Here is a 284568-nt window from a genome sequence, read left to right as displayed (position 1 = left end):
GTTTTCGGATGGCCAGAACCAATTTTAGAACCAGAACCGTAGGCCTGTACCAAACAAAGCTACCAAGAAACAACACTCTCGCTTCATTTCTTTCCTCTATTAAATGTTGGGCTACCACTTGAGTTCGCCGTGATTGGGGTCCCCCCCTTCTCTCAGTCCACCCCCTCCAGCTTGAAAACGCCCTCATCCACCCACTCGACCCAGCTCCTGTGTTGCGGACGCATTTTAATATTAGTTAGACAGCCTGACCCGCAGTTCACCTCCCGCGTTTGACTCGTTCCAATAGTTCACTGCCAAGCGGTTATTGATGAGCGAACAACGATGAATTCCTTCTGCACACAAATGGCCTCAGATCCAACACCAAGCTCAATAACTAGTTATAATGTAGAGAGTTGGGGGGGAGAAAACGAGCCCCGCGGGCGAACTTGCTTGATGTTTCATTTGTACGTTAGTGAATTTTTTTTTTTTGATAACACACAAATGATAGATAGGAAGATAGAGAGATGGATAGATGGACAGACAGACAGACAGGCGTATAGATGTCCTTTTTTTTAGTTTTGACAGAGGAATTGGTTGCAGTGTCCAAACCTACTTAGTCTTTTATTATGTTTATTTATTTATTTGTTTATTTATTTATTACAAAAATGAAATATGGTAAGATAAATGGAAAGATGGGCAGACGGAAAAACAGACAGATATGTATAGATTTTCTTACTATTTTCAGTGTTTGAAAGAGTAATTGGTTACAATATCAACCCTGCTTAGTTAAGCTTTTTTCTTTTTCCATAGATGGATGAATGGATGGATGGATGGATGGATGGATAGATAGATAGATAGATAGATAGATAGATAGATAGACAGACAGATAGATAGATAGATAGATAGATAGATAGATAGATAGATAGATGCCCATTTATTTTTATGAATTTGTTATTATTTTTCAGATTTCTGAGAGTAATTGGCGAATATAAGTTAGCCAATGTTTTTTTTCCCAAAAATGATATAGATGGATGGATGGATAGACAGACAGACGCACTGGCCTCCTTTTCATTTTCTTTTTTTCTGAAAGAGTAATAGGTTACGATTTTAAATTCCATAAACTCCTAGTCAGCCTGTTATTTTAATGCTAATTTCCATTTTATTCATTTCTTTTTTTATTGTTATTATTTTCCATTTGCTTCTCAGTTGAGTCTCGGAACTGACACATTATCTGATGTCATTCAAGGGCAGCCAAATAACTGATTAACTACAAATAAGTACCACTAGGGCTGAGCCACTGTAACGGTTCTTTCTAGCTTAAGATTAGAGATAATAGCTATTTTTTTAAATCTCCATTTTCCTTTCATGCGAATGTCGAAACTAGAATATAATTTAGTATCAGAGCATCACATCATAATATCAGCCAAATAACTAGTGAACTACAAATAAGTGCTTCAGTAAATCCTTTACCACGACTTGTTCTAGTTCTAGTTGTTCTAGAACTTTCTGTGGGCTAAATTCGATTTCACAGAAATATCCTTCCTGTGCATGATTAACTGATCGCTTGGTACTGTATGTTATCTGGACAGTACGTTATCCAACACTGGCAAGATGAATCTCTGAATGGCTCTGAATACCTTCTGTTTGAATAGGAGATAAGTGGAGTTTCCCAAAAGCAGTCTAGCATTTAGATAATAAGGCAGTTAGTTAAGAAGTTCCGGGGAACTCTATAATATGGTGTGTAGTTATTTATACATATTTTCAAAGCGGTATTTTCGAGTACCTATACCTATGTAGGTAGAGTTTTAACATGAATTCATATTATTAGTCACCTGTTAAAGGACGTATATTTAAACGTTAATTAAAAACAAATGACTAATAGGTTTTCTGCTTATAATTATTTAGACATTATATGTAATTGGAAAATATTGACCTATAGCCATTGATTTTGGATCAATGAGTTTGGTGGTTTAATACACTCAATCTCTGGCCTTTCCAGCATCTCTGTAATTGTCAAACTATATTCTGTATTTCTAAAAGATAAATTATTTTATTATTATTATTATTATTATTATTATTATTTCGCATGGGGAATTATAATGTAACACTTTGATAAGGTTTATTATCGTTTAAATGGAATGTTTTTATTAATGACATCATGGCTCTGTTTCCATCAGTTCAAAGCATGCAGGTCTAGCATTATAATACACAGCTTTTTAGCAATTATTAACAGACCGAGAGGTCTTTCAGCGGCCTTTCTCAGAGAACACTGCCCTCTGTGTTTGCTCCGTAGCGAAACAAGAAAGGACAGGTAGGTTTGGACGGGTCAGAAGATTAAAAACCAAGACTTACCGGTTCTGCCAAGCTCTCTGCCCTCTTCTCATAATTTATCCTTTTCTTTTCTGTTAGAGAGACTGAAAGGTGGAGAGGGAGAAAGTGGGGGAAGAGGGAAAAACCGAAATTGATTAAAAAGGAAAATTATATTTTTGATCTGCAACATGGCTAAATGCTAACAATCCACCAATAATAATTCAATCAAGGACAAACACAAAAAATAACAATTAATGACACTATAATCTGATTATCTGATCTAATACTCTCTCTCTCTCTCTCTCTCTCTCTCTCTCTCTCTCCCTTTTGTTTCTGAGGGTGACTTAAGTGAACTGTCCTAAGGCATGATCCTCTTAACTGGGACAATGTTATGCATTTAGCTCAGGTTATTTTCAGAATGATTTCCTTGATGGATTTGTTTATTTTTGGCAGTAATGGAAGATCTAAAACTGACCCCACCCTTTCGGGGGGCCACATGCAAAATCTCCCTTTTGATGAAGAAGAAACTTATAATAAATAAGTAAATAAATAAATATTGAACAATGTCAGGTTCAGTTTTGTACTATGCTGGACTTCAAAGACACTTTATTACGTACAAGCAACAATCATATTTCTCTATGAAAGATAAGATAAGAATATATATATAAAAAAAAGCGAGAAATAAAAAGTAGAGCCAGAGAAGTCTTCCTAAAAATCTCTTGTTTGGCAAGAAGTTTTCATAAAATCTAAAATTAATTGGAATTTTTAAAAATGTCACCGCCTAAAACAATCTGTGCCTTTGACGGCCTTAGCCACCCTTGGTGAACATTTCCTCAGGTAACAAAGGATATTTTGCAGGGCCATAAGCTACCACAATGGGCCAAATACCATCTCTAATACATCTCTAACTCTGTCATGAAACAAGTGTTTCTTATCATTGGGTTTTCTAAACATAAGCATGCTATGAGATTTACCAAAGACTTGTTGGGACCTGTGTGCTCCTGTCCTAACAGGAACTTATGAACAGAACGTGGGAGGCAAATCTAACATTGTAACTCCTTTCTAGTCATCCCTCTGAGTGCCTCGTCTAAATGCCCTGGGTGCTTTTCCATTCTCCTCGAAAGGTGTGGTGGAGCTATCACAAGAGTGGTAGTGCAGTGAGGATTATTTCTCCTTAAAACTTGAAAAGGAGGACAGTGAGCTGACCCCGAATGCAGGAGAACAAACAGAGGGATATAAAACAGCGCCCCCTATTGGCTGTTGGTGTTTTTGTTACTCTTTTCCGATTTCTTATACCATACAGTGCCCACATACACACTGGAAGAGCATATGTATGAGTTTGCACCTTAATGCCATTCAGTTATGTCTTCCCAGGTTTAATTAGACACAATATAGGTGCATTAGATCCTGAACTCTTCCTGGAACGTACAATTTGAGTCTGAAGGAAGTGCATTGAATTTGCATATTTTTATTCAAATGTGTGCATATTTTCCACACCATTGAAATATGTTTATGTAAATTATTGCCAAAAGTAAGTAAACTGAAAGGCAAAATTGTATTAGTATATTTTGTTCATGGGGAAATGGTGCACTTGAAAATTAAGCAATCTTCTCATTCACTTCCTATAACTGGAAAACACACTGAAGTCTTTTTTTCTCTAATTTAAGATTACAAGTTAGGATTGCCTAATGTAGTGCATTGACAAGAGTTTAAGCATTTGAATGAGTTTATATTTATAAACTTAATTAAGTATCAATATGAGGAACATTATCTTCACAATACACTTAAAACATCCATCAATATTTCACAATTTTGTCTCAATGGCTGCAATGTAAACTCCACCAGATTGCTCTGATGTGAAAAAGAAACTTACCAGCTCAGATTTCTTTACAATGGTGGTATAATGAACCAGGGTCATGACTTCTATTACAGCCATAATGCAAATATAGCCATTTTATTTACTATCCAAAATGACCAGTGAACATACATGTGCCTTCTGAGTTTTTATATATATAATGTTAATAATGGTAAAAAATAGTGGTAAATCTGAAAACATGTTTTCTTAGGGGACTATTGTGCCTTAGAACACCCTTCTTGTACCTTTCTGTCATGAAAATATGTAGTATATAAGGCTTAAACCTTATCCCAAAACTATTACCCCATAACCATTTCATGAAATAACGTTTTGCACTGGTAGCTTTAGAGGCATTAAACTCTTCAGACATCCGCCACCACAGTGAACGACTCTGACTCAGTAAGTTTTTCTACAACAAAACATTTCACATCAAACTTCTCAGAATGACTTTGTTTGTATTTTAATAATGAAAATATGATTTAAAACTAAAAATTGGTAGAATCGCCCCTTAAGGGATGTTATTCACAGAATAGAAGCAAAGGACTTGCTTTCTGCTTTCTTGGCTTAACATCTCTAATATTTATAATTGGCTTTATATGTTTCTTTCTTGGCTTAATATTCCGAGCTCAACAGCCCTCAACTGACATGAGCTGCGCGTATTAGATCATGAAAAGCACAAACGTGTACAGGATCTCCAAGGTTACAGCAGAGGCCCGTGTTTAGCTGAAACTGTAGAAGCTAAAGAAGCCTTATGAGACAGTGTAGGCAACACTTTCAAGATACAATCATAAACTATTATGCAGTCAACACAATCTGTAGAGCAGCAATAGCCAGACCAAACTTCCTGCTGACATGTGAAACAGCCCTCATGCCAGCTCCATTAGAGGTCACATTTGGATGAGTTTATAAACAAACACAGTGTTTTCAAGAGACAGGAAAACATCTGCTACTGTAATAATACTGTGATGCAGGCTCAGACCTGCAACCTGCCACATCACAGCCAAATACTCAATGAAGTGACCTTCGGCTAGCTTTGTTCTATCATTTTCACCTTCGTTCTGACCTTTATTTTTCCTCCAGGGCTGATGGCCATCAGCTGATGTTGAGACTTTCTCCAACACTCTGAAAAATAAAGGTTCCGAAAGGGCTTTTTGAAGCAATACAAGAGAGCAAGCAATGTTGGTTCCCTAAGAAAAGTTTTCAATCCATGGCTCTTTAAATGTGTTAGTGTGAACAATGTTTTTAACATTTAAAGAACCTCTAAGGTTCCATGGCAATTAGAGGTATTTCTTAGAACCATGTAAGAACTTTAATTTGTAAGAGTATAAGAGCTCACGTAGTCATGCACTTACAATATCATCACTGTCAGAACAAAACTTTCTATCTCTGTTGTTGATGTTTTTCACTTTTATCATATAATTTGAAAATGGCAGCTACCATTTACATTGTCTCAAAATTTCTTGGCAAATTGACCAATAGAAATTGTTCAAAATGACTTAGAATACAAAAAAAGTTAAGAAGGTCTTTTTCTTTCTCTTATAAAGTAAGTTCATGGGAGATAAAGTAACTTTACAAGAGACGTTAAAACACAACCAAAAATTGAGATACAAGGTTTTGTCCCAACAGCAGCATTAGTTACATAATCAGTGCATTGGTCAATTTGATGTAAGCAACATAAACCCTTTTTCTCTTTTGACAGCTGAATCTGCTCTGAATTGACGACAATGAACAAACCAACTTTAAGTGAACTCAAAGAGTGACTTTTCTGCTCTTTGACGTCATACCTTGAAGTCAGCACTCCTGCTTCAACCCTACCTCTGAGAAACTACAGAAATGTCTCCATCACACTGCCCTGAAGGAAAGCCCTTTGACTGGCCGTGGTATTTACAACTCAGTGGTATTTACAACCATAAGAATAGACAGAAAAGGCCTCAGTTCTGCACACTCTTCAGTCCCAGTAGTATTTCTTCGAATACTTACACTGAGAGGGAGTCAGTGTACATAAGAATTAAGGAGAACGGTCAAACTGCATTTTTGTGCTTGCACCTCATTATAGAGGCTGCAACACAGAAACTGCTTTGACATCGAAAATGACCATCAATCATGAATGGCCTAAGATCACAAAGCTGAGGTATAACTGTACACTCTTAAATACAACAAAAATGATTATTGGGAACTTTGGTTTCCTTGAACAAATTTTTAATCAATGGTTCTTTAGAGAACGCGATTTGTGAGTGTGAAGAACCTTTCAAAGGTTTAAAGAAGCTCCAAAAAGTATAAAGAAAAAGATTCTAGGAAGAAGCTTAAACTGGTAAATGACCTTTACATTACGGGAAACTTCTTTAACACTCACACATCTCATTTACTAAAATGTTTCCTGAGGGAGCCAAAAATGATTTTCTATTACATTGCTAAAAAAACCCCCCAAAAAAACAGTTTTGGCACCTTTTTTCAAGAGTGTTGCTAGGTAGGGGGTCTGTTTTGCAGTTAAGCTCAAACACTGTTCAGAAACATTGTCTCTTGAAAGTAAAGGTTCCTTAATGGTTCTTGTCTCAAGACAAATGCTTCTAGGAAAAACCTTCAGATTCAGAACATTTGTTTAAGCTTTAAAATGTGCATATCCCATTTTCATTAAAAACCATCCATTGAAAGCTTCTTCAGCGAGCCAATAAGGTTCTTTTGTGGTATCACCCAAAAACCTTTTGTTTATTATTTGGCACATTAATTTTTAAGAGTGTACTGGTAACACATTTGAAATAATTAAAAATGAATCAGCCTTAATAATAATAATAAAAAATAACTAATAATAATAATAATAATAATAATAATAATTATAATACTGGTTTCTGTCTATCTTCCATCAAAACTAGCCCATTTTCTTGCCATCATTATATTCCGAGTACAAATTTAACATCATTCTCTGAACAGTGTCTATCTTTACATTAACATTTCCTTTTTTATGGCTGTGACTCAGTTCTTAAAAGCTTCACAGTCTATGGATCATCATCATACAGCAGAGCAGAGACCACTCTGAACACATTCACTACTATGTAACACTGAACGGATTTCAAGGGATATTTCTTCTTAAAAAAGAACCTCTATGATACTCTATATATCTATAATTTAAAAACATTATTTTACATTCTTCAGTACAGGCAATGGTTTTATAGAGAACTATGACAACTTGAAGAACCAATTTTTTTAGCAAGGTGACATGGTTCTTCTCTATGATTGAAAATTTGTTGTATGTGGTTGTTTACAGAACCTTCTAAAATGGTCCTATATAGAACCAAAAAGGGTTCCTCTATTGTTACAAGTCAAGGATCTTTTTTGGTGCAATATAGAGTCCTTTCTGCTAAGAGTGTAGGTTTAATAACAGTATGCAAGAGGACATATTGATGACATATTGCTTTAATTGCACATTTTAATAATAAATGTTCCTAAATGGTGTTTGGATGTACAGTTCTAGGCAAAACCTTAGTTGGTATAAAATCTTGATATTATGTGACTTTTAAAATGTTCTTCATGCTCGCTCATATTTCTCTTTCACAAAAATGGTTATTCAAGAAACCATCTATTGCAAAATGCACCTTTTACTTTTTAGAGCCCTAAACCTTCTTCGGTAGCCTTCTTGGTGTCAAAGAGCACCCTTTCATTACAGCCTCAACATGGATTCAAAGAGTCCTGGTCCTTCGGTACGCCTGCACCGCACATCGAGAGTTTCTCTACCCTTGAGAAACCATTTCAGAGCAAACACTAAAATTTGCAGTGCAGGGATCCTGCTAGTTTGGGATTTTTGAACTACGGCCAAGCACAGCCACAGTGTGGATTGATTCCTTATGCGAGAAAGCAAGGTCAGGCTGTGTTAAAATGACAGGGACCCTTAAATGTGAAGGCCTCAAACCATTTTCTCTTTAATATTATTTCCAACATTTGGGAATATACAGGGATTTGAAGCAAACATGGAAAACTTTTTCTAAAAATGATTTATCAGTGGCTCATTTCATCATGTGAAAGCAAATATATGACAGCTGTACAACATTAACCATCATGAGGCTGAGCCACGAAGAAGCCTTATTAGTTCATTTTCAAATATTTCTTCTTGAAATGTAGCATATGTTTAATAAGCCACAGAATGCAGTAACATATAAAGTCAACCATGTACAAAGAAAGCGGCAGAGCAGAGTCTTTTTCAAGCTCCAGCAAGCCAGGCTTAGAGAAAAAGAGAGGCGTCTGACTGAAGAGAAGGCCGCAGGTCTCTTAGTCCAAATATAACATCGTAAAGAAAGCTATGGCTTAAACTTTTCATACCCTGATTATAATGGTCAAGCGGGGCCTCGTCTGTCAAATGAAAAACCGCAGAATATCTCGAGCAAAGCCAACAAATAACAATGGCTGGGTGTTTTTTTTTCTTCATAAGACCCAGCCTGCGGAATGTGACAGATGTATTTAAATACCAAATATAAGGCATGCATGGTTATGAAACACATAAGGAGATATGAAGAGCTGGGAGTGGCTTTTGACTTTTGTTGGCTTAAGCGTGTTCCTGTGCATTGTTGTCCACGCTGCCCTGTACATGACCCCACTGCACAGCATTGCAGCTCTGCCCTGTACATGACCCCCCATAATGTCTCATCTAAAGATCTATGTGCTGCGCTCTGGGCTTTCATCTGCAACCTAATACAAGCGCTCTAAGCTTCACCAGTTCCTCCACAACAAACAGAGACTTGGCCTAATCATTTCACAATAAGAAAATGCAAAATTCACCGCGTTAATTCTGAGAGATGGTGCAGCCCAAGCCTGGAAAAAGACAATTTCTTTTGAAGTATGGACCCAATATCCTTTTTGAGGATTTTAAGAAGTAATGCCCTCATAGTCGCTATTAAAAAATAGATAGATACAAATAATTACAGTCCAAGAAGCTCTAATTCCTAAACTTCCCAGCTCGGGCATCAGCACCAATTCTATCCAAGCGGAGAAAGAATTTGAAGAGGAGAACAGGAGAAGAACGCATTACGCGCTCCATGAGCCAATTTCTCAAAGAACAATTGAATCAGCCGCGCTGATTAATTCCCGAGAGTGTTGCAAAGGAAAGTGCATATTTAATTTAAAAGGGGAGAAACAAGCTTATTAACTTACTGCGACCGCCTGGGATCCATTTGCGAGAGTCGAACTTTACCGGACTGCAGAGCCCGGCGCGAGCGAGCCTGCCGCACTAACCGCTCTAAAGCCGTTCTCTCCGAGATAAGGCGAGCCAACAGCTGCGATTCCGGACAGTTAAGATTATATATGATGTAAATATATTGAGGGTTTGTCAGGTCTTCCAGGCCATAAAACCCACTCTAATGACCCCACGTGCTCTCCCTGAACCACTCGCAGGTCCAGCTTAAGGCAATCGGCATAAATAACCCTCAAAACTTCAAAATACGTGGCCAGAAAGCTAAAAAGAGGGGCTTACTTTTAAAAAAGCAACTTAGTAGCCACAGTTCTGCCGTGTGAGCCAGCGAGTGTTTCTGAAACTTCAGCGTAGGTGAGTAAGAGCGACTAGAAAAGCTGCTTAAAAATGTTAAAATGCTGTTTTGTTATGCGGGAGATTGAGGTTTTTTGAAGGTCGTTGAACTGAAAAAACGTAGTGGTTAGGTTGAGGAGGACAAAAAAAGGGAGAACAGTAATGAAGCTTAATTTCTTCAGTTAATTCAACGTAAATAAATAAATAAATAAATAAATAAACACACATTAATTTTTATTATTATTTATAATAATATATTTATGATGGTGTATCTACTGTTTTCTCGACCTTGAGTGACAGACAAGGCATGTGAGGACCTGTTATGTAATATGTCAGTTCATCTTAATGACAGATTTCCACTGAAGAAAAAAGGAATGAAGGAACAATGAAAAAAATGAAGTAACCCAACATAGCAATTTAGTGAAGGCATGAGTCTCGATTGAAGGAAGGCTGTTATGCTACAATAAGATACATTAAAATAGTTTTAAATGCAACCTTTCTGTGATGCATGACGCAATTACGCAATCGACTCGGCGTTTTGAGACTGTTTAAACGTTTAAATGCGAATCTGTGTGCGATGTGTACTTTTCGTCCAAGCGGCTCTTTGAAACGCGCGTGTAAACTTCCGCTGCTCTGCTGAAAAGGAAACAGTTGTCAGTGTTTGAGAGGTGTGAGGAAACGCAGTAAAACTTTATTGGGGTCATAAAGTTTTATGCGCCTCTGTCTCAGGGCTACTGTAAATAATTGGTGGCCGGGGAAAGCCCCATCGTGCCTCATTATTTGGTGGACGAATAGTTTGGTCCTCGAGCACTTTGTGTTTACTTGTAACGAAATATGGAGCCAAACATTTAAATAACAACCAACATCATGTAGTGTTATCTCATAGACTCATGAACAGAAAGAAAGCAGGTCATGGTTGAAAACTATAAGGGTAAGCAAAGGCCTGTGCAGGATAATGAGGAATCCAGCCAAAGCACGAAATACAATAGAAATAAATGTGCCTCAATGGTTGAGACGTTTTTGTAAATGAGATGTTCGTGTGAAGAACCTTTTTGAGATTTGAAGAACCTTCACATGACCTAAATTTTTTATATCAATTACATTTTCCCCTGCAGCCAAGAACCTTTAATGAGCCATTATTTTTAAGAATGTACAAAAATATAAAAAAGCTTCTTGAGAGATTTATTTTGGGAGGGATTAGCTATGAGCGGAAGAACATAAAAAAAATCTAATATTTGGTGGACATTCTTTTCTTCTGGTGGAGAAAGTTATGAAGCAATCAGAATTGCGATTTGAAGGCTATTCAGTCGTAAGTTTATTTAATCGTGAGGCCACCACATTATTTCACTTATATACAGAGCTTGTAAACTAGAATTAAGCATTTAGACGTATTTAGCCCCTAAAAAATGGAGAAACACATGATCACACTTTTTATCAATTGAAGACTAAAAAAATTAATAAAAAGTGGTGCAACATTGGACTATGTAACATTACACTGGTCAGCCTTTGACTGGCCGTGCCCCTGTTTACTTTACTGGTAGAAAATCAGACTGACCATTTAAAGTCTTCAACAGCAAAATAAAACCACAGGGTAAGTAAACACAAAGACTTAGCGTGATAGTGCAGCGTACAGTGAATAATATGACAATATATGCTCAGTTACTCGCGTTGCGTGCAGTTCATCATTACTGTGCTCGTATTGTTGACGCGTTCACGTTAGACAGTACAATATACAGACATATTCTGTCAGACATACAAAAGTAACATACAGAAGGCAAATTAATTCATATTGAAAGCTCAAAGATCACATATTTACACATTTTGAAACAAAACAATATTTCCTTTTTCTTTACCCATAAACAATAAACTGTCTCCAACCACTATAGTTACATTTCCACAACCAACCTATATTGTAAAATAAACAGGAGTGGGCGTGGCCCACATACGCCCCTCCTCTCTCGCAGTCTTATGAACTGAACAAGTGATGGGACAATACATATTACATAACCACAATTTTACAAACACGTTAACGGCCTGTATGGCCTGTACTTAAAAGGCATGAAATCATTTCCAAACATTGAAGGTACTGTGATAAACTTAGGTTGGATTTCCATCCTGTTTGCACGTTGCCATGCCATAATTCTCTCACCATGCCATCACATTAAAGAGCACCTTTGACTTTCAGTTTTGAGTCCTTCTTCCACTTCATGCGGCGGTTCTGGAACCAGATTTTGATTTGCCTCTCGTTTAGGCAGAGGTTATTGGCGATCTCGATTCGCCTGCGCCGTGTGAGGTATCGGTTGAAATGGAACTCTTTCTCCAACTCCAGAGTCTGGTAGCGGGTGTAACTGGTTCGTGACCTTTTACCGTCAGATTCTGGGGTGGCATCAGAAACATATTGGTTATCTCCTGCACAGCATTTGCGACGTTCTTCCACATGCATTTTTTGCATCAGTGCAAATGATGAAGTCCTCTAGCACACCATCCACAAGAAATACAGATCTAACCACGATGAAATAACAAAAAACATTAAAAATAAAAAGTATGAGGCTGATGAAGCACGACTATGGTGGAGCTTGCAAAATGGAATGGAACTTAAAAAATGCCCAGCAAAAATTTCCCCCAGTTTTCTAAATGTACACGTGATTTTGGCATTAAAGAAGCTGTTGCTGTGGTTCCATTTGGAAGTATTACTTTTAGAGCTGCTTAAGCCAGTCACACCACTGAAAACCACTAAGTGCTAAACGTGAAGGGAATGACATTTTTAAAACAGAGTCTTACAGCCGAAAATTGGATGGGACTCTGTCCTCTGTCCCGTTTTCAGTGCAGAAAGCGCATCTTCCCATTTTCCCATTTTCACCCAAACGCTAAATGATTTCTTGGAAAGAAATCAAACGCCCATATCTGAATCTGCATTTGTCGCTGTTTCTATTTTTGTTTCTCTTATCCAATTATATCGCAGTAAATTTGGCCGCAGATCACCTCTTCACAGTAACAGGACAGGTTTACGAGCAATGGATGCCTTTGTCATAAAATTTACGACCGCGAGTTTTATTATTTCCTGCTTTTGGCCTATAAAACTCAAGAGGAAAAAAGTATGGAGGGACAAAAACACGGAGAGGAAGGAGATGTGATGACGAGAATGAGAGATGCACAGTTTTTCTCTCCTTTAAAAAAAGCATTAAATGTAACTTTACCGTGGCTAATGTGCAGCTTGGTCATCCACGGATAGATCTGCGGTTGCGACTGGGTCTGGTGCTCAGTCGAATTAGTTTGCTGTTTGATCGTTGGAGTGCTCTCCAGCTTCACATCTCCAGCCTGGCTCTTGCCGCTGGGCTTCTCCGTAACTTCCATAATCTCCTCGGCTTTTTGGCTCAACAGTCCGTGACCGAGCAAGTTGTACCCGCGTGAGCTAACGGGGCTTGGGGAGCCCACCGCTGCGCAGGGCTGTCGATGTGGTGGTGGTGCGTTGATCCTGGCACGGTCGTGTGTGCTCATCGCCTCCCGTTTCGGGGAGTTGGAGGACACTTCAGGGGCTAGAGCTCCACTGAGATCGAGCCCTCCGTAAGCATAATTGGACTGGTGGAACTCTGAGAGAGACCCATAGTTGCCAAAAGTGTGCATGGTGAAAGAGGACGCGTCGTGCGTCGGCTTACAAAAAGAGTTCCCTACGTACGAGCTCATTCTACTTCCGAAACAAAACAGCCTAGACAGGACTCGAGCACCATAAACACGCAGTTACACCAGAAATCAACATAAAGCATACATAGGTTGTTTGTTGTTGTTGTTTATACTGTTTATTGGATTTGATGTCTCTTTTTTGGAAGTTGAGGGGGTTTGTCCTAAAAAAGAGCAGGATTTATAGGTGGGGGGATATCATTTGCGTTTTTTTTTCGAGATGCAACGTGTAATGCCCAAATATGGGAAGTTTAAATAGAATCACGTGCAAATGTTGGCCAGTCATAAATTGGCTTGATCCCCAGGAGGTTATTGATGGATTGGGGGAACGTGTCCGATAAATTCGTGGTATGGAGACCATCTAGGGGTCTGGGCAAAAAGGGGCGAGACAGTTAGACAAGAGCGTCATCTGGTGTCTGATACTGGGCAAAGCTGACACAGTATCTCACATATACATGTGCGCGCGCGCGATAGTCCTTTCCTATGTTGTTGTAATGACATAGGCCTATCACTTTCTTTCTATTGAAATTTCTATTGTCCATCTCAATTAGCTTGTGCGGATGTTCTTTTAAGGAAGACAAATGGAGATGCTCTGATGTTCTAAGATCTTGTTGCAAGGGTACCATAAAGTAACAGTTGTCACTGTGACTATTTGGCCGTAACTGTACATTGGTGGAATTTTTAACCAAAAATCACTTCACACAGGTGGCCTGGTTCATTTATTGACCAAACAGTCCCTCAAATTAGGCGCCACGTTACCCAGGCAAGTAAACCGTACTGTAATCCTCTTATGTTTTCCGCAGTCCCTAAAACCATTCGGAGAAGAATAACTTAGAGCTTTGATGCTTATTTTATAATATAATGTAAAACTTTATTCAATACATTGTATGTTATATAAAGAAGAGACAGCTCAACACTGACATTAGGAAAAGTCTCTTTTGAAAATAATTTAGAATTTTCCCCCAAATTGCATTAAATATTTCATTTGTTCATGTTGTTTCAACTGGAAAATGAAAAGTGTTGCGCACAATCAACCTATAATGTGTTTATAAAAAAAGAAATGAAGTAGACAAAGCAGACCGAGCACTTTTGTCTTTAATTCATTTTATTAAATAATACACATTTGTGTGACAAACAATAGACTTGTAATTGCGAACCAAGGTATTTTTTTTTTTGCTTTTTTCTTTTTCTTTTTTTACATTTTCATAGCTGATTTATTCGCTTTAAGACATTATAATGATGGCTATAAGAGTTTTTTATTTTGTTTTATTTTATTAAATTCACTGAACAGTACATATTTAGCCAGTACAGCGGCGCTTTGCACATCCATGCACTGACGGGATATAGGCGAATGAAATGAACACAAAAAGTTAGAAGAGTTTAGGTAGTACGGTTCATCCCGTCAATGCTGGTGCTTTTGTACAAATGAGCGAGAACAAAACAACACAACATGTGCATAGACTATATTTTTTCCTTCACATTTGAAATGCTGATGGTACATTTTTTGCAAACTGTATCAGTGAGAAAACAAAAGCATAGCCCACTGATCCAATTAGCGCACAGTTCATTTCATAGAGTAACTGTCTACAAGGCTATAGAAACACGATAATACTAGGGCTGGGTACCACACAAATAGCATGTATTGGTGACTTTCTTTTATTTGTTTATCCACACTGCCAAAAAACAAGGCAATACAAAGAGGTGTGAATTGCATAACGCTGGGTATACTCTCTCTCTCTCTCTCTCTCTCTCTCTCTCTCTCTCTCTCTCTCTCTCTCTACTCTAAGTGAGTATTTGTGTGGTATTGATAGGGAAAAGGGAAAGGGTATAGCAGAATATACAGTCCATGCAGTTACAATTGCATTTCTGAGAAGTTTAGGTAGTTACGTTGCAGTTTAACAGGCGTTTAGGATTAAAATACAAAACATAGAAACGTATTATTAGTCATTCTTTTCCACTTCTTCTGTCTTCTCCTGAACACTCTGTTTCTCTGCCTCCTGTGTTGGCCCCGAGTCGGTTCCGGTTACAGTCGAAGTTAGGTTGGTCTCTTTCTTCCATTTCATGCGGCGGTTCTGGAACCAGATTTTGATCTGGCGCTCTGTTAAGCAAAGAGCGTTGGCGATCTCAATCCGTCTGCGTCTGGTCAAATAGCGATTGAAGTGGAATTCCTTTTCCAGCTCCAGGGTCTGGTATCGGGAGTAAATCTGTCGACCTCTCCTTCTGTCTGAGCCGTACCCAACTCCTGTTTACAACATGGAAAAAAAACAAAGAACGATGAAGAGAAAATATGAAGTGAATAAACAAATATGACAAGTAACCAACGCATAAAAAATCCATACGGAACTATTTGCAAGTGGGAAATAGCAGCTGATTTGCATTGTCTTTTATATATTAAATAGATTATATTTAAATGAATAAAATATTGTGCGTGAGACGTACTTTTTCTTACTTTCTCCCCCGCAAACTTTTCACTAATATTCCACAACTTCACTTCTTTAAAATAGTCAGAAATTTGTTTCCCATTTCCAGCGCATTTTAAAACTAGGCGCAATTTTTTTTAATTCTTTTGGTGCTGGAGTTTAGAGAGAGCTTTTGGCCAAATGGGATTCCCCCTCTTTGAAAAAAAAGGGCCCTTTTATAGTCTGACGATTTAGCAGTGGTTTATGGGGCCATAAAATGTAGCCGCTCCGTTGCTAGGACATATCGTAAAAAGGGCGAGCCGTTTCCACCAGGGTAGATCCCCCCCAAAAGCCCCACTGCTGAGTAAACTCACCGCTGTGCGAGTTCATGCGCTGCATCCACGGGTAGATCTGGATGTTTCCCTTCTGCTCCTGCGTCCCGCCTCGAGCTTGTTCCAGGCTGTAGTCCTGAGCAACGTGGCTCTGCGCATTGAGTCCCATGCTCGTTTGCCTGCAGCTGGGGAGCACGTCCTTGTCCTGGAGGAACACGTTAGATCCGTACTCGTAGGGTCCCCGGCTTGACCCGAACACCACGTTGTCTTGGGGGGAGTAGAAAGGGGACGCGTAAATCCGGTTCTGGGTCACCGTGGAGCCGTAAGACGAGAAATGTCTGACCGGATCATAGGTGCTCGTGTTCAGTGGCATGTTGGGCAAAACCTCTTGGCCACCGGATAAATGGCACGAGAGCGACGGGTTCGCGAAATACGAATTCATGCCGGTTTTGTTTTGTCGTTTGTTTCCCCCCCTATCGCCCTCTCCTCAACTCTACCTTCTTTCTTATTTCCCACCTTTTCCCAGGCTCTCTCACGCTTTCCTCTCTGCGCGCCTAAGTGTGTGTGTGTGTCCCTCGCCCATGCATACACACACACACACACTCTCACATACACACACACTCTCACTCTCACAACACAACACACCGCGCTTCTCCTTCCTGCCTTCCAAACTCGCTTTCAAATGAAGTTCAAGCGGGATTTCAATAATATTAATTTCTAGTCTCCGGTTAAGACGCGCAAACCAAGTGTTATAGCCAAGGCTTGGCTCAAGGAAGGACAATATGACAACGTCACCTGACCACTCTCCACCAATTGAGAGCGCTGTGTACGAGGGGAATATGTAGCTTGTAGCTTCATATCCCACTGGTTTCAGTTGATAATGTTTAAGGAAAACAGTCTCTCTCTCTCTCTCTCTCTCTCTCTCTCTCTCTCTCTCTCTCTCTCTCTCGGTCTCTCTCGCTCTCTCTTTTGGATAAGGAGGGAAATATGACCTAAATGTACAACAATCAATGCGTCAAATGCGTCATAAGTCAGAGAGGGAGGCAAACAACATGCTCAGTGAGTGAGTTTGTGGGAATATTGGAGTTTTATGCACGAATTCACCTCATCGAACTGCCTGTCCAGATTATTGCGCACCATGTCTTGCTTGGCATGACATTTTAAAGATGATATGTTTATGTTTTTAGATTAAAACAGTGGACTGTGCATGGCATAGCTGTCCTGATGATAAGAGCTTAAAGCTACTTAACATTGAATATATTTGCCGGTTAAATCGCCAACGTTACGCCACAGCAGGCATCATGGGCATTTACAGTATAAAGTGGTTAATATATATTTCACTAAATTGGCTTATTTACACTTCAGTCAAAGAGCTCCACTGAGGAAGTTTGAACAGGGAGATCATTTCATTATTTTGTGTGAAATATCTGTTTTCTTTTCGTTTCCTCGGGCTTTTCTTGGTTGTAAAAGGGGAAACGTCTGTGCCTTTCCTTTCCCCATTTGTATTGTATTGATAATTTCGCCGCTAAAAGGGACAGGAGGAAGGAGGCGGGGGGGGAGGGGGCATCTTACTAAAGAATGCGTCAAACGCGCCTCGGTGCCATAAAAGTCACAAAACCAACTGAAGACTTCCAGCTCTGAAGTAATTACCGTCTGCACTTTTAGGGGGGCTGTGCAGTGGGTCGCTTATCTCCTGCTTATTCCTCAGCAATTACCTACACACAATGTAAAAGGGCGACAGCGCTTCAAACTGAGTCTCGAATCATTTCCGAGCAGAATGGCGAAGCGAGTCTTTACAGTTTTACGGATTAACTTGGCGTTAGTGTGGCTTCTGTGGTCAGTATTAGCCCTCAAACATTAAACCTCACTACCAGTGGAGAAATCAGAGCGGACAGCTCCATATTTTTACCTGATTTATGCAAATGTGGCTCCGCAGGTTGAATGGTCTGTAAAATCCCCCTCGATCACGAAAGTGGAAAGACGGGCGTTTTGAAATGAGCGCGTGGTGCAGAGCGAGTGACCCTAATGCAGTCCACATGACTGAAAGTGTGAGGCCAAAAACAGTGGTCCTGAAAGAGGTGCGCGCGACATTAGATTGACAGAAGAGCAGAGTTTAGCCCCTGCCTGACAGGGAAAAAGGCTCTAAACAGGAGTGAGGTATGTAAATCTGCTTATTAATTCAATTTATTTCAGACATAAATGACATTAACGAAAGAATGGTGCTTTATGCAGCCCTGGCTGTGAACAGAGGGGGATTAATGAGCTTGAAGACACTGAGCGAGGTTAAAAAAATAGTTGCCTGCTTGCATTTCGCCCACACTTATTTCATTCATAAAGCAATCGGATATAGATGTGCTAATGTTGACGTAAATATCACTTTATATAACATTATCTAAGTCAGAAGAGAGGAAAATAGCTTACAAATGTAACAATAATTTAGTTTAGAGGTTAGTTTTTTAAAGTAATACTTATGAATAATATTCACAATAAAAATATAACACAATTATTATTATTATTATTATTGTTATTATTATTATTATTATTATTATTATTGTTAACGTTGTTGGTGATGATTGGTTTGTTGATGATATTGATGTTGGTTGTTGATTTGTAAGCCAATTATTATAACAACAACAGCAATAATATAAAATAATAATAATAATAATAATAATAATAATAATAATAACAATAATAAATATTATTATTTTTATTGTATTTTATTTTACTTGTTTTTATATTACAATTGCAAATAATAATAATTCGTAAATAATAATACTAAGTGCAAAATTGTTAGATTCCAGTGCAGTAATTGTTATTATTGATATGTTATTGGTTATTATTTAGTAATGCGCTCTTACAACAATAAAATACAAGATTTGCGATATTTATGATTTATGATTATGATTAATTACTATAGCTTAGTGAGTCACCTCTTATTTACACAAAATATTCTGTGCGTACATATTGACTTCATTTATTTATTTACATTTTTTAGTGAATACTTCTTAATTTATTTATTTTTGCGAATTTGCTTTTTAAATATACCGAAAACAACAAGAGAAAAATATTATCCATAAATCAAAACCTTTCCTTGTTTGCAGAGTCAACGGCTAATCAACGTGATCTCAAAGTCAGAAAAGCTCTGAGTGTGAGCTGCGTGTGAGCCTCATCACACATGCAAATAAACACAGATTTGCTGCATCAAATGTAGAATAAATTAGAGAAATAAAGGAGCAGATAAGCGCGTGCTGAGCGCAGCACTGCTGGCCTACCGTCTCTCCTCTCCTACATTACTTTAGCGCCTATGCTAGGCCTGCGCCTCACCCTGCGCTCTGTCAGAAAATGAAAAAGATCAAAGCAGGTGACGTGTCTCTGCACGTTCTGAGTCTTTGATCTTCGACAGTATAACTCTCGATCGGCTTTGAAGTAAGAGCCTTTCATTAGGGGGTATTTAATATTGCCCCACTGTTTGCCTGCGCCGCTCTTCGCTTCTTTACTAGCGCGAGCTGCGAGTAAACCTCGGCGCGCTCACAGTCAGCTGTTGGTATGTGACTCGGGAGAAAAAGAGCTGTAAGTGTTTTATTGCGGCCCTTAAGACGAATCACATGGCTGCGTCTCAGGCGTTGGAAGCGGCAATAAACTGAGAGCCCGTTTGGCCTGTATTTCCTTTGACTTGACGAGAAGCGCTCGTTCAGAGCTGCTACAACAACAACAAAAAAAGACTTTATCTTTTACATTGTGTACTAGCAGCTGCGACATGAGCGCGAGGCTTAGCTGCAAGACGAAAGGGAAAAAGCTAGAAGCTGCCAAACTGCGCTCTGCTAATTGCGAGCTCAGCACATAGTCGAGGTCTGCGTGAGACTGTTTGTATTGGCCTGTTGACACGTAATGGATTTTTCACTACAGGAAATTCAAATGCCAAATCCCTCAACTCGATGCTCCAGGCCCCAACTTTTCCAAGCGCTTGCTGTCATCTGTGTCGATGGATCTGCGCGAAAACAAAATCCATAATTGTAACGTGACAGCTGTAACAATGCTCTCAGACGCAGCTTAGCGCTTATTAGCAAGGCAAGACCCCAAAAGGGGCATTATGGTTTTTAACTAGCACAAGATTATCTTGTGAAATGACGCGGCCCTGTTGTGGCCTCCATGCGGTAGATCGAACTCGCACTGCCCTGCACTTCTCGCTGGAGATATGGCTGGAATTGGAAGTTTGCTTGGAATTTCTTTTACATGTACAGCAACTGTAAATTATGGTTGAAGTTCTGCGCGCTTGCGGACGCCAGGCTGACTCACGGTTTACCTTAGAGCGGGCCAGTCTGTACAAATGTGTCACTTTCACGTTGTTTGGGACCTTATTAGGCTCACCTTTTAGATTCAGTACACGTAGCAATAAACAGTGGACTGGAACAGTATTGGTACAAATCGGCTACACATGATGCCAACTCATACAGTTCGGCTTATTAAGAGGCACAACTGCAGACAGTGAAAAACATCCGCTCAGGAAACACAAACATGCGCAAATACTGGGTACACAACATGAATTGCTTTCCCCATTTTGAATACACTGGTATATTAAACACCCTCAAAAAATGGTTTATGATTTTGTTGTGTCAAGTTGTTGCCCACAAAGACAATGTCACACCAACACAATTGCACAGTTGCTTTCAACATATATATATATATATATATATATATATATATCTGTGTGTGTGTGTGTGTGTGTGTGTGTGTGTGTGTGTGTGTTATTTGTTTTGGCAAGTGTGACGTTTTATTTCATTCATGAACAACCACTTGACACATTTTAATCATGTTGATTCCAAACAGCATTATTTCCAGTGTAGGAAGCCATTGAAAATGCAAAACAACACAATATTACAAATGTACAAGGAAATCTTCAAGCTTCACAAAGTACTAATTGCGCTTACAATAATTTTCAGGATTAATATTCAGAGGTAATCCACGTACAATCAAACACAAAACCTTACCTTCCTGACAATCCGGTTATATGAGCTGTGACTGCACAACAATTGGTGGCTAAAATTAATATTTCCCTTTTCTCTTTTCAGATATCAACACGTGGATTTCCCAGAAGCCATGATGGTGTTTATGTTCAATTCCATTCAACACAATCCAGCATCAGCACAGCACAGTTCATCTTAAAACGTGTGAATTTGTGAATAATAATAAGAAGGATACATCGTATTATAACGTAATTAATACATTAATAATTGTAACCACCTTGGATAAAACTACACATTTTTATCTGACTGCTGGAAGACATACATTTGTTTTATATGTAAATTCCTGCAAATAAACTATAAGAAAAAAATTGTTTCAATGTTCTAATTTTTTCTTTCTCTATGAATACGAATACATACATACATATATCCATATGTCTGCCACGCTGCCCATAAAGATGTGATTCCCACTTCAGCAGGAGAAGAGAAAAACACTCAACTTTATATTTATGACAGAGAAGTCAGTGGCCTTTCCTGAGCATCTGTTACTCCCTCCAATGGCCTTGTATGTAGAGTGGGCACAAGGTGGCAGTATTGGTTGATTTAATCCTCATGCACTGACGTTGTTTGTAGATTTAATACAGTGTGCGTGCGTGTGTGTGTGTTGTGGCGGTGTAAGAGCTGGGGGTTGTAGGGTGTTGCCAAATTAGCAAATAACAGACAAATATGACACATCTGGTAGCAGGCAAGTCTTAGAAGTCATTGAAAACATTTGAAGTTGGTCATTGAACACTTTGTAATCAATATCTGTGTTTCACTACGGTATTTTACTACTGCAAACGATGAATTATGGGATGCATGAAGATAATCAGATTTCGTCATAGCTTGCATGTTGACACACACGTCCAGTCAGAGTGAATGACTAAAGCTTCAGCTGTAGCTTATAACATGGATACGTAATATATGGGAATAAATAGCCTCCAGCTATTTTCGTCCTCTCTTTCTCTCATTCTCTGTCACACACACACACACACACACACACACACACGCACGCACGCACGCACACACACATACACATACACACACACACACATACAAACACATACACATACATACAGCTTTCTGCTTCCTTTAGTTATTAAACGTACTTGAACATCTTTAAGAACACCATAAACATCTAGCGTGCGCAAAAGGCGCACCATGGCTGGGCGCAACCTGGCCATTCCCAAATGGCTTAATTCTGGCGTTTGGAGCAGGGCCTTGTCGTCCTCAGCCTCAATGAAATGTATCATGCTACAGCTCCCCAACGTGAAACTGCACCATGAAAGACCATGAAACCTAACATACTGCAAGAACACTGTTAAAGTTCGCCTCATCGTCTTAACGCATTGCCGTGCGCCAGGCTCAAAAACAGCAACAACCTACCAGCAATTCATATGCCCTCTCCATTGGCTCAAACCACACCCGTTAAAATCTCACTTAACTTACGCCATCTTTGGCATCTCCCAAACTTACTGCACATCGATCCCAACGTGCGAATCAACAGCCCTATGGTGACCAAAACCACGCGATCTCAACGCTAAGAGTACAGTGGACTCTGCACGTCAAAATTCCAGTCTTATACTATCCTACGGGAAGCGGGCTCAGCGCCACAGCATGTACGGTATCAGATCTACATTGCTGCTGGGGTGAACCTTCTTTCAAGAAGCCAATAAAAATGGTTTACTTACCCGCGCTCTCGCCTGTTGTCTGCGTGACGCACGGTGGCTCGTCGCCTATGGTTCAAAGGATCTATACGTTTCCAGCTTCTACGAAGCGATCAGCTCCCGGAAATCAAAGCCCTTTCTGAAGGCGAAACGGTGGTATTTACAACTCTTCGCTCTCTTAACCCCCCCACGCGTGAGCCACCAGCGCGGTCGCTTCCCCCTCTTGGGGATAAGATAGGCAGAAAGAGGGACAAGAGGAGGCGGCGACTTCTGTAGGCTACAGTCATTGCTGCCGACGAGGCAGGCGAGACGGAGGATGCCAGCGAAGTGCTCCTCAAAATCCGCCTGCCGCATAAAGCGAGCCGAGCAAAAAAAAAAAATGAAAGAAAAAAAGTCTTGTGCTAAGATCATTTGTGCACCGGCGCAAGCTCTCTAGGCGATAGATTGGGAGATCCAAAGGGGAGACAACAGCATAAAGTTCATGTTCATAGAGTGGAGACCACGTGGTCCGGCGCAACCAATGGCGGCGTGGATTCAGTCGTAAACTTTTATTACTTAGCTGTAAATTCCCCTTCTAAACAACTAGGAATGCGTTGGGTTTTCTCTCTCGCTCTCCCTCTTCCTTTTTTTTCCTTCCTGTTTTATCAGTGTTTTGTGGTGAATTGGTGTAGTTTGTGATCTTAATTAGATTCACCAGGAAATGGTGAGCAGGACAATAATAATAATAATAATAATAATAATAATAACTCAACTTAAAGTGAGATCAGTTTTTAAGACCATGCATAATTAGTGCATAACGTTTCCTGATTACAGTCACACAGGCAAATTGATAACTGCTGTTTTTATTACAATAGTTGCCAGAGCCACAGTTGATTTGAGCCAATATGAGGAAATGAAGTCCTTTTTAGGAAGCCATTATTTTAAATGGCGACTAAAATAAACAGTAAATACTAATAAAGAAAACAGCCTGACCAGAGCCAATCTACCCCGCCTGACCCTGTTTTTGTTTTGGCCTTGCTTTTCATGCAGCATGAGCTTCATTAGGAGCACATGCCTGCTGCTATGAAAACAAATACCGGTCTATTCAAAGGATTGAATAGATGTTAATAAATATCGACACTGTGTGCAATTTTAAGGGGAGCATGTTGCAAATTTGTGCTAAATGAAAAGTAACAACCTACAACCAACAACTGCAACCAAAGCATATTTATTTATTTCATGAGCAGCAATGTATTTCATGTATTTACGAGATTTATTGGGTGATATTGTCTAAGCAGTTTTATCTGAACACACGCAAATTACATTAACGGATACTGTTATAAACTCTCAATGGACAATACTGCCAGATTTCTAAATCCATTGCTATAAGCTATAGTGAGGATACTTATTATTACAAGCTATAATGAGTATTATTATTATTATTATTATTATTATTATTATTATTATTATATTATTATTATATTTTTACTATATTTTTTAACTTTTATTATTATTAATTATAATTATTTGGTTTAATGATAACTGTTGTTGTCATTAAACCAACACCAAAAGTAAATGAAAGTAGCATCTACCAACTTTGACATAAAGTGCTGCCAAAATTTTGTTATCAAGACTAAATGAACCGCAGTCAAAACCGAAAAGTAAAGGCGCGCTCTCGCCCCAAATCCACAGGCCTTCAACGGTTATTAGATACATGCCAACTTTTCGGGCTTTTTCAGCCCTCCTCAGTATCCAAAACAACAGAGAAGCAGATGGAAGCACACCGTGTTTTATTCTAGATATGCAATCTTTTACTCGCCATCCAAGTAAACAAACACAGGGATAAAATAACAAAGATTTTGCATGCAAAGTAAAGCTAACGCTGTCTTGTGGTTAAAATATTGAGACGTTCAGAATTTTATCTCTGATTTATTTCTAAACACAGGATGAGCATCCAAACAAGATGGTAATAAGCAGGTTTTAGCTTCGTGTGCTTTTGCCAAAGGACATACCACACATCTGTCATGTTAGCTCTGTTTCCCCCTGTTTCCCACTTTGTTTGTGCAACCATAAAATACTACTGTCATATTAAACGCAGCAGCTCTTCAGCAGCACTTATTTCTCTTTTTCTTTCTACGTTTGCTTTTTTTTTACTTTTCTTTCTTCCTGTTTTCATTTGTTCATCCCAGTTTTAAAATTCTATGCATGCGATAAAGCTCATTAACTTTTGCTAAAACATTTAATACCATATTTTGTGTTCTTACTAGTTCTTATTACAGATTATTATAGTTCTTATTCAGATTGCTCAGAATTAAACGACCAAACCGTTGATTAGGAATTATAACAAAACATTAAAAGCTCTTAAATAATAGAATTCGCTCCCTAAACCTTTTCAAAATCAGTTTTATAGTTCACAGCTAAATAAACTCAGAAACATCCTATTCTTAAAAGTACCCAAGTTAGATCAATACTACACACGCATATATATATACATACGCTAAAACCAGCCGCTCCACGTCCATGTTGCTTTCCTTGTCTCTTGTCCTAGCGCGTCTAGCCACACTGCACAGAAATCAAAAGGGAAAAACGTCTGCCCGGATGCGACACTGTCGGGTTTACACCACCAATAAACTTTACTGCAGGTATAGTAAAGCCCTAATTTGGAAAGCAACAACAGTTCGATATACAATGACCAGACGGATGGACAATTCTCGCGAACAATTGTCACTACTGGGAACTTCCTGAAAAATTTCTATGCCTGCTGGAGAGTTTTCACTAAAATCGGTTTAAAAGGAGAAAATTCAACCAAGGAACAACGAATCGAGCTTCAAGAGAAACGAAATGAGCGTTAATTTCCCTTTTCAACGAAAGTTGTAGAAATTATGTTTTAAACTAAGAATTTATTTGTCATCTTAAAAAAAAAAATTGGACAAGTTGTTCGAGTTTAAACTGGCATTAAATAATGTTCATGCGGTTTTTATTAGTTAAAACATAACAAAATAAAACTAGTTTCTAAATGTTCAAATTAGACAATTTTGTTAAAGTTTTCTAATCAGGTTCCTCTAAGGTTTGTCTTTAGTAGCTGCTCCCATGTTGTAAGCTTGGTGCAATCAGGGCTGGTTTATTATCCACGAGTCTATAGCTATTACCTGTCATTACTGGTCGTAAAGGAAACGACACTCATGGGTTGTTAGGCCCCAATATATCCCGAGACAGTGTTCAAAGCAAGAGCTTTCATGAACGCTAAACTTTCAGCATCAAATGTCGATTAAGTTTTAGGCAAAATTCTTACAAATAATGTGTTCTAAAAGACCCAAAATTATAATTGTAATTTCTTTTTTCCAGTTTTCTTTTTAGTTTCCACTTTCTTTACAGTTTTATTTTCTATTTCCCCTTTCTTCCAGTTTTATTTTCAATTTCCCATTTCTTTCCAGTTTTCTTTTCAATTTCCCCTTTCTTCCAGTTTTCTTTTCAAATTCCCCTTTCTTCCAGTTTTCTTTCCAATTTCCACTTTTTTTTCAATGTTCTTTTTAATTTCTCATTGCTTTCCAAAGTTCTTTTTTATTTCCCATTTCTTTCCAATTTTTTTTAAATTTCCCATTTCTATCCACTTTTGTTGTTAGTTTCCACTTTTTTCCAATTTTCTTTTTCATTTTCTCTTTTCTTTTTTCTAAACGCTTATCTCCTTTTACGAGGAAATCGTCCCCAACAACAGCTTACGCCATATTTTCTTGTATATCGTTATAGTGTGGTTCACTATCACATTAACCCCTACCGCAAGTCATGTCCACACCTGCTACTAGTTTAAACAGCAATTACAGAGCATTACAATGTTCAGTGTTTAAATGAATGATGGTGGAGAAAAAAGTACATTTGGATTCATGTAATCTGATGTTTGGATAAAAGACTCGACTTTTAAAATTTGAATGAACTATTTAAAAATGTATTTAGGTATGTTGGTCAAATTGTGGCAAGGCTTCTTGAGAGCAAACGCTTAACTTTTGCCATCGCTTCTTTTGACTAGATTTATACTTAGCCGCATGTGTCGTATATGTAAAGAATATTATTTTCTTATAATAGGCCAGAGAAAACATGTTTTTTGCGATCATAAAAACAATAAGGTGGAATGAGATTTGCTGAATGTGTCTCTAAATTTCTGATTTGCCTACAAATTGCATTGAACGTGTCGCCCTCTACCTCATTCTGGTTATATTTGGCAGATAATGCAGATTAACATTTTTACTTCTGAATCCACCATTTCAAATGGGTCTTTTATCAGTATGCTGGATATAATGCGACTATAAAGCACTCACTTTTAAGCCAAAGGATTCCTGTTGAAGGGGCATCTTTCATAAAACTAATTCAATCTTATAAAGCTCTAAAGTGAGCTCCTAGAAAAATGCGCCTCAAATAATGTGAATTCTAACCGCTAATGCTCTGCTTTCCTGATTCTTTCATGACGTCACACATTTCCAGTTAGTCCAAGTACCTGCATCTGTGCTGAGTTTAGGAAGACTGTGCAACCCATATTAAACAGTGCTTAGAGGCAGCTTGCATGCACAGTGTTTACCCTTGAACCATTAAATGCTAAATGGAAGCCACTCGCTGGCTGCTGTGTCCTGCTACTGCCTGAAATAGCTAGAGTTTATAGCAATTCAGCCTAACGGATGTTAGCTGAACAACTTCTCAATAATCCTCCCTCAAATGTTCCTAGAAACTTCCACAAAGAGGACATAATCCAAGACTGAATGGCAGCTTTCAGCACTGACTTGTAATTGATTGTGTAGTGGTTTAAAAAGTGGCAACAGTACATGCTAATACAGGCTAGGCCTGTTTGGGTAATGAAAAGGCCATAGTAAGTAGGAAATCTACCTTTGAAACTATCTCTAATGGCCTAACCGTACAGGCGCGTGTCCTTGAGGTCTAATCAGTGAGGCAGCGTTATTAAAAAAGACTACGCTGGCAGCATCGCCAAATGAGTAGACTGCAAGACGAATGAGAAGCAGGAGAATGTGCCATCATGTTTATTCTTCTGTTGATATCAACAACAATGGCATATACACACACAGTTCTGTCTATATTCACATGAGGAACAGCAAAAAACGAGCATATTGATAACAGCAAGATATTACAAGACGTACATGAAGGTTATACTCAGTGCAATTTAAAATCTACGCTATAACACCAGCACGATAAAATAACAACATTTCCTTTTAGTAAAGTAGGGTAGTTATTGTAGCAAGTATGGTCATCTACACACAAATGTGCGTTCACCGTAGGCAGTTTAAGTTGTTGGGGGAAATCTGTGTTCTTATTCTTCTTATTATTGTTCTTATTTCTTATTAAACAAAGCAGCTCTGTGATATGGAGGATAAACCCTTTCTTATAGGCAAAGCTTTGTCTAGTTAGGTAGTGCCGTGGTACAATCTCTTGAAAATGTTAGCTTGGCTCTGAGCTCGCTAAGTCTTCTGAAGACTTCAAACGCTCGATAAACAACGTTAAGTGTTCAAAGGGTAAATCATATAACTTAAGTTTTAATACGCTAGAAAAGAAGATAGGAAATCTTTAGGTAGAAATCTATATTGCAAATTCCCCATGATTAGGTAGCTTCTTTCGAGATTTTCAAACGATTGCAATCTCTATGATCCCAATAAAATAATCAAAGAATTACAAAATGTAATCTTGCTCATTTTCATCACAAAGCTTAATAATAAACTACACGTACTAATCGATAGAATGCGAAATTCAGAATACATATTACTACACTTGTCAATGCCGTTTTCAATAAAATGGCACTAATGAGACATTTCCATATTCTGAAGATTACTAACATTGTTTTTACCGAAACACCGGCTAGTTTTGTATTCTTCGGTCATGTCGATATCAGAGGGATATCAAAATATTGTGACTAGTTCTATATACAAGATCAACACAGTCTGTGGAAACGTCCTAATGCCAGTAGTTCACAAGGACTTGGTGTGAACTGGTTGCTACTCGTGGCTATTTTAGTCACATTTTATTATTCACAACTTCCTGCCAAGTATGAAATGCAAGTGACTCCGATAACCAAATATCATGCCTTTAGATTCCCAAATTAAACGATGGCTCGACATTTCTGGTAACCTACTCTGATAACAGCAAATACGAAATTTTAGCTTTTTCCCCCTTAATGGTAAAATTTCTCGAGCGGCGGTAAAAGAGCTTTTTTTCTGGGTTGATTGAGAGTGCTTTTATGAGGAGACTGATGTCTGTGGGCTTTTTTTCTCACTTTTTGACCCAACTGTTTGGCGGGTCGTCTCTTTCATTGGCCATCCTTGAAACCTCTTCTATTTCTGCCATATAACCATAAAAAGACCATAAAATCACTCCTTGCTTTCCTCTTTCTCTTCCGTTTCCTTTTCTTCTGCTTCTTCCGCCTCCCCGTCCTCGTTGCCCTCTTCCTCGGCCTCTGCCTCGGCCTCTGCCTCTCCCCTCTGGCCTGGAAACTTGTCTTTGTTATTCTCCTTTTTCCACTTCATTCGCCGGTTTTGAAACCAGATCTTCACCTGCCGTTCGGTCAAGCTCAGCGCGTGGGACACTTCGATCCGCCGTTTGCGCGTGAGGTACGGATTGAAGAGGAACTCCTTCTCCAGCTCGAGAGTCTGGTAGCGGCTGTACGTCTGCCTTCCATTGCGTCTCCCAGGGGCTTTGGGGTGAAATAGGAAATGTATATATTAATTGCACCAATCAAGTGAACGTTTAGGTGTCCTGTTTTTTCAGTGTTCTCCATTTATTGTCATGGTCAAGACAACATACAGATACATAACAGATGGATACCTGCAATGTGTAGCCATGCGTCGTAAAATAGGCTGTAATTATAACGATTTGTGTATTCTCTCTCTCTCTCTCTCTCTATCAAACACCCTTCTTTACAAACACATATGCATAAACACACACACACACACACACACACACACACACATGATTCACCTGTATAATGTAGGCCTGTCACCACTGAGCCAGGGAATAGAGCCAAAACAATATTAAAGGTCAACAATTTGATATCATTATGTTTAACTAGAACCGCCCAATCAGTTACACACCAAATATGTCATTGTTGAAAACTTTTCCAGTAACATAAGTTCTGATTCGTGTAGTTTCATGAGAAAAAAATGATAAGCCAATTTAGGTAAAGGTGGAAAAGTGGGGTTAAATTTTCACTATTAAATGGTTTCACGTGCAGTGCTGTAACTTATACTTTAAAGCTGGAGGCAGTGTCTCTTTCTCTCCCCCCCCTCTCTCTCTTTCTCTCTCTGACACACACACACACACACACATTTTACAGCCACATTAAAAGAACACAAAGCTGCATTAAACTGAATTTCAGGATCACTTGTATCTAAATCAGCTCTTTAGGCATTGTAAATGCTAAGATGCTAAGAGAAGAAGCTAATACAGATAGCTTATAGTTTTAGTCCTTTAATTACGACACTAGTTGTTTTGAGGGAGAAAAACGTAGCAGACGCTCAGATATTGGTACAGCTACATTTAGTCAAAGATGAACGAAATCATTTGCTGATAATCATTCAAGAAACCAATCGAACAGCGCTATTTCGTCAACAACCCACAAGAAGTGTCGCCGACGAGCTCATACACATCAGCCAAGATCCAACCTGCTATTGTCAGTCTTTCCTTCTCGTATTTAATAACGGTAGACGAGCTAGCATAACCGCTACCTCTTTGATTCAGACTTCTAAAAGCCTGCCTGAGCTTATCCTACATTTAACCGACCTTGTTTCTTTTGACATTATATGATGTCTCCCTCTAAACACGAAGCAGCCAACCGCCAGAGCGTTTTACATTTAACAGACAGGGCTTATCTTGGTCAATAAATGCTTAAATGTTGATAACATTGACTGGCTTAGCTGCATTCTGAACACCAAGTTTGCTATTTGCAACAGCTAAACAACATGGCATAACATAACGGATAATAGCTTTAGCACACAAACAAGCGCGCTCACAGAGAGAGAGAGAGAGAGAGAGACATTCAAACATGGCTGGTTTTGAAGAGAATGAAAGTAAAATAATAATTATTATAATGATAATAGTAATAATGAGTGCTCTAACCGTGGGGTCGCATCCATGGGAACATGAGGCTGGGAGAGGTATTCTGATTTAAGTGGCCTTGTCCTTCTCCAGGGTTAGAGCTACTAGACGATTTACAGTCTGGGTACTGCGCTAAGCTCGCCTCTTGCTGGGTACCATAAAGCGATTGCCTCGGAAGAGCTTCGTATCCATAAAATTTCGTCGCGTCTCCGTGACACGCCAAGGCGCAGGGGTTCTGCTGGTAGCCGGGGTTGGAAATGCCCGTGGTACCGTGATGGAAAAAGTCCTGTACGTGATGGGACGGGTGCTGGAAGCCCGGCGCGGCTGCTCCATGCCCGTACACTAGCGTGTGGCTCCGGGCAACGCTCTGTGGGAACCTGCAGTCGTAATAAGTTGGCTCTAACGTCTCGCCACCTTTGTACTTGGAGAAAAGAGGGTTAACAAAATAGGAGCTCATGTTTATCTTGCATTAAAAAAAAGAGAGAGAGAAAGAGGAAGAAAGACAGAGAGAGAGAGAGAGAGAGGGAGAGGGTAAGTCTCTTGGAAGTATATTCCTCTTGTCTAAGTGGTGGCAACCTATTGTTGCTGTTCCAAATGGCATACAGCGTAGAGCAACCGGAACTAGATGGAGAAATGCTGCCCCTTCGGACAATTTGAGGCAGCTCCCACTTCGGCTCCCCTCTCCTCGACTCTCTCTCTCGCGCTATCGCCAGCCGTTTCGCTTTTGCAGCCCTCAAATCATGGCGTGCACGGTGGATGTGTGTTAAGGTTAAAGCTGGCTAGCTCCGCCGGCTCAGTCACAAGCGCTTACTTTTTTTTTGCTTCCTCCTCAACCACCCCCACTACAATGAGCCCCCCTCCTTCCCTCCCTCCACTCTTTCCCCCCACCACCCCACCCTTTGCCGCTTCATCTTTCCACAGCGTCTACAGACGTCTACCTTGAGGGGCGAGACACCGTTGACCGCGTTCTGGAAAAAATAAATACATACATTTAAAAATGTTTTGCATGTTGTCGGCACTAAAACATAGCCATGGGCAAATCAGGTTAATGTTTTCTACGCTATAACCTTGCGTCTCTTGCACAATGAGGGCAACAATGAGACATAGAGATGTTTAAAATCTACTAATGTAAAGATTTAGATTTGAAATGGTCCAGTATGGTCACAGCTCACACGGTGTAGGCTACTAGAAGCTTTTCCATGCACAAGTCAGTATATTAACATGCTTTAAAGCGCAAAATGGCTCGATGTTCCAGCGCAGACCGTCCTAGCAGCGATTTCACATAACTGTAGATCAGTTTTAGAATGTAGGGCTTGTGCTTTAGCATTTATATGACCCTGAAATGGATAGCGAAAGCCAAACCAGAGTAACGACAGCACCCCCCCCCCACCCAGTACATTACAAATACAATTGCAATACATATAACGATCTAGAAACAATTGACACGGCAATAAATAATAAAAGTGAGTCATTACTACTACAATTGCTACATTTGTAAAATTTAATCAAAGCTGTTTTTAATTACTCTGCATCAACAAATATATATTATTAGTATTAGTATTTGTATTAGTATTGGTGGTGATATTGGTAGTAATAGTGGTAGCACCAATAGCGGTAGTGGCCACAGTCATAATAATAGAAGACGCAATAGTAATTACAAGTAATTATTGTTACTTGGTTCTTTCGTTTTATTACTTTTATTACGTTGCTACACCCGCTCCACACCACACACACACAAAACCTGTGTGAACACGCTGACTTCTCCGTCCCCTCCTAAACCTTGCAAAGAAGTTGTAAATCTGCCTCCCCGAGTCAATAAAATTGCGCATTTAGATGCTTTAGTTATTTCAGTAGACACGTTTATCCGCTGTTGTTTAGCTCCACGCAGCTCTTGTAGGGGCTCCCCAAAATACGAGCATGCGGTTTTGTGGCGCTACTGACGATTTTTACACTTCGTCGTTAAAAATGAAAGGTACACACTGGAAATTTATAGACCTCACACAGTCTATAAAGATGCAGATTGTTGGTCACTGGTTGTCTTTATTTCAGTAGCACTGGAGCAGGCCCATCACTGCGAATATGGGTTTCTTTGGCATAAACACACATTCATTTTGCACTATGTATTTATATTTAGAGTCTTGGCAAAAGACTGTTCAGTCTGTAGGACTCATCCTAATTAATTGATATTAACTACTATTAGCAAATGTGCAAAGTATACATCAAAAAATAAAGTAGGGCAATTGTTAGGTTGCATATATATATATATATATATATATATATATATATATATATATATATATATATATATAATTTTATATATAATGTATTATTATTCAGATAATACAATTAATATTAATAACAATAATAATAATAATAGTAGTAGTAGTAATAGTAATAGTATTATAGTGGCATTGTTAATGCTGGTATGCCATAAGCTATGCATGGAATTATGGAATTTTCCTGTGGTTCAAAGTTTTCGTATTTTCCCCTTTGTTTTATCATCTGAATCCAAATATTTTCCTTTTTGTTTTCATTTTCTTGCATTCACAGTAAAAGCGAGGCTCAGATTTATAGCACGGGTGTTTGAATAAGCGCTCGCAAAGAAATGAATTCTTGGACGAACGACTAAATTTGCGTTAACATTTCCAAGTTGTCTCCAATAAATTTGGTCAGCCGTGACAGCATATCACATAGGCCCGAACGTAAAAACACTGCCCTCTAAAACATCAGCGACTGACGCTGCTTTTGAGCTCGAGAGAAAGGCTCGGGGAGGAGTGTGAAATAAAGGGACACGGTGCGCTCGAGAGCCCAACGAAACAAACGGGAATGATGAGAAACAGTGGCGTTTAAGGTAATGATAAAGTGGAAGGGAGTTTACTACATCAGAGTGTTGACGTTTTAGTTTTATTTTAGTCGAAAGCGTGATTAATGACAGAGGCTGCCATTCTTTTCAGCACTGTTTTCCCAGCGCACATCGCAGGCCTCAGCGGCCCAGTGAGCGCTAAGCGTGAGCCAACAGCACCATCTAGCGTTCAGTTCGCGTACAAATCCAGACAGCCAGGCCACTCTGCGTTCTGCAAAATCATGAAATGCACTGTTGACTAAAATATCTTAACTTAAGCCATTGAATGTTTACTTAAAACGTTTACACTCTATCTGCAACAAATCTAAGATTTTTTATGCGGTTTTGAATTTTTAGTGCAGATTGCTTCTTTAACTTTTAAAATAACAATAAATTGTCGGTATAGTAAAAAAAAGTTTAGTGAAACTGAAATACTGCCTGCGTTCGTTCCTGAAAGCCTGTTTGAGGTGCTGGAAGAAACCTGGAGCAAGCTGGCGGACTGGTGTTGTCTTAGCCTAACAGACTAAGTGGGCCGCTCTCTTTGAACGGGACCTCCACCAGCACACTAGGCCTAAGCCATAAAGTAATTTAGCCCAGACGTCTAGCCAGTTAGCCAGGTTTGCTTTGTTCGTCTGCATCTGCGACAAACAACGCAAATTCTAACAGGGCTGTAAAACTAGCATTTTTTTGTCCTGTGCGGAAACGCGGTGGATTGGGGCTTTGAAATCTCCGCATCCTGTTCGTATTGTTAACAGCCACAAAAAGGCAATTTCAGCTGTGCACAGGAAACTAAAGCCAGACATGTCTTATTATTTCACTTAGATTCAATTCACGACCTTTGCACATACGTCTATGCGCACAGATGTCATGCCGGTATTATGTCACCGATACATTTGAGACAACGTTTAAGTCATGCATTAAAAAGCGCCCAACTTCATCTATTTGATCACTTTGCTTTGTTAGACTTGTGTCACAAAAATCACACCTCAGTTACTTGTAGGCCGAAATAACCAGTGTTGATTATTTAGTGTCTATAAGCAATAATGGTGTTTTTGTGGTGGAGAGTTTCACTGTTTATGTTTATGTTGCTCATTTTTTTTGTTTCATGTTTTTGTTTTTGATAAATTTGAAAAACGTCTGGCCAAAGTCCGCGAAAGAGCAAACTGTCAGCTGAGTATAATATTGGGTGAGGATGATATGACTCTTATTACTACTACTACCAATAATGTTAATAATAATGTTTAATAATGGTCGTAATTTATCTTGTACAGATTATTATTACTACTATATTCACATTATTGCCATTATCACTACAAGTACTGCAAATAATAATAATAATAATAATAATAATAATAACTATTATTATTATTATTATTATAATCGTAGTTGATCGTGTGCAGTTTATTATTACTACTACGTTCACTACAGCAGAACCGTTAGTATTAATACTGCTACTACTAATAATAAAAATACTAATAACGCTACTCCTATTACTTCAACTACTACTACTACTAATAATAATAATGGCAGCAGTAGTGGTGGCAGCATTATTGTTATTATTATTGCTATTATTATTATTATTGTTATTGTTATTAATATTATTATTATTATTATTACTAGCAGTAGTTGTAGAATTATTATTATTATTATTATTATTATTATTATTATATTATTTTATTTTTATTTTTTTTTGTTTATTATTATTATTTTCATGAGTAGTAGTATACCACTAGTGGAAGCAGTAGCATTTTATTATTATTATTATTATTATTATTATTATTATTATTATTATAGCAGTAGTAGTATAGTAGTAGTAGTAGTAGCATTAATGTTCGTGTTGTTATTATTAATATGATTATGAGTAGCAGTAGTAGTAGTAGAATACTAGCTGCAGTAGCAGTCGTGTTGTAGTTGTTGTTGTTAAATTAAGGACTGTAATTGTTATTTCTTTTACTGTTATTGTTGTTGTTGTCGTTTGTCTTGCAGTTTAAATTCCAAGCGTGTCTGACGCCTCGAAAGCCACAGGAGTGCTGGTCTTCAGACCAACCTCAGATCCTTGGTCAGGGTTAGGAAAACATGCAACTGCTCAGAAAACAGATAACTCAACAAGGCCTTGGATAAATAATTATGCAGCGTGGTCAGTGTATATGTTCTGGTTGTGTGACGGACATGTAGCCGACCACATTCTGCTTTTTAGCGATGGATATTTTCGTATGTTTGAGGACAAATGTTGACATGCAGACATGCATATCGGCTAACACTTTACAGTGTAGGTTTGTCATCGTGCATGACTTTCCCTGGTGAGCCCAACCCCGATACTTTCCAGATGAGGACATTGCTACATGCAGGCCAAAATCACTCCTCTAGCTGGACAGCCTACAAGGCCGCCAGCCCCGCATTGCTCTGCGTCGCAGAAGTGTCCTTTTTTCATGGGAGTGTTTCAAAAGAGTGATCGGAATGAGAGACAGAGTCAGTCTTAATATTAAGGAGGTGGTCGTATATATTTTAGCATATCTACAATCCATAATGAAGACTATCTTTACAATTGAAAGAATGTAAAATGCACAAACAGATACATTTAAAAACAACAAGGATATCACATCGACGCAAACATGAACTTTTTAAACTAGGTAAGTGTCCTTCCTTACAAAATATTGGAGTTTTACACCTGTTACAAACAAACAAAACACACATCCGAGAAAACATTCACGTGAAAATCATAAATTACGAAGTTGAAAATAGAGTAGTTCAAGTATTTTCTTGCTTACACTTCGGGGCAGCTTCTCAACGGGCTAGAAAGTCCTCGCTTTCGCTCTGGAAGTAACGAAACGTAATCTAAATCCAAACAGGCCTAGATGTGCAATTAAACATGGTGTTAATATGAACATAGGTTGGTAAAATTACAGTTACCAGAAATTAGAATTAGAATTAGACCATATGAAGAGGACTGTCGGTGTATATAGTCTATTCTCAATGTTCCTGTTAAGACTTTCGAGGACAGCCTTCTCAAATGTTCAGTCTCTTATCAGCAAAACAAGTTTTGGTCGATTATTCCTTGCTGTCGCTCTTCTCCTTGTTCATTTTCTTCATCTTCATCCGTCGGTTCTGGAACCAAATTTTGACCTGTCGCTCCGTTAGGTTCAGCACTCTGGCCACCTCATACCGCCGGTCTCTGGTCAGATACATATTGAATAAAAACTCTTTTTCGAGTTCCAGGGTTTGGTATTTTGTATAAGGGCACCGCTTCTTTCTTGTGGAGCGCGCGTGAATCCAGTTGGCCACGGGATTGTCTGCAAAACAAAGTGTAAAAAAAAAAAAAAAAATTAGACAATCATTTTAATACACCCCGAGGCTGCTGTGGACTAAACTACGTCCTTCACAATGAGTGCTACTGGACATGTTTGTGTCTCTTGAAACAACAAACTGTCTTATTTTTAGCTTTCAGCTGTCTCAGTTTTGGAAAAGAACTACTGCATCCGTTAATTGATACATTACAGTAGCTGAAACGTAATGAAAATTCACAGATCATCTCAAAATCCTAGTCTTCCCAAAGCTCTGAAAGTGCTTACTCGCTGTGAGTACTGGCGTCGTAAAGTAGTGAATACATCTATTCGCTTTATAGGCCCATAAAAAAGCCCAAAGCGCCTTGTGGCTCAAGTCTGCAGTCAAAACGTCCCACTATGCTCTGAATGCACTGCTCACATTCCATTTGCTCTTTGTCGAAGTTGTGGTTCATTTCTGAAAATCAGATTTTGATTAAAAGGTATGAAAGACCTTTATTGGGATTACTTAGTTAAAAATGTGTTATTCCATTGAAACGAGTGAACTAAAAATTAGCATGGTTCTGTACAAACGTAGCCCAACTTTAGAAGCAGTTAATTGCACACCCATAATAGTTCTACACAGTATTTTTATTCTGAGGGCGGAAAGACATTGTAATTCACGCGTTACTACTACCGTCCGTTTCCACTACTGCTACCCAATCCATGTACCAAGTAGTGGTTAAAAAACATATAAAACGCACGTTGTTGTAACTACGCCTTGTTAATATTATTGGAAACTAAGCACATGTAGCTTAAAATCCACAGCCGTGCCAGACCTGTCTTTCAAGGAGACCACTTTTATAACCCGCTACCCGTTTTACAGCCCTGTCTTATGGCGTTTTTCCTCAATGGATAGCCCCCCAAAGCAGACTTGAGCCAGCCGAGAACGGCAGGGGCTAGATGAAAGGGTATAGAACTTGGTTTTACGACGGACGACAGCCAACAAGCAAGCGAGTGCAATAAACCCGAACTGCATCTCAAACCCAGTTGTAAACAAGAATGGCTTACACTTACTGGGGTCTAATTCAGCTTTCTCGTCTTTGTGCTTCCCGGAAGACAGGATCTCCGTCTCAGGCGAAGGTGCACTCTGCTGCTTTTCTCTGATGTCGACGGCGGAGCAGTAGAGATAATCCGAATAGGTTCGTCCGTTTGAAGCCAAGCAGTCTCCAGTCCGGGGGTCCTGGAAGGCGTCAGGCTTCAGCCCATAGTGCCTACCGTTAGCTGGGTAGCCTGGAAAGGACACGGTACCGGGGAGAGGCTCTAGCCACGAGCGCACGTACCTTGAGTCTGTTCCTAAGTGAGGCTGGTGAGTGTACGGGTGGTAGACCACTGACGACTGCGAGTGACCAGGGGCCCAAGAGGTAGTGAAAACGGGGGGTTTCGGGGCAAAGCTGCAGGACGGATAATCCACGCACTCCGGTACCAGCGGCGTCGGGCGTGAACCGGAGGAGATCGGAGCAGCGGTGGGAAAACGAGTCGCCAGCACATCCTCGCTCTCGTGGTTGATCAAGGAATCCACATAGTAGTTACTTATGGGACCCGTAGTCGACATGGCGATGCTGCCGTCTCTTTTACATGCATCCGATTATTATATGGAGTGTATGTGTACTTTTTTATCTGCCCATAGAACAATCAAGCCAGGTAATTATTTCTCAAAGCTTCTCCAGCTGCGATTGGTCGACTAGGAAACACGTGATTACATTTACCCCCTGAGAAAAAAACCGCACAGCAGATCAATGCGCGGGTTGTCTTGGGATAGCATTGCACTTCAGGATTGCAGTAGGTTGCTGAATTCTAATGTTGTTTGCTTAAAGCGACTCGGATGCAACGTGACAGAGCATATTCGACTGTCATTGTCCTGATTTTCTAACATGAGGGAACGTTCTCGTCTTGGTAGAAATGCGCGAAGTATATTCAAGGTCTCGCCGAGGCACTACTTTTTGGTGTAATCAATCTTGGTCGAACATATACGAGGGTACTCTCTGCTCTGGCTAACATTTTGCGCATCATTCCCAGAGTATGTTATTATGTAAGCTAACTTATTATTTAAGCTGTCCTTTGCGTCTGCTGCTGTTTATTGTTTGTGTTATTTTTTAAATACAGATAGACTTTGTTCAAACGCGTATGGAATGGACTTCTCCATGGCGCAGATGTAGGACTTTGGCTTGCTGTTGCGCACTGGAACCCTGAGCTTCCACCAGTTTCAAATAAACACATTTCGGGATATCCCTCATAAAACGGAGTTTTAAAAAATCGCAGAGGTGGGAATAGCAAGGCGCTTGCAAACTTGGCCACTACAGTGGCTGGATTCGGCAAGTGGTCGTGCATGCTTTTATGTCCTTCAATAAATTTTTATGAGGACCATTTGATTGTTCATAAACGTGTCGTTAATAAAACTGCAGTTGAGTTTCTAGCTTAACATAAAACCAACACAGCGCTTGTGAAACAGGTCTCATCAAAGCTAAACGTCGAAGACAGCATGGAGGACTGAGGAGAGATAGAGGGCTGTGTGTTGTCTAAACGCCCTGGGATTCGTCTTGGGAAAATAAAGTCCATGCATTTTGTGCTTACTCACTTGACCCGAAGGCCTACATTTAGCCTAATGTAAAAATGGAAGTGGACGTGATTATTTTGAGCACTGGAGAGATAAAAAAGAAAAATAATAATGGCTACTTCGAGAGTAGATTTGAATTAGTATGAGCAGTTATTTAGATATTTAGAAATAGTGTGGAGAGCAATTTAAATAATGCTTGCACTGAACATACTGTTTACTTATCTATATATAACGTCAGTGTCCAGTTCTGCACACTTCCAGTGCTTTATAGAGACCACAGTGTCGTTACTCGTCTCGATTTGAATGATTATTTTGTTTTTAGTCTAGTGTTTAATTTCTATTCTTATTTCCTTTCATTTTTTAATATCTTGGGCATTTATATATTTAAGATTTAAGATTAAGTTTTTTTTTAAATATATATTTTTGAGGTTTGTGGTCTTCAGTTAAATTGTGAGAAGCAAGCTGTAGTTATAGATAGTCTATATATGAAAAATACTTTCATAGTCTTTCTGAAAAATGCTTCAAAGCTAGAGCTCGTGCGGTCTGTTTTATATTTATCGTTTGGTTCTGATTTGTTTCAGCGTGTTTCGACACTTGGCAATGTGTTGATTTTGGTCTGCAGTCATTGTCAGTGTTGGGCCCAGCCTCGAGCTGGCCACATGAGGTCAGGCTTTTTTTTTCGTCCAGTTTTTTACTCAGAATTCAAGATATTATTAAAATACAGACTGACTAGGTAATGGTACGTTGAGCACAGATTGTACCCTTTCAAATGATTACATATTTTCAAATTATAACATGAGACAGTCTATTACAAGGATGATTTGCTTGAGGCGTTTTTTAACTTGCCACTACTTTCCGAATCAGCATGTGACTTCCAGATTTGTGGTCGCAGTAATAAAATCCACTGAGCAACAAACTGAACTAACGTTTGTTTAAGAAAATATTGTAAGAAATTTCTGAAGTTGAAATCTTTTACTCTGTACTAAATTTCATCAAATTTTAAATATAATAAGTTGATACTCGTTACTGTTCGGTCACTATTAAATTGCTACCATAATAGTTACTACTATTGTAACTATAATGGAGTTAAAATATGACTTATTTTTGGAGTTATTTAAATGAGTATAATGAAAGATACATTCAAAATGTTTGGGATAATGAATGCATGCAAGTGAATATCAACAAAACTTCAAATAGTCTCCTGAAGTCATGCGGCAATCCCTCTATGGACGCTACTAGGTCAGATGTATGTAGACTTGAACCACAGATTGATTAAAAATGCATATTCATTAATACACGTCATCGCTGGGCGGCAGACTGCACGAGCAGTGAATGTCAATGTGATTTTTTTTACCTATTATGTTATTTTTCTTTAATATTTGAGGTTTATTTTCTTGGTTATTGTATGTCCAGTGCGCTGGTGTGTGCACATGACATGTTACCTAGTTTAAAACACATTTGGTGTTTTCGCTTGATGTTCTACCTCACGTTGCATTATGGTCCTTAGAAAGTGGAAAACTATTAATTGTCTTTTCTGATTTTCTTGTTAATTTATACAGCTGTGCAACACTTTGGCTAAAAGGTTTCAGTTTCTTTGTTGCATTTTTTTCATTACTCAAATAAACATTACTAATAAGACCAGTGTCTCTATTGTGTATGTGTTGTCCTGCCATAGCAAAATATTCACTAATACTGAGCCTATTTTCACGAAAGCTTGGTTTTGTTGTGCTTAAATGAATCACAAACTAAATAGAATCTGTCACTTATTTAAATGTTAATGTGGTACAAATATAAGATATAGGTATGTTTAATTCAAGCCCAGTTTAATTGGTTTTATATGCTCTATTAAGAACTTATTTTGTCCTTGTTTGATCTGTCTGCTCGGTTGATGTATGTAATCGCTAAAACGAAACAGTTTAATGCATGCCAAATATGGAGGTTGACTCCTTTTTCAAAGAAACATTAAAACCATTTTATTTAACATTTTAAGACCAGAGTTTCAAATGAAGGCCATGTAGTGGGAGCAGTGTTGTGAGTACTGGTGGCCTCATTGCCACAAGAAAATGCACGGCTAGACAGTGACTTGTTTTCTTTTTTCTCTGACATACAGTAATATATGACATATTAAGTAATTCCTGTCACAATTGGGCCAGTTTTATTGTCAAAAAACGTCCTTATTATAAATTCACGTTTGAAAAGATGGTATTTTATTATATGACGTTTATTCAACTTTGTACAGCTAAAAGAATGTTTGCTTTGAATTTCCTTCAAATGTGCCGTTCTACATCAATGAAAAATATTGACATAAACAGTTGTTCATAATAACCACAGTCGTTCATTTTATTTACTTTTGGCGAGGGTTTGTTTGAAGTAATGCATTGTATTCATGTGTAACCGATATTGTCATTTGAATCAAGTAAATTCAAAGCAACACTTTTTCAGGAATATGTAGGAAATTAGACGTCAATAACATACTGCCATTAAACTATGAAGCTACGCTGCTGCTTTTGCTGTTAGTAAAATTCATCAAAAACCCATCTATATATCTGTCTATCTATCTATGTATATATCTATCTATGTATGTATATATATATATATATATATATATATATATATATATACCACACACACAGTATGTTCTTTTCATTCTTTTGAAAAGTAAAAGATTGGTCAGTGAAGTATTCAAATAATCTTTCGGTCATTTCACAAATAGGTCAACAACATAATGTTTTCAGGCAATGTTATTTGCAGTGATAAAACTAAAGGGTCAAAAATGACAAAAAATCTGTACTATTAACTATAGATACAAATAATGGTGCTGTGTTGATAACATTGTATACACGAAGTGATGATGGAGCAAATTCTTGCACAGAAATGATTCTATTAAGCACAGCTCAGGCGCATTCACCGACGTTAGCATGTTTAGCATGTTTATGTTAGCATGTTTAGCCTTCAGACATCATTCATTTGTGCCAATGATTAAAAAGGTCATTAAACATCACGGTACGTCCCTTTATGTGTCACACGCTTTACGATAATAACACGCCTTAATGTACCTATCATTATTATTACTATACAATTGCGTGTGATATCTGTAGAGAAATTTGTCGCTAATTAAGAGACATTTGCTTTATGAAACATCATAGACCATCATTTCTCAAGAGACGATCCAGCGTTTCCGAATGCGTGGTTTACCAACAAAAAAGAAAGAGTGTGTGTGTGTGTGTGTGCGTGTGTGTGTGTGTGTGTGTGTGTGTGTGTGTGTGTGTGTGTGTGTGTGTATGTGAGCATGTGTTTGTGTGTAAGGGGGGGGGGTTAGGCCATTGGAAACGTTTCAAATGTGTCTGTTCCCTAGTACAAGGACAGGCTTATACTGACCAGCGCACTTTAAAGGCCAATACCGGCCATCTGAGTGCGGACATCACTGAAATTAACTCCCTCAACTAAACAAAACTGCTATCCCAAATATGTTGCCTTGTTATGTACAAAGTACCAAAAACAAGTGGTTGAATTACGTTGAGGAAAATCACTGGAACTAACCGAGGCTAAAAAGCCTGGCCCAGAAGTGCCACGTTCAAATGTGTGTCCGCCAACCATTTACGCTGGACCTTCGACACGCAGGGAAGGTTTTACATCATGCTGGCATATTGGAGCTCACAAGACTAAACGCATCTCCCCTTGAATGTGAGGAAAAATGCTTAGTGTAAGATAAATCACGCAGTTTCCTCATTTGTCTGACCATTGTTTTGATCTGTGTGGGAAGAAGATATGTTAAAGCTTTTGAGGGTCCCTATCCCTTACCCCTACGTCTTAACTAGCACGCTTTTAACACACGAGCTACTGTATGACATCATGATTGCTGCGTCATTTAGACCATTTTGGAATATATACAACACTGAGACTAATGCTACTGCACTTTAAAATGTTTTCATGTCAATATCTATCATTATATGTTGGTAAGATGTTATACAGTACATAGTATAGAGTATAATAATAATAAACAAGGATCAATGAATAACCAGAGTATATTCCCATGCCTAGCACTGGCTACTAATTTAAAAGGTAGTAAGCAAATACGTATGTGTTTTATTTTCTTGCTTGAAAAGGGTCCAGTAAGCGATTAGAAAAAGGACAATGTTTCAGCAGAGCTACCAAATGGACACTGGGGTGGACCTCTGCAAAGTCTTACAGGCTTGTTAAATGTGTATTTAGGCAATAGAAAAGTCATTCATAATCATCGTGCTTGAAATCCTATTAGCAATGTTTAGTACGACACAAAATTTGCGAGCGACTTAATACAAAATATTCATACTTTATAGCATAAATCTATTAGTTACAAAGCTCATTTTTCGTCTACTCATTCCTATTAGGCTCCTGAACCTAAAGGCATCCATATTCGGTAGAAAACTCTTAACTGCGTGTGTTAATGTGTTAACAAGAGGCAAATTAGTGTTTGAGTTTAACACAATTAAACACGGTTGGTTGATAATGGAACGCCAAGACTTCCACTTCTGATATGAGCTAATTCAGCTGTGAAACTTTATTCGGCGTTAAGATATGCTAAGTCATACAGAGAAGAGCTTTTAAAAAGCACGTTTAGCCAAAGCTTCTAATTTATGTAGTTATTGATTTGTAACAGTAAGCTTTCAGTGAACATAGGTCAAGGTAAAACAACGTGAAAACATCTACACACATACGCACCTTTTATCATATATATATTATATATATATATATATATATATATATATATATATATATATATGTATGTATAATAAAAGGTGCGCATGTGTGTAGATGTTTTCACACTTATTTTCAACAACAAAACATGTAGTTGGATTTCTGCATATGACTGCATATATATATATATATATATATATATATATATATATACACACACACACACACACACACACACAATCAGACAATCAGAAAGCTAACAAAACGTAATTTTAGTGGAGATTTTCAAACTTTCGCACACGGCCATATGCGGAGGTAAAACACCATTAAAAAGAGGAGCCTTTAAGCACGTTTAGCTTTATGCTTTTGTTTTTAACAGTGAGCCTTCAATTAACACAGAGCAACATTACAAAGAGCAACCTTACAAAGAACTTTATTTGGGATTAGTCTGTAATTACGTCGCTGCGTTTTCGTTCGCAGTTTACAGTATGAACTACTTTGGGATAAAACAAGAAATCGCAAAATTTCTCTTTACCTGACCAGCTCCAATTAGATTAGCTCACTAATCAAACTATGCTCTGCTGTGTTGAAGTCCAGAAGTCGGACATGTCGTTCGTGTTCACCTTACCCTTCTCTCTGTATTCTCATGCGTTAAGGTCTTCCTTGACTGGGCCTAGGTCACAGCTAATGTTAATGTTTTGCCATGTCACGACCAGTAGGCTAATGTCCTTTGGTTTCGCCACGCAATATGATACTACGTACCGAAAAAAAGTGACATACAGTATTCAGAGTATTCTGGGAGCTACAAAACCTCAGGCCATTGGAAGGAAATTGCCTCTATATCCGTGAGCCAGGCGGCAGCGTCCTGTGGGGGTCATTTCGTGTGCTGTAAACTCTTTGTTGGTGACGCATTCCAGAGGAGATCCCCATTCACTCAGCTGAATGAAAATGACTTTGGATTCCAGACTGTCTCCTCCCGTCGCAAAACAGCTGAGGGGATGGGAGGGGGTTAAGAAAACAAGCAAAAAAGGGCGAAATTCATACACTCTCATAAGAAAAAAATAGGTAGTACCACAGTCTAACATACGTCTAAACTGTAGAACTGTTGTATTATTATGGTATAGACTAATATGGTATGTGCATAAAATTTTGGCATCCAACTATCCCTCCAATGTTGTTATTATTTGTAAAAAAAATAGGTGCAGGTATTAAGGTGTACTCTAGTGCACTGTACGTCTCTTGGTTTGAAATTCGCGAAATACGTAACGTAAATATGAATGTGTACTGCACTAAACGTGTGTTTATGAAGTGTTATGCTGTATTTTTATTTGCTATTGCATATGATGTTCTGTTATGCATGTCTACACGAACGTTTTAAGACTATATTATATGAAACCCACAGTGTAAAATAATCAACAATCAGCTTTTAAATAGACATGCAATTTGTCGCTTGCGCTCTTGGGTTTTTAAGGCATGGGTTTGCAAAGCCTATGCGAAAAACTCGGACAGCATGATAATTTTAGGAGAAATGCAGAGTTTGGGAGTGGCAATGCTCGTAAAAGACACCTTACCTTTGTTCTCTGAACGCTGAAGGGCATTGCAGTACGTACTTTCACCAATTTAGAGAGTTTAATATGAAAAGAGTATGATTCATTTGCGAAGTTTTGCCTCTAATTCAAGATTAGGTCCATATTGACTCTACTAAATGAAAATAATTGCATCTGTATTATTTTTTTAAGGTTGGCGAACAACAAAATAATACGCAGGAAATAACATCTCGAAACATTATTTAGGTCAAATAACTGTATAAACCCAAAGAAGAAATGAAAGCGAGCTACTAGTCCATAACAATCGTGTACATCATCTTCACTACTAAAATCATGGCTCGTCCAAGTCTTAATCTGTAATGTTACAAAATGTTTTTATTCTGTTGCCTTTGTAAGTGGCCTGCAATCTGAAATAATGTATAAAATGTAGCTATAGTAACGTGTTATTGACGCAGTGCATGCAAAACCTACGGCTGTATATGTCGAATAATAGTAGTATATACGCTGTTACTTATATTTAGGAAGAATACAAGTAACTTTTGCAGAGCTGCAATTGATCGCTCCTATCGCTCCTTTGTGTCCATTATAGCGTGTCAATAATTAATAGCAACATGTAGCCTAAACTTTAAAAATAATCTAGGTTTAGGACTCGATCCATTTTTCCCACAAAATTTCAATATATAGGAATTTAAATTTCAAAATTGTGTTGTAATCTTTGTTTTAGTAGCTACTTTTATTGTATCTCAAAATTGATAAACACGTGTGCACGCACGCGCGCACACACACACACACAGACACACACACACACACAGACACACACACACCATGCACGAATTTCTTTACATCTTGTTACATCCTGAGATTTTATTAATTGTCATTTAAACTTAGCAAAAAGGTTATTTTAATTTATGTTATTTTGTTTTGCTTATTTAGTGTTTTGTTTATTACGCCACTATGATAAATGCACATTGCTGGGATGAAAAAGTTTTGGCCTATAAAGTTAAGAAAAATAATTACATTTACATTATATTCGTCTCATATTAGTCTGTCCATTGATCCATCCATTCATCCATCCATCCATCCATCCATGTACCTCCATGTATTTATCCCGGATGTCCGCCCCCACCTTTCCTGTCTAATTATTTTATCTCGACTCCAATGTGAGTGCCACTATGAATACAACGCAGTGAAAGGAGTCCGAGTCCAGACCTAAACCAAAACTTGAAATCAAAGAATGACCCGTGTGATGGCCCGGTCGAAGTTTACCCCATGATGTTTACAACCTTTTCTCCCTCTGAGAGCCTAAATTCGTTTTACAGCCGGGCACTTAAAAGGCTAGCACAGAAGAAAAAGAGCCCGCCGTGGCTATAACCGTTCAGTTCATTTACAATGCCATTTGCGAAGACTTCACTGCACAGGGTGTAATTTAACGGCAATTGTCGCCCTTGATGAAGACGAACTGACGTAATCAAGGCAGTTTCTTGTTGTCGAGCCAGGATGCCAATCCCAACAACATGAAACTACCTAAACCACGCACCAGCTGCGCGTAACGACGTTATCCACCGGAGAAGACAAACAAGACATGTTCTAAATGCAAGTAAGATTTTTATTCTTCTTCACACTCCTGCAGATACCATAGAACCAGAGCTCGATCCCAAAGTTTCTTCTCCTTTGCACCTCCTCGCAGCCCAGCTCCAATCAATCTACTGAACTTCTAATAGGCCAGCACTTAAATTAACTTTCACGCTAGCCAGCATCAAGATGTCTACGTGTTTAGCATGAGAGTGAAAGTGCAACGATTTGCCAGGCAGAGCATTAAATCAGTGTCTTCTGATAGAGCAGAACAAAATGAAAATAAACAGCAAAGTTTATCCCAATAATTACAGCAAATATATTAAAAGCTGTTGAAATATATCGCACACAGACAATATTAAAACTATATTCACCACCGAGACTAGATTAGTGACCAGATAATATAAGTACAAGGAGACCACCACGGCTATAAATGAATCACTAATCAGACAATACAGTTAAAAGAGGATCACCACAATCATAAATAACTAGATCAGCAATCAGATAAAAAGACCAACTCAGCCACGTTTTTCAGCAATTAAATAATATAACCACAGGAACACCAACACAACCATGGCTATATAGGTAATCAGATAATAGAGGACCATCACAACATGCCTTTAAGATGTCACCGTCTAGCATTCAAGAAGGGCTTAGACAAAAGCAGATGGTTCCTCAAATCAATGCGTGTGAACACATCCTCAAAGCAGCAGAGAAAGTAATAAAAATGGCTGTCCTACCTTTTTAGCCTTCTTCCTTATCTGTAGTAGGATCCCCACGTTGGTCATGGTCGTCGTTGTTGTTATTGTTGTTGTTAATGCTGGTGTTGTTGTCATATCGTACATCCACGCTCATTGCTTCGTGTGCTTCTCCATAGCCATCGTACGAGCTTCCTGCCTCCAGTAGCAGCCGGTCAGCCCGCAGAGCGCGCCAGTGAGGCCAGCGCGTTGCAGTCCCGGGTCTGTGGATTAGCCCTCCTCCACTCGGCTTTTAATGCATCTTTACTGCACCAGCACATTATATTTGCAGATCATAAAATCCACCCCCAGCGCTTTTCCAGGACCGTCATGACATTACAATTTTATGACCTTGACTTACTGTGGTCACCTGGATAATATTTAAATCAACGTTATGGGTCTCCCACTCTTATTGGAAGTGCTACAATCTTTCTCTCTCTCTCTCCCGCACACGCACTCATACTCACTCTCTTTCTCTCTCTCTCACTCTCTCACTCAGTCTCTCTCTTCTTTTTGCCCTTACTATTATTTCTCTTTCTCAATAGAATGCCAAAGAGGATGTCCAAGGGGAAGGAGATACCAGGACATTCGAGTTCCCAACCCCTCTTTTTTATTTATCTCTTGGATTAGAAATCAAATGGACAAAAAACAGCAATTGGCATGCAGAATACAGGGTTACGCCATGTTGAGGACACACGCGCACTTTAATTGACAAACACGCTAATCTAAGACATCAGATAGACAACTCATGTTTGGCAGGCTAAGAGTAAAACAAACTTCTGCTTTTAGCAAGACACACCCGTCCACCAACATTTGCGCCAATATTTGCGCCAATGGCATATTTACAGTGCTTCAATCTGCGGCGTTGTTCAGCTTGACCTATCTGCTGGGGCACTGAGAACCAAACTTAATACTGTTTTGAAACAACCTCTTCCCAACCAGTGTCACATACCAGGGCTGCTCAAAGGTCTCCGTGTTGTGCTGAGTATGTGTGAGCACGTGAGTGAGAGAGAGGCAGATGTATGGATAATGCACCTATCCAACTGCGCCTTGAATTTACACGATTCAAATCTGCGCGTGAATAAAATGCGTCGAATCAAAACACAATGCTCGCTAAATCAACCGACAGACAGAAGCTGCAAAATATTTTATTCACGTGCAACACACTGGCAAATTTGAATCACGTAAATACAAAAGCACAGTCTTTTTTGTCAGTCTTTGTTTTAATGTACTTGTGTGAGTGTGCTGTTTGTTTGTTTGTTTGTTTGTTTGTTTGTTTGCTTGTTTGTTTGTTCTGCCTTCAGTTGTAGCTGTAGCCTGTTAGGTCCCGGACTCGACTTTCCCTGGTGAGCTTCTTCAGCTTCATCCTTCTGTTCTGAAACCAGATCTTGACCTGTCTGTCTGTGAGGTTGATACTCTTGCTGATCTCCAGACGGCGCTCTCGAGTCAAGTACATGTTGAACAAGAACTCCTTCTCCAGCTCAAGTGTCTGATGCTTTGTGTAAGGACATCTCTTCTTGCGTCCACTTTTAGCCTTTAGCCAGTTCCCCGTCGCGTTTTCCAACTTTACTTCATCTGCGGCAATAAAGTATAATATACAGGTTCAGACACGCGCATAATTTAAGAAGACACTGTACTTGGAGCTGCAATTACACCCTCCCTTTGCATTTTTCCTATTCTTATTCAGAATGTCTATTCTAGCATGTGTGTGCTAGATAATATATGCCTGAATAGGTAATAGAATATATGAGATGTTTTAAAAAGAAAGTACAAGCGATTATTTGGTAAATCCGTCTCCACTTTTTGATAGATTTCATATCTTTTCTTGTTATCTGTACAAAAACATCCTTTTTTGCTTTTTAAAGAGTGTCAACAAATCCACTTATTTGTTGACATTTTTCATAGCATACTTTGGTATCAGTGGTGTTAAAGCTCTTTTATAGCCAAATATTCTTAATAATGCGAATTTGAGTTTCCAGTCGAACAATAAACCTCATTTTTACGTGTAAAGAAAGCGAGACATGGTGAATTTAATAAGTGCTTATTTTTGGAGTATTAAAGGCATGTGTACTCTGCGGCTGAAAATGCGCTTAAATTTGTACACGTTATCGCGCAAGGAATGGAACAGAAAGTGAATAAAGTAAAAAATATATACATAAAAAAGTTAAAAATTTAAAAAAGTTACTGAAATGCACAGAAATGATTTGCATTTAATTCAGAGCACTCATTTGTGATGCATTGGCAACTTTTTTTTTTTTACTTTTTGCCAGTGAAATGGGAGGCTTACAAATGAACACTGAGCAACCTATTTTACAGCCAGTTAACTGTGTATTCATGAAATTTAAAAGAAGAAGAAGAAGCTAAAGTCTGCTAATATTTATAATTAGGTCTAAAGACGAAGCTAAAGTCTGCTAATATTTATAATTGGCTCTAAATGTGATTCTGCAAAACGCTACAGTTGGTTTCGTTTCAGGGGTTATATTTGGACTCAGACTTTACCCATAAATAAACACACCAGATTAAATACTCTTAAATAACAAATAGAGCAGAGCCTGTTATGCTATATTTAGTCGCTATAGACAGCCGTATCGCTGCAGGGAACACCTCTTTATTATTGCAATACGACGGGAAGCCCATTTCGCCCCGGGCTCTATTACACTTTACTTCCTTAAACATAAAACGATTGTGCGTAAAATTGTATCTGCACAGCTACCCACTGCGGCGCATGAAATTACGCAATCACTTAATTTACATTAGAGGAAGGATTTTGTTCTTTTTTTTTTTTGGTGTGTGTGTCTGTGCGTGTGCGTGTGTGCGTGCGTGCGTGCCCGCGCTTGTGTGATCCTGTTTATTTCGATGCTAAGTGGCCCTCGCGCATTTTGCGTCTTTATGTGGCCATGTTGAACACAGTCGCCATCGTAAACACGGATTCAGAGAGGGCTTTTAGAGGTCTGCTTTACGTCTGTTTAGACGAATGCACACACGGAACTGACCAGCTGAAGCAGTGTTTGACTTGAGCAGCGTAAATTGGTACCGTTGCTACGTTCTAGTCTGGAACCTTGAACCTGCTGTTAGTGGTTCCACTTTCAAATACTAGGTTTGCAGACCATCTGCATTCCTCTGTGTATGCATGAGTGTGTGTGTGCGTGTGTGGGGGAGTTGTTTGTTTGTCTTTGTAAAATTTAAGGATAGACTGGGTAGGAAAAAAAGACGAGAAAAATTGTAAAGTGCCTTTGACAAAAGGTACACGTTTAAGTTTTTCAAACTGAAGTGGCAAAAAAAAGTTTTTGGGGGTCTTTTTTTTACTGAGGTTAGGGTTAAGTTTAGAACTATATTTAGCCTTATCACATTTATTATTATTTATTTTAGTCTTATCATATTTAACTAGTGTAATAACATATATATATATTACAAATATGACATTGTTATTACTTGTAGTTAGTGGTTCATTAGTTAACTATGTGTTAATACATACGAGGGACGAATTATTCTATATATGTAAGTAACTAAATGTCCCTTGTATGTCCCTTATATGTACCCATATTGTAAGGGATATTTAGGTTACATATAGGTTACATTTATTGCATACAGCTAGTAACATACACACACACACACACACACACACATATATATATATCATATATATATATATATATATATATATATATATATATATATATATATATATATGTGTGTGTATATATATACTCTTATATTTACATAATACGTAATGGTCATATCATTATCATTGTTTTTAGGTACATATATGACACACCTCACGTCCTGTGAAGGTATAACAATAAACCTGTGTGTGTGTGTGTGTGTGTGTGTGTGTGTGTGTATTTACTTACGTTAAGTGTGCGTGTATATGCGCGTGAAAGAGTATACAGATACGCCAACACGCACACACAAACACACACACACACACACACACACACTTACACACACACGAAGCGAGACCTCGTTAGTTTGGATCACCTTTCAATTCGCTCTCAGAATCATCTGTGCAGCTGTCTGTCTTTGGCCCACTCTCTTCCTTCCTGAGCTGCCTCTTATCCGTGCCCTGCTCCTCTGTGTGGGCTTCCTCGCCCGCCGCGTCCTGCTTTGACTTGCTGCCTTTGCCGTAGCCATCAGCAGCCTGCGCCTCGATGGGCGTCGTTATTCTGGGTACAGGGTTAAAGTCCGAGCCGAAGCCGTCACGCTGCTGCCCCCGCTCGCTCGCGTACACCTGGCTTCCTCGGAAATAATCGGAGGCGGAGACGCCACTCTGATCCGTGTGGCTGCCATTATCCCCCAGGCGGATGTAGGTAGCAGCGGACGGTTCCTGTGCAGATTCCTTGGGGCTGTCCAGGTCAGCCTGGTACAGGCAGGGCAGAGCCTCTTCTTTGACGTGACTGGCCGGAAAAGAGCACGGGTGCAAAGGCTGGGCAACAGGTTGCGCGCTCCTGTAAGTTTTAGAGCCCGCTGTCCAGGCGTCCCGCTGCGACAGGTAATGCGCGTGCTGCTGCTGCTGGTGTTGGTAGCCGCTCACCGGCAGCTCGTCCCGCTTGGAGTGTGATGCGCCGACGATGCCCACGCTCCTCATCATCGGACAGCCATATTCTGCGGGCGTTTGCATATACATCCCGGAGTTGGCGGAATAGCCCTCACCTCTGTACGGAGACGTCCCTCCAACCAGCGAGTCCATCAGAAACGAGCCGGCCGCCACGTTGTTCGGACATGACATTTTTGCCGGAGGGCGAGACGATCTTTATGTTTTAAAGCAATCCCGCTTACGTCGAAGAGGGTAAGGACAGTAGGACGCTGACATCTTTTGGGGTAGGGGGGGGGCCGAAAAAATATCAGCAACATAATTATGGATTCAAGGCGCCCTTGTCATGTGATTTTCAGACCAATAGGGTTTTGGAAGTGGCCTTGATGCTCTAGACGGTGCTGACGTCAACAGGGTCAAGTTAGTGAGCGCTGTCGGCGCGGCGTGGAGCAATGGCGCCATCTAGTCGACGCGTTCGTGCAAAGACACGTCCGTCACAGAGAACAAAGAGCAGTCGAGCGGGCGAGACGTCCAGTTACGTGGCTAAGGCGAGCACAGGAAGACCGAGCGAGAAAGGCAGGTAAATGAAGTGGTGAACCTGATAAACGGGGTAAATGACAGGAAAAGGAAGTCAGCAAAACACAAATTTACAACTGTGCTTGACTCTGCAGGGGGTTCACCAAAATGAGTGTATGTTGAATCTGGGACAAAGGACTCTCATTATCATATTGCGCATTACGGAGGTATGTCTGTTCATAACACTCTGTGATAGCTGTCATGTCGACTGTCTCTTAGCCTACATGTTAAAACAGATGTAATTATTTTACAGCTTTTTTAAATAGAATAATACTTTTTTTTTGAAAGTGCTGCAAATACAATGTTTTGCTCATATGGAGGAAAGGCCAGTCTGACAGCCTGGAACTACAACTGAACTAAATAAGCGGCCAAGTTGTCCAAAGTGTATTAAAGCTAAAGGCTGAGTGTTGTAGAGATATACTAGCCCTATAGACATTCTGTGTTTGTGGTTTTGGGGTTAAATTCTACTCATTCTTCTGTTGCAAAATGTATATTGTCTTGCATGTAATTAAAGACAAATATTTGATACCAACAGCTACAATTTTGTAATGACAGAAAATTGTATTTCATGTTTTTTTTTTCTTTTCTTCTTTTTCTTTTTGCCTTCTATAATAGCTTTGAACCAAATTTCTAAGCTGTATTATAACCAAGGGCACATTGGGTTCTATTATACGCAAAGCTGTACTTGTTCACATTCCATCTAATTACTGTTTTTGTATTTTAAGAAACTGTCATGCTATTCAGAAATTACATGGGGGACATAAATAGATATTTACATTATGGTGACGTTTAAATAACTTGGGGAGAAACTCATCTTTCAGTTGAAGGGTTTCGTTCCAAAGAGCGCTGTAGACCCCTTTCTTATTTTTTTTTTTCTTTTTTTCACATGATATACGTTTTTGGAGTGGGCTTTACACATACGAGGCATATCAATGTTATATTATAATTTATAATTGATACCATAGTTATTGGAAAATAAAAATGTTTACATTATACGTCCGCTGTTATACTTTACAAACTCCCTATATCCAAAAGTGTTACAATGGGTCCACAGCAGTTTGGAATGAAACTCTTGAATTATGATTAACAATTATGATTAATAACACTTTCACACATTTATAAATGTATATACGTCCAACGTTTTTATTTTAAATACTCATTATGAATTGATTTAATTCTGCTGCACGTATAAATGCAAAGAAGAACCTGTTTCAAGTTTTAAAAACAGGTTATTGTTTTTTTCTTTTTTTTTTTTTAAGGCGCATTGGAGACCGTTGAGCTCTTTAAGGGCCTGTAAATAACTTATTGTATTCGTTAATTTATGTTTTTTGTATTGTTAATTATTGTTAATTGTTATTGTTAATCTGTGGTCCCTATTAGCAATAATTTGTCTCATCCATTAACTAATGCGATTTTTAAACCTTAATGCCTGCCTGCTAAACTCTGACGTTGAGATAAATACAAAGTAATATTATCGCACTTGAGTCGAGGACATCACTAAGCTAATTAATACAATCCTTCATGTTAATGTTCTTATACGGCAGCTTTAAAGAAAGAGAAGGAACAGTAAACAAGCACGCGTGTATTTTCCCACACTGCTTCGAGGAACGTCGTCTACATTTGAAAAAGAAACAGTCTTTTTGAAGCCGGGGTTTGTTTGCTGGCTGAGCAGCGCTTGTTTGCTCGCCACTGTCCCCCTCACGGTACTCCGGCTCTCTTGGGCGCCGACAGAGAGGTCACTGGCAATGACCCTTCAGCAGACTGTGGGCGTCTTCCATTGGTCCGCTCTCCTGTCTGTCATCCGGACTGACCAGCAGTTTCCCCTGCTGATTCTTTTTAGCAGCCTTGTGGGATTGTGGGGTCTTTTAAATAGCCGCATCATAAAAACAGCGGCGAGATTGATTAGATATTAGCATGTTCGGATCCATTTTTTTCCTCCTCTTCTTCTTTTTTTTCACAATGTCTGTGCCAAGCCTAGCACCTGTAAATACTTGCATAGCGCCAGGGCCGTTATGCGCATTTAAGAGCAGGTCATGCGCCTTGATAATGCGCCACTGCTAATGTGAAACATTTGGTATGTAATTCAGACCAACTTCATAATTTTTTTTTTTACTAATTCAAGTGAAAAATTTCGGGTGCATTACAGAATGGCGAATTCACAATAGTAAGTCCACTATTGATTATTCTGCCTTATTTACTCACAGGGGAGTTTCCCATGTACATATATCCTGCGCGTACCGAAACTAGTCTAAATTTTAAAGCCCACGCCCCATTCTTTCCTCAGTCTATATACGCTGTAGTTATTTCTGTTCGAAGTTGTAAAAAGGACACAAAGGTAATTACGGATATCTCAGAAAACCTGTTAAACTGGAGTTGGTTAGCCGAAAATTTGCGTTTTGTTGCCACATCATATTTGAAAAATGCAGCATTTTGCCAAATACAAATGTCAAATGTTTCTTAATTACAATAAAGCATAGTTTAACAAGCATTGTTTTATTGTTTTTTCAATGCACACATACACACACACACACACACGTATATGTATATATATATTTATATATATATGTATATATATACGTGTGTGTGTGTGTGTGTGTGTGTGTGTGTGTGTGTGTGTGTGTGTACATATTCGGTACTTTTCATGCACTGCAAGTACTTTGAAATACATTTCCAATTTGAAGTAACGAGCTTAAAGTTTTTTTCCTTACCCAAACTGGCGTCCACCCACTGCGCTGAATGGAAATTTATGGTTGTCGCATGTAACGTCTTAAAGACAATTATAAATCAGAGAGTGGTAATCGGAAAGCACATCAGCATTTTATTAAATTTTAATATCATTAAAGACCACACAAATGGCTGCTGAGCACCGCTGGATATTTACAGCTTTTCATCACATCCATAGGAGTGGAAGTAGGTATAGCTCTACAATAAGAACTGCTGTAATAAGAAGTCTGCAAAACCTATGAAGCTTTTAATGCAACAGCGCCGGAGGTGAGCACTAGATATACTCTCACACTATAGTGCTCTATGTCTTAGCTGCGTAAATACACTCAAACTGAAATCATTTTACATATGGTGTAGTATTCTTTATTCCTCGTGTGTGCGCACAGAAGAGAAAGCAAAAATAATAAGTTATATATGTGTAATAAATGATATTAGTGACTATTGCAGTTTGGGTGAATTTATATCACTGTGCTAAGACATATACTATAGTCGTATAAGAAGATATATAGTATTTATACATCGGGGCGTGCCTCTGTTGTTGGTGACTTATTTTTATTATTTACCCACACTTTAAAATATACCGTCCTTCTTAACAAGAAATAATTGTCGATTTTGGAAAAATAGAAAAATATTTTCATTACATTTTTATTACAGGCCTAGCTTTTTCCTCAGACTGAGTTCAAAACACTTTCCTCTGGAAAGCAAAGCGGCATCAATTTATCCTGTATTGTGAAAGGATAAATAAAGTTTCTGAACATTTCTCTATGGGATGATTCTCTTTTCCATGCACTGCGTCCGACTTCAAATTCAAATCCAGCTCGTATTTTAATCTAATGGCGACTCAGGTCCAGGGCTCTGGGTCTGGTGGCTCTCTGAAGTCTCCGCCATTTCCTTCGAGCTGTCCAGCAGCTCATTCGGATGGGATCCACTCCCGTCTTGCAGCCAGCCTGGATGGTCTTTGGCGAATAAATTCAATTTTCCCCCTGCGCGATAACAAATCGCGCGGGCCAAAAGCCAGCTCATCCAAACTACGGGATGTTTTAAAAGGTCATATTTATCGATCACGCAAGCTGCAGGCTAAATTTTGGCTTCGTGACCGTTATTCATGGCATCGCACACACACACACACACATAAGAGGCAGGGACGACCCTCGTATCCCTGGTTTGATAGGCGGTTACGCCAAGGGCCTCTTCTTCAGCGTGACCAAGGCGCGAGGCAAAAGGAAGTCGACAACTTCTCGACGTCACCGAGCCAGGGCCAAGGTTGGTGGGTGTGACAAGAGAAGGCTTTTAGCCTTGATCCTTGGCTATGGGCCGCCCACCCCCTTTCTTCTGCTATCTTCTGATATCTCTCTCTCTCTTTCTTTCTCTTTCTCTCTCGCCCGCAATTCTGTGGGCAAAGCTCACTAGCAATGAAAGCTCTCAGTTAACAAACCTCTCTCTCTCTCTCTTCTCTCTCTCTCTCTCTGCCTTAAAAAAATGTGCTGAAACCATTGTAGCTCGTTAAAACAACGCAACATACCTGCAGACGGCGTTTCTCTGCGTAAAAGCGTTGCCTGGCGCACTCTCTTCCAGCAGACCAAGATCTACCGAAAACAACTGTGTTCAAAAGCCACTAAAACAACTTTTAAAAGCTCCAAGCACCGCTCATTGGGAAGCATCAAAACGTAAACGAGCAAAGTACATGCCAAGACGCTATAACACATTTCATGCATGATAATAGCACATTTTACAGGGACAATAAAGTGTATTTACTGGGCGTGCTAAAGCTGGCCAAGGTACCTGGTGTAGTTTAATGTGAAGGGTCAAAGTTTGGCTACTTACGCATTCCTCCTCGCTTTCGCAGTTGCTCTCATTTGCTCTCTGTCCTGCTCCACACATTTCCTGGCTAAAGGGGGTCCTTGATTCCTCTTTATTGCAACGGGTTAAAGGTGAAGGCCGTGACATTATTGAAGTTCAAAGACAACTTTTAATTATTTCTTTTCCTCTCAATATGCACATGTGCGAACTGCACACACATGCAGACCCCACAAGGCCATATGTTGAGGACCACAAAAATGATCACGTAAAGATGGGCACGAATTTGGGAATTGTCTCACTCTCTCCATCTCTCTCTCTCTCTCTCTCTCTCTCTCTCCCATATACGTATAGACACACAGTACAGCAGCACATGCAACTGAAATAATGGCAGTTTGATGATTCAAATGTGTCAACGAAAAAAATCGTTGTTGACTTTCACTGGAAGAATTGCATTGATGTAATGCATTGCTGCCATTATCAACTAAGAGAAAATTTGAAATCATGTACATGCAAAGCCACTTTTTGCAGAGTAGAGAGAGAGGGGGGGAGAGAGAGGATTGAATCAGCAGAAGAAGGCGGAGACTCACCACAAGATGTCTACTCTCCCTCCTTCCAGATCGCTTTAGAGTTTGCCTGTGAGATGTGGCTAGCGACGCTGCTTGTACATGTAGGCTACTAGTGTTCATTTTCTAACTTCTTTCAAGTTTCTTTGTTCCAAGAGCCAGACTTTCTTGTTTACTATTTACTGCGGAAGTGCACGCCATTCCCCACGAACAGACGGTGCAATTAAGAGAAGAAAATAGCCATTTAGGGCCTCTGCCTTTATGGCAGTGTCTAGACTTGGAGAGTGGCGATTCCATTTAGAAGGTACTAAAGGAGGTTATCTTTTCCTTCTGTCTTTTCCCCCCTCGTGTCCGTGAAATACAATTTCAATGTTGTGGTTGCAAATTCATCATTGTCCAAGAAACTGTACATTTCTAGTGCAAAACGCAGTTCTGAACACAATGCATCATGCAAACACGATGAGTCACCTTTTATTGCAAGCCAATGTTTTGCTAAATAACCGCTATTTTCAAAGTTCACTGAAATGCTATTTTATTATCCGACTGTGAATTGTTCTTTCAAGTGATGTCACTGCTTCCACAGCACACCTCCACACATCTCAAATCGCTGAAAAAATTAAATACAACACACTGATCTCCCCCTACCCCCACCCTCACCCGCCTTTGTTAATAGTCGTGGAATTAGAGATTCACGTGCAAATATTTTCACATTATTTATATTTATTTCTTATGTGAAGTATCATATATCGTACACAGATCTGTTTTTTTTTCGCGATCTCTTTCTACAAGACAAGAGAACTTTGGGCATTACATAAAGCAAATAATTTAAAGAAACAATAGGCTAAAGCGCGCGAGGGCAATATAAAGAAAATAGCAGCAAGGTTATGGAAAAAAGTGAACTTAATATTTATATTTACAGTCACGAATGCACATTGCATAGTCTCTGTACAAGGAATACATTATTACTGATTGTACAAGTCACAGTTTAAGAAGACGAAAATGTAAAATCCAGCCCCAAATACTAATTGACTGTTTGTTTTATGTTACATATTTACAACAATTAAACGGATGTCCAACATATAATATTATTGTTGTGACTAAGCTACCTTTGAATGTCAATAACCTGTGGCACAGATTGAAAGAGTTTATTCCAAACGACATCAAATAATTTTGAACTTGGATTTCACAACCACGCATTCCAATTCAATAATTTCCTTCCTCATTGGCCTAAAGTCTACACACTCTCCTTATCCACCTTTTCCTCAAACCCCATCTTAGTCAGCGCTGGCTTCATCACTACAGATGTATCAAATTGATAGAAGCAGTTTGGAACATGACCAGCTACAGTTTACGGAAATAATCAAGTAAAATCAACATTTAGCCTGCTGAGGGTTCGTTCAGTTCGAGGCTTATAGCAATGGGTTCCCAGAAAAATACTGCAAGCGGTCTCTGCTCAGCTTCTTTTCTTTCATCCTCCTGTTTTGGAACCATATCTTCACTTGTCTATCGGTAAGATTTAGCATTCTGGAGAGCTGCAGCCTCTTCTCCTTGTTGATGTAAACGTTAAAGAAAAACTCTCGTTCCAGTTCTCGAATCTGAAACTTGGAGTACGGACATCTCTTCTTCCTCTGGCGTGGGGCACCTAGGAAATATTGAAAGAACGGTTTAAAAGCATTAGTTGGCAGTGCAGTGATCTTCTGATCGAAAATAAATTTGGTAGAACGCTACAAAAGTTAATTTTTTTTCACTGCGGCTTGTGGAAAGGCGCACAGACGGCATTAAACGCAAAGTGAACTTGAAATCTGACGTTTAGAGGAAGTGGTTTTGATAGTTTTGCTTTAGCATTAAACCCTGCTCGAAAATTATTATTAGTATATTCTGTTTGGGTGTGAATAAGACATAAATAAAGTGAAGAATGTAGATATGAAACCACACGATCAAACAAGAGATCAACGCTGTAGATACTAAAGAAATTTCCGTTAATGGGCCTTCTTTTGTTGGTTTGATTCCAACACCAGATAGTGTTAGTTTTACAAAGATACATTGTTCCTATAGAAAATACCCTGCAGTGGGCCCTACCATTTCATTTCAAGGACATGTTGGAGCTAATCTGCAGTGAACTGTTGGCTATTCCTTCATAGCAAATGGCTCCATGGTGAATAACATTATGAACCAAAATTAAAAAGGTTTTGTCAGTTATTTCAGTCTTGTATTCGCTAAAACTTATCACAAACTTAGCAAATAGAAACCAAAAGTAGCATAAGCATGACAGACTTTAAACTAGACTATTAATATTTTGTTGAAAATTTAAATATGCTGGAAAGGCATACAATAAGATTTGACAAATAGATAGATAGATAGATAGATAGATAGATAGATAGATAGATAGATATTTACTCTTCATATATACTGATCCAACACTATCGTGTCAAATGCATGGCATCTCAAGTCACAACACGACTTGCAGTATGGCTAATAGAAGCATCTACCTAGTTTGCATGCAAGCTGCTCAAAGAAAATTCACATGACGCCAAAGCAGTGTTCTGCCCAATTGATTTTTACTCCAGACAGCCCAACGAGAAAAGCCCCTAAAATGCCGAACGCAAGTTCATGATCAAAGTTAGCATTTGTCACAATAGCGCGCTCTTAAAATTTCACAGACTCTAGGATAGCAGCGTCTGTGTATAACATCCCCTTTTTTCAAAGCGCTTTCCCATCGTAAAAATTCTTTTCGTTGGAGGAAAGAGCTTTGTAGGTTATAATAAAATCCTTTGAATGCTTATAAAACTCCACATAAAATCTGACCGACAAAACACCGGGCTAGTCCCTTAACCTTTCCCCATTTACAGCTTCGGTACCTACTCGAGTGGCTGATCTTGCCCGCGTTGCCGTCCTTTGTTGCTGTCGAGCTACACGAGCCAGAATTTGTGTGTTGCTCCTCATCCTCCGGCTCCTTTTCCGGCTCGTCCACCCCCGAAACGGCGCTGGCCGGCTGGGTCGCGCTCTCCAGCTTGGCCGCCTCGGTCTTTTGTAAACAATGGTCTGACTGATTGTCCGCGCCGCAGTACGCCGTTTCGAAAAAGCGATCGAAACCTTGGGGGAGCACGTTGTTCTTGCCCACGCCGGAGTAGAAGCCGGTGGAGGGGTGGTTTGAGCTGGGATGGTGGTGGTGGTGGTGGTGGTGGTGGCTGTACACGCTCTCGTTTTTCATGAGCATTTCTGTCATGGTGGATGGCGGAAGACAGTCCCTGTGCACCAGATCCTCTCCTGAGTAGCAGGATGCATAGTTGCTTCTATGGTGCCATTTGCTGGAAGGGTCCAGGCCGTAGGAAACGTCTCTCACCGGCTGCACTTGAGACAGGTTTGTGGAATAAGGGTAGGTGATTTGCCGCGAGGGCCCTTGCGGAAGGAACGACGAGACTGTGGAAAATTCGGGGACGTAGTAAGTGCAGCTGGGGAGGTAGATGTTAGAGGCACAGCCCGTCCTGTCCCCAAACTCGGACGTCCGGTCTTTGCGCGTCTGGGAGCAGAAGTTGCTCAGATTCACCGAGTTAAACATCTTTCCCCTGTCCCCCGCGCTATAGATAGATGTTTTGGATTCGAGCTGCAGAAGAAGAAAATTTGGGAAGGCGAGATGACGCGCAATCCGTCTAAGTCGCCCCGTAACACGTGATCGAAAGTAGATATTGTCATATATCAATTTGGAACACTTGGATGCGTAGGAGTGGTTCACTTAGGTACGATCTGAGAGATACGAACGATTAATTTGCAAAACACCGCAGGAGCACGACCAAACGACCAAAATGAGTAACAGATTTCAGTTTGTTGTCTTTACGCAATTTATGAGAATGGAAGGAAGCACTTATTTTCTATTTATAGGAATGCTTGAAAACCTATAGGCTAAGTAGCGCTGGCTTTTTTGATTTTGGGAGGTAAGACGTTTCAACATTCTTATATATTTTTGTTATTTTGCTTACTTTGAAAGGTGAGCTATTAGGCCTTGGAGAATTATAACTTTTATGAGCCATTTCATGCTATTTTATGCAATCAGTGATGGGCTTGTATTTTCATCGAACAGTCAGTATAATTAGCTAGTTTTGGGAAGCATTGGTACCTGCATAGATGGCAGATCCATCCTGTAGAAAGAAAGAGAACGAGAGAAAGTTTATGTCTATTTTCTTGCATTCAATTGGTGTTTACTGACCAACAACGTGTAGCGTACGGAAACAAGCGTGGACAAAGCAGCTGATGGTCATGAGTGGGGAAACTTGGATCAACTTGAAGTTGACACTTGAATATTGAAGTCTTTGGGAAAGTCTGAAAAGTTTACACACTAAACAGCAATATTAAAACAGCTATATGGAGAGGGCGTTTGCCTTTATTTTTAAACACACCGCGCTTCAAGATGCAATCTTTTGTTTCGCTTTTGATGCTTTACGTTTGCTATGTTTGCCACGCTTTCCCGAAATAGAAAATAAAAACAATAGTGAAACATACATTTGTGTTTGGCCCTCTTTCCACTGCACTCCACCTCACTCCTCTATGTGTGCAAGCACATCAACAAAGACCTTGCCTATTTACTGTCACTTGATGAGTCTAGATGAAAACACGCTATCTGAGCGCCATTGTTTACACTACTGTCATTTGTTTCCTATGTAAACCATTTAAAAAGGTTATTCGTGGTTTTCAATCTGAGAAGCAAATCACGGTGCAATGTAAACAAGCATATTTAAAAATGTATTTAAGATGTTGCAGACAACGATTTAATAACAGTGTTTCCTTTTAATATTTATATCCATTTTGAATTTCAGTTATGGTTCTGAAATACTATAAAAACTGGAGTTCTTGTTTTTTTATTATTATTATTTTAAAGGTAGAAAGACAAACTTTAAATCTAAAATAATTTGTACGCAAATGTATCCACGTTGCGTTCTACTTTCAGCTAAAACTAATCTTTGATTTGTCGTTTATTTTTGCATGGCAAACATTTGCCAGGCTAAACTGATGAATGCCATCATTGATACCCTTTATAGAGCAGCATCAGTAAACTAATGGAGCAGCAACTGTTTACGAGGCAAATTGTTTTCGTTGTCTGCACTGTAATGATATTGAAATCTAAATAATTCATTTACAAGACCATAGCTCTATTATCACCAGTTTATCTGTAAAACACCAGGGCTGGCTATTTGGGCTAATCAAACATTTACGCATCAAAAACATGTTCCGAAGCAAGACGATAGTGAAATGAGAAAATACAACTGAATGCTAATCAAAAGTGGCATAAACCTCTTAGCAATTATCTAGAGTGTAGAGTTAAAATTCAACTGGTTTACCACACTTGGTGAAAAAAAGTATGTGGTAATGACTTTAGCTTGTTTAGAGCCCCTTATACACAGACAAAAGGTTGGTGTGCAAGATGCCTGCAACCAAGTACAAAGAAACCAGACAGCTGCCCAGACACAGCACTTGAATTTGACCACTAAAATTCTCACTGCAGCCACCATAAAAAAGCGCAATGGCCGAAAAGAAAACGAAGAAAACCCTTTGTTAGATGAGCAGGTTTGGATGGAAAAAAATAACACATTAATTGACGTAAGGCACCATTTACTTGGCGATTTTTATTAATATGGAATTTTTAGCGCCATTTCAATTCACGTGGGAGCGCAATCAGCGGGTTATTAATGTTTTGCACTACAGCAAAAGCAAACTTGTACATATTTATTGTGAAATAACTATGGAAAGTAACTTCCACAACTTTGCATATTCACCTGCATCCTGGAGTTTTAACATCAAATAAAGGCCACTGTGAATATGAGCCGATTCTACTTTCAGAAAAAAATACATGGAAGTGGAAACCAACATTTATGGAGAATAAAATGTAATTATAAAATGTAAGAAACACTGAAATAAATAAAAAGCAATTGAAATAAAGCACTTGTGGGATCTGGGCTTTGTACCATCTCTCAAACTTGACATTATGAATTGGAGGAGTTACTAATGCAATTCGTTATCTTGGCGTACAATTTCAAGGCATGGAAGAATTCGCGTCCAGAGTGGTCAGTGTTATTTCATCACAGGCCTCAGTCGACTGTACCTCTCGGCTGCCTTGTCTAACAGGAATCATTCGTGTGGAAATGTGGTTGAAATGTGTACAGCCTATCTGTGTATGATCTCACATTGCACTTCCAGTGTTCCACTCGCAGTAGGACCCTGAAGTTCAAACAAAGGCTCGGCTTTTCTCCCTCAAAACAAGCACTATTTCCTCGCAAATGGTCAGCCCCTGCTGGAGATTTCGACAATTGTGGAGCACGATTTGAATTGAGCAAATAGCACGTCCGTGAAAAAAAGGCCGGGAAGGCGTTTAAAGTTTTGAGAGCTCTTACCGAGGACAGAGGTGTTGTAAACGTTTGCCGTACACTGCCTAAAACCATCACTAGGAAGCACCACAAGCTTTACGGCTGTCTGTGGAATCTAAACAATGTCCTCCTCGCTCCATAATTACAAAGTAAAAGTGTAACGCTGGTCTTGAAAAACACTATTTCTTCTAAAAAAAAAAAGAGTCGCACCTTGTTGCTTGCAGTGAACGCTCATTGAGATAAATTGTGTTTAGGGTTCTTCAGACTTGAAAACTGAACCCGACTGTGAATTTGCCAAGCCCTTAAGTGGCCAGTTTTTTCACAATTCGTGCACATTGGTCCTTGTGTCATGTTGCAAGAAAAAAAATACACTAACAATGTAACTTATTATATTGGTTCTATATATAATAAATTAGGATATTTGCAATTTTGGTGCTTTCACCAGCAATTTTCTCAACTATGAACTCTGGGCTGTTCAGTGCTGGCTCACACAGCCCAGGTTTGACAAGAAGGCTAAAATGGGAAGCGGTGTTATATTATTACTGTCCCCTCATGGCCTAGATAAATTTAATTGGATGTAAGTCGGGCTGTTAAACTCGCTTGTATGAGCTGTGAACAGTTTCAAGCAACAACAAAAATTGCCCTTCTTTACTGAGGTCTCGGGGAGTGCACCTAGCCGTGGAGCGTTAATACATGCAACCAGCTTCCAATCTTCCAACTATGTAAATTAGATTTAGAAATTTTACAAATACACCAATCACAGAATCACATTTGCCTTTTAATTGTCAGATTTTTTGGGGTGGGTCACAGCACAAGCACCTGTATTTTTGGAGTGAGTCACATTGTAGTGATCATTGTTATAGCCTTATTATGCCCCACTTTGACTAACAGAAGTAGCCTTAATTGTTTTTACTGGACCCGAAAAGGCTGTATGTTTTTTTTTTCCAGCGAAAATGAAGTAAGCTAAGACATTATACACTAACGCTGAAACCGCTGTCACTGACAAACGCTAAAAAAGTCTATTTAAGATCGTTTCGAATTGTTTCAATTGCCCTAAATATATCTGCGAAGATCTCCTTGGGGTTAAATGCGTTTTACAGTTTCACTCTATCTTTTAACCTAGTATATATGCAGTGTGATTGCGCACGATAATGTAAGCACTTACGCATATTGTGTGGTCGCTATTTCAGAGCGCATCAAGATTACAGTAATGTTATGATGTTTTCGGTATTGATTGCACAATTTAAAGCTGTTTACAATTCACTGCGATATATATAACTCAATGTTAAATGGTTGTGATTTTTCCTTTCATATCAGCTCATATTTATTAATAATTGTTATTGTTATTAAGCAAAAGTTTTCTACATTAAAACACCGATAAGACGTTTCTACACTTATACAACACTCACTAGCACATTTAAAGAGACTTTCGCAAAATTAATACATTTAAAAAACAATTATTATACTGAAATGAACGCTTAATGTTCAATGGTTACGTAGACTACAATAGTACACTTAACGGAGGCCTCATTTTATGGTTTTGTGTTGAAGTGACTGCCATAAGAAATGTAGAAATGAATGAAAGTTACCTGTAAAAATAAAAAGAAAATGTAAGCATTTTGAAACGTCCCTATTTGAAAACAATCATGCAGCTTTAAACTTAAAAAGTCAGCAACCGGGTTTACTTAAATGTTGAGTTAATTGAAGTTATCAAACGTAAAACACAGATTATTCTTCTGTTAACTTTTCAACGAACTCCAAATTTCAAGTTAACCAAGTTGCCTACTTTTTAAACTTTACAAGCTGCATAATTTGTGTTATGTTTATACGTGCGTTACGTTTCAAACGTATTGTTTCATTCCAAAACGTCAAAATACATTAAGCAAGAATACAAGTTTTGGTTTTGTTTCCATTTAAATGTATATGACATATACATTTTACATATTTTTCCTTCCCGTGTGGGTCCTGATGATCGTGGCCTTGCACCTCATGCCAGCAGCAAATTGCACCAACATTGCCACATGCGCAAAAGAAAAAAATCGTTCGGAATCGCTGGGAAAGAGAAGCTTTTTTGACACCACCGAGGTGGAGACACGGCCTGCTGCACCAGCACAGCCGCTTGCCTCTGCCGTCGTTTTCTGCGGCTTCTTTCGGTAATATCTGAGTTCAGTTCGGAAGACTAAAGTCGCCCCCGAGGAGTAGTTGGGGGCGAACATGGAAACAAATCAGCGGTCAAACACACGCCGCAGAGCCACGATTCAGAACTCACGAAACGTCACGCAGAACAAGGTTAGTATCCTTTCGCATACCTGCTGGGGAATGAGGTCATGTATGGAGAGACTGGCGCTTATGTGCTTCTACAAAAAGGCCAGATCACTCAAATCAGAGCGTTTAGGGCACCGAGAGGAACCAAGTCAGGACGGAAACGGCCTCGTGGTGAAATGAAACAGGAAACAGTGATTGGATGATATACTTTTTTCTGTCAGTGGTCTGTTGTTGATAACTGACACAGTAACCACGTAAATCCGCGTTAATCCTATACTAATACTGTGCGCCTGTTAAAACGCTGCGGAGTGCCTGTCAGGCTTCGGGGAGTCGTTGATTATTGGCCCCTTGATTTGACAAGAACCAAAAAATACCTGATATATATTACTTCACATTGCAAAGGAATGGTAGCAGAAAAGTTCCATGTAGACCCCTGATTCTCTGTGTGAGTTCATCTGAATTGGTGAGCAGTCGAGATGTCACTTTTTATTTAAAAGAAAATGTTAGAAAATACAAGAAACATCCCAAAACGTAAGGCTGTTTGACTTGCGTGAAAACACTTTCAGCGTTAAGTAATATGAACTAAATCCACTATAAATGTTAAGTTGGTGGAAATAGGTTATATTTGAATACTAGTCTGCAACCATGCAAATGCAGCTACAATTCTTCTATTGCATTTCTTGCTACTGGAGCTGAATTCTGTGTACGCGATGGTGCTGGATACGTAGATCCATATAAGGTGCATACTAACTTGACCTTCAAGTTGTGCTTTGCTCCCGCCCACCAGGACGGGCCCAATGCAAAGGGGGTGGTGGGGGGTGGAGAAGGGGGAGGGGGGTCATCGTATTCCTGGTGAAGTCAAATGCTATCTGTTTCATTTTTGTACTTTTTCACCAAAAAAAATAAATAAATAAAAAATAGTGCAACAGGACCAGGCTTCATAAGCTCGTTAAAAACATTTTAGAGTCTTTTCTATTCAGTTCGCATTATGGAGAACATCTATATTTGCTAATTTAGTCCAGAAAAAAATGTCTGACGGTGTATTTTTTACAATCTTTTTATGAGGTCATGTTTGATCCATCGACCCTAAAGCCTCGTTGTATGTTATGTGATTATGACCGAGCCCGGTACAAACTAGCTACAGGTCACCTTATTGCTGTATTGTTTATCAACAACTTACCCGACCGTAATGAGTTTGCCTTAATAGGTTAAGTCATAGCGGTGGACGCGTGGGTGCCATTGTGAAAGGCTTAATGCACTAGCTTAGCAATTACATACTCTTAAAAAAACAAAATAGTGAATTCTAAAAAGTGAATGTAAATTTGGTCCATTATTTGGACATTTTGTACCGTTTCCAGCTCTGGGTGTTGCCTTAAAGCACCGACGCATATAGTGGCCTTTTTGCACATTGAAAATAATGAGTGTGCAGTAATAGTTACATAAATTTAACACCCTGTGTATTTTCTTACATGTGAAATAGAATTCTGCACATAGAAATTCACAGCCATAGCACAGCCAAACGGCAAAGGTTTGAATATTTATACACCAACGCCAAGATTCTGTAGGTGCGCACCACCTTTAAGCAAAGCAGTTCAGCAGACCTCAACAAGTCTGCTACTTGCCAACAGACCGAGACGTTAAATAACCCCAGCGTAATTTTCAATGGTTTTTATCGTCAAATCTCCAAGGGAGGTATGAATAATGAAAAGAGCTAAATGCGTTTCGCGTCTATTTCCTCGTGTCCGTACGCACGACGAGTGAACGATTATTTAGCCTCTAATAATAATAATAATAATAATAATAATAATATAATAATATAATAATAATGAAGCATGACAGCAACATCTAATTGATGTTGTACTTAAAGTCGTGTTGTGCAGAGCTGTGTGGAAAGCCAAATTTTAAATGAGTTCAATACTCACTTAAAAATGAACATAATGCTATAGCAAAGTTTACAATGAGGGGAAACTGCGTGGAAAGTATTTAGATACTTTTGTTTTTGTTATTTAATACGCTTCTAGCGCATACATTCATAAGCGCTTCATTTCATTTTAGGCCTAATATTTACAGTTTTCAAACTGACATACAAAGGTCTGTTTTTAATCAAAAGTGGTCAAGTGTTGACATTTTACCTTTATTTGCATAAAAAAGTGACAGCTATGATTCACTGAAAAGCTTGGATGTGTCAAGACGTGTTGGTAAATATGTAATAACTTCAACACCAAATTAAACATACATACATAGCTAATAAAACCCAAGTTTACATACACATCTCTCTCTCTCTCTCTCTGTCTCTCTCTCTCTCTCTCTCTCTCTCTCTTACTCTCTCTCTCTCTCTCTCTCTCTCTCTCTCTCTCTCTCTCTCTCTGTCTCTACTCCCACACTCACAACTCAAGAATTTGACGTGGATGCATATACTGGAGGTGAGGTGGGGGCGACCGAGGGCTTGCTAGACCACATGACAACACAAGTTCTGTGTGAAGGGCACGGTGGAGCTCAATGACCTCTGAGCCGGGGAGACAAGCCCCCATAAACAGATTGAGCCAGTCTCAAAGTCAAAAGCGCCGCAGCGCATAAAATGGCATTGTTAAGATTGAAGCGCTCGCGCTTAGAAAGAAGCTCAGGCCCATATAGGCCTACTTGACATAGACCTGCACAGTTAACTTATGTCCAATTATGTTTTTTTTATATGTATAAATCCACTGCGGCAAAATTGTAGCTAACTGTTGCGGCCAAACATACCAGTACTGCCAAAATCAGTTTTCCAACATTTCCCTATTAACTAGAAAACCACATACCTTTATAATAGTATTTTATAGAAATATTGAGAAGACTAACATTTTATTAAACGACATTAAAAGACATTTATCCATAGATACAAGATCTTGGTGGTCCAAGAAAGCTGCCTTTAAGAAAAAAACGCGTGGGGGACACGTTGTTTCAGTAGTTTCAGACTTTGGATGATCCATTACGCACCAAAAATCTGGGCACAAATACAGCCGTTGTTTTCACTAGCTGGCGCTTTTGGTTGGTTTTGGGCGCTGGGGGCGAGTATCCACTAGGTGGATATCTTCACTTAGCCAGCACTGAAAGGCCTCGAATTGCAAGCCTTGAACGCTTTTACTGAAGTGCATTATAACACTGGTTTTGGTGATTGCTACGATTTTATGTAATTGTAGTTCACAAGATTCAAAAAGAGTTCAGACTTTCGCTGTATTTGCGCATCAGTGAGGCGCAGCAGCGGTGTGAGATCAGCAACATGGAACTGAATTTGTGAAATCTGATCGATAAGTGAAGTCAATAGGTGGTCGAACACGTTTTATTCGCAGGCAGGACGCCGAGGGCACGGCTGTAAGGTAAGTAGAGGCGCAAAAGTTACCGCCTTGTTTTGTTCCCAGATCAAACAGGGTCTCGTTTGGCTGGTTGAAGGCAAAAAGCCTGCTCGACTTATGTGTCGAAACATGATCTGCGGATGTCAGATTCTCTTTAATATCTTTTGGTAAAAATATCAGTATTGATACTATACTAAACAGGAAGGAGTGAGAAAAAGAAGCTGCGGGTTACAGTGAAGTTTATAGACTTTATTTATCAGAAACCTCAGGTTACACATACATCGATACATTCATGAATTCGTAACTTTATATACAGGACAGTTTTAGGTGATCACATTGAAGACAAACGGAACGGGGGAAAAAAGTAGAGCATTATTAAATGACAGGAACACAGGTACGCCGGGCTCCAACGCCACTGACAGAACATAACACGCTTTCCACAGTTTCACAAAAAGAGAACTCAAAGGAAAATGAAGGAATATGTATTGACAACATTATAAAGGAAAGGTAGCACCGATTAAGAAGTGTCAGAATTATCAACTTTGAATGTTGCTGTAATAATAATAATAATAATAATAATAATAATAATAATAATAATTATAAGAAGAAGAACAGCTTGAATTTTAAAGTTTAAATAACAGGGCTCATAAATAGGTTTCTAAACCACTTCTTTGTCCACACGATTAAGACATTCTTTTTTCAGTTTTGATAAAGTGTCTTGAAATAATGCATGCGCAACACTGAAACCTAAACCAGGTCGGAAAAAAATAATCGTCTCAATAGAAGCTAACTAGAGCCGTAATCAACATGCAGCAAATATAGAATTCTTATTTCCACTGGCATTTATTTGTTAGATTTATTTCTAGATAAGTAACATTTCAGACAGAAATGGCCTCCATTCATTTGGGAATATACATCGCCATCCTTGTTAGAGTCGTTCTGAATCCATTAGGTACATTTCCTTTTACTTTTCAACAACGTAATTCATCGCCATTGACATTTAATCATGCACTTCCCTCCCAAAAGCATTTCAGTGGCTTAATTAAGTAGGCCTAAACACTCCTGTCCAAACTCGGGTCAAGGGACGTGCAATTACGAAAGAAACGATCCTCCAGCATTACAGAACGCAATGGCACGACCCTCGCTTTTCACGAGGCTTAAATAGAATATGAACGTTGGTTTAGCAATAACAAAGCAGTGATAACCAGCTCTCCATCCGAGTCTGATTTCAGGCCGTGCGTAAAAGCAATGTGGGGCTTGAGAGAAATAAAAACACAGCACTGATCTTCTCACTATCGTGAGAACGAAAAGGATTTTCGAATAAGATTTCGATTTCGAGCCATAAAAACGCTGGCGTGCTACGCTGCGGTTTGATTTTCAAGTCTCTCAGATCCACCCGGCGGCCTTTTTTTTCGCCCGTGACCGTGAACGTGTCCGAGAACACGTGGGGATCACTGTGGACGAGATAAGAGTTTCATGGTTTTCACACAATATTAATCCCTGCAGCCCCTTCCTAGCAGTATATGCTTTTAGTGAAGGCTACACATGTGGCTCCAATGCAGTTCGGGAAACTGCTTACACAATGCGCTCGCCAATAGAACGTGAGGCCCACCATTGCTGGGGCTCTCCAATTATTTGTTGCGAACGCACAACAGACCCCGTTTACCTTCTGGACGACGCACCAGCAGATACCGTAGAGGCTCTGCAACCTAAGTAATAAATAGGTTCCATCTCACAAAGCATTTTTAATTGCCAGTAAAATTCAGGGTCGCTTTGGTGGACTTTCTCACAGCTTAATTGTGACTAAACGCGTAACTCGCCTTATATATTTATAATTGTGAAAGAGGAAAGTGGCTGAGAGCGTCTTCCAAATTGCGCGAGAAACAAACAAACAACAACAAAGAAATAAAACAAACATACACAACACAACACGCTGGACGCTCCAGCCACTTTACAGTGAAATAGTGGCTACAGCAGGTTAGGAGTGTTCCCCCCTGCTGTCATTTGGTCGCTTTGCCCCTGTATTGATTTCTGCATGCTTATGCACGTTGCCTTTTGACGCAAATCAATGCATGACGGGAGCAAATGAAGTCGTTTTTTTGAGAATAATACTGCCATATTACCCTCGCTGGAATAGTGGTGTGGGTGCTAACAGCTGAGATGTGCACGGCTCCTTAAAAGAAGGACAAAGCCTGCTCCCTCAGCAAAAGTCTCTTCTTCTTCATTCGCCGGTTCTGAAACCAGATCTTGACCTGTTGGTCGCTGAGGTTGAGCCGGTCTGACAGCTCCCTCCGCCGCTGCCTGGTGATGAACTCGTTCAACATGAACTCGCCCTCCAGCTCGGCCAGCTGTAGCTTCGAATAGGGTTTTCGCTTCTTGCGGGTCCGGGTGTGCATCGGGTACCAGGGGGCACCTAGAAGGAGGAGGGGGGGCAGAGCACGAATTAGATACCTCCAGCACAATAACTGACCATGACCTCATATCATCCTCATATCATCCTCATATTATGTTCATATTATGCTACTGGTTTATTGCGCTTTCATTGACAGCTTGCAGGCCTCCTTGACAACTGATGCTAAGGTAAAGCCAGGCTGATGAGGGGGAGTATCACCCAACTGCCTACACTTCCACTAATTTACATGTGTCCAATGAAGTTTTACTGTGTGGGTTAAAGCCACATTTACACCACAATTAAGTCTGTCTTACAAATAACCCCCCTTTACTTAGCACAAATATTAATTCGGTTTACGAGTCATTAAAACATGAACACTCTCTTTTGCTCCACAACTAACTTCATTTGGATAAGCTTTAGAAATTGTTGCACAGTAATATTAATAATGCACGGGTGTTGAAGGCAAAAAGGGTCCTGGCATGGAGACCGAGGGGGATTTTATGATGTTGTGTTTACTGGTTGTATAAATGACTAAACGCTAAGGCTGGTGAACGTAGAGCATTTTAGGGCAACCCCTAGTGGCGCTGATCCACCATGCAAGTCTATCCTGCAGACAAATCACTGCATCTGACAGCATATCCACAAGTACGCTCGCTCAGCTAAGAAGTTGAGCGCAGCAAAAGCAATGCGTGCACGTTCTGCAAACGACTCATTTAAACTAGAAGCTGCACGCTCGTCACCCACCTCCTCCTGTGGACATATTGCTCGTGTGGTTCCCCGGCGACACCAGGGTCTGTGGGTCGCTGCCCGAGCTTTTTCCTCCGTCGTTGAGCACTGACGAGCTGGAGTCGGACTCCAGAGACTGGCAGGACGGCGGGTTTTGGGTCAGATGCTCGGTGCCGTAGTCGTATTTGAAGGTGCCACCGTTGCCCATCCCATTGTGCACCCCGTGATCGGAAGATACTGATGTCTCCCGCGCCCTCTCCTCTCGTTTGAGGCTGTTGCCGTCCGAGCAAGCCTCTCGGCTCGCGCCGCCGTTGCCGTAATAGCACTTCTCGTCCGGCCGAGCTATTTCACCACACGAGCGGTTGAACGACGGATTAATGGACACGGGACTGCCGAAGTAGGACTGAGGATATCCATTGCACGACTCCGATGGGTTCCAGGGGAGGGAGCAGACATTGTCCCTTCTTGGGTACGAGAGAGACGGTAGCCCCGCCAGTTGTCCCCCTGAGGCTCTAAAATTCGGGAAGTAAAACGTGTCTCCAGTGTGGATGTTTACCAAAGGTCCCACAAACCCAGGATTAAGGAGATTATGCTCGCCCATTTCCGCGGGCCTGACCAACAGCTTCTAGTTTATTGCAATCTGACATTTAACATAGTTAAACCTGGGGGTGCACCTGATTGGCCATTGCCACGTCACGTGCAGGAGCCTGCTCGAACTCCAGAAGGCACCACCCACTTTGGTCTATTTGAGACAAAACAAAACATTAACTTCTGTATTACGGATTTTATATGCTTTTTAAAAATACTATAAAATATCTTATTAAAAAATGTAAAAAACTTGTCGAGTCTGCCTGTTCTCCAACGTTCGTCCTCTTTGGTAGGAATATACAGAACTGTCCCTAGCCTCGTTTAATATCTTTATTACCTGGTAAATGATCTTTAAATTCTTTTTTTTCCCCATACAAAAACTGTTCATTTTTCTTGACGCAGGGGTTCCTCGTGACATCTTGTTTTCGTGCAAATTACGGTTGAATTCGGTGTCATATAAAGCTGTGATGATCCACTTTTACAGGCTTGTTTTAGAGAAAGACTGATGCTCAGTGCTGCACTACACTCGTATTTACTGTAACGGGGTCAGCAGGTTGAAACCGTTGGCTCTGTAAAATCAGATGATATTCTATAAGGTTACTTTAAGAGCGTAGCCTATATTTCAAATAATGTGCTCTCGTACACCTCACATGAACAACTTTAACAGATACCCTCCATAAATACTCGCAGCCAAACTCTGGGAAGATTGTTACACATCTCGCAATTCTTTTATATGAACTTTACAAGCTAGTAGAGGGTATTTAAATGATCCAGCCGCCCCGAATGCACCACGCTAGATCACTTTAATTGATATGTGATTGCAAACACTGGAGACGCGAGAACGCAACTGCGCTTTGGCGCACGGCCTGTGCGTCACTGCAAAAGCCTGTGGAAGATTGCAAAAAAAAAAAATAATAAAATAAAAAAAAATACATGCACATGAATTGATCAGTAAAGAATAAAGTCGATGGTTTAACCTACTTCAAATGAGTCAAAGACTGGAGCACAAAATCCACTGTGTCTACACTAATGTGCACCATGCGCTTGCAGAATGTAAACTATGCATCCTACCATTTGTAAAATTCAGAGCAAGAGCTTGTTTCCTAAGGTATTAATTAGGCTACATTCTCACTAAAATTAGTATAACGGGTACTCAGCTCAATAGTGTGACCTACGATTCACCTTTTAGACGTTTTCTTATGGAGAATTAAAATTTTTCTTGTACAACAGTGTACGTGCGTGCGTGTGTGTGTGTGCGCGCGTGTGTGTAGTGTGAGTAAGGGGGGTGTTGGCTATTTGTTGCTTGTTAAACTTTGCTGAAATCACACGTTTCACTTCAAAATGGGAACCACGTTTTGTTGGCTTTGCAGCTTTACGTAACAGCATTACTAATAGTGGAATATTTCAGGCAACTTGTTTATATTTTGTCTTTTCTTTTAACACTCCTTTGTTTTGCCAAATTTAATGTTGGCGTAATACCACTGGCAGAGTAACCAAAAGAAAACAAGACAACAACTAGATGGAAACTATCCTCTTCCAGCCAGAGTGAATAATGTGGCCGAAGATAGAAGGTTTTTTACACCATAGACATGTCAATGAAGTTCAGCGCCTCGAAGCGTAGAAACGTCCAATGCTTTGAGCCACTCGCAGCTTATTCTATGTAACCTTAAAGATTTTTTACTATTTCAAGTTATCAAGTCCCATTTTAATAACTTTGAAAGTATAGATTCGATTGAACTTGAAGGATCCATTGATATAGATCTTACATAAGGACGCCCGTAAGTTTAGTTGCTCAAAAGATGAAAGAAAATTTTGGAGGAAGTCAGTGGCATTTGTTTAGCACGTCGATCCACCAACTTTGTTCCACGACAAAAGCCCTCGACTGCTGGAAACGATGATAAACCCCTAAAACCTGAAGACTAATTATTCTAATTAAGAAATTTCACTTACCGCAGGGATTGGAAAGCTTACAAAAATTGTCCAAAAATTGAAGAAACGCGCTGAAAGTAGCTGTTGTCAGTTCAAGGTCAGTGTCTAGTGCACTGTCTGCAGCGTATTGAGAAAGCTGTCTTGGTATTCCCTTCCCGTCCAGACAGGGCAATAGCGTAAACAAAGGCCTTTTTACTGGCTTTTATTTTCTAAAGGCACAGGTTGTCTCCCTTTTAAACGTGTAGCGGATTTCTTCCTGGGACTATTTCCCCAAAAGACTTAAACCTAAATCTAAAGTTCTGCACTCTAAGGAAATTACTGAAAATCTTTATTAAGAAAAATATTTTAAAGAAGAGATGTCTATGGACACATCAAGGCAATGGGGGATGCGTCTCATATTTCAAGCCACAAAAAATAAATAAAAATAATAAAATACAAGTAAGAGCACTTGTCAATAAATCTATGTCTACCATGTATTTCTTTGCGTAACGTTCCTAACGTGTTGAGAATAATTAGCTAATGTGTGCCTTTATCCATAACTAATTATAAAATGAAAATGTTGCATGAATAAAATTGTAAATTCAGAGGAATCCAATAGAACTGTAGTTTTTTTTTTTTCCCTGAAAGTTATCCTGGACGAAAACATAATAAATAAGGAATTAATAGAAAGGTTAAAAAGAAAACGTGGCGAAAATAAACATAAATCAGTAATAGGTCGAGTAAATGGCCAAAAGTTCTTTGTGGACCAGAATTTAATAACACCAACATTTTTAACAGCATGAGTTTAATATTTTCACAAAAATGTTTCAGTGTTTTTTGAAGCGTTTTTTTTGTTGTTGTTGTTGTTTGTTATCATCTGTGGTCATAATGTTTCAGAATATTTTAGTGCACATCAGTCTTGTGATTGCATTTTAAATTATATATTATATATATATTAAATTATATATATATTAAATTATAATAAATACTTTATCCTTTTATATTACGTATATATTACATTTATATTACAGATTCTTTATGTAGTATGCGAGATGAGTAAAAAGGCATGATGTCGGGAAAAAAAAAGATAATACTGTGTTCAAAAGATACCGAAACAACCGCTATATTCGAGACTTTAGTTGTATGTAATCGTAATTTTCAATACTTACATTTAAATTTCATATCCAGACTCTTCACTCTGGACTAAGAGGCTAAGCTATTATCTTACAGATATTTTTAAATAACTAATGTTGCATCCTTCTTCCTGCTGCTTATTTTGTGTTATCTAACTTACCAATCAATACATAGTTTTATTACCTGCTTAAAGCAGCTGATTCTTTGTTTTTGTTTCTATTTTTCTCAACATATTTCAGAATATGACACCCATTTTTTCTATTTTTTCCATTTTTTTGCAGATAAAAAGACCAGTCACAGAAGCAAGTCAATTGACTGCAGGCTCACGAGCACGAGGACGTTGTGTGGATGCTGCACTGTTCACTTCCTGATATTTCCACCATACCACCACCAGAGGATATCAGCCCCCTTTCTCTACCTCGCTCAGCTCCTTTTGCACAATGCAAAACCCAAACCGCACCATCTGGGCTCCACTCACGCTCCGGTACGAAAGACCACAGCTTATCTGTGTTTCGTAAATAAGTTTGCATTTTTGAACATCAATTCCTGGTTTAATAAGTACTGTAAGCAGCATATTTAGCATAAAATCTCTTATTTGTATATTTCTTTTTTTTTTTTTTTGACATTTGCTGTTGTTGATGTGAAGCTTTCACACTTCCAGGTTTAGTGAATTCAATATATTTTTTTTTCTATAACTATGGGCAAATTTTATTTTGTATTAGTTTTTGATTGCTAATTTAGATCTTCTCTAATTCACCTAAGCAAACGCCTGATGTGCTTTATGTTTGAAACTGCTTCCTAATGCAGTTAGCATTTTTGCTACTTTCAGTATTCGTAACTGCCCAATAACATGCCAGTTGCAAAATTCTACATGACAAATTATGGAAATGGTGTCTGTGAATTTTTTTTAATTTAACATAGGCGTCAAAATTCATTGACCTCCCTGCGGGTCAATTTCAGCGCTAAACATTATGTACTAATGTAAGACTCTTCTGTCTTCATTCATTAGAAAACGTCGGAAAACTGCTTCTTTTAAAATGATCCAGCACTGAACTGTACAGACCTTTAAATTAAAAGTCCTTTTAAATGATTAAAAAAAAGTATATATATATATATATATATATATATATATATATGCTCTTACGTATATGCTAATTACAGCAAACACACAAATAATAGTAATCATCATTTTATCAGGGATATTAGTTGTTGTATTGATCTGTCAGCAACAAAATTTATTTACACACACCCACATCTATATCTTCTACATCTCTCTTTCTCTCTCTCTCTCTCTCTCTCTATATATATATATATATATATCTATATATATATATATATATATGCATACGTGCATACATCTTTAATGAGGACACACTTCTGGTGAACATTTGAATGCTTTCTGTTTATTTGCTTATTTGCTGAATTTAACACATTGGAAAAAAAAACATAAAATGTGGCCTGTGCAAAAGTTAATACACATTTTATATTTTATATTTTATGCTTGCCAATATGTTAAACTCAGCAAGCAAATAGAAATTATTCACTAGAATTAAATGAAATCCTAATATTTTTAAGTTCCCTGTAGAGGACATTTTAACTTATTTCTATTTAGAAAATCAACAAAACATGTCATACCACGCGTATATATATATATATATATATATATATATATATATATAGCAATAGGTGAAAACATCCTTTATTTACAAAATGAAAGTGCTATTAGACATTTTAAAAAGTTAAAAATAAAAATTCGTCAACTCGACAAATTACACTACTTGTCCATGTAATAATGTATATCAAATGTATGGTCATTTTAACTCCCCATTTGTCTGAGGTTCTCTTAGCCTCACATTTGCTAAATTACATTAAGGCGACGCATATTAGAAAGCGCATTTCTTAGTTTATTCTGTAATACAAAACTTACTTTCACTAGTCATAATGAAGATAATATTGTTGTTTTATTTTTCCCAAGCAGGAATGCAGAGAAAAAGTGAGACTGTATAACGAGCTGCTTAGGCCGCTAGCCTGTTTTCCTTGTCCGCGCGTGATATATGGAAGACGTATGGTGGAATAAAGTCAGCATTCAGTGTTCATAAAGTTGCGAATCACATCCTTACGATATCAAAGAGACGCAGCCAGCCTCCCATATTAAGCACTGTAGCCTACTTCCGCACCATAAACAAAGAAAGCAGGCCTACCTTTGGACATGACCCTGTGGAAAACTGCTATCTCTCGCTTTTGGACAGAAGCGCCATCATTTCACTGCGCGTACCTGTGGCCATTACATGAAGAGACTCAGTCTCTGCGAGCTGTCTTTTGGAGACGAAAACGCTCTACCTGTCTCCGTGGTCAGTATAACGTGCGGCTCGCGATGAGAGAATACAACCATTGGTGGTTTTAGAATTATATGAGCTGAGAAGCGCGGAAGAGCCCATTGCGCGTTGTGCAAGGCCTTTAAAAGAGAGAGAGAGAGAGGTAAAAGCAGAGAACCGCAAAGGTCTGCGATGCTTTAGATGGTCAGAAATGGCATGGTATATCTGTGCATTTCCCCTTTTTTATGTATTTATGACACGTCATTAACTCGAGCCGTCTAGACAGGGAAATAACACCTTGTTTGCCTGCAAACAAACCGCGGGTACTCAGTGTCCAGCCCCCTGTTTATTATTCACAAGTCTCTGATGTCAAGGTCAAAGTGACTGCATAGTCACGGTCAAGGGTAAAGAGCGCGTGACGTCAAAACAGGGAAGATCATACTATCAAGCAAGGAAGAGTAACACGTTTCACACTTTCCACATCTTCGGTGTAATTGTTTTTTCGACATAGCCTCGGGCAGTGAAAATGCAAAAAAGGTGCAGGTCGGGTGGGCTGCGGCTAAAATCAACACTGGATAGCAGGCTGCCCTCGGAAGTTTGGCAAACCTACTTAAAAGTCCGTGTGCATGTGTGTGTGTACTGTGTAGACTGTGAATTAGGACGACCGATACAGGCCAAAACTCAAATTAAACTACCAAACACCATAGACTATATTAAACACACACACACACACGCACACACACACACACACATATATATATATATATATATATATATATATATATATATATAAATGAACGTGTAGATAACTTAGCGAGATATATATATATATATATATATATATATATATATTGCAATATATATAGCACTTAGCAGTATATATATATATATATATATATATATATATATATATATATATATATATATATATATATACATGCGTGTGTGTGTCGCTGCTGTCGGAACAAAACCTTTTATCTCCAAAATAACATACGACAACTTTAAAGGAAACTTTAGACTTCAAAGGAAAACATACTTTACTTTTAATGTAAGTCAATGTAGCCAGACTTTTTTCTAAGTCAAATAAAAGAATGTGCAGTGGGATAAATACATCTGTGAAAAACTATTTACATCAGCAATAACGATGCCATTTGACTCTGACTCATGACTTTAGTATAATTAAAAATAAACAATAATACAGTATAAAAGTGACGCAAATTCCTTGCTTTCAAAAAATGGTCTGAGATGTCCTGAGCTAGGTAGAGAAAAATGTTGGTTCCAGATTTCTCCTCGACGCCCCCATCGCACAGATTTGTTCAAATCCAGCACCAGTACACCTGATTTAATTTACGGACCAAGTAGCCAAAGTAGGTTTTCGGTGGTCACATAGTAATACTGGGCTTCCATAAGGAGAGATTAGAAAGTGGCTAAATGGACATACTGACATATATACATATAGAAAGCCACTACTTGTATTGTATGTTGTTTACATTTATTCTAATGTTAGTGTTTTTTTCTTGGCAAATACGTGGCCTAGTTTATATTCTCAGTCCATACCTGATTCTTCCACTCGTCTGTGCTGTCCGCTGTAGCGTTGATCTGGATGAACTTGAGAGGAAAGTCACCCCTGTTAGCGCTCAGTCTCCTGTCAGCTCTATTGTAGCGAGATGACTGTACTAATACTGTATGAATGTACCTCACACACATCCTTTAGTGTTAATATTCCCAGAAATCAGAGTTACACTTTGTTTTAACCTAATGGAAGCGATTGTAGGCCTATTAAAGCGCTCCTTAATGGCACGCAGATACAACACTGTTTCTTTCAATCGCCATTGCAATAATAATAATAATAATAATAACAATAATAATAATAATACCTGTTAAATACAGGAACCAACAGTGACACATTGTGCATTATTCTGGTTTATTGAGACTAATATTTTGATTGAAGAAGTCTTGCGCTGTAGATTCTGGCTATGGTATGTTAAAAGCTCAGCCAATTGCTTGTTTCTACTGAAGCAACGTAGTAATGTTCATAGCTGTCATCCATTAAAAGAACATTGATAGTCATTTCATAATACAAAAAGTCATATTCACAACACTCAGACGTGGCTTGAATATGGTCGGTAACGTTAGACAACATGTTCAGTGGTCAGCTCTGATGAGCCGGTTTGCGCGACCCGATGGTGTTGAAAAGTTTTGATTTGGATCTAGAATCCCAAAGAGTAAAAAAGATAGATACATTCAGGTATTGAATTCGCCACTTTAAAACTATTTCTAAGGCGATCTTAACGCTCTGATGCTTCTCGGAATCTGCGAACAGATCGGATAACGTATATGTGACCAAAGGAAAAAAAGAGTATGAAATATTTGTATGTTAATAAACCTCTTTTCTTGTTGCGATTCTTCTTTTATTTCTACCTATTACTTTATTTAATTGTAAATCGGGCCTTCCAGTGGTCATATAAAACATCCGCGCACTACTGGTGCCCGCATGTTGACTACAGTGCTGACCCCATGACTTCTAGACATGAGAAAGCAATCTTAATACATTATTATATTGAAGCGAAATGCTCTTTTGTGCTTGGTTTTGTATATATGGTCAATGCCAAAAACAGTTTCCAGTCGCATAGTACTTTCCAAAAAATAGCCATCTTCCAAAAGAAATTGTTTTATGGCAATAGGGCCCGCTCTTAGTTTTGCATTTTTTTTTTTCAATATTCAGGCAAAACAGACCGAAACCATTGCTTCAAAATGAGTAGTTATCATGGATCAACAACAATTTCGATAGGTTTTCGATATTAGCTTGGCTCACTGAGCGAAAAACGCTAAACTCAATCATACTATGCAATCAGATTCTAAATCAGAGCCATTCATTCGACTGATGACAGAATTGCCTTCAGTGATAATTAGCACTCAATCATAGGTAGTGAAGTAAATGCGATGATTTCCGTTGTCATTATTTATTTAAGAAACACGTCTCCATTCAGTACTTCAGGAATTAAACAGCACAATACAGTTCACATACTGCACAAAAAGAGGTACAGACTTAACAAGTTTGTGTGAACAGCCCCGATGCTTGACGATATATATATAATTCTATATATAAAACAAGAAAGATTGTGCATTAACGTGTAATACTAAATGTTTGAATCGCTTACAATCATTCCAGTTGCATGGCAGAGACATACAATTCACTGCTAAAAAGGGGGGACACAGATGATCTGGAAACATTCCACTTTACAGCCCTGTCATTGGCGAGAATAGGAATTAAATAATAAAGGCATTGCACTGTACAGTTAAACGTTAGCAGCCTGGTTTACCCTCGGCATTAAAAAGTAATGTATCCCACAGTGAAACATTTAGCTTTTGAAACCTCGGAGGCTTATTTGGAGCAAAGCTGAGATCTCCCGCGACCACAAAATGCGGAGAGATCCCACATTGTTCGTTTTGCTGTAACCGCTCGAGTTTTGTTCAAGTTCTCGTTCAGCCTCAATCTCGGCATTTGAGTTATTTCTTTGCTAGTCCTTGTGTATCTTCTCGCGATTGGCACTGGCTGTATACACACCAATGAACAGACGTGGAACAGTTCGCTGTTTGAAGATGGCACGTAACCCAAGTGTCCCTTCGAAACTCAGATATCATTTTAAATATTATATATTTATATATGTACATTCATAGAAAAAAAAGGCTTAGTTGAAATGACTTTCCAATATTTTTTTTCACAGTTTCAGGGCATTGCATATGTCCCCAAAAGCTTAAGCGTGAGCGGCTGTGTCGTCGTGTGCATGTTTTAAATTAAATAAAGTGGAGCAAGATGGGGAGGGTAGGACGTGGCCTCGGGCGCATGTTCTTCATTCATGGTTTCTGAGAAGAGGTAAATAGCAGACTGTCAAGAACGCAAAAGAAAATTCAGCCAGGCATTCCGTTAAGTGTGCATGTGGTTGTTCGACTTGGATTTGCTGACAAGTTTCTTCTCCTTCACCCTGCGATTCTGGAACCAGATCGTGACCTGCCGCTCTGACAGGTTGGTCGTGGCCGAGATGCGTCGCCGTTTGTCTTTGGTGATGAACTTGCTGGCCGCGTACTCCTTCTCCAGCTCCTTCAGCTGGATCTTGGTGTAGGGAACCCGCTTCTTGCGTCCTCGCCGGTAACTGCTGACCTCAGGCTGCAAAGGGACCACGTCTGCCAAAGAAAACAGCAAAGAAATGCCTTTTATAGACTATCAAAAGCCTTTGCTTTGAAAAATCCCAATAATTGGCGCACATATCGCACATGAAAAGCACCCAAGTTCAGAGAACTTCACTCAAAGGAAGTGGCATTTAGTTCCAAATGTGTTTACTCAAAGGAATTGGGAGATATTTCAGAATGTGGAGAGAGGTTCTTCAATTTTGGGCAGAGACATTTGTGAAAAAAGATCTGTATTGTTTACTAGATCAAAAACACAGTTTTAATGTAGTCAAATACGCGTTTGACTACACTAAAAGTATCAAGAATAGCCACCATAGCTACCTATGACCTATTCTTGATTTATATATATATATATATATATATATATACACATTATTTTTTTATTGGCTGTTCCTCCATGAGGTATTTTATATAGATATAAAGGAAAAGAATAGCCAAGACACCACCTGCCTAGTGCAACATTATGTGCGCATATGTGCATATATATATATATATATATATATATGTGTGTGTGTGTGTGTGTGTGTGTGTGTATGCAAGCTGTTAAGCTATTGAAGCTAGTATACAGCGTCCCATTTGAAGACGGTGGGTTATTTTTAAATTAGCTCTTTCTCCATGAAGTTAGCATAAAATATGCTGTCGATAACCCAGAACAGGTATCAGGTATTTCATATAGATATAAAGTAAAAGCATAACTTAGACAGTAATGATGATAATGAATGAATGAATGAATGAATGAATGCATAGATAGAATAGAATAGAATAGAATAGAATAGAATAGAATAGTGGGTTATTTTTAAATGAGCATGAGCTCTTTCTCCATGAAGTTAGCATTAAATATGCCGTCGATACCCCAGAACAGGTAAAAGCCAGTTTGCTCTGTACACCAGAAAATGAAGACAACCCACTTGCATCACCCTTTTATGCAAATGATTGCACCTGTATCTTCCAGGTAGTCTAAAGTGGCAAAACACATTGCGGTTAAAGAGGAGGCCGCCTTAATTGTGTCTCATGAGAACCAACCCAAAAGCAACCCCTCTTATTTGTATTCCAATATGGCTTACTCATTGTTGAGGTAAAATAAGGTAAAGGATGGAGTTCACCTGTCATGATGGGCCTGCTTGAGTGCGGGCACTAAACACTTTTAGTTTAAAGCTGACATCCACCTTTTCTCCCTCATTAAGATGATAGATAATGCGCTGGTGGCATTTCCTCTAGTTCACAATATATTATTGTCCCGCGGATGTGGAGGAACTGTGGGGAGAGATAATCGCAATATGGTGGAGGGGATGTGAGAAGAAAAGAAAACAGCCCCATCTTTATCTTCATCTCCTGAATAGGAACAGGAAAGGGAAAATACTGAATAATAGTAGCTGGTCACTATTTTTGCGTGACTTTTGCGCCTGAGCAGTGTTTGTGGATGTCATATGCGCTCTACAAGTGCGCGTGCGCCGTGAACGTGTATGACCTGTCTGTCGGTCTGTCTGTCTCTCTGTGAGGATTCTCAATAGACGTCACACTGAATGGTGGCGACAAGTATTCAGCGTTGAGCTGCAGCGTCTTAAATTCACCAACAAACATTTCAGGCCATATTAAAACCCAATTAGTCCAGTTCTATTTGTTCACATATCAGTGCAGCTTCATTAAATAACGTGAACTGTAACTCTGTGTGCCACTATGCTTGAGCGCATGTGGAGTAGTTTTTTTCACAGGCGCAAAAGCAAAAACAACCGGACTTGCACGCACTGCATCAGCCAGTTAATGAAAAATGGATTCTGGCATCTGCAAAGCGTCCATGACACATGGCGGGGCCACCGCTCCTCGGACACTACTGACAAAGATTCAGCGATTTATAGGCGCAGTGCAAACAGGACTGGCCATATTATCATACAGGAGGAGTAAAGGTAGCCTGTGTTGCCATACCCATCCCCGACCTGCACGACTACAAGGCTTAATTTCATTTGCAGACGTTCTCTGACTTTATCATATCCTAGTTAATATTTGACCAAACCTCTGTAGAGCAATACGTCATATAAATGATGGACCATTTTATACATCTGCTTTGTTGTATGGAAGGAGAACATTGTTTTGCCTTCCTCAAACTACAGCAGTGATTGATCATTTACCACTCAGCCCAGTCAACGCCATCAGGGCAAAATGTTAGGAAAGCATGCAAACAAACGCTTTTGACAGTTTTATGTGTAGATCTAGTTAATGGTTCTCCCCACAATCTACGGTTCACATGTGTTTCAGATCAACACTGTTTATTTCCTTCCCAAAATGTAAATGTAGATATTTCCAACAAGGGCAATTTTCATACCAGAAAACAACCGTAGCTCAAATCCAATTACGCAATCACGCGTGTCTGAGAAAAGTGGGAATTGTCTAGCAAGAACTTCTATACATTGAACATATCTGAGAACAAATCAGAGAAAGTATACCTGGAAAAGGAGATTTCCAGAGATGGGACGACTGCGTTTGTTCCTTTGAGCAGTACACCTGCCCATCCCAGCCGTTCGAGAGAGCCCAGTGCTGGTAACCCTCCATGGGAATCAGCGCGTCGTGCCGCGGCTCGGGATGCGCGCTTATGCTGGGCACCACGGACACGTCCAGATAGCCGGGGACCGCCTGGTACGAGCCGGCGAAGCTGGGGTAGAAAGTGAACTCCTTGGCTCTGCTGGAGAGCTCCTCGGTGGGCAAGGCGCCGCTGGGCTCGGCGTACTTTTCCGCCGGGTGATACGAGCACGGCTTCTGCTGCAGGTTGACGTTGTGCGAGTGCGAGAGTCTGCAGCCGTAGTACGGGTTGCCGAACGGGTAGCCGTAGCCGAGAGAGGCGCTGGACGAGGTCTGGGGCGCGGGACACTGTCGCCCCGCGTCAGGGGAGGATATATCCGAATAGACGGAGCCCTGGTGGGTCGCGATTGTGCCCGAGTGTCGCCCCAGCGCGGGGTGCGAGATCAGGTCCCTGCAGTGGCTGGCAGGGCAATTCCCGCTCAATCCCTCCATGGTCTGGCTTTTATTCGGGCTACTTTCATTCGGGCTTTTTTCGTACACGTACATCAAGGTGTCCGCCCAGCGTGGATGCAGGACCAGCGAAGTCGTCATATCACGGGCTGCCGATGCTTTTTAAAAGTCGACTACTCCAAGACGATGCCTCATTTTCCAACTACAGTTTTACGCGCGCGCGCATGCGCACGACGACCCCTTCGGCGCGTCCGGTTCATTAAAGCGCGGGCACGTGATATGCTAACGACACCGGGGAGAGCGACGCGGAGGGGCGGGTGGAAGAATCCCTTTAAGCGCGCGCTGGCTGGCATTTCACTGCCTCCTCCTGAGGCGCTCTGCGCGCGCGCATTGGCCGAGCGCGCCCCAGACAGCGACTCTTAAAGGGGAAGGCGAGGAGAGCTCGAGTGAAGGCTAGAGGAAAACAAGCGCGCGCCTTTTAGCCGACAAGCATGTGCAGAAAGCAGGCACTGATTTTGGGATTTTGATTCCCCCGCAACAAGAATCGAACTTAAGCATCTGTGTTAACATATACCAACACGATCAAGCCCAAGAGCTTCCAGATCTATACCCCAAAAACTAAGTAGAGTGAATAGTCTGCTGTTCGTTTGGAATATATACGAGATTATTTTGCTATTACTATTTTTCCCCTGTCATACTTTAACTCCACTTGAAACAGTTGCTGAAAGACAATGTAAGTGAATGATTATAATTTTTAATATAACTGTAATGCTCTACTGCTCTCCTAACACTTATTGTATTACATGCAATTTCAAGTAGGAAATATGCATTTATCCATATGCATTTCTGATTTCCACTGCAAGCCATATTTTTAAGGGAAACAACCGTTTGGCCAGTTGAAAATAGATACCGCCTATCCATCCAATATATTAAAAAATAAGAGAATGCGATATAACTTATAACTTGAAGAATATATATTCTTTTTTATTCGTTGGCTTGATTGCTCATTCTGGACGGATGAACAGGTAAGGGCGTTTAAAAAAAGACTAATTATTTAAAGGTAAAATTGAGGTCATTGTTAAATTCTGCAGTCATTGCATTTTTGCGTTTTGTAGCGTGTCACGACGTATCTTCATTGTTTTGAAATGTAAACTGAATGGTCAATTGCTATATTTCATCACTGTACTTACAATATGAATCAATTGCTGTAGGCTCTGCTAGATGTTATACAGGGCTTTGTAAGCAATTGCGTGCCTACTGCATATAATATTAACCAAAAAGGACAATTCTTTGTATTTATATTAGCGCTCAGTGGTTTGAAAATAAAGGTTTGAAGATAAACAAGCCATTCCTATGTGGTGTCATTGAGCAGATTATTTGCAACATGAATGGACATGAAATGAAGTGCGAGCTTAACTTGTGGAACAGGGTCATTTTCCAATGTGGAACCCGGCGAATATGTAGCTTGAAGTTATCTCACAAGCAAAAGCATACCTATTGCAGACTTTCTAGTCGTTGGAAACTACCTCAGCTGTACAACCTAGCGCACTTCACTACAGTTTATATGCTATAGCAATGGTATAAGCTACACTAGCATCCGGTGTTTCGCTTTTGTCATGCATTGCATGCTTCCACCAAAAATGCAACGGATATGAAGTAATTGCATTTGTTGCAGCAAACTAATCCAGCTCTGGACGGACGAATGCGGACGGCTCTTCCAAATGGCAGCTGCACGGAAGTCCAAGGTCAAGGTAAAAAAGCGCAGACACACAGGGTCGTAATCAGAGTCTAGACAGACAAGAATGAACTTCACACTCGGCTGCATGAAAACTTCGGCGCAACTGAAAGGCTGTGAGTTAGAACGTCGGTAAGGAAAAGGGGGTCAGATATTGCAATGCTGTGGATCCTGAATAATCCTGGCTCTAATAGAACATGACAAGTGTTAAAGGTGCGCAGAAAGACAAACACGACAAACAACACCGGCTAATCTGCTGCCTAACTCCGCAAAGGCGACATTTTTTAATCTGTAAAAGATCCGTGTTAATCTAAACTGAGTTTGTTAATCTGGGTTTAATGAAATGCTTAGACGAACCCACTTCAGTTAGGTCTAGTCTGTTTATCTGGATCAAAATAAACTCTGTTCTGTTCTTCAAAGCAGTGGTCGGTGCACATTTTTGACTACCTATTGGTGATGTTGACGTCCTTTTTGATGATTATACATGTCAATAAGTGCCAAAATGAAAAATAAATCTTGATATTTCATAAGCATGGTCATAGTTCGACAAAAAAAGAGGAATAAGTGAGGAACCAACCAGGGACAAAACTGCAGATTTGTAGTGGTGTATTTTTTTTTACCCATTGGAATTCATACTGACGCAGGAGGAAATGTTATTTGTTCCCAATCGAGTTTGAATTGGCTATTTGGTATTCTAATACTGTTATAGCAAAAAAAAATTTTAATACCCCTTTTGCAATTCATTTAATTCATCAAAGTTGACGCACATTTTACTGGGAATTTTGCAAGTAGGTACTCGACCCACAGTCCTTATTGCTTTGCTATAGCAAAAAATTATTGAATGCTCTACAACCTGAACTAAACGAAAATGAGCATGCACACATATATTATACGTAGTCAGATTTAACAATGGCAATGCGGATGTTATCTTCAATAATAAGCAGTTTGCCTTCTGCAAAAAAAATAAAACATTTGCAGGCTAGAAGTCTGGAAGACATTGATTTAAATGATTACAGGTTTGATCGATGCTTAAATATTTCTAATTATGGTCCAAAAAATCCACGTATGCTATTATAAGCCAATGTTTTGAAATGGGGATTTAATTGAGAGCTATTCTTTAACAACGAAATGTAATTGTATCTGTATATATATATATATATATATATATATATATATATATATATATAATATATATATATATATATATATATATATATATATATATGTATATATATATCTGCCTATATATATCAATTATTAACAGATATTTAACATAGTGTGAGAAATATAAATGAGGGACTTAATGCCTACAGAATTCGCAGTTGGGGGACTCTCTTTGTATCCCCTCCACTATCATAGAAACTAAGTGTTACGTACAGTACATGCCATTATAAGACTGGTAGTGAATGCTCTGAATGCTGCTGAATTGAATGGTTTTCTAGACAGTAGCAGAGAAAATGTGAAAAAAAGGCTGAACTGTCTTATATTGAATAGTTAATGGACTTCAGGCGTCACTTTTTCTGTTATTGTTGTTTAGAAAACTATTGACGGCCTTGTACTGCCATGTTTACAGTCATTCTGACGGCCACGATCAGAATAACAACAGCAAAGTATGAGTGGTATAAGTTTCACTGAGTCTTAACACACAAAGCATTGCTGCAATACTGCAGTCTCTCTCTGTCTCTGTCTCTCTCCCTCTCTCTCTGTCTGTTGTGTGTGCGTGCGTGCGCGTGCGTGCTTCTTCCTGTCTGCATTTCTCAGTTTCTCCATTACAAATAACTCTATGTAAGCTTCTGTCAAAAGAAGAAGCTAAAGTCATAGTTTGCACAATTTAAAACTGTCAGCAGAGTGATCAGTTCAGCAGTACACACTGATATATTTCAGCCAATGAAATGTCAGTCTTGCAGAAACAGTTGCTAAATGTGACATTAAAATGTAGAAGCAAAGCTTTTTAGTTGGCGGTTTGGTTGGTAGGTGAAGGCATCTGCGTATACTTTGTGACCTTGCAGCATTTCCAAACAGTCTGTTTGTAACCTTTACTGATGGAATGTTTGTTTAGAGCGCTTGATATTTTTCCACAGCTGCAGATGAAATATTAAATGTTAAGTATTTTATTAAGTATTAACTGCATACTGCTGCAGTGGCGAACTGGTAATGGAACTGGTGGGTTGTACAGTTAATCTAAGGCAAAATAAACCATTGATTGGTGTATGAACAATAAAGTGTTTGTTTTCCATTTTTTTTATTCGATCTGTTAAAAAATTTGCCAAAATGAAGCACAAATGGAACAAAACATAACTCTGAAAAAATGCTATATTGACATCCGTTTTGGTTTGGCCAGTTATCAACTGAAGCCTAAATGAACAAAGGGCCTTTTAAAAAATACCCGCTAGTGATGCATAATGGTTTTCTTCTGCCCTTCTCATTTGATCATATTTTCATTCCACGTTTCAGCTCCATGGTAACCCAAGTTTGGCTTCACGTTTGAACAAGCATTTCATCATCGTTCTTGTAACGAGAAAGTACTGCTAAGCATTTCACTCTTTCATTCTACATGTATGTAGAAGAGCTCAGACCTTTGAGGGTTCTTTGAAAGCGAGATTATATTTATGGAAAAGTATTTGCCGTGTATTCCATGCTCTGTCTGTTATTTTGTATAAATTATACGCAATGTAAACCAGACTGTCGCTAGCTACGTGTTCCCGTTTTGGGGAGCAGGACTGCAGAAAGCGGGCTAATCATACACAGCGCAGCCTGTCGATCATAGTGACAGACAGACAGGCATCACGCATGTCGCCAGCTTCCAATGAAAACGCACATGCACGCAGTTATTGCAGATTGCATTGCCTCTAAGTATTTTTGCACGCTATGGGAAAAACGGATGAATAGCAGTGAAATTCACTTGCATGATGTGGCCGCAGATTTTCAAACGTGTTCGTCAACATAGAGACCTTGCCATTGAAAGATTTGGGAAGAGGAATTGTTGGAGCTGTGCGCCTCGGTTGTCATGGAGAAACTGAAAAATCGATGGCCGCCCTGGTTAAAGCTCCCCAGACTCAGCCCTATTAAAACCTGGCCTTGGTGTCGGTTTCCTCCGCGCACAGAGCGTGTGTGGGGTTGTGTGTGTCCACTCTCCACATACGTGAACGCAAATGTATTATACACACTGGCATTACATGTTCGACCAGTTACACTTAGTGATCGCCCCGCAGACTGGTCTCCACGCTAGTCTCATTTGGTAACCACAAGATTTGTTTTCCCTTAAAATCCTGTTCTGGACATATTACGAAACATTTTACATACCTTGCCAGATGTAGTTTATGATCTATGCATATGTTCTCAGCCTAATGTGATTCAGAGGGACGTATTGCTTAAAGCGTCTTTACATCATAGAATAACACACCAGCGATGATATTGCTACTTATATCTTCCATTTGTTGATGCTGAAAGAAACGTTGAGGAATTCCACCAATTTTGACCAAGAGGTGAACAGTCATTCAGAGTGTTTTGATGTGAAATGCTCTGTTCTAGAGAAACCGAGTCAAAACTGTTCACAGTGGTGGCGACAGGAACCAGACATCCACCTCCAAAAGCTCTCTCAAAGATAGTAAATGCATTAAATGGTTATGAATACGACCACGCATGAAACATCATTTTAGGATAAATATATATGAATAAAGCATTTTTAAAAAAACATTATTTATGGTGAAGAGGGACATTGTGAGGCAACATAGTCCGTGACGAAAATTATTTTTAAAATTTTTATTTCACAATTGTATCTTTAAAATCTGAGACGACATGTAGATTCACTGGTCATTTGGGTGCAAAAATGGCGGTATTTGCGTTGTAAACATTGCAACACCTGGACCCTATCACCAGCACTGTAAAGAAATCCAGCTCGGTGAGTTTCTCTACAGTGAACCACTTCAAGTCAAACCACTCTGAATGACCAAGGATTTAATTTTGCAGAAATGTTGAAAAATTGGTAATTAAAAAAAAATTGGAAACTGATCTTTACAAAGAACCTTCTTCATAACAACAGATCTCATTAGAAACCACAGTCTCTCCAATGCTGACACCTTAACCATCTAAGTGTATCCTAAGCAGCCATGCGTCTACAGCACAAATAGACTTGACTCCAAACGAAACAGCATTTAAAACACGGGTTCCTGAATGATTCTTCACTTGAATGTACGCTTCCAGGAAGGTCGGTTAATAAACATAGATCCTTTACATTAAGTGGAGTTTATTAAACTTTTTAAAAATATTCTTCACAGTCGCACATCTCATTTACATACCATCCCTGGGTTCTTTATGGAACCAACAGTGGTTCTGTATAACAGTGGTTATATAGTGAGTACTGGTCAGTTGGTAGTGCCAAATTGTACGAAGAGTGCTCTTTATTGGATTTCTTCGGCGTGAAACACGCTCCCCAGTAAAATCAGAAAGATCATAAGTAGATTTACTTTTAAAAATTCACTAAAACAAAATTTGATGAACCTTATATAGATGTTGTTGTAGTATTGTTGTTTTTGAATTTGTTGTTGCTTTTTGGGACATTTTTGTTTAGGTAGGTTTAGGTTCAGTGTAGGTTGTTATTGTTTACTCTTTCATTTGTTGAGTATTTGACTTATTTTGGAGTTTTGCTTGTTTCTGCTTATGATACAGACTGTTTCTTTGACTTTGATTGCGATTGTGGACCTCAGGAGGGCTAGCGACCGGGTAATGGAAGCTAATGGCGAGCCACGCCATCCCACCAAAGAACCCTTTTGGGCACCTTTGTAAAAAGTGTAGAGTCCATGCTACACTGGCAGTCCTTGCAACATTAAACAGATCTATGTAATGCGCTCTTGGCGCACAGGGGCCACACCTTTTTTGCCTGTGCACGCACAATCCTGCAGAGGGAGGGGAAGGAGTCTGTGGTGCAGTGGGTGGGGGTGGGGGGGGGGTTGTTGGGGGTGTTGGGGGGGTGGGAACGAGCTCTTATATGTAACTCAGATGAATTTACACCCCGTCAATAATTCTAAACGCGTATGAAGACGTTATGCGGTACCGCAGTGGAGAAAGAGAGAGGGAGAAAGAGAGTGAATGAGAGAGGTTTAATGAACATACACACGTTACTGCGTGAAAAAGGTAAAGATTTGGATTTGATTAGCACATTTCTTACACTTGGTGAAATACACTGACAAACACATTCTAAAAACGCGTGCAGGACAGCGCTGGACCACAAATGCGTCGCGTGTTGGCCAAATCGAGCTCTGCGGCGGTGAGACTGGGGGCTGCCATGCTGCACAGCCTGCAGGGTGAAGGGAGAGAGTTCAATAAGTGCTTAAGCTCCACACAACAAGGAGGCCACGAGCGCTTCTTTCTTTCTCCCAGATCATTTCTCTAATTAGTTATTATTTAATCAAAGACGTAATTAAACTGTGTTAGTTTTTGTTTATAATAAATGCTACAGTATTTTTGTCATATAGCTAAGAGTTGCCAACAAAATAAAGCATAAATGACTCATAGTAAAAAAGCCCATTGGAGATGTTGAGGACTTCATACTCTATTAAAACATTACTGAACATTTATTAAACAGAGCATTCGAGCTTAGCTTACTAGCGACTGAATGAGCGCCAGTTAGTCTTCTTCACATGCCACGTATTATTGGCTCTCCTGCCACGTCTCCTGTGTGGACTGATTGCAAATCATTTAATGCAAGTAACTTCATAGCTTTTCAGATCGACTTTCCTCTACAAACGTTTTTTCTTATTTTGTGATTGAATTAGTCTTATTCAGTGATTAAAAATAATTATAGATCCGTTTAGGTGGGCGTCCAGTCTCAGGCCAAACGTCTCCCCCACTTCCAGACGCGTCTAGTCGGAAGTCCAAGTTCAAGTTAAAAGAGGCGGTCAATTACTCTGGCTAGACACGTTGATTTGCGACGGCGAGCTGCTATTGTACTTTTTCTCCTCACTTCGGTGTCCGTAATTAAAAGATTTCTCAGGCATATTTTCTCACTAAAACAGCAATGCAGTAAAATAAACAAACAAACAAACAAACAACCATTCTAGTCGGCCTCCGAAGGCTGAACTGCAGATTTCAGAAGAAGAAAGTGCAAGAAGAATCAAATAGAGCTGAGGACTGTTTATCTCAACATAAAGATTAACTGTTGAACAAAATTGGAACATTTCAGAGCAATTTATTTGGGTTTTATTGGAAAGGAATTCTCTCTGGATCAAAATAAATACTTTGATTTTTGTTCATTTTATGTAAACCAGGTACTGAGACAACGTAATTCATTTATTTTAATTGTTTAGTATAGACGTGTTTTCAGCCAAACAACCCCAATGGCTTGTTTTTTTGAGTACTTAGAGGCAGTGTAAGCCGTCTACAGCTGCTTTTCACGTCGTAGCCTGAGGTCTCGCTCCAAGTGCACATGGCTGAAAGCACGATCACCAATACAAACTGTGCTTTTTTTAAATCATTTACCTGATTCAAAAGTGCTCGCAAATGAATGAAATGCGTTACATGAACAAAACAAGTCAATTTAAAGAAAGCAGCTGTGTTGGTGTAATATATTTTGACACAATTTAATCATGACCTTTTTTTCCCATGCAGATCATGCAGTGTAGCCTCTGTAGTGCAAACTGTAGTAGGTGTGTCACTGGTGTCATTTGCGGACTGGATCTCAATTCTACGCTGAATTAAGGTTTTAGTATTCATGCTTCAAATTTTTTTAACCCTTTTGACGAAGCCAGTTTTATGAAACGAAGGAACGACAAATGAATAAAGATCAACAGACGATGAATGAATTCGAGATATTCTTGAAAGACTTACGCGTCGTTAAAGTGTACTAACTAGCACAACATGCTGATTTTGTAGCTTAGCTGAATAATATTTTACCACTATTTTCATAATGCAGAACTATATGCACCATCGCTACCGAGAGTCAAACATGTGGCTCAATTAAAAGAAAAGAGGCAATATATTGTTCTAGATTGTTTTGCAGCACAAAACAAATATTGTTTTCTGAGATTTTGTGTCATTTTATCTTTTTTCATTTTTATATATACTATGGACATAGGAATTTTTTATTTTACTCTATTTACAGCAAGGTACCCTTGTATTTCATTTTGCTTATTTCACATCGCTTTTTTGACTTGCCTTTTCGGTGCTATTCTAAGATAGTCGGTTGTCTCTTGATATTGCATGATACTCTTCTTTACCACGTGGTAGTAACAAAGACGCTTTAAGCTCTTAATGCTGCTTAAAGTCTCTTAAAACTATTTCTGAGTCATTTAACATTACAGCACAATCATACAATAACAATAACACGTAAATATCAATAATAATAATAATAATAATAATAATAATAACATTAGTACTAGTACACCAATAATAATATGAGGAAGAAAATTGTAATCATTATTACTATTATTGGTATACTAGTAGTAATGTTATTATTATTGTTGTTGTTTTTGTTGTTGTTGGTGGTGGTGGCGGTGGTGGTTATTTAATAATTTAATAATATTTAATAGTAATTTTTAATTTGGCAAGTTGGTTCATAATTCACACCAGCAGATTCCAGCTGTGAGAATTTGCCTTTAAAGATTCTAGTCAGTATCAAATGGTTTTAAATATAACAGTGAGAATATTTTGTTTGTTTTTTTTTCCAATATTAACCCGATAAGAGGATACAGAACGCCCTCTGCAGTTAAATACTTTTGATTTACCATCTCTTTTCTTCCGTTAAGAACATCACAGCAGCCTAAGCAGAACATCTATTATCTCACATACAGGCTGGTTCACTGACCAAGCGGTATTATCTCACATATAGGCTAGTTCACTGACCAAGCGGTATTATCTCACATATAGGCTAGTTCACTGACTAAGCGGTATTATCTCACATATAGGCTAGTTCACTGACCAAGCGGTATTATCTCACATATAGGCTAGTTCACTGACCAAGCGGTATTATCTCACATATAGGCTAGTTCACTGACCAAGCGGTATTATTTCACATATAGGCTAGTTCACTGACTAAGCGGTAGCTTTATAAAAACTGAGATTAGACTCTAAACTGCACATGAAGTCCTAACTAACTGTACAGAAATATACTGTGTACGCTCAGATGAGCTCGTGCATTTCCCCTCGAAACGTTCCTGAAGGTCCTCGGTGTTTATGCTCAGTACAGGCAGGTGTACCGGCGCTCAGAGTAAAATAACTTTGGTGTTTGGATTGAGGTTGAACCGCTATTAGCCGCAAAGCACGATATTCATCGTGTGAAGCCTCTTTCACCGGAATCAAGGTCAAAGTTGCATTTGATTATCAGACCAAAACCAAAATCATTGCGTAGTCATGTAGTGCCATGTGGCGCCCATTAGGGCTCCTGATATGCCAAGAATTCATCATATAACTACGAAGCATTTTTTGCAATCTTGATAGGCTGCATATAACCCACGAGGCAGCTACTGGAAAATTTCACCTGCTCTCCAGGCGCGAGCCTCAACAATGAGCAATCCAAAACGCATTCTACAAATAGAAATTATGAAATGTAATGAAATTACATTCATACCTGTTTTAACATGTGTGTGGTGTTTTGCAGGGAATGTTTTCACACTGCAGGAAGTTTTGACTTAGTTATTAAATTATTACATTCGAAAGTGCAACAAGGATTAATAACATGCGTATTTTAGTGGCAAATCTTCATCCAAAATATGTCGTCAAATGACGCTTCTGACTGTTTGTTTTGCTGAATCGTTCACAGATATCAGAAAAATGTAAGAGATTCGTTGACAAGAACTATAGACACTCATGCACGCGCCTTCATTTATTTATTTATTGTTACATTTTTTGTCAATGTTAATTCGTTGTAGAAATCGCTATTTCGGAACGCTTTCGTGAAAATATAGCAGAGTCTGATGGTGGTTAAATTAGACGATGTACTTACTATTCTTTCAAATTTTAAAATAAAGTAATCCAATGCGTCTCATTGGCTAGATCTGACTTTCGCGGCAAAAACTTGTGTCTTGGTCAAGGTCAAGGTCTTAGACGGGAAATAGGAGGGTGGACATTAGCTTCGATTTTTTCACTCATTAAGTTTGGTCAAATTGCGTTTTTGTCAAACAAGGACGCAAAAAGACTTAAATGTTGCCATCCTGTTTAAAATGATTAGCTTAAGAGGTTATAGTTACCATATATAACATGCTTTAGGCTTCATTTGTAAAGCGGATATCCATTGTTACGACGAATGGGACAACCTTTGGTAATCGAATTTGAACAAGAAATTCGCTTTATTAACGAATTATCAATATCAACTGCGTTATGCACGCCAGCCTGATCACTCACAAAATGAACCAACAGCGTTGATGGACTTACAAACTGAAAATATCCCGACATTAAATACATTCATTGTGTTGTTGCAACCTTTTTGCATGACATGAACAAAAATGAATGAAAGTGCATTTAAGAGAATTCAACTCCAATGAAACTCAAATAAATTGCACTGAAATGCAGTTGAACATTGTTTTGAGGTAACAAAGTCCATGTAGACAGACTGATTGAATGGAAATGAATAAGTTCATAAGGTTTTGGCGCCTTAATGCTATTTATCCAATATTAACACAAGAATCAATCAAATACAAGAATCAATCAGTTTTAACTTAACAGCAGATCTAAAAAAAAAGCGTTAGCTGGCTTGGCTAATCCAACTTATACTCCTGAAATACATGACTTTCCAGGCTTATTAAGAACTGTTCATAGCTCAAAAGGAATAAAGAGATAACCTACAAAACTGAAAGCACAGGCTCGTTTCCGCTCTTTGTACTAAATGGACGGCACAGTGTATCCAAATACGCGCTAAGCTACGCTTCTACATGTGATTTTTGAAAAAAAGCAATACAACAACTGCAAACTTTTGGCCAATTTACTGAAAGAAATAACATACCTCATCGATTTCGGGGCATGCACATAAGAATAATGCATGAAAAGAAGCTATAGAGAAGAGCTATATGAGTGAAAGCCACTAGCATTAGCTAGACAAGCATGAGAGCTAGAGTTCAAGTTCAAAGTCCTCTCCCCCAGACAAGCAGGGTGAGGAGACGCTGGAGGACCCTTTAACCTCTTACAAAGTAAATCACACATAGAAAATTCGCTGCAAGCCCTCAGATCTGTCATACATGGAAAGGAAATAATATTTGCCTTGAATAACTCTATCCAGCTCTATGTGACGCTTTTGAAGTGCCTTATTCATTAATAATCACGGTTGGGTAGAACACAATTTTGAGAGCAATTAAATATTAAAAGTCGAAAAGGATCAACATCAAAATCAAGATCAAGATTAAGATTAACGTTATTTGGAAAACTAAACTATCTATAGCAAACAAGCATATCTCCATCTGCGATCAAGAGCGCGTAGTACGGTAATATGATGCAGGCCTACCATCGTGATATCAGACCCTATCCATATAGTATATTGTCCATTCTAATTCACTTCTCATCCCAGCTCTGTCCTGATCCAGACGACATCCAGCCTTTTTTCGCCTCTGCGTTCTGCATTTTGGAGCAATAAGTCCAGCAGCGCTACAAACAATTTCCTCACCCCAACCTTAAAACACTGTGCGCCTTTTCATTTTTACAGCATTTTATTATTCATACTGTTGCGTTTAAGTGTTCCCCATTTGCTCGTTTTATGAGCAGCATTTTCAAATAATAGAGACCTGTAAAAACATATCTCAATAAAGTGCAGAGTTTCCCTTTTCGTCCCTGCACTTGAACTTACATCGAGCTTCAGTGCGCATGGGCTGGTAGAAGATGGAAGTTCCAGTTCAGAAACCTAATATTCCTCAGCGATAAACGAGGCAACAAAGAAAAATGTTTGAGGAAAATGTGCCTCGTCTTTGGTTCACTTCCTGTAATTTTCATATATGCTATTATAATTTGCTATAACACTCCCTAGTACTGTTGTTCTTTAGTTTGGAAACGTGTGGTAGTATTATTTAACTACTGGACTATTTATGTGTACTATTAAAGAGTTATAAATCTCTTTATTATGGTAATATGACTATCCTATTAATGTAGTCTACACGCGTGTTATATAGCAAGCAGTTATATTTCCACATCATCTACTACTAGAAGTGGGTGGAGTAGCTAAAACCACAGTATGGAGTGAAATTCTGGCTGAGGTAGAAATCAAAAGGAGCAACTTCAGTGGCAGTAAATAATTGAAAAAAAATTCTGTAGAGTTGCAATGGAGCGTCTTAGTGCATTAAGCATCTATACTGTAAAACGTCATTTAATTACTTATACAAGTCTAATAACACATACTATTACTTGCCCAAAAAGCTTCCCAGCATTCTTAGCAGTTTGTTCGTTTCTATTAATTAGCTATTAACTATTCTCTTTGCAAAATGTTACTATGTCATAGCATACATTGGTGTTAATTGGTACGACGTTTGGCTGCATTTTTACATGGTTTTGTTGTTGTCAACAGGTTCAGGTTAACCACCATGAATGCAAACATGACTGAAGCTATTAGAGTTCTCAGAAATGTCTAAGCTGTTAACTCATTATTGTAGGAAACAGTCAATTTACTATAATGAAGTCGTTCTAATTGACGCCAATACATTACACAAGGTAGAGTGTTTGATTCAAGGTAATTTAACTAATTCAAGATTAAGCAGAATTTGAAAATATAGAGCAGTGCTGGACATCATTTATAATCACTGGGCTGTTTGAGTTGACCTTACTTTCTGCAGAAGTGTGGCTCACTGAAAATAAGAAATAAGAATATATAAAGTTATTCAAGTTTGAACCTGTTAAGTAACTTTACTTATTTTCTTCCAGTAGGTTAGCATTACTGTTTAAGCAAAGTCAACTAATTTAACTTTACACTCTTGTGCCCCTCTTGTCAATGGGGTGGTAACCTTGAGGGTGCATCTTCAGTATCTTTAGTTAGGGATCATAATTTTGCCATATTCCATTGAAATTATACATTTTAAAGTTGTGTTGATTCCACATGTTCTGTCTTGTCTCCAGACTTTTCTTTTGCTGCTCGGTTTTTAAACATTAGTTTCTGAAAAAGTACAAATGTGTCCAAATATGTACAGAATTTTGCCCTAAAAAAATTACTAAAGTTTTGGACTTTGTTTGTACCTTGATGAAGGAAAATTGTACCTTTTTGGTCTAAAATAAAGTGCTAAATTTCGATTTTATACCTAATAATTATGATGTACAATCAATATCAATAAAGTGTAGATACTGAACCAACAGAAAAGAAGGAAATACCATGAAATACCATGACATACCCCCACCCCCAACCCAAAAAAAGTAATAAGTTAAAATGGGACCTATGGAAAAAGTACACACTCAGAAATAAAGGACCCAACTGTCACTGGGACAGTACCCTTCTTGTCACTGGGGTGGAACCCTCAAGGGTACATCTCGGTACTTTTAGTCAGGGAACATAATTGTACCATAATCCGTTGAAATTATATTTTCTAAATTGTATTGACTCCACACACCCCGTATCGTCTCCAGACTTTTATTTTATAGCTCACAATTTGACCCTAAAACTACTGTTGTACCTCTGAGGGATTATTTACATTGTTTGTACCTTGACGAACGAAAAATGTACCTGCACAGCACCTTCATTTCTAACAGTGTACCTTAATGAACGAAAAAAAAAATTAATAAAATAAAACGTTAAATTTCGATTTTACACCTAATAATTATGATTTACAATCAACAGCAATGTAGCCTAGATACTGAACCAACAGAACAGAGTGAAATACCATGAAATACCGGGAAAAATACCCCCCAACCGCCCCCCACTCAAGAAATGGTTAGAAGCGTGATCGTATGCAGAAGAATGAAAATCACATGGAACCACTGAGTCAATCAAACACACGCGAGCCAGTATAATCGCTCTGGTAACGAATGGTCGTTTATTTGGACCTTAATAGCCATATTTTCGTTAACGCCTGATTTTTGCTGATGTTTTAAAGTTCTACACCAAGACCCCAAAGTGAATTCAGAAGTTAGGTATGACGGTTTGACGGCGCATCAATCGCTCAAGATGAGCTCAAAGCTCGTTAACGTGCAAGAACACAATAGAAGCAAATATTCCACGATGTGCCAATGGAAAATAAGAGAGCACGTGGTGCTGGACACAGCGCACGGGCGAGAGAAGCTATCGTGCCACCAGTCAGTGTGAACCTACTCGGAGGGATGGAACGGTCATCAGATAAAGGCGTTCCACTCCGAGCTTCAGCTAAACATTTTAACTACGCTTAATGTGTGTGCCTCAAGTCCTCCGACTGCCTTTTACTCGTTTAATTGGAGTGTTTAAAGACCCATTCTTGCTTGGATAAAAGTTGTTTTTCTCCGTCCCTCAATCCCCCTATAAAGGCAAAATAAATACAAACCAAATGTAATTTGAAATTGCAGCTTTTTTATGAACATATCCAGAGCCGTTATGGGGCGATGAAAAGCCTCATTTTGTAACATTTCATCCTGCGTGGAGTTTTATGGAGATCCCTGCAGAAGTGTGGCGTTTCTGATTCGAAATTCCTCTTTATCAAAAGGACGCGGCACGCGGGGCTCTTAATTAATGCTGCCTTTAATTGTGTAATTAACGCAGGCAGGAGTTGTAAAATAATTTGCATGAGCGAGATATTAAATGCTTGATGGGAGTTTACATGGCTGTTGACTGAAGTAATTCAGGTTCTCTCAGAGCCGGACAAGACAATGAGAATATGTGCTCCAATTGTGTGGCTATCAGAGAGCCAGAGAGCCAGAGAGCCACCAAAATTCCAAAATGTTTGTTGCATATTTGCAAAAACGGCTTGAAGTTGGAATGTTTTCAAGCAATTATATTTTTCGTATTAATATTTTAAGTATAAGGTTGTGGAGTTTCAGAAGATGATCTATTTCCTGTTGCTCTGCTTGTATTTTGCTCAGAATTTGGATCCCAAGGTTTTGGTCCGAGCTTGCAAAACATGTGTGACCTGGAATGAATCACTTTTTTCACATTTTCCAAAAAAGAATTCCATTCTTCCATTACTTTTCCCAATTTAGTGGTCTAAATTCCTTAAGTTGACTTTATAGCTGACTTGGTCAATGATCTTAGAAAAGCGTTCACTTTTCGGAGTATCTGGTGGTGCTGGAGGTCAGTGGTAATAAGCAATGTTCATGTGCATACTTAAAAAAGAGAGTTCTTCAAGAGTTCTCTATTGAACCATGGGTTTAGAACCATTATGTATATGTATAGAACCATTTCATGTTCAAATGGTTTTTGCATGGTGAAATGGTAATGTATGTGTTGCATACGGTTCTATACAGCACACAAAAGGGTTCTGCTGTTATGATGTCAAGCTTGCAACAGCAGGAGAACCATTTTGGTGCTTTATAGAACCATTTTCAAAAGAGTTCTCTATAGAACCATATACAACACATCAAAGAATGCAGCAGGCAAATAACCATTTAAGCAGACAATGGTTCTATATAGAACTCCTGGTTCTGAAAAGAAGTACTGCCTTCACTACAGAGCCCTTGAAGAACCATCTTTTTAAGTGTGTACAGTTGCCAGCTGCACTCTTGAAGATAAAGATTTCTAAATGGTTCTTGACTTGGATGTGGGTTTCGAGGAAAAAAAAACATTTAGAACCTTTCCCTTTGTTAAACACTGAAAAGGTTCTTCATTCACACAGCTCATTTATCATTTACAAGATGAAAACACCTTCAGGGAACCAAAAGTGGTTCTTTTTGTTCCAAAGATCCATTTTTGGTGCCTTCATTATTAGTCAGGGAAAATAACTGTACAATAATCCATTGAAATTATATTTTATTCCACACACCCTCTCGTCTCCAGGCTTTTTATTTTATTGTTTTGATTTAAAACACTATGCCATGAACAGGTACAAATATGTACTTTTCACCTGGGAAAAACCTATTTAAGGTAGGTGTACCTTTGAGGGTACATTTACATTGTTTTTATCTTGCTTAAAGAAAAATGTACATGCACAATACCTTTATTTCTAACAGTGTACAGTGATGCGTGATCTGTATTAGCAGGTGCCACATATAATACAATGCTTAGTAAGCACTCATTGATATGAACAGTCATCATCACATTTAGATAGTAATATTTACACTCTGTGAAAAAGAATAACAGTGCTATAGCAAGTTAGTATTGGTGCACTTTTAAAGATATACTGACTCATCTGAGGAAAAATAATCTGAAATCTTAAAGAAAGAAAAGGGCTGTTACAAACAACCAAGAGCCACTTGTTTACAGTTCGAGTCACAAAATAAACGTCAGCCATTGCCCTCAAGGTCGAGATGGAGAGTTGAGTGGTGACAGGGAAGTGTAGTTTGTTAATATGTGGTGATTGCGGTAGAGCTGTGGTCTAACCCTCTCTGAATCAGCCACTTTACAACACCTGGGATTTAAAGCAGGACATGAAAATCTTAGCTATTTCTATTCAAGCTAAACCTCAATTTTGGTAGTATTTGTAGCCATGATAGCAGTAGTAGTTATAATAATAATAATAATAACCATAATAATAATAACCATAATAATAATAATAATAATAATAATAATCATCATCATCATCGTCATCATCATCATCATCGTCATCATCATTCTAATGTAACCAAAGCAGAAAACTGGAAGCTTACATCATTGTACCAGAGTTTGGGGCCAGGATGTGAACTGGAACCAACAAACTAATTAACTTCTTAAGTTTCACGTAATTTATCGTAAGAGTATGTGTGGTGCCTCTATGTTCAGTGTCAGTGTAAACAAAACAAACAAAACAAACAAAAAAACATTTAAAACATTTAGATAAAAGAGTATACTCTTATATAAAGAAAATCCTCCACTCTTAAAAAAGATGGGTCTTCAACCCTGAATGCTTAAAGGGTTCTTTGCCTGGTGAAATGATTCTTCAGACTGATGGAGAATGTGTTGTACATAGTTAAATATAGAATCATTTTCTTAACTGAAGAACCCTTGAAGAACCTTCTTGAGTGTGTATGGTGATTTTTAAATCACCAAATCTATTCTGGATCTATGTGTTATGAAACATAATACATGCATTATAGTGCAAAAGTCACACACTTCATTAATTTAATAACCAGTCAAAGTGGCCACTAAGTACTACTGGGTACTACTAGTATTACTGGGTAATTAGATATAATATAATCCATTTGCATTAGGAATGGGAAAATCAAAGGAGAATAAATGAATTACCAAAATTGGAGTTTCTTTGCAGACATCCAGAGAGTGGGACCCCTAACAAACATGCAAGACCTAGACCAGGTCTGAAGCTTTGAGAGAGGGAAGAAAATGAAGCTCCACTCTTACTTCAGGTCTGAAAAAATACACAGGTGTTTCTGTCCATCCTTCCACTGTGAGAAGAAACTCAATACTGTGGGTCTGAAAGGATGTGTAGCTGTCAAGAAGCTCTTACTGAGAAAAGGACATAGACATGAAAGAAGAAATTTTGTGAATCAAATAAGCTGCTGGTGTTCTCAGAAAAAGTCCAGACCTCAATATTATTATGTGTGTTTGGGTTATTTGGATTGTGAGAAGCAGAAAATGCAAAAACAACTTCTAAAACTGAACTTTGAAGGTGTGAAAAAACATCCCTGCAGATTTCTTTGAAAGAAAGTCTCCTGAAAAGAATGGAAACTGTAATAAAGTCAAAGCGTGGACACACTAAACACTGAAAAATGTGATATTATATTTAACTTTTCCAAAGGAATTGTTTTATTGTCTTTCATTTACTTGGACAAAGCAAACAGTAAATATGGAATTTGCTTCCCATTTCGCTAAAGCACAAATTATCATGACTCTCTTGTTCACTAGAAGTTTGTTTTGTACAGAATTACAGTTACAGAATGTTTGCAAAATTCATCGGCACAGTCCTCGGGGACTACTCTGCCTCACAATGCCCAGCATGTACCTCTCCACCATGAATGACTAATAAAACATACCTTTTAGGCCAAAATCTTTTTGCAAACCTATCACAAAACTGTACCTCAACAAGCATCAGGCAGTGTATTTATAACCATTTCACGTAATAACTTTCTGTGAGGGATCTTTTAGAGGTGGACGTCTGGTTCCTATCACCACCACAGTGAACAATTCTAAAGTTTATCTAGAACAGAGCATTTCAAACCAAACCACTCTGAATGATTTTGTTCACGTTAACCATTTAATTATGTAGATATTTTGAAAAATCAGTGGAGTTCCCCTTTAACTCATCACTTATTGACAAAAATCACTAACAAGATTGAAATGATTGTAAATGGTGAAAGCTGTTATCCTGTCAACTCGTTTCAGTCATTAGCTTACACTTCTTTAACAGGTGTATAATAATAAAGTCTGACTGATGCATTGATTCCACATGTTAAAATATGCTTTACAAACATCTGATGTACATATACTGGTGTCTATCATGGAAGTAATATTTTTGTTGGTATTTTGATATTTTACAAAGAAAATGCTTTTTCTGTTTTCCACACATTTTATGGTCAAAATTAAAAGATGACAGGAACCAAATTCAGGTCGGCAACTGTACGTAGTTTAAAAAGTTTGGTATTTATTGTGCATCAAAATAGTAATGTAAACATTGTTTGCTAAACATGATTAAATATTTATAATGTAAATACCAGATAAACACCAGAGCAATCTTAAAAAGACTGTAAGCTGCTGTTTTTCGTTGTTGTTGTTTTAACCTTTTTCTTTTTTAGTTTCAGCTTGTTGGGTTTTAGTTTGATGGTTTTTGCTCTCCTGCTGTAAGAAACAGTTATTTTGATAATATTAAAGGTTTTATCTATGTTTTGAATATATTTAAAAAGAACTACTAATTACAACAATTGACCTGGGGGGTAGCCCACAAACCAGGATTTCTCAGTTTAGCTAGATAACTTAAGTCCAAAGTTAAGCCTGTACAATAGGAAAAGAGCTGAGGGACATTCCTATTGTACAGGCTTAACTTTGGACTTAAGTTGTCTGACAAACTGAGAAATCCTGCTTTGTGGAATACCCCCTGGTGGTCAAATGCTCATTATTAACTTTATAACCACAAAATGGTCCCACAGTATAAAGTGTTATAAAGCTCATCAATTAAAAAAATCATTATACTTATTCATCGATGTAGACATGTTAAAGAGCTGTTTTATTTGTAATAATTTTGTACATCATCGCTGTACAAAATCTTTTTATTGATTTTTTTTTTCTTCATTTGAACGCAGCAGCTGCTCTTTATCTTGCATGAAAGTTTCATGATGAATGGACCAACAGAAATGCTCCAAAACCACTTACAATAAAACCTATTCACTTCAACTCACATTTAAAGTCAAGAATGTTTCTGCCTCCTCCTGTTCAGTTACTGTCTTGGAGATACATGTTTTTCTTTGGACAGTGAAGATATATTATGTATACTGCCAGTCATGTGTGCATAGCAGTTACTACTTTATATAGAAAAGTTCACTGAAGTTTAAACAGTAAAGAAAGAACAAGGAGACACAGAGACAGCATTCATGCAGATGAATATAATAGGAGGAAGAAAGGAAAAGACAGTTAAATAAACATTCTGTACAGTGAAGCCTTTTAAAAATGTACTTACTTATGAAATAAATAAATAAACAAAAGAGATTCTGTAAAATACACATTCTTGATTGTTTTACAGGTGACGAAAAGAAGGCCAGAGGAGAAATCGAGAGAAGCAGTACAAACCTGCTGGACAACCATCCATGCAGGAGATGATTCAGTCAATAAAAAAGTCTAAGTAAAAAAGGCCAGCCAAAAAAGGAACATTAGAAAATAATAATAATAATAAAAAAGAAGCAGATGAAGACACTGATTATTTGTTTGTTAACTGCAGTAATGTTTGTTTTTGTATTTTATTAAGAAAGAAAATAAAATTAAAGTGATTTATTTTTAACTACTGCAAGAAGGTTCTGCTTTTTGTTTCAATGGAATTAAAATGATTTGTTTTAAAATTTTTGCTTTATAAATTTGCTAATTATTTTTTACCACCTATTACCTATTGTGTGACATTATGTCCTATGGTGTAACATAAATGTATTTTATTTAGTAAAATTACTATTTTTTTAAATTATCACTTCGTCACGTGTCCTGTTGTGTGACATCATGTCTTTTGGTGTGACATGAATGTAATTTATTTAGTAAAATCATTATTTGTTTTTTTAAATTATCACTATCATGTGTCTAAAAAAATCTAAAAATCATTCAAAAAAAAATATGTGAATGATATTTATGGTTAAATAAATAAAATATTGCCCACACATTAATTTTGCTCATGTAAAAATTTTATTTTATTTTATTTTATTTTTTTTGGGGTAAATCTTCATGTCACACTGTAGGACAATTTTCTGCCGTCTTGTCAAAGAAGTGAATATCCAGTCAAGGGTGAACATCATTGGTGACTTTCTTAACATTTATTAAAGTACTCTTGCTACAGTATCATGCATACTTTAAGACAAAATGAAAAAAAAATGGAAAAATAAACATGATAAAATTGCAGCTCCTTATAAATATATCTGTTGCTATTCTATGTGAAATAAGGGTGGAGTACAATAAGACCCCACCTCCCATCTCTGCTGTTACACACAAGATCCCCCACCACCACCCCACCCCCAAATTTATGGTGGCCAGTGGAGTTGGTCTGCAATTAGAGTCAGCAAGTGTTACATCAGCTTCCAACAGTGAGGTAGCCTAACACAGCTAAACTTAGGAGCATCTCAGGATTACAGGATTGAGAGCTGTGATGTTACTCTTTACTCATTAGTTAGCTATAGCCAGTTAGTAAATTACTTATTATGCTAAGGTGATGTTACTTGAGAGGTGACTCAAATACTTCACCTCTTCCTCAATACATAATGTAAGGCCGAATAGCTAAGAATGTTATTTATTTACAAAATCTGATGCATGTTTGGAGGTTTACAGCTTATTTTAGCAAAGCTCTACCAGAGTTAGCCAGCTAGCCTGAATGCATTGTTAACTGAGGCTATATAATGTAAGATGACAGCATTACTTTGCAGTGCTAAAGCTATATCAACCTGATTTTTATCAGCGTTAGCCACTGATTAAAACAGTTTTCCTCTTTTTTACTGACCATGCTAGCTGTCCAAGAGGAACATAGCTGATCTAACTTTTCACTAGCAACAGACCTTTCAATCTTGGAAAATTACTTCCAAGATCTACTTCAGTTTTATCTTTCTTTGCTAGTCTTTTTTGTGTCATGTCATCTATTTTGTGGCAGAAGAACATTGTGTTTGTTTGTTTGTTTTCACCCCCAGCAAATGTATCTTACCACTTGATTCCGTCACGTTTTCTCTTTTACGGACTAAGTTGAGGATGGAGTGAAGGGGATTTGGAGAGACCTATAACAAGACAGGATGTAAACACAGTCAAGGTTTTCACCCAGACCTTGTATTCCAAATGTTTTCTCTGGCACGTGGTAAAAATGCATTGACAACATTACTTTTAGTGTTACATATTATCATGTTAAACCATTCCTTAACTGGATTAAATGGTTTCTATTCTTGTTTCTGTAGCTTATTTTTATTATTTTCAAATAATCAATGTCTCTTCATCGTAAATATTAGGTTTGGATACATTTTACTGGTAACTATTTGATTAACCATGATGGTGTTTTATGTTGCAGTTACAAGCCTGTATTACCAGTATAGAGGTACACAATCAGTTGTGGTCAATCTCTGATCAGCTTCTGATTGAGACTGGCATAAGTACTCAAAACCAACGGAATCCCCTAAAATGGGTGATTCTGATAGCTTTGTACACTCTCAAAGGTGGTTCTTCATAGGTTCTTGATAGAACCATTTACATGCTTAAAGAGTTCTTTACCTGGTGAAATTGTTCTTCAGATTGATGGAAAATGTGTTGTGTACGGTGTTATATAGTACTTTTTTCAAAAAAGTGCCTTTCAAGAACACTTTAACATACAAATGGTTCTTTGAGTGTTGATGGTTCTATAGAGAACCACTGTCCACTTTACTAAAGAACCCCTTTTTTTAAAGTGCTGCCAATTCTTTGTTACTTATGGAGTAGGTCAATAACACTACTAAGTTCTAAAACCTCCAGACTTTTAACTTTATTAACTTCATTAACTTCATCTTCTTCATTTATTTCACTTTTAGTATTTTCATTATTGGATACAGTGGCCCCAAAACATTTACCATTTAATCATTGGCAAACTTTAATGAAATTCTTTAAGTTACACTTTTAACACAACATCAAACTGATGGTAGAAGAATTCTAATCAAACGGCACTAAGGGTTCTATGAAGCACAGTGGTGGAAACGTCAAAGCCTGAGGCTGTTTTACTTACAGTAGTGCCGGTGAGCTTGCGTTCATGGGATCACGTTGAACTCAGAAGTGGCATTTTGGATGTGAACCTTCAGTCTGCGAAGAAATAACACAACAACTGCCTTTCGGAAGAATACTTTGCCAAAAAGAAAATTACAGTCTTGGTATGGGTTGTTTCAAAATAAATGCCACTTGGTTTTACATTTTGCTCCCTAGAACTTAATGCATTTTTAAGTGTGGACAAAAATGCGCAAATACTTCTTGGAGCCACTGAACTTAAATAAAAATAAAAAAGGCCAAACAGTGTCTTTTGACATTATAGAGCTGCTACAAGACCCCAAACAGGTGTGGGGAAACTCAGACTCCTTGCCTTTGTCCAGACATTTAGGAAACTGGAAAAACGTGCATGGACAGTGGTTGACAATGGCCTCAAACACAGCTCAAATCCGTTTTAACTATGTTATAGTTCCTAAACTGTAAAGAAGAGGACACTAAATTTTCTATTTCCTTAATGCTCTGAACAGCTGTGATGCCAGTGTTTGGTGGCATATCGCCATCTGCAGTCCTGGAGTGCCAAAGTATGACCATTTTAGGAACTCTTTTCTGTCTCGCATCCATCATTCAACCACAAAGTAATATTCCAGGACCTGTTTTGGACAGTGTTGTGTTTGTGTGAGGACAGCACAGTCATTAGGTTTGGATTCATGTATACATCACATTTATAACAAAGTGACTGCACAAAGTCAACAAAGATTCAACAGATGTTACTGGAGATGTAATGCATGTCAGTCAACAAACACATAAGAAAGAAAGCAAACTTATTTTTAATGTTATTTATTTATTTTGCCTACTTAACTCACCAGAGGTAGGAGTCCAAAGATTTCCCAGTCATTGACAAATTGTTCCCTATTAAAAGGGATCAACTAATCTGGAAGGGTACAGGCAAATGTATGCTTCCTCTGAGACAGGTGAAGCCACCCCTACACCCCCTATATAATAGAACGTCTGGTTATATAGCAGCTGAACACAGTTGGAGGGGAGTGCTGACTGTCCTGACTGACTGGTTTGTATACGTGAGCTGGCAGATTCCCAGCACCAATACAGACTGACAGATGAGAGGAACAAATCAATACTTCCCAACCAAATTAGCCATAAGGCCAATTGGGTAATTCTCACAAATCAGCATGTTCAACCTGCCCATATTATCATTGTTGTTGGTGTTGTTGAACAAGTATTTCCTTGATATATACTATGTTTTTCATATATTTGTCAAGTCAAGTGAAAATGAAATCTGTTTATTTAAACATATATTCAAAAGTTTAAACAGCCCTACAGGGAGCAAACATAAATGTGGCATTTTCTGCAAATTTGGTGCACAATTTCAGTTTATTTGAGTTTAACATATTGTAAAAAAAAGTAATGAATACAATATGAAATTTTCTGTTTTATTTTTTCCAATATGTTCACGTTCAGCAAATGAACAGTAATTGTGCATAAAAAATTATAGAAGTGTGTTCTCTGTGGAAGACATGTTAAATTATTTTAAATTTAAAACATGAAATTTGATCAGGGGCACCCAAACTTTGGCATATTACATACATATATATTACATAGGCATGCCAGGCATATATAATTCTGTAAAATCTGGTCAATTATGAATTGAAAAAAGATGTATATTTATAAAAATAACTGCAAAATAGTGCATATTCTCATTACTGAAGTAAGATTATGTAGTTGCAGTAATGAGAATTTGCATTTTGCAGTAATGGAATAGATAATTGTGAGAATGAGACAACCTAACAATGAAGTTTTACAGTAGCAGAGCCACTGTGACTCTTGCATTCTTATTCGGCGACTCATTCCTTCACATTTTGAACATGTATCAGTTGCGATAATGATGACTGATCATTTTGTGAATGGGTAGCTTAGAAGTATTAGCTGTAAATCTACGGAGAGTAACTTATCTATGATCTTTTGCTAACTATGAAGACTGGGAGAATAAACTTTTTTCTTTTTTTAAACATTTCACCAAGAAGCCAGAAATACTGCAGAGATGAGAACATTGGTGCACATCCATTATGTTTTTAATGTAAATATTAGGAATGCCCTGATTTGGGACTCATGGGCCAATGCCAATATTCAGCATTTTTCTTATACATATCTGCTGATGCTGAATCATAGACATTTATGAAGTGTAGAAATTGGGACTGCACCTATCTGGATTAGCATTATGGAGAAACATAACAACATATTGGTTGCAAATGCAGTACAATAAATAAAATGCAGATATTTTAGCACAGTAGCCCAACGTCACCTCAGCGCTCTTCCAAAATGCAATAAATGATTTAAATATATTTGTGCATGCCTAATAAAGATTATTTTTACTGTTAATATTTTTTATTGCATGAAATTATCTTTTATAGACTTTTGAGTATTACAAGAAGTTTTCATATTTTTAACATACAAAAGGTTCATTTATTTCTTACTACATTTAATCATCTCTTTTTTATTTTAGGTATGTAAAAATGAAAATGCTTATTTAATGTAAGGGTCATACAAATGTTCTTTGGTCACATTTTGGATTTTAAAATGGTCCTACTAAAACTGATGGAAAGCTTAGGCACTTAGGCCTCCAGACCCAGAGATAGGACACAACTCTATTAACAATACTAATGTATAAATATATATATATTTAGGGCCCTTCCAATACCAGTATGGCACATGGGAAGCACTTCACATTCTAGAAATTCTGGTATATTTGTATATGTCAGAAATACATATTCTAACACTAGCAAATATCATGCTTTAATTTATGCTAGAACTAGGAATATAATGTTTGCATCAGCATTTGTTCTGTACTGTAAGAAATATATTATAATCAAATTAATTATGTAATAAGGGATTTTTCTCTTACTTACATCAGGTCTCTAAAAGACAACATCCAAACACCACTTTTTTCCATTATTACGTATGTAAATGAGAGATCCTCTGTTGGAAACAGTTCATATCTATGTTCTCCAGCTAAAGTACTGTTTATTTAATTTCCAGTAAAAATAGCTATTAAGTACAAGTTATTCTTTTTTCATTATAAGGTAAAAAAGCAGAAAAGACAGATTTAACAGAAGCCTCAACATTTTTTCCGTATTTAGTGTGTCCACATTTTGGCTTTATTACAGCTTCCATTCTTTTCCGTTGACTTGCTTTCAGTTTTTCAGAAAAATCTACAGGGATAGTTTTTCCACACCTCCAAAGTTCAGGCTTAGAAGTTGGTTGCATTTTCTGCTTCTCAACTAATCACATCCAATGATGTTGAGGTCTGGACTCTGGAGTGGTCAGTCTAGTGTTCTAAGAACACCAGCAGCTTCTTTGTTTACAAATGTTCTTCTATTTTGTGTATTTCTTTTTCTCAATAAGGCCTTTTAATAGCTACACAATGTTTCAGACTCATAGTGTTGAGATATCTCCTCATAGTGGAGCTTGATTTTCTCCTCTCTCGCAAAAGATGAAAGCTTTAAGTATTTAAGTAGTTTGATGGTGGCAGTTTTGGTGGTCTACCCAGGTCTTGCTCGGTTGTTAAGGGTCCCAATTTCCCTGTATCTTTTAATAATTGTTTGAACAGTTTGGGAAACTCCTGTGTTATAATATATATATATATATATTTTTTTTTTTCTTTTGATTTTCTTCTTATGCAAGTGGATTATCTTGTATCTAATCTTATTAATAATATTATAACTTATATAATAATATAATATAATAACTTGTACATAATGGCTGTTTTGACTAGAGATTAAATATGAAGGGTCATCTCTGACATGTGCATAGTACTGTATTTCTACAGTGACCAAATCACACTCGCTCAGTGATCTTTATTGGAATCAGTACATATGTATAGAAATAATTACCCGCTCTACCTATTTTTGCCCTGATTAAAACAAGCCTCTATCTTGATATGAGCACAAACAGAGTTGCAGTTAAGAAGCGTGGCGGTATTTCATCAGATTTTATTGTGCAATCTGCATTCACCGCAGACAAATGGTGAGCCATTGTTTGCAGTGTTAATTTGTTTGGTTGTCATTATCAGCCCGCTTAGTAACCTCAATGGTCTCCACCGTACATGTGTCCTCAGCCTACACCCCTGTCTGGCCTGGTTTTTTATAGTGTCCCGACAGAGCGGAGAAGTCTACAACAACTCTTAATCCACCCTCACACTCTTAAAAAGAAATGGTTCTTGGCTTGGATGTACAGTTCAAAGAAAAAAAAACATTCTTTGGTAGAAGCTTTACATCATGTGGAACTTCAAAAACCTTCTCTACACGTTTCCTTTAGATCTCCTTCATAAAATGCTTCTTTAGGGATTTATCCATTGAAAGGTTCTTAGAGGAACCACAGAAGAACCAAAAGTGGTTCTTCTATGACCATTCTCCAATGCATTTTGGCACCGTTATTTTTAAGAGAGCACGCAAGTGAATGACAACATGCTTCACTGTCATAGTGAGTACTCGTGAGTTAGCTTTTGGAAAATCAAGCTTAGGTTGTGCCCCAAGTGGTGGTGCCAAGCCTCAAGCCTCAAGCCTGAGCCGCGCCGGGTGGTGCACTCCAGTGTTGGCCTCCAGTTATGACCAAACGGACGAAAAATGCCTTTTCAAAGCCAGTCCTGTCAGGGGCTGCCCGGTGCTCCCTCTCCCTGAGCGCCATCCTCGCTCTCTCTCTCTCCAAAGTCATTATTTCTCTATTGTTCCTCTGTATTCTTTGACACCTGTGTAGGAGCACAGGCTCAGTTTCCATTACGGCATTGCCCTCCACTTAATTAGCCTCCATCTGGTTCTAGTTAAGGCCCACTGATGTCACCGCTTCCCCCCTCCCATCAACCCTGCCACTGCCTCCACAGCAACATGGAAGCCATTAAGGCTGCCTCTAATTAAATAACCAGGGAGCGTTTGTCACTATTTGTGTCTTTTAGCGGAGCCTGGACTGGCACATAGAGTCAAACATTTGTTTTTCCAAAGTGTCTGTAACAATGCCACATGCAATGGGTCAACATTGGCCTCCCCTGCAACGCCACAGATGAAGAAAAAAAATGAGCACTGGCGTAAATCAACGTCTTCTCTGAAGGTTTGTCGATACAGGCTCAGCATATCTAGATATATGTGCTGCCACTTCAACTTAAAAAATAAAGATGGCAAAAAGGGTTCTGTGGAGCAACACCATAGAACAACAACCTAACCTTTCAGCAAAGTGGTTGCAATTGAGTTTTTGAAAGAATAATGGATCTTAAAAAGTTCTTGAGGGAACCAACACTGGTTCTTCTACAGCAGTGCTCCTTAGAACCCTTTTGGCACCTTAATGGTTTTTAATGCAGTTCTCACATGGACATTATGGCAAAGATGACCCCAAATAACCCCAATTTCACCATACCACCAATTCATTTGTTATCCCTGTTCTACCCACATCTACTGTCCAGTCCAGACGGACAGAGGACATTCAGCACATACTCAAATTCTCCAGCCGCCTTATGACACTCGCCTTTCCGCTAAGAAAGTGAAGCCAAACTAGTCTGCTTGTCCTGCCTTAATGTCTTTTCCTCATGGTGAAAGCTGCACTCAGGTAATAACGCCTAGGCATGGACTGCCTGGATGAAGCTGCCTGCTGCAGTGTGTGTGTGTGTGTGTGTGTGTGTGTGTGTGTGTGTGTGTGGACCTGAAAGCGCAGGGCAGTGTGGCATGGTGCGACGTTTTTACAGGGAGAGATGGTAAACACACTGCAGAGTGGGGCAAGCTCAAGGTCTTGCCCTTTGGATTCAGCCTGTGCGGAGATTCAGGAAATAGCAAGCCACGGAGGAGGAGCCACTCTAGGCTAATGTATGCTGTTTCATTGTGACAAATACTCTATATAGGCCAACACTGCAGTCACACTGAGGAATCCATCAAACAGTACATACGGTGCCAAAAGTCAAAGACCACTCCTTGATGATTTAATATTCAGTCAAAGTAGCCATTAAGAACAAGTTATTCATTTCTCAGCGTCAGACGAGAAACCACAAAACTTTATTTAACAGACAATTACACAGAGGCCTCAACAACAAAATGTAATTTAATTTTTTTCAGTATTTAGTGTGTCTACGCTTTGTCTTTGTCAGAGCTTCCATTGTTTGCGGGAGGTTTCCCAAATAAATCTGCAGGGATATTTTTCCACATCTCCAAAGTTCAGTCTGTTTTGTTTCTCACAATCCAAGTAATGCTCTTTTTCTTCATAATCCTTCCTTTTCTCAGTAATAGCTTCTTGTCAGCTACACATCCATAGTGTTGAGCTGTCTTCTCACAGTGAAAGGATGAAGAAACTACCGTCAGTAGTTTTTCAGATTTTCTTTGTTGTTTATCTGATGGTGACTGTTTTGGTGGTCTACCACATCTTGTAAGGAGTGCCAATTCTCTAAATCTTTTAAGAATTTTTTGAAACATTTTCTTTCTCCTTCCTTATGCAAGTGTATTATCTTACATCCAATGCCCTTAGAAATTTCCTGAAAAATGAAATAAATGAAGGATGGTCTCTGACTTTCACATAGTGCTCTATAGGCAAATTTAAAATGAGTAGAAATTGTAGTAAGTATGTTTGTGATGCCCCAATATTTTTTAATTTCCGAGCTGATTTTGACAACTGATAAGTACCATCTTTAAACAACCAATAATTCATATTTAACATTTTCTAGAACTTACAATGGTAGGTGAATGTAAAATTAGGAGTAAAGCCCAAGGACTCTTATTAGTAGAGCAATATTCCTGCTTGTACAAAGAATTATCTCTCAGTAATATAACATATAGGCTGCTAATATATTCTGCACCCCTAATATACAGTCGTGTGCAAAACTTTTGGTGCCCCAGTCACATTTGGTCTTGTTATTTTGTAAGTGAAAATAAGTACACATCCTCTATGGATAACAGACATTTCAATGGACAGTTACTGTTAATTTCTTGAATTAAACATACTGGAAAAAAAATAAAATAAAGTGTGGCCTGTGCAAAAGTTATGGCACATTTTATACTGTATGTTTTTTTTTAAATATGTACAATTTAGCAAATAACTGGGTGTTAAAATTTTCAAAAAAATGCCATATTTAAGTATCTTCTCTGTAGAGGAAAGTCAACAAAACCTGTCCTTTGACTGGCAGCGTTCAGACTTTTTCTTAAAATCTTTTTTAAAGGCTTTCAGTGTGCAGTGAGTATTCAAATAAAGCTACTAAATTATAGCTCCACAGGCATCATCATTTGCCTTTACCATATTGCTTCAGATGTCATGAAATGAAATGCATGTTGCATAGCTGAAATGATCTCCAATGTCTGTGGAGCTTCTTTTGTTTGTTATTTTGTTTCTTGCTTTGTAGGATTGTCTCAGGTTTGGCTGTAATTAAAATTCTGCACTTGCCAAAATGGAATGAAACTCCTGCCAGACACTCAGTTTCTCATCCTCTCTTGTTCTGCCTTTGTAATCATTATCCCACAATTGTCAGTGTTCTTTTATCAATAAACACTTTTATGAGAAGACATAACATTCGACTGTAAACATGTCTTGAGCAACATGCCGCTACATTTGTACAGCAATATAGGCCGAACTTCACATGAAAATAATTACATCCTTCACCGTTCTTGATGCTTCGCTCTCTATGTGCAGATTGAGGGGTGAAAAAAAAAGAGAGAGAGAGAGCGAGAGAGAGCTGAGGATGAAAAGAAAGACAGTTTTGCGAGGTGGGCTGTGCTCCTCTGCTGCTTCTTGTTGTGGCCCATTCTCCTTAACACTAAAAGTCATAAAAGGGCCCTCTCCTTTTACAATGTCATGTTCAAACGTTGTACCCCCCTCATCTTCTCCTTTCTCTCTCTTTTTCTTTCCTTCACCTCCCCCTCTCCCTGTCTCATGCTGTTCCCCTTACTGCCAGAGCAGTTGTTTACCACCGCGCAGCAAGTTTAGAATTTCTTACACAGGAAAAAAAATAAAAAAACGAAATCCTTCAAATTAGGCGACTGCAAGAATTTTTGCGGCCTGCTGTTCTGAAGGAGATTCCAGAGTTTCTCCATGATCCCAACTCTTCCAATGCGAGTGGCAGAAAACACACATTTTCAAAACAGCCTGTCCTACTGAAATCAGTCCAAGGACATCAGAAGGCGGTTTTTGGCTAAGGGTGCCAGCGCAAACCCTCAGAAGTTTTTCTAGCAGAGCAGAGCAGTACATGCAATATAGATTAAGGCCTTCGAACCCTGCTCTTTGACAATCAGTACATTAATTCTGGTAAGGACTGCTATTTTTATGCATAAAATATCTCGCCTTGGTTGTAAAGGAATGAAGCTGTAAGTAAATCCACTCTCAGAAGCTGACATTTTAAGTTATTGTTGGCATTTTAAATCAAAACACTGTAGGGTAACCAATAAATCCATCTGTACTTTCTCTCCTCCAGCTATTTGTCCACTTGAGGTGTTAAACATACCAAGGCAGGCCCTACTTGAACTAGAGCTGTGAACATTGACTGTCCACCAATTATCCTGTCCGTCTGCTCTCTAGCTAATGATTGCGTGCCTGCTGTGTGTGAGTGTCTCCTGTGGACAGACAGACGCTAATAACACCATGTTTCCAACAAAGACAGAAGGCCCCTGGCCATCCCTTTCAACACACATGCCACACAGCCAGCACCACCCACAGCACTCAGACCTGTCATTGATGACCATTCCACCTCCATTCTCAGGCTTGCAGCTGCTGGAGGCCTCCTTGACAGAAAAGTGCAACCCAAACCACTTAGCTACGGCGTCTGAAGGTAAATGTCAACCTCCCCTCCATGTTTACCAGACTGCAGCTGAGCCAATGGCCCTTATTTGTCAAAGTTGCACACTACAAAGTCAAAGTTGACAGTTACTGTTCATCAACTGGTTCACAGTTTTTATTCATGAGCTTCATCTTTGATGCATCTGTGCGATCAAACTCATGTCTGGGCATTTTACATAAAATGCGCCCTAATTCGTGCAGTACTGGGCCAATTAAAGGAAGCATTCAGCAGACCCATAAGCTAGCCATAAGCTAAAAAACCTGAGCAGTCACAGAATGCTCTTTCTAACCCTTCTACCAAAGCTGGAAAATACTTGAGCAAGTTATGAATACTTAAAGCTGTACTATGAGTTGGGGATTTGGAGACCTCTCTGGTGGAAATGTGTAATTGCAGTCATCATCGGTTGTGCTTTGAACTCCTTCTCTGAGTGAATGAAGCTGATAATTGCAAGCGCACTGAAAGAGTATTCAAAGAGAACGCAGTCAAAACATGGTGAAGCATGTCTTCCAAGGATATGCGTGAATTATCTCCCATCATCATCATGTGCTCATCAGTTTAATGTTGATTTTGCATTTGAGACCTAAACATCAAGCTAGACCTTTTTTTATTAAGCCTGTGCGTGAGACGTTAACAAGGATAAGATGGATGATGTGGTCTGAAAATCTCCAATGAAATCAAACCCGACACCTCTGACATCATTTTAAACGTTTACTTCAGGTTGTGCAGGGTGACTCGTGGCACCATGCTTTTCCTCCTGACTCAGTAAAGTGACTTCCGTCCTTAACAAAAAAAATAAAATAAAAATGTACTCCTGCTTAAAGTATTTTTAGGAAGATTTGTTCTATGCTGAAGTACTGAAATCCAAGACTAGCCCCTAATTATGTCACAGCCCAGAAAACCAGACCTAAAACATGAAGGAAAGCCTGCCTCTTCATCCTTCCCACTTCCAGAGCAAGAACATCAATAAAGACTGAGCACAAAAATGTAATTATAATTACATTTCCAAGTTTAAAAACATACTTTTCATTCTCTACATTTTCATTTTGACCTTACTTGTTACAAATCTCAAAGACCAGGAGATGTTCTCTTCCTCTCCTGCTGAGCAAGGAGTTGTGCTCTTTGTGCAAGGAGTGGTGCTGCCTATTATTTTCCTCACTGCACACCATTAAACAAAGAAAACTTCTACTTTTCCCTTTACATACTTGAATATGTTTGAATGACAGCTGTCACTCAAGCGCATTTTTGACTCCATTTGGATATATATGGAGCCCTGCTGGTGACATTCCGTATAAATAAAAATAATGCATGGCCACGTCGTATTAACGCATGGGAATGATATCCTAATGCATGGCCATGACTTAGTAAAACGTGGGTGCAAGATAATTAAGTTGTGGCCATGACTTAGTAAGGCGTAAAGACTTATAAAGCTGTGGTCAAGGCTTAATTGTCGTGGCTGTGAATTAAGATCTCGTTCCCATACGTTACCAAGTCATGGCCACGGCTTAATTATCTCATTCTCATGCCTTACTTAGTCGTGGCCATGCATTGTTTTCATTTACACGAGATGTCACCAACAGAGCTCCGTAGCTTTGGGCTGATTTTGATGTTCAAGTATAATTTTTCCACCCCGGCCTATTCAGTTGAAGGACAAATAATAATAATAAAAGTCTAATTAATGTCTGCAAATTCCAATTTTATTACGTATTGAGAATATTCAAACTAAATTGCAAAATACCATTTTAGTACAACATCCAATTGTACCACATATTGCTGCTGTCAGAAGAAACCTGTCGTATCTCCATTTTTGTCATTTTTCAGTTTTGACATCATTTGAAAATGCCTGTTGCCCTTTACATAGTGTGTAAATTTCATGATGAATGGACCTAAAGTAACGGCCCAAAATGACTTGGATTACTTTTACATTAAAAGTAAAGTAGGTTTTTTCCTTTTCCTGTAACGTTGTCATTTTGGAGATACAAGGCTTTCTTCCGACAACAGCGATATGTAGGCTATTATTATGATTTCTATGCATTTTCTATTGTTATCACTGATGTTGTTGATAATGTTGATCATAATTTGAAAAACAATTCAACCACAAATCAAACATCACATTGTAATATTTTGCTTAAATTTACATGCACTCTAATCTGATCAGAGTTTCCGATCAGATGGATTTGCCAGAGAGAAACTGTTGAATGACAAAACTGTGAGAGAAATTTGCATACGCTCCTTTTACAATCAGATTTGGCTCTACGCAACATGGGCCATTGTGCGGAAACACTAGAAGAGCAAAAACAAAAAAAAAGAAGGATCTTTTGTGTTCGTCACATCAGAAAAGCTCATTTATTCTTCTGCATGTGATCTGCGTGTGCATACGGTACCAAGGCAGCTGTCAGTGAGATTGATGAGTCCAGCTGGTGAAGATGTGCTGGGTGTCAGCAGGGCTGCAGATTTGAGCTGCACTCACCACATGAGTTACGTAGGATGTGGGCAATGAGATTTAAAGCGATAGTTCAGGGGACAAATTTCATAAACACACACATATATTTTCTCCCTTACTTCAAATGTGTCCAATTAGCCAAGACATAGTGTCTGTATTTTTATTTCACACTGGAGCCACAAGGCTAGTGTGGCTAACAACTAGCATAAGCTTACAGCCAACAGTTAGCATTGTGCAAACTGCAGCCTAAACCATCAAAGACTGATTTCAAACAGCTTTGAGTTGTCAAGTAATCTCAAATAGACTTGCTTATAATGTGGTTTATGACACTGTATGACATAATGCTATCTATAAAAACTGAGATGCAAAGAAAATTCAGTTTCAAGATGGCGGCAACTGCTGTTTTTAGCTATGCACCATATTTCTGTTCATTTGTATAGAATCAGTATGTCATACAGTGTCCGAAACTCAGTAAGAAAATCTATTTGAGATTACTTAACATGTTTTGAGGTACAGTTATATAGTAGTATAAACTTCCATTACTTGTTCGCTACATTGGCGCCATAGCTCCAGTGCTAAACTACAGAAGCAAAATTTGAATTCAGACCAGACTTGGGTGATCAACTACACTTGAGGTAATTATATGAATTTGATTTCTTTTTGCTGACTTATTGTATTAATGTGCTGGACCCTGGATGACCCCCGATATTTGTTAACACATCCATTTCAATGTCTGATGAAGAGTGGAAGAGTATACAGTCTATGGTAAAGGTTTGGGTGCCCTGGTCAAATTAGAAAATGCTGACTTTCTAAGTGAAAATAAGCACACGTCCTCTTAACCTTTTGAACTATGAAGGCCTGTATGTGGGGCCATTCCTCCTATATGGCTCATAATTAGTGTCATGGTAGTTGCTGACTAATTTATAGTAGTGATTTTTGCTGATCAACAACACCAGAGTTTAAGAGGTTTAAGATATTTTATATCATCTCCTAATATACAGACATATGCAAAAGTTTTGGCACCCCGGTCAAATTCGGTCTTGTTGATTTTGTAAGTGGAAATTAGTAAAGATCCTCTACAGATAACAGATATTTTAACGAACAATTACAGTTTATTTGTTGAATTAAACATATTGTGGGAAAAAAAAAAAACACAACACAAAGTGTGGCCTGCGCAAAAGTTATAGCACATTTTATGTTTTTAAATTTTTCCAATAAGCTAAACACAGCAAATAAATAGAAATCATGGACTAAATGTTGCAGAAAAATGTCATACTTAAGTTCTCTGTACAGAATGTGTTCACTCATTTTCACTTAGAAAATCAACAAAACAGTTTTTGACCGGGGGTGTTCAAACTTCTGCACATGGCTATATGTGCATGTGGCAGAGAAATAAAGAGAGAGAGACAGAATGTCTGAGAGGGAGAAAAGAGAGAGAGAGAGCGAGAGAAAACGCTAGAGGTGCAGAAGCTCTCTCTGCAGATGTCCAAATAAGCAGTAAATCACCGCAAGGACCTGAGGGCGCTCAAATGCTTTTTGACTGAATGTGTCTGCCAGCCCAGGGGCTGCCGAATGACTAAAACATTAGCAGGAGTCCTCAGGGCAGCCGCACACTCCCCCCATCTTCCGACCAACCACAGCCTGTGCAAACACACCAACACACACACACACACAACACACACCCACACAGAGCCAAAATGGTGCCCATTCACAAGCCTTCCAGAGATGGCCTCTCTCTCAGGCCTTGGAATGCTACGCTGCGTGCAGCGTTGGTCATGTACACAAAGTGTCTATTTAGGTGTGCGTCCTCATTCCCGAGAGCCGTAAAGCTGCCATCGGACTCTAAGCCCAAAGCCCTGAGTCGAGTTACAGGTGTTGCTTTTAACACAGTCGCCCGGCAGAAAAAAAAAGAAGGGCCTGTTTTATGATCCTTCTTGTACAGAAGCCTAGGGAACCAGAAGTGACACAAAGCTACAAAACAAGTTAAAACCATGCACCCGTCATCGCACACACCACACACAGGCACCAGAGCTGACTAAGCATGAGAAAATCGTTCTCCAGTGCGTTCACGCATATTTCAGCTAGCATTTTGGCTGCCATTTCTTTTTGCTCTTGCACAATGTCGGCTATTAGCTCACAGGAGCCTAGCCTTGTTTCATGTGGCTTACCTTCTCCTTTACCCAAATGACTCTTACTGCATGAAGAGTGCAATGTTCTTTCCTTAACCTTCATTTTACTGCATGGCTAAGAAGCAAACATGAAGCCACAAGCAGTCCTATTTTTGTTTTTTTTTTCTTTTTAACATGCAGCCATTTGCATTTTTAAAGGCTAGTATGATGAGTTACCCTAATATTTCTTATGTACAGTAACATTATTGCCTCTAATAATTATCAGTGATAAACTGTGTCGAGTATGAAAAAAACAGGCAATAAGATCCATTCACTTTTTTATGGCTGGAAAAATTATAGCTTGACATTTCAGAGTCATTGAGCTGAAGCTTATGGGTTTATTTTGGCATCTCAAACGCTTTGACCATCCGTGTTTGGGCCACATTTTGGGATGGCTTGAGAAAAAAGCACAAGATATTAACAGTAAGACTGCACTCTTAAAGCCCTTTAAAAGTAGCATAAAGCTAAAACTGGAACAGTATGCTAATGTCTGGATAAACTAGTAGATGTGAACCATGGAATATAATCATAAATGGGCCTATGAAACAGTAAAAGAGAAAAGTCGAAGCGCAGGCCCTCTTCACTCGGCCTGGCTGGTTTTCTCCAGTGTACATATCATGAATGCTAGCTAAGATCAGAATGTTATGAGCTAATATCACTGGTAGCATAGTAGCTTCTTAACAATGACTCTTGCAAATTTGTCCTGTATAACTAAACAGAGCCTGTATGGACGAGGCCTTTTACTACTGCGGCTGTGAAGTAGTTTCCAGAGCTACTCTGCTTCCCTCACTGCTGTTTATGAGTGTTTCACTGCCCCCTGGCTGCCACGTGCACTACTGCAGAACCATTTTATGCACTATCCGCCCCTCCCCCACAGCCTGCTACTGCAACTGCACCATCTAATCTGCTAAATTGTTGAGTATTTCTCCACCATTGCTTTGTTTTAGAGTTATTATAAATTCCCTACATAGAGAAAAATGTACATTCTTTTAAGGTTCAACAAGATACATTTCAGTCTGCTATGCTAAAACCATGAAAACTGAAAAGGTGGTTGGCCTGTGGTGGTTTGGTGATTTTCCAGCTCTAACTACTTAAATTTGGTAATTATCTGCTGAGTTGAATTAGATGTGTTTATGCAGTAAAATCACCAATCTGTGCAGGAATTCAGCCCTCCAGGACTGGAGTTCCCCACCCATCTTATAGTGCTTAGCCAGGATAGGGCCTGTATGTACAAATTCTCTTTTGTCTGTAATTCAGATTCATATAGTTCACCACATATAGACTACCATGGTTTAAAGGAATGGTTCATCACAATTTTACCCATTAAATATAGTCAGTTGGTTTGTTGCAAAAGTGCTTCTTTAGTTTTGCAGTGGAGCTAAAAAACTAACATAGTAGATTTTGGGTTATATAGACTTACATCACGTTATTAACTACAATATCCTCCAATGCACAACTAAAGATGTAGACTTCAGACATCAAGCATGTCTTGGCTGTTTAACTACGTTTGGCATCAGGGGAAAAGTATGTAAATGAGATTTTTCTGTGAACCACTTTTTATGTGTTTAATTGCCCTGTGTAGTGGACAATTGAGTGACTATTCCAAGCATTAATAATAAACTCAAACAAAAGTAGCACTGTAAATTTACTGTGGCTCTAGTACAGTTGACAACTGAATTAAAGACTTGTGATGATGAATAAACAACTTATTTTTGAGTTTGTTTGTTTGTATGTTTGTTTTTTTCGCATTTTTGGTGGGATGGTGGGACTTACCATCACTCGCACCAAGAACCATTTTAGTAATGTCAATGCATTATTTCCTGTGACCAGCCACAAAAAAATGGTTCAATATGCATTTTTGCTGCTAAACCTTTGTGTACAATACCACATAATCACTGTAGAGCCCATTATTACTCAAACCAGAGATCACCTTTAGTGAACTAAGGCACTACACTGTAAATCTCTTTAAACTCAACCTAACTCAATTAATATTAAATGAATGTCAAAGTATACTCCCTTCTCACCAGCTAGACTGAACCAAGGTGGGGTTATACTGAACCAAGGTGCAATACCACAGACTCTCTGTAGGTGGCAGTGGAGCACCTTTCTCACGCTGCCGGCATTAACCAGCTCCAGCCACCCCTGACACACCTCAGAGTTGGACAGATCCTTCGCATAAAATAACACCAGGCTCATCCAATCATATACTGTGCTGTTACGCCACACTAATACGGTTCCACTGAGGAGAATATACGGAGAAATCCATAAGATGTGTCCAAGCACAGTACCTTATGGGATTTGTAGTTTTTTGCTGGTAGTGTGTGGGCCGGTGGGATTGAGAAGTCTCTAATGATGCACTACAATGGGTGGAAGTGATCATTTTCCATCCCCAGTCAAGACAAAGCAGTGTCTGATTAGTGCTAGCATAGTGCTAAGCTAATACATTAGCCCGGCTGTTCACGCCCCGATATTAGACCCTCATTGTTGTTTAACCTGATGTAGCCTGGATGTGAGCTCATGCCCCGAGACAGAGCCCCCAATGACATCACTCCGATAGCGAGCACTCCGGAGCAGAACCAGAGGCAGAGGCTATTCAAATTAATTAACAAATGACCTCAAATTAAAAGGGGAAGTCACAGATCACACCAATGAGCCATTCATCATGTCGGCATGCGGCGCTCCCACAGAACGTGGCTCCTCTCCATTGTATGCTGAGTGCTTTATAAGCATGCCCCGAATGCAAATACGACGGGGAGACTGCCAGTTAGGAGAAGAGGGGAAAAAAGCCAGAGCTTTATGCTTCTATATCAATTACACTGCATCTATAAAATGGCCTTTTCACTAAATCCAATCTATTTACGTCCAAAGTACAGCAGCAGTAAAGATGCAGGCAATCCAGAGCGCTGTCACGGGACACCATGTTACTAGGCTGGGGGGCTATAAATTGTATATGAGGGGGCGAAGTGCTCATCTTCTCCACCCATCCCTCAGTCAAGATCTTCTGAATCCAGTTTACATTCTTCAGAATAAAGGTTCCCAAATGTTTCTTGGATTGGATGTGTAGTTCTTGGAAAAAGCTTGAATTGGAGTAGAATTTTTACATATTCATTTAGAGGTTCTTCACACTAGCATATTTCATTAAAAAATGGTTCTTTAAAGACCCATCCATTGAAAGGTTCTTGAGAGAACCAAGAATAGTTCCCCAATGGCAAAGAACTTTATAGGCTTAAAAATAAGGGTGTCATTCTTTAGAGCGATGCCATAGAAGAACCACCTTTATATCTCTGAAGGACCTTTCAATTGTGTGGATTTAATCTAACTATCCTTTGAAGGTTCTTATGTAAGGAAATGTGGTTCTTCTATGGCATCGCTCTAAAGGGTAAGGGTGCCAAAATATGTTCTTTGGAGTGATGCAATAGAAGAACCAATTTTGGTTCCCTGAAAGACCTTTCAGTTGAGTGATTTCAATCTAATCATCCATTTAAGGTTCTTAAGGAACCAAAAGTGGTTCTTCTATGGCATTGCTCTAAAGAACCCAGTATTCTTAAAAAATAATGATGTGTTCTTTGGAGTGATACAACAGAATCACCACTTTTGGTTCCCTGAAGGAACTTTCAGTGGTTTCAGTCTGCTCATCCATTGAAGGTTCTTACAGAACCAAAAGTGGTTCTTCTATAGCATTATTCCAAAGAAAACAACACTATTAAAAATAAAGGTGCCAAAATGTGTTCTTTGGAGTGATGCAATAGAAGAACCACTTTTGGTTCCCTGAAGAATCTTTCAGTTGAGTGGTTTCAATCTAATCATCCATTGAAGGTTCTTATGGAACCAAAAGTGGTTCTTCTATAGCATCACACCAAAAAAACCTCTATACTTAAAAAAATAAAGGTGGCAAAATATGTTTTTTGGAGTGAAGATGTTGAAAAGCCACTCTCAGTTTTCAAAACAACCTTTAAATTGAGTGGTTTCAATTTTATCATCCATCGAAGTTCTTGGTAGAAATGGTTCTTCTTTGATATTTTTAACTGGGTATGTGGCCAGACCAAGCCAAGCATGTAAACAAACAACAGTGGGCCTGAAGATGACGGATGGATGGAGAGGACGAGGGAGGATGGGATGTGGCGTGGCACGCTGGCTTGAGCAAAAGGGTAAAAATACAAAGGAAAGGAGAAGGAAGGAAGGAGGGAGAGTGCAAATGAGGAGAGGGCGAGAGAGAGGAAGACGTGATCAAGTGAGAGATAGAGGGAGGATGAATAGAAAGAGAGCGGGGAGGGGGGGAGATGGAGAGAGAAAAACAGGAGTGTAGGAGAGATTTATGCTGGTTGTAGAATTTCTTACATCCCCCTCTTCTACCTCTACCCTCCGCACCACCATCCCCCCACTTCTGTTCACGCTAGCCCACCCTCCTTGGGTTTCTGAATCTCACCCAAGACACACGCACCCGCCCGCACCAGAGCCCGTGATTAAGATTCTGGTGGGATGCGACTGCAGCACTTTTGCAAATGGAAGACTAGACATAATTTCCCTAAAATGCTGTTTTTTATCACCTATTTCCCCTCCATCAGCCGCCCAGCGCACGATTGATAGCTGATGGCACCTCTGACAACTTAACGGGTTTATGGCCAGATTTATGGGCTATCTGCTCCAGGCTTTTTACAGCTAAAACTCTGTAAAAAATGCTTATTTCTCTGATAAGGGAAGGGAGGGCGAGGGTAGGTGTATGTGTGCCGTGAAGAGTAGGCTACAGGCAGGCAGAGCTCCACGACCAAAAGAGGAGAAGTACCTCTGCATTGCAGTGTGAGCTCTGCCGTTTTCACCCTCTCCGTTTTCAGCCCTCCATCTACTAGACCGTTCCTTATCTCATTCGCAGCCCACTGCCAAAGATCTAAACCCCTCGAGCCCTGGAGCTACTTTGATTTAATGGTAGTATTCAGTGGTGGAGAAAGGTCTCTCTCGTAAAACTTAAAGGTCTTATTTTTTTAATAAAAGAGTTTGATGTAGTATGTAAACATTGATACAGTTTCAAAATGTGTTAGTCACTCTCTAGTCTATTTGGCCCATATATGAAAATTAAGCTGTAAAATCAACCTGGTTTGGATTCATTGTTTTCGTGATGTCACCAAAGCCAACCTCATTTACATATACCCATCTATTCAGCCTTCAGCAGTCTATCCCCGCCCATTCACGCTGAAGTTATAAGAAGTTTTTCAACCCAGACTGCTTTTTGAACCAGGCACAATATAGGATAACCAATCAAAACAGGGGTCAAACAGCCTGTTTAATTCTAAGACAAAGAAAGGTTGGAAAATGGTCATGCATGAGTGAATTACTACTGTTTTTGATGCATGAAGCCACATAAATGTCACAAACTGACTAAAGAGTAAAAAAAAACAAAAACAACAAACATTTAGGATATGAGTCCTTTAAAAGACCTCCACATAATGTAAAGGTACTATATCAACTGAAGATTATTTTCTTGAATGGCGCGTCTAAGCCAAGAACCATTTTGGGGTCTAGATACAAGAACTTCTTGCAGTATTACTCTTTTTGTGTTAAAATTTTAATTATAAACATAAGAGAAAAGCTTGTTGTGAATAAACTAAGTTGGCTTGATAAAGCCATTGCTATGGTATTCCAGGTGGTTCCTAGGCCATTGTTATGGTATCTGTTATAGACCATGGAATTAATGGTGTGTTTTGAAACAACATTACATACACAATAAACTAGCATAGTTTAAATATTATATCAAACTCCTTCAAAAAAGTGATGGAAATTAAATTGTCCATTAATGAAGCTCTTGAAGTTAACTTGGTTAAAAGTATAAGTTAATGATAGGTGGTTTTTGCTATATTTTCTATATCATTCTATAGCCCTATACAAAAAATACATTCATAAAAGTAGGATAAATGTTCTTCGCAGGTCATGTAAATATTTTGAGAAGTATAAATATGCAAAAATGGCATTTAAGTACATTGATAGAATATTGTATTAAAAAGTCCATTACCCTGCACCCTCAGAGGTACTTTACTTTCTCAGACCCATTAGAGCAGTTCTCATTTAAAAGGGATCATATCCTATATTTTTCTTGCATTTTATTTTCTGATGTCCATTTATAATGTTTGTATGGGTTAATGTACCAAAACCAATCAGAATTCATTTTACTTTTTATCTCTTAGACGTAAATAAGCTGTTTTGTTACTGTGTCTTTAGGACTGATATATGTGATGATAAGTAATCTCTGTTCTGTTTGGCTGCACTGTATTTTACCACTTTCAAAAAAGCAGTCCAGGCTCATCAATGTACGAGGGGAAAGAAAACTATCCCGTCTGGCTAGCTCCGTATGGTGCAGTATAGCCATAGCTCGGTCAGAGTGTCCATGCTACCTCCTGCCCACCATCAAAAGTGTCTATAATGGGCACACAAACATTGGAACTGGACTTTGGAGCAATAGAAGAAGGTCACCTGGCCCAATGAGTACTGTATTCTTTTACATCACATGGATGGCTGGGTGCATGTGTGCCTATTACCTGATGGCTCCAGGATGCACTGTGGAAAGATGACCAGCCAGTGGAGGCAGTCTGATGCTCTGGGCAATGTTCTGCTGGAAAACCTTGGGTCCAGTCATTCATGTGGACAGCAATTTCACACATGGCACCTACATAAACATTGTTGCGGACCAGATACACCCCTTCACGGCAATAGTATTCCCAGATGGCAGTGTCCTCTTTCAGCCACACTGCACACATTGTTTAGGAATGGTTTGAAGAACATGGCTTAGAGTTCATGGTGTTGCCCTGGCCTCCAAATATCCACCAACCTCAATTTAATCAACTATCTGTGGCAGCTCCACCTTACAACTTACAGGATGAAAGTATCTGCTGCTAACATCTTGGTGCCAGATACAAGAGGGTACCTTTAGAGGTCTTGTAGAGTCCATACGTCGGTGAATCAGAGCTGTTTTGGTGGCATGCAGAAGACCAATAGCATTTTAAGCAGGTGGTCATAATGTTTTGGTTTATTGGTGTGTGTAAATGATTTGGTTTTTATTACAAAAACAAATTCAAAATGAGCCGTTTTTGCAGCCTAGTTTTCATATATATGGACCGAGGAGTGACTCTAACAATGTTCACATTCCACATCACACTCTTTTATTTCAAAAAAAGTGAGAAAGTTTTGGTTTTCCATGATACAGGCCCATTTAATAAATACATTTCTGACTGGACATTATTACTTAACCACTGTTCTTTGCACAGGCCTGTGATATGACTTTGTCTTCGCTATCACCTCAATCTTCTAACAGATGCATTAGTGAATCTTTTAAAATGCCAAAAGCTACAGCCGCCGCCACCGGCTGTGTGGACTTAACTAGTCCAATTCTTGACAAATATAAGCTCCCGTATTCTTCTCAATTTCTCTCTGGCCCATAAATCTCTCACATTCAATAAGTCATTACCGCTCCCATACAGTAATCCTTTCACTCTCACTGTAAATCATAACAGGCACTACGTGTTCGTGTTTAAGTATGTGTTTATGTGTTCTTAACCGCTCCAATGTCATCAGCACCAACCACAAATAACCCAAACGGAGGCATCTTCTCAGCTGCCTGGCTAATTGTGACAATGAGTTTTATGCAACGCCCTGATTTATCTGTAAACATGGCCGCTGTGGAGCACAGGCAGGAGTTTATATGCTCAAAGTTTATGTGTTCGTCGAGGGCTTGCTCGTTTTATGTGTGTTTGGAACAAACATTTCTTCCTGAATCAGTGAAGTATTGTTTATGTGTTGGCAGCTTCTTATGTAACGTGCTGCTGAAGTATTTCCTTTTGGGCCACAAATCACACATGTGAACGAGCGCTGGCTTCTGTGATCGTTTTCTGTGTTTTTATCTCCTTGAGGTTTACTCTAGTTTTATTTCTGAGTCCTGTTCTACTGTCAGTAAGTTGTTGCCAGAAATGACAGGGTGTGCAGTATAGTGCTCTGGAAGACACTGGAGTGTGTGTAGAGTGTGTGTGGGTGTGACACTGATAAGTGTAAAAGTGTGCATATATTGCAATCAATTGTAGATTTACAGTACTGTGCAAAAGTCAGAGACCAGCCTTAATTTCCAGTGAAAATGGCCATTAACTATCCTATTAACGTTGGGGTCAATTAAATTGCTGGGGTCAAATTGACCCAAAGGATAAAGATATCTCTGAGGAGATTAGCTATAAGATAATCCACTTGCATAAGGAAGGGGAACATCAAAGAACAATAAGCAAAAAACAGGAGTTTGCAAAACTGGAGATCAAAAAATGACTAAAAATACAGAGCAAAAGGGACTCCAAACAACCATGCAAGACCTGGTAGACCACCAAAACTGTCCCCATCAGATAAGCAGCACTTAAAGCTTTCATTTTTTAAAAGAGAGGAGAAAATTGAGCTCCACCCTGGCTTCAGAACTGAAAAAAATCCAAAAGCCATTACTGAGAAAAGGAAATAGATGAAAAAGTAAAATGACGTTCTCAGAACAGTGGACTGGCCACCGCAGAGCCCAGACGTCAACATCACTGAATGTGTTTCTGAAAATGCCACCAACTTCTATGACAGAACTTTGGAGACGTGGAAAAATATGCCTGCAGATTTCTCTGAAAAAATTGAAAGCAAGTCTCCAAAAAAAATGAAAGCTGTAATAAAGGCTGAAAGATTTGATATTTAATTGAGTTGTTTTGGCTTCTGTGTAGTTTCCTGTTGAATACACATTTTCTGCTTTTCTGACATTGAAAAATGAATAATGACCTTAATAGTTTTGACCGGAAGTGAAATAAATGTGGGCTGGTCTCTGACTTCTGCACAGTACTTTATTCTACTCTACATAAATACATTGTAAAATCGTTTAATTATATTACATTTCTGTAAGAGCATTTTGTACTGCTGAGTGCGTATAGTGTGAATAATGAGTGTAGTTATATTGTAAGGTATTAAAGCTGATGCCATATCATGCTTTAGTAAATTATTTAAAATTTTTATAAAGATGGTTTATGAAGGTGACAAATATTTATTTCATTTCTAACACTATTTGGAACTATTATTTTCAAGTAATGCACCTCAGGAAGGTTTTGGAAGGTTTTAATGCCTTCAAACTTGTTTCACACATATTTTCCAATATGAATGAATATGCATAGTCCCTAGAAATACTCTTGGCTAAATATTATTTGAGCAAAAGTAGAAACACTCTTGGTCAAATATTATCTAAGTAAAATAATAGCCCAAGTCCCATGTCTATATTTCTATTTAAGTACAAAGAAGAAGAACAAAATTACTTGATTTGAAATGTATTTAAATATCAAAGTACTGTGAGTTATTACATCTACTATATCACTTTGATGAACACTTTGTATTAAGAAGACTTCCGCTACAGGTCTCTCTAAAAGAAATTTTTGAGTAGAAATATTTAGAACTCATGCATGGTGTTCTTAATTTGGTCTTTGCCTTGTAAATTATATTACTTGGAAATAACGCTTCCTAACAGTGTTACAAATGGAACATATTCAGTTTAGTCTAAGGCCATTTTGTCAATAAAATGTTATTTACCCTAAAATAAATCATCATCTTGCAATACTGGCATAAGCTGTTCACAAAAACTCAGGTAATGCTTTATGAAGCCCTTTCAGTGCATATGCATGTGTTATAGGGTCCCTATGAAGGTAGACTTCAAAGAAGGTATTACCAAATAGTGTGTATATGCTGTATGGTGCTGTAGTACGCAATGATGAGTATGTGCAGTGTGAATAGTGAGTGCATGCTATATTTAACTCTACTACACTGATAACAGTGATACTAATATATCTTCTCACAACACACAGTGCATCTCTAAAATACCAATACAAAATAATGCATACAAAGTGTGCCACTATAGAAGCATGTACAAAATATCAGGCTTAGTGGGGCATGGTGACTGGTTGGTAGGGCATTGCCCCCACCAAATGACCTCCTGACACTGGGACTGTGGTACACCTAATTAGAACTAAGCCTGGACTAAAAGGGATTTCTGGTGGTGAATCACCACTGGTGGTGCAATTTCATCCAAGATTAGGCTTAATCCATGTTTTGGAACCATGCTGCATATTTATTCACTGGAACATCAGATAAACTTTGTTCATAATGAGAATTATGAATTATGAATTATGGGGCTGTTTTTAGAGTTTGGGCCCCTTAGGTTCAGTGAAGGGTAATGTTAATGTTACAGCATACAAAGACATTTTAGACAATTATATCCTTCCAACATATATACTGCAACAGTTTGGAAAATGCCCAGTCCAGCACAACTGCGCTCCTGTGCACAAAGCGAGGTCCATAAAGACATTGTTTGACGAGTTTGGTGTGGAGGACCTCCAGTGGCCTGTGAAGAGCCCTGACCACAACCCCACTGAACTTCATAATGCTTATGAGCTCATACTGGTATACTGGCCTTTAAGTTTTCACAAACACATGATGAAAAAACAGACAGAATTGTTGCAGGTTTGTAGTTGGACAATGACCAAACATTAGTGACCAAAAAATGAAACTACTTATACATTATTTTATTAGGACTGATAAAGTGGCTGAAGACTCACAAGAGGACAAACAAACAGGTATACAGCAGGTTAAGTTAACCCAGATAACATAATAGCAAGATAATAACCTAGGTTTTCCCAGGCTTTTTTGTTTGTGCCAATATTCTGAAAAGGCAGTATTCACCCTTAGTGTGTCTATGTTATATTGTGCCTCAATATACATTTCTCCAGAGGTAGTCAGGCTTGGAGACAGATGGTTACCATGCTCTCCAAAATAAACCTTCTCTCTCCCTATGAAAGAAGTCTCTCTCCATCTTCTATTATCATCTTTCAACATTTCTTCCCTACTTCTAATTTACTGACTCCTCTACTCATATCCTCTAGATGATATGGCTTTGCTGTGATCCATCACAGGTATGAATCATAGCCACATCACAAAAATGGGCCCCAGCCATGCTTTTTCCACATGGATCCTCTGCACTTTCACTTATTTTCCTATTAGGCTCTGTGAGGTAATCAACAATTCTATATCTGTATAGTACTTCTATATCTATGGTACATCATACTTCCTGAAGCCTTTTCTGAAGACATTTGGTGAAAGACAGCCATTCTCATTATGAACAAAGTTTATCTGATTTTCCCCAAGTTTCCAATACATGGATTAAGTCTAATCCTAGACAAAACGGCCACACCAGTGGTGATTCACCACCAGAAATCCATTTTTGTCCAGGTTTAGTTCTAATTCAGGTCTGGAAAACTAGCCAAAGATGCTAAATTATCAGACCTGAACCAATGTGGCAAAAGTGTGAGGCCAATCTACCAACTCGCCAACCCTGGTAGCTCTCAGCCACTTTAATAAACTCAAAGCACAACCCTTCAGGGCCGGCCTTGTTATTCACGTAGAATAATTACCGAAACAACAACTCTCGTTCTCCGTTTCCAGACCCAAATGCCTTGAACGTTTCCATTACTCTTTTTTCCACCCTGGGTGTCTGGAGAGGTGGTGGGAATTTTACAAGGAGGAATCTGAAAGTGGAAAATGTCTGCTTCTTAAGCATTTTTTTCTTAAACTCAGCCATCTTCCTAATGCCATAAACCCAAAGGCTAATGTCTTCCAGAACAAAAAAGAAACTTTATTTTCTAAAAAGTGAGATAAAGACACCATCCTGATCTTCTCTGAGCCTCACATACGAACAGACAATAAGTCAGTGCACTACAATGCCCTTGTGTACTGTTTGGGCAATGATATGGCCTTGTTTTATGTGCATATGTGGCTTCCCGTGCTTTACTCTGCACCTCCAAATCCTTTTATGAAAGGTCTCTGCACCAGCCAGAGCAAAGTATCAGTGTACTACTGTAAGACTACACTCTTAAAAATAATGGTGTAAGAAAGGGTATTCTGCATTTTGGTTCCCTTTCAATTGTTGGTTCCTTACAAAACCATTTTTACAAATGAGATGTTTGAGTATAAAGAACTTTGTAAAAAGTTTAAAGAACCTCCACATCATGTAAAGTCTCTAGAAGGAACACTTAAACTGGGAAAGACTGTCTACATTATGTACAGGCACTTCATACCTTTAGCACAGTTCTTGAGGGAACTAAAATATTTCTTCTGTGACACTAAAAGAACCCTTTGGTTCCTTTTTTACATAGAAGTGTGCGGAAACTTTACATTATACGGAGGTTCATTAAACTTTTAAAAGATTCCTCACACTCTTACTTCTCATGAAACTGGTTCTTTCATCCACTGAAAGGTACTTCAGGCAACTGGTTCTTCTATGGCATTGCTCAATAGAATATTTTTTTGGTGCTTTAAGGGAGTAAAAATAGTAATTATATGAGCAGATCTGCTTTTCAGAGCTTGTGTGTGCGTGTGTGTGTTCTTGCTAAGTACCTGGCCATCATTTGGAACCCCGCTGCCAGGCGGCTGGAGAACAGTGCGGCTCTGGAGTTCTGGAGGCCGGCCCGAGAGGCCCACAAGTGTGTTCTGTCTGCATGATCTCTACGGGACCTAATCATTCTAATTATCCCCCAACAATCGGCCCTGCTTTCTCAAACCGGCTTTTATGGCCCTTTAATGAACAGGTATGTCAGGACTGTCCGTACTCTAAATGAACAGCACTTGTAGTGCAGCCATTAAGGGCTAAGAGTGTTTTCTTTTTCTGAAATTCGCCTCACTGAATCACCTCCAGATTTCCACTCTCCAAAACAAAGCCAGGAACATGCAGTGCAAGCAGGAGGAGATTGAGGCCACTGGAGAGTGTGAGTATGTGAGAGTGTCAATATAGATATTCTTTTTTATGTTTAGGCAGGGGTGGAAATTGGCAGGCTTTACTGGCTGAACCCTACTGTTTTCTTTTTTGTGAAATTGCATCATTGATTTTTTTTAAATCAGCCAATAAATGAAATAAATGAATCTAGTGCATTTGCACTCAAAACAATATAATTTTATAACATTTTTCACATCCAGGGCTTCTGACCTTCTTGGTTAAAAAAGCTGAAAGATCCAAAATTTATGAGTTTTGCATGGTGATTGTTGTAAACAAATGAGTTTAATTGCAACTTTTCTTTTCCTTACACAAAGGAAGAAAGAGTAGCAAAGTGTATTAAAACCAGTCACATTTTTAAAAACATAAATGAACTGGTTTATGATCTTGGAGTCCATTTTTTAAAAATTAAATGAACAGCATGATGGACCTTTTATTGGAACTACCAAAAAAAACCCACCACTATTTCAACATAAAAACTTATCTTGTTCACATATGATGTGATCTACTTAGCTAGAAGTCCAAAATGTCCAGAGTCTATTCAGTTACATTTTCATATATTTAGACATCTAACACGCAGTGAATGGCTAACATTAGTAGGACAGCTCGGTATCAGTTATTACTTCCCCTTCAGGTTGCATTCAGCTAATATACTAATTTATCTTAAACATTTTAAAATGAGCTCACTTGCTGAAATTTTCAACAAGCACATTGCCAAGAGTAGACTGGACAATCAAATGATACTACTTAAGGTTTAAGGAAACTAGAAAGCAAACAACCACTTTCATTAGTGATGGTAGTTTCTTAGCTTGCCTCCCACAGTCCAAAGACATGCAGTCAGGCCGATTGGAGATGCTAAATTGCCCCTAGGTGTTAATGTGTGTCTGCCCTGTGATGGACTGGAGGCCTGTCCAGGGTGTTTCCTGCCTTCTGCCCAAAGACCACTGGGATCGGCTCCAGCACCACCCCGCGACCCAGGACGATAAGCGGCTTAGATAATGTGTGGGTGTGAGTTTCTTAGCTTATTTTTATCTTCTGAACACATGGATAGACTGCTGCAGAATCGCTGGAGACAGATCCTGCTGCTCCATGACTTTCCATTGGCTGAACAGGCTCTGGACTGGACCTGGGGTGCATTGAAAACCACTTTGGTTTGGTTTATGCACATGCTTTACAAACAGTGTAAAACAACTATATGCTACTATTTTTCCCAAAAGGTCCTGGGATTGTGATGTCATGATGCAGTGTCTCATGGGTGATTTCCCATTGTAGCAGGGTTAGTCGGTCTTGGCCTGTTCTAAATAGTCAAATGAAGCTTCTTCTCCTACATTCCTTGATTTTGTCTGATCAAAGATCATAGCAAAATCAAGGCTAGAGGTTTCATTTAAACTAAGCATATGAGCACATAGATGGCATCACAGTGAGATTAGCAAGAAACATCAAGCTCAAGTTCATTTTATACTCTAATTGTATAGATTGAATGGTATGAAGCTATTTTTTATTTAGTGAATTTATCACGTTTGTCATCAGCTAACTAACTTTTCATGACTCGCTGTTTTCCAGCTAAGAGGTACGAGGTCAAATAAGTCATGATGTGACTGGGCTAGTAACCTTAGCTGAGCTAACAGCCAATTAGCATTTGTCTGTTTATCTTGAAGAATATACATTGACTGCTTTTTCAGAGTAAATTTGAAGCCACATGTAAGCTACTATGAATTTTTGTGGGGGTTTACTATAATACAGTACAGTTACAGTATCATTATTTTGCTAACTACCTAGGCTAGCAGTGTTGGCTAAAAGGCTACCTACAGAGGAAAACACCAATAACTGAGTGAAATATGCCAATGACTTAGTTAAATGAGCCCTATAAAGAACAAATTGCTTGGATTTCTAAATCTGAAACCTGTTCTGTCCCAATTTTGCTTCCAGACCAGCATTCCAGGCCATTTCACCTCTGTGCTTAGGTTATTCCGTGTCCAGAGGAGCTGTGATGCTAGTTTGTGTACTAATCCGAACACGTCCAATGGCTTAAAAAGATTCCTTTAGGTTCCATTTTCCATTATGCCCAAAAAGTCTATTAAAAATGAGAAATCTCAATGAAATGTGGGCTGCCTCTTAAAGAAGGCCACTTCTAAAAGGCTGAATAAATGGAAAATGGTAAATTTTTTTGGCTAACATGCAATCAGGGTTGTCCCACTTTCCATAAATCATTCGAAACATGTGTGGCTTTTGTCTGAACTTCCATCTGTAATGAACATCAGTGTATGTATGCGCTTGACTGCATGCTTCTATACTATATTCTGTCTGTACACATGTGTGATTGCTTACTTGCTCAATCCCTCCTCACGCTCATGTTTTCCAAAGTTTGCTGGTCAGGGCCCGTCCTCATTAGCGTGAATATTAATGCGGCCAGAAGAAAGGAGGGGCGGTAAGAGCGCGGGGAGAGAAAATGGAGGAAGGAATTTGGAAGAGCTTTTTAAAGGGGCCATTTCATCAGAATCGTTATTTTTTTGCGGTCCTCTGAAGGCTCGTAACCAGCGCTCTATGAAGAGACACACGCCGCAGTGGGGCTTCATTTAAAACCTAAAGGTCATCGTGCAGAGAAAGGTCTCCAACTCAGCCAAAAATATAAAAAGGAGGCAGAGAGAGATCGAGAGCTTGGTTAAATATATAGAACAGGAGCATGGAGTAACAGAGAAGATGAATGAAATGAGAAAGTCAGAAACAGGACAGAACATACATGCATATGTTTTAATAAAAATATTATGATTTTGTTATGTTTGTTAGTTATGTGTACAACTGTTCAAAGCTGTGTTTACTGGTCATGTACTGGCTAGTGTTTTTTGCTCAAAATTAGCTGAAATCGTTACCTTACCAAATGCTTTTATAATCTAAAGGGCATGTGCTCACAAATGAAAAATAAAATGTAAAAAAAATAATAAATAAAAAATAAAAATGAACAAATGCTACACTTAATAAACATTTCACTCTGCTTCTTGCTGGGCTTTTCTGTGTCATTTACACAAATGCATTGGATTGGATAAACTGCAACATACACACTTAAAAAGATGGTTCTTCAAGGGTTCTTTAGTAAAGAAAATAGTTCTATATAGTGCCATGCACACTCAAAGAACCCTTTGCATGATTAAAGTATTATTTGCAAATTAATGGAGTATGTATTGTATATGGTCCTTTTTAGAACCTTTTTGAAAAGGGTTCTATATAGCACCAAAAAGGGTTCTTCTATAGTTACAAGCTTGGCATCATAATAACAGAAGAACCCTTTCTTTTATATATAGAATCATATACAATACATTCTTCATTAATCTGAAGAACCACTTCACAATGCAAATAAACCTTTAATCATGCAAAGGGTTCTTTGAGTGTTCATGGTTCTATATAGAGCCATTTTCTTTACCAAAGAACCCTTGAAGAACCCTCTTTTTAAGAAGAAGCCATGCTGGTTCATATTCATGTATGTCGCTGAAATACAACCATTTTTACAGACATTACTTAGAGTTGCTACAGAATGTATTTTAAGTGCTTGGTTCAGTCTGCTGAATTATTTGCTTGGCCTGCATCACGGTTCACCAGCTGATGACCCCTTTATAATGTTTAATGCTGAGACATGATTGACTGCTATACACTACACGCAATGCTGGGGTGATATTGCTTGTTTCACTGCACCATAAAACAAAAAATCGCTTGTAATATTTCACAACTTTGAATAATGGTGACAGCAAAGACAGAGGAACTGAGGAAGGTAGAAAAGTTTATCTGATTAATAGAACAATAATCAATAGATGAATCGATTATGGAAGTGATCGTTAGTGGCAGCCCTTTTGAGAAGTTGTTGTGGGCAAGTTCAGCCACAAATCAAGACTGTATTCATTTTGTTTCTGCTCTGTTACTTTATACATTGACAGATGGCTTTTCGGACATTAAAAACAACTGCGCAAAACAAAAGTGCTAGTCTGCCTAGCAATCTGTGCTGGCACCATCGCTTTAATGCAGGTGGCTTGGCACAGCTAGGCTCACTTGATGAACATCCAGAGCCTTAGTCAGATTGTGAAATTCATTTTTGCTCTATTTCTTCGCTGTTTACAAATTTTTTCCACTTGAACTAACAATCAAACCCTGAAAACGATACTACTTTGCCAAGTCAAGAACACATGCTCACTCTGAAATGATGCTGCGTTAGATAGTGACAGTTCCAACTCTGCTAAATCTCGGCATGCATGCATGTTCCGTTTGCTTTTTTTCAAAGGGTTCAAACTATCCTGACGCTTGTGGTTGGAATAGTTGGAGTGTAAATGTCCCATAAACCTGCGAAAATAAAGACCGTTAGCATTTGCAGAAGCTCTGCAACCACCAGCCCTCCCCTTCGCCAATGGTAAGGTGCTAATCCCAAGGCAGAGTAGTTGCTTGTTTATCTACAGAGTTCAGTTTAATTGCTCGGCGGCTCTTTGATTGCCCCCGCATAGCATGGGAAGCCCAAAGGAGCTGTGGTGGAAGTGACAGGCCCTGATCTAGAGCCCAACGTGCTGCTCTGATAAGGCAGGGCTTCCACTTTACTGTCCCCAGCACGCAGACATACACCAGGCCTGCTAGTAAAAGGAATGCCCCAACTTGCTAGTAAAAGAGGGGGAGGAGAGAAAGAGAGAGACTGGGAAGAGTAAGAGAGAGAGAGAGAGTGGGGGATGGGTACTGGATGGTTGTTTTGGGGTGGGGCAGGAGCCAAGGGAGGAGAGGAATGTCGCACACTCAGGAATAAACTCCTGGGATCAATCTCTCCCAATGCAATTCCCAATCCCTTCCGCTATCTCTTAAAAACTGGATGCCCAATTCCAATCACGGCCGCAGTAAAGCAACCCTTGTAAAATACCACAGCGCAACAGCACAACCTCGGGCTTTCCCCCCCCGTACGAGATGCCTGTTGGACCACTTTGCTTTGAAATATGGCACGGGCTTGGCTGAGGCAGCATTAAAGCCGAGGATGGCCCTGTAACCGCCCAAGAGAGACATTCTGCTGCCATAACAGAGGATTTGTATGGACGCTGGCATGCGTCCGTGCCCTGCCACGCTGCCAGCCTTCATTACAGCGTGTGGAAAGCTTGAGCCTCAAACTGCGCACATGTTTGTGTTTGCGAGTATGCGAGACAAGTCCCTGGCAAAAGGATGTACCCTGCCATGCGTCACCACTACGCTCAGTACAGGCACAGCGGCCGATCAGATGGACGATCAAACACTAATCATTCCCTCACGGCCTATTCCGAGTAAAGCTGTCATTAATTTTGCGGAATTACATCAAATCAGAGACATTCTTTATGCGGCCCACGGCCTACCGACAGTTATACGACGGGTACTGCTGCGCTAAGCAGATGGGGCAGCTTGGCCCTGCATACTAAATACTCTCGTCCCCCTCTCGCTACCCCTCCCTCCCACTTCCTCCTCTCCTGTCTGTTGTCACTTACGTCCTCGGCTTTCCTTCCCTCACTCTTTGTCTTCTCCCCTTCCAGTGTCTTTCACTTTTTATCTATTCTTGCCCCCCGCCTCCCCCCAGCTGATTCTACCTCCGCCCCTCGTTCTCTTATCAGGACTAGCTCACTGCTGTTTGTGGCTCAATACAGTATGTTTTATAGAGATGCACCAATATGGGAAATTGTTGGTCAATGCCAATATCCAAAATTCTTCATTCCGTTTGTATATATATATTTAAAAGAAAATACTGCATGTTGTATTGAAAAAATATTGCACATTGTTCTCAGTGATAGTATTACAGCACAGTGTAATGTAAACTTGACACTGGTGAATAGTGATAAAGTGATGAGAACATTGAGAACACTGAAAATATTGCAACGAAAAATAGCTGCATTTTTATACAGATGACATGAGAACCAATAAATGTGCTCAGACGCTATGTGTGTATTTTCGGGAATTCAACAGTCCTGATAGGCCATCATGTTGTGTATTGTTAGTGGGAGTTGAATAGTCTGATGGCTTGCGGGAAGGAGCTCCTGCTGAGTCTGAGTCTTGCACCGTATGCTGCGGTAGTGCTTGCATTTACAGTGCAACTGCAAATTATTTATATATAAAGTCACACTGTTGGGATACATCAGACAGTTTTTGTGTCATGTAATCAAGCTAATATTAGCATGGTAACAAATTTGACAGTCTTGCTTCTAATCAGCTTAATTTCAATTATCTACAAAGACCTTTATGTAGAGACTCAAATAAAATGAAATATCACTACAGTTTCTCATTAGTACTGATTGGACAGCATTATGAATCATGTCAAGGTATTGTCAAGCTTTTGTAAAGATATTTGAGTATGTGGCTTTCTAAGCCACTTATTCTTCTGGGTCGCATGGGGGGGAGCTGGAGTCTATTCCAGCAGTCACCGGCCAGAGGGCAGGAAACACCCTGGACAGGTAGCCAGTCCATCGCAGGGTCTTAATGATAACTTATGATAAAATATATTTTTTCAAATATCAGAGAAATTTTGCAAACTCTGGTCAGCTTGATGTGGCAGCAGTTAAATAATTACGGGTTCAGCCCTGGCTCCAATCTTCTTGATATCACTTATCTACTACTGCCTTCAGCTAGGGTCAATCGAGCAAAGCCTGCTTCTCTACAATAGTGAAGAGGACAATAACAGCCGTCACATGTTTGTTCCTGATTTCAGCATTACACTATTTATTGTTTATGTTTAAATCCCATAAGTATGTGTTTTATTTACTTAAAAAACTCATTAACACTCATTACATAAAAATAAAACACACTAAATGTTTCTAAATCTCTGCATTTTGGCTCATGCAAACACAACTATAATTTGCCAGACCAAAATGAGAAACTCAGTGCGGTACAATGAATGCATTAAGTTATACACATAAAGCGTCCACTATCCTGTTTGTTGACCTCAGTTGCATCCTGTGTCAGTCATCGTCACAAAAAAAGAAAATGATGTCACCTACCAAGCCTAAGCTCAGTGAATTATAACCAGTCAGGCATGATCAGACCTGCCTGCGTGGGAGAATCTGCTGTTTACGCGAAAGCACACTTTGCCCTGTTTAGCAACACATTAACCACCAGCGACTATGTAAACAAAGACGTCATCTCACCACACAACAGTCTGACACCTGGGATGACTCAGGCTCAGCCATGACTTTCATCCTGTGCTAGCATGCTAAGCCAGTCATGCTTGACATGCCACACTGACAAATACATAGAGTACATAGTCTAGTCATACATCACTTAGATGTGCTGCTACATCAGTCATCAATCAGCCATATAACATCATGCCACTCCTGCACTGGCCCTGATATGAAACTGTTATGAGGAGGAGCAAAGCTAGCTAAAGTATACCACTCCATTACATGCAACAGCATACTTGGCAAAATTCCTAATACCAGCACTTACAGTGTTAAACTGGTCTCCGGGGACTAATCTGTAGTTATATTGGTCTCCGCTGTAGATCGTAGGTGTTAATACAACACTTTTGATTTTACTATGTGCCATCTGTTAGAGTTTTCAGCTCGGTAGGAGACCATGTTAGCTATCTATAATACATAGATATTAAGAACAGGCTAATACCTTTAGCTAAGCTAGTGGCAAGATGCCTCCACATTCCAGACACCATCTGAATGGGTTTTTAGCTCCACGTCTTTAGCTTAGCCGTGGTGTTATTTACTCACAAGTACTTACCCACCAAGTAGAATCCTTTGAAATGTAATTAGTGAACCTAAAACGTAGCATAGCTTTTACATCATCTGCTATGCTAATGCTAGGTAGGCAACTGCGTTCCTTTGTTAATTTTAACTTCCACAAGGCAGCTGAGGATACTAATTCAGCATTTCAAGAAGCCTACAGGTTAAAACTAAACTCAACAGCCTACATTCAGGAAATGCTAAGCTGCAATTGTGATCAGTTTGGGGTTAAAGTAAGTTATTGGTAGCACACAGATTTATAACCAAGCAAGGCCTGTTCTGTAAACACAATAACCTCTTATTTTTGTTTGGTTAATGCTGAAAGATTTTGTGAGTAATTGTCTACTAATATGTTTAATAGTCAAACTGGAATAACATGAAATAAACAGAGGTGGCTAGCATAACATGTAGCCTTCATTACCATAGAAATAAAGATGGGCCTACTCTAGAATTTGAAATAAAGATGGGCTAGAATTTGAGAAGGATGTTGGTATTGATTTCTGTGTTCAGTCAATTGTATTAAATGCCTTTCTTAACATCACTTCGCCCTAAACAACAATGAAGTGGTGTGGTGAGGTTTACGCTAATGTATCAAGCACAAGGTTAAGGCAACAGGATGTTTGCGATGGTAGTTGCGTGGTGGACCACCATGGGCGAATAAAGAGGAGCATTACTGAGGAATGTGAGTACAATGTGAATGCTCTACACTGTGGTCCAGCCACAGCACTGCCAAGGTACACTGTGTTCTGTCTTACATTACAGCCCTGTCATGTTTAGCATTTTCCCTGCTCCAACACACCTAATCCCAACTCGCAAAGAGCTTATTAATTAGTGGATGGGCCAATTCTGTTCTGGCTCACCAGGACTGGAATATAAGAATCATTTAAACTAATGTATACTGTCACTGAAAATATAGTAGGGTGATTTTTCACTTAGGAGGAACTTTTTTTTGTCCCTGGATAGATTTTCAAAGAAAAACAAAATAAGAAATACAATAATTATATTTTTAAAAAAAAGGTTAAGTAATAATTGCTCTAATTGTTTATTGTGCCACATCAATGATATTTCTTACTTTTTATATTTGTGAATTTTTCACTTTTCACTCGTCTACAAAAGTTTATGAAACTTCTGCTTCATATTTTCCAAAAATAACTAATTTCAAATGTCTATATCTTATATAATGATGTCATTATCATCACACCAATCAAAATACTTTTTTTCCAAATAATTGTTTGTGTGATTACTAAGGAAACGAGAACTGACAGTTAAGCACTTCATGGCCAGTAATGTACAGTTGTACGCCAAAGTTTCAGCACCCCTGCTCAAATTACACATTTTGTTGATTTCCTAAGTGAAAATAAGTTAACACATCTTCTACAGAGAACATATTCATAATTACTGTTTATTTGATGAATTTATGTTTTCTTTTTTGCAGTATGTTAAACTCAGCAAAAACAGGAAACAAAATTATACAGTAGAAGTTGCAGAACAATTCAATATTTAATTTTGTTCCCTATTGAGGTTGTAGTAACTTTTTTTAATTAGAAAATCAACAAAACATGTCATTTCCCTGATGAAAAAAAACAATATGCTGGTCTAAGCTGGTCTGATTATGGTTTAGCTCGTCACCCCAGCATTGTCATGCTGGTTGACCAGCATACCAGCATCCAAACCTGATCCAAGCTGGTTACGTTTAAGTAAGTTTAAGTAAAGTCTAAGCTGATCTTAATTTGGTCTAAGCTGGTTTTTCTAGCAAGGTTACTGGGGGTTTTATTGAGCATGTTTACCTAAATATTATTTATTTCAATTCTGAGTAACATGCTTCAACACAAATCAACCGTGTCTCTAATTGAAGAATCACCAAACAATGTAATGACATCAGACTCCTGCAGTCTTCTACCACTCAGTAGTCACTGTCCCTGAGGTTGTGAAGCAACCAAAACAAGACAGTAGCCCCTGACAAGGTCTGTAATTATATGGCAAAATGGAATCCCAACACAGGCTGTAACTCTGGACGTTGCCTATTCCCTTTATTGATCTTGAAAAGAGTAAAAAAAAAAAACAACCTACAGGTAACAAGAGGGAGGGAAACCGGGAGTGCTCCCCTGAGAACCACAGGCCTGAGGGCAGTTCGTCATCCAACAAGGTCGAGAACGCTCCGTCTCCCTGCCATCAATCAATCACTGAGCCCATCCCCCACTGTGCTCAGCCTTCCAGCACCTTCCACCGCACTCAGCCTAGACTCTCTCTGTTAAAACCATCTCAGTGCCTTTATTGGGCTGCCTCATTTACTGCCTGCATACAATTAGAGGCTGGCAGGGCGGCCATCTTGTCTGCAGCAGCCACTGTGGGTTGCTTTGCGGTGTACGCTACGGTAGCCTTGATCTCATTCCACAGGCAGGACGTTAGAGGTGTTTAGCTTGTAGTAAAACATCAGGGAGACTCCGGGCATTATGAGGACGATTAGGAGTTGTAGAGGATATAAAACCTTTGTGGACAGTGGACAGTATTCCAAGGTCTAAAGGAAAAAAAAAGAAGAAGTGAAATGTCCACTTATATACTATAATCTTTACCCTGGGTGGGTGAGTGTTAAATCAACACTTATACTTTAATTAGCCAATATATCATTTTGACTTATGACCTCCCAATAGCAGAGGAGCTCAGCGCAGTGTGCCAAACACAACAAGCTTCTTCTCTCCAGTATAACCGTTCATCCATTCAATCTCTCCATGAATATGAAAGATAATATGGCTGAGTAGTATTTTACTGCAACCCAGAGTATTAGTTTTACCTCGCATGTAGCCTATAAACATCTCATTATGCAATTACAGGTTGGAATGTTTTCAAGCCCTTATTGCAAAGGTTCAATACACTTTTGAAATATAAAAAAAACATGTGTAATATATCTGATTAAAGGAAACCAAAATGGTACAGCTCAATTAAAGAAAATACAATGGCAAACAATGGAGCTCTACCTATAAATCAGTTTATTTGAATACATGACCCCCCACAGTTAATGAGCAAGTATGCCTGTTCACCACCAGATCTTTGTAATAAAGATGAATATTAGAAATCACAATCAGCAGGCCAAAGATCATCACATCCCCCACCTCCGCATTCATAAAAGACCTTTCCTTGATGGTGAAGGTTTAGTTAAAGTGCACTGCCACCTGGTGTTTAAAATAGACTTATGTCATGAATTTAAAGTGCTGTGCTGCTAGTCCAACAGTTCTATGGCACAACACTTTCAGGATGTGACACATTCCCATGAGGGGTAAAGGGGAAAAACTAGTCTAATTTTAACTCAACCTAATTGGGGGAAACAAACAGTGGGAGGAATGAATGCAATGTAAACCTCCATCTGCTGTGCTGCTTCGCTAGCATGCATAACGGTTTCAGGTTTCCCAGGAGTCAGCATTTAGAGTTTAGGATGGTGTTTACAACACAGTGCTTCACTGAATATAAACAACATAATTGAGAATGCATCATGATCTTACCTGTGGAAAAATGAAACGACCAGAGTCAATTACTGTTGGTAAATGATGCTGAAAGTTTGAATTTGACCAGCCTGGGGGTTATTTTACAAACTGTCAGATAAAATAAGCTAAGATTCAGGACAAGGCCTGTGCTCCCATACAAAAATTTATTATCCATAATTACCTAACCTATTATCACAGTTTATGATATTGTAACGATTTGATTTTTCCCTAATTTTTATTTTATTCAGCTGGATAGTGGACTCTCTAGATTGGAACTGATTATAAAAGGAGAGCACTGCTACATTTACTGGGAGCTAGGAAGCCACTCAGACCAATACCACAATAAAACAGCTGTAGAACTCTAAAATAGAAAGTGTTATTTTTGCTGCTATGCTATACATTCAATTTACATTATTTCTTATAAGATAATTTCTTATAAGTAATTACTTAATTTTAACTCAACACATAGTTATGTAATGAATTACATTTATATTGAATTTTCTTTTCCTATCAACAAGTTCCAGTTTGCACTTTCTCTCTCTCTCTCTCTCTCTATATATATATATATATATATATAAAAATGATGATTTTTTCCCCCACAAAACAAGACTGGAAATTTCAAATTTAAATTGTATTAGAACAACTCATCTTTTGCCTACAAAGACAAATATATGATCATTTGTTAGTTTGTAAGCCAGTTTCTGATCAGTTATAAAAAAAAATAAAGTAAAATAAAACTTGGTTTCACAAAGTGGGACCTTCTGAAAACAGTGCTACTTTGAGTATCTAGAAAAAAATTTGCTTCTTTGACAAAAATACAGTGACAGTTATTTTGAAGTGTTCACGGTAACAATACCGTGAATGTTGAATACCGTGGTAAGCCTCATCACTGAACACTGGCGTTTGTCTACTCCGTCCAACAGGAGCAAAGGTGACATACACAGACTGGATAAACACAAAACTTTTGGATTAAGCTATGGCGAGCTAACCGGGAAATCCTCCTTTAGGAAAACACCCCCTGAATTTCTCATCAGAGCTGAGAATTAGCAAGGACGGCCTCTTTGGCCTCTTTACTTATAAAGCAGGGTTGTATTAACTTATCTGGCTAACTCATTTCGCAACCGCCACATGTTGACCTGCTGTGCTTTTTAAGGCTCTCACATGTGACGTAGACGCTTTCAATTGGTCAGAAATTGATGGAAACAAAGGCTCCACCAATAAGAGAAAGCCCTCTGAAGCCTTTGTGAAATATCCACCAATCACAGTGGCATCCGCTGCAACATTCCGTTCCGCGTTGCTGACTGAACGGCGCTTTTCTTCCTCGCATATGGAGATTGTAGTTTTTTTAAAGCTGTTTTGTGTAGTCGGACATCGCGTGAGGCACAACACTTCCCACAATTCAGCGGAGCCGTCCAAACTGCCATGCTTCTGTTTTTGTTATTGTTGTTATAGCCTTGTGGCATTGCTACCAACGAGTAGGGATTTTAATCAAATAACGAGACGTTTGACCTTTGGATGAATTTGATCGTTGTTAACCGCTCGTAGTTGGAAAGAAAATAGCCTGGACCAGCTAAAAGTACATCAGGTGAGTTATTTGATGTTAAACAGCTGCGTAGCTGCCTGCAGTAAGTCAGGATGCACGTTTGCGTGCACAGACAAAAGCGATGTCGACAGACAGATGGATTACCCGGATGGATGGCCTACCCATTAAAACTATACAGCTATAACTTTACGAATTATTTCAAGAGCGGTAACTTATTCTCTTCGCACGACGTCGGATCTGTGTGTTTAAACCAGCGGCCGGTCGCTCTGCGTGCACTTTGAGGTCCAGTGTTCTGCCTTCGGGCCTCGCATTGCGTTTGCAAAATTTGCCAATGCAAACTGGCAGCTGTGTAAAGAGCGAAGTTTATGAAGCCTCACTGATAAGACGCACTACTGAGGACTCATGTTATTTGGCAAGGCAGTTGTTCAACAGATGCCCAGTCAGGCCGAAAGTCCAGTCTTATAAAATGAGAAGAAGAAAGGGACATTTGTATTGGACGCCTTAGGCAGCTTAATAAATCGAGCATTATGAAACACCCCCTGGTCTTCATATTGTTCTTGTGGCGTTATTTTGATTTAAAATCAGCTTAATAATGTCTGGAGAGGCTTATGAAATGGTATTTTGTGGCTGCTTGCATTTTTGAGTCGCTAACACAGGCAAAGTCCTGAGTTTTCCAGCTTTGTAGGCCTTGTAGCTCATTAAAGGGGAATTCCACCATTTGTTTAAAAATGTATGAATAATTCACTCTTTAAGATGTAAACAAAGTCATTCAGAGTGGTTTGACATGGAATGGTTTGTTGGTAAGAAACGTACAGACTTAGACTTCTTTACAGTGGCGATAGGAACCAGGGGTCCCAATGTCCACAATGTCTACAACACCAATACAGCCATTTTGTGTACAATCCAACACCACCAGTGGACATACATGTGTCTTTTATATGTGGTGTTAATATTGGTAAAAAAAATCATTTGTTTTCTTTGGGGACAACTGCATGTACCCCCTACCATGAATGGATTAAACTAAATGGATTCATATACATTTTAAGCCAAAACTTTGTCACAAAACTATTTTAAAACAATGTGTCAGACATCAGGCGGCGTATATCTAACCATTTCATGTAGTAACTTTCTGTGGGGGAGCTTTTAGAGGTGGGGGTCTGGTTCCTATCACCAGCACTGTGAACAATTCTGACTCAGCACGTTTCAGTGCATTTCACACCAGACCACTCTGAATGATTCTGTTTACATCTGAACCATTTAATTATGTGGAATTTTAGAAAATCGGTGGAGCTCCCCTTTAAATGCAAGGCACAGTTCTCTGTGTTAGTAACACAATACGTTCCGTTTCCTATTGCTAATTAAAGCATGTTGTATTGTGTTCCTTCCAGTTTGGCACCTGTTGCCTTTCGGTGTGAGCAGAGCGCCTTTGTATTGTACTTGGATGCCCAATAGTTGAGCCACAACTCAAAAAGACATCAGGAAGGAGAACAGAGTATAATATATAGTAATCTTAATGATTGACATCTGTGGTTATTCAAATCCCACAGTTTTTATAGGCTAATTAATTTATAAATCAACCTGTAGAACCCATGGAATAGAGTTATTTCTGTTGCTGTGCTATGTATTCAATTTACACAATTATTGATGTTATTTGTATGCATAGTTATGTAATGGATTATCTTTACATCTGATTTTTATTCCCTCTGAACAGGTTTTAGTTCACACTGACTTTTTCCATTGTTCTGATGACTAAAAATGACCAAATAAATAAATAATTAATTAAAATGTTTTCTTTCCACCAAGCAAGACTGTGGAGAAACCTATATTTTTTCTATTTTAAATCACAATAGAACAGCTCATCTTTTGCTTACAAAGACAAATATGAAATCGATTAAATGTTTAGAATCTGCACTCTACACTGGTTACTGGTCAGTTTCTGATGTTCTCTGTTGGAAAGACGCAGTAGTTTCTGGAGGACTCTGTAGAAAAACAAACCTCTAAATATGGCTCCTGTGATTTAGGCACTCACAGTGTGCCACCTGTCACGCCTGATCTACTGTATATGAGCCCGCACCAGTTCTCAGAAGAGTCATGCAGCACGTCTCCAGTGCTTTGTTGATTTGTGGTTTGATGCTCTTTGATTTATGGTTTTATGGTTTTGCCATGATTTGTGGGTTGATGCTCTTTTGATTGCTGAGCTGTCTGCACGACAGGTTTGTCCTCAGCATTGCCCTCAGGCATGTTCTCTCGTGATTGTGTTTGTCTCTCTCCCTCTTCGGTTTCCTAATATCAACTTTCACTTCGTTAGAAACACTTTGACTACCAAATGGAGACTAAACATGTGTAGTTAACTATTATATGCTTAATATTTTTATGCATGCCTCTTGCTGTAATCTGCTTTATTATTATTATTATTATTATTATTATTATTATTATTATAATAATAAGTACTTATATAGCACCTTTTAAAAAAAGTTTCACAAAGTATTATAAGATAAACAAAATAGATTGATTAATAAATAAAAGAATAAAGCCACTGGTCCTACTTAAGTGCAATGGTAAATGTGTGTGTTCATGCATAACGTATAAAGTATAATATAAGCACTGTAAATTGTACAACCATGGATTTTGATCATTGTAACTAGGGATGTACAATGATAAGAAGTCAGATCACTGTTGGAAAATGTTTACTTAAAGAAATTATCAGTATCGGACAGATGCTTAGATTTGACTGATATTTCAAATTGATATTTAATGGCATATTGCGCACATTTCATTCATTTTGCTGCATTTGTAACTCTACAAAAGTTAATGATGTTTTTTCCCGTAATGCTAATCCAGGTAGTCCCAATTTCTAAATTTTATCAGCATTGACATCTGAAAAATAACAGGATATATTATCTTCGGCCCACATTTCTCATATTGGTACACTTCTAAATGTAAAACGAACAGCACTTAGTATATAATATAACACAGTGAAAGCTGTACTTTGTATATTTTGCTGTTTTTATTACTTCATGTTCAATTTGACAAAATAAATAAAGACTAAAATTAATGAAAAGGATGTTCTTTCATTGCAGGTATTGCACACAGAATTTCCTGGCCATGGAGAAGGCATGGAAGGTGGAGTTTCGGAACGTGGGTAGTAGCTACTTCCCTCAGAGCCGAGTGGAATGCCACTACAGCATCAGCTCTCAGCACAGCTGGGCCAGCAATGATTGGATCGGCCTGTTTAAGGTGGGCATCACACTGCTCATTCCATTATACTCTTATTGTATACCTTAATATAACTTATCAATGACCATATTTTGTTTATGTTTCTCCAGGTTGGGTGGTCAACCGTGAGGGACTACCATACTTTTGTGTGGGCTCTGGCTCCGTCCAACTACGAAGAAGGGACCAATGTGAACTGCTGCGTCCACTTCCAAGGTTTCTCAGCTTTTGCTTGTAAATGGCACCTAAACTGCTTGTTAAAACAATAGTTTGATGAGAAATCACATTTACGCAAATATCCCCTAAACATAATAGATCAGCCAAGATATGTTTGGCATCTTTGCTTTTTTAGCTTTACGCTGGACGCCGCCTGCTAGAACGGTGTAAACACTATACTGATATCAAAACACAAATACCTAAAACCAGGTTCAGTTGTTCAGTAATCTGAAACTTGAGACTTGTTTGTGTGCATTCCGATACTGTTAGCATACTGTTGTCTATACAAACGGACAAAAAATATAAGCAAAAGTCAGGCGTCAATGTGGCATTTTCTACTGTTTTTAGCTAGTTTTGTACTTTTGTAAATTTTTTGCATAACCATGTGTTACAGTGTCCAGAACCACGTAGGAAAATCTATTTGAGATTACTTGACAGTAATCTCAGGGGGCGCCCTGGTGGCTGTGGATCCCAAAGCAGCTGCTTATGTCACTTATTAGGTAGAACCAGCACTGCTAAAGAAGTGCTCGTCTAACATTTGTTGCCTGATCAACTGCATTTTGAGTGTTTTTTTTTTTTTTTAAACCAGATTGTTACTTTAAAGGTGATGGTATCAGTGCCCTTCATCAACCTGTCATTGATCTCATCCTACTGAATGAAGTGTCCTGTAGCAGAACCTGAGCTGCAGTCAGAGAAATAGATTAGACTGCAGCGAGGAGTCCTGATCAGATACGGTGTGGTTTTAAAAGATTGTAAGCTGTGTGTATTTGTACGTCTCTGTGAGTGAGTGTCAGCATATCTCTAAGGATCTTAACTTGCTCAGTCCAGAAAGGCTTTGTTGAAAAGGGGGTTTGAGTAATGAAGATGGGAGACAATGGCACAAAGAGCTGAGTGAGAGAATGCTTTGGAGGACGCTGCAAAACTGCTTCAGTCACTGACAGAGCTCCATGAGGTCATCGATGAGCTCATCAGCAGCAGATGATTGGCCGCGTGCAAGAAATGTGAAATCTCTACACCAGTCAAGATGATGGAGCGTTAGCAAGGGAGTGCTAGTATGCCGATAAGTGTGGATATTTAATTAACGCAAATCTAATAATTCTAGCACATTAACTAAGGCTATGAATACAAAAGGCTCAGGAGGGAGTGCTAGCATGCCAATATGTTTGTACATTTAATGAATGCAAAGCTAATAATGGAAGGACACTAAATCAAAGCATATTATTTGTGAGTATATAAAGCGCAATGCTTCTAGATCAGACGCGCTGAACTTCTAGGCTGCCAAAGTGTAATGTGTGTGCCTGGCTGAGGGCCAGAAAGACAAAACAGCATGCTGGCAACTCATTAGCTTTGCGTTTTCTCGCACTGCCAGGAAAATGTTTTCTTTAAAAACTCCAGTGGTCTCTTTACATACCTGGCAGTCTGTTTTTCTTTTAAAACGTATGGTGTCAAGGTCCATGAGGTCCATTATCTTATATAGGAGCACTTTGTAGTTCTACAATTACAGACTATAGTCCATCTGTTCCTTTGCATACTCTGTTCACCTCCTTTCAGTCTGTTATTTAATGGTCAGGACCCCCACAGGACCACCACAGAGCAGGTATTGTTTGGGTGGTGGATCATTCTTAGCACTGCAGTGGCACTGACGTGGTGGTGGTGTGTTATCGTGTGTTGCGCTGGTACAAGTGGACCAGATACAGAAGTCTTGCTGGAGTTTTTAAACACTGTGTCCACTCACTGTCCACTCTATTAGACACACCTACCTTATTGGTCCACCTTGTAAATGTAAAGTCAGAAACAGTAGCTCATGTTATATCACAGTTTGTGTTGGCAATTCTCTAGTCCTGCATCAGTGGTCACAGGATGCTGCCCACAGGACGCTGTTGGCTGGATATTATTCTCAGTCCAGCAGTGACATTGAGGTGTTTAAAAACTCCAGCAGCACTGCTGTGTCTGATCCACTCAGACCAGCGCAACACACACTAACACAACGCCACCACATCAGTGTCGCTGCAGTGCTGAGAATGATCCACCACCCAAATAATACCTGCTCTGTGGTGGTCCTGTGGGGGTCCTGACAATTGAAGAACAGTGTAAAAGGGGGCTAACAAAGTATGCAGAGAAACAGATGGACTACAGTCTGTAATTGTAGAACTACAAAGTGCACCTATATAGTAAGTGGAGCTGATAAAATGGACAATGAGCGTAGAAACAAGAAAGTGTCTGGTCAGTATACATATAAATGTAATCATATTATGATCTTTATATCTTTCTTTTTTGCTTTCTTTCTTTTTTACCTTCCTTCCTTCCTAACTTCCTTCCTTCCTTTCTTCTATCCCCACAGCCTGTTACCTGCCGGGACCCAGTGCGGAGCAGTATCAGTTTGTGTATGTGGATGGGAAGGGTGAGGTGTGTTCTCGCAGTCCTGCTTTCACCTTCTCTGCGCCCAAGCCGCTGGAGGAGCTGGTCACGCTGGAGCAGGGTGAGCCGGGCAATGAGGAGGGAGAGGACATGCTGCTGGTCATCCCCAGAGCCGAGCTGCTGCAGGTGAGGGCAGCGCACACTCTCCAGTCTCTCAGAGATAGGGAGGGTCTGAACCTGAACCACTGTTCAAACGTTGTGCTTGGATGCCACAGTGTGGCAGAGTTTAGAGTTGCCCCAGATAGAACTCAACAGCTGCATATCAAAGCCTTTATGAGTTGAATTGGGTGGGTTTGAATACTGAAAATCCCTATTTAATTACGAGCACAGTTACTGTAGTGATACTTGAGTACAAGTAAAAGGACTTATAAAGGAAATCTTTATATGTACTGTGTAAGGCACAAGGTTTGCTTTAAACTCTTCATTTCATTATTAGAAGATTGTTGAAGATAAAAGTCTTGTTTATTTGTCTGTTTTTCACAAAGTTTAGAACTTCTGAAAGGCTTAACAGTTTGTTACTGTTTAAGTATGTCTATTTTTGGCTTCAGATTACTTTATTAGGGGCAAAATAACAGGTAAATTACACCAATTAGAAAATGTTGACAGATGCTATTTACATTATTATTACTTTGTGTTCAAAGTAACATCATGCTGTTTACACTTACATGATAATCATTATAATCTTTATATTTTCATTTACTTTTCATAGTGGTGGCATCTCAGTGTGTTTTATCAGTTGGGTGATAAAGTAATAGAAGAACTTCTGAGCATTCAATTAGTCACATAAGACAGACAGATCAAATTGAAAAGATACAAAAGAGAGGTAGAGTTTTAATTAAACGCTAAATTAAATAGGTACGTTTCCAGATATTTCTTAAAAGTGAGCATTGATCTTGACTGTCTAATAAAAGGTGGAATGAAGTTCCTCAGTTTAGAAGCATAATAAATGAAGGAGGCCTCTGCAGGTTTGTTTTACAGAATGTATTTGTGGAACGCCAGTATTTCAGATCTAAGATGACATGTTGGAACCTTTAAGGTCATTCAGAGCTTCAAAAACTAATAGCAGAACTTTAAAATCTATTCTAAAATCTATCCTAAATGATACAGGTAGCCAGTGCAGTTCTTTCAAAAAGGGGTTGATCTGATCTCTCTGTTTTGTTATTATTAGCATCCATGCTGCTGCATTTAGTATGAGTTGTAGAGGATGTATTGCTTTCTTAGGAAGTCCAATAAAATGAGCATTACAGTGATCAACTCTGCTTGTAACAAATGCATGAACAAGTTTTTCTGCCTCACTCTCAGATAGAAAAGGACGAACTATAGCAATAGTTCTCAAATGATTTAGTTACTGTGTTTACGTGCAGAGCTCAGAGTCTTAGATCACACCCAGGTTTCGTACCTCAGGTTTGGTAAACAAAGCAAAACAACTGAGCTTCTCCCAAAGCAGCATTCTCTGAATTTTAGTACCAAGGATCAGTATTTCAGCTTTTTCTTGATTTTTGTGACATCTGCTGATTTTTGTGACACGCTGGTAAGCATGTCAACAGAGTCCTGATTATCAGAAAGAATGGAAATGCATAATTCTGTGTTATCATGATAGCTATAAAAATTGATGACATGTTTCCTAATGACATAGGAACAGAGGCAACATGTACAAAGAGAAAAACAAAGGCCCTAAAACGGAACCTCATGGGACTCCACAAGAAATGTGAATTTCTTTTGATGAATGATTTCCAGGCAGTGTGTTTGCCTTCCACTCAATAACTGTTGGAATAAGCTTCAGCATCCCCCGCGACCCAGGAAGATAAGCGGTTTAGATCATCTGTATGGGTGTGTGTGTGATTTCCCAGCAAAACCAAGAACTGTCTGTTCACTAAAGAAATGTGAAATTTTTTCATAAATGCTTTCACAGTGAAACCAAAAATTGTCTGTTCACTAAATATGATTTAAACTATTCTGAACAGTGCCTGAGAGGCTACTCCATATTCGAGACAGCAGATTAGAACCTTGTGATCAACATTATCAAAAGCTGCACTAAGATCCAATAAAACCAAAACAGAAGGATTTTGTGTATCAGTGCTGAGCCTAAGGTCGTTGACAACACGAACCAGAGCTGTCTCGGTACTATGGTTAGAACCAAAACCTGATTGTTATTTGAGAAATTTCAGTCAGGTTTTTGTTGTAGCCATAGTTGCTTTTCTCTTGCTTTTCTCTTCGTACATGTTATCTCTAGGCATGGTGCCTTCATGGGGCAGTCATGGGCTGGAGGTAAGGGAACCAGCCTTGCCGGAAGGTCGCCGGTTCGATCCCCTCAGCCGACAGTACGTGACTGAAGTGTCCTTGAGCAAGGCATCTAACGCCCAACTGCTCCCTGGGTGCCGTGGATAGGGCTGCCCACCAGTCCGGGCAAGTGTTCTCACTGCCCCCTAGTGTGTGTGTTCACTAGTGTGCATGTATGTGGGTGTTACACTGCACGGATGGGTTAAATGCGGAGGTCTAATTCCTCTGTGTGCAAAACACAATTGGCTAATGGTTCTGAATTCTAATTCAAAATGGTCTTCAGATTGATGGAGAATGTGCTCCAAGTGGTTCTATATAGAACCTTTTTGAAAAGGGTTCTACCTAGCGCCCAAAAGGGTTCTTCTATTGTTACAAGCTTGATGTCATAACTGTAGAAGTACCCTTTTGGGTGCTAAATAGAAACCTTTTTCTATAAGGTTCTATATAGAACCATCTGCAGAACATGATGCAAACATGTTCTGCAGATGCAAAACAGTGTTTTTGGTTCTATATGGAAGCATTTTATTAGCTAAAGAACCTTTAAAGAACTTTTGTTAAGAGTTGTACATTACAGTATCTAGGTGACCTGCACTTGCAATAAAACATACGCAACAGATTTTAAATGTAATAAATAGCCGCAATGAAAATTGAAAAAAGGACACAGATCCCGTTTAGCTAAGATTAGTTAGCCAGTCAGCTTACTGCTGGTATGCAGTAGTGAAGATATTGATGGGTTTTAAGAGGCAGCTGATAATAGTGACATTTTCTTTAGTGCATTTGACTAAAATAAGAGCTCCATGTAAGTGATAAGCACTCTTGAGGATTTTGGGCCAAAATACATAAACTTCCCAGGTTAGACATTCCAGGTTAGGATCTGGCAGGTTTGTGAAAAATTCTATAACAGAACAAATCCTAACAAAGTTTGGAATGATACACTCTTAGCAAAAATTGTTCTATGTAGTACCAAAAAAGGGTTCTTTGGCTTGTAACAATAGTGGGAAGCTTTTTGGTGCTATATAGAACCCTTTTTGAAAAATGTTCTGTATAGAACCATCTACAGCAAGTTCTCCCAGTAGTATCCAACTGCAGACCTGCAGTACCACACTTTCAGACCCTCACTTTCCGACTCACACTCCTTAACGCTCCTTACAAGTACGCCTCTAGTGTTTCATTTCAGAATTACAGTCACACTTTCCTGCCCTGCTGAGAGAACTTTAATGTGACATTTTTGTTTTTTAGCACCAAAGTGTGTACAGTACATGGTAAGGCTGCTTTCAAGCGCAAGTGAGGTGAGAGTTTTGTATGAGGAGGATCTTGTTAACCTAGCGTGAGTGTTCAAGTGGTTTTTGTGACAGATAAAGAGAATACTGAGGATGAGAAATGGGTATTATTAGCTTGCTACTATATCAGTTTTGGCCTATTCTACTGATGTTTTGAACCCATACACTCTTAAAAAGGATGGATGAAGGTACTTCAAGGGTTCCGTTAGTAAAGGAAATGGTTCTATTTAGAACTGTGATCTCTATATATAACCATTTCATGCTTAAACAGTTCTTGGTGAAATGGTTCTTCAGATTGATATCTGAGGGTTTCTTAAACATTATGCAGTAATAGCAGAGCCTGTATGTATGTGACATCATATCCGGAGCTGAGAGTGGAAGGCTGATAGTTCAGCGCTGAGAGCTATACCCTTCTCCATTCTCCATGAATCTGAAGAACCATTTCATGGTACAAATAACCCTTTAATCATGCAAAGGTTCCTTTTGAATTTTACCCGATTTTCTCCCCAATTTAGTCGTCTCCAATTCCACCCGCTAGTTAGGACTCCCCCAATCACACAATACTGTCAACACCAGGAGGGTGAAGGCTAACACAGGCTTCCTCCGAGACCTGTGAAGCCAGCCACTGCTTCTTTTCGAACTGCCACTCACGCAACGTCACTGGACAGCCGAACGCGCTCGGAGGAAAGCGCCAACCGCCAGATCTGTTACGTCAGCTAACAGACGCCTGCGCTGACTAGCATCGCGCTGAGTGATGGGGGGAGAAGGAGGGGCCATCCTACCCACCCAGAGAGAGCGAGGCCAATTATGCTCTCTAGGACTCCCGGCCACGGATGGCTGTAGCATCACCAGGGATCAAACTCACGATCTCCTGATGATAGGGCCAACGCTTAGATGGTTGCGCCACTCGGGAGCCTATACAAAGGGTTCTTTGAGTGTTCATGGTTCTATATAGAGCCATTTTCTTTACTAAACAACCCTTCCCTTGAAGAACCCTCTTTTTTTGAGAGTATTGTTTATTACAACATACCACATCAGTGTTACTGCAGTGCTGAGAATGATCCACCACCCAAATAGTACCTGCTCTGTGAGGGTCCATGGGGGTCCTGACCACTGAAGAATAGGGTAAAAGGGGGCTAACAAAGTATGCAGAGAAGCAGATGGACTACAGTCTGTAATTGTAGAACTACAAAATGCACCTATATAGTAAGTGGAGCTGATAAAATGGACAATGAGCGTAGAAACAAGGAGGTGGTCATAATGTTATGCTTGATGGTGTATTATCTCATTGTTAGGAAATCCTAAAATACTCAGTCAAAGATGATAATCAATCCTGTCTGATACCAAGCAATTAATGACACATGCACAGCCGTTAGACATAAATACCAAACAGAACATAAGTGAGACGTAAAGATTGCAATTGACACCCCTGCAAACTTACACAACGTGGATCACACAATACAGTTCAGCAGTGTTCGCTATATCAGCAGGATAACTTTGAAAATTGCCTTTGGCACGCCTTAGCTGGTTGTGACTGGTAAGCTAACTTGTTAGCAACCAATTAGCTTATTGATGTATTGTGATCTGCAGGGCTCAGAAATGAAGCATTTTGTCTTTTGATCATTTTATATCTGCATACACAATCTTGCACCATAAATAAATGGAACACCATCATGCTAGTAAATGTTATTAAGCTTGTTATGCTACCTGTCACAGTTGCCGATCGAGGGAGACACAATTCTATGGTTTCGTCATGGTTATTAGACTCTGAGGGCTAAAGTTGATATCTAGTCTTTTTCATGCACCTATCTGCTGATAAGAAACCTAAACATTTTTGAAATATAGATATTGGGAGTAGATTTGCCTGGATTAGCTTTACAGAGAAATGTTACATCTAATTGTGTAGGATAACAAATGCAGTAAAATGCAGACATTTTAGCACAGTAGCCCAGCATCACCATCCTGTTCTTCTGGAGCACAATACAAGCTGTGTTTTATCATATTTATATCTCATTTTTTATTCAAGCTTTGCTGGATGATTAATATAAGGCTCAAGTTTAGTATCATACAAATATTTTTAAGATTTTATCCACTGTCTCCTTCGACTTTAACTAAAGAGTTTATGCACAAACCTAAGTTTAAACTTGCCCAAAACCAGTGCAATCCAGTCCAGCTGTGTTGGGAGTGAGAAAACACTGAATTTTGCAGAGCAGGGCATTTCCAGAACCAGGGTTGGGAACCACTGACATAGCTCAACACAAGTGGATGCTTGCAGCACAAGGAGAGGAGGGGATTGTGAGGAGCACACTTTGCCTCGGTTGGGTTAGCTTCAGTGATCTTTACAGCCGTGGAAACTTTGTAATGCAAAACTTAATTTTTTTATTTATTTATTTATTTATTTTATTTTTTATTTTTTTTGTGCTTACACAAATTTTATATGTGACTAATTTGTCTGCCTATAAGCTTTGGTTTAAAATTGTGACTGTGGTGTATCGCTGTTGTCTTTGGTTGTTGTTAACATTGTAGCCTTTATCTTGCTAACTAGCAAGCCAGCAGAGTAATGTAACAGATGGAGTAGTTTGCTACCTAAAACAATCTAAACATAACAAATTGACGGTTATTAATTTGGAAATATTAAGTATTAAAGTCATTTATTGCTTACAAACAGCTTTGTCCACCATCTTATTAAGTTCAAAAGGGGAAATTCGTCAGATCGCAGTGACTTCTTGGCAAGTTCTGTTGCAGAAATCGACACTTGTGTTCACTCTGTCCTTCGCCTGTCCGAAAGCTCATCTGATACACTTTCCTCTAAGCTAATAAGGTAAAGAAATGGCCCTTAAGATAATGCTGGGGATTCCCCAGCAGGAGAAATGGTGAGGCTTAGCCACATGGACATGGGCTTTTTCGGTGCTGCGTAAGACACCAATTTTCTCCTTCTAGTGTCTTTTATTGCATTACACACTTTTGACTGCTCATTTCTGGCCTGTCTCCACTAAATTCGTTGTAGTTTTACGGTGCGGTAGATTATATTACTGTAAGGAGAACGTGGCCAATATTTGCTCATGTTGGGGTTGCACCTAGCCAGCAAGCACCTCAATCTCCTCTGCTTTGAAGTGTTCTTGGCGCTGCCTCGAGTGATCCATTTTGCACTGAGCACAGCTGTTTAAATCTACAAGACAAGGAATGTGATTGGCTGAGAAGATTCTCACTGCATACTCCTTTCCACGTCAACTAACGGTTTACACACAGAGTGGATGAACATGGCTGTGCAAAGAATAGCCCGTGCCTTTTGGATATGCCCTCATGTAGCAGCGCTTGACGTAGGCGGTTACGTGCCGCCTTAGGAAAATAGGGCCTTCATTGTGAAGCATCCCGGTTTTATAATTGCATACAGTTCTACACAATTGTGGTGGTCATCATCAATATCACATGAAGCTGGTTAGTTGCAAATTGGCCTGCATTGACCTTTCAAGCAGACCACAGAGACATCAGTGCTTCTGTGCCTCAGCACCCTGCAGCTCCACAGATTTTGATGTACTTGACAGCGGCGCCTTGGTTTCTTTAAGCCCGAAGTGTTCATTAGTAGTAGAAGACGAGGCATGACTTTCCCAATACCAACACCAGTGATTACCATTAATAGGTTTATTCATTTCTCCTTTCCCACAGCTGTGCTCAGATAACAGGCTATGATTGTGTTTTCCCAGGTTAATAATCTTTTTCCCATGTTAATTTATTGAACATCATCAAATCAGTGCATTTAGTTCCTGGCTTGAGATAATCTGCTGCAAAGACAAACATACAAGCATGGTCCAAAAACATCACAGTTCATTCATTCATTAAATTAAACCACAAGTCACACCTACTCATAAGAAGGGTTTACTTTATTTCATATTTTACAGTAATAGTTGAGAAATAAAAACTATGAAACATATGTAATTATACAGTGACCCAAAAGATTAAATCAAGATGTTAATGCAGCTTTGCTTGTTCTTTGCATCATGTCAAACAGCTTCTTATGGAGCCTTCTAGGATGCTATTGACGATGTTTAAAAAATAGCTATGTCTTGAAGCTGGATGCAGCGAAAGAAGGTTGCGTTTCTCAGCCGTTACGTCACTGAGGGCTGTCCCGTTTTATAGAATCTTTCGAAGGCGGCCAAGAAATGCGTCCTTCATTTGGGAGAAATCGCAGTTGATGCGTCTTTCATGCACAGCTCAAAACAATTTGAAAAACAGCAGCACCAGAATGTAGACATTAACGCTTAGCACTGTTTTTGCTGGCCCGTGAGGCTGGTGTTAGAAAGCAGACGTTGGTTTTTCTATATATTGTTTAGTTTTGTTTTTACTATTTTGCATAGTAAAAAAATTCAGATTTACTCTACTTGTTTCTTATTAAAAAGTGAAGGGGCACCCCAGGACAATAAGCCACAATTAACCTACAAAAAGAGGTCTACTTAAGCATCTAAAATGGTTTTATGGTTATAATTGTACTGAAACGGCCCAAAAAATTTAATTACACCATTTGTATATATTTTTTGCCATACCACCTACTACTGTGTTATAGAGACACTTTTTCAGTGTTTAGTACCTCTGAAAGCCACTTTGCAGGAAATGACTACACAAAATGACTAATATTTTGCCTAAAGCCTGAGACATTGTTTTTGAGTTGTTTTGCAATAAGCCTTTGGCCGAAAGTATGTTTTAAAATACATGCATAGTGAAGAGGTACATACAAGGCGAAAAAAAAGAAAACATATTTTTTCCAATTTACCTCTATTTACCATTCTTATAATTGCATATACCAAATAAGATGCATGTAGGTTCACTGGTTGTTTGGATAGTAAAAAAATGGCTGTATTAGATATTTTGACCCCGTGTCCCTTTCACCACCGTTCTAAAAACATCCAAGCCATTAAAGCACTCTGAATGACTTTATTTACATCTCAGCTGAACCACGTAGAAATTTTGAAAAATCAGTGGACTTCCCCTTTAGGCTTTATTTGTGCTGGATTAGTTGTACCAGAGGAGGTTATTTGTAAGGGATTTTACTGGTCAATATAATTAAAATGAAATGGGAACAAACAAACCACAAAAACTAAGTTCCAGTTCATACCTGATAGAGGTGGGCTAGTAAAGGGAGCTCCTTAAACAGATGCTGACCACAAAGACAGAAATCGCTCTGCTCTGTGTATTTTCTTTCTCCTTCTAGTTAGCCCTTTACCAAAAATACTTTAGGTTACAGGAACCCTTCTCTGAACTTGAGGAACTGAATTGAGCTGCGTCAAGCTTCATTTATTCTTGTTATTTATTCAGCACAACAGTTTTACAGTAAAGCTACAGCATGACAAATTACAGTATTACAGTAAAACTAGGTCAGATTGAACAGGGCTTTACAAACAACTTTCAGGCATTTAAGCATAAGCTTTTAGATCATCAGCTTGTCTTTAAAGGGAATTCCACAGATTTTTCTAAATTTCTGCATAAAAGTTTGGATAGATATGTGGAAGAAAAAAAAGTTTTTGAGGACTGTTTTGCCTTACAGATGTATATACCCTGTAACAGTGTTTCAGACATCAGGCAACGTATTCATAATCATTTAATGTAGTACGTTTCTGATGTAGACGTCTGGTTCCTAGTTTATCTATCACAAATCATTTCACACCAAACCACCCTGAATGACTTTGTTTATATGTTAACCAGTTAAGTTTGCAGAAATTTTGAAAAATCAATAGAATTCCCTTTTAAGATTCTAAAATTCAGATATGTATTTGGATGCATCCAAACTGTGCTGGAGGTTTTGGACGTGAGTAAAAAAACATTGACTGCTGTGTGAATGTGATCGTAATTTCTCCTCTCTCTCCCCCTCTGTGTGGCTCAGGGTCGGCTGCAGGAGTGTCTGAAGGAGAGGGCTGAGCTGTTACAGACTCTCGAGGCGGCTGAGAGAAGCCGGGAACGGGAGCGGGAGCGTGCGGACAGGGCCAGAGATGCCTGGGAGAAGAAGCAAAGGGAGCTGGAGCGGGAAATCTCCGAACTGCAGGAGGAGCTCAGGCAGACCAGAGAACAAGTGGAGGAGATGAAAAAGAAGCAGGAGGTACCAAATTCTAGGCCTGCAGTGATTCGTCAACAAAGTTAATGAAGTTGATTATAGAAAAACGTGCAGAACAGTGAAATGACACGTCATTTACTTAATAATGATCTCAGTAATGTTCATATGATATGCAATCATTCTGGCAGATTGCAGTTATAGCAGCAGAAAAAAGAGAGGAACTGAAGACAGGATCAGCCAATGAGTGAATTGAATAATTTATGAATGGGCTGTAAAATGCCGTATAATAAATCACAGAAAAATGTCATTGTGTAAGGTGAGTATGCCGAAACATGTTAGAGGTACCAAGTTTGATTCGTGATACAGAGGAACGGTAAATTATTTCGGTAAAACTAAGGTTGGCCAGTCTTTAAGCTTTATGGATCTTTCTACTGACCTGAGTTGAAAACACATGTTGGACTTTTAACTGACTTGGACGTTGGACTTTTGCTTTGAGAGACACTAAACCTTAATTATGTTTATTTTATTAAAATAAATGATTGAAACATTCCATTTTCTCACTACCAAAACAGTTATAACACTGCTGTAACCTAACCAAAAGTTTTAGCGCAGAACTAAAAAAAACACTAGGTTGACTAGCAAACACAGCTTTGAACAGTTGTACACATATAAAGTCATTATATTTTAATTTAAACACAGAAAAAGTTTTACTTTATTGCAGAAAATGTATTTGATTTTCAGACTTTGGGACACATTTACTTAAAAATGGGATCTAACTGTGGCCATGAGGGACAGGGATACAGTCTCACTTCCTGCAACTAAAATGCAGGGGTTTGGCTAAAACAAAGCTCCACCTGGGGACTAAAAAAAAAAGTCTTATTAGACAATTTTCTGTCTGGTCTTTTGTTTCCAACCAAAGGCTAACAGTGAAATAAGAGAATTACTGCTGTACTTGCAGAGTTTTAGGACAACCTGCATGATAATTCTGTCAAATAAAGATGAGCTAAAAATTGCAGAAATTTATTGTTTACTTGCCATAAATCATTTGTTTTTCTCTGAAGACTTAGAAGGCCCTGAGGGTTTTACTGCAAGTTGCAAGATGTATAAATATGATTAGATATGCTATGTTGTCCATTTTGTGCAGCTCAAGTCTCTCATTTAAAACTGATGGTAGCAAAATATTCCAGTCATATCGTGACTGACCTGCTGTCTCTCTCTTCTCTCAGGAGATGGAGGCTCTGAGTGAGGCTCTGCAGGAGGAGAAGCAGGCCCTGCTGGCTAAGAAAGCTGCTGGCGAGGAGAGGATCAGCCAGCTGGAAGAAGACATCAGGGTGCTGACCCAGAAAGGCCTGGAGAGAGAGACCGACCTAGAGAGGTCAGACTGTTTTATGCATCTGTCGAGCTTTTAGATACACTGCCCTTCAAAAGTTTCTTTTACAGTTTTCTGGATAATTGTTGATTTTTCCTTGTTACTTTTCAGTTACAAAAAAAACTGCAAAGGTTTTCCTTTTAGGTAAATTAATGCTTTGAGTATCATTTACAATACTAAGCTTTTTCCCTCTGTCAAGTTATTGCACAGCGACAAAGAAAACAGGCTTATTTATTGAAAACATTTTTTAAAGACAGTAAGTTTTACCGCGTGCCAGCGGCTAATAATAAACTAATGTGCACACTAGGTTCTGTTTCTTTTCCTGCTTATTTGCCAGCTATCTCTGAATGTGATTGTTGTCTCCCCCTGCAGGATGAAGGAGCGAGCCAAGAAAGCAGCAGCTCAAAAGAAGGAAGAGGAGAGTGAACGCAAGAGCCTTAAGGTACATAATGCAAGCACAGAGATTTAAGGTATATGATGTATACATCCTTAAGAGTACATAATATATAAAGCAGTTAAACCTACATGTCGTATCTGAAATACACTGTGTACACAAGCCCTTAATGTACATGTACATTTACATGTATGTGCTCAACAAACACCCTTATCTTGAGCAACTTATAAACTGTGCAAAGAGTGAAAGCTGAACGTATCATCAGGGTCTGCAAGGATTTATGGCCTAAAAGACAACAACCCTATCAAAGCTTGATCTAGTTCAGTAAATACAAACGTAGAAGGCAAATGATAAATGCAGTTTTTTATGTACTGAGACACTTAGTGTATATACATACATTAAACACAGTCACACAGATGATTAAGAAGGTAAACCTGTTACTGAGTATGAACATGCTTGTTGTGTTGTGTTAGCTGAAGCTGGAGCAGACGGAGAAGGAGCTGCACAGTCTGTCTACGGAGTTCCAGAGTCTGAGGAGCTCACTGGCCCAGAGAGACACACATGCACTACAGCTGCGAGACACCATCACCACCCTCACTCACAAACTCAACATTGCACACAGGAAAGAGGTGTGTCTCACAACCCTGAACCTTAATTATGTTTCTTTTATTAAAATAAATGATTGAACGTTCCATTTTGTCACTGCCGAAACAACCGTAGCACCACCAAAACCTTTCAAAATGTTTCAGTAGTGACTGTTTTAGCTATTTTTGTGCAGAACACAAAAATGCTAGCCAGTATATGACTAGCAAACACAGCTTTAAACACAGAAAAATCATACTTTTTATTAAAACAGTTGTGACCATTTGTATTGTTACGCACTTATTTTCAGACTTTGGGACATATTCGTATGAAAACAATGGGATCCAACTGTTCACCATGTGACCAAGAGGGTGGCAGTCTCACTAGAATGCAGGGGTGTGGCTAAAATAAGTTTTCGCTTATGAAAACAAAAAAATAAACTCATGATAAATCTACGTCTTTCAGCTCCACTTCAACAGAAACCAAAAACATCTTTGAAAAAAAATTGGAAAAATGACAAAAAATATAAGTATTATTTTTATAAGTTGATGTTTAGGGGTTTATGGTTTGGGACAGACATCTCTAAATAGAAAGTACCCTATAAATGATGAATTTGTTTATATTTAGTTCATTAATATGTCTATTAATGTTTTGGGTTTAAATGGATCATAACATAACCCTTTTAAATGGCAATGTTTTGACTGTTATTTATTTTAAATAGATTTTTTTTTACTGTGTGGCCACAGTTTTGGTAGGGTGGTCTTTATAGTGGCCCTTATTCATCAAAGTTGCATGTGACCGATCTGATATTAAAATTAGCGCATGGTAGTGAAGGTTTTGTTATTTTTCAGTTTGTTATGGCATATCTGTACAATCAAACTCACAAGTGGTAGGACTTGTGTAAATTTGAGCGTAGTTTAACAACCTGAAAAAATGCTTAATCTGCATTTAACTAACCAAAACAATCAATACATCAATATAATTTGTAATATTGTTAATAAGAATGAAAATAGAAAATAACAATAATACTAATAATTTGTGCACATGGCAATCCAGCCAAAAATATATGTACTTATTTTACATGGGTAAAAAACAAATTCTGCAACTGTTCCATGTTCCATTTAAAGACATATTCAATGTGCTATTGTTTTAAACTACTGACACAGCCCAGATAATAACAAATGCTAAGAACAGTTAGTGTAGAATCCATCATGTATGCGCTGTCATTGACCTTAAAACTTTTTTAAAGAGATTCATGACTAACCACGTCCCACATAAAACTGAACAAATAGCTCAACAGAATGAAAACCTAATAAGAGGAAAAAACCTCAAGAGTCTTCTTAACACAATAGTAATATAAAATAAAATACATGTACAAAATATACAAAATACATATACAAAAAATTACTTATGTAATTTCCAATGAAAATGCCCATTAAAGTTAAAGTTATTCTTTTTTCAACCTACAGTACAGTGCAAAAGTCTAGGGCACCTAAGCTCATTATTTAAATGTTATCTTGGCAGTACGTGTGTTTTTGCTTGCACAAACAGTATATAAAACGAGAATAAATGCAAATCAACACACACACATTTTCTAAGCCGCTTATCCTTCTGGGTTGCGGGGGGAGCTGGAGCCTATCCCAGCGGTCATTGGGTGGAAGGCAGGAAACACCTGGACAGGTCGGCAGTCCATCGCAGGGCTGCAAATAAACAAATACAATAAAAAGAAGGGGAAAAAAGTGTGGAAATCTTGTGAGCTGGTTTGAATAACAAAGTTTGATTCCAATTTTTTCCTCAACACCCCCAACCGTCACATGGGTTTGTTACATTCCATCATCAGCACCTGTTTTGAAAGAAGAGTTGTTTAGCCAAACTAGATGTTGGGTGATAACTATGAATAATAATACTGGGCTTCCCCAAGGACAGGAATGGAGATGGTTAGATGTGTACACAGTGACATACATAACATCACTACTTACTGCATCAATGTTATTTGTGTTTATTGTAGTGTAAATGTTTTTTTGTTTTTTTAATCAATAATAAATGCTTACTCACTAGATAAATAGTTTTTTAAGTCTAATTGTCAAATGCCTAAAACATTTGTGCAATACTGTATATTTAACAGATGATTACACCAACTTTTTCTAATTTTTCAGTCGTTGTTATTTCCACATTACGGCTTCCATTCTTTTTCAGGAGACTTGCTTTCAGTCCAATCTACAGGGACATTTTTCTACACCTCCAAAGTTCAGTCTTAGAAGTTGGTTACATTTTCTGCTTGTCACAATCCAAACATTCAAAAATCAGTTTTAAGTGCTGTTTATCTGATGGTGACAGTTTTGGTGGTCTAGGAGGTCTTGCATGGCTGTTAGGAGTTCCATATTCTCTACATCTTTTAATATATATTTTTTTAATCCATTTGTTCACTGATTTTACTTCAAGTAGGTTATATTATATCTAATCTCTTCTGAAATATCTCCTAAAAACTGAATAACTTAACTGAATAAGCTGTTGTTTTTAGTGGAAATTAAAAGAATAAAGTGGTCTCTGACTTTTAGGCAGTACTGTGTATATATAATATGTATTATACAGTATATATGATAAAAGCATGTGTGTGTCCTAACACAGTGTATGTATATGTGCTGCAGGCGGCGAATGAGGTGGCTCTGGCAGATCTTCGGGGTGTGCAGGAGCGGCTGGGTGCTAGTGAGCGCTGTGTGGAGACTCTGAGGGGAGAGCTGCGGGACATGACCTCTCAGAGGGACAGCGCTCAGGCAGAGCTGCACCAGGCCAGGTTGCAGGCGGCTCAGCTCACTCTGCAGCTCGCAGACACCAGTCTGGCCCTGCGCGAGGGCCGCGCCAGCTGGGCTCAGGAGAGAGAGAGCCTGCAGCACAGCGTTGAGGTGAGGGATGGGACAGGGGGCGCAGCTGGCAGGGATAGAGAGGCAGAGGGGGTGTGGACAGGGGTGGGTGGGGAGAAGAACTGCTAGATATCTGCTAAATAGCAATGATCCACACAATGTTTTTACAGCAGGTCTGTGAGTAAAAGTTTTTTTTATTTTTCTAATAAACGTTGTCTTTAACTACCTGTAATCTATTAGTTTCATGTATAAACATTCAAAATGCAGTGTTAATAGTTTGACACATAAGTATTTGCCAGGCTGTTTCAGACATAATATTGGAATACAGCATTTTTAATTATTAATTAATTGATTAATGATTTTTATGTGACACTGAGGGGGAAAAAAAAGTTAGGGTGCAAAAAAAAAAAACATTGTGTGTTGAATTGTCATAGCAAATGCAGTGAGGTTTTGGGTTGCATAACATAATAACAATAATATTAATAATGTATTTTTTAGAGCACTTTTATTAGTGGTGTGATGATCATTCATGGATTTCCTTGATTTTCCTTTTCTCTCATTGATCACCCACAGCAGCCACCGAGTTTTTTCACGAGCCCCAGCTTGTGTTAGATGCAGTCATATGCAAAATTTTTAGGTGTCCCTGGTCAAAGTACATGTTTTGTTGATTTTCTGAGTGAAAATAGGTTACACAACCTCTACAGAGAACACATATCTGCAGAAAAGTTTAATGCACAATTACTGTTTTTTGGTCGAATTAAACATATTGGGAAAAAATAAAACATAAAATGTGGCCTGTGTAAAAGTTACGGCACATTTTATATTGTATGTTTAATTTTCCACTATGTTAAATAAACACGACTTAATTGAAAAATGTCATATTTATGTGTGTTCTCTGTAAAGGATGTGCTTTCAACAAAACAAGTCATTTGTTCTGTTTCCTCGGTAAGAGGCATTCTGTGGCAGATCATTTTGATGCTGATATTTTTTGTGCTGTTGAGCTTGAACTGTTGATCCAAGTCACCGAATCGAATCGCAGGCAAATTGAATCATTCTTGATTTACAAAAATAGCTTTTGAATTGAATCAGAAACCAATGACACATACATACATGTTATAGCTTAAAGTGCTTCACAATGAAGTAGTAAGGATAAAATTGAAGCAAAAACACAGAAATTAAAATTAAAAATAAAACTGGAAGTATCAAAAAAATGCAAAATACAATTCAGTAAAATAGACAACAAAATAAGTTAAGAATAAAGTTATATACAGTATACAAAATAAATGAACAAATAAGCAATACATTAAAAAAAAACGTTGCCTTAGACATTTTAAATAAAAGCTAAATTACAAAGATGTTTTTAGTTGTTTCTTAAAAGTGTTTTCTGAACATGACGTATAGTAACAGTAAGAGGCCTCTTCACTGTTTCTGTAATTTATGCAGGATATTTGCTGTTCTAAAAGACACAAGTAACCACTGCAGTTCTTTTAACAATGAGGATATCCACTCTCAGAAATATGAAACTGTCACTGGGGCAGTACCCCTCTTGTCACTGGGGTGGTACCCTCGAGGGTACATCTCAGTACCTTTATTCAGGGAACATAATTGTACCATATTCCACTGAAATTATATTGTCTAAGTTGTATTGACTCCACACACCCCGTCTCGTCTCCAGGCTTTTATTTTATTGTTCTGTTTTAAAACATTAGATTATAACAAGATACAAATATGTACTTTTTCAATGGGAAAAACTTCTATAAGGTACACAATTCGACCTTAAAACCACCGTTGTACCATTGAGCGTACGTTTACATTGTTTGTACCTTGATGAACAAAAAATGTACCTGCACAGAACCTTTATTTCTAACAGTGCTGTCTTTTTTTTATTTCCATTTGGCTCCGTTCTGCTGAATTTTGTACAGGTTATAGAGGATGTATTGTTTTCTTGTTTTCTAAAGACCCAAATCCTACATTTTATTTATTTATTTATTTATTTATTTATTATTTATTTATTTTTCCCCCCTTGAGGCACACTTATAACATTTGTGTGGTTTTATCTACCAAAAATTTTCATTCATTTGTACATGGTCATTTTTCACCCTCTCTATATTCCTTAACATTAATCGGCTGTTTTTAGTACTGTGACTGACATTTGTAAATGAGCTAACTGCCCTGTGTTGTGGCTCATTCAAGAAACAGTCTGGGCTGAAACACTCTATAACTTCAGTGTGAACAGGCAGGGCTAAACTGCTGTAGGCTGAAAAGGTGTATATATGTAAAGTAGTTGGTTCTTGCGACATCACAAACAGTGAATTCAAAATGATCTGTTTTTGTAGCTTAGTTTCCATATATGGATTTAACAATGTTTACATATTACTTCAATCTCCTTTATTTTGAAAAAAAATGAAAACAATAACATACATTTTCCACAGCCCCATAACATATCCCATTCCACAGCCATGACGATTATATAATAACGACAGCAGAGGTAACTAAAGTACCAGCAGATTTTCAGGCTCAGTGAGGTGACAGTGCGTTGTGTTCTCAGATGGAAAGGGTGCGTTTAGACAGGCTGAACGATGAGATCCAGCAGAAGGAGGAGCTGCTGCAGGAGGAGAGGATGGAGAGGGAGAAGGCAGAGGTGGAGCTCGGACGAGAGAAAGACTGCAACCGAGTAAGTGAGCACATGTTGCACATTTTTGCTCCATGCTGCTGGATCACTCATGTGGAGGATAAAGCATGAAATCAGGGAAGACAAGCAATATTACTGACGACAGATGCGTGACCTTAGACTTAAACCCCGTCCACATGTAAACGAAAAACTGCTTTCCCTGTGAACGAGTAAAAGATATCTTTTTGAAAATGCCGACATCACTGCATCAACTTGGTCATGGTTGTTATTGGTTAGCATCTGTGTGGTGGATTTTGTCAGGTCTGATTACATATTTACAGTGTGCAGTTTGTTATCTTGTTTGGAACATGCCGTCACGCCCTCTTTGAACTTTGGGCACCATATTTCAGGCAGTACACTTTCTTGCAATGTTCTTATATGAAATTCTGATGTATTGCCTCCACCTACTGAACTGCTATGCCCCAGTAAACATTTTCAGATGCTGGAGAGACTTTCTTTTAGTGTACATTAGGTTTTATTGTTTAAGCAGAATGAAAAAATGTGTTTTGTGTAGAGGCGATAGTGATGCGTTAACACAAAACATTTTTCAAATGTCTTCAACACATTAGTTTGACTATCCATGTTTCCAACTTGAAGCCCAGCTGCTTGCGTGTTGTACATTGCTATGATAGAATACGTGACTGTAGCCCTTTCGTTCAAACACAGCTTTTAAATGGTAAGATCCATTAATGTCTCTCTCAATAAAGCCAAAGTTATTTCCAGCAACTGCCATGCTCTGATTTTGTTGATCACCGAAGTATATCTGAAGTTTCATTTACAAGCAAAACACAGGGCTGATGCTGGCAATGCTAGTAATAACGATAAAGTTGGCACCCGAGGACGCTTTGGCATTGTACTGTTACGACCTCATTGGTTTAGGGGATTCTAAAAGAGGTCGTACATAAAAAATAGGCCAAACGCCAACCCAACCACCAGACCAAACACCATGAACCCAGATAAGATAGCGAAATGTCAGCATGTATTCCTTTCATCAGTCACATCTGAATTGCCATTCCTTAAAGGCAACATAACAAGATAAAAGAGAGAACTTTATTTACATTAGCCATCTATTAGATGCAGTATAGGAAGATATAATAAAAGGAGATAAAGCTAATGCCCAAAACCAGCTAGAAACAAAATCAACTAACCTACAATGAAAAGAAAGATACAAACAACTACCCTGTCTCTCTGAACCAAACCACAAGAAAATGGTAGCAAACAAAACAGTGCCGCTCACCCCCGACTATAGAGAACAAGAGTTACATGATTCATTACAAGAAACATCATGGCTGACTAACACAAGCTAAACCAAGGTGCTGGGTTTGATCTGGTAGATGGGAGAGCAGATGACACAGACGCAACAACCGAAGCAACCAAGCACCATCTTGCTTTCCCAGGCCCTTTTATAGCTTGAGCGCCCCCTGCTGCAGCCAATCAGAAGTCTCTAAGTGCAGGTCCTAGTAAAAAAGACAGGTGGAACACGAAGACAAGAGGGCAAGGCAGCAAACTCAGGTATATGCACCCTAAGGGTCGTAACAGTACTGTGAATAAATCAACCAGCAGTAAACTAACAACAGCAATAGCAAAGTGGAAGGTGCAGTAGCACCAGCAATAGCAAAGGGGCTCCAGTTCCCCTCGAAACAGGACACAACAAAGCAGAGTGTTGCTCTCACTATGTGATGTTGATGAAAATTGAAAGTGGCGTTCACCATATTTTCTTTTTCACCCTGTGTTAATTGTGATTTTTCATGTTCAGGTTCATGTGAACCCAGCAAATATGAAAATACTGTAGTTAAGAATAACAAAATTCACTGCCTTGCGTTGAAAAATCTTTTCTTTCGGGTCCAATTTGAGCAAGTAGACAGAAGAGATTAACTACAAAGAATAATGTGATTTATCGTGATTAATTATTTTGATCGCTTGACGGTAGGGATGCCATTTCTTTCAACAGATAACCAACGATCATTAGTAGAGCCATTCCGATATAGGATTTTTAAGATCGATACCAATTTCAATATTTGAGGATTCAAAAATTCGGATATATCCGATATATTGGCCCTCACCAAGATAACGTGAAATAATGCATTTTAAAAATAAACTTGCAACTTTGGGATTTCACACACAACATGAAATTGAATGATTAGTCATGTTATTGTTTAGAGAATTTAATGATGAACTGGATAACAGTGGGAAGTGTCTGCACATGGCATGTTACTCATAACTATACCAGAACTTATTTTTGAGAAATGAATAACATCTTACAGCATATCAGTGCACTCTGAGCTCTCACAAAATTGTGCCATTACAGCATACATACTACAGAGAAGCTAGATAACTGTGTTTGGCTACCAACCCACGTTAGGTACTTGTTCAGGTCACGTTTATTTACATGTCCCCTCTGTCGCCAGTTTCTTGGTTTTAATTTTCTCGTTTCACCTTAAATGGAGCAGCAGTTACATTCTGGCACCTCATTTAGACAGAATAAGTTAAACGCCATAGTTTAACTTCTAACTATAGCACTGAATAACGTTAGTTGTTTTTCCACTGAGAAAAACAGCATTAAGTAACTTTGTGGTTAACCTAATGTAGCAGTGAACAGTGTTATGAGCTTCTATAAGCGTTGTTGCCAGAGAATTTTTGGAAGTGATGAACTTGGGAGAAAACATAGGACCATTGTTTGTTTACAACAGCTACACTAGAACTGCCACACTGTTTCATAGATAAATCTATTATCAAGTTTGTTAACAGCTTAGCCTAAACCACTCAACTACTAATGTTTGCCTGACAGTACCAGCTTTCATGCTACTGCAGTAAAAGCAGGCATGGCTGGCATGCATGCTGCCAGGCTTATTTAGGCTAAAAGGAGAAGCGATGGGGATATTTTTATTATTTTTAGGTAATGTATTTCACATGACAAATATCAACTTACCATGAAAGCTGATAACCTCTTTCATGTGGTGCTCAACTTTGCTTGGGTCAGCTGATTGTGATTTGTGGCATTCCAGACACGTGTGCTGCAGGGACGTTGCAGAGCGCCCACTATTGGACAAACTGTGCAACAACACATTTAAAACGTGGTTGATGGATCTGTCTCCCGCATCTCCGCCTCTTAATGGTCATTTATCGGCCATTATGAATGCCAATACCAATTTATCTGCAACTAGCTCGTATTGGCCAATAAATTCGGCACGTCTAAAATCATGTACATGACCCATGAAAGCATCAAACACAGGAGTGCGTTTTATGTAAACAAGGCTTTAGTCTTTATTGAAAGGATTAACGCAGCATAATGTAATGTAGTCATCGTACTTACTATTACTACGTTATTAGCGCAAGTTGACAGGCTCATATGCATAGTTTCAACAACAATCGGTAGTTTGCAGCTTTTAAACTTGTTTCTTTAAGTTGACAAAAAAGACTACCTGTTAGCTAATAAACACATTTGTAGGCAATAGTTTAATACTATTCTCAACAGATGCAATATCACATTTAAATAAAGAATCAGCTGGAGCCTTACTTAACACTCCTGATCATTTTTCTTGAGAATTGGCCAAAATATCCAGACGAGTCAGTCTGCTGTGCAGATTTTTGTCCGATATGCATGAGCAGCGTCTGCCCAAAGTTCCTTGCCTCAGCAGCTCTTGAAAGCCATCTCTGTCTACCAAGATATGCAGCATATTTTTATTTCTTGTCATCATTTTACACCCCGGATGTGGGATTTCCTTGCACCGCTGTGCATCACACTTTTTTTCCCTGAAACCGTGGACAAAACAGTGGGCTGTCTGTCTTTGGAACTTTAATACAGCATTACAGTTTACATCTGACCACATCATATGTGCATCTTCTTGCAGAAAGTGGTCTCACACAATGCTCTTTTCAGCTGCACACTTCATTGCTGAGCGATTGGGAGTAGATTGCAAATGACCATGTCTGGGTGTCAGGGTTGACGCTTGGCTAATGACTCAGATTCATAAAGCATAGATTTTCATCATGTCACTGATCTGCAGCTACCCTAAATTGTGTAAACTACACTTAGGATGATTAAATATTTGTGATATCCCTTTATCAATGGCTCTGGCACTACCAGTTAAAATTAAATTCAAACTCCTTAAAGCCCAGAATTGTGCATCACTGAGTAGGGCTGCTGGAACAGATGGCGCTCTTGCACAGTCATGCATACAATCCACAACTTATTGGAAATTAAATTAAAAACGAAAGCATTGGTGAAACATGTATTTATTGGTTAAAATTCCTAATCGACAGCCCTGATTTTCAGAGATATACGTATGGATGAGGCCTGAACTGTGCATATGTGTTCGCCTGTGTTCATGTGCAGGTGCAGCTAAGCGAGACGCGACGGGAGCTACAGGAGCTGAAAGCCAGTCTCAGGGTGGCTCAGAAGGAAAAGGAGCAGCTGCAGAATGAGAAACAGGCAAACTGCTTCACTCTACTGCTGCACTCAGCCAACACAGTCTGCATATACAAACACAGGCTCTGTGTAGTATATAGAGGAGTGTGCTGTTTCTTCAGTTACTAAACACATACAGCACACTCCTCTATACATTACTCAGAGCCTTCAGTTACTAAACACATACAGCACACTCCTCTATACATTACTCAGAGCCTTCAGTTACTAAACACATACAGCACACTCCTCTATACATTACTCAGAGCCTTCAGTTACTAAACACACACAGCACACCCCTCTATACACTACACAGAGCCTTCAGTTACTAAGCCCACACAGCACACCCCTCTATACACTACACAGAGCCTTCAGTTACTAAGCCCACACAGCACACCCCTCTATACACTACACAGAGCCTTCAGTTACTAAGCCCACACAGCACACCCCTCTATACACTACACTGTATTCTGGTGCAGTCTAGAATAAACCCACTTGATCTTCCAAGGAAAAGAACATAAAGGTTTAATGTACAGTACATAAAAGATCATAAAAAAGCAAAAAGTACACAGAATGCTTTTCTCTCATAAAAGGAACAAAGGCATGAACCATTCAAACACAAACAGCATCAGTGAGGGTGAAACATGTCTGGTGTTATATTACGATAGTGACTCTGTCTTTAAGGTCAGGGCAAAGAAAGTGTCAACAGCTCTTTAATGTCACGTGCATCTCCTTGACCTTGTCTGCGCATGCATGTGTAGGAGGTGATTGAGTACATCCGGCAGCTGGAGCAGAGACTGGAGGCGCTGAGTGAATCCAAATGGAGTGCAACTGCCCTGCTGCAGAGCAGTGAGTAACTGTTCACCCTGTAATATTAGAGTCATGCAACGTGATTCTGCACAGCCTCACAAAGGACACCAGTCAGTGTGGTGCAGCACAGCAAAGCACCACTGCACAGTGTCACACAGCACACTCGAACTCAACGCCAGACTGTTTAACTCAACACATCTGCTTAACTCAGTGACCTGAAAGTGCATGCATATGGGTATTTTGTTTTCCATGATATATCACTGTCACGAGTAACAAATCTGGTTGAAAATTCATTTATTAAAGTCAACCTGAAATCAGAATTGACCTTTTTAGACCTTTTTAGCTTGTTAGTTCATGTCCTTGGCCATATCAGGCATGATTCATCACATCATGTAATTTAAAAGCCAAAATTCTTGTCTTTCATCCAATTGTAATGACTTGTTGCCTTTAAAATGTAAAAATGTAAAATAATATTAACCAATAATTCCATACTTTTCTTTCTTTAACCTTTCACTTCTACCTGTCATTAAGCGAAAATGCTTAACTAGCTCAGAGACCGTGTTAGTTCAAATCATAAATATAGGGCAGTTCCCTATAGAGGAAGTGTTATCTTATTTGCAATTAGAAAATCAACAAATGTATTAATTAAATTTGACCTATATATATACACACCAATGAGGCATAACATTATGACCACCTCCTTGTTTCTACGCTCATTGTCCATTTTATCAGCTCCACTTACTATATAGATGCACTTTGTAGTTCTATAATTAAAAACTGTAGTCCATCTGTTTCTCTGCATACTTTGTTAGCCCCCTTTTACCCTATTCTTCAGTGGTCAGGACCCAAATGGACCCTCAGAGGGCAGGTACTATTTGGGTGGTGGATCATTCTCAGCACTGTAGTAACACTGACATGGTGGTGGTGTGTTAGTGTGAGTGTTGTGTTGGTAAGAGTGGATCAGACACAGCAGTGCTGCTGGAGTTTGTAGTTCTACAATAGTACACCTATATAAATATTATTGACTGGCCACTGCATGTATTAAAATAGCAGAAGTTCATTAAAAGATACCTTTGCCTGTCAGATAAGGGGGAAGTTGTGCCCATAGTCCACTGGTTTCACTTTACCCTTATTCAACACTTCTGCAGTTTGAGCAGTGCTACAATGGGACGGCACATTTTTAAAATATTCATTATATCATATCAAAGAATGAAATATTCAGGAATGTTTTAGATTGTGCGCTGTACAGCAGTGATCATCACACATTTCTACAGTTTCATAACACTACTCATGAAATTTAATGGCCCCAAAAAGTAGTTGGATATTTGTGCCATCTTTGAAATGGATTAAGCTCTTTGGGCCAGAACGAGGTGGCTGGTGTGCTTCAGATCATTATCATTTGAGCAGTTTCTTTGAAGACTTCTGCAGGTTTGCATCCAAAAAGTCTGTACTCTACAGAATTCATGATCCCAGTGAAGAAAAACAGTGCCAGACTTTAATATTTCCGTCTCTGTGCTTTATTGTACTCTAAAGTACAGCCTATTTAGAATTATTCTCCAGGCTTTCTCCATACAAAGAGTCTACCTTTAGTTTGATGCTGTAAGCATTTTCTCTGAAACAAACATCATGTTAAACATTTTATGAAGTCACTTACAGTTTACCAGTGATGAAATGGTTAAACCATCCACATACCTCTGGGGCTACTGTATATCTGCACTTGGAAGACAGTGAATCCCACATGGCTGTGTGTGTTTGGCATGCAGGTCGTCCGGAAAGCCCCCTGACGGACTCGGAGGATGAGAATCCGGAGGCTCTGCAGGAGGCGCACTCCTCCAGGGCTCTTAGCCACTACGGTCTGTGTGAGCAGCCCCAGCCTGACCTCCTCTTGCCGGCCACTCCTCCTCCCTCCCCCCGACACCTCCACACCTCCCACGCAGTGGTCATCAGCCAGCCGGCTCCTCTCTGCTCTCCACACCAGCCCAACAATGACACACCCACGCACAGTTCTGAGTCGGTGAGGCTGGTTGACCAGTTATCTGTTGTCCTTTTTTTTTAATGACACATTTACTGTGCTGTTGATTTAATGTAGCAAAACATTAATCAAGGAATACTTTGTTGGAAAATCGAATGTACCTTTTTCCACTTTCCCCCAGTCTAGTGTGTGTGAGGTTAATGTAGCTAAGATGTAATGGAAGCTTATACTCCACCAATTATTGTACAAACCTCATGATAAATCACACATTTACCTCAAACTGTGTTGATTTGTTAAGTTGACGGTTGTGCCAAGGTTCCACAGCTGACCAATCAATATCAAGGATGCCTTCTTTCTGAGACACTCATCCAGCATTGAGGGAAAGATAGTTTTGGCTGTTATCAACTCCAGGAGCTGTAGGTTTTTACTAACCAACACAAAAAATGACCGCAATCTAAAGATGAAAAAAGAGTTTTCTCTTTATTATTACATACATCGATGAGCCAAAATCTTACCACCTGCCTAATATACTGTTGGTCGTCCACGTGCCGCCAAAAGAGCTCCAAACCACTGAGTCATGAACTCTACAAGAAGTTGCTCTCTGGTTTTGGCACAAAGACAACAGTACCAGATCCTTTAAGTCTTGTAAGCTGTGAGGTGGAGCCACTGCAAATCAGACCTGTTTCAACACATCTCACTGACGCTCAATTGGATTGAGATCTGGGGAATTCGGAGGCCAGCACAACACTTTAATCTTTATCATGTTCCAAAAAACTATTCCCAAACACCGTGTGCGGTGTGGCAGAACGCATTGTCCTGCTAAAAGAGGCAACTGACAGTAATGTTCTCAACGTTTCCCAGCAGAACGTTGCCCATAGCATCAGGCTCCCTCCACCAACTTGTGTTCTTCCTACAGATTGCTTCAAGATCCAGTTCCAATGCTTGCGTTACCATTGCAGTGCTTTCACCAGGAGTTAGCATGGGCTCTCTGACTGGTCTGCAGCTCCGCAACCCATAGGCGACACTTTGTGTTGTGACGCATTCCTCCCCTGGCATCATTAAAAAGGTGTAACTTAGTCCACTGTAGTTCTTCTGTGTGTTCGGACCAGATGGGATAGGCTTCGTGGTCCTCTCACGTTGATGAGCCTTGGGCGCCAAGCACCCATTTGCCGGTTCATGGTTTGGCCCTCCTCACCACTGCTGACTGGGTGCGCCCCACCAGCCTTGCCACTCCGACACCTGGCTGTAACGATCTGGCTGTTGCTCAGGTCTTCACACCTACCCATTTCTACTGCAGCCAACACGTCAACTGTGAGAACCGACTGTGGGGTTATCATCTAACATATCTCATATCTTTACATTTGCCGGTGTTACAAGATAATCAACATTATTTGCTCCATCTGTGAGCGGCTATGATGTTTGGCTCATCAGTGTATGCCAGTTTCAAAAACAGTATTGCTGACTCACATTTACCCACTTGTCAAGCATTAACCCGCCTACTATGACAAACTATGCATCTTCTTTATAGTGGTAATTCTGATTTCTGTCTGAACTTCAGATTTGAACCCCCTGATATGAGCATTTAATCCACTACACTAAATGCTATTATAGCGTCACTGACAGTAACTTTGCTTTTACCAGAAGGAAGCAGTGCCAATTGTGGATAAAGACAGAAAGGATATTTGGTAACCTGTTAGTCTAACAATAGGCTTAATACATGTTAACAATATTCATAATTAATGAAATATAAATACTTGGGTATTTGTGTATCAATACTGTTTGTAACTCAAACGTTGCAATGTTGTTTGGTAATCTCAAATAGACTCGTTTGTGTTTCTGATACTGTATGACATACTGTTATCTATAACAATAGACAAAAACACACTTTTCAGCTATGCAACATCACCTTTGCTGATTTTATAGACAACAGTAAACTAAAAGCAGGTGTTTTTTTTTGATTACTCAACAACTCACTGTGGTTTGAGGTAAGTATGTAGTGATTTAGACCTGCAGTTTGCACAATGCTAATGGTGGAGTGAAAGCTTCCACTGCTTGTTAGTGACAAAAGCTTTGAGACTGCACAACTCCTGCATGGGCGCAGACTAGATTATTCATTCAGAGGAGCTTATTATTGTTGTGTTTAATTAGAGTAAAGATAAAATGCTACTGATGTGACTGATGTTGCAATTCATGTGTTTTTTTTGTTCAAAAAGAAATCTAGGACTTTTTGGCATTGTTAGCAACAGAAGCACTGAGAAATCACATAAGTGGAGCAGATTAAATAGCAGAATTAGCCACTGTTTTGCATTTTCCTTAAGGGGTTAATACCACTAAAAAAAGGACATTTTCAGATATTTTATGATTTTAAATTTCAAATGGATTTTTAGACTTTGGGAGACTTTAAAGGTCTACAGGAGCTTTTAATTGTGTGCGGGTGTTTGTCTTACAGGAAGAGGAGTATGAGGTTGCTCATTCAGAAGGAAACAGCTCTGGAGAAGAGACAGCCCTGCTCCTGCCTGACCACAGAGACAACACTCTCGGGTACACACAAAGCCCATAAAATCCCTGTCATGCTGTCACACTCGGATTCTCCCTCACCTGTCCTCATGCACGTTTGTACTCATGTCATGTTTGTGCACTCTGTCCACTCAGGTGTCCACGTCACTGTCAAGTACACACTGCCCTCACGAGTCCTCTGCACATCTCCTCCTCAAACAGTCCGACTGTGTCACATACACACGCGCACACTCAGGACAAGATTTACAGTGACAGGCTGAATATGGCACGGAGATGGAAGTTTTGAATACCGCCTCATAAAATTAGTGAGGGAGAGGGGCGAGAGAGAGAGAGATACGGATAGACAGAGAAAGAGAGTGAAGGAGCGAGAGTGGCGGACGGGGGGAGTGCTGTGATGGGAGGACAGAAGGACAGATAAGTTGACAGCGAGCCGTAGCAATGATTTACCGAAAGGGTAGTCGGCGCTCACCGGCCAATTTTCAGCATCATTAAAACCATCTCTCTCCCACTTCCTTCACTCGCTCACTCACTCGCTCGCGCACTCGTCCTCTCTTCTCCCCTACCTAATATTCTCTTCTCCTCTTTCCTTCTATTCACAACTCTTGGTGTTGCAAGCCACCAGAGAATCCGGTTCTTCTGGCTAAGAACCTCCTCCTTTGACAGGAATGGGCCGTTTGATTGACATGCAAAACAGCCTTCCATAAACTGCTGTTTTACATGATGTATTAGGATGATTTAAAAAAAAATTGCTACAAAAAAGTGAAATAAAACCCGGGGAAATGGGAAGAGCTGTATTAAGTCACACCAGAGAATTTACTGGAAAAAGACTTTTGCTTGCTCTAAAAGGCTTATTGTTGTAATAGTGTGCAGACCAGAACGAAGTAAATAAGAAAGGTTTATGGCTGCAGTTGACACACACAGAAGTGCAAATAGACAAGAACAGTGTAACTAACAAGATTCTTATAGTTGTATTCATTTTGGTGAACAGTGTCCATCAGGCGGCTCTTCTGTGGGTCGAGCGTCTAAGGCTGAGACTAACTCAGAGAACTCGCATTGAGTGGGGTTGATCAGCCAAATTGTTTAAAAAAAAAATAAATAAAATTAATAATCCCTCCTTTCTGTACATAAAATAGCAAGTCAAGCTATTTCAAACATTTAATGCTAAGCGAATATTGTAAAACAGTATTGATATTAAAGATGATCTACCAGTCAATCAGGTGGGGAAATTCTTGCCACTATTGTGACTTTTGCAGTCTTCATCTCTACATATGGTTTCACGGTATCTCCAGGTTTTAGAAAACCACCCACTTCAAGACACACTGCATTTTACATAGGCTGCACCCCCACAGATCTGCTGAAAATTTGAAATAGGCCTGCATCATTTAAGTATTTGGCACTGGGTCTGGCCCTGTGTCAGGGGGTTGCCCCACCAACCAGTCATCATGTTGACTAAACCCACTGCTCTTTGTACATGCCTCGATAGCAGCAGGTGGCAAAAAATAATCAAGTAAAACTTCAGTTCAGAGGAAGGTTTAAATTAATCAGTTCATTAATATTACCCAATTTGGTACGCAGAGAGACCACTGAGGAAGACAGGTTTGTTAATGTGTTGGTGGGACAACCCATATCAGCCTTGTGATTGGTGAGGATACTGCTTACATGAGTTTGTATGAATTTTAGGTGACTTCTTCCATCATTAGTTGGTTGTATAAAAATATATTGCAGAATTAGAGAACAAAATAGAGCAAGATAACGACCACACAGTGAAAACAGCCTCAACTAAAATGTAAATATTATAATAATGATCATAATAATTGTAATAATTACTAATATTGTAAATAGTACATTATATTACAATATACAATATTGTAATATTGTTAATAGTATTATTATTAGTATTATTATAGTCAAAATAATTGATTGATGAAAAATACATAATAAATGAATAATAAACATAAGAAATAAATAATAAGAAGTACTTAAAAACAATGAATTCCTGAAAAAACAAATGCTATAAAAATGTCTTTACCCACTGACATTATGCACTATGAAGCATTGTATTTTGATGAAATGAATATGATCATTTATTGCTTATTTTATATATATATATAATGGTGCAATAACAACAACAATGTTGCAATCAAAAAAAGTTTAAAAGTTATATATATATGAACCTGTTTTGTGCTTCAAACATTTTCTGCACTGTAAAAGAAAAGCATTAATTTTGAAGCTATACAGTGATGGTTGAGCTTGTGGATCAAATGACCACAAAAGTCCAGTCTCTAGAGAAAAGGACAGGGCCATGTGGCTTAATTTTTGGACTGAAGGCAGCTCGAAATGAAAGGAAGTGAATCAGCTCACTTCCTGTGTTGCATCTTTGAAGGCAAAAGCTGGGGCCCTGGAAACACTCCACTCCTAACAGTCTCCTCTCTTCTGCTTCTCTTCAGTGACCTGGCAGAGAGCCCCCTGTGGTGAGGAGCGGAACTGCCGGAGCGGGTTGACATTGCGCCAGGATGAAGCGTGTTACCCATCTTTGTACAGTAACACACTCGCCCTCAACGACATACTGACAAACTGTCTGAATATGCAATTTGCTTTACACTTTATATGCACTTTCTGTATGCACAAGCTACTAGACCAGTCAGTCTCTCACATCTTTTTACTTGCACAAATCCATAACACATATCAAAAGACAAGCGCAGAGGAGCTCTCGAAGGAGAGCGTATGACGGTATGTTCGGAGAAGACTGTGTGTGCGTGTGTGTATGTGTGTGCACTTTTGTTACTACGTCTTTGTGTGTTTTTAGACGTGTTAGTTTTAAATTCTGCTTACAGCTATTTACCCAAGTACTACCATGAGGCTTATATTGTTATACTGGTTGGTAAGATTATAAGAGCAAGATTTGTTGCAATAATTTTAATCACATTATCACTGACATTATTATAGGTTTGAGAGTGTAGGATTTAGTTGTTTCTTTACTTTAAGGTTCTGGTGTCAGTAATATATATTATTTTTTGTAGTGCTGATAAGTAAGTTAACAGCTACCTAAGCAGGTTGCTAGTGTCGGAAAAGAAATTGCATGAATGTATTAATGAATGGCAGATGAGGTTGATTTGAGGCTGAGATGATAATGAAAGTTGTACGAAGAGTCTCGAGTGGCACTTTAGATTCCTGCAATCTTGCCATTTTTTCCCTATGATAAGACTTTTACCTTCCTTTATGCAAGGCTTTCTACTATTAAATGATAACAATCACTTTTCAGGTGTGAAATTGATATAAGTTGCTGCCATTATATTCTTATTTGCCATCGTTTTTATTAAGTATGATATAAAACCGTAATCAATATAAAACCGTACTCAGTCCAAGTAAAGGGTAAATATGAAAAACATCAATGGAATTCTCATCTGCATGTAAAATGCATGCACAAGTTCTTATGCAGGATGCTTCTGTAGCGGATAAATCACCATTTTATTGTGAAAATACCTGGAATTCGGTGGAACGTTAGCTCTCCAGTTAGCATCGGAATGCCCAGCTGTTCTAACTGCGTGTCTCAAACAGCAACGTAGCTGGGATGCAAAGGAATTTCATTCATTTTAATCTGATTTTTGTTATTAATGATTTGATGAAAGGCCATGTGGCTGTCGTGCCTCTTGTTTGCCATTTTTAGCCTTAGCAAAGATAGTTTGTGGAGGAAATGACACTTTCAATCAGTTTTGTTCTTAGAGAATTTAACAACCCAATTAAAATGTTTGAAATAAATAAAAAAAAGTTTTCTAGTATTCATAAAGGTTTTATGTTGCGTATCTTACTGGCAGTACTTATATCGGCTGATTTGATGCTTCATTTAAAGGGGATTCCCACCGATTCTTCTGCATAATTAAATGGTTAAGATGCAAACAAAGTAATTCTGACCGGTTTGACGTGTGATGCTCCGTTTTAGAGAAAATATATAATGATGCTGATAGGAACCAGACATCCAAAGAGAGAGCAGTTATGAAAACATTGCATGGTGGCTGAGACATTGAGTGCGTTTATATACACTTAATAATCCGAAAACTGCAGAAAATCAGAGTCAGTAATCCAATCAACGCTTTACATGCACTTGATAATAATCAGACAATGGGAAACTCCGGGTCTACATGAGTCAGACAGTAATCAGATTTCTGCTTCGCAACCGGCCAGTGAACTCAAAGAAGAGGACCATGACGTAAGCGCAATATAAAACTCAAACTTCATGCCGCAGCTTTGTTTTTTTTGTTTTTTGTTTTTTTTTAATAAACACCGTGCCACTTTACCTACAAAATATGAACATCATCTAGAAGATGAAGAATATTTAAATCCTTCATTTTGTCAAGCATGCAGTTGGTTGCAGCGTTGCTCCAAAAGTGTTTTGCTGCCATCTCGCTTCAACACTACTTGCTTATTTCCGGTACCTCAGTCTGTTTTCTCACATGCTCAGACTGAGAAATCCGAAAGAAATCAGAGCAAAAGTTTACATGAAATCTGATTACTGAGCTAAAATCCAGCTCTCTTTATCGGATCTCTTAATCAGATTTCTAGACCTTACTCCGATCTAAGAATAAGGACTATGCTGTTTACATGACCATTTGTATAATCAGATAACTGCAGAAATCTGATTATGGTTGTATTATTGAGTGCATTAAACGCACCTATTATTTTATGATAGTTTTGAGATCAAGTTTTGGATTAAAACATGTTTTTTAAAACCCATTTATCGCAAAGAGGTCCATACAGGGTGTGGTAAGGCAAAGCAGTAGCCAAAGAAAACTTATTTGTCTCATAATTATCACTGTTTTTCCATCATCAACATTACATATAATGGCTCAGAAGACATGTAGGTTCACTGTTGGTTTTGGATAGTGAATAAAATGGCTACAATTGTGTTGACCCCTGGTTCAGGTCACCACCACTCTAAAGAAATCTAAGTCAGTAAATTTCTCTACAATGTGCCGTTTTAAATTAAACCACTCTGAATAACTTTGTTTATATCTCAACCACTGAATTATGCAGGAAATTGGAAAAAACAGTGGAATTCCCCTTTAACCTATGCTTACTTTTGGGTTTACCATTTGACTGATATGTATCTATAGCTTTTTATACTGAACATTTCATAACCTTCATTCACTTTGACATGTAATGGTTATCACTTATTTTACTGTAAAGTTTTTTTGGTTTACTCCCACACTTTACTGTTCTCCCTGTTACATTTGAACAGATGTTGTTACAATGGAAAGTTTTGTAGCCTACTGACAGTAATCAGCCTTACATTCATACAGCATAATTGTGCAGTAAAGTTAACGGTAGAGGTTTTTACAAAAGCTCCTTCATGTGTGAGGTCTCATACTGTTACTACCTGAATTTAGCCTAGACGTCAGTGTTAACTGTGTGTTTTCCAAGCACTGACCGTGTCCCAGTTTGACTGAACGGTCAGCATCCTGACCACAAAAGCACAACAAAATCTTTGAAGTGTAATGCGCATGTCATCCTGTGGTGGTTTGTAGCTTTTGCCGTTGTCGTAAGTCAACCATGGCTCAAGATCATCTGCAGTGCCATTTAGGTTTCATGTTTGCAGTACCATGAGATCCTGTAAAATCCTCCTGAGCTTTAACTCCTGTCTAGAACTGTATCTAGAACATCTCAGAGATGCAGTGGAGCTCTTCTCTTCAGAGCAGCTGAGTTCATGGCAATAAGTCTCTCACTTTGTTTCCAGTAATTTCACTTTTTGGTTTGAGTTTGCTCTTTTTGTGCAATTAATCGTCTATTCATTTATCCAGTATGTATTTTCTAGACTGTGCAGTACTGTAAGGGGTTCGGGTGGGTTTCAGTAATAAAATGCTGTTAATGTAATCATTTGATGTCCTGTCATTATTTTGGCAAAGTCATTATTTTTTAAAATATAAAAATAACATGGCATTTTTATGCATAAAAGAGATTCCCTTCATTAATACAGAAAATAGCATATAACTATGTATATTGGGAGATTAAAGCAAAAGTTTAAAATCAGATTTGCATAATAATCCCCTTATACTAAACCTAGTTGATCAGTCTACACATGTTCGGTTTCTGAAATTCGCTTCTTTACTTTTGCACTTGAGCTACAAGGCTGTCGTGGCTAATAAGTAATGGAACCTTATAGCAAATCAATAATCAGTCATACTGCGAATCTCCTGTTCTACCACATCCCGAAGGTGTTCTATTGGATTCAGTTCCGATGACATTTAAGCCCACTGAAGAACACTAAACTTGTTGCCATGTTCATTAAGCCAGTTTGGGACAGGTTTTGCTGTGACCTGGTGCATTATCATGCTACAAATAGCCATTCGAAGATGGGTAAATTGTGGCCATGTTGAGATGCACATGGTCAGCAACGGTAATGAAATAGGTTGTGGCATTCAAGCAATGATTGTTTGGTATTAACAGGTCCAATATATACCAAGAAAACATTCCCCACTCCATTACACCACCTCCACCAGCCTGGACTGGTGACACAAGGCAGGCTGAGTCTATGGATTCATGCTTTTGACGCCAAATTCTGGTGGTTGATTTGAACATTACCTGAAGCTGCTGGGCTGTATTTGCATGTTTTTCTGCATTGCACTGCTGCCACACAAAACTGATTAGATAACTGCATGAATGAGGAGATGTACAGGTGTTCCTAATAAATTGCTTGGTGACTAAATGGTAAAAATACAAACAAAATTCAGGCGAAGTAGATGTTTTGATGAAATCTGCGCATCATAATAATACTGGCTGATTTGATGTTTAATTTTAAGGACACTCTCGCCGGTTTTTCTGCATAATTAAATAGTTAACATGTAAACAAAGTAATTCAGACTGGTTTGATGTGAAATGCTTCGTTTTAGAGAAGATTTCCAATCAGAATTTTTGTTAACGAGGCTGATAGGAAACAGACATCAAAAGAGTTTAATGCCTGTAAAAGCTCTCTCTCAGAAGGTTGAATGCTACGAATACACTGCCTGATGCGTGAGATATTGTTTTACAATCCGTTTGAAACTTTTGGATTAAAAGTTTTGAAGTCTGAAGCTTTTGGATTAAAGCATAGTTTCTAGACTGTGCAGTACTGTAAGGGGTTTGGTGGATCTTAGTAATAAAATTTTGTTAATGTAATAATTTATTGTCCAGTCCTTATTGTGGTGAAGTCATTCTATTTTATATCTAAAATAACTTGGCAATTTTTTATACATAAAAGAGAGCTTTCCCTCTTTAAAACAAATGCAACAGGTGAAAAAGAACATATAACTACGGATGTCAGGACCATTAATTGCCTGATGGAATTAAAGGAATAGGTAACTAAATGTACAGAAGGAATACGCAGGGATTTTAGAGTGGAACACGAGTGAATAATGTAGGATATAATTAAATTTGCAGGTCTTGCAATTTGAAAATGTGAATTGGAAGCCATAACATATTCTCCTTCCACAGCATGACAGTATCAGAGAGGGCCTCCGAGCTGGCTGAGCATTTTTAGCATGATGAGGGGGTGGGAGATGAAACATGATATTATTTTTTGAGCAGAAACATGAACAGTGTAAAAAAAAGATACATTTTGAATACAGTTCGACTTTCACACTGTTTAAGTTACTTTCCACTCTTGGCTCCATTTCTCGTGGGGTGATGTTCTCACAAGTACCGTGCCACTGGTTGAATTGCACATCCTTATATGATTTTAGTGCAAGACCATTATTTTTTAAGCTATGTAGCCAGTGCTAACGATTTACCATAGGAGCTATTGCATATGTCAGAACTACAGAACTGGACAGTTGCCCCCTCATGTTCCTCTCTTTTGCCTCCTAACCACTTTTTTGCTGACCTTCACCCCATTTTCCTCTCTGGCTTTTTTATACCATCTCTCTCTCCCTCTCTTTCACTCTCTCTACCCCTCTCTCCTCCTTTCTTCCTCTGTATTCCCTCCATTCCCCCTGCGCGGGCTGACGGGGGCTAATTATAAAATCAATGGAGCCGGGCTGCCTGCTTTATAGCCTCCTCTAAAACCTTAACAGGGAAATCACTGTAGGATTGATGACTCCCTCACTCTTTATCTCTTTTAATTAGAAATGTAAAAGATATGAAGAGCCAGGGGCCAGAGCAGTGCACCCAGCTTTTTACGACTTTCTACCCCCCTCCCCTGCCCTGCTCCCTCCCTGCCTTCTCCTCTCACCCACCATTCAGTGTTGTTGCAGCTCCTCCTACAACACCTTTACCTCCAGAGGCCTCTCCAGTGATGTCTTCGGCGTTAGTGCATTATGTGGATGCTGACCCACTTGTCTGGAGAGTTTCGGCCTATTGCTCTTTGTCCAGTATGTCAAAAAAAAAAAGTCCTCCCATAAACAGAGCTTAGGTCAGTTGATTGACCTGCTCTGAGCTGGTCCAGCCTGTCTTTGATGCAGCACAACAGAAGATTTGCTCTTATGGAGGCTCCTCATCAGTTAAGTGCTTATTCTTCGATAACCACACCACTTTTCACAGGATCTCAGCAACTGAAGTCAATCCCTTGTTGATTGAATGAGTTAAACATGACAAAAACACTTAATTCTGTAGTGCTGTCATTCACACTAAGTTTAATGTTTAAAATACATTTTTCAAATATATGTCAAGTGTACACTATGTCAAGTTTGTAATATAAAAAAAAGCATCTCCAAAATAGCAACTTTACAGGAGAAGGCAAAACATTAATAACTTAATGTAAGTAATGTAAAGAGGTTTTATTATTTATTTTGGATCATCATGAAATTTTAGCACATTATTAAATGCAGTTGCAATGTTCAAGCCATATGTTTGACATGTATATTGATCCCATAACACACACACACACACACACACACACATATATATGTATATATATCGCTGTTGTCAGAACAAAACATTGAATCTCCAAAATGCTAACTTTACATGAGAAGGAAAAAGCTCTACTTTTACAAAGTAATTTAGTTTAATTTCTTTTGGTCCATTTATCATGAAACTTGCACACATTGTAAAGGGCAACAGGCATTTTGAAATTATGTCAAACTGAAAAACAACAAAAATGGAAAATATGGAGGTTTTGTTCCGACAACAGTGATACGCACTACATATGCGCATATAGTTCAATATATTGACATATGTGCATATACTGTATAGGCTTATATTTTAATATTCAAACATAGTACAGTTGAATGTATTTAGCACATATATTGCACACATTTTTAATATGAACAAATATATGTCCATATATTTTTCTTCCATATGGGTTTAAAGATTTTATGATTTTATTTCTTCACTTTTTTTTGCATTTTTACTGTTTTTTATTATACCTTTTGTTATGATAAATACTCTTGACAACTGCAACTATTCATACGTATACGTTTCTCTCACTGTATGTGTTTTTATCTGTATATTTTCTCAAACACATTGAGCTCAGTAGCCTCCCCCTTTTTTATGATTCGTCTTTTCTCCTCCATTTCACTCACATTACCCGTGATAAACATTAAACTCTACTCTGTATGGAAAGACCAGGAGGAAAAAAAAAACAAAAAACATACGCTGCCCCTTTAAATTCCTCAACCTCACGTTCCCATGGCAACAGCTTATTGGGTTGAATATATGAGGCCATTTAGAGGCTCCCTGTAAACCAGACTATAATGTATGGACCTTGTTTTAATCCGAGCCCTAGTTTATTGATTTCTCTTTAATGAAGTTTAATTATAGCAATCATATAATTAATAGTACCATATCCCACTTTATCACTACCCTTAATCTCAGAATAAAAATAATTGTATATTGTAGGCCTTGGGCATGGAGAAGGTCTGTTTGTGTGTACTAATGAGAGAAAGCACATTAAAGCCTCTGCTCCAGTATTTTAGGCCCCCTTTGTTTTAGGAACCTTTTTCTAGGAACAGGTTTTTGAGATTTGGAGATTTAGGAACTTAGGAGGCTTTTAGAAATTGTTAAAGGTTGGTCACTTTGCCATTGTAAATTTTGGGTAATATTTTACTGGGATAGCCCATTCTGTAGATACAGTCATCTGCAAAAGTTTGGGCACTTCTGGTCAATTGACATGTTTTGTTGAATTTCTAAGTGAAAATAGATGAACACAGCCTGTACAAAGAATTAACTTATTTATGGTATTTTTCTGCATATTTTACAACTTGCGCACAAATTCTGTTTATTTGGAGTATAACATATTGAAAAACTGAAAGTATTCCATAAATGTTCCATAGCTTTCTCACAGGCCATAACTAATGTTTATTTTTTCCGCAATGTGTTAAATTCAGCCATTAAACAGTAATTGTGAATGAAAATGTTTTTTTTTGGACAGCAATATGCCCTGCAATAGACTGGCGACCAGTCCACGGTGTTTCCTGCCTTCTGCCCAATGACCGCTGGGATCCAGCTCCCTCCTGCGACCCAGAAGGATAAGCATCTTAGAGAGAGAGTTTGTGTGTGTGTGTGTGTGTGTGTGTGTGGATAACAATAATATATTTAACAGAAAATTGCACACAAGCCTCAAAACTAAAAAATATTCGACATGTTCAGTATTTAGTGTGTCCATCACTCTTTGTCTTTATTACAGCTTCCATTTTTTGCAGGAGACTCACTTTCAGTTTTTCAAAGAAATCTGCAGGGACATTTTTTCACACCTCTAAAGTTCAGTCTTAGAAATTGGTTACATTCATACATCTGCTTCTCACCATCCAAGTACTCCCAAACACATTTAGTGATTTTAAGGTCAGTCTATGGTTCTGAGAACACCAGCAGCTTCTTTGTTTGATTTCCTCTCCTTTTCTCAGTGAGGGCTTCTTCACAGCTGCACATCATTTCAGACTCATAGTGTTGAGTTGTCTTCTCACAGTGGAAGGATGGCCAGAAACGCCTGTGGATTTTTTCAGAATTGAAGTAAGAGTGGAGCTTGATTTTCTCCTCTCTCTCAAAGATGAAAGCTTTAAGTGCTGATTATATGATGGTGACAGTTTAGGTGGTTGACCAGGTCTTGCACAGTTATTAGAAGTCTCATTTTCTCAAGTTTTGGAAATTGTATTTTCACTTCTTTCCTCTTTCTTCTGCAAGTTCAGAATTATCTTATATCTAACCTCCTCAGAAATGTCTCCTGGAAAATTAATAACTTGTACTGAATGGTTGTTTTGATTAGAAAGTAAATAAATGAAAGGTGGTCTCTGACTTTTGCACAGTACTGTATGCTTACAATAAATTATTAATACTAAAATGTCTGAGATGCTGAACAAGGTCTACATTTTGTATTTCCACCAAACCTCATTTTCATGCAGAACAGAGATGACTGTGTGCATGTGCCTGAGTCTGGCTCCTTATTGATTATTATTAAGGGATGTGGAGACTACACTAGCCTTTGTTGTCTGCACACCCCTTCAAGATTAACGAGAGTGTCTGAGGCTAAGCCATTAGTTCTGGTCCCATCTGCATCCATGCATAATGGGGGTTTATGATCTTGCACTCTAGAATTAGCACGGCCTTTCAGCAGTGGAGTAATGTAGCTTATCTGTGGAACCTGATCGCCCCCTACTGGATGAATTTATGGTTACTCTGTGTCAGTTTTACTGTACTCTATTGATGAGTGTGAAAGTTACTATTCATATCAGTTCTGTTTTCTGTAAGAACATGCAATATGACTTACAATGGTTGTTTAGGCCTTGATCATTATTAAAAGGAAGAATTAGAAGCTGATTTAAAGGAAAGGTTCCAATGATATTTCGAGAGTTCTGCATAATTCAGTGGTTGAGAAGTAAAGTAAGTCATTCAGTGTCAGTGTGGTTTGATGTGAAATGATGCTCTGTAGAGCAACTTACTGACTCTGATTTGTTTACAGTGGTTGTGATAGGAACACAAATATAGCCATTTTATCTATATCTGTATGCATATATGTTTATCTATATCTTTATGCATATATATATATATATATATATATATATACACACATATATATATATATACATATGTGTGTACGTAACGGTGTGAAAATTTTCTATGAGGGGGCTTTTTAAACTCTTTTAACTCTTGTTCCTATGACCACCACTGTGAATAATTCTGACTCAGTTTCTCTACAATGGAGCATTTCACACCAATCCACTCTGAATTAATTTGTTTACATGTTACTCATTTATGTAGAAATGTTACATATTTGGTGGCATTCCCCTTAAACTTGTGTTTTTTGTTGTCCTGTATACAAGTGTATGGTTTGTTAAAAATCTGGTCAAATCAGTTTTAGTTATGCAACTGTATACAACTGTATAGTTATTTAAAGTTTTATTCCTGATATTGCATACAGTCCATTTGAAGTCTGTTTGCACTGTATAATGGTTTTGTGACAGAGTGAAATTATTCCAGTGTAACTTCTGTTGGGCCCTTATTAACATACACCAACCAGCCACTTCAGTAAGTTCATCTCCTTGTTTCTACACTCTTTGTCCATTGTATCAGCTCACCTTACCATATAGGTGCACTTTGTAGTTTTACAATTACAGGCTGTAGTCCATCAGTTTCTCTGCTCTTTGTTTGCCCACTGTTATCCTGTTCCTCAATGGTCAGCACCCCCACAAAGCAGGTATCATTTAGGTGGTGGATCATTCTCAGTACTGCAGTGACACTGACATGGTGGTGGTGTGTTAGTGTGTGTCGTGCTGGTACGAGTGGATCAGTGGATTTTTAAACACCTCAGTGTCACTGCTGGACTGAGAATAGTCCATAAACCAAAAATATCCTGTGGGCAATGTCCTGTGACCACTGATGAAGGACTAGAGGATGACCAACACAAACTGTACAACAACAGATGAGCTACTGTCTCTGACTTTACATCTACAAGGTGGACCAACAACACAGGAGTGTCTGACAGAGTGGACACAGTGTTTAAAAACTCCAGCAGCACTGCTGTGTCTGATCCACTCGTACCAGCACAACACACACTGACACACCACCACCACGTCAGTGTCACTGCAGTGCTGAGAATGATCCACCCCTGCTGTAGATTGTGGACTCTGCGGTCTGTGGTGTAAGGAGCTGGAACAGAACAAAAATGAGGAGCGGCCAGAAGCTGCTGTGGTTTTTTGGTAGCTTTTGTCATATCTATGAATCAATCGACCTTTATTTAAATCCAGGGTACATTGCAGGTGACCCTCATTTACAGTGCAGCTGAGCCAGTACAGAAAATATTGAATTAAAAACTTCGATTGTAAAAACATATCAAATGCTCATAATAATAATCATAGTAGTAAATTTAATAGCAAAACATTTATCAAATCAGACTAAACCAGTAAAATTGCAAAAATACAAACGTAATGACATATCAAATAGGCATAAAGTTATAAAAAACATAGTTAATTAAATAAATGTAAAACAATAATGTACCAGTAACTAAAAAGAAACAGTTGATAAATTAAAAAATCATAAATGTAAAACAATAACTAAAACATACCAAAATCACACTGAAAGTGAACTAAAATCAAACAAACCCGTTTCTTACTGGGGTGGTTAGAGACTAAAAGTTTAAAATGTTGATGTGATACCAGAGAGTGAAGCTTTATTGTAATGAATTCCAGCTCACTGGGGCAGCTAAAAGCAGATTATCCCAGTTCAGTAAAAGCTCTCGGCACCTGACGAGGAATCCAATCACTGGGGCTGGAGTGTATTATTTACACTAAGCATTTATGTGATGTACGATGGCACATGGCCAGTAAGAGCTTTCTAGATCAAAAGGAGCCAGTGTGTCTCCTGACGCACAGCCAGAGATGACCAGCCAACCTTTCAGTACAGTACAATACAATACCGTGGTGGTATTGGAGTAATGAATCTTAAAGCAGAGTGGTTTACAGAGTCTATAGATTTGAGAGACGTTGCAAATATGTATCTGTGTATCACATCACCATAATCCAGAATAAACAATAGTGTTGCTTCAGCAATCTTATTCCTTGTGGTCATTGGGAAACACATTTTGTTTCAATACAAAAAGCCAAGTTTTTGCCTCAGTTTACATGTGAGCTTTTTAATGTAGTATTTAAAAGTGTGTTTGCCATCTAAACATATGCCTAGACACACACTTAAAAAAGATTCAGGGGTTCTTTAGTAAAGAAAATGGTCCTATATAGAGCCATGAACACTCAAAGAACCCTTTGCATGACTAAAGGGTTCTTTGCATTGTTAAATGGTTCTTCGGATTGATGGAGTGTGTTTTGTATGGTTCTATATAGACCCTTTTTGAAAAGGGTTCTTCTATTGTTGCAGGCTTGACCATCTACATTAATCTGATGAACCATTTAACGATGCAAGGAACTCTTTAATCATGCAAAGTGTTCTTTGAGTGTTCATGATTCTATGTAGAACCATTTTCTTTACTAAAGAACCCTTAAACCCTTTCAGGGTTATGATTTTAGAAGTGTTAAAATCCATGTTAGTAGCTCTAGAAAACAGCATTCCTTTAGTTTTCTCTACCTTTACAACTAGTCTCTGATTGTAAAAAGCCGATTGTAGGGCATTAAAAGAATACTGCAGTTTTTTCACTGCAGCACCTATATAGTCAGCTGAGCTGTAAAAAATAGCGTCATCAGCATATGAATGTACTTTGCAATCAACAATGGAGGTAGCAATGCCAATAATATAGATGTTAAATTAAATAATACTGGTCTGAGGATTGAACCTTGAGGGACGTCCTTAGTTACTGATAAGAGCTCTGATTTACTTTGTCCCAGGGCCACACATGTCTGGTGTCCATCAGAGAGATCAGTTGGTAGTACTGTGGTCAAAACCAATATTTTACAGCAGGTGCAAGTGCTATGCTGTTCTCTAAAACCAGACTGGTAGTCTGACAAAACTGAATTTCCAGAAAGAAATGTCATAAGTTAATTATTTACTAAGGATTCTAAGATTTTGGCTTAGCATGACCATTTTGAGGTGGGTCGATAGTTATTAAGATCTGAGGCATCACCTCCTTTGTGGAGTGGAATTACATGTACTGGGAATTCTGTTTGATAAAATATAGAGATTAAAAATAGAGGTAACGTTCTAAAATGATCAGAGACGCAAGCTTCAGACAAAAGGGATCCAAACTATCCCGTCCAGTACTTTTTTAGTGTTAATGGTGTTGAAGGCTTTAGGTACTAAGTGAGGAGAGAAAGCGTGAGCTGTAAAGAGACCATGTCTTACAGCAGGGGGTGTGTCTATTTCACTGAGAGGTGCAGAGCTCAGAAATCCGATGATCATTAAGTACGATATGAGTTGGCATTGATGAGGCATTGATTTGTTTTTGAGTGAATTAACTGTCTTTCAGAATTGGAAGTGCTATTCTGCTTTAGCTGTTCTTATATAGTAAGTACATTTAATCCTTAACTGCCTGAAGGTGAATTGTTCTCTGTCACCATTTGGTCATGCAGGGACCCATGCTTTATTTCTTGCATTGAGCAAAGAAGATATTCCAGTGCTGAACCAGGGATTTAATATATCTCGGATTCTAATGTTTTTATAAGGGGCATGCTTGATTACCATCAACCAGATTGTTTTTCTGAAATGATTCACCGCTAACTTGATGTGTGGGATTTTAGAAGTGTAATGAAGGTCACTGAGGACCAGGTCGTGTAAAAAGGTTTGGTCATTAAAATGTTTAAAACTTCTTCTAACCACAATCTGAGAGTCTGTCTTTATTATGTCTGTGTTTCTAATGCATTCATAGGGCAGTGGTCACTAAAACCAGGGTCAAATACACAGGTCTGTTAGATGATATTAAATCTATTAGTGTCGACTTGGTGGCGCAAGTTTGGTCGTGTTGGTTCTGTAATTAGTTGCGTTAGAGATTTCCACACACTTCCTTCAAGTGACCAGATGCATTAGTTAGCCAATTCAGTTTAAAAACATCTAGAATCAGCATTTCTAAGTTGATGTATGGAGATAAAAGTTCAAGCTATTTCATCAACAGCATGAGAGGGCGCGGAACGAAGTCTGTAGATCGAAACTACCATAAAACTGTTATTGTATCCTGCATACATGCTTAAGGCTAAAAAAAAGCAGAACATTTTTATTTGGATACTGCATTAAGAGTTTGCATTAAGAGTAGATTTAATGTAAGTAGCCACCCAGCCATCCCCTTGCTTATGTTGTTCAATAAGGTGACCAATGTTTTATAACACAGCGAATAATAATTGCATCAGTGTTTGGTGTATTAAAGTCAACCTAAAATCAAAATGGACTTTTTTTTACCCTGTTAGCTCAAACCCCTGGTGATTTTCAGCATGATTCATCATTCTATGGCAATCTTAATGACAAAATTCATGTTTTCCTTTAATATTCAGTTGAAGTATAGTGACTTTTGCCCACCTCTAAAACATCTTCCACAATTTGATCACATCACCATTCACCAGGCAAATGAATCCACAAATTCTTCAAATTTTTCAGATTTTCTGTATAATTCAATCATTATGATGTGAACAAATTCACTCAGAGTGGTTTGGTGTGAAACACTCCTTTCTAAGCAAACTTACCAACTCAAAATTGTTCACAGTGGTGCTGATAGGAACCAGACGTCTGAAGAGTTTAATGTCTATGAAAGCTACTCTCAGAAATAAATTGAATTAAATGGTTATGATATATATGCTGCCTGGAGCTTGAGACATTGTTTTATGACAGTTTTGAGAATTAATTAATTGTGGCCTAAAATATATATAAAAACTAATGGTGGAGGAATACATGTAGGATGTTGTGAGGCAAAGTAGTTTTACGATCATCAGCATTACATATAAAAACTCAGAAGACATGTAGGTTCACTGGTCATTTTGCACAGTAAATAAAATGGCTATATTTGTGTTGTAGATATCAGAACCCCTGGTTCCTATCAGCACCACTGTAAAGAAATATTTAGAGTCTTCTGAAGAGTCCGTAATGTTTCTCTGCAATGACCTATTTCACATCGAACCAGTCTGAATAACTTAACAATAACTTAACAATATATTTGAATTCTCCTTTAACCAATAATATCATGTTTCACCTTCCACTTCTTTCATCCCACCAATCAGCAGCCAAAAACACAGCTAGCTCAGAAACTAAAAAGAATCTCCAATAGTGAATCACCACTGCAGTTTAATCCAAAACTAGGTCTAATTAATGGCCAGGAAACTGGTCTGAAGTGTACTGGTGCCCCCCAGTCATAATTCATAATTCTGCTTTGGCTCAACAACTTACAATGCTCAACATTGATTGGATTTGATTTTTGTTTGTTTGTTTTTTAGAGTTACATGTAATTTGAATACTTTAATTCACAAAAAATAGATTTTCTATTGTTTTGATTAAAAAAAACAAAACACTTTTTAAGCACACAGTTCAATTGATTTGAAAAAAAATCTTCAGATTTGTACTCAGCTAAGTTCAGACAACTTGCAGTCATATGCAAAAGTTTGGGCACCCCTGGTCAAATTACATATTTTGTTGAGTTTCTAAGTGAACATGTTAACACACATCTACAGAGAACAGCATAATGCATAATTACTGTCTATATGGTGAATTTAACATATTAGGAAAAAAATAAAAGAAAACATGGCCTGTGTGAATACTTGATATTTAATGTCCTATTTTCCCTAATATGTTAAACTCAGCAAATAACTAGAAACTATGCAATAATATTTGCCATACTTAAGTATGTTCTCTGTGGAGGATGTGTGAACCCCAGGAACAGACCAGAGCCTGCCGACGGGCCCAAAGTTTTATTACACAATTCTACAACCTAAGAATAGCTCAAAGAGTTTGCATTGAAGTCCCTGTGGTTACTGAATAATAAGCCTTAGTATCTAATAAGCCTGGGACTTTAAGGGGTTAGCTTGTGTTCACTTTGACAATCGGCAAAATATATAATTTGGCCAGGAGTGTTTAAACTGACTGTATGACCAAAGGACAGGGCTTAACGGTTGATCGTTTTTATATCTACACTGCAATTTAAAAGACTGCAATTTTCAAGAGCTACAATTTTAATTATATCCTACTTTAGTAACAGCACAAATTTAACCTAATAACACAGAGTTTGTAAACTGGCAGTCTGACACACGTCATTCAAAATTCAGGCCTCATCTTTTTGTGCTTGTCATCTTGGCAAAAAAAAGCCTGGAGCGTAATTTGAAGAAAATAAAATTTAGCTCACAATCGCAATATTGGTCATAAAAATTATTAAAATAAAATTTTTCGCAAATCGTTCAGCACCTCCAAAGGATATGTACTATTTCACATATGGACATTAATGGAGTAAATACAATGTAAAAGGAACAGTCTCACAAACAGTCATTTTATTGTGCCTCTGAATGTTTATATGGCTTTTCTTGATACAACAGAGCTGGTTGAACATGAACAGAGGATTGAGAATACCTCAGCCAAATCGAGGAGAAGAAAAAGAGCAAATGAGACAACGTAATCTCAACATTCTGTTTGCAACACAGCAATGTGTTGCTGAGGAGTGCAACACTGCAGAAGGCGCTCAGGAGAGAGGTTTCTGTGTGTATGTGTGTGTATGCATGTGTTTCTGATCACAGCGTTTCCCAAACCTTACTCATCGACCCATGTGCAGTCCAGGTTTTTGCTGTACACTGCTTTGAAATGAAGTACATCATTTCCATGTGAATAAAATTTATTACATCAACACAATTATTGCCAAATGTAAGTCAAGTGGAGGACAATAAAGTGTTGGTGTGATATATTTTATTCCTGTGGAACTAATGTATATATTTCAGCCAAGTAAATTCAGATTTCTAAAGTATATCCCACCTCCCAGCACGACTGTATCAGGTAGTCCGTGGTTTTACTTGCTTGGTTAAGGCATAGTAAGAACTGACTTGTGACATGCTCCGCCCACATATATGTTCTTTCTAAGAAGCAGAGATTGGACAAGCTTTCCAAAACTGGCAAAAATCTCATTAAACTAGTTTTTTATTTTTTCACATGAATTGAAAATGCCAGTTATCATTTACATTTCCAAATTTCAAAATTTGACACAATGTTCAAATTTCAATGTTCAATTTGACACAATGTGCCAAAATTTCATGATGAAATTCTTAGAATAAGATCTTGTTACATCAACTCACACTGAAAGTTAAGAACATTTTTAGCTTCTCCTGTAAAGTTATTTGTTGGAGGTTTTGTTTCAACAGTGACAATGTGGAATTATGCAGATCAAACAGATTTTAAAACTCAAACTTTTATTTTGGATTCTTTTAGAAATTAATTTCAAATGATATGTATTTTGGGTGTGAGAGGTCAAACTATTAAGATGGTAGTTGTTTTTTGTCACATAGTCACATAAAGCAGCACTATGTACGTTTTTGAGATTTGGAGACCTCTCTGGTGGAAATGTGTAATTAGAGGCAATGTGCCGAAGAATGTTTTGTAACGCCCGCTGTGCTCAGTCCCCTTCCCTGAGTGGATGAATCTGATGACTCTGAGCGCACTGAAAGGGTTTTCAAAGAGAACTCAGTCAAAACTTGTTGAAGGATGTGTCTTCTGAGGATGTGAGTGAATTATCTGCTAATGTCATCATATCTTCATGAGTATAATGTTGATTTTGCATTGGAGACCTAAACATTGAGCTGGACCTTCTTTTTTGAGTCTGTGCGTGTGACATAAAGATGTATGATGTGGTCCGAAAAACTCAAGCAAAATCCGTCCTGATGCCTCTGACTTTTAAATAATTATTTTAGGCTTTACAGGACGACTAGCAGCTTTAACATTAGCAAGATGGCAAATTCGTTGCTGTCTTTTTCAAAATTCCTAATTTCAATCAGCTACAACAACATAGTCCAGCTCAGCTGTGCTGCACTGGAAAATTGGACAATTTCACATTAGGCTTAATTGGATTTTTGCCTGTAACATGTCCATCTTTGCAATAGTTACCCTGAAAGAATGCATGTGGGGGCAGAGCACAGATATGTCAATTGTAGCCAGTGATTCAGTGGTATTGACTCTTGATTAAGGCATATGGGAGCAAAAATGCGGACTAAGGGGCACCAATGAATAGACTGGACAACACTGTGACAAGTGAAGGTGTTTTTGTGTGAATCTGTGCAGGCAGGAGAGAGAAAAGTGTGAGAGTGTGTATTTATGTACATGAGCTCACATTCTCAGTGTTACAGCACCACACAAATGACATTCATCTGATGACCTAATACACTACAGGCTGCTCCACAGTAACAGCCTCACAATCCCAGAGACACCCCAACACGCACAGCTGGTTTCTGTATTGCATAACTGAAAACCCGGTACTTGTTCAATTACACACTGTCACCTAATGGCATGCTGTGTTTTTTTTTTCCTTTTTCTTTTTTTTTTTGGCAGTTGAATTGATCAAGATATTTAAAAAATGACCATATCGTTCCTATAATGAACAGAGCATATAAAAGTTTTACAATGGCTTTAACTAAAGTATGTAGATGTCTCCACTTCCAAGTAGGACGTCTAAACTGAGCCGACATATTCAAAACCACACTCATAAATATTGCTGTTTTGTAGCATGCCTGCAGGCAGCTAGTGTTTGGTCCTCACCGAAATGCCCTGAGTCTGAATTTCCATGTTATATATATATATATATATATATATTTATATATATATGTATATGAAGAGTTCTGTTAACATGCAGGATATGTGCTTTCCAAGTGTGGGAATAAGATGCGGCTATGTGATTTTTATGCACATCAGTGAGAGCGTGAGTTATTAATCACTCGGATCTTAGCAAAGCTAAGCACCTGATCTGAAGGATGGTTTCTTGCTAAGCTGGAATCCCCAGGCTCTGTATGATAAGTACACCAGTCAGCACCAAGCTTGCCATGTTTTACAACAGCATTATTGAAGTGCTACATATATGGCCAATAGCAGACCTCCCCCTGAGCACTCGGAACGAAGCGGGATTAGCATGAAACAATTAGAACAATTGATCTATCCATGCTCCACCCACAAGCATGTTCTTTCGTAGATGTGTACTCTTGTGAGGTGGAACAAAACATCGGAGAAAAATGGGACAAAAATCAAGGTTGAACAAGCTGTACAGGACAAACAAAATCAAGATTGAACAAGCTTTGCGGGACAAACTGAGGTTGTGGGACTAAATCTGAGATTCAACAAGCTTTGCTGGACAAAAATTGAGGTTGAACAAGCTTTACAGGACAAAATTTCAACATTATGACAAATTATAGCATACTTCTAGGCTAAGAGTAAAGTTAGCTAGCTATGTCTTCAATGCTAAATACTGTAGAATGGCTGAAATGGTCACCAATGCTGCTCCTTGAGATCTACCTTCTTGCAGACTTAAATTCTAATCTTAAATTCAAACTCCTTGATTACATTTAGGATGGGCCTGCAAGAAGGTAAATGTTCTGGGGGAAGGTTGGCAACATTTTCCTCATCATATGTGCCAGATGTGCACACAGTATGACTAAAACAGACAGTGCCACAATATGTTGCCTCAAGCGATAGCCTGCCAATAAAGTCAAACTACTTGGTGACAGCCATGGAGGCGGAAATCCATAATCCTAAAGAACAGTAAGCCACACAATGTCCCTATAAAGTTAGGCAATGATCTAATCAAAGATAATTGCTGTAGCTGTAAGGCAAGGTGAGATCACACCAACAAAAAAATTGCCAAAAATTGGCAAGATATACGCTACAATTCCTCATTATTTTGTCATTCTGTAAAGCCTCAACAGTAGCTGCAAAAGAATGTATTTATGGGTGGAGCATGGATAGGTCAATTATTAGGACAAGGCCTGCATCATGTATTAACTGACACTTTTCCTCTCTAGAGTTTGGCTTAAGAGCTTGAACTCTCTTCCCACTTTACAAACTGCATGCTTTGGCACAAAATACAATATTCGATTGGCAGGAAAGATGCTGTGTTAGTCATAACCAGAACTAATACCCATAATGCCAATCCTGAAAACATGTGGATCAGCCAACTGGGAGTTGAGATTTTCCTATCGAATTGATTATCATCGACGTCTACAATGAGCCAAAGTGCTCAAGAACCCAGCCAGAAAGACCAGGTAGAGACTCAGTAGAGGTCTGCCAGTTTATAGTCATTCGATTATCTCTCTCTCTCTCTCTGTTTCTCCTCGGGAAAGCTATCCAAAACAATACATAACTGAAGAAATAGTATACAAAGACGAAAAAATATAAAGGTATATAGATATGTATGGGCTTATTCATAAAATGTAAAAGTAAAGAGAACTATATCAAGGCTGAAAAAGTCAAGACAATATTCAAATGCATCAAGAACAACAAAAAAGCATAAGCTTTTTCTTTTCTTTTTTTTTCCTTGCAGTGTTCTGGAGAAATGTGACTTTGAACCCGTTGACAGCTGACTGTTTCACGTTGGCTTCTGTAGGTTTGGCTGCTCCTTTATTTTCAATACAAACGCGATAGTATAAAAAAAGCGACTGCTGTTTTGTCTAGAAAGTCAGTTGTTTAAGTCTCGCGTCTTCCCTCTTTGCCCTTTGAAGACAGTTCCTGAGAAGAGGCGTGCATCTTTTAAGTCTCTGACTGAGCGTGTCTCTGATCACTGACCGTGAGGCCTGAGTTATAGGCGGCTGAATTGATAAGGCTCTATGTTTGCCCTCTGCTGAGGGCAGATTGTTGTGAGTCGGGGGGGTCAAAAAGGAGGCGGGCCGGGGGGATTAAGGTGTCGAAGGGAGGCTTGTTGGTATGAGGTGTGTGTGTGTATGAACAGAAGCCTGCTCACTGGGCTCTCCCCCCATGGCTCTTTCTGGACATGTCCTGGACATTGGGTTCCTGACCACTCCAGGCCTCTCCATCACTGTCCGTCTCCCTCTCCTCCTCCACGTCATCGTCATCGTCGTCTTCCTCCTCCGGCGACGGCTCGCTGCCGTTCTCGTTGGCCCAGCTGTCGTCCTCGTCCTCGCGCTCCGTCTTCATGGTCAGCAGCGGGGCCGGTGGGGCCGGCGGGGCAGGAGGTTCGGCTTTGCTTTCGCTAGCTTCAGGCTGCTCCTCGAACGCTTCGGGGTTCTCCAGCATCTCCCGGATGAGAGGGGGCATGGGTCCTGGAATCTCCATCTTCAGAGTGACCGCCCTCTCCGCTCCTGGAACAAACCCAATAAAAGCCATTTAAGGTGGGAGGATCTAATCTAGAAATGTCCCACTCCAATCTGACAGATTGGTGTTGAAAGCAAGGGGCATATTTTAAAGCATCGGTAAAGGTAATTCCAATTTTTTTAAGGCTACTTTACTCAACTACAGTCTTGTCACACACTACACTGTCAATAGAAACTTGGTAAAGTTGGTAGGGTCTACTTTAAGCATCTAATCAGAAGTATTGGTATCAGAGATGATCAAAGGTATTTTATTGGGTTTTATATCTGCTATTAGTCCAATGTAATTCTGATCCTTTATTAAGGCTATTTTACCCCATTGTGATCCAATTATGTGACAGCTGTAGAGCAGACGTAAACAGACATTATTAATGTTTAAAAGTAAACAAGTGGTCTAAATGTTTGCAATGTGGAACTATTTTAAAATGGAAAATGAAAACAGCACTACAGCCACTTGTAATATCTGCAATGCCAGTATTTAGACTGCAGCTATTTAAACTGCCAAAGCACGATAAAACTAGTCACCCATAGATTTTGACAGTGTGGTTATTACACACTGTAACAATAAAGCAGCGTACTCAAGACTCTATAAAATGGCCATTTCCAATAAAAACAGTCTATAAAGCAGATTTTTATATTTTTAGCAGCCTGGCATATTTGACCTAAATTAGAATGGTTTTGCAAACTTTAATGTACTTAAAGTGTGCACTGTGTGGCTATATTATCCATAGAAAAACAAACACCGGATCAGACCAAAAAATAGCAGATCCATGGAGTTACTGAACAACTGAATAACTGGAATTCAGGGGCACGACCATGCCTAAAACCCCTACTCCTACCAGTCTAATGCTCTATAAATTCCCATCTCAACTTCATCACAAGAAATAGAAGGTATTCAGAATCCCCACCAAGAACTCCAGCCAAAGTTCTCTTTCCTCCCTCAGACAGTCTCCCCTCATACTACCACCATAAGTTGAAGGCACAGCCCAAACTCACAAATCAATTCAACTTGGACTTCATTCGGACTGGAGACAGAAATACTTTGACACATCCTTAGTCTAGACTTAATAAACTGTGACGAATGATCCAATAAATCAAACTAGATTACATTTTCCAAAAACCATGTGATGGCATTGTTATATTGAAAGGGTGGTGTTTGATGAAATGCCATCATCCTCCTACAAAGAGTTTTAAACAGCAACTGATGTTTGCTGCTCCTTCACACAGTGCAGCGCTTGCACACGCCTCCCCTCAGATTGCACTACCATGTAACTATAGCTGTTATGCTAAAACATTTCTGAGAATCCAAGCCCAGCACAATAGCTCTGCACTAACCACGGAAGTATCTACTGCCCCACCAGAAGATATCTACACACGATAACGAACATAAACAACAGAATGCGGTCTTGTCAGTAGACTGGTCAGTTTGTACAGTGTATTACTGATTATTTAATAACTTTTTGCTGTTCCCAAAATATTTGAAATATATGTAATTCAGCAAATTATTAGAATGACAACAGAAAATATACAAGAGAATGTTGTCCTGTCATTCATGTAAAAGCTGATTGATTGGCAAGTGTTTACATTGTAAAATCAATTTACTTGTTCTTTCCAAAACACTCAAAGTACTGAATAAAACAAAGAAACCAAAAGAAGTTGGAGTCCAGTTTATAATACTTAAATCTATGTTAGGTAATTTGTTACTGCATATAAAATAACAAATGATTAAATATAACTGAATCCAAAAGACGGCAAGACAAAATATAAAAGATAACTATTCATGTACAGCTGATCAGTTTGTAGAAGTTGTTCCTGAAATACTTTAATAGTGTCCAAATGTTTTTTAGCTTATAAACAGGTTTATATGGATTTGGCCAGTTCTTAAAAAAAAACAAAATCTAAATTGGACTGAACATCTGTGTGGACACTGCAGGTGGACTGACCTTTGGTGCTGATGCCTCGCAAGTCAGTTATCTTCATCAGCATGCGGGGGAACATGTGGGGCTTGTTGGGCCGGCGGCGACGGGCATAAATTTTCAGTGCCTCCAGCAACGGTTCCTGCAGACGATCTACACGCTGAGGCTCCTCCAGATCCATACGGTCTGCACAGAGACAGGGAGAGCATTAACATACTGCAGTGTTCTCATGATTTCTTGGTTATTCTTGCTCAATTCCAAAAATATATTATTGATTAAAACGTGTCCTTCTCAAAGATCTGGCAATTAGTTAGCAATTTGTTTATTATCCATGTTTTGAATTCTCTTATAGGTCAGTAAGAAACAGACAGATCCATTTATTTAATCAATTTATATACTGTTTATATATAAATATACATATATTTTCTTTTTAAAGGCCTCCTGATTCATCTTTTCCAAAGTATTTTGGAATCTTTATTTGCTACGCAATATGACCATTTTTATTACATCAAATTTATTAATGCATTAAAACCAAAAGGTGCCTCAAATATCCAATAGAACTTTCCCATATAATGGTGTTACTGGACGAATGAGAAAAAGCTATTGAAGGAACCTCTAACTGACTTGCTGGATTCCATCAAGAACCACACTTCAGCTCCTTTTCGTTTGAGTAAGCCCTCAAGACCCTTTGGTCTAGTTACTAGGCCTAAAGGGGTTATTTTAAGAACCTAGACATTTTATGGATTTTTTCAAAGTCCTCTTGAATTCTAGTAGTTTCCTTAAGCAACCAAATGAAGTACAAAGTTGATCAGCCATGTTTTAGTCCAAAACAGAAACTAAAATCTTTATAAATATAAGATGTATAATATAGGGTGATATATAGTAGTAGACCTCAAAGCCTAAAATAACCTTTTACCTGGAAATAACCAGTTTCAGAGCATCCAAAAGGATTGCAGACCATGCTGGATAAAACAGTTCCTGAAGGAAACTGCCATTTTCAAAAGGGTTCCTCAAGACTCCCTAAAGGGTTCCACTACGTTAGTGTGGCTAGCTGAGGAACCCCAAAGTATCCTTTAATTTGTACAGTGATGGCCAAAAATAATTACAAACATTACTAACATAATCAGTATTGATTTCTTTAATTTACTGTGCCCATCTTTGCCTTGAACACCAGCTTTAAATATGTTTTTTGGCCAAAGTTAGCATCTGGCATGATAAGGCACAGAACTTTGTTGTTACTTTTTAATGTTATTTTGTGGGAGGAATGGGAATTACTGGTAATGAGAGGTACTGCAGAATTAACTCAAAAATTTTTAAGTAGTCTGTTCATAGCAAAATTCAGTAAAAGTACAGAGCATATTTTGTGTGTTTTAAATATACAGCAGGATTTAACATACACACAACTAATAATGTTACTATTAGTTCTCTGGTTACAGTAATGTTGGAAAATAAATAATGATGTTATCAAAATAGAAGCGTTTTCCAAAATCGTCAACATGTGGTCATCACTGTTGACAGTTTTGCACAGTGGCTGCTTTGACGCCATCCGAAACATCCTTTCCTCCAGGCTTTCCTTGAATCTGCCTGATCTGTAGCCCATGGCCTCATGAAATATCATAGCAGAGCTGACTAGGATGTGGATCCATAAGGCTATCAGGCAAACTTAAGAAAGCGAAGAAGAGCAGAAATTTCATTGAACTTTTCGGATTTAGCCTTGGACAACAATCAAATCAGACATATGCTTCATATGCTGTCTTCACGGACAGTTGTTTGGCAAAACAGGACGAACAGTTATTGCTGGGTTAATTATGGGAATTACCATTTTCCTTTTTTGGGTTAATTTTGGAATGGATAAAAGAAACACGTGTGTGGTTTTTCATACATCTGAAAAAAATCTGAATTATGTGTTTTCATCAGTTCAGGAGGATTCTATGTGCAGTTTTCTTTAACAGTTTTCTTCACCAAAGAATTGTTAAAAGGACATATTGAATCTCTTTAAGCCCAAACGTGGTTTAAACATCTGAAAAACTGGAGTGCTGATGATTGCTGACATCACAGCACCACAACAGGGGATTAATTGTGTATGCTTTAGCATTATTCTCAAGGTAGCACTTTTGTTCCTTCAGTTAAGCTGGTTCACAAAGAAAAATGGCAACATCTGAACAGCAGGTTCAAGAAGCTATACTGAAAACCAGTAAAGAAAACATGCTCACCCTATTAAAACGTGACAAGCAAACTTTTGAAGGGCAGTGTATCTAAACCAGCAACTACACGTTTTAATCTTTTGTGAATGACGATAGACCCCTGCTGTTCCTACTAGGTCCTACCAGCAGAGTGCAGCACTGTCACAATATTAAAACAAGGTGCAGTACCTCCACATATCAGACAGATGGCGCTGAGGAGGCCTGTCTCTGTGTCATCCATCTCCAGAGGTAGCAGCTGCCCAGCGAAGGCGAACACCAGGTCAGTGAGTGGGCCAAAGCCTGCGTTATGCATCTGTGTGCGGTTCAAGGTGAGCCCGTCTGAGAATGTCATGGTGTCCTGCTCCGGTGTGTAACGCGTGCAGATCCGCAGCATCTGACACAGTCATAACAGTCGACAGTTATAAAAAGGTTTCAGAGTCGCACGTTGCTGTCATATCAAAACCTCATTTGAAACATTGCATAACAAACGGGTGAACAGAAATGGTCCAAAATTACTTGGAATACGTTAACGTACATTTAAGGTACTTTTTTTCTTTTGCTGAACAATATTTCATCATTAAATTATACATCATTAAATCATGATTACAGAAGAGAAACCAAATCCGTGTTCTTCTAACCAGCTCACATCACTAAGTTATATGTTATGTTATATAGTGTTTTATTATCAAAACTACACTGTCTGGTACTAAGCAGCTGTAAAAAAATCTTTTTTTGCACAAGACTTTTGCACAGTACTCTATATTTGTGTTTTTGCAAGCTATTTCATTGCTTAATTACAACGATTAGCACTGTGGCTTAAACAGTCAATGTTCAAGTTACCAGAATGTCCAGGCAGGCCGATTTGAGGAGGGTGATCTGGTCGGCGATGGTGAGGGTTGTGAAGCCAGGGAGGCGCTTAGCAAACTCCACAATCTTGATGATGCACTTGGTGGAAAGCTCACTGAACTTATCCCACAGCCCCAGATCCAGCTGCACGCGGTGATCTGAGCTGGAATTCTGACAGAGAGAGTGAGAGAGAAAGAGATGAGGAGCGGCTGAGTGAGTGTTCAAAAGCCCAAGAGACACGTTTGTATACACACAACATAAGCTGTAATGCGGTTTTTATTTAGGTGCGTGATAAGGTCTGCTAAATTTAGGGCCAAAGTAGTACTAATATTACTGCATGCATAAAGCTATAAAGCTTTACTCACTGCCTCGCTGCACTGCAAAACCTTGTAAAAAAATGATTCAGTCTTAGGTAGAGACACAATACAACTTTTTCCTTTTCTGAATCTAGAGTATACCCTGACACCAATACCGATCTGTCTTAAAAAAAAAAAAAAACCACTAAGCTTTAAATGAGCTATTTTTAACTGAAGCACGTCAGTTAAGACGAGCGTCTAAAAGTAGGTTATCATGCTCAAACTACCCAAACATTAGAGTACCTCACAGTAGGAAATGCACAGCTAGCAACATGACTTACAAAAGCTTTTTTCTGCTTTCACAAAATAACCCCGAAACAAAACAGTTATAGCAGTTACAATGATGTGAAATTAGACTATGTAAAATTAAAAAAATGTAATTCTATTACTCAGCGAGCCGCTTGTTACCATGTGACCTGCTATACTTACATTCTGCTGCATTACAAGCAATTCTGAGTTATTTTGGTTTGTTCTAGAATTAGATCACTTGGCAAGCCTGGTAATTGTTCTAATGCTGATGTTAGGCTATAGGTGGCTACTTCCTGCTAGAAAAAACAGCATATGTTGTGGTTTGGATGCTGGTATGCTAATCAGCAGCAATACAAGTTAATATGCTGATCACCAGCAAAACCTAGCATATGTTGGTATTCTGATCAACCAGTATGTTCATGCTGGGTGACCAGCACCAGAGAACCATAAACCAGCTTAGACCAGCATGGAATTCATGCTGGCCTTTGCTTGTCTTTCCAGGAGGACCATTATTGTGTGAACTGCTTTACATCACTTTACGATATACTGCATTACAAGCAATTCTGTGATGTTCAGGTTTGTTACACAATCAATCAGATTCTTTTTGTCCAACATTTTCTGCCAATACTACCGGGTATGATATATGTGGCATCTCTGATTCTAGTGAGTTGTGTGTACATTTGCATATGAGAGGCCTAACTATTTGCTGTGGGGTTTAACTCACTGTGGTGTATTTTCCCAGCTGGCACAGTGAGGGGCAGGTCTCCTGGTGGGCTTTGCTCACTTTGTTCACCAACTCCTCCAGTTCTCCGCTCAGCTCATAGCTTTCCACCGGCACCACCTCCTCCTTCACGTCCTTCCTCTTCTTATTGCGGTCGTTCCGCACAGCTAAGGGTCATATACAGACAGTCGAGTCAACACCTCTGCCATGAATCAGGCTCACCGTACCATTGCCAAGCTATTATCTTAGCGGCTGGAATGCTCTCTGGTGAATCTTTGCAAAATGACAAGCCAGAGAAATGTCCTATAATGAGTCATTCTTGGAGAGATAGTTTGGCGAAAAAGCTTACAGTATTTTCCCCTAACCCCAAATGAAGCTGATCAGCCAAGAAATGTTTTGTGTCCAAAGTTTGCCTCTTTTGATTTACACTGGAGCTACAAGGCTAAATTAGCTGACAAGTAACCAAAGCTTATTCTACGCTAATTAGCATTGTGGAAACTGCATGCTTATCATCACACACTTGCATTCAACTGCATCAAGTTGTTAAATAATCTCACAGACTTGTTAATGCGGTTTCTGACACTGCATGACGTACTTTTCAGAATGGACAAATGTACGTAGCACAGCTAAAAACAGTAGCAGCCCTCATGAAGCTTGTATTCTGTTCGTGTTGAGCGGGATGCTAATTGCTGAGGCTTTAGCTTGTGACTATTGTGTACATTTGATTTCTCACCAAACTCTTCCTTCAACAGCTGATACAGGATCAGCCGTACAAACCCAGGGCCTGATCATGAAGCCAAAATCAACAGCGTAGGTGGAAACTGATCTGGGAACAGCTTGCCGTCATATATGTCTGACCCGGAGGATCACATGTCCACATTGCCAGGCATGTCCCTCTTTACCCGTCCCCCCTCCCTCCTCCCTCCCATTCTTTCCTTCCTCTCAGGATATCCAGTAATAGCAAAGGCACAATGTGATCCCGGTCTCTACACACATCCCGCACATATAAACACACACATACATGTCCCCGCGGACACATAGAGGGCCAATGTGCCACTCTCCTGGTGAGATCACTGCCGTGACCCTGGCAAGTGAACAAACACATGGCCAGCCTGCAGCCTTTCAACTTGGCGCTATTATCTTTGCCATGCCACAAATCTGTTAATGCCAGGGTCATAAAAACGCTTTAGGAAGGGCTACCAATGAAAAAGAAAATAATCACACCAAACGCTGACTGATTGATGTAAGCAGGGAGGGACTCGCTTAAAAAGTGAAAAGCGCTGGGATAATGCTGCTTGATACTGTGACTTTCCCATGCTTTCTCACTTTTTTCCTCTACTTCTCAGTGGATCACATATTCAACACAACATGCCCCAAAACGCTTTAGGAGACCACAAGGATTTGCATATGCCCACTTAAAAATGTGTGGCTTTTTTATTTGGCAACTACTACCGCTGTACAGCTGTGCGCAGACATTTGAACATCCCTGGTCAAATTACACACTTTGTTGAATCAAGTTAACCCATCCTTACAGGGAATAAACTTAAATATGGCATTTTTCTACAAATATCACTCCACAATTTCTATGTATTGGAAAAAGACAAAACATAAAATAAAAATGTGCCAAAACTTTTGCACAGGCCAAGTTTTATGTTTTATTTTTCTTCCCAATCTGTTAAACTCAGCTGCAGTGAATGTGCATTAAAATGCGCAGATGCGTGTTCTATGTATATGATGTGTTAACCTATTTTTTTACTTAGAAAATCAACAAAACATGTAATTTTACCTGAGCACACAAAGTTTTGCATATGACCACATGTGAAATACTGACACAACAAAGAGAAGTACTGAAAATCCACGCTCCACCCACAAAGGCATTCTTAGTACTGCTCTGTGAGCTACATTATTACGGTATTAAGTGCACTCAGTTTAGTTAAACTACATGAATTATTCATTTTGGGCAGCTACAACGTTTCTTTAGTATCCATGCATAACAGTAAAATGCTAAATTACCCAGCTAGACCATCTCGGCAGGCCCGAAATGACCACAACATGGAATGTGCCACCATGTTAACGTTAGCTTGGTTACATGACAAAAAACAACATCCACTATTAATGTGACCTTCCACACTTTTAAAAGTTTAATAAAGTAATAATGCACTCTAAATGTAAATATTTTGACAATATTACAATTTCTTTTTTGGGTTCAATTGGACTTTAACGTTCTCTAAAGCTCAGCCAACCTCTCAACAGCAGCTACAAAAGAATGCATTTGTGGGAGAAGCATGAATAGATGAATTCTGTACAGTTCTATGCACATTTTAATGAACAATGACTGTTTATTTACTGTATTTAACATATTGGGAAAAAATTTAAACATAAAATGTGGCCTGTGCAAAAGTTGTGGCACAATTTATATTTTATGTTTTTTTTGCAATATATTAAACACAAATAAATAGAAACTGTGCAACAAAATTTGCTGAAAATGCCAAAATTAAGTTTGTTCCCTGTAACGTACTTTCACTTCAACAAAATTGAACAAAAACAATCATTCAGGGGGATCATTCAAACTTTTGCATTCTGATCTGAGATCAAAACCTTCAGGAGTGAGTCACAGACAACACAACAAACTAAAAAGGCCCCAGACTGGATGTTTGGGACCCTTTAAGTATCTTAATGTCCACCATAATATCAAAGTTCAACAGAAAAAAAGCTCTTTTTTGCAATACCAGCAGTCAACTTGTGTGTATGTGTGCTTGCATGAGCCCTCATGGATTAATATTAATATTAGCCTGATATTAGCTCAATTACCTTAGCTAATTATATTAGCTACCAATCATGTTTTCACCAGCCTTGTTGGCCATAACTAAATTTGTCCCATAATAAACTCTAACAGAAAACTGAATATAATACTACATGAAAAACATTCAGGATACATTTGAAGTGAAATTACCTAATGAAAGTAACACTAATTGGTGGTCGGCGTTCAGGGGTTTTTAGGTATGCTGTCTGCAAGCTTGCTTGCTCTCTATTTCTGTTTGGATCTGCGCTCTAGTCTTCATGGCTCAATTTCAGAGTGTGTGTGTCAGTATGTCTGTCTATGGGCGCTGTGCCAGACGGCCCACATGCCAGCCACCCTCCTCACCTTCCTTGGACATGCCAACCTCGAAGCACTTCTGCAGGCGGCAGTACTGGCAGCGGTTGCGCGTGACCTTGTTGATCTGGCAGTTCTTGTCGCGGTGGCAGGTGTACACCATGTTCTTCTGGATGCTGCGCCGAAAGAAGCCCTGTGGCCAGGCGAGAGAGACAGAGAGAGAGAGACAGAGAGACAGAGAGAGAGAGAGAGAGAGAGAGAGAGAGAGAGAGAGAGAACATTTTAGCAACAGACTCTCACCACTGTCCCCTATTCTTATCTACGCTCCTAGTCTCTTTTCATTGGCAGCTTCATGAGCGGAAGAACAAATGTTCGCTTGTCGCTTTGCTGTCAGGACACTGCTGTTCAAACTTGCTGAACCAAAACATTTTCAAACTGTTCTAGACCTGTACTTACTCATAGGAGTGGCAATTTCACATTGTGTCATCACTGTCATGATAAGCTTTCTGAGCATTTTGTGGTTATTGTCAGCTCTTCTAAAACACTGTATGTATGATAAAAAGACATAAACTGATTAGTAACTAAGGGCATAGCCAAGGGGGGGGCCGGGGTGGCTAGGGCCAACCCAATTATAGAAAGTGAGATAGTCAGCCAATAAATCAATCACTGGAGAAAATCTGTCCTACTTATCCTGTGTGAATGGTTAAGACGTACGGATAAACTCTGCCAGAAGAGTCTGAGAACACTGAATTTTAATCAGCGTATCTCACTGTGATAGGCTGATTTGTAAACGAATGCTAGCAAAAGCTTTAACATTAAGCTTGTTGCTTAAATGGGCTTTCTACACTCGTTCTGTATAGGACATAACCACTCAAAGGATACTATATAGCACCCAAAAGGGTTCTTCTATTGTTACAAGCTTAACACCGTAACAACAGAAGAGGCCTTTTGATTGCTATATAGATCCGTTTTCAAAAAGGTTCTTTGTAGGTCCATGTACAGCATATTCTCCATCAACCTGAAGAACCCTTTCATGATGAAAAGAACCCTTTAATCACACAAAGTGTTCTTTAAGTGGTCATGGTTTTATATAGAACGTTTTTCTTTACTAAAGAACCACTGAAGCACCATCCTTTTTAAGAATGTACATTAGGAAAACATAGTAAGTATATGAACAAACCGCTACATCAATGTACAGCATTTTGGTGTTGTTATATGTTGTGCCTAATGTAGATCATGTGAAGATTGTAACAATGTTCAGCAGATACTGGAATTGCTACAGAACGTTGTTCATAGAACATTCAAAAACAGGAACAAAAACACTTGTTGTAAGTGTTGTGAGTGAAAGTGAAAACTATATTTAAAAATGTTTTAACCACTAAATAACATTATTTTGTTAACTTTCATAGAATTATGTTTAATGACCACATTAATCCATTGCCCAGTTCACTCAGTTTCGTTTTGTATCCTTTCAGCAGTGCTGCATTATTAGGTTATCTAATGGTAATGTGTGTTAACTATTCAAAGTGCACATGCTGTGAGCTAGATTCTATCTGAGGCAAATCAAGTGCTAAGAGGAACATGTTTGTGCTAAAGCTAGGTCAGCCTTTTCACCCATACTGTTATCTTATACTTTGGCTAGATTTCATATCAGACTCATGAGTAACCCGTAACAAGGGAAGCCTAAATAAGTAACTAAGGTCCAGCTATATTAATGTTTTACTGAAAATTAACATTCTCATGACAGAATAAAGAACATTACATCAAACGGTTTTGTCTTATGATTTTGGCAATAACTGCCTTGGTTTAATATTTTATTTATGTGGAATTATGTGCAGAATCAGTTCACAGAATTTATTAAATGCACCACTTTTTTATGTTATTTTATCAATGTGGCTCTCTTTTGTTTCAGTTTTTCTTTTCCAAAACTGTCTGGGTCTAACCCGGCCACCCCATTGTAAAAGTTATGGCTACGACCTTGACAGCAGCCAACTCATTATACCATTATACTATTATACCATTAAAGTAATTTTACCAGTTGCTTGATTTTTCCTTGTTTCTTCTCAAACAGGTTATTTTTGGAAACATTGAATTTAACAAAATCATTTAGTCTTAGTTCTTCCTTTTTAAACTGGGCACTACTACCATGATACATATCATTGGGCCTCATTCGCCAATATCTTCCTAAGTGTTTTCTTAAATTTGTTCTTGAGAGGTCCTAAGAAAAAAGTCTATGTCAGATTCATGACATATTCTTAAACCGCAAAACTGTTCGCACCTTTGTGCTCTTGAGTGTTCGTAGATTCTGTTCTTACCTGAGAACAAATCCAAAATAAGGAAACATTGGTGAATGTCAGAATGTTCGTGAAAATTGCGTAAGTGGGTTTTAAGAAGAAAATTCTTTTTAAGATTGGTTAGTAAATAAGACTCATTGCTATTATCTACATTTTTTTTTACATTTTTCATGTTTTGACATAATACAAGCCGTCCTTTATATTGTGTAAAAATATTTTGATGAAAAAAACTCTTTATATTAACTGACATTGAAAGTTATATTTTTCCTTCTCCTGTAAAGTTATCATTTTGGAGAGCAGAGGTTTTTGTCCAACAGTGACAACATGATATATATTGTGGCCTTGCTCTACACCAGGGGTGTCCAGCTCCAGTGCTGGAGTTCCAGTGCCCAGCACTGTTTGATTATTGCTTGACTGGATTCCTCCAGGATCAGACTTGGACACCCCTGCTCTACATTACTCACAGTTTTTGTGTTTTCATGTTTCTGGTACTTTGGCTTGGACAGTGTTTTTGAACTCTGGATTTCTAGCTGGAAGCTTCACAGTGTAACTGTATTCTGGCCTTTGATATCCAGGAAATCAGTATTTGGACTGGTTACACTCCAGAGGAATGTGCACATAAGTACTTATATTGGGTCAGGCTGTTCTCTCTCACTCGTGCCAGACCAACTCAGACTAAATGGCTACGTTCACCTCACAAGGTTAAAGTGGCATAAACCCTTTTTTTTCTGCCTAAATGTGGCCCTGACTGTTCTTTTCAAATCAGATTTGAGCCACTTTCATATAGTCATTTTTAAATCAAAACTTTTAAAAAAACCGTTTAATGCAGCTGGCCTTCATATTGTGTGGACACTTCATGATGAATGAACTAATACAAATGATCCGAAACTGCTTTGAATATAATCTCATTATGTTAAAGTTAAGAATGTGGAGCTGAAGTTTTGTTATGGCAGTGACTATGAATGGTCTTGATCGGATACATACCCAATCCATGGCCATGTAATAAGAATGGGCAAATCGGAATCAATAAGACAAAATGTGATTATCTTATGTAAATGTGGTCAGTCTGAAGTGCCGAGGTATCCTCCCAAGCTGATGCTAGGGGGAGTTGGGATCTGTACCTTGCAGCCCTCACAGGAGCTGACCCCGTAGTGGTAGCCCGATGACTTGTCCTGGCACACAAAGCAGGGCTTGTAGACACGGGGTGGTGGGGGCGGAGAGGGAGAGCTGGGAACCATCTCCTCTGAGCTGGTGCTCTGGGTCTCCACCGCTAGAAAGAGAGAGAAAAGAGAGATATATATATAAGGGCACATTGTCCAAATGCCCCAAAATATCAACAAAGCAGGGGTGGGATTAATGTGTGCGGTGGAAAGCTGATTTCTAGAAGCTGATTACGTAAAATGCAACTCTTAATAGCCAGAAACCTCTATATTTCACTACATAGAGGCAGGAGCTTCTTTAGTTTTGTACCTAACAAGTAATGGATGCTTATAGCCATCAGTTTAGCATTGTGCATCAATGCCAAATCATCACATCCTTGCCTTAAATTGCATAGATATATTGAGTAATCTCAAACAGACTTCCTTATATGATTTCTGACACTGTATGCCATATTGTTATCTATAAAAATGGATAAAAGAATGAACAGAATTCAGTCTAGAAAAGTGCTACTATTGTTTTTAGTTATATGACAAGTTTTCTACATTTTTATAAGTAACAGTATGTCATACAGTGTCAGAAACCACATAAGCAAGTCTATTTGAGAATTCTTAAGATCATGGTTTGAGGCACTACATTTGGAGTAAGAGTAAAAACCTTAAACAGAAGGCTCAAGGTTGGATAGGTGTTTGTTCATTTACATCTGTATTTTGTGTAAATGGTGACAGATTGGTGGGGGTTAAGTGGGGGTGACATGTCTGTAGAATTCATTTCCCCCAACACCTCCCCCTGGCCAGCCCTCTCCTCAGGGGGTGGGATTGCAGGAGGATTAGTTTGGCTTGATTGACAGAAAGAGAGGGAAAAAACAAACAGTTTAACACTGAGACAGATAAGCAGTAGCTCTGACAGATGTTCTGATAAGACATGTAGCTCTGCTGTGCCACAGGCCGCGTGGCAGGCCTGAGGCTTCCTCATTCTTACTCAACCGGCTGTCTGGCTCCTGTGTTACTCAGCTTTATGGGGGTGAATATCTTTCCCTCCTTCAAGACATACTCAGAATTACACACTCACTGTCTACAAGTGACATCTGACTTTCCCAAGACACTATCACAAATTACTTAAGCCCTTGAATCCATGGAACCCTAGGCTTATATTATTAAAACTTATTGTTCTATACCTGCTATGAAATATTTAGTAAGAGCTATGAAGCTAATACATCAAATTAATATAACCTAACATGCACTAGCATTTTTCTGCAAATCCTAGTGTATGATTGCTATTTATTTGCTGAGTTTTATATATTGAAAAAAAAAATAATAAAACATGAAATATAAATTGTGCCATAACAGACAACGTTATGTATTTTTTCCCCAATATGCTCAGCAAATAAACAGTAATTGTGCTTTAAAAGGGGTGTAATTGGACCAGGGGTGCCCAAACTTTTGTATACGACTGTGTATGTAGATATGAGAGTGAGGAACTGAGGTGTGGGCTCGTAGACAAAAGGTGACAAAAGGGTTCTCTTGAGCGTTGCCACAGAAGAACCATTTTTTGTTCCCTAAAGAACATTTCAATGTGTGGTCTTTGAATCAAATGTGCAAAGACGTGTGAAGAAACTTCTTACAGTTTAAAGAAGCACCACATAATTGTTCTTTACCTATTAGGGGTTTTTCCTAGAACCATAGGTCCAAGCCAAGAACCATTTAGGAACCTTTATTTCAAGACTATATAGGTGTAATCGTTCTCCAAGCCACCCATTGACAGCTTATTTAGAGCAGTGGTTCTCAAACTGGTCCTTATGGCCCCCATGAAACAGTCCTAGGTCCTAAGTTCATGCAACAAATATGTAACCACAAACAGGTACCACGCTTTCCTCAGTGCGCAAAGACCCCACAGTAACACTTTCACCTTGCAGTCACCCTCAAACCTCACCCCCTCCACCCTCCCGCCACCCCCCTGACACACAAACCCTATTTTTCTCTTGTTTCCTGGCCCTAAATTCCTAAGTATGGCCCTGGCGGTTTTTACTAGAGGGCCAGGCTCGTAAGCCTGGCCTATAAAGGTGCTCTCAGGGCCGGGGCGGAGGCCACAGCCCGGCTGCCGGGGGCTTTACAGGGGCTCAGTCACCTCGGGCAGCCATTCACACCACCAGCTGTAGCCCTAGCCAGTAAAAAAAAGGCCCAATCATAAAACGAGAAACAGGGAGGCTCTAAAATTCAAACTTTTTACTGCATTCCCAGCCCCCAGCCATGGTCAATGGAAAGCACAGAGGCTAGCCTAAACTTAACCTACAAACCCCCTCTCTCACACACACCACAGGGTTCAGGCAAAGCACCAGCTTGGCTTTTTACAAGAGCTGGGAGACTTCAAAAAGAAGAAAAGGGGGCATAAAAGGAGGAATTTGATAGAAAACAGCAAAAAAGGGACAGATGAGGGAAGGGGGCAGGGAGAGGCAAATGGTCTGAACTTACAAACAACATCTATGTTCATGGCCATGGTTACCCAAAGCCAATGCAGTCAGCTAGCCTACCTGAGAAACGTTTGGTAGATAAAGATACTGTAGATTCTTGAAAAGGTCAATAAACCCAACATAACCTCAAGTCAAATTTGTATTAAACTGGAAAGGAAGTCTCAATCACCGAAATTAAGTACCAAGTAACAGTACAGCTGGAATGTATGCAGCGTAATTCTGAACCAACACCGAAATGCAAAAAGAGGAACAGGTCATTAAGTACCAGTACGTGTTTCAGTTTACTTATCACACGACAATATTACCTAATATTCTCTCGTTATGTTTGTTTGTTCTTTTTTAACTCGTATTGTGTAAGGAAGATGAAAATGATCACAGTCATTTAGCAACATTTTCAGTAGCACGTAAGGACTTTCATATGTCAAAGGGGATGTTATGGTACTAACACCATCGGTAACATCAAGTGCAGATCAGAAAACGCCCATGTTATCAAAACAGCGCTATGTTTGGAACACTTTGTCGGTATTTCGTCAGTGTAACAAAAGCCAAAGAAAGACCATGACTATGGGCTGAACCGTGCGTGAACCCGTTTGTTTATGTAGCAATGGAGGCAATATGGTGGCTGCAGGACAGGTGCTGACAACTGCTTGGAAAAGGCCAAATCGTGGGTGGCGTCAAGAAATGACTGCTGACTGGCATCGTCTGACGGGCTGGGGAGAGAGAGAGAGGGAAAGAGAGAGAGAGGAGTGAGGGAAAACAGTACAGGAGGGGCACAGGGCTGAAAATCCATCAGTGTCCGTCAACAGCCCAAACTGGTTCCTGCCGTAAAAAAAAAGAAAAAAGAAAGGGCTTCTCTTACACCTCATTCACACACCCTTCCCAAAGCTCGCTCAACACTTCTCCCCGGACACACAATGGGATGGGCCGTCTTTGACTGGACCCCCACCTCCCCTTTTCCGTCACACATTTGCAAAAATGCCAGACCCTCCTTATCAGAGCCTGAGGCCGGGACTCTATTTGCATGACAATCTGTGAAGGCAGAGCAATGTTAGCTGCTAGTTGATGGAGGGACAGGTTGGGGGCGGGATGAGTGGTGGGGAGGGTGGGGGGGGGGTCAGTCAAGTTATCAGTAGCCACTGCTCATTTCCTGTTAAGTATCATTTTACTCCTAATCCACTTTCTCAAAGGCCTTTGTACACAAGTGCCACAGCTGAACGGGCCTGCGCTAATACCACTGTCAACCACATTTGGCACACTTTCCACCCCCAGACACACAGAATGCAGCACACGATGGGAAAAGTAATACACATAAATGCATACACTAGCTCTTACTCATAGCTCAAAAACATTTCCCACGCTGTTTCCACAGCATAAATGCAGATTGAACGAGTGCTACAAAAATGCATGATGAACAGCCCGGACACAATGCGTGGAGGCACGTGATCAACAGGTTGTGCATTGTGGCTACTGGTGCCACCCTTATTTTTGTTAAAATAAATATAGGCCTACTGCATGCGTGAAAGCAAAAGCTTGGTGTGTTTCATGTTGCAACACTACTTTTAGCTGAGCAGCATATGACGCATTGGCCGAGGAACAAATATTCTTTCACAATAGAACAGCAGATTTTGTGTACGTGACTGTGGGTGTGATTGAATCTTCAGTGGAACACTGTTCCCAGATCTAGTCTTGGCATGCGTGTGAGCGCGTGCATGCATGTGTGTGTGTGTGTTTGTCTGTACGCAGTTGTCTGTGTGGGCATTCACACAGCCAGAGTCTCTACCCAGTCTCCAGAGTACCCAATTTGATTTGCAAATATAGTTCTGTACTCGTCTCAATTCCTTTTTAAGTGTTTCAGTGTGCTCAGTATGTGCTTGTGACCTTGCTGGCTTTGCATTTCTCAGCCCAAATTCCCCAGGTCCTGCTCTCAAAAGCTGCAGGCTTTGTTTGTAAATGTGAAGCACCCATGGGCCTGGCTTATAACTCAAAGACACACACTCAGCAGACAGAAAGGGGGGCGCTACTGCCACTAGCTTATGTGTGCATCATTGAAAGGGAGGAAACTCACACTAGTAGGATCTCACAAATACAAGTATGGTTTCAATTACAAATTGTGGGTATAAGAAGTAAAAGGCCTAAAACATGCTCTATACAAATGTATGGTACATTCTAAGCTGGGTAACACTTTACTGCTACCTACATAGGCACTTCGTAAAAAATGCATAAGCATTGTTTGCCACCAGCTGTTCAAAAATACTGGAGGATTTCTGAACAGCTTATGTTAGTAACTGCGACATGACACAGAATGACACAAGGTGACATTTAAAGTAAATGACATAGTACTGACATAAACTAAGGTGATGGCAAAAAATAAGGCTTTTATAGAAATTATCATTAGCTGACCTAAAGAATGGTGCTTTGCATCTACGACACTGTGTGGCCAGGCTTGGAGGACAGGCTGTTTTGTGGCAGCAACAGCCAGCACGGCAGACGGCGCGCAGATTGGGCAGGTCGTCTGGAACAGTGTGATTGATGGGCTGGCTGGCACAGGCAGCATGAGCAGGAGGCCCCTTTCGGAGCTGTGCCCGATAGGCAAGGACACACAGTTTCCTGATGGGGGGGACCAGGTGGGGCTCTTTCTCTCTCTCACTCTCTCTCTCACTCTTTCTGTATCTGCCCACAGTTTCCTGCCATCTCCAGTGCATGGCTGTCATCACCACACTTCACTACAGCACGACCACGCTTCCTTCCTCCTGTCTGCCTCACCCGCTCCGCTGGATGTGTTTTCTGATTGTAGACTATCGGAGTGGCATTTCCACTATTAGTCAACTTGGTGAGGTGTGTTGCAGTGCAGCACAGTATTAAATCAGATAAATGTTTTTATGTACCACACCCTTGAGTGCTAATCTGAGACTTTGTAAGTAGTTGCTGATTTTTGAATATGACTGTCTACCCTAACCGCACGCTTATTCAAATGACTCTCTCTCTCTGTTTGAACTGTCTCTATGGCTCATAGTAGTTTCATCAAAAAAATGAAGGGATGGTCTGGCGTTCTGAGAGGAGAATGCATGTGTGCTTTTAGTCAAAGTATTAAACAGTAGCAGGTCCTATCAACAGCTGTCTATGCATTCATTACCTGAACCCCCACTCCCTCTTTCTCCCCTCCATTCCTCCTCCTCTCCTCTTCCCCTTCCCTGCCTCAGCCTGTTAAGAGGAGGAGCTCTTCCTGTCCCAGTGAAGCCCTTTCTGAAAGGAAGCCCTGTGATAAAACTGGGCCTCCAGCCAGGAGATGGCTCGGAGGGAGAAAGAGAGGGACAGAACCCTTACATACACCCTAAACTGGACAAGACCAGAGAATCAGCCTCAAGGAATTTGCACCCTCATGTTGTAACCAGTGCAAAGGCATGAATACACATGAATACTCCTAGGCCAAAAGTGGCTGGCTGGTGTGCAGGAAGACCCTCAGAGTTCTCCAGTGTGTAGTTGTGATTTTGGAACAGAATTAAGTCTTAGTTGCCAATGCTTTCCATAGGAGGTGGCCAGCAGGTGACATAGATCCATGTCATGCCCTCAAGGTTTGGGTTCCTACCCTTTGGAAATAACAGGAATTACACTTGACAACAGCAGTGCATATTCAACACTCTTTCTTCTTTACAGCACCTCATAAACCCCCTTTAGACCTCCTTTTTTGATGTGACATTTGTTCACGGGAGTCGCTCCTCTCTGAACAACACCGATCCTTCAAAGAAAAGGGAAACTAGAACAACCATCACTCTCTTCACCACTCCCTCCAAGATCGTAAGCAAGAAAAAATGTTCCTTCAGAATCCCAGACAGCAGGGTCAACGCTTCACCCATGACCCAATTCTCACGTGAGCACTGCTATGGCTGGTGGTCAAAACGACCTTGCAAGTGAGGCACTGGGACCTATCCTGGCTGTACAACAAAAGCAAATCATTGCGACACTGGTGGATGGAGATCTGATCCAAAAGAGACAGATCTCTGGCACTGAGATCAGCGCCATCCGCCAGTCTAGGGGAGACTGTCTCCTCCAATTCCTCTCCACTCCAGTGGCTGGATCACTCCTACATGGTCACAGACGCTCGCCGTTGAATCCGTCTGCAAGCACAGGAGCCAACTGGTCAAGGCTCAGCCTGGTCTAGCATTCAAGCTTTTGATCCCCAGGCTGCTGCTCATCCTAACACACTTCCTTCCTCCATCTGTCTAGCTGCTTGCACTCACCTGCCATGAGAGGGGGCCCCCTTTACGTGTGCCCCAGTGTGTCACATGGCCCTGCACAACAGATTTGAGGCTGAGCAACTCTTTGTTTGGCTCCTATTGCTTCCTTCCCCAAACAATAGAAACCGCAAAAGTAGAAGTAGCAGGTTGGTTGACGCCTTGGTGGCAAAAATAAAGACAGTAAACAACACAAGGGTTTTTTTTCTTCTAGTGTTATTATATATAAAGAATGCTAACTTCCTGTCATGGTAGAATTGATATTGGTCTACTCTACTGTCTAATGGCTCATGGGCATCTTATGCAAGATCCTTGTTGCCACAGTTATGAAATTGAAAACTGAGTCACACTCAAAACATTGTACTTTACCAAAAAATAATGGCAGTGGGACAAACTATATGCAGTCATACCCATAACTGCAGTATCACAGTTACAACAAATATGACATGAGGTTCAAGGAGTCTCTAGTGCTATGCTCTGTCTCACTGGCCAATTTGGTTGCTTGAGGTTCAGACTATGACTAGCTGAAATGCCCCTTTGTTAAGGCCCAGCTTCCTGCAGCACTCACAGACTTAAGCCTCCACCACTCGACAGAGCACGAGGAGCCAGTGAGACTGTGGCTTCCTGTTGTCTGTATGATTTGTGGTCAAGGAGAAATTGGCACACAACGTGATGCACAGAAATACTAAGCTTTTCAACATCACACTTCATGCCCTGGCATGGTCTGGTTCTCTGTAATGACACTCTGGGGGAAGTGTGAGAAACTTCTGCTTTGAGTGGAAGAAATCAAGAAATGATGCACAATTACGCGGGCGGAATTTTTTTCACTTCTGTGGGGCAGCGAGCTCTGAGAAAAGATTGCCCAACAGCGAAGGGTGTGGACTGCCAGTCTTCAAAGCACCACGTGTCAAATGATATCCTGTTGATGAATTTCACAGAAAAGAAATGGCTCTTCAATTGAAATGTATGCATAAATGACCTTGAGGGGGAAAATCCTCCCCATGGTTGAATACCTCTACAGCTTTTCAAGACAGGGCATAGGTCATGAGAGTCTCAGGCACTGTGTACCCACTGGTTTTACTGACTCATTCCTGTTTTTTCAAGAAAAGACTGCAATTTTTTTTTCTGTTGACAAGAATGGTGACCTGCATTTAACTGTTAGGTAAAGTTGATTTGTTCTATCAAGCTTCTTGGACTCCTTCATTCATTTTGACATTTAATTGGGAAGGTGTAGTTTGACAAGTCTCTGACTTTGCTAGAAGTATGAATAGACAAGATACATCCAGATTGGAACATATTTACTGACCCAAAACTGACAGGAACATTGCAGAGGCTGAAAACGGTGTTCAGGAGGTCATTCAAGAATGTATTTGCATTGCCCATGATGGCCCAACTGTAATATTTCACCATGCCAGACCAGCAGAGGTGATGTTTACATGGCAAAAGTTTCTATGTAACTTTGCTTTGCTGACTGGGAGTTTGAATGTACTGCAGTTCTCCTGTTGACTTGAGGTTTGATTTAACATTAAACATTGAAACCTGGGGTGGGAGCACAGGCTCTCGCAGGAGCTTCACTGTAAGCTAATGACTTTTCAGTACAGGTTCACGATAAAACGTTGCCCTACTATGTACATCTTAAACGATGTCAGTTACCATTTGACTTCGGCCTGACTGACGGACCCCTCTTCTCAAGTCTAGATCACTCATGTGGTCAGGAGGTGTCTGTGGTGTACATTGGCGGTGGTTATATTCCCTTTCATGCAACAGCAAGCCCTAGCAACACTGGAGCCAAGTCATCAGTCAACAACACGGCAGTAACAGAACCTCTCCCCTCACACAGAGCTCGCACATGGTTTGAGACTGACACAGATCCTGCCAACGCCTTGCCTCCAGAGGGAAACTAGCAGGCGCTGAGCCTTTCAGTAAACAGTCACCAGAGCCAGGGACAGAACGAACATGCTGGCCAAGCTGGGAGAGCCGACGAGCCTCGCCCAGAGATCCTTAGAGTGTTACGCTCAGCCCAGTTTGCATCTTGCAGAGATGTGAGACACAGATGAAGGGAGACAGGCTGCTAATTAGAGCACACTCCAGGGTTGAGCACAGGTAGGGCCAATGATTGACAGAGTCTGCTTGCATCCAATACAGCAAAGAAATTCACAACAGGGTGCAACAAGCTAATCTGTTAAGCTCTTACTTCTAATGTAGTTGATTAGCGAAGATGTTTGGTGTCTGAAGTTTCTTTCTTTTGTTTTGTGGTTTAGACTTGTAGTTCCTGCAACCTTTCAATACTTAGCTGACATCATCTGAGGTAACAGGAACTACTGTACACGTTTTTTTGCTAAACTACTGCTTTAATAGCCAGGCTAATACTCAGCAAATACAGTGTCATGTTTTATGTATGTAAAGTTTGGCTAAATCAGAAGGTTCTGGTCAATGTTCTTCACACAGCAGCATTTCCTTTAATGCTGCATTGAATCTCAGAATAATCCTGTCGTCTCATACTGTAGAGTCAAGATCGTGGGGTTGTCCAGAATAGCACTGTTTTTCGACAGGGCCAATCTCTTTTATTTACAGTTCCCCGACCCCAGCGAGAGTCTCTAAACTGCCATTAGTGCAGCAAGCCAGATTCCGGCAGCCCACTGTGGAATCTCAGCGGCCACGTTGGGCCTCTTTTCCTGAGATTGACAGCGCAGCAAGCTGACTCTCCAGAAGGGATCAGCAGCCAGGTACACCACATACTTTGCAATGCATTCTCCACTCAGCTCCTCCTACACCCCATAGAAAATGATTCATATGCATGTAGAACATGACATTACGCGCAAAGCTTGAGTCAGTGATAAAGGCTGATAAAGGAGCTTGTTTTCAGGTTACTGCTGATGTAAACATGCAAAAATGCTTATTGTAAGATCAGGAACAAGTTTAATAGTCAGTTTAAATAACATCCTGCCTGTGTAAAGTTGAGAGCTCATGTGGACTTCACACCTCTGAAAATGTGGCATAGAACCTGTGAAATAATTATTTCCATGCGTTTAATGTTTAATAATTCTTTTTCTTCTTTACACCCCTAATCAACAGCAATGACTGCACAGACAAACTAGTTAGAAGACCAAAGCTAACCTAGACACCAGTGATGAAAACAGCCAAAATAGATACATTGGTATAAACAAATGGTAGTGGCAGGAAAGCAGAAGAAGAAATTGACTTCTTGCTAATTCTGATTAGATCAATTGCTTCATACTAGACAAGTGTGAATATCATTGACCTACACTTTTTTCTATACCTCATCCTCTTGTGGCCAACTATTTCTTCCTCTTTCCTGGTACTAGCCCTCAGCCACCGCACTCCCCCCATCTTTCTCATTTCTCCTTCAAATTAGCCTTCTATCTAATTCATACGGCAGCCCCCTCAGGCATTGTAATCATTTAATTGAATCTTTTGTAATTATAATGAAATAATTGAAGATTTCCATTAAAACAAAAAATGAGAGGGCATGTGGGAGGGTAAATATGACAGCGGGCACAGGAAGCTCTCATTTCCCTGTCTGTCACAAACAGCCCTATTCCATGCAGCTTATCGAACTCGGATGCGGACAACGCATTTAGGCTGAGACAATGGCGCGTGTGTGAGAGAGTGAGAGGGAATAGGAAGGCGGCAACACAATCAGGAATTCCAACCATGGAAGCTAAAAACAACAGAACAATAAACAACAAAAAACAAATCGTGAAAATGCCAATAACTTTAATCAGTTAGAAAATAGGGTTGTAACTGATTAAATAAGGGCGGAGCTTTAGATGTACTCTGATAAACTGCGCTATACCACATAGATATAACATAATTTTAATGCATTCTTTTCTCTTACACTATTCATTGTAATACACTCTTAATTTGTAGCTTTGACACCAGTTCCGAACTACATTTTTAACAGGAAGAAGGGACAAGTGTAAAATTCTGTCCTTAATCTTGTCGTTATGTTGGTGAAAGAAAACATGACGTCTCATTGCTACCCAATATGTTACCAAATCACTGGCGCATTTCATTTGCACTAGTAGCTTAAGTAAGCCTTCGCCACTGTTCAGAGTGTTACACAATAAAATAAAAAAAAAAGGGCCTTTGACTCCTCTTCCTTTTCAGGACCTTAAAAAGAGCAGCACACATGGTGCAGGAGAGCTGACGCTGCCCAGCGTGTAACCTCCCTCTCACCTCTGACTCGCGGGGTGAAAATGAAAAAAGATGCACGAAGAAAACAGGAAAGCCAAGAACACGTCTGAAAGTCTGAAAGTGACCAGTGATGCTTTTGCTGTGGCAAACAGCTACGGCTTTCTGCAAGGCCCCATGACAATGGCTCTTCATTGTCAAGTGCCTTGCAGTTAAAGTTTCCCTGGATGCCATTAAGGGACAAAAAAGGGGGAACAGCGCAAACAATTAAGAAAAGCTTGGCTCCAACATGTGTGTATGAAAGTAAATCTGAAAGGTACCTTGTAAAATGGAACGTCTGAGTCTCGCTGGCAAACCAGCCAGAGAACTCTTTTTTTTTCTTTTTTTTTTTTCTTTTTCACGAGGGAAACTTCCTTCCTGTAGATTACAAAGACAACATTTGAGAATGCAAAATGCTGAGACAGAGCAGCCAGCCAGCAGCAGCAGAAGTCAGTCGGCTGAAGCCCCCTGAATGGGCCATGGGCTCAGCAGCTGGTTTGGCCCTAATGAGATATCGGGCTTGAACATCAATTCATCTGCCTCATTGAGGGGGACAATGAGGCAAGAGGGCAAGGCGGCTGCTGAAGAGGGGGGGACAGGCTGGCCTTGTTTACAGAGGCCTGAGTAGGCACGGAGGGCTGAAACGGGACACCGCTCCGGTTCTTCCCTCGGGCCGTCCTGTGCTTTTCCCACTGCATTTCTACCCCCCTCCTCTGTTTCCTGGAACCCAAGTGGGGAAAAAGAACTTGTACGGCAAGGAGCAGAGGGATACTTTTTCCTATGCACGTGTGCGTGTGTGGGTGTGAATGTTTGTTTTCATACATTTTCAGGACAAAAATATTTGAAACCCCATGAAAAACATTTCTTTTAGGTTACTGACACTAAGGATGGTTATTGGTCCATTCACTCTCAAACGTTGACCCAACGTCCTGGTAAGGTATAAAAACAAACATTTTGTGTCTGTCTGTGAAAGTGTAGGTTCGCTTAGGGGGTTGAAATCTGATTGATTAAATAAACAGATCTCATCGTGATGCGGGTTGTGGCTGTGCTGGGGGGAGGGCCTCGGCCAGGCCCTGACAGGGCATCTGTCTTCATTAAAAGCGGCCCAGTGTGGCTGACAGCCACTGAAACGTTGATGTCTTCAGGATTAATGAAGACAGATGACTCTCCCCAGAGAGAGGCCAGCACCAAGGAACAAAAAAGCAGAAGGTTGAACAAATAAAAAAACCTAAAAAGTGCAGCAACCGGCTTCCATCTGAAAAGCCCAACGATGAGAGATGGTTTTTGCGCTGTTTTTGTTTTTTTCTTTTTTTTTCAGATTGGTTGGTGGGTTTCTGCATATGTGGAACTGTTCCCTCAAAGGATAAGGCCCTTCCTTCTTTCTTCCTCACATGCACAAACGCCTAGCCTATGGAAATAGACCCCAGTTTTATCTGTGCTGAGACAGGGCCATTGGAGGAGCCAGAAGACTGTCAGAAGTCTGGAACAGAGGGAAGAGGAGGGAAAAAAAAAGAAAGAGAGAAAGAGAGAGAGAGGAAAATAAGCAAGAAAAAGAGAAGGCCTAGCCAGGCCCTTTGGCACTCAAACACATTTCTGCTGCTTTCGACTCCAGCCTGGACGACCCACTTAATTCACTTATCCCATTTGCTTGCTCTTTATTTCATTTAATTTCTTAATTTATTTATTTACTGAACTCTGGGCCAGGCTGCTCGCTGTTTCCCAGGGACAAATATGTTTCATCTGAAAGGATGCGGGACCAGAGAATCTTTCTAAACATCTCTTTCCTCTAGCCATTTTCATGTCCCGGGATGACAAAACAGGGTCACGGACAGGCATACCGGACCTGTCCACTGCAATTGTGAAGCTGAAGAAGACAAATGCAGTCTGCATGACTGGAATTATAGCAAAGTGTCAGACCCCAAACCCCACCCCCCCCCCTTCCCAAATCCCCCGCCCACCTCTAACTCTTGCTCTCTCTCCGTCTCACAAACACATACTCACTTTCCCTCTTTCACATTTCACCCCTGATCACCTTTTCGGTGGCTGATGAGGCCAAAATCTGTGTTCCTGAAACCGGACACTCCACTGTCCATCCATATACAAATGATCCACACGCATGCCCTTCTGACTGCTCTCGTGTGCCCACATGCCGAATGTTCTCACGCACAAACAACTACATGCTTGATGAACATTCCCTAGCTTTAGCACTCTTAACAAATAGCCTAAGCAAGGTGCAGGCTCTTTTTGCTGTGGTCAGTGGAGAAGTTGTGAAAGCTGTAAACAAGCCCCTGCCAGAGTGAGCTGCACAACACCAGAGTGACAGAGAGAGAAAGAGAAAGAGACAGCGAGTGAGAGGGGAAAACAGTCCACTTACACTGGACGCTAGCTGTCCCGGTCCAGGCGAAAGGGTCCAGTCCCGCAAAGAAGGGGTTCGCCTTCCTTAGCATGCACGCACCCCGGTTGGTGACATCATACAACTGGCGGGGTCCCATCCCCAGCGCCTCCATGCAGTCGAACATGCTGCGCCCCGGACAAACCGACCCTGTCCTAGAACTGCCTCAGCCTGCCTCTGCTTACTTCCCTCAAAACAACAACAACACACAACAACAACTGGCGCCAAATCCCCAGCTTGAGATCAGCGCAGTGCTAGCTCCTATCGTTGCCTTCTTTTTTCCCTTTGCTGTTCCTCTGTCAGTTCCCACTGCTGGTCGCTTCTGTCTCGTTCCAAGGGCTGGAATGCGGAGTTGGCTCCTGGTCGCCTCTCTCTCCTGCTGTCTTTCTCTGTCTCTCGCTCTTTTTCGCCCTCTCTTCTCCCGATGCCCTTGGGCAAGCTGCTCTTAGTCTGCTGTAACAGACCTAAATAAGCACTCAACATAGCACTCAGTGAAGTCCCAGCCACAACGGAGCAAACCAACTGCTTCTGCGCCCACAGAGAGGGGGTGGAGAGACAGAGAGAGAGAGAGGGAGGGGAAGAGAGGAGGAGAGAAAGAGAGAGAGGGAGGAAGGCAGGGGGTAGGGGAGGAGGAGGGGCCAAACTTAGTATGTTTGTGTGCATGCGAGTATTGCCAGCCCTGATCTGGTGGTTAGAGTTCAAACTTTTATTTCTTGCCATTGTTTTTTTTTGTTGTTGTTGTTTTGTTTCTTTTGTGATTCATATGTCAGCGAGCGGGACACACACAAGCACAAGCCCCGACACACACACTGCTCAACATGTCCGTGACTCTGCACCTCCCCCTCTTCCCCCTGCAGTAAATATGAGACACCCCCTCCAACTCCGTCTCTAATCATAACCATATTAAAGTCCAGAGTGAGTGAGTGAGTGAGTGAGAGAGGGGAAGAGAGAGAGAGAGAGGAGAGAGACGGAGAGGGAGAGAGAGCATTGTGCACTGAGCAGATGCCAAGGCAAAAAAAAAAACCCTCTCCTCTTTTGTCTCCACAAAAGACAGAGAAAATGACTGATGGCCACTTCTGCGGTTACTTCATTAAATATGTGGGGAAGATTCAAAACAGCCCCCCGACGCTTTCATCTGACTTCTCTCGAGTCAGAATAGATCAGTGACGAAATCCGCGCGCCCCAGGACAGTGGGCCGTTAGGGATGAACGTGGAAAAGAACTTGGCTGCCGTACAACCGTTTGAAAAAGAACAAACGCGAAGAACGAAAATAACTTGTAGCAGAGTCACCCCAACACACCTCAAGTCAAAGTTCACCTGAAGGCCGAGACGGCGAGCTACCCGACGACCCTCCATGAGTTTTGTGCCAGTGATTTTTTGTGACCAATATTTTAACAAGTAAGCACATAGACCACAAGAGCTATACATACAAAACCCAAGATGGGCCCACAAGATTATTCACAATAGTGATGATAGAAGGGACAGTTAGTGTTACACTCACAAATAAAGAGGAAATATATAAGAAAGGTAAATCATTGCCAGATGAAAGCGATTCTACACACTCTTATAGCTTGAATGGCTAATCAGTTTATAGAGGTCAATATTTTTACTAGTTTGACCAGGATACAATTGTTCTTGTTTTGGCCTTAATTATCCCAGCCATTGTTTATTTCAGAAGGGCAATGTCCTGAAAACCAGGACTAATATGATGAGCAAGAGCGGAGGGTTTAAACCACATTTACAAAGTTGTTCTTTTGGCTGCTGTAAGGCCGGCCAGGAAAATCACATTCTGGTGGAAAGAAAATGGTTCTGCAGAGTCAAGTAAAAGGAAAGTCCTCGGATCTTTGAATAAAGATCGTCCCAAAATATTAGAGAGAGTGTCAATATACAACCACAATGGGACACGCCAAAAACATAAGCATCTATATGCAGACTTCTGTTGAGTTACATAAATGACAATAAGGAACTTTTAATGTATAGAGCAAACTGGGTGTGCATATGCCTTATGTATTAACCTAAAATGAAGGATTTGGTCTGCTGGATTCCTTGATCTAATACAACAATTGCTCCATGCTGTGACCCAATTAGGTTTCACATTAAATTGACTTTCCTAAAACAAAGAAACTGAAAAATCAGAATATGTTTGTTTGAGGAATGATGTATACACTGTAGATACTATACCTTTTGATGCAAAGTATTTGCAAGATTGTTGGTCGTAATGGATTACCACTATAAACATCACTGACATCATACACAAGGCTGTTTTCATGTCAACTTCACTGTCCAAAGAAAAAAATCTATATTTTGTTACATCAATTAAAACACCAGCTACCTGTTACATATATTTAACAACACTTAATGATGAGTGAACCAAAGAAAATGTATGTAAAGAGCTACATAAATTTATGACAGTGAGGATTTGCATGATGAACTGAAAAGTGAGGCATAGTTGGTTTATTTATTAATTCAAAATACTTATTTTCCCCTCTTTTTCATGACTACAATCTAGATTTGCCACCTTAGTCCTGTAAAATTCCTGGACACTCAATCAGTGGTTTGAATGTTTACTAAACTTGGTGGACAGGTAGCTGTGCTCATGATGCAGTCTAAGGTAGATAGATGTCAGCTCAGCTATAGAACCTAATCTTCTCAGTTATCACAGCCTAAACGCGTCACCACCAGTGCACCTTTCCCAAGCAACTGTGCCAAGGTAAAGTTGCCTGGATACAACCAAGCAATTTAAACTTCATAAGAAATATTAACATATGAAAATGCATTTTGTGTCAATGAATGGGATTAATTTTTTCTAAGACAGGCAACAAAAACTTGAGCAATCCAGGGAGAACCTCAAGAACTGCCCACATTTGGGCTTCCATCACCAGGAGATCTACAGCGATGCCACAGCATCCCTGGAAGGAAGTCTGAGAGAGCATGAATGACCTCACTTTGTCATGGTCCTCGCTCTCCCCATCACTCAGAGGGATCCTTTAGATGGGATTATCAGGAGATTGTGAGTTCAATCCCCTACAATGCCACGGCCTAAGAGAGCATAAGTGCCCTCGCTATCTCTGCATGGGAAGGATGGTTTTCCCTCTCCCACCATCACTCAGCATGATCTCTTCCAAGCATGTTCAGCAGTACAAAACGTTCAGTGGCTCAGCATGTGACTTGGAATAAGCACTTGCTAGCCTTCACCCTCCTAGCTTGGTAGCATTGTTAGATACACTGTAATTAAATATTTCCATAGAATATGGCACAATTATGTTAACTAACTAAAGGTGCTGAAGAGGGTACCACCCCAGTGACAGCATAGTACCTTTTTTATGAGAGTGTACCAAGCTGGAGGGGTGACTAAATTGGGGAGATAAAAAAGGACTGCCAACATGTGAAACATAAGTGTTTACCTTGATGTTACATGCAATAATAATTTCATATTGTAATGATTCTTCAATTATCGTGATGCTGAAATTCCTTTATCGTCCCACCAGTGCCCTCCACCCTGCCCTGCCCTGTCCTGCCCTGCCCAAGCCCTCCTACCCCATTCCAGACCTAAATACCCCCACCATCAAACTCCCTCTTATAACTCTGGCAACACACGGGCCCTCAGTACCGCATTAAGTGGGTGGTGGGGGGGGGGTACGCTACGAAATAAATAGCTCTGCTAAGGTCCCTGCCAATGGCTGTCAGTGGCAGAACAGCTGAGGGACGGCCGGGCCTACAGCAGGGTTCAAATCCAGCAAACAGCTGAACCCAGTGCCAGAGGTGGCTGTGAACACTGTCCTACCACATCTCACCACACACACACACACACCTCCCCCTCAGCTCGGTGGAAGTGGTACGACCCAGGCTGCCTCAGAAAAAGGCACCATTTCCTGTCAATCTGTGCTGCTGCTTAGGCTCTCTGTAAACACATATGCATGCTGCCTTTTCTCCTCTTTCACACTCAGAGTCATAGTCTCATTTTTTCCCCACTCTCAGTCCACTCTGCTTTATTTAGTCGCCCTCTTTTCAGGAGGACAAAGGGAGGGATTTTTTCCCCCTCATCATGTCCAGGCCTGCGCCGAGACTGGTGCTCATTAGGCTTGTTTATTGATCCTGCAGCTTTTGACTTTGTTATGGTTTTCATTTATTTTCTTTAGGCGGCCCTCATACACAAAGTGAAAGAGGTGTGTGGGGGGGGGCAGGGCAAGAGAGCTGCTTAATAGCTCTTTTGTTTGAGCTGATACTAAACTACATCAGTTGTCTTGCTCCGCTTCTTCATGCAATTGTCACGTCTCAAGGAGGGTGGTAAAAGAGCAGATCAAAAAGCGTGGCGGTAGAGGGGCTGGTTGTAAGCCTAATAAAACGAAACTGTCTGCCTTTTTAAGTCAGCCACAACGGCGAGAGTTCACTGGTTTACCACATTTTCTGTCTCTCAATCTCTGTCTGACGTTAAGCATGAAATGAAGTCATTGTGCTGATGACATGCACACAGCGACATAGACTGCCTTTCATTCCTCACTTCTGTTTTGCAAAGAAAGAGGAGTGTGAGATTGTGAGAGTTCCCAAAACACCAGTAACAGTATTTGGTGACAGTTAAAGGGGAATTCCACGGATTTTTCAAAATTTCTGCTTGACTGAATTGTTCAGATGTAAACAAAGTGTGTTAAGAGTGTTTTGGGGTGAAATGCCCCATCCTTGAGAAACAGTGTCATACTTGTTTAGACTGTGTCAAAATTTCACGATGAATGGACCAGCAGAAATGGCCCACAACCTGGGCTGAACAATACAACAATATTAATTGTTATCATGATAAATTATGTCACAATATATATTTCAATAAACATTTCTGAGCATGCTGTAGATACCATCAGTACTAAAAAACACTTCCCAACTGCAGGTTTGATTACGCTGACAGCATAACTAAGCCTGTTTAACTGAATTTTGGGCAGCACCGTATGTGAATTGGCAAATAAAAACCATTGTACTGTTTTTGATAGCATTTAATAAATGTTGTATTAATTTGTCTGTTCTAACTTCTCTGATGTCAGAAACTATATTGTGACATACAGTGTATAGTGAAAACCCATGGCATTAATTTACATAGTAATAAGCTAAATATATAAAAAATCATTATTTATAGGGTACTTTCTATTAATAGGTGTCTGCCTCAAACCCTAACCCCTTGTCAAAATAATACTTTTAATTTTTTATGTTGATTTTTCAAAAAGAAGTGTTTGATTTCTTTTAAAGTTGAAAGATTTAAATTTATCATTAATTTAATTTTTAAATAAAAAAGTTTTTCATATCACTACCAAAGCAAAGATTTTTTTTCTCTCTTATTTTAGCCACACCCCTATATTTTAGAGCAGGAAGTGAGACTGCATTCCTGTAAAGAATAATTGAAAAGAAGAATTGTCAGCACCAAAACACATCTTTTCTGCAATTAAGTCAACTTTCTTTTGTGTTTTAATAAAGAAAATATTATGATTTTATTTGTGTACAGCTGTTTAAAGCTGTGTTTGCTAGTCATGTACTGGCTAACGTTCTTGAGTTCTGCTCAAAATTAGCTAAAACTGTCACCACTGAAAAATGTAGTAAAGTTTAAAGGAACTAATATTTTTTCAGTAGGGATACAATTGAATATTCAATCATTTATTTTAAGAAAATAAACACAATTAAGGTATAATTAGGCTCACTCAAAGCAAAAGGATTTTGGTCCAAATCAGTTAAAAGTCCAAAATGTGCTTTCGACTTTAAACCACTTTTTTCTCATGATGTATGTTGTTGGCAGTCGGCTTTACACATACAAGAAACATCAGAGCTGTATTATGACGAATTCCTCCTAAGGCCTCACTTTCCTACGCTCTGCTGTCTCTAACCGTAGTATTTCGTTAAGCACAGTTCTGCATACCTGGAACAAAAAGACAGAAAGAAAAAAACGACTTGACTTGGACATTTAATCCACACCAACTTCATCGTGTTGCTGACCCGAGCCCCCGCCCTCTCTTTCCTTCCCTGGCCAAGAGGAGTGAACTCCAGGAGAAACCCCCACAGGGCCACTAACTTTTCCCCAACTTATCCTGCTCTCTCTCTCTCTCTCTCTCTCTCTCTCTCATTTTTCTCTTTCTCCTTCACTTTGTTTCGCTTCGTTTCTGCTTTTGAAAGACCCTCCATACACGTCCAACCCGGCCGTCTGCCTCCTTTTTCCAGTGGCGCAGGAACGCTTCGAAAAGGCAAAATTTTCTTCTTTTCATCTTTCTCGAAGACCAGACTCTCCGAGTCTATCTTCACCCACCCTCCCTCGTTTTTTTCCCCCTTCCCTCTCCCTCCCTCCCTCCCTTGCTCTCGTGTGACAAAACTGCAATGACAAACAGGCCCTGAACTGCAGGAAATCCATCTCACTTAGCTGGCGCTCTGTCATCTGCCCTCGGCGCGCTGAGCTCAGGCCTATAGCTGAGGCGGACTGCAGAGCAACACTGCATTCCAGTCAGGTTCAACTACTGTGCGGCCCACTGATAGAGAACAAAGATAACAGACGCAGTGCATTAAAGGCCCTCGCCATGTGGAGCTAAGCTATAGCGGAGGAGGCTTAGCACTATAAGCCTTGAGTTAGAATTACTGTCAATTTAGTATACTATTTAATTATAATAGCGTATTTATAACATACTAGTTAAATGTAATAACATATCAAAACGGTATGAATCTCAGAGGATTATTCTCTAGAAAGTTTTTCAATGAAATATCAAATTTCAGTTTTGGTGCAATATAGAATCATTTTAGAATTAACTTTAAATGTAAATGTAACTACAGGAATTATCCACATATTAGTGAATAACAAAACATTTGATTAATCATTTTGGCCAAAAGTGAGTGAATACTTTGATTCCACACTGTTCAAAAATGGTCCTTCATAGGTTCTTTAGTAAAGGAACTGGTTATATATAGAACCATGAACACTTAAAGAACCATTTGAATGCATAAATGGTTCTTTGCATGGTCAAACTGTTCTTCTCTGTGATGGAAAACAAGTTGTATATTGTCGCTGTCCAAAGACAAAACCATGTATCTCCAATTTTTTCAATTTTTAGTTTTTTACATCATTTCAACCCATCAGCTGTCCTTTATGACGTCTGAAAATTCCATGATGAATGGACCAATAGAAATGCTAATTTTTTTTAATTATTTGAAATAAAATTTCTTTACATTAACTTACATTGAAAGGTAAGAGTGTTTTTGTCTTCTCCTGTAAAGTCACTCTTTTGGTCAAGTCACTATTTTGGAGCTTTTGGACAGTGACAATAAGGTTCTTTAAAGAGCCATTTTAAAAGTGGCTCTATATGGCACCAAAAAGGGTTCCACTTTTGTTACAAGTCAAAGAACACTTATTCTGTACTATGTAGAATAATTTTTGCTAAGAATTTAACTTAATTATATCAGAAAGCACTGCCAGTACAATGGGATGCTCCGGAGGTCATCATGCCCAAGGCTGGAGAGTCACTTGTGATCCAGAATTGATCATCTAACATCAGCACAGGACCTCGCTAGTGCCTTTATGGCTGAATGCAATCAAATCCTCACAGCAATATTCCAACATGTAGTGTAAAGTCTTCCCAGAACAGTAGAAGTAAATACCATTGATTTCAGAAGAAATGTTGAATGAGCAGGTGTCTACAAAGTTTTGGACGTACACCCTTGGTATTTTATTGGTTTTCTGAATGAAAATAAATGAACACATCCTGTACAGGGAGCAAACTGAAATATGGCATTTTTCAGCAAATTTTAATGCACAATTCATAGTTTAACATATTGAGGAAAAATAGAACGTTAAATATATAAGGTAAATTCTGCACAGGCCATTTTTTATGTTTGACGTTCTATTTTTATGTTTTTTCCCACAAATAAACAGTAATTGTGCAGTAAAATAAGTGCTCTGTAGAGGATGTGTTAACTTGTTTTCCTTTAGAAAGTCAACAAAACGTCCTTTGACCAGAGATGCTCACACTTTTGCGTATGACTGATTTCTATTCTTTAACAAATTAATGCTTACTGCCCAGATAAATAGCTTAACATATTGTTTTCTCAGATGGCCTAAGACATCTGCGCAATACTGTATGTACGTGTGTGTGTGTCTGTGTGTTTGAGGAAACTTGTTGCTGAAACACATTACCACTGATGACACAGACCACTTCTCTTTAGCTCTCTCTCTCACTGCTAAACACACACACACACACACACACACACACACATCACCACAGCTTTCACAGCTCTGACAGAGCAGGCCTGAACACGTGCACACACTCACACACACACCCACACACACACACACACACACACACACACACACACACACCACAATTCTCATGAAATACTGCATACATCAACAATGCTGTCACCAACTTATTAGACACAAAGACATGCATGTCAAATACATTCCAGAAGCTTTTGTATGTGTTTGTGTGAGTACAGTACAGTGAAGGGTGAGCAATGCAGCCAAACATAGCATTGTGATACTTGTTTTCAAGGTACACAATACCAATCACAGTGTTTCATTTCCCTGAGGTCTGTGAACAAGGCCAAATGAACCAGCGCACAAGCGACACAGCAGCGCCACAATTACAAAAAAGCTATTAATAATCACATCCAGTTAGCATTACTATGCTATTTACAGTCGTATACAAACATTTGAACACCCTCAGTCAAATGACATGTTTGATGATTTTCGTAGTGAAAATAAATTATTTATTTGTGAGTTTTATTAAGTAGAAAGTGCCATAACTTTTTCTCAGGCCACATGATATGTTTCTTTCTTTCCCCAAAATGCTACACTTAGCAAATGAACAGTAATTGTGCATTAAATTGTTCAGATGTGTTCTCTGTAGAGGATGTGTTAAATTATTTTCACTTAGAAAATCAACAAAATGTGTCATTTGACCAGGAGTGTGCAAACTTTTGCATGTGAATGTGTGCAGCTATACACTACTTGTTTACAGGCTCTGATCTAATATTAATAATCTCTCTATAATACATTTGTAGTCTAAAGTTTGGACATTCCCTGAATAGGCATTTGTCATAACAATAGACATTTTGATCTGTCCATCCTTCCACTGTGAGAAGACAACGCTATGGGTCTGAAAGGATGTGTAGCTGTCAGGAAGCTGTTACTGAGTAACTTGGGTAAGTCTGGGCCTGCTCAGATAAATCCCAGGCCTACCCAATCAAATGGAGCAAGAATACTTATTAAGTATTTCAGTATTCTGGTTGACTGCCAGAACATGGTGATATTATATTACCACAGGTTGGAAGTGTTGAAACAGGTAGCGTGATGACTTCACGGCTTCCAGGAATAGACTTCGGCCTGATGTAATGACAATGTGGGGAATTAGTGTGTTTAGAAAATGTATCTACCAAACTGGCCTTGCCACTTTTTCACAGACCTACCCAAAATTTATTTCTGCCTACACCAATGAAATAAACTAAATAGAACAGCATCTGCAAATCAAACAAAGCTGCTGGTGTTCTCAGAACAATGGACTGACCAGCCCACAGTCCAGACCTCAACATCATTGGATGTGTTTGGATTACCTGTGTTGTGAAAGTGTAACCAACTTCTAAGACTGAACTGAAATTTTTCCTGATGCGTAGAAAAGTCTTAGAGGCAGTTTTGACTGCAAATTAAATAAATGAAGTACTGTTTATATTTTTGAAATGCTCACTAAAAGTGGTTTTGAGGAACAACACAGTCTTAGCATATGTGTCTCCTCTTCAGTCCGGTTGGAAAAGCAGCTCAGGTTGCTTCTCACAAAGCTGCTTGAGAGAATGTCAAGAATGTATAAAACTGTATCAGAGCAAGGCAACTGTTAAATACCGTTTTTGTTCTCTGCATAATTCCAAATGTATTATTTCACAATGTATACGCCTTCATTGTTATTCTAAAATGTGTAATAATAACGAAAAACTCATTTATGAGTACGTCTCTATAATATTTTTATGACATACATGTTAAGTGTTCTAGAAGTGCTGATGATACGGCACATTTGTTCCACAAATCTCACTGTATCATGAAATACAGTCATACTGTCCATACATAAGTCCGGGGCTTAGTGTCTGCGATTGCCCTTCCACTTCTCCATCTCCGGACAGCGTTCCCGTGACAATCTTCCCTCATCAATCACCTCGAACACGCATACAACGCCGCCAGACACATGTTCAAGCTCCGAGAGGACGTGTAATCTCATGCTGCCATCTGACTCCTGTTAACAGTAGATTTGCGTGTGAGCCTTCAGGTGTCAGTGCAGACGAGAAGCTGAGCGGCGCGAGGCATTCTGGGATGCTCTCGGCGCGCACGAGGAGCCAGGCGTCACATGCTCGTCCCTCAAAAACTGAAAAAGAAAGGCACCCTGTAAAACTCCCGACTTTATCGGAACTGGCCATCTTTCAGCAAACATCTCTCTGCAGCTCACTGTCAAGCTGTTCTCTCCAAGAGCCTCAGTCTCTGTCTCACTCAGTCACATGACTCAAAGTAAAAGGTTGGCAAAAAAGCAAATTCACAAAAACGGCCTAAAAAGAATGGACAATGTTCCCTCATCAATCACCTCAAGCTGGCTTCAAGCTGGCTGGCTGTTCCTGTTTTTAGCTATGGGACAAACTTCTTAAAGCTATTTTTATAGATAACAGCATGTCTTACAGCAGGGCTTTTCAACCTTTTCCACCTCAAGGTCCACTTTTTTATCCATAAAAAGCATGAAGGACCACAGGAAAAAAAAACTCCGGGAAATTTTCCACACAGAAATGTTTGGGTGCCACAATATGCGACCGTTGAACATGAAATATTAACACTGGACATAAAATACATAAACTATGATGCTAACATAAGCTTGTTCTATACCTGAAATCAGGCAGAATGATGGCAAATCATGCTTCAGTCATGAGTGGACAATTGATACTTTTGTTTCTAGAGGCAGGGGGCAAAAATTAGATGAAGCTGCTTTGTAGTCCATTGTTGCAGGGCTTGTATTAATATTGTTTACCATTTGAAATTAATTTATATTTCTTTATTATTATTAAGTCAATTAACTATGTGTGTGTTAATAAGTTATTGTTTCACTTATTTTTGGCTTACTCCGTAAGTACCACTGTATTAGGCCAAGAACCACCAGAGGGTGCTTCCCGGCTCACTTGTAGTCCACTGCCCAGCAGTGTCAGAAACCACATAGGTCGCACTACTAAATAAATTAATGTGATTCGAGGCAGGCATGTGATTTAGGTGAAAACTGGTAGCCATAAACCCTAATTAGCTTTAGGAGCTAAGATGAAGTTGGACACTTTGGACACTAAGCACATCTTGGTTGATCATTTAGTAAGTTATTTGTTGTATATAATACTCCATATCACAGTTTTATCCATTTGACAGAAATTGTTTTTTTTATCTATCAATATTCTCTCACTATGATACCCAGAATACATTATGCAATACAACCATTAAAAATTCCCCACACAGTAATAAAGAAATCCACTGATGTACCAGTCTACCAAATACAGACATGACATTCATCTTCAAATGGCCCACACTCATGAATCCAGCCCACAGTGTTTGCAGTTTTTACTGGTTCCTCTCACCTTCAAGATCCATCATCAGAAGGGGGTTTTCCTATTCTATAAACCAGAAAAACTCACTCTTGAGACTGTTGTGGCACCACTTTAGGAGGTGAGTAGGCATCTTTACCACACATGTAGAAATGGTTACATTTTTAATTTGAGTGAAACACAGTAACAAGTCTGGCTGGCAGAATGCCCCCCCCCCTCTTCTTTGTGTTTTCAGCCACACCCACTGTACAAGTTCCCTCCCTCGTCAAACACGAAGCTCCACCCCTCTCCGGTCGCCATGGTTTAGTCCTTGTCCTGCGCGTGCCCGGTCCTGTCCTTTGGAAACTCAAACACTCCTCCCACACTCGATGCTAGCTTCTTTATCTTCATCTGTCATCATGTTAAGACACCAGTGACCTAGTGTACTCGCTGCCTCCAAACGCTCGAACCACATCCTATTGCTCTCTCTCCCTCTTTTTCTTTCTCTGTCGCTCTGGAATGGTGATATCAGGATAGGATATCCACAAAAGACCGGAGAAGGGTGGAAAGGGTGGAAAAGAGGAGCATAAGCCACAAAAGTTTTGAGGGATGGCGTCAGAGGAGCCCAGATTCCATTTGCTAATAATTTGCAAAATTCCCTCTCTGAGCTCTTAATTGCCTGGCAGTGAGAACACGTGCTTGCGTGTCTGTTTTTTCTTTTTCTTTTTTCCCTCTTCTCTCATGCTCAGGCTACGCCAAGCCTCTTAAAAACAGACAAATGTGGGAGATAGCCCAGGCCAAAGTAAAAGAAAGCTGCCAAGAAATCTCTCCGACATTAAGGGATCAAGCCTGTGGGTATGATACTGTAATAATATGAGCTAGCAAACCAAGTAGCGACCTTCGACCAAGATCAGGTTCACTATATATGTAAGAATTATGTGAGGAGTCTAATCCCCCATCAGCACTCTAGAGGTGTTCAATATGGCAAGATATTATTGTTATCAGAAAGAATTGCATTACATTATGCTTAATAAGTAAATCATGGGAATCTTTAAATGGCCTAAGTTGCTTTACACCCAATGGCATGTGTGTGTGTGTGTGTTTCCGGTGTAATTACATTGGCGCAATATGTCTGCTGCTTTACATCAGTTTAGTTTGTTTTGTTTGTGTACCGTTTTGTATTGTTTGTGTGTATGTTTTCATGTTTTCCCGCAGTCAGAGGACTTTAGCAGTGCATTTGGTGAGACAGCATCTGAGAGTGACTTCCCCCATGGCTCAGAGGCTTCTCGGGCTGGCTGCCTGAGCGACACTGCACCACAGCTATGAGGTTTCCCGGACACGCCACTTGTGTGATGCTTCTCCGTAGTTATGAAGCTGCCTAGGCTGGCCGCCTGTGTGATGCTACACCACAGCTATTAGGCTTCCCGGGCTGAGAAGCTAAAGATTCTTTCCAGGCTACAAGACTTCCCAAGCTAGCCGCTTAAGCTATGCTACACTGCCACTATTAGGCCTCCCAGGCTGAGAAGGATCTTCCCTTGTGTCTAACAATTCTTTCCAGGCTAGGAGGCTTCCCCGGCTGGCCACTTGAGCTGCACTACACCATAGCTACAAAGCTGCCTGGGCCTGCCTGCTGTGTGATGCAACACTGTGGCTATGAGGCCTACTGGGTTGAGAGGGACTTTCTCTGCGGTTAAGGACTCTTCTTGGCCAGGGTGCTGTGACCCTGTGCTGTGGTTTGGGGAGTTTGCCCCTCTGCCAACTGGAGAACTGTATGTGTGTTGTAAGTTGTTTATTGTTGTTTGTGTTTTTTGTTACTATTGTAAAGCATCCTTGTGTTTGAGAAAGGCGCTATATAAATTAAACTCGTAATTATTATTACTTCTAGAACACTGAATGATTGCATGTATCTTAAAAAAATGATTTAGATCAGTTGTAGAGAGCTTGTAAACAATCGCAAGTGGTGCCTACTAACAACTAACTGACTAGATGTTAGGCCATTATGACACCATCATCTTTTATTATCATTTTTACCAATTGACCGTTTGCAAAATTCTGATAGAAAAGCCTCTCAGTCAGTCACAATCATCTGGCAAGGTTCTTTCCTCAGTTACTTCTTTGGACAAAACTCTTCAAAATAAACCTGCAGTGAAAACGGAGATCACAGTAAATTGCTCAGAAATTACAAAAATCAGAGATGGTGGAAAGGTGTTACTGAGAAAGGTATAATCCCTGACACATGTAATCCTGATCATTGGTATTGTTTTTATTTGGATTAGTCTATGTGGAAGACCAAACTCACAGCTCACAGGCTGGGGTAACAGGCTGAATTATGTACAGTAAGCTAAATGTTATCTGGGATACTGTATTTGCTAAAAAATCGGTTCATTTCTGAATGAAAAATCTTCCAATGCACTCTGTGTTCTTCTAAATTTATCTTTGTGCCACTGAACATTAGCACAGTCTATTAGCACAAGTGTGGTGGTCCTTGGATGTTACCAGTTAGCCTGAGCTGAAAGTCTGGCAGACGTCCTTAAACTTGTGCACTACTGGTTAATTTTGTCTGTTCAGAACTGTTCGCAATCCTCAGAAACGTAAAGCTACACTATGTGACATATGTGGATTTGGTGATTTGTAGGCATCAACGGTGGAAAGGTGTAATTGCAAGCAATGTGCGGAAGAACTTTTTGTAACATCTTCAGACCCCTTAACCAAGTGGATCAATGTGATGATTGTGAGCGTCCGTCAAAACTTGGTGAAGGATGTGTCTTCCAAGGATGTTAGTGAATTATCTACTACATACCTTCTGTTTAAGCCTGTGCGAGTGACATTAATACATAAAGACATAGGACATCGTCCAAATAACTCCCAGGAAATCTGATCTGAAACCTCTGACTTTTGCATTTACATTTGAGGCATTTGGCAGATGCTTTTATCCAGACCAACTTACAATTTGATCATTTTACACAGGTAGGCGAAATTAGTGTTAGGAGTCTTGCCCAAGGACCCTTTTTGGTATAGTGTAGGGTGCTAGGCAAGGGATTGAACCCCAGTCTACAGCATAGAAGGCAGTGGTGGTACCCACTACACCATACCAACCAGCCAAATAATTGTTTCAGACTTTACAGGGTGACTTACAGCAGCGCATGGTCACCATATTTTAGCATGTTTTTTTCTCCTGACTCAAAAATGCGACTTCTTTCAGTTTTAACAAAAAATCTTATAGTATAAAAATCACATAGTACAACATTAAACATCATTAAAATGGTTATGTCTTTAAGTTTTCAAGTATCACAATGTTCTATTTTTCACCATATCACCCTGTGGCATGTGCCCATCCCCTGGGCCCTGATGATGGCCATGAGAGCTGGCAGGAAGGCAGAACCCAAACTCCCAGCCCAGATGAAACCCCGCAAAGACAGCAGGGAGAGGATGAAATTGGGGACAGCAGGCAATGGTCATCAGGGCCCAGGGGACGGGTGCATGCCACACACCCATTTGTAAACTAGTCTTGCTCCTGCTCTGAGATACTTGAATAACGGACCAAAAACTACAAATGTACTGCGTTTACATGGGTTCCTGGACTTTGTGGCTCTTTTGGCTGACCGTACCTTAAGCCCTGAGGTGATGATGAGGGCAAACTCAAGGCCAATAAGTTCCGGCCACCAACAATGAGGATGAATCATCTCGCACGTCACATCTTGATTGCATTGTTTCCTGCAGCAACAATTTATTAGCCAAGACTTCAAAGAAACAGCAAATGGATTGGCAAATGCATCAAGGGCCCGCGTGCCTGATTCATTCAGTATGAAGTCGAACAGAGCTGTTTACAATAGGAGCTTTTAGCAAAAAAACGTGAGTTCAGTTCAATTCCTGGCTGCAGGCTGAGGTGGACGGAATGAAAGGGAAGGTGGAAACAGGAAATGATGGACTGTCTTCAGGCCTATGAGGAAGTGTCCAGAGCTCAAGCACATACATTGCTTTCATTCCATTTCTCTCTCTCTCTCTCTCGCTCTCTCTCTCTCTTTCGCTTGCTCTCTCATTCCCTCTCTCACAAACACATTCAGAGAGGCCAGCGCTGGCCTTGAAACCCAATACTTCAACTGAAATTTTTCAGAGAATAAATAATCATGGCCGGCAAGCTGTTTGCACTCAGGCCCTTAACCGCCACTCTCCTCTTGATTTTTTCTCTCCCTCACTTTTTAAACACTCGTTTCTCAGTCCCCCTTTTTTTTCCACCCTGCCTGAGACTGATTCCCACCAAAAAAAAGATAGCTCAGCATGTGTGGGTGTGTGTGGGTGTGCAAGCATGTGGCAATGTGGGAAGAGAGAAAGCAAGAGGCGACGCAACTCATCACTAGGTGTGTTTTTAATTATGTAACTGTGTTTTTGTGCTGTTGATGCATATGAGGCCTTTTCAAGTCTTGGCTTTGTGGTCTGAATGTGTATGTGTGTATCTGTGTGTGTGTATAAGTAAATGTGTCCATGCATGCAGATTTTTATGCATAGCAAAGCAATTATACCACTTCATTCCTGCGGGGGCAGCGTTGAACAAAATGTGAGCTCCCTTTTTTTTGTGGGCAACAAGCTGGAACATGCGCGTCATTCCTTCAATACACTGCAGATCACAACACAGTTATAAATAAAGGCCTCTAGAACATACAGTTCTAGGAGAATCTTTTAAGTGGTATAGAACTTTTAGACTACTACATTACTAAAATCCATCTTTATAGAACTATCCATCAAAAGGGGAACCAAATCTGGTTCTTCTATGGCAGGGGTCATAGAAGAGAATCTTATTAACAAAGGTCTGGTGTGGCTGCAGGTTTTCCTACCAGTCAAACAGAGGCAAACCTGATTGCACTTGAATTAGTTGATCTCATGTACAGTACTGTGCAAAAATCAGAGATCATCCTTAATTTGCTTCCAATCAAAATGGCCATTAAGTACAAGTTCTTAATTTTTCACCATCATAAACATATATTAAACAAAACATTACACAGAAGTCTCAACAAGTAAATATAATATCAAAATGTTCAGTCCACGCTTTGCCTTTATTACAGCTTCCATTCTTTTCAGGAGGCTTGATTTCATTATTCCAAAGAATTCTGTAAGGATATTTTTCCACACCTCCAAAGTTCAGTCTTAGAAGTTGGCCACATTTTCTGCTTCTCATCAAGAAGCAAGTGATCCCAAACACATTCAATTATATTGAGGTCTGGACTCTGGGGTGGGCAGGCCATTGTTCTGAGATCACCAGCAGCTTCTTTGTTTGATTCACAATTTTACTTATTTTTTTGTCTGTTTCTTTTTCTCAGTAAGAGCTTCTTGACAGCTAAACGTCCTTTCAGACTCATAGCGCTGAGTTGTCTTCTCACAGTGGAAGGATGGACAGAAACTCTTGTGTGTCTTTTCAGATCTGAAGCAAGATTGGAGCTTGATTTTCTCTTAAAGATGAAAGCTGAAGTACTGTTTATCTGATGGTGACAGTTTTGGTGGTCTATTTCTTATCTCTTAATAATTTTTTGAACTCCTGTTTTTTCCTGTTTTGTTTTCTTTTCCACTTCCTTATGCAAGAGGATTACCTTACATATCCTCAGAAATATATCTTTTAAAAAATGTATGTATATATTAGACAGCCTAATGCTTGGTTGGAATGAAAACCTGCAACCACATAAGCCCTTTGTGGATATGTTTGGTGAAGACTGTTCTATTGCTTTGCTCCAAAGAACTCTTTTTGGCACCTTTTTTGAGAGTGAAAAAAAACACTAACAAACTGTTAAGCCAAGAGGGTCTAACATGAGGTCCTAGCTAGAGTAAGGGCTCTGGATCTTTGGGTTAGTGCTGGTTAGGCCCATGGGTCTCAGCACACATAAAGGAAATGAAGGAACAGCTTTTCAAAACACGAGCGCGCCGGGCCTCCTCTACAACTGGCGAAACTTTTGCAGGAGTGTTTCAGGGCTCAGTGCAGATGTTATCACCCGGTAAGTGCTGTTAATGGGCTTCTAGCCGTTTGGTGGAAGGCCTCTGGTTAATGATGGGGATCAGCTGATAACTGGACAGGGGTATTCAGGGCATTTGCAGGGCTCACACACATGCAGGAATGAATCTGCCATTAAGTGCCACTGAAGAGGCCTGTTAGAGGATTGCTGAAGAGTTATAGGACTGTACATGAACTTCACAGCTCAATACTCACACTAGAGCAATCAATCAACTTCAGTTCATGATCAATTAACACCTTCTTACTTTTCTCTCTTTGTCACTGTCATCATTTAAAATTCCATCTGTGATTTCTTCTTTTATAGTGGAACAACAAAAGCTATATCGCCCCCTATGCTTCATGTAGTGTACACACATATGATGACATGAATCAAGTTAGAATTCACCATTGATAAGACATAATAAAGTATTAAAAGCCATTGTGCTGTTCGTGCAATAATCTTTGACCGTTATGCTGCTTGGCAACCATAGCCAACTATTAATGAACTACTTTGATTTTGGAAAGAATTGTTTCTTGTGATTATTATTAAGAATTAATTCAAATACTTTTGTTGTTTAATAAAAGCAATAAGTCACTAAAGGCAGCACATTACTAATTGCATTAATAGAGTACCATAAATAATAAATCACTATTTTTTAGGGCTGTCGAAGTTAAAGCAATTACAACACATAAAAGCAATCTCATATTAATGCAGTTAAAAAAAAGGTAGTAGAGGTAACACAGGTTCTTTTCGACCCGACGAATTACCCGTAGTTCATGGTTGAGTCCAATACCTCAACTTATGAGTTACCCTTGAGGGCCACAGACATCTCTAGGATACATGAGCTGTGTGAAACAGAGAGGGCAAAACTAGATAAGGAGCTAATAGCGATGGTCATGCTTGCTGGTGAGTGAATAAAACTCACATGAACTTGTTAAGTAAACTTGTTAAGTAAATTTGTACAAAGCATATTTTGTCCACTCTTCTTGATATACCCTCATTGCACTTGAGGTGAAATTTCAGCGCGTTAGTCGAGATTACATTTTTTAATTGCTTAACAGCTCTACCACTTTTATGTCGACAACAGAATGGCGCACTGGCATTTTGTCGTGACATTTATGATGTAATGCTCTTTTACCTCGGGCAGTACAGTGTGGTTATTAATCCAAACTCAGAACTACACAGACCTTGGTTAAATATCTGTGTCCGCTTCCCATTACAGAATGATTTCCAAAATGACGTCGGTGCCAACAGTAACCACAAACAGCAGCAGCAACAAGGGAGGAGCTTCAAGTTTTGATCTGCTTTAGCTTTTACTCTGCATTTTATTTTCTGTGATGAGTCACAGGGTACATTCAAAATGGCGTACTACTACACTACATAGTGCAGTAGTATATACTGTATACTCCATGCTGCTCTTCATAGTGGTATACAGTACAGTATCCAGTATATGACAAAATCCATGTGCTTTACTACAGGGCTGAGGTGGTAGAGTGAAGGGTTTTGCTTTCTACCAAAGCCAAAAATAAACTTTAAAAATGTCATCGTTGTATTGGTCAGTGTGGTAAACGTGTGGTTTCCAAACACACACCTGTTTCCTCTGTTTGTGAGTCATTTCATTTTCACTACATTCATAGCTGGTAACATGAGCTGGTCTGACTGAATAATAAGCAGCGTGACTCCACACATGAGCCTGAAAAGCCAATGCTGAGTGGATTGTTTGGTTCAGACCAACTTTATTAAGTTACTGTTTTATCCACGTCATCTATGCAGTAAGTTAACTTTATTAAATAGACAAAGTAAGCAAACCCAATGACCAGCAGAGACAGCTGATGGGGCTTCAGGGCTGCTGCAGCTGAACAAAAATGATTTCCTTTCACTTCATTCAAAAACTGGAGCTATTAAATTGTTTGAAGCAAACTAGTCAGGGCATATGAACAGCCAGAACGGCCGAGTGACATGTTGGGATGCAGTTTATCATAAAGAAAGCTCTGCCTATGTACCAGAATATTTTGCTGCAGAGATGCATCATCTGTGTATCTTTGTCATACTGGGGAATTCATGGTGATCGCACACTGCATACTACTTACTACTTTAGGGCACAATCAGTACGCAAACAGTATGTAGGAAGCTATTTCAAACAGACAGACAGCAATTCTGGCTATCTAGTGTTTTTTTCTTGTTTTTTTGTGCTAGTTTTTGGTCTCAAGAGTGTGATGTGTGGGGATTCTGTGACAACTGTGGTCTGTAGACAATCAGTGGTCTGCAATAGTTCTGTCTTCACTCATATGTCCCAGATTTGGGTGCTTGGGCCCCTTGTAAGAAGGGCTTTAGTGCGGCTACTCTGGTACAGTACATTTGACAGAGAAAATGATACCAAAATCCATGATCACGCATTTATAATCACACCACGTCGCCTGCTGGAAAGCCACTTTAGCTGACCAACCACTGCAGGCCTAATTGACACAACATTTTTATACTATCTTCATCTGTCTACATTTCTCCGTCCCTGTGTGTCTATAGCAGGTAAAGATCTGTGTGCCAACGCTGCGGATGGTGGGAGGTGCTCAAACCTGTCGGCACAGCTGCACACTGCACGCCCAACAAAGGCAAGAGCATGTCTATGCTCTGCAGGCAATTACACACAAGCCTGAGGAAGAATGCAGAACCCACACACACACACAAATACACACACACACATTTAGAAACAGGCTCCTCTTTGCACTGGACCCATTATGAGCCGGGGATTTTTGCAGTCTGGCCAACAGACAGCTTTGACAACAATGAGGAGGCCTGTTAGTCCCAAGTCCTTCAAAAGCAAAAGCAATGGCTGGGGCCAAGGCACTGCAATGGCAACGTGTCAGTAAAACAACTTGTGACATGTCTGTCTAAAAAGAATGTCAAACGCCATCCCCCCCAAAAAGTGAAGCGGCGGCCTCCACTGGCTTCGACTCACAATCGAGAACCCCATGGGGCAGCCTGGTAGAAAAAAGTTCCTCCAGCCTTCCAGTACAAAAAAAGCCATTACCAGACACTGGAAAAATGTATTAGAAATGGGATGTAAATGATTATATTAAAGAAATTTATATAATATATTAGGAATTTTCTTAGAATGTCTTTAAAATAAGCAATAATATCCAGTTCTTCACATCACCCTAACTATCTTACCCGTATCATACATTTATCTTTTGTGAATCAAAAACAGTCATAATTCAGTTCCACATGATCGTTTTCCATCCTCTCCCCTTACTGTGCTTTTAAGACTGATATATGTTAATGACCTCTGTTCTAATTGGCTGCTCTGTATTGTGCCTCATTCAAAAAGCAGCATGGGCTGAAATACTCCTCACACTTTCAGCGTGAATGGGCGGGGCTAAACTGCTGTAGGCTGAATAGGCGGATGTATGTACATGTGTTGGTTTTCATGACATCACAAAAAACATTATATGGTTTTCCATTATACCGGCCCTTTAAGACTGATGTATGTAAACGACCTCTCTTCTGATTGGCTGCTTTGTATTGGGCCTCATTCAAAAAGCAGCATGGGCTGAAACATTCTTTATAACTTCAGTGTGAATGGGCGGAGCTGAACTTCTGCAGGCTTAATATGCAGATAGATGTAAATCTGTTGGTTTTCATGACATCACAAAAACAATTCATTCAGAATGGGCTGTTTTTGCACTTTAGTTTCCATTAATAGACTGTATGGACTGGAGAATGAACAATTTGTGTTGAAAGTTTAACAGTGTTTACATACCACATCATATTAAGACTTTTATCAAAAAAATAGCAAGGAAAATTTGCTTATTCAATGAAACGGACCCTTTAAAACTAGTAAGAAATAAGTAAGTATAGCATTTTAAATGCAATATAAGCATCAAAGGCTTTGTTTCCATGCACAATAATAACATACAGGGACTCAAAATAAGTCAGTCTTCTTCTCTGTCATTTGAGTCTCTTACTAAGATTGTATTGCTGGTAATCTGAGACCGTTACACTTCACACTTGAAGTGAGCCTTCATGAGTGCCAAGTCTGTTTACCAAACAACGCTTAAGCTCAGGACTTTCAAATAACATCAAATATCATCTCAAACTCCCTAAAGTAAGACATGTAAGAGGAGGTCACTTAAGAGCAAAAGCCCTGATTTAACATCTTCACTATTGATACAGTTCATGTTTGTTTTTTGCCATAGTTACCTAAAATATGGTAAAATTTTCAAGTGAGACTGCTAAAGGCAATTGTTTGTAAAATAAACAAAATAATCTCACAGTCGGTGCTTTGTAAGGCAAGTAATCTTAGAGATAAAATTAAAAAATATATATTATCTTGATATGAGATAATCTGTTTAAGGGGAACTCAAAATATCAGTGTAATTCAGTGGTTGAGATGTAAACAAAGTCATCTAGAGTGGTCTGATGTGAAATGGTTCATTGCTCAGAAACTCGGGGTCGTGAAAATATAGCCAACTGATTTACTATCCAAAGCCACCACATTGAGTTTTTATATGACAGTATTAAAAATGCATTTTTCTTTCTGTGTTAAAAGCATTAAACTCTTCAGACGTCTGGTTCCTATCACCACCACTTTAAACAATTCTGACTGAAGCATTTCACACCAAACTACTCTAATGAACTTCATTTATATTTAAGCCATTTATTTATGCAGAAATGTTGGAAAATTGATGGAATTCCCTTTTAAAAGATTTCGTTTTTTGCAGTGTTTTTGCTCTTTGAAAGTGACCTGAAAAGCCCAAGCCTGAGCCAGAGTCAAAAATTCAAATCAGCATTTGGCCCGTCAGCCCGCTTATGATGGATTCGTCCGATTCTATGAACATTTCTCAGCACTGCTTTACTTTCGCGCTTTTTGCCGGTCCTCAAAAAAAAAGAACAAAAAAGAAAAAAGTGAAGTATGTTTTTAATTTTCAAGAGACAGAGAGGCTCTGTTGGTGTGTGTATGTGTGTTTTCATAGCAGGGTGTGTTCTTGGATTCCGCCACACTAGGACGTCACCCCCAGGTGCTCTCACACACACACACACACACACACACACACACAGAGGCACCTACCCCTCCTCTTTCCACCTCTTTCACTCTCTCTCTCTCTATGTCTCTCTATCTGTGTAAATAAATACCTACAGGATTAGACTGCCAGTGATGGGGGGGTATTGATTGACATCTGAAAGGCTGGAGTGCTGTTCAGGCATGCTGGAGACGGAGAGACACCGCAAAATGAGTGTGTGTATGCCTAAGCGTGGGGGGGGGGACTCATTGTCTTTTACTTACTTGTTGCCACCCACACCCATAAACTCCCCCAGCACCCAGATAAGATTTCAGATGACTGTGGCTTCCCCCCGTCTAGCCACAATGTCTCAATGAGCGGACCCCCTCCCCCCCCACTCACATACTCATACCCCAATCCATCTACCAAATACCTTCACGGGTTCACTACACCTGTGCAGGTAAACCGAGTCCCATCAAGCCCTCTCCATCACGTGGTAGAAGATAATCGTTGGTTAAGACGGCTTGTGATTATTCTGGAATGCTTTCAAACTATAAAACGAGGGGGAAAAAGTTAGAGCTGGTGATTAAAACAACAAAAAAGTGTTTGCTCAAAAAAAGGAGTGCAACTGTTTCCTTCTTTTCTCTCTCACTCGCTCTTTCTCTTTCACTCACAGGCCCTGCAATTCAGTGTGCAACAGCGCCCCCTTGGACCTCACAGCCAGGACACACTGATGTAAAATGTTCCAAACCATCCAAAAATTTTCTTTCAAAGAACAAAAAAAAAACAGTGATTCCATTTCAATTCATTTCAGCCTAAAAGCCCCTCTGGAAAAGAGTAAAAGTCGGCCGCCAGGCACACGAGTAACGCTCCCTCTTCCAGAAAGTCAACGCTTTTGATTCTCCCTCACTCATATGACACAAACGCTCCTCAAAGCCTGATCTACTCACACTGGTTTATTCATGCTGCAGTAACGTTAGATTGAGGAAATTCCAAGGTTTACAGTCAGTGGCATAACTAGCAGGGGGCAGGGAGGGGCAGTCGCACTGGAGTCCAAGGTGCAGGGGGGTTCACGGGCGACCGGTCCCCCAAAGTTTGATAGTTTGATAGTTTGATCTGAGAATAGTGTTAGATCAGACATATGTAGTAGAACTAGCTGGTGAGCTAGCTTAGCCAGTCAACTAGCTTACAGCATCACAGTTTCTGTTCACAACTTTGCAAAATAGATGAGAGGCGGAGAGAACAGTGGAGCTGAGAGGACAAGAGAGATTGTGCTCAGAATAACTAATTCAGCAAGAGAGCAACAGGCTAGTCTTTAGCATCCTATATTAATGTAATGTTAGGCTGTTACATCAAATATTTAATTGATCCACCTCTGATTGAGATGGTGTCCATTGTTGACTTTGACACATTCATCATTTGCTTTCAAAAACACTCCTGGTTCTACTTCCTAACGTAGATTTGGAATCATTTCTTATTGGAAATAAGCAACAACGTTCTACTACAACCTGCCCGGGGTGTTTCCTGCCTTCTACCTGATGAACGCCGGGATGGGCTCTGGTATCATGACCCAGAAGGATAAGCGCCTTTGAAGATGGATGGATGGATGTTCTAATACATACACACTACTGTGCACAAGTCTCAGGCGCCTAAGAAAATGCTATGTTAAGCTACTTATGTGGGCATTTTTTTTTTATTGAAAGTCATTTTCATCTGGGGGAGCCCATTAATTTTATTTGCACTGGGGAGATCCTAGTTATGCCACTATTCCCTGTCCTGCATCTGGGGTAAGATAGTTAACGCTGACGCAAGAGTCTCCGAAGCTCATCTTCTCATATGTACAACTACAAATGCTATGAAGTCAATGCTGAAAAAAGCTGACGCCATATGGTACTATATTATAGTTACACGTCAGTTTTTAGCCTAGCAGCTTGGTATTTAATTTAAGCTAGTGTTTAGTAGGTGCATTTAGTAGCTTAAATGGCCAGTAAGAGTTCGGTAAGGTACTCTGCTAACTTTACTATGAACCATGAGTGCCTTAATGCAGCACAGACATGACTGAGGAGTCTGAATGAGAGTGGCCAGGCCTACTGAAGCTAGAAATGATATTTCTCTGTTCTCAATGTTAACTCGACAGGCCAATATCCACATTATCCACTGAGCAGAAAATCTTTTACCTCATGTCGAAGACAATGGCACAGGTACCAAAACTGTTTTGTAACTTTCCGCTATGAAAACTGGCCATGGCCCTGTAAACCTACTGGTCTAGAACCAAGGAACCAGTGACACAAGGGAGTCATGGGATGGGGTAATATTACCATGTAAAGTTGCTTACAGGAATTGATCCACTAGTTTCCAAGAGAAGAAGAACAAGCTCAAACAAGTACTGAAATTTTCCATGTTTTTCGGAAAAATTGATTGAAAACATCAGCAACTTCGCTTAAAGCCAGGTTCCCTAGAACAACAAAGCAAATTATAAATAAACTGAAAAAAACTTGGAAAAAACAACACTCATTCAAAAATGGAACTGGATAGCGCACATAAAAAGGAGAGAGATTCGGGTCCAATGAGCGCTCTAAGGGTGTAAAAATGCACCAATTCAATCTGAAGACTCGCTTCAACTGTTTCAACTAGAACGTTAAAATTAATGTTAATAATATTTACATTTATTTATTTGGAATTTATATTGATTTACAACCAAAATAAAATTTGCGGACTATTTTCAAAATAATACAGTAAAAATGCTAAAAATGAAAGCTTGCTTATTTATGTATTTATTTATTTATTTACGTCCTTACTTATTGTTTTTATTGTTACTGGAGTTCCTTAAGTCGTATTTGTGTTTTTGCAGATAACTTTGAATTGTACCAAGATAACTGAGTTGGATCTAATTGAGATGAAACTTGACATGATTAGAGATAACACACACACACACACACACACACACACACATCATCTAAACCGCTTATCCTTCTGGGTCGCGGTGAGAGATAACACAGTTCCACTTTTTTTTATCCGATAGATACAAATATCTGATATCAATACTGATACTTACACTGATAACATCAGGATCGACCAATACAATTTTTCTTTAAATACTAAAAACCATCGAAAAGCTCTATTTTAATTGAAGCATTTAACTTATGATGAACATCTAAGAAGCCACCATGCTTAAACAGCTCAAATACTCTACTACTCCACAGGAAGACACAGTCGTATGCTAAAGTTTGCCTGCTCCTGGTCAAATGACATGTTTTGTGAATTTTCTAAGTGAAAATAAGTTACACATCCTCTACAGAGAACATGCTTCTGCACATTTTAATGTACGATTATTTTTTATTAATGGAATTTAATGTATTACAAAAAACAAAACAAAATGTAGCCTGTGCAAAAGTTATGGCACATTTTATTATTTATTTTTATTTTTTCCAATATGTTAAACTCAGCAAATTAACAGAAATCGTCATTTTCTCACTTAGAAAATCAACAAAACATGTACTTTGACCAGCGGTGTCCAAACTTTTGCATATGAATGTACACAGCTAACAACATCGCCTCATACAGTGTGAGTGCGTGCTTCTTTTTTTCCTTCCAGCATCCAGTCCAGCATTTTCTCCTGCTACCAGCCCTGTACAGATACCTGGTATCCGACTGGTGCCATCTGTAGTTATGATATACTGAATCATTTCCTAAAGAATCAGAATCTAATTGAATCACTGTGAGGTCTCACATTTACAGCACGAGAATGCCCACTTCTCAAGCTGATGGAAACATGGTCTGGTTCTTAAAAAGCTTCACAGGCTCCTGGGAGAAGGAGTAAGGAAGAGTGAGAGAGAGAGAGAGAGAGAGGTTCCTGTACTCACACAAGGCAGCCATCTCTTTGGGGAGGTCCGCCCCGAAGCGGCCGAACAGGCTGCTGTTGGCCATCAGGTCAAAGGGGGAGTGGCTCCGCATGGAGTTGAAGGCGAAGGGGTAGACAGCGGGCGGGAAGCCGGGCATGTGGCTGCGGTTGGTTGCCATGGCGACGGCGCAGGCCGAGGCTCTGGTCGGCTGGCCCTGCGGTCCCTGCCAAGCTGCCAGGGTGGGTGATGGGGGGGGTTCACACAGCGACGGTGCTAATCCAAACTGCTCCCGGTCCGGTCCAGTTAGTACTCAACCTGCAAGAGATGGAGCAGAAATAAACATAAATAGGTGAAGAGCAATACAAGAGCATTCATGATGCTTCGCCACATACATACGACAAGCCTGACCACCGCTCCTCTACCTCCTCTACCGGCCAAACAGTGTGTGTGTGTGTGGAGAGGCCATGAGGCACGAAAAGTGCCAGAGAAAGAAGGCGAAGTTGAGGAGCGATGAAAATGAAAGAGGCAGAGCAAGGAAAAAAGGATAGAGGGAGGGGAAAGGAAAATAAGAGAGTGGTTAGGAGAGAGAGCGAGTGAGAGAGAGAGAGAGAGCTGCTCTTGTTTCTGCAGTTTTTGAAAGGCGTCCAGACTTTTGCAGTGCTTCCAGGCTATGCCATATGATTTAAATCACCAGAAACTCCACAAGAAAGGGCCCCTCTGTTTGCGCTGCCAGGCCCAGCTCAGGCCCAGCTCAGGCAGCCAGGCTCCAGGCTGCGGGCCCTGCGCTGCCCCTCTCACCCCACTCCCCCTGGGGCCAGGGGCCCAGACACAGGCCCCACCGCAGGAGGGACAGAGAGAGAGAGAAAGAGAGAGAGACCAGAGCAGGAGGCACAACTGCTTTGCTTTAGATTTGCGCCTACTGAATCTTACTCAACCAAACAATGAATAAATCTTGCTAATATGCATATAATATGCATATTGGCCTGCACTTTATTTTGAGAGTCTCCTATAGATTATCTACAGATGTTCAATGCCTTACCAAGCCATCTAGAGAAACTCAGTTCCCAACAGTGTTAAAACAGTGTATGAAGGTTATTTTGTTGAAACAAAACCTCACATCTTCTAACTGCAAACTCTACAAGAAAAAAACGTAATTTTTAGGTACGTTAGTATTTCATTTCAAGTTTTTTTGAACATTTTATATCAATGTTAACAGTGTAAAGGGTTTAGATAGATTTAAAATGGCAAAAATATGCACATAAAGTAATATGCAAAAGACAAATTTCCACTATAGTGGACATTAAAGTTAATGGAATCCAATCTAATATAACATAATAAAGGACAAGCTGAGCATCTACAAAGCATCTACAGAGAACAGTTAAGATGAAGTGTTAATGCATACTGTCACAACAAAATGGCTTTTTATTCTTTGTCTTTACACCATTTGAAAACTCCAACTCTCCTTTACGTTGTATTTAAATATCACGACGAATGGACCAACAGAAATGCTCCACAATTACTTGGAATAAAGCCTCACTACATTAACATACATGAAAGGCTGACTATTGATTTGCACTATTGCACTACTGATTGTTTTGTTCATGTTTTTAACATGTTTTATGAAGGCTATTTTGTATATTGTTGCCATTGTAATAAAACCTCATATCTCCCAGTTGCTAAATTTACACAAAAATGAATGGTCTATATTTAAGTACGTTAAAGTAATGATGTTTTATACCACCAAATTTTTTTGGTTCATTCATCATAAAATGTTCACAGTGTAAAGGGGAACTGGCATTTTCAGACGGTTTATTAAGATTTACGACAGCGACAATATGCACATAAGGAAAAACTGAAGACAAGTTTCAACTATAGTTGACAATAAATTTAATTTAATCTAATTTAATATAATAAAATAAATGACTCTGTGCTCATACACACATGCATACCCAGCTTTGTGCTGTCCTGTCCGATTTTCGCTTCTCTGAAGTGATTTTATGAGCGAGTGAGGGACTGGCGGCCTGTTCTTTACATGTGGGTTTTCTTTTTTTTCCTTTTTTCAACACGCTGAGCCAAAGAATTCAGAGTTTTCTGGAAGTGCTGTGGCTTTTGCAGCAGGGGGGGCAGAAAGCAGGGGAAAAATCCCACTAACAAATCAGACATAAACAAGGCTTGAACTTACGGATCGGCCGGAGGGAGTAGCACACACTCCGGAGCGCTGGGGGGCACTGGGGGGGGGGCACCAGGGGTGGCCATCTGCCTAGCAAAGCAGCTACAGCTTTCCAACACACACACACACACCACTACATCTCTCTCGCTCTGTCTCTCTCTCTCACAATCACACAAGTTTAAAAGATGCATAGACTGCAAAAAGTTCCACATGCTAAAAACTTTCCTCTCACTGCACGACTTTTTTCTTCTCGTGAACTACATATACACCCACACACCCAAAAACATACACACATAAACTCATGAAGGCCTATACACATAAATGGGACCCTGCTCTTTACATCTCCGGCTCTCTTTCTTTTTCTGTCACATACATGCTCTCGTACTGCAAAAACAAGCAAGAAATCATCTAAAATGTAGTCAATATACCTATTATTTTTCATTATGAGACTGTTGCATAAAACAAAATTATCTACATTATGTCTATCAACCATCAATGCAGTAGTTTTGGTTTTCAAAAAAAAAAAACTAATCTTATAATATTTTCAAAACAATCTCATAATTAAAAATACTGGACATGTTGAGTACAGTTAACATGATTCCACCTGTCATATCTTTTTTGCAGCGCAGATGCAGAATTACGCAACAGTTCAATTCATGTTCATTATCATCATTAACCATTGAACCTTTTACTACTGTTATTATTATTATATAGTTTGTTGTTATACAGTGTATTATTATGTAGTGGATTATTAATACTGTCATTGTTCAGTGATCATTATGATTAAGCAGTAATTCATTGCTGAGTTACTTCTATGAACTAATTAGTAACTACTATAAATTAATATTAATTATTCAGTAACTACTATGATTTATTCACTATCTACTATGAATTATTCCGCAACTACTATGGATTGTTCAATAACTACTATGAATTATTTAGTAACTACTATGAATTATTTAGTAGCTACTATGAATTATTTATAAACTACTATGAATTATTTAGTAGCTACTATGAATTATTCAATAACTACTATGACTTATTCAGTAACTACTATGGATTATCCAGGAACTACGATGGATTATTTTGTAACCATTATGAATTGTATAGTAACTACTATGAATTATTCAGTAATGTGGATTATTCAGTAACAGCTATGGAATATTCAGGAACTACCGTTGACTACTAAGAAAGCATTATGCAAGGAATGTAGTGAAATGAAAGTGAGAAACAGAAGTGTGGGCCCACACGCAGCCCCTTACAGTTTAAGGGCTTAAAACAAAGAAAAGTAAGCACAAATGAAACCAAATCCAACACACAAGACAAGGCAACTAGTAAAGCCCAAAGAATAAAACGAGCCTTCAGCCGTGTCTTAAAAGACACATGGACTGCACAGTTTCATGAGTGCACATGTTAAAAACAACAGACTTCAAGCTTTTCTCTCACTGCTTGAGTTCTTTCTTCTCATGGCTATATGTATGCCTCCCAAAAGCACACACACATACACACACATATATACCCTCCCTGCATGTCTTTCTGGCTCTTTCTCTTTCAACAGAGCCAGTTAATTACAGCCTACTGCTGCAGGCAGCTTCAAACCACCACTAATTTAGAGTTCCATTACAGTAAACTGTTCCACATGTGCATCCCCCGGCTCGGGCAGGCTCGGGTGGCCACGTCTCAGGAAGGAGAGGAGCCCGCCCCCAGCCAGCCAGCCACAGGGCCCTGCCATCTCTCTCTCTCTCTCTCTCTCTCTCTCTCTCTCTCTCTCTCTCTCTCTTTCTCTGCCTCTCTCTCTGGCTTTGCTCATGCCCCTAAACTGTGGAACCATTTTTCTCTTACATATCAGAATGTATTGATTCAACTACCACTTTTGAGAGAAAGCTTATAGTAACAGTTCTGAGAAAATTCAAATTTAAACAATTGTCTTCTTAATTCAAGTGTAGTTGATCAGCCAAGACATACTCAGTGTAGCAATTTTGCTTCAGTAGTTTTGCACTGGAGCTATGAGGCTAATGGAGCTAACAAGTAAATGAAGCTAATAGCTAACAGTTAGCATTGTGTAAACCGCATGCCTAAATCATCACACACTTGCCTTAACCAACAATGAGTTGTTAGGTAAGCTCACATAAACTTGCTTATGTGTATGACATACTGTGATCTATAAAAATGGGCAAAATTCAGGCTTCAAACTGGCTACTACTGAATGTTTGTCCATTTTATATCATGTCACGTGCTGTTTTCATACTGAAAATCTGGCACAGTCAGGATAAAACCAAGTCTATTTAAGATTACTTAACTACTTAACATAATTTAAGGTAAGTGTGATGATTTAGGCAGTTTGCATGATGCTAATTAGTCAGCTATTAGCTTCCATTACTTGTTAGCGGTATTAGTTTCATAGCTGCAGTGCAAAACTAATGAAGCAAACTTTAGACACTAAATGTGTCTTGGCTGATGAAGTACATTTGGTGTAAGGGGAAAATTAGGCAAATTTACTTTAAGACTTTTGGCTTTAAGTCCTATTATGTTTATTTAATTTGTGTTCATGCAGTTTTCATGTGATTTTCTTTGTTCGAGGTCTATTTAGCCTGTTTTGCCTTGTATTTCATTTAAGTTCTCTATTGTGAACAACTTTTTAGAAAAGTTTACATTCTTCTACCCCTCATTCTCTCTGCCTGCCTCTTTTATTCTATCCACCTCTCTCTTTCTCTTTCCCTCTCTGGGTCTGTTTTCCATCCGCTTAGTTCTCCTAAGGGCTCCCCGATTTTTTCCAGCCAAGACCGTGCCCTCACCCCCTTTTTTCTGCCCACACTCCCCCCACCCTCCCTCCCTCACCCCCTCTCTCTCCCTCACCCCCTCTCTCTCCCTCTCTGCTTATACAACGCCGCCCGTGACCCCATAGAACTGTTCCATATGTAACAGATATCATTTGGAAGTCAGCGCTCAAAGAAAGCACACATGGGCTGAAGTTCACACAGGTGCCTCGGAGACTCAGGCCGCTGTAACAGAACAAACACTCTTGAGCGGTTCCAAATACACAGAGAAGAAAACGGTCCCGAGGCCGAATCCACAGCCATTACAGAGTCATTACAAACAGACAATACCATAATTGTGTTTTCCTCACATCTCAGGCAGGACCAGGAAACGCCTGTTTCAAATCGAATGCAGACGTTGTCAGATTTCTGAAGGCTGCTTTGGGAATAGAGGTGAAGCCCATGATGAAGGAGTAGCTCTTCATCACTTTACGCAATTACATGCATATCAAGCCCAAACAATAAACATATACACATTGTGTAAGATGCATTGCATAACATGGCATGCAGATTGTATGATGCTAAGTGATGAGGTATAAACTTACAATATTTTATTTTTAGCCACTTTTCTGCCCTGTTTAGTCACACCCAGTTTCATCCATTACATAATAGGTCTCCCCATTACACAATACTAGCAAGCTGTCAGGGTGAAGACTAGCACATGCTTCCTTGTGACTTGTGAAGCGCCACCACATCTTTCCAAATGGCCTCTCTTTGAACGGACTTGGAGGAAAATGCTAATCGCTAATTCTGTTACGTCAGCTAACAGACACCCAGGTTGAGTAGCATCATGTTGAGTGATGGGGGATGAGGGAGGGCCATCTTACCCACACAGAGAGGGCAAAACCAGTTATGCTTTCTTGGACTCCCATTTGGAGTAAGGGGAAGAAAACTGTGTGAATTAGATTGTTTGGTAAACTACAACTTTTAGACCTCTCATTAAAGTTGAGTGTGGTTTCAACTCCTCTCATCAGTTTGGCGATCTGAGATGCCTCAGAGCTGATTTTCCGCATTTCCAGTGCACGGCGTATAGAAAAAGTAGGGGTGAGAGGGACAGGGAGAGAGAGGAAGAGAGAAAGCAAATTACATCCCAGAATCCTTGAAAGAGAAAAAGGGCAAACAAGATGCCGAGATAAACAGTGGAAAAGAGGGAAAAAAGGAGAGAGTCACGAGCAGGCCTTTTAAAAGAGAACTGATTGGAAAGGGATACATGTTTCTAGAACTTTTCCCCCCAAACACAATAATGAATTAATAAAAGACTTGGCGCCGGCGTGTTTTAATGAGTCACATCGGCCGATCGGCTTTTACGCGGGCTGCGCTGGGTTTATGGGGCGCAGGCTGCACCGAGTGAGCTCATTCCACCCCTCCAACACACACAAACACACATACACACATACATACCCTCAGCTCAGTCTCTGGCACAGCCCCCTGGGCCCCGGGGGCACACACACTCACACTCATACATATACATACCATACACCATACACCCATAAGTACATTCACATATGGTCTCTCATTACTGCTGTATCCTGGCTGACTCCGAGACACACACATACATTTACACACACACACAGAGACTCATTCACCCTCTCTGGCAGCTCTGGTGGGCTTGGGGGGCATGCAGCAGGCAGCCCACCGCAGGCCCAGTGTTTGCAGGGGATTAGGAGCCCGGGCTGGGACTTTCCGCCAACCTCTGCTTTCACCACTGACTTTGGTCTTTCTTTATCCTACGCAGAACAAACTTTTTCAACAGATCATTAGCAGAGCATGCTGAGGCCTATTAGCCTCAGTATGAGAGAATGAGTGAGAGTCAGAAAGGGAGAAAGAGGGAAGAAGAGAAAGAGGACGGTAGGCGTAGGGAAGCTCCTGGCAAGGCTGGCACATTTTGTGTCGACCGAATTGACTCCCAATCCTGGACCTGAAATAGCCCCTCCCCTGCAAACGTTGGCATTTTCCCTGCCTTAGCATATCTGGTCTAAGGAATCAGATGATTAACAAGACCTTCCTGAGTTGAGCTGGGTGGGTACTGTTGTGCAAGGTAGTGGATACCCAGAATTGCTTCCCAATTCTAGTCAATTCACTGCCTTGCACAGTTTCAAGTATTCCCTGCCCTTACACATCTGATCCAGTTCATGAAGATCTTGAGAGTTACCTAATGGATCAGGTGTGTTGAAGAAGGGAATAATCTAAAAAGTACTGGGTACCAAGAATTGGGGTTGAGAACCACTATGTTAGGGCAGGGAAATTTTCTAAAATGTGCAAGGCAAGGGCACTCCAGGACCAGGGTAGGGAACCACCATTCTACAGTACCGTCAGGAGCACTTGATTGATGGACCTGATGACGCACCCTCTCCTGAGGCGCCGAAGGTTGCCACAGCGAAAGGGTGAGCGGGTCGTGTTTGGGGTAGAGTATCCCAGGAGTAGAGTATCCTTTTCTTTCAAGAGTGAAAAGTACCTCGCAGGGATCAGGTGTCGCTACTCTCGCATTCTCCCGCGGCAAAAACAACCACTTGAGTCTTAACTGTTGAGCCATCACACAATTGGCCACAGTCAAATGTGCCACAGTCAAAAGCAAACAAAAAAAGAGACAAGAAGAAAAAGACGAAGAAGCAGGGCGAGGCGTCATGGGAGGAAATAAGAGAAAGAGCTGAGGGCGAGAGTTTTTCTCTCTCTCTCTCACACACACACACACTCATTCTCTCTCCCTGGCTCTAACCGCCAGCCATTCTTACCCTGGTGCTGTGACAGATTTGGGATGGTACAGCGGTTTGGATTCATTTCCTGCCTTGCTCACTCCCTCCAAATATTTCCACCCTATAGTCTTAAATCTATGCCTTAACCCTTCTTCAAATTTCCACATTAGCTTTCCATCGCCCGTCATTCCTATAAGACACCCCGGCTTTCAGAGGTGCCTAACCACTGCCTGGAGACTTGGAACAGGACGGGTTTTGGGGAGGCAGGGGGGAGTGGGGGGTTCCAGGCACGGGATGTGCGGTCTCAGATCAAACCCGGAACGGGTGAGGCATTTTAGGCTTCTGAGAAAGAACCCCAGCTCATTTATTTTGCAAAACCACAACTGTTCCATTCCAAAAATGGATGTTTTGCAGGGAGTGAAAATTTTGCTTCAACGCTTCCACAGCCAAAAGAGGGGGGAAGTAAAAAAAAGGAAAATGCTGAAAGAATGCCGTCACAACTTTCACCTGAGGATATTCAGAGTAATGAAATCAAACCTATGGTATTGGTAACTGCAGGGTAAGAGATCTCTGGCAGACTCTGCTTTCTCCTCTAACACTCCAGAGTAAAACTTGCCTACTCCTGCTCCGTGTGCACACATGCTTCACATCCTTTATTGCACAAGATCCGCACAGTGATTCAGAGCATGAAACACATGCGCCGACGGTTTTAACATACTATTTCTGTCACTGTGCCTTTAAGACTTATATATGTAAATGTTCTCTGTTCTGATTTGCTCCCCTGTACTTTGCCTCAGCCAAGGCTGGAATGGACTAAAGAAACTGCTAAGTTCAGACTGAAATCTTCAGAGTTGTCGGATACACTTCAGCTACACCTTCTGGATATCTACATCGTTCGGCAGGATGAAATGATACAATTGCTTACCGAAAGCCAGGAACAGCACAATGTTTAATCGTTTTCCCACAATTCCCGCTCCAGTAACTGAGCTAAATACTGTCTGAAGTAACAGCACTCTTTATCACTTCACAATGATCGGGTGGACTAAACTGCTGACTAACACCTGGAGGTAATAAAACAAGCAAAACAAGCTAGCGAGCACAATGCTATCATTTGTAAACAGAGCAGTTTTCCATTTGAGGTGTCTATTTTTACCATGTGCAGTGTGTTGCCTGCACACACAACACAAACACACACCTACATGCTTAATTTGAGTTTTTGGTGGGGTTTTATCAGCCATGCTAGCCTATGTTACATCTATGGGCTAACAAACTAAAACTAACTCCATCAGACAATGTTTACCAGTGCACCATCGTCCCCTACTCTAGCTGTCTTGGATTGGTTTAAGAATTTCACAGCCAGTCTGTTTCCTCCCTAACAAGCAAGCCATGGCATCTTAGCAGGGTTATGACATCACAATCATGATACATTTAATTAAGCAATAGAACATGAGATGGAGTTTGTTATTGCGAAATTATTCGCTATAACACGTGACCTCAAGTGTTCTATTGCTTTTATACAGCAGTTAAATAAATAAAGTAAGAAATTAATAAATTGGGCACTGAACATGGCTTTTAATATGTTTTAATGTGAGCAATTCCTTCCACCAAATTACAGTTCCTTAACAAGCAGCTTGTTGCTACATCAGAGTAACGAGCTCCGCTCACTCGCTGCACAGCCAGTTGTTCGTTCCCCAGCTCCACACAGACCAACTGACAGTTTGGGAATTTAGTGCAGTCTCATTTTCAGAGTCTGACCAAATCGGTTGTAGGTCAAATGTGATCTTAAAAGTGTCCATTTTCTGTTTGTGGCAAAGTAAGAAGTAAAAACGCTCAAATGGCTTGAGCGTCTCCTAGAGCTGACAAAGTCATTGCTTAGCAACGGCGTCTCAGCGGAGTGATACAGTGTTTGTGAAAAACCCGTGATGTTTTGGCGAAATAACAGCACGGTTAGAACGCTTCTCAACCAATCAGCTTGCGTGGCTGGAAGTAACTGTTGTATATTTTCCAATATATGAGCCCTATAATAGGAAAATGGAACAAGCTGCTCTAGGACTGTTTATAGTTGACTATTCAGGAACAGAATAAAAGGTATTTATATCCTGCGTAAAAGTTTGAGGACACGTGCACGACATGCCTTTACATTTGGAGCTCTTGTTGGTAAATTAATTTGTCTCCATGTTGTGCCATGGCGACATTAAAATAAGACGGTGGTGAAATCACAGCGCCATAAACTCCCATAAAAATGCATGTGGATCCAATTGAGCAAAGATGCTTGAATGCGAAATGTGTTCTGTGAAACATTTGGCTTGGTGCAAGAACGCCTTGAGGCTAGGTGAGGTTCGAGCGGTCACGAGGTGGGTCAACACACACCACTGCAGGCTGAGCATGAGGAGCACAGGCCAGACATCATTAACACACGCACAGCAATTTTATGCTTTTTTGTTTAATGATCCCTTTTTAAGTGTTATTTCTTTCTGTCTGGTTGTTTTTCTCCCTGTCTGTCTTCCTTCTTTGTCTGTCTTTATTTCTGTCTCCCTTATTTTGTTTAACATTCTACCAAATTGGTTCAAACTGCAGTCCCACAGGAACAAAAAAAAAAAAACCCTTTTAATAAAACAAAGAAGTATACAGGCCTTGTATGTTTACTAGGATTATAATATGATCCATTTAAACCAAAGGCATTAATTGAAACAATAAGAAGCTAAATACATATAATATTATAATTTGTAGTGTACTTTTTGTTGGGAGGGGTCTATCCTAAACCCTAACCCCTAAATTTCAACTTTTGAAAATAACAGTAAAGGGTTTTTTCCTACCTTTTCTTCAATGTCATTTTTAAAAAGAACTTTTTAATTTCCTTAAAGTGAAGTTTTATCAGGAGTTTCTATATGAGTTTAGTTTAAAAAAAAACTTTATTCAAACAATGCTGTGCCATGTTTTCATGTCACTACAGAAACATAAAAGTTTTAGTCTGTAGACGGAGCCTTATTCTAGCCACACCCCTGCATTTTAGAGCAGGGACTGAGACTGCATCCCTCTCCCTCATGGCCACATGGTGAGCAGTAAGATCCCATTGTTACGTAAACGCGTAAATGTGTCCCAAAATCTGTGTGAACCTTAAGAATTGTCATTACCGAAACACATATTTTCTGCAATTAAGTATACTTTTTTTGTGTTTTAGTGAAAACATTGTCATTTTATGTGTGCACAGCTGTTTGCTAGCCATGTAATGGTTAGCGTTTCTGAGTTCTGCTCAAAATTGGCTAAAATCATCACTGCTGAAACATTCAGTAAAGTTTTGATAGTGTTACGATTGTTTTGTTAGTGACAAAAATTGAATGTTCAATCATTTGTTTTACTGAAATAAAGCTAATTAAGGCATAGGTAGGCCTGTCACAATCACTACATGATCATCTGAACACGATTATTTATATTGTGATAATTGCAATTATTTAATCTGGCCGCAATTATTTTTTAAAGTCATTAAATTTCACAATCATATTGTTTTGCCAAGAGCATTAGGTGAGCTAGATGAGTTTTCATTACTCAGCTCGAGCCAAATAAATGTAAATAAAACACTTCTTTTTGCTAACTTTTCTTTTTCTGATTTAAAGTTCTTACTTTTAACTGTGTGCTTTAAAATGTTGTTTGATAATTTGCTACCTAGTACAGCTAACTGTAGCTTGCAGAACAAAAGTGTTCGTACACCTTTTCAGTCTCAAGAGAAAAATGAAATCTTCGGTAGAACATATAACTGTAGATACTTGTCCCACACAGTACAGTGCAGTGTAAAGAGCTAGTTAAGCAAGATAACTAATAAGCCAATTTAACTGCTTTAGATTTGTACTTTATTAGATGCATAAAATGGAACAAAACAGCAGATTAAATTGTTAATCTCAATTTTTATGCGACAATTAATCATCAGCTAACATTTCACGATTGAGACAGGCCTAGGTATAGGGTCACTCAAAGTAAAAGGCTTTTAGTCTAAAGTCCAAATCAGTTAAAAACCCAAAATCATTTTTAAAATGTGACGCTAAAAGCACATTTTGTCAAAAATATCATCATACATATTATGAAAATGTTTTAAAGTATCCTGATATATTATTTTTTCCAAATCACCCACCCCTGCTTTCTTGCTAGCTTTCTTACTGTTGGTCGATATGTATTTCTTGCTGTTTGTCATTGTTTTTCTTGCTATCTGTCTTTCTTCGTGTCCATGGTTGGTTTTAAAGAGGTGGCTGAGGTGGCCAGTGCCTTCCATGCAATCTGACTGGCCACCCCAAAATGTGACCCCAAAATTTCTGCCATGTCATTGGCTTCCACCTCGCTGATGGGCAGGCATTTACACTTTTAAGAAGAGAGTTGTTTTGATGCCAGCAGAACAACTGTCCAATCGCTCTCTGTCTTTCTTACTGTCTATCCATCTTTCTTGCTTGAGGTCTGTCTTCCTTTCTCATGGCCTTTCTTTACTACTGTACATCTTTCTTTCTGTCTACAGAAAATTTAATGGCCAATGTCCTTTTTTGGGAAAGAGGGTTACCTGTACGTGAATACACCACTAATTTACAGAAATAAAGTGAAAATTCATAAAAACATATGATCACCTTTATTTCACAGATAATTGCTTTTATTTTAAGGGTTGTTACTGCTATGGCAAGTGTATATGTCTTTGTGTCTGCCCTGCGATGGACTGGCGACCTGTTCAGGGTGTTTCCTGCCTTCCGCCCAATGACCGCTGGGATAGGCTCCGGCATCCTCCGCGACCCATAAGGATAAGCGGTTTAGAAACTGTGTGTGTGTGTATGTGTGTACTGCTAGGGCCTTTACACACCAAATGCGACAGTAAATTAATTTGAGCACATGTATGACTAATCACGTCTTGAACACTAAATGCCAACAGCGAAAATGGGACATTATTTTACTCAAACTTATCATTTTGCTATTGGCATGCCAACAACCAAAATGACAGACTGGTCCCAGCAACTAGAATCTTTTCTCCGTTTGTGCTCTGCTTTGTCACAGATGCTGTTACTATCTCCAGAAGCAGCTCAAACGGGGTACAAACTGAGTTACAGACATCTACATGTGAAAGCTGTCATAATGTGTTCTCTCTCCGTGCTCCCCACCCAATCTCATCATTTGCCCGCTTTGATCAGTGGCTGCGTGCTTTATGACACTCCAGCTGACGCTTGGCATTGCACATAGTGACTGTGTAGCAAATCTTTGTCACTCGACGATATTCTGCTGGTTTGTTTGATTTTGTCACAGCGCAAATAATATGGCAAATATGTGTATATCTGATGCATAAAATTGCGTCTGAATATTTTGCGTTTTCACATAATTTATTCACCTCACATTCAGTGTGCAACAGGCTTGAACTAAAGACACTATTGAAGGCATACTTTTACTGTTGGCAGGTGCTTGACTTTTACCGTTTTTTTAGAGCGCATCTTTCCTTATTACTGTGTTTTTCTTTCTTACTGTGTCGGTCCTTCTATTCCACTCTCTGTCTGACTATCTTTCTCATTGTGTGCCTGCTTCTCAGTCTGTCTGTCATCTTTACTTACACCCATTCTTTCGTTCTGACTCTCTGCCTGTCTCTCTTTAGGTCTGCCCATCATCCTATCTTACAGTCCTTCTCTCCTGCTGTCTGTGTGGCTTTCTTTCAGGTTCTCCATTCTTTCTTTCTTCCCTCCTCTGCCACTGTTCACCTGTACTTTAGGCCTCTGTCTCGCAGCAATAATAAACTAAAACTAAAATACTGTCTCGCGTAACAGGTCGGCCTCCAAATTAAACAAAGCATTTCGCTGTCATCCACCTGTCATTTTATCATAAGCCTTTTTAATGCAGAAGATAAAAGTGACACATCTGAATTCCTCAGCTGTAGGTGGGCGAGCAGCTTCCGGCAGCGCCGCGTATTCCATCGATTAAAACCGAGCTGTCACCCGGTTGCTCCTGGCACCCGGCAAGCATTCTTCACGCCCTGTAAACCCGACTCTGGCATGGCAAACAAACCTGATGCCATTCATCATCCGTCACTTGAAAATGGCTTGTCCTGAAGTGATAATTCGAGTAGCGGAAGAATCAAATAAATTGTCCTATAATCACAAGCTTGCGTGAGAGCTTCTATTTCTGTCCGCCTCTTGCTAATGCCAATAACAGTGTCATATCAAGCACTTCACACAATGTATCATTTTTCACTGGCGCAGGGCGGGACGGGTTTTGTCACTAGTGTACAACCTGTCCTTAAAAGCTGCTGTCAATCAAAGCTCACACAAAACAAAACAAACAGTCAGGACGCGACAGGGAGGGTTGGTGTGCTCTATTTCGGGTGGCAGAGTAGCACATGTATAAAAGAGTGTATAAAAAGGCTGGAAAGAATGGGTAGAGAGAGAGAGAGGGGAAAGAGAGGGAGGAATAAAGCACTTGGTGGCACCACTGAAGTCATGACAGCTCTATTCCATGATGTGATCTTCAGCTTCGGTGGGGAAGAGAAGAGTGGAGAGCAAAGCAGAGGATGAATGAATGAAAAGTATCCTTAAAGGAAAACTTTAGTAATCCAATTTACACACGTTTCCCTTTACTGAAGGTCTTAAGTTTGCGCCTTTAGATGTGCACTGTGGCTACAAGGCTAACGTAGCAAGTAATGGAAGCTTATGCAAAGTAATTAGCATTGCACAAACTTCAGCCTAAAAAAATCTCAGCTTTAAAGTTGTTAAAGGTGCAATGCGGCCTAAAATTTGCATTTAGTAATTAATTTGTTGTGTTGTGCAGTATTGTAGGACATCAGCCTCATCAGTTTGACACACTATTTGAGCTTTTGTTTCACCCTTTCTGCCAGAGGAAAGCAGTTGTCTTTTTGCAAAACTTCTGGATACATAAAGTAAGTGGACACCCCTAATTATTAAGTTCAGGTGATTCAGCCACACCACTGCTAACAGGTGTATGCAATCGCCATAGACAAACACTGGTAGTAGAATAAGCTCATTGACTTTAAACGTATCACTGTCATAGGATGGCACCTTTGCCACAAGTCAGTTTGTAAAATGTTCTCCCTGCTAGGTCTGCTCTGGCCAACTGTACGTCCTATTATTATGAAATTGAAGCGTCCAGGAGCAACAACAGCTTAGCCACGAAGCGGTAGACCACACAAACTTCCAGATTGGGGCTGCCAAGCACTGAAGTGCGTAGCATGTAAAAATCGCCTATCTTCTGCCACATCACTCATTACAGAGACTGTCTCTGGAAGCAACACCAACACAAGAAATGTGCATCAGGAGCGCAATGAAATGGGTTTCGATGGCCAAGCAGCTGCACACAAGCCTAAAAAGGGGAGCAACTCCACATTAATGCCCATGGTTTTAAAATGGGATGTCCAACAAGCATATAGGCGTGAAGTGTCCACATACTTTTGGCCATAGAGTGTACATGTTCAGAAGAGGTTTCCCTAATCTTTAAAATGGAAAATCTGCTCTATAGACTACTATAATACGGCTGTAAGATGCAAGTAGCCATGTTTAAAACAGATGTAGCATTATTTGCGTTTTTCGTGTTAACTGGAGAATCCCTTTATAAAGTCTCAAAAAACCTGTTTATGCAGTTTCTGAGATTGTATGACATACTTCTGTCTTTAATAACCATCAAAAATACTTGTGGCTTTAGCTGCGATATGCTTTTGCCCATTTTTATACTTGTTAGCTACATTAGCCTTCTAGCTCTAGTGAAAAAGCAAGCAAATATGTCTTGGCTGACTGATGACATTAGGAATAAGTGGGGGAAAACTGCAAATCAGATTTTTCACTGAACTACTACTCTAAATATTAATGAAAACTAGTGAAGAACGGAGCAGTTTGGGTTTATTTGAGCTCGTGTTATTTCTCCACATATATCAGGGGACAGTGGCTGCTTGATGAACAGAATCCTTGTACGATGACCACTCTGATTGCGGCCATGGTTCGTTACATAGAGTAATCAGACAAGAAATCAGATTTAGAAAAACAAACGAGGCGGCTGCCGAGCTGGGCCAGCCATTTCAGGGGAACACGGTTTATTTAATCAGGTCATCAGAGGCTAATAGATGGCTCTCATTACAGTAGCCCTGCCACAGAGGAGCATTCACACCCGCGCATATAAACACATGTACAGACACCACACGTTTAATAGCAGTCCTAACATGAACACACACTTACAAACGGCTTCTAAGAGCAGATGTTCAACTTTCACGCAGGCACACATAAAGCTTTATACACACACAGCCCAAGACACATTCTTACACACCTGCAAAAATATACAAGGGAAATAGTGATCTGATGGCTTCCTTCATAATTATAGAGTAGAGACAGCGCACCCCCCCCCTCAGTTTCCCCCCTCATACCACCTGTCTGGCCCCTCCCTGCCACTTGCGCTCGATTGGCCCCTGAATTCCTAACAGAGACGGAGGTGCTCTGTGGGACCGCCGAGAGGAGCACAGAGCTAGGCACTCCAGCAGTGGGGTGGTCTTGCCATAAAAATGCCTTCTAAAAGACACCGGTGTCAAAACAGGTTCTCTCATGCAAAGTCATTCAATCTAGTACAATATAAAAATACAGTAAAATATACACCTGGAATCACTTATTAATAGTTTTTTCTATTTTACTCAATAATAACACACACGATGTAGGTAAAAATACTGCAAACTAGAAACTAAAAAGCATTTTAGACACTTTTTTTTAACATTGCATTGCTTGGGAAGAAAAAAACACTAAGTTCTTTGGAAGTTATACATAATATGCTGTTACTATCAAATTACAGTAATTTTTTGTTAAGCTATTCCCCTTAAGGTTTAAAGGGCTCATATCATGAAATAAAATAGTTTAATGTACTATGTAAACATTGCAGTCCATACAGTCCATACTTGCGAATAATGATTCAAAAACAGCTTGTTTTGAACTCACTGTTTTTGTGATGTCACAACAACCAGCACATTTTCATGTATCTGCCAATTCAGCCTGTAGCAGTTTAGCTCCACCTTTTCATGAAGAACTTCTGAAGCGTTTCAGATCAGACTGCTGTTAGAATGAGGCACAGTACGGGGCAGCCAATCAGAACAGACATAATTTAAGTGTATGGATCTTAAAGGTACAGTAGCAAAAACAACTTCATTCTAAAATACTAAGAGTTTAAGGGAAGTAAGAAAATTGCCACATTACAATGATTTACGACTGCTTTTGGTACATAAAACCAAGTGGACCATGGAGGAAAAAAAATAAAATAGACGAAAATGCAGGATGTGGGCCTTTTACACATAATGTTTTAAACATAAAGCATTCTGAACGTTATTTTTACTATAACATCATTCTTTATGCTATACAACTTTATCTTGATTTTTTATGGAATCTTCTACAACTCTGGACACAGTTTTATTATTTATTATTCAGCTACTAATTATTAATTCCTACTAATTATTTGAAACATGAAGTGTCACATACTGGAAAAAAATGGTAATCTACAAAAGTGACTATGTGGTAACAAGCAAATTAACTGGTTTTATTAAAGTCAAATTAATACTTTGAATAAACCACTGATTCATTTAAAGTATTAATTTGAGTTGAATAAAACCAGTTAACTTGCTTGTTACCACATAAAATCACCTTTTTAGGTTGAACTGATGAGCCATTTTTTCAGTGCAGCACTAGCATACTATTAACATTTTATGCTTTTTTTACAACCAACTTGGCCTTATATTAAAAAAACAACAGATCCCAAACTTCTGAATGGCAAACTTTTGAATAGTATGCCTGTAATATAAATCCCAAGATCAATCGTTTTAAACAGTTTTCTTGGCTGCGTAAGTACCTTATATGTCGTATGGAGACCATATTAAGCATATTACTCATTTCTGACTTGAGGCTGAGTGGACGGATGCAATTGATGATGCTATATTTAATCTGTTTACTCGCAATCACTTGAGGAATCTGTGCTGTTCCACTAGGCAGCAAACAGAAGCCGCATTTTAGCTGCTGGAGCTTTGGATGATGGTGGAACGTGAATATCTGGTTTGACAATAGTTTGTTGCTCTTTGTGACAAGGCCTTTTGTTCTTGCTCGTGTAAACTCAGAGTTGATCTGAGAGACATAAACAGCTCGGGAAAAAAAAAAAAGAGAAAGAAGCTAGGGCATTCCACTAAAGTTAGGACCTGACTGTGTGCTTGTGCTTTTTTATGACTGTGGGGTTGAACTGCTGGCTCTGTTGTTAGCAATGTGTTTGTTTCTCAGGCTCCTCCTCAGCCCAGATTGTTGCTGGATGTGTTAACTAGCATTCCGTCACACATTAAAAATAAACACAATATGCTTTTGCGAAGAGACTGCATTAACCACTGACATTCAGTGCATTAGCATATAGCACTTAAGAAGCACTTAAAACTCAAAGCTTTTATTTTGGTTAAATAGCCAAAAAATGTTTACATGTCCAAATTTCCTCTTATCTAATTCTTACCTCCTCATAATTCATAGGTGGAATAAATAATACACTCAAGGTGCAGAGGTTAAGACATTTATGCTGGAGAAGCCATAAGAGATCATAACAAACCAGCTGGAATCATTACACGGGTCAGTGAAAGACATTTATCACTGTAGCTCCTGTTGTTTCGGGAGTCCTTTCCGTGAAAAGTGACGTGGGAAAACAGAATTAAAAACAAAAGTAAACAGCAAGATGGTGAGAATACTTACACCTACGTATCATTCAAGAGTTTTCCTACCTATAGTTCACAACTAGAGGCGGGTAGTAACTAGTTATGTGCAGTTAAGTTACATTTTTAGGTATATTTGTATATTTACCATTTAGCCATTCATACTGAGTTACTGCCTATTTGGCAGTTTGGTTTCATTTTGTTCTACTGGTTCATCTGATACTCTTTTACTCACACACTCTTCAAAATAAAGGTTCCAACATGGTTCTTGGTTTGGACATTGTTGGAAAACCACTTTAATTGATTATGAGGTAAAAAAAATGGTTCTTCACATTTACACCGCCCATTTACAAAAGCTACACTCACTGAAAGATTAGCAGTGGATACCAAAAGTGGCACAAAACAACTATTTTTGCACGAATATTTCTGAGAGTGTTTGCGCTAGGCTACTTTTACTTCTTCTAGATTCACTATGTCAACAAAGCAACAAGAGAGAGTGGGTTGAGTATGGGTTTCAGCTGCTCTACCCACTTAAGTATACACCAACCAGAGTAGCAAATAAAGCTACAGTGCCATACCTGGGCAGGTCCGGACTATTGAACGATAGCAAAGCTTGTCTTGATTTGCAGTTTTCCCCGAGACAAGTACGAGTAAGCGGTCTCACGGATCCACAACAGTTGTGCAATGTGGTTCAGATGCTGAGGAACCTGCTCACCTGGCTGTGCGTAAACGTCTAGCAGTCACCGACGTCTTGCCACAGACTGACAGGTCAAACTGCACTGAGATTTACGGCCGGCAAAAAAAAGTCTTGGAACAGACACAACACAATGGCTGTTTAAGAGCACACGGCCAGTACAAACACTCCACACATATGCTGAGAGTATCCGCTCACACGCGCATCGTGACCCCCATGCTATGTTCTATTTAGGGGTCCAAGCACTAATTGTGATGTGATGTCTCGTCTTCGCTAACAGACACTCAAACTAGACAGGCAGCACTCTTGGTGATGTGCGCACACACTGTAGAATCAAAGGGTGGAAAGTTGCAGAGACTAGCGTACGGAAAGTGTGATCGCTTTTTCTCTCCTTTCACTCTTTCACGCTCGCTGTCTCAATCTCTGTCTTCAATTAAGGCTGTCAAGTTTTGGTTACCAAAAAAAAAGGGGGCTTTCTTTCCTTTTCTCGAACGCTCGCTCTCTGAGAGCAGAAAGGAGAGAGGAAGTCAAAGAAAAAAAGAAAAAAAAAGGAGGGAAAACAAATGAAGACATTGTTTGGAAAGTTTCCTGAGAGCCAAACTCACCCACTCTTGCGCCGTTTCACTGGCCAGAGACTTTTCCCAGCTTGCCCCGAGAGTAGAGGAAGCGAGCACTCTCCGCCTTCACTCCAGTCCCTTTGGCTGCGGAGGCACGGCAGCAAACCAACTCATTTCTCTCTTTTCTTTCTCCCTCCCTCCTTCCCTCCCTCCCTCCCTCCCTCCCTCTTTCGTTTCTCCCTCCCTCTTTCCACAGGCACACACTCTCCATGTCTCTCAGTAAGAAATAATTACGCTCCTGATTCATAAACGCTGCGTGGGTCACATGACCTAACACTTCAAATATACAGTGCATTTTTTTCTTTTCTCCGCAAGACACAAAATGCCTCAAGGGAAGAAAAAAAAGAGAGGCACAGAAAAGCTTAAGTTTCTGTTTTTAATTCCCCTTCTCCTTCTCCTTCTCCTTCTCTATCCTGTTTTCTTCACCTCGTTCTCCCTCTCTTGGAGAAACTGACAAACACTGAACAATGCAGCGATTTTTAGCATGGCAATAAGGAACTCATTTAGAAGTGCTGGACACAGTCGTAGCTGACTGAAGCCTCAGGGTTTTTCCTCCTCCCCCTCCTTCACACAATTCCATAACAGTATTCTACCAAAGCACACCGGCTACAAAAACATATAGAGGAAACCAGAGCCATAAAGTGTGCGCCGATCAGAGTGCAATGCTGCACAATATGGACAAAATATAAAAGCATGCTGGGATTAAGACTTATAAGGAAACATGGTGTTTACTTTATGTAATAACATAGAGAAGAGAGGGTTTTGACTAATCATTAGCATTTCAACATAAATAGTTTAAATAATTTAAATACTTTATTCTGTAAATACTTCAAAATCAATCCTGAATCACAAATAGATTTCTAGTAATATCAAAAACGTTCGCATGTCACTTCACGCGAGTCTGATTCAAGTCTCGAGTAACTGGGGTTCGAGTCCAAGTTGAGTCACGAGTCACTGGGGTTCGTGTTCAAGTCGAACCCCAAGTCACTGGGTTTGAGACCTAATCAAGCCTCAAGTCACTGGGGTTGGAGTCTGATCAAGCCTCAAGTCACTGGGGTTGGAGTCTGAGTCGAGTCTCGAGTCAATGTGTTCTGAATCCAAGTCGAGTCTGGAGTCACTGGGGTTTGATTCCAAGTCGAGTTTTGAGTCACTGAGCTGCAAGTCCAAATCAAGTCTGCAGTCACTGGAGTTCAAGTTGAGGCGTTTGAGTCAGAGTCGAGTCTCAAGTTACTGGGGTTTGAGTTTGAGTCAAGTCTAAAGTCACTGGGGTTTGAGTTTAAGGTCAAGTCCAAGTGAGGTCTCAAGTCACCGGGGTTTGAGTCCAAGTCGAGTCTCAAGCCACTGGGGTTTGAGTCCAACTCAAGTCTGGAGTCACTGGAGTTCAAGTCCAAGTGAGGAGTTTGAGTCAGAGTTGAGTCTCAAGTTACTGGTGTTTGAGTTTGAGTCAAAATTCGAGTCACTGGATTTTGAGTCCGAGTCAAGTGTTGAGTCACTGGAGTTTGAGTCCAAGCCAAGTCTCGAGGTGCTGGGATTTGAAGTCTTTAGTCTCAGGTTATTGAAATTCAGGTCCAAGTCGAGTGTTGACTTGAACTCGCATCGTCTTGTGTCACTGGGGCATGCAAGTCTTGTGTCACTGGGGCTTGAGACAAGTCTCAAGACTCTGGGGTTTGAATCTGAGTCTTTTTTCTGGGGTCTGAATCCAAGTCGAGTCTTGAGTCACTGGGATTCGAGGTTGGGTCTCCAATCTCTGGGGTGTGAGTTAATTTCAATAACATAATTGTTATTAGAATAGCAAAAGTAGTACTGTGCTTTTTTGTCATTGTGATAAATTATGTCATGATCTTTAGTACAGTACATGATCTTTAGATCAGTACAATGACAACATATCAAATGTTGAAACTAAGAAATTTTTATTGTTTTTTGCCCATTTTGAATTTGACGCCAGCAACACATTTCAAAAAAGTTGGGACAGGTGCAGCAAAAGTTGTGTAACGCTTCAAAAAAATCACCTGGTGTTTCATTGGCAACAGATCAGTAACATGACTGGGTATAAAAAGAGCATTCCAGAGAGCCTGAGTCTTTTGGAAGTAAAGGTGATGGTCAGTTCAACACTCTGTGAAAGACTGTATGGGCAAATAATGCAACAATTCAAAAGTAACGTTTCTAAAATAGCAAAGAACTTGGGGATTTCATCATCTTCAGAACATCATATCATTAAAAGATTCAGAAAATCCATAGAAAACTCTGTATGCAAGGTACAAGGCCAAAAACCAATATTGGCTGGTCATTATCTTTGGGACCTCAGATAGCACTGCATTACAATCAGATATGATTCTGTAGTGGAAATCACTGCATGGGCTCAGGAACACTTCAGAAAACCACTGTCTGTGAACACAGTTTGTCACTGCATCCACAAATGCATGTTAAAACTCTACCAAACATGTATGTTAAAACATGTATAAACAGGGTCCAGAAATGCTGCCGCCTTCTCTGGGCCCAAGCTCGTTTAAGATGTACTGAGGTGAAATGGAAAAGTGCCCTGTCGTCCGACGAATCAAAATCAAACGAATCACCAGTGAAAATGTTGCAAAATGAAAAATACAATAAAGCTGACCCCGAACTGTTGAGCAGCTAAAATCCTAAATCAATCAAGATTGGGAAAACATTTTACTTTCAAAACTACAGCAGTGTCTCTTCAGTTCCCAAATGATTACAGAGTGTTGTTAAAAGAAGAGGTGATGCAACACAGTGGTGAACATGCCCCTGTCCCAACTTTTTTGGAACATGTTGCTGGCATCAAATTCACAATGGGAATAGATTTAAAAAAAAATGAACAAATAAAATGTCTAAGTTGCAATATTTTGTATGTTGTCTTTGTAATATTTCAAATTAAATATAAGGTTTACATGATTTGCATATCATTGCATTCTATTTTTATCCACATTTTGCACAGCATCCCAACTTTCTTGGAACAGGGCTGTAGGTTTCAACAACTTTTCATATTTTTTAAATAATTCTTTTATTGCACAGAAATTGCATTAAAATTGTGGCACTATTGTTTTTCTGGTGCATTTTGTCTAATCTAACTTGACTAAACATTGTGATACACTGTGATATATATGCTATGTCATGAAAATGTCTGTTTAAAACACAGTGTACGCTTTGTCCTGTTGTAAACACTGTTTCAAAGCAATTGTTTTCAAGATATATTGTTTAGTCAATAAAATCTACAAGCTACATTATCTGTTATATACATTATTGTCTATCATACATTATTATTGTGTCATTAACTAAAGTCACTGGAGTCAGGTGGTTCTTGTTTCAACAGTGACCAATGTAATAGTGTTAAAGACATATGGGATGCTTATTTGCCTCAAGCAGCCAATGTGTGGAAGAAGAGTTCAATATTCCATCAGCCATTGGAAAAGATGTGCCTAAATTTTGGCCACCAAAAATGGTCAAAAATTGCGCTTTTCAGTCTCCAGTCAAAATGAGGAAAAAAGGCCAGAACTTGACTCAGTCACTCAACTACTCAATAATCCAATAATAATTGGTTTTCTGCAGTTATCTGATTATTCAAATGGTCATGTAAACAGCATACTCCAATTTCTTAGATCGGAGTAAGGTCTAGAAATCAGTTAAGGATTTCGATAAAGACAGCTGGGTTTTGCTCAGTAATCAGATTTCTCTGCGCATGTATACTCTTACTCTGATTTCTTTCACATTCCTCAATCTGTACATGTGAGAAAATAGGCTGTGGTATTGGAAATACGCAAGCAGCGTTTAACACAGCATCCATGAGATGGCAACAAAGCATTTCTGGAGCGACACTGAAACCAACTTCATGCTTAACGAAATGAAGGATTTAAATATTCTTTATCGTCTAGATAACATATGTTCCTATTTTCAGGTAAATTGGCTTGGCCACAGCAAGATGTTTGAGTTTTACATTAAGTATATATCATGTCTTCTTCTGTGAGATACTGCCTTTTTGCAAAGAAGAAAATCGATCGCTGCCTGACACATGTACTTTTCCCATTATCTGATTACCCAAGTGCATGTAAACGCGGTAAACAGATTACTGACAAAATCTGATTTTCTGATTATTAATTGCATGTAAACGCATTCAGTGATTAAAATGCTGTTTGTTTTCTTTGCTCTCCTGGGCTTCAAACAGTTTAAGTGCCAGCAGATCAACAGTGAAAATGTCAGTCGTGTGGAACTATTTCATGATTACCACACAGAAAGTGCCAAGTATCAAGTGGGGGTACAATGCCAAAGAACAGCCATCATAAAGAAACCAGCAATTCTATCTTTATTCAGCACAAAATGGATGCCAGAAACCAAGTTTTGACCTTTTTATCCATAGAAAAGACGTGATATGAGGTAAATTAGCCAGGTAGCTACCTTGCTAACTTTAGCTTTTAACTTCTTGTTGTTCATTTGTGTTTGCTAGCTAGGACAACTCAAATCCACCGAAAGCAGTTGTAGTTTTTCAAAGGCTCCTTCCACCTTCAAGATACATTATCAGAAAGGGGGTTTTCCTAGTCTCTAAACTGGAAAACCTCGCTCTAGAAACTTCTGCAGCAGCCCTATGGAACACGAGTAGGCATGTTCGATGTACAGACGTAGTGATGGTTAAATTTATTATTTTGTCTGGAGAACCTCTTTAAACCCAACAAATGAAATCTGTGGATTAAGAGTTTACTCGAGTTTTATTTTTACCCGTGTAAACTTATATTGTCTAATATACTCAGTTATTGAATTCCCTATCAGTATTGCTCACTCAATTTGGATCATGTTTGGAGATATAGTAGATATATATCATATATGCTATACCATACATTTTCTAGTACACAAAGACAATAAAAACTAGTTTTTACATTTACGCTTTGTAGAATTAATCAAACTCCTTATATTTTAGAAGACGGCTTTCCCAAGATGTATTCACAAATACATTAATAAAGTACAGTAATGGAACTCTACAAGTCTGTAAGGATTCAGATTTTGGTGTAGTTTCACAGTTGAAAAGGGAGCTGAGAGCACAGGAAGTCCTCTCGGAGGTGGTAGAGAGGGTGTGCCTGTGTATATGCCACTTTCTGTATGAGCTCATATGGTTTAGATCTGAGCTGGGTGTAGATTGTGCTAGATCTTGCATGTGTGGATAGAGCACCCCGTGATGGGCTGTTTGTGGTTCTGGGTGTGTGCCCGAGGCTGTTTCTGAATCTGAAGTTCTGAAATGGCTTTGGTTAAAACAGCACACCAAAACCTCATTACAAAGACACACCTTAACTAGTTCCCCTTTCACAGTGCCATCTCTTAGAAGAGGAGGGGCACAGAGGGTTGTTGGGTATGCCTCAAGGTTCCAGTCTGGGTCCTATTCTGAAATGAACAGGCTCTGACAACTGAAGATTCACAATACAAGTCCCAAATGTTTCAAGCAGTAGTTTGGCAAAAAATCAAATACACAGAAATTTCCCCCTTAACCCAAACGCAATCAATTGGCCTAGACATGTTTGGTGTCTAAAGTTTGCTCCTTTTGTTTTGCACTGGAAGTCATATACTGTAGTTAACAGGTGATGGAACTTGATCAATTAGCATCATAAAAACTGTATGTTTGAATCATGAAACAATTGCTTGAAACCACACTAAGATGTTAAGTAATCTGAAATAGACTTGCTTATGTGGCTTCTAGCACATACCGTTACCTAAACAAAGCAAAAAAATAAACAAAGGTACTTCACATAGCTGAAAAGAGAAGCAGCAGGCATCTTCATGCCTACATTTTGTCATTTTTTGTCCATTATTGCAGAAAACATGTACAAAAATGTACATTTTAGTGTCCTTCAACATTCACTTAACCCTGTTTGAACACATTCACCACTATGAAATATCTGGTCACATGCTCAACAAGAAGTTGCACCATCCAAGTTTTCCTAATATCACTGGAAGAATAAAAGGTCTCACTCTCATTCTTTATTTTTAGAGATATTGTGATATTGACTTATGACGTCATGCTGAAAGCACCCAAATTATACACTGAGAGAAAATCTTAAAAAAAATACACTTAAATAAAAGTGTGAGAACGTCCTTAATATACTCACGGCATTAGTATGAATTAGGGGTGGGAATCTCAAGGCACCTCACGATTCGATTTGATTATGATTCAGAGGGCTGCGATGCGATTATAAAACGATTATGGAGTCGCTGTGTCAGTAAAATATCCCTGAGACGGGACATGTGCAGCATAGCGCAAAAGCCCTGTTTTGCAACGACTGAGAATTGGTGTGCAGACTGCAGGTCACATAGCAACGATGCGTTATTCGCATTTATAAGCAACGCAGTTGGTTTCCTGGCAAGTTACATCTGCAACGAGAGACTGTCAAACACTGAACGGTTGCGAAGATGAAGTCGCTTCTCTTTCGAATTTTCCTGGTCCAACTTATATGGTGCCGCTTTTACATTCGACGCCTCAGTCAGAATTTAAGGTGGAACGGAAAAATTCGAACAAGAAGCTGGGGAATAAGAAGCGACTTCAGCCTCGTAAAACAGTCGAACGCTGAGAGACATTTTACAATAAGCTGCTCTAGTTTTGAGGAAAAGTTTTCTGGCGGAGATGGGAGCAAAGCGGCTATTAAAGCTTAAAGCAGAGCAAAGTGAATCTGCGCTCTCGTTTATATCGTTTGGGCCAATACTAGGACATACTGACACATACTGGACATTAAATGTTGTGGCTCCCAAGCTGGTTTGATTTTTGTTGAAAGGACAAAATGGCTCTTCTTATCATTTGTGTTGTGACTCCTGACCTAACCTGGCTTTTAATGCAGAGGGAGCCGCTCGGATTTCTCGCTCACCCAGTTGTGTTTTTGTTATGTGCCGCCACAGACTGTCCGGGCGCTGCACTTCTGCACTTCCAAGTTCCGCCTTTTGCGTTCCGTCAACATTACATTATTAAATATTTAGAAAATCGATTTTTCACATTTGTGAATCGATTCAGAATCATTCACGTCCGCATCACGATGCATCTAAGAATCGATTTTTTCCCGCACCCCTAGTATGAATGCTAGTTTAGCATTTTATGTATTTGCTAATTCTATGCTAAAAAATCTCAACCCTGTTACTTTCAGCCCTGTAATTCCAACTTAACGTGATGACTCATACATTTATACATATACATTTGTACATGATTCATATGGTTTTTGTGATGGTAATTGGTGGGGTATAAGCATCCATTACTTGCTGGCTTGGTATTTACTTACTTTCAACTACATCACTCATTTAAGGCCTTGTCAGCAAAGAAAAATGAGATATTGTTCCTGAGGTTCCAGAGTTACATGGGCTAAATAGCACAACCAATTGTCTTAGCTGGTCACCATTTGAGGTAAAAGGAAAATTGTGTAAATCAGTTTTTCCATCAAAAAAATATTTAAAGGTTAAGATTAAGGTTATTTCATATAAGGTTATATCATAGAAGAATGGCACAGGTTTTGGGGATTTGACTGTAGAAGGGAGTGCCCATTGCTTTAAGCCATACAGGTAATCTTACCTTCTCCTAGAAGGAATCAAGGACCTAGCCAGGTAAGTGGCTAACCCTGGTAATCTAACCCTGGTTCAATCTAACCCTTGGATTTTGCATTTCGAGACAGTGGATCGCTTTTTACCGGGCTATATCATCATGGCAACTTATGTTGGACAGCAAACCTGCTCCAGGGCAGGTTAAGATCAGGATTCCGAATCATAAGCAGCTCTTGGACCAATCAGGGCCAAGCTTCTGACCAATCAGGGACTCATAGAGGCGGATCCCTCCGGTCACTGGTTTTCTTTGTGACATTTGTGGCATCAATCACGTGAACAACAGTGCTTTTTTAGCAGAGG

At 39.5% G+C, this 284568-nt stretch overlaps 10 protein-coding genes and 2 long non-coding RNA genes across 19 annotated transcripts in view; 3 read left to right on the top strand and 9 right to left on the bottom strand.

Annotated features, from left to right (window-relative positions):
* Nucleotides 1-49141, bottom strand: part of hoxc3a (homeobox C3a) — a 73734-nt gene extending 24593 nt beyond the window's left edge. The window contains exons 1-2 of one of the 5 annotated variants that reach the window (XM_036590865.1): nt 48049-49141; nt 2332-2393 (exon numbers count right to left, since the gene is read on the bottom strand). The gene's annotated coding sequence lies outside the window, so the exon portion shown is untranslated. Of the gene's footprint in view, nt 1-2331; nt 4324-9283; nt 9563-22753; nt 23117-48048 lie in introns of those variants that run through there. The other 4 variants (XM_036590863.1, XM_036590866.1, XM_036590867.1 and 1 more) reach the window with 4 other exon arrangements.
* Nucleotides 10865-13450, bottom strand: hoxc5a (homeobox C5a). The gene is made up of 2 exons (XM_036590869.1): nt 12851-13450; nt 10865-12029 (listed from the first exon to the last, which is right to left on the bottom strand). Exons 1-2 carry the CDS (start codon nt 13335-13337, stop codon nt 11815-11817), a joined length of 702 nt encoding a protein of 233 aa, XP_036446762.1. The 5' UTR covers nt 13338-13450; the 3' UTR covers nt 10865-11814.
* On the bottom strand, nt 14467-18095 carry hoxc6a (homeobox C6a). Its single transcript, XM_036590868.1, has 2 exons — nt 16105-18095; nt 14467-15573 (listed from the first exon to the last, which is right to left on the bottom strand). Exons 1-2 carry the CDS (start codon nt 16502-16504, stop codon nt 15272-15274), a joined length of 702 nt encoding a protein of 233 aa, XP_036446761.1. The 5' UTR covers nt 16505-18095; the 3' UTR covers nt 14467-15271.
* LOC118822892 lies at nt 28965-38917 on the bottom strand. The gene is made up of 5 exons (XM_036592220.1): nt 37973-38917; nt 36695-36925; nt 33767-33867; nt 30815-31256; nt 28965-29393 (listed from the first exon to the last, which is right to left on the bottom strand). Exons 1-5 carry the CDS (start codon nt 38508-38510, stop codon nt 29071-29073), a joined length of 1635 nt encoding a protein of 544 aa, XP_036448113.1. The 5' UTR covers nt 38511-38917; the 3' UTR covers nt 28965-29070.
* A 76-nt stretch (nt 49142-49217) lies between the features above and the next one.
* On the bottom strand, nt 49218-57452 carry hoxc10a (homeobox C10a). The gene is made up of 3 exons (XM_036590860.1): nt 57399-57452; nt 52024-53174; nt 49218-49620 (listed from the first exon to the last, which is right to left on the bottom strand). The coding sequence occupies exons 2-3, from the start codon at nt 52769-52771 to the stop codon at nt 49346-49348; spliced, it is 1023 nt and encodes a 340-aa protein (XP_036446753.1). The 5' UTR covers nt 52772-53174; nt 57399-57452; the 3' UTR covers nt 49218-49345.
* Nucleotides 53089-55630, top strand: LOC118822061. The gene is made up of 3 exons (XR_005008399.1): nt 53089-53156; nt 53248-53319; nt 53441-55630. It is a non-coding gene; the product is annotated as an uncharacterized LOC118822061 (long non-coding RNA).
* Nucleotides 57453-59648: 2196 nt separating the features above from the next.
* hoxc11a (homeobox C11a) lies at nt 59649-61932 on the bottom strand. The gene is given in 3 exon segments (XM_036590859.1): nt 59649-59881; nt 61102-61905; nt 61908-61932. Coding segments are annotated over 3 exon segments (1062 nt in total).
* A 9355-nt stretch (nt 61933-71287) lies between these two features.
* On the bottom strand, nt 71288-73911 carry hoxc12a (homeobox C12a). Its single transcript, XM_036590861.1, has 2 exons — nt 73329-73911; nt 71288-72605 (listed from the first exon to the last, which is right to left on the bottom strand). The coding sequence occupies exons 1-2, from the start codon at nt 73909-73911 to the stop codon at nt 72367-72369; spliced, it is 822 nt and encodes a 273-aa protein (XP_036446754.1). The 3' UTR covers nt 71288-72366.
* Nucleotides 73912-82622: 8711 nt separating this feature from the next.
* On the bottom strand, nt 82623-87290 carry hoxc13a (homeobox C13a). The gene is made up of 2 exons (XM_036592058.1): nt 85888-87290; nt 82623-83440 (listed from the first exon to the last, which is right to left on the bottom strand). Exons 1-2 carry the CDS (start codon nt 86549-86551, stop codon nt 83184-83186), a joined length of 921 nt encoding a protein of 306 aa, XP_036447951.1. The 5' UTR covers nt 86552-87290; the 3' UTR covers nt 82623-83183.
* On the top strand, nt 87034-107141 carry LOC118822781. The gene is made up of 3 exons (XR_005008472.1): nt 87034-87143; nt 88086-88161; nt 106832-107141. It is a non-coding gene; the product is annotated as an uncharacterized LOC118822781 (long non-coding RNA).
* Nucleotides 107142-148244: 41103 nt separating this feature from the next.
* On the top strand, nt 148245-189945 carry calcoco1a (calcium binding and coiled-coil domain 1a). 2 transcript variants are annotated; one of them, XR_005008501.1, is made up of 16 exons: nt 148245-148477; nt 151516-151672; nt 151762-151864; nt 154206-154408; nt 163718-163930; nt 165112-165260; nt 165627-165696; nt 166122-166277; nt 168879-169133; nt 171640-171765; nt 176099-176194; nt 176929-177016; nt 178741-178991; nt 181399-181490; nt 183914-184280; nt 189935-189945. XR_005008501.1 is itself a non-coding variant. In XM_036592524.1 (15 exons), exons 2-15 carry the CDS (start codon nt 151541-151543, stop codon nt 183939-183941), a joined length of 1962 nt encoding a protein of 653 aa, XP_036448417.1. In that variant the 5' UTR covers nt 148245-148477; nt 151516-151540; the 3' UTR covers nt 183942-185522. The 2 variants fall into 2 exon arrangements, 1 of the variants encoding a protein (XP_036448417.1); XM_036592524.1 differs by lacking the exon at nt 189935-189945 and having other exon boundaries at nt 183914-185522.
* Nucleotides 189946-199751: 9806 nt separating this feature from the next.
* Nucleotides 199752-276824, bottom strand: rarga (retinoic acid receptor gamma a). 3 transcript variants are annotated; one of them, XM_036590713.1, is made up of 9 exons: nt 276682-276824; nt 257056-257349; nt 217349-217497; nt 213985-214126; nt 210843-211006; nt 209508-209684; nt 208857-209061; nt 206512-206670; nt 199752-204559 (listed from the first exon to the last, which is right to left on the bottom strand). In XM_036590713.1, the coding sequence occupies exons 2-9, from the start codon at nt 257210-257212 to the stop codon at nt 204198-204200; spliced, it is 1515 nt and encodes a 504-aa protein (XP_036446606.1). In that variant the 5' UTR covers nt 257213-257349; nt 276682-276824; the 3' UTR covers nt 199752-204197. The 3 variants fall into 3 exon arrangements, with proteins under 3 accessions (XP_036446606.1, XP_036446607.1, XP_036446608.1); XM_036590714.1 differs by lacking the exon at nt 276682-276824 and adding an exon at nt 275961-276048; XM_036590715.1 differs by lacking the exons at nt 257056-257349; nt 276682-276824 and adding an exon at nt 230656-231235.
* Between the last annotated feature and the right edge of the window lie 7744 nt (nt 276825-284568).

The sequence above is a fragment of the Colossoma macropomum genome, unplaced genomic scaffold, assembly GCF_904425465.1.
Source record: "Colossoma macropomum unplaced genomic scaffold, Colossoma_macropomum, whole genome shotgun sequence".
In the NCBI taxonomy this organism is placed as follows: Eukaryota; Metazoa; Chordata; class Actinopteri; order Characiformes; family Serrasalmidae; genus Colossoma; species Colossoma macropomum.
The sequence above is the reverse complement of the archived record's forward strand: the minus strand, read 5'-3'. Positions and strand labels throughout refer to the sequence as shown.

What these genes read in the sequence shown, in the direction of transcription:
- hoxc13a (XM_036592058.1), bottom strand. Translation starts at nt 86,551, where the DNA reads ATGACGACTTCGCTGGTCCTGCATCCACGCTGGGCGGACACCTTGATG. An exon ending in CTGGAAATCTCCTTTTCCAG is followed by an intron (nt 83,441 to 85,887) that starts GTATACTTTCTC and finishes TTTCTTTGGCAG; the next exon opens with ACGTGGTCCCTTTGCAGCCT.
- LOC118822892 (XM_036592220.1), bottom strand. Translation starts at nt 38,510, where the DNA reads ATGTCGACTACGGGTCCCATAAGTAACTACTATGTGGATTCCTTGATC. An exon ending in GAACAAGGAGAAGAGCGACA is followed by an intron (nt 33,868 to 36,694) that starts GCAAGGAATAAT and finishes ATGATTTTGCAG; the next exon opens with AACGCAGAGTGGCCTGGCTG. An exon ending in GGGCCGCTGAGGCCTGCGAT is followed by an intron (nt 31,257 to 33,766) that starts GTGCGCTGGGAA and finishes TTTTAATGCAAG; the next exon opens with ATAAACATGAGCTCCTATTT.
- calcoco1a (XM_036592524.1), top strand. Translation starts at nt 151,541, where the DNA reads ATGGAGAAGGCATGGAAGGTGGAGTTTCGGAACGTGGGTAGTAGCTAC. An exon ending in AACTGCCCTGCTGCAGAGCA is followed by an intron (nt 177,017 to 178,740) that starts GTGAGTAACTGT and finishes TTTGGCATGCAG; the next exon opens with GTCGTCCGGAAAGCCCCCTG. An exon ending in CACAGAGACAACACTCTCGG is followed by an intron (nt 181,491 to 183,913) that starts GTACACACAAAG and finishes GCTTCTCTTCAG; the next exon opens with TGACCTGGCAGAGAGCCCCC.
- hoxc6a (XM_036590868.1), bottom strand. Translation starts at nt 16,504, where the DNA reads ATGAATTCGTATTTCGCGAACCCGTCGCTCTCGTGCCATTTATCCGGT. An exon ending in GCGCATGAACTCGCACAGCG is followed by an intron (nt 15,574 to 16,104) that starts GTGAGTTTACTC and finishes TGTTGTAAACAG; the next exon opens with GAGTTGGGTACGGCTCAGAC.
- hoxc12a (XM_036590861.1), bottom strand. Translation starts at nt 73,911, where the DNA reads ATGGGCGAGCATAATCTCCTTAATCCTGGGTTTGTGGGACCTTTGGTA. An exon ending in CAATATGTCCACAGGAGGAG is followed by an intron (nt 72,606 to 73,328) that starts GTGGGTGACGAG and finishes TCCTCCTTCTAG; the next exon opens with GTGCCCCCTGGTACCCGATG.
- hoxc10a (XM_036590860.1), bottom strand. Translation starts at nt 52,771, where the DNA reads ATGTCATGTCCGAACAACGTGGCGGCCGGCTCGTTTCTGATGGACTCG. An exon ending in TTCTGAGAGCGAATTGAAAG is followed by an intron (nt 49,621 to 52,023) that starts GTGATCCAAACT and finishes TTATTGCCGCAG; the next exon opens with ATGAAGTAAAGTTGGAAAAC.
- hoxc5a (XM_036590869.1), bottom strand. Translation starts at nt 13,337, where the DNA reads ATGAGCTCGTACGTAGGGAACTCTTTTTGTAAGCCGACGCACGACGCG. An exon ending in CAAGCTGCACATTAGCCACG is followed by an intron (nt 12,030 to 12,850) that starts GTAAAGTTACAT and finishes ATGCCACCCCAG; the next exon opens with AATCTGACGGTAAAAGGTCA.
- rarga (XM_036590713.1), bottom strand. Translation starts at nt 257,212, where the DNA reads ATGGCAACCAACCGCAGCCACATGCCCGGCTTCCCGCCCGCTGTCTAC. An exon ending in CAAAGAGATGGCTGCCTTGT is followed by an intron (nt 217,498 to 257,055) that starts GTGAGTACAGGA and finishes CTCTCTTTCTAG; the next exon opens with CGGTGGAGACCCAGAGCACC. An exon ending in CATCTGTCTGATATGTGGAG is followed by an intron (nt 206,671 to 208,856) that starts GTACTGCACCTT and finishes GTCTCTGTGCAG; the next exon opens with ACCGTATGGATCTGGAGGAG.